A 279,468-nucleotide genomic window follows, 5' to 3' on the forward strand; every position below is an offset into this window, starting at 1 on the left:
CAGTTATGCCTTTTGCCCTCCAGGGGTCACTGTGGCTGTGCCACTCTCCAGCAGGAGCAGCCCTACCTGCCGCTAAGGAAGAGGCTGCATTCCTCACAGTACCTTGCCCGTGGGGCCAGGTCAAGAGGCACAGTGTATGGGGGGACTGGGAGGCACAGAGGCAGCAGGGAGGTCCACAGACTGGGATCAGGACTTGTGGGGGGACATGCTGGAGCAGAGGCGGAATGGGGATGAAGGGCAAGGAGATGGGAAGGAGGGTGGAGGGACACATGGGGGGAGGAAAGGTGGCTGAGTGGGAGTGCAGGGATGTGAGGACACATGCCCGAGAGGTACTAGGGTGTTCAGCCAGGGTCTGCATGAGGGAGGCTCCCTAACAATTCTCTCATACACACCAGGCAAAACCAAACCAAAATCTGTTCCATACTTTGCCCACCACACTCCAATCCATACCCAAACTCCTTCCAAGCAATTACTTCTCTCTCCCTCAGCTCCTGTTATCCCCGAACTTCCCTCCGCCCTGCACCAAAAGCTATTGCACAGCTTCTGAGGGATGTGGAAAGTACGTTTCTGTTTTGTAGTTTAACTGAATTCTTACTCAAAGTTCTGTATTGATATGCCCAGTAAGGAATCTATTGATCAAAAAACATTTCCTGAATCTTTTTGTGGTCTGTACTGTTACAGACATGCTTGCTGACAGGTACTTTGAATCAAATTATCAAAATAATTTAAATTGACATGGTGATAGTGTGATTTTGACAAATAAAACATGCAGAACTTTAAAATATCGTGAGCAGAATTTTTAGTTCTTTGGTGCAGAATTCCCTCGGGAGTACCATGTGCATCACAAAACCAAACACGTGCTGTTTGCCTGTGGGGCTGCTGCCTCCGCTGTACTGAAAAGCCACATTCCCCAGAACACAGAAAAGTCTTGGCCGTTCATAAAGCACAGGTGGCATAAAAGGGATGTGAAAAACTAAGCATGTCAGGTATAGGCAGAATGTTACTGCTCAGGGAGGGACAGCCAGCTAATACCTGTCGGTAAGGAGCAACCAATCAGATGCTTTGCAACCAGGCATGTGGAGACCATCAGCTCTGACATACACCTCTTTCCCTTAGAGTGAGCCAGCTACTCAACTTTCTTCACAGTAGGCATCTCCAGGGCCTTTCAGGGCAAATCCCAAAGGAAAACCATCAGCACTTATGTCGGATCCGCAGATACGAACAGGGATTTTCTCGCCCCGGACGATGGGAGCGGCGGACGCCCGGTCCCACTGCCCCCGTCCTCCGGGGCGAGAAAAGCTGCTCTGCCTCTCCCTGGTCTGCTGGGGGGGGGGGGGACGCAGCTAGTGCGCCCCCCCCCCAGCAGACTAGGGAGACATGGAGCAAAGCCTCGGGCCTGTGGTAGAGCAGGTGGGGCGCTGCCGGCTGGTCCCGCAGCCCCGGTCCTTGGCGCTACTGGACCAACCCAGCAGCACCCCAGCTGCTCTGCCCCAGGCGTCCCCAAGTCAGCCGCTGCTGAAACTGACCAGAGGCTGACTACAGAAAGCCCCTGCACCGGGCTTCCTGGAATCAGTCGCTGATCAGTTTCAGCAGCATCTGACTTGGGGATGCCTGGGGTTCTTAAGTTGAATCTGTATGTAAGTTGGAACTGGCGTCCAGATTCAGCCGCTGTTGAAACTGATCAGTTTCAGCAGTGGCTGAATCTGGACGCCAGTTCCGACTTACATACAGATTCAACTTAAGAACAAACCTACAGTCCCTATCTTGTACGTAACCCGGGGACTGCCTGTATGCTATTTCCATCCTACGGGCAAAGGCAGGCTCCCCCTGCTGCACCTAGAACCTTAGCTTAGATCGGTATAATTAATGTTGTGCCCTTCCTACAAGCCTTCCTCCCAAAAAAAACCATGCCTTGCTGCTCCAGTCTGCAATACACATGAATTGAGGACAAGTTCTCAAGGCCACAGATGGGTGACTGGGGAGAACCAACTTCTGCACAGGAGAGGAATCCAGTAGGGGAGTTCCTGAGACTGACTGCTTTAGTTCTCAGGCAGAAGCACAGGACCCCATTCCAACACCACCACAGGAACCGGTCTGCGCTGCGGGGGAAGAGTGCAAGGAATGAGATTCTGAGTGTGAACAGAGGGGTCCCGTACTCCTCAGATAGGAGGGCTCCGGGCTAAGCAGGCTTTGCAAAGAGGTACCAAAGAGCTGTCTAGAGAGAAGTTTAGCATCAGACCTATAGAAAGGCACAGAACAAACCTTTTTTACATAGAGAAAAAAGACCCCAACACCCTATAGCATCCAAAGGAAGAACACACACAAAAAAGACTTTTTGCAGACTCAGTCTGCAGAGAAGCCAGAAGTCCAACAGAGCAGACAGGTCCTTACTTTATGGTGACAGGTTTGAAGGGAACCAACCTAGAGTTTCAACTCATCTCCACTCAAAATGTTAGCATCACACATGCACAGACTAAGAGTTTCCTGGGTGGGGGGTGTTCTAAAAATCATCCAATATTTACATAAAAGCTTTTGTTTTAAAGCATGAGAATATAAAACTCGGAGGAATGCTACAAGTAGTACTTTCAAGCATGTTATTCTCACAGGTAGAACTTTAAATGCAGTTTTGTCAGTATATAAATAATCCAGCTTATTTATAGGAGGGATTCAATTCACTGAGAGCTGGTTTTGCGTGCCAAAGGGTGTAGTGGGGGAGCAGGACGTGCTTTGAGGTTATTTTTGTTTTTATTTTTTTTAAACTGCCTAAATATAGGGATTCAAACATCCTGGAAAGATAAAAAATAGTGATAAACCCCAGATCCCATATTAAAGTGCGAGGAGCCACAGGGGGGTCTTTGTAGGGATTTCTCCCTTTGGTACCATAGAAACTCGTTAAAAACTGCCCTATGTTACTGAGGGTAGGGGAGGCCACACACCGAGAGGAGATGCGGAGACAACAGAGGTTTCAGAGGTGATTCATGTGCACAGCAGCTTGTGTGTGAGGAGGAAGAAGGAAGGTGACATGCGCGCACACAGCCTGGAAGGGTCAAGGATGGGACCTGATGTGTGCACAGCACATGCAAATGGAGGCAAGGGAGGATGGCAGGTACTGCAGTTCAGGTGCTGAATTAGCACTTAGCATGTGATGTAGCACTAGTTAAACAGGTGCACACTTCTCTGGGGAGGCCCCAAATCCACGTAGGGATCCTGGAGGACAGTCCAAGATGGAGCCTTGAGAACGTACTATCTTTCTGCTAATGCGCCGCGTTCCTCGTGCTCCCCTTCATTGTTCACTTAGCCCCTTTCCTGCTTATTTGGTGGATTTAAGCAGCAGGTGTTGGTAATTCAGGTAACATCCACCACCCTCCATGAGAAAGCCAAAGTGTCACCTAGCTGCTACCAGCTGGAGATACAAGGAGGGCCTGGAAGGTGACATCTCTCCCATCATACCAGCTACAGTGTTTTCAAGGAAACAAAATCAGAACCTTGAGGAAACACATCAGGAATGTGCTGTGCCCATCCTGTTTAGCAGGGATACTTGCACCGAGCCTTACCCACAAAGCCGGAATGTCCTCAACATTTACAGCGGCTTCAGTAGCCGCCCAATTAAGGGTTGCTACAACGGTCTGTACTGCAGTCCCTGCCATGGACAAGCATGTTGAGTACTGCCTGTGCCTTCAGAGCCCCGTGACACACTGCAGACATGCGCTTCCCTCGCAATCTCACTGCACAACATGTGCTGGACTGAAAAACCTTTCCACCGACAAAGGGAAAAAAATGTTCTAGCCCCCCCCACCTGCCGCCCACACAGAGTTTAACAAAAAAGTGTTTCAGTAACAATTGTGTTTCAAAGGAATCAAAATCCCGCTTAGCTCTGACAGTAAACATCTACCATGTTTCCAAACCTCTCTTCCTGTAAGTGCTAATGCCAAATTCTACGGGGTGAGAGATATGTAGTGATTTGTCAAGGAAAAGGCCAGGCGGTGCCAAATCAACAGCAGCCCGGACCTGAACTCTCCTAAAGAACCTGCTGCACAGTAGTTCTGCTTTCAAGGAAAAGGGGCCATTGTTCTGTGCCACGTGTATCATCTCGACGGAAACCAGTGGATGGTCGGAACATGTCAGTTTTCCAGTGGTTCCTTTGTTCGGAAGGGAGAGTCCGTTCACTTCCCACCCTGGTCATCAGAGAAAGTTACATTCTAGCTTTGTCCAGACACAAAGCTGTACTTGTTTTAGAGATACTGGATCCAGACCTGTGGCGATGCATCTTTCAACATAGCTACACTGATCTGCTAGCAGGGAGATTGCTCTGAGTTATGGTCCCCGTGAACAGTAAATTATTATTATTATTTTTTTTTTAGTGTTGAATGAGCCTCAACTACATCCTGCGGCCTCTGCCGGGGTTTTCTGCAGCTCTGTGCTCTGGCAGGCTCTCTCCCTGGTACAAGCTGAGGGTGTTCCGAAGAGTCAAAGGGCATTTTCTGTAGAAGCAGCCAAGTGGACAGAAGCAACAGATCTCAGAGCCCCAGACTGAACTTGGCAGTGTCGTCATAAATGTAGGCTAGCTTGGACCAGGACCAATTAACATGAACAAGATTCAGTTCTCAGACGTGCCCCCCCCCCCCCAGCCCCTACAAAAGAACGGTCCAGTATCCTCTTCCACCCAGCCCCAGGCACCTGTCTGGAACACTCAGTTTGCACCTGGTGCCCCAACGTGTTCCTGCATTCTCAGACCGCAACACAGTTGACGCTTGCACCAGGGTGGCAGAGAGAGGGGGACAGCAGAACGCTGGTTTCCTTTCCAATCTCTATGCCGTGTGAGAGAAGACTAGACCTCCTTCCTCCCACCACACCAGTTCACAGTGTGTGCTGCTCCGCTTGAAGCTGGGGTGGGAGAAGAGGCTGGAGGGGAGACTGCGGGGACGGAGGAGGAGTCTGTGGCGGGGACGGCTGAGTCATCGCAGGTGTGCTGGATAAGAAAGGTGTGTTGGCAGGAACGGCTGACGGAGAACTGGGTGTAGCGCTGAGGGGTTCGCTAATTGGCCGATTGTAGAAAAAGAAGAAGCACTGCTGAATGAAGAGTTCAATGATTGTCTGATAGGTGCGAGTTGCAGTCAGAGCGTCCATAGTGCTGAAGTCAGGTCTCATCAAGGTGGGCCAAAAGCAGATAGAGAGGTTCTCACTCGTCATTAGATTCACTCTGTTGTTGTGACTGACTCTGCAACAGAGAACAGAAAGAGGCCATGAGCACAGTCTGTTCACAAAACTGCTCACTTATTTACAACATGAAAGGATCAGGGAATAATCAGTTGGCAACCAACCCATCCCCTTTACAGCACTGTCTAAATTCTGGTGGATTAGGAAACCATTCTCAATTCCCTCCTCCCCTCCCCCCCGCACCCCTTAGCTATGGTCATGTGCCTTCTTGGAGAGCCCATCCCCTCTCCGCCCATGGGGAGTGCAGAATGGATGAAAGCAGACTCCCTGCTGACTTCTAAATGCTGTAGCACCGACGTGACTGTGCACATCCACAAGCAAATGACATCCTGGGCAGAAACTGATGGGGAGTTGAAGAAATGTGGGTCTAATGCAGGTTTTCCCCACAGAGTTCTGCTAGTTCTCATGTAGCAACATTTATGGAACTTAATTAGCCCCCTGATAAATGACATGCCTGCTTAATTGGGAAAACTGCCAGGGAACAAATTTACTCCAGGCTGCTTCCCTACTTTATTACAGCTGCTAAATAAGTCAACATTAGCTTAATATTATTTCAGTGCTTTGTACACAGCTTATGTTAAGAAGCTGCTCATGGGATAAAGGTGACCATCTATGTATCCAACTGCCGTCCGCAGTCATAAAAAAGGTATAGATCTAGTACACACTTGTTCAAATGAGAGATGACATATTTGAAGACCTCATAGTTCTCCTTGGGAAATTTCTTCAGCACCTCTTTGAGCGCATGTAGCTTCTGCTCTCTGTCATTAATTTCTGTCAAAAGAAAAAAAAGCGATGAGAACCAGGAATTTCTGAGGAAGTAAAATGCTCATGAGCCTTTGACGAGCTGATTAAACACTACTCACAGGCCTCCAGCAGCAAAGAGAACCTGCTCAAGCATATGGATGTGAATCCCACTGGGTCTTCTCTAAAGAGAAGCCAAGCATCTCAGAGAATCTGCTCAGACAAGTGTCATCCAAAAATTTACCATCAGCAACTAACCCTACAGCCACACGCATTTAACTGTTGTGCCACACACGGGGTAGGACAGATTCACCCTTTAAATGCAAATATCACTGCACACGGAGAAGTATCCTACTTGGTTGCGATGACCTCCAGGGAGCAGATTCATAGCTCAATTAATAAGACTTCCCTACTTGATATACTGCCGTATTGCCGCTGGGGAATACAGTTACCTCGTCTGTACCTTACCTTTCTGTCCAGTGCATGGCCTAGAAAAGCAGTCAAACAGAGCTGTGTATATACCTTCAGGTAATCTGAGAGTTTGTCTGTCTGTCGAAGAACTCCTCCTAAACGGTGAGAGCTAGGACCACCAAATTAGGCATACAGCTTCCTCTTATCATCACTTAAAGTGACATGAGGGTTTGATTCTGCTGGGAAACTGGGACTGCTTCTCGTCAAACCACACAGAAAAGAGACAATCGCCAGGCAGGTGAACGGGGCTCTTTCCCCCGCACTGTTCCAGTCCCAACCCTCGCCACATTCACAGGGGGACGTTGCTAGCAGTTCCCCTTTGTCAGGGGCCACACTGACTAAAGCCCTTTTTGTTAAAACATAGCCAATGATGAGAGTTTACAGAGGTGGAAAAAACCCCACTTGATGGAATTCCCATTTAAAAATATTTAAATACATTTTCTTAAAAGGAAAACGTACATGCTGTAACTGAGTTAAGGAGCCAAGCAGCTCCAGGTAAGCGTGCTAGGACACTATAAGAGACAAGCGCTGGTCATACCCAGCATCCCAACACTGGCCAAACAGGGATGAAAGCGTGAGATCAGGCTGGCCTTTCTGGAATCCTTGTTACAAACATGCACATCTTCTCCTGCACAGCAGGCCACAGTGATAGGGACAGCAAGAACAGTTCCCGAGTGGCTAATTTAGACATGGCAGGGAGGCTGAAAGCCGGAATGAGCTGGGACCAAATGGGCAGCCAAGAATAGTGAGTGGGCTGCGTGAATGGTCCTCCTTCACCTTAGTGGGCAGCAGCAGCCCACAGGGGTTCCACCTGAGACCCCACCACCCCCTCCCCATTTACCCCCCAGTTCTCTACGCACCAGAGCCCCGCACTTACTTGCACCTCTCCCTCCATCCAGCACTTTCGGAGCACATGAATCACGATTTTTGCACTCTATCCCTGCTTCTCCCACTGCCTTCCAGAGCTGGAAGGCCACAAATAAAGTGATGTGTGCTTCAAAAGTGCTGGGAGGCATGAGGGAGACATAGGAAGCGCAGGGCTTCGGTGCCCCAGTGCGCGAGAGATGGGGGGACAGACAGGAGGTCTGCAGATGGCGCGTCAGTGGGCTGCAGGTTGCCCCCATTGACCTGGACACTGACAATACAGGCAATGACCACCATCTTTTGAAGGTATCAATATGGCTTTATAAACTACTTCAGTTGGGTAAAATTATAAAGCAGCACCGGGTCTACATTCTTCTCTACCCTGCTCCTGAGCATCATGACTCCAGCACCTTCGCTGTCCAGCCAGGACAGGGTGGAAATGAGCACCTCCCCCATATTCTACCAGCCATAATGCACATCAAGCTCTCCAGAATAAGGGAATGGCTCGAACCTCCCTCCCCTGATACACCCCTTGCTGTGATGTAACACCATCAAGAGGAAGAGAGGATTTGCACGAAGATGATCCAACTTTATCCCACTCCAGGTACAACCTCCTCCTCTACAATCAACCTGAGGTTTCTGATACAAGCAGTCACCCATTGCTGCTCCAAATCATCGGTCTATTCCACCTGTCTCAGAAGACGCTGCTCTGGTGCGGAAGGGCAGAGGCACCTATCAAGTAGTCAGATGATGTGATCCAACTCTTCGGAAGCTGGTTAGTTCCCTGGTGGATAGCTTACCTGGGAACTGGCTGGCTTTAAGGGAGAGCTAGGGGCACCAGTATATGTAGCATGCCCTGTGGCAAGGAGACATGCAGGACTCTAGACATGAGCAAGTCATGCTCCTCATTGCCAGTAACCGTCCCTGATCTCTAGCATGAAATTCCAACCCAGCTAACCTTTGTGGGACTGAGAGCCACTGCTGAGAAGACAGGCTGATTGAAAACCATAGCTGGCAAATGGAAAGAACTGGTCCTTCAGAGGGCTTAGAAAATTGAAGCAAAGGTTTGCAAACTGAAAGAAGAACGTCTACACCGTTTGCATCAATTAAACTAAATTAAACTAAATTGCTTTAGAATCACATCTGTAACGCTACTCTGCATATGCACAAGCTCTTGGTGATTGGAGGATTCTCTCCAAACCAATTGGCCTTCACTAAAAGACCCAGAAAGAATTAAATGGAACGAAAATACAAACTTACTATTCTGGATTGTCAGCTGACAATGGTTTTCCCCGGGCTCCCTCATCAAGCCAGCCTAGTACCTAAACGTTTATCATATTTCACACAGACAAGTGTTTAATAGTTTTCCTCAAAAGCAGACAACAGTCTGCTTTTAAATATCCAAGAAAAGTAACTTTTGGATGTACCTGGCACCTTCCTTGAAGCCAATGAGGCAAGTCAAACACTGTTCTGGTTACATAATTACCATTCCAACCACGGCTGGCTGTGTACTGAGATTCTGGGACAAAAGAATCCTACTGCTTTTAAAAATTATTCCACAGCACGAGATAACAAAAGTTCCCTTTTCCTAACAAAGACAGACAAACCCTTAATAATAGCAGGTGCTTGGATATGGATATATTAATTCAAATAGAGAAATAGGAACAAGAGAACTGAGTTAATGTCACTGAGAATCTGTGCTATTCATTTAAATTCTCAACCTTAATATTTTACTTGTGTTTTTCCCTCAACTGAATTGTACAGAAAAAATGCTGCTTGCAATTTTGTCTTGGGTAAGTGTGCAAGTTAAAATTCACAGGGCCATGTCTCTACCACACTTAAGCAATAAGGAGGACACTTAAGGGAAACAAAATCCCCCCCCCCCCCCCCCCGATGCTCTTGCTATTATATGCTGCCTTCACAGCAGTATCAGCTGGGATGATGTGCATGTTTTAGCAAGGGTGCTGCACTAGAATTACTTGACTTTTCTTGCCAAGATTTCTCAAGTCAGAAAAAAGGAAACAAAAGATGCTGTGTCAGCAATCCCCTGCCCCTCCATGGAATTTTCAGCATGCCTTCATCTTCTCCACCTCTAGATGGTGCCAAACCTAACAAATGGTCTGGTAGCACTTTCTAGACTAACAAAACATGTAGATGGTATCATGAGCTTTCGTTCTAAAGATAAGTGCAAGGAGAGATCCATTGTCCAGCGGACTCTATGGCTTTCCTAGCTTAACTAATACGCATTATTCCAAAGGCCTCTCTAAAGCCACTGGTCATGTTAAAAGCCTCTCTCAACTTTATCTAACATATGCGGGAGAGGGAGAGGGGAAGTGTACTGAAGGAGATTACTCCTGGGGGGAGGGGAGGGGAGAGAGATGATGTCCATTTAATCCTTTCCTCAGGACGATGTTCACTGCTAACAATAGATGCCTTCAAACCACTGGAGATGGAGTTCTCTTTCATGACATTAACCCCGTCACGGAAACTTTCATAGAATCCAAGGGCTGGAAGAGACCTCAGGAGTCACTGAGAACAGCCCTTTGCCCAAAGCAGGACCAATCCCAACTAAACCATTTCAGCCAGGGCTTTGTCAAGCCAGGGCTTAAAAACTTCTAGGGATGGAGATTCCACCCCCTGCCTAGAGAACCCATCCCAGTGCTTCCCCACCTTCCTAGGGAAATCGTTTTTCCAACCTAGACCTCCCCCCCTCACTGTAACTTGAGACCACTGCTCCTTGTTCTGTCACTACTGAGAACCGCCTCTTCTCCATCCTACTCCAGCACTCTCATCATTTCTATTGCCCTCCGCTGGACCCTCTCCAATGCATCCACATCCTTTCTGTAGTGGGGGGCCTAGAACTGGACGCAATACTCCTGATGTGGCCTCACCAGTGCCGAATAAAGGGGAATAGTCACTTCACTAGATCTGCTGGCAATGCTCCTCCTAATGCACCTCAATATGACGTTAGCATTCTTGGCTACAAGGCCACACTGTTGACTCATCTCCAGGTTCTCATCCACTGTAATCCCCAGGCCCTTTTCTGCCTAACAGCTGCTTAGCCAGTCAGTCCCCAGCCTGTAGCAGTGCTTGGGACTGTGCACTTGACCTTGTTGAACCTCATTAAATTTCTTTTGGCCCAGTCCTCTACATTTGTTTAGGTCATGCTGGACCGTAACCCTGCCCTCCAACATACTTACCTCTCCCTCTAGCTTACTGCCATCTGCAGATCTGCTGAGGGTGCAATTCATCCTCTCAACCAGGTCATTATTAAAACCCTTAACCGACTCTTGGGGCACCCCACTTGAAACCGACCACCAGCCAGACATCGAGCCGTTGACCTTTCAGCCCACTGGACTGTCCTCTGGTGTCTGGAAACCCAAGTAGTTCAGCATTGAAACATTCACGATGGCTTGCCTGCTATCGTGGAGATCATGTGTTGAACAAGCAGCCAGACAAAGCTTTGCCTGGCCTAAAAGGTAGCAGCTGCCTTTTTGGCAGGCGAAAGCCAATGGGTTAAAGCCGCCACCTCCAAGCAGCTAGGAAAAAGATACAAAACAAGGAAGGAAAAACATGTGCAGGAGCTGAGCTCCATGCAGTTCAGCGAGCCAAGAGAGTAAGGATTCTCTCCATCAAGATCCAGGGAACTGGCTGCAATTTTGGATTTATACCTGCTCAACACTGGCTTCAGGACCCATTACAGGCCACAAAGAAAGTTCCCATATGTGCCCAAGTCCTGCATGTGTGTCTAACAATCTATGTCCGAAAGAACAGGATGTTCTGGGCAGAGGATAGAAGGGTCTGATCAGGAAAGCACCACAACAACTCTTAATTCAGCTCTTGCTCTAAGCTCTACAAGCGGAGACCGTTATTACTGTTGTCATGATGACAACACACAATACGGACTAAGTCAATTAAAGCTAGGAAATTTGCAATTAAAGCTGACACGCTAGCGGCACAACGTGCCCTGCCACAAAGTTGATGTATTTCAGACAGGGGAAAGTCATTTCCTATCATGCCAGATGGACAGAAGAATTTAGATTCTTTATTATACTGTGAAACAATGGTGTCACCCATTGCCTTGTGCATACTCACTGTGGGCCTCCACCAGCTCAATCTGCATATTGTATGGTACCAGGGGATCGGGCAATTCGGAGAAGAAGCTTTTCATGGCACCAGCCACAGTGTTCACTGTGAAGTCCTTCTCTGCCAGATCTAGATTGTGATCTACAATGGAAGCATTTAGCAGTTAAATCTCACCAACACAAGACATGCAGCTGCTGCAGCGAAGCAAATGGTACGCATGAGACCCTGAGAGAGAGAGAGGAGACAGAAATCTCTCTGCAGGATACAAATGAGAGAGAAAGTGCAGAATGTAGAGGGCTGTGTGTCTTGCACAGAACGCAGTGTAATACCCCCTGCTCTTACATCAAACTCTCTCAATCCTGTAAGATTCTGACTAATAGCTAAACAGAAGCTCCAAAGGGGCAATTAATATGGCAGGTCAAGAAAAAGGATAAGGGCATCCTGACTACTTTTCTGCTCATTTATCTACCTTCTTACAGAGCCCTCCCACAAAGCAGCCACTGAAGAAACTCAGATGTGACATCACTGCAGTTCATGTCTGTAAGCACTTTCAAAATGTTACAAATGATGTGAAATTGTAGAATAAGTATTTTGCGTTATCATGTCACCCCACAGCAAACATCACCGTCGAGCTCGTTTGAATGAGGGATGTGAACGGGTGACTGGTTACCTGGTAAGCATCACCCTTGGCAGGCTGGAGTCGGCAGCCTTGTGGGGGGGAGGGTTGCAGAGTGGAAAGAGTAGGAGGAGGGGGCCCCCCTCCACCGCCAAGTCTTCCCTCCCACGAGGCTGCCAACTCAGACGGCAGCCCAGGGCATGGTCTGAAGCAGCCAGGATGGAGCAGCCCCTGCCTGCCGCAGCTGCTCCAGCCCAGTGGGCTGGAACGCCCCCGTTTAATCAATTAACCCGTTAAACTTAACACTTAGGCGGCTAACAAATTAAACAGGATTTTACGCCCCTAGTTTGAATCCCTGACTAGAGCAACGCTGATTCAGTTTTAAGTCACTGTATCACGTTTCAAGTCCCAAACTTGTTTTTAAGACAATGTTCCCAGTCAGGAAATAAATAAGAACCCAATGGCCAACAAGGACTCTGGGGAAACAAAAACATTAGGACTTACAAAAACACTGGAAATTTAAACACTCAGACACAGTAGGAATTAGGGATGGTAGATAGTGTGTGACTGAATAGTTATGTAATTATATCAACTTTTAGCAGTTATATGACTATTCAATTGTCCCTGGAAGTGGGGCCAGAAGCCAGTGCCCTCCTGACCCCACGCCCCAAGGAGCCCCCTGCAACCTCATACTGCTGCCTCTGATACAGAGTGCAGGATGGCAGGTGGGAGGCGGTCCATGAGGGGAGCTGCTGCCCTGCCATTGGCATAGCGAGGGGGATCTGCGGAGAGGACAGTTGTCCCCAGGCACCAAGCTAGAGGGCTGCCAATTAAGTCCCCCTCTGCTCCCTCGGTTCGCCTGCTCCTCCTCCTCCCGCCACTGCTTGCTGGAGCCTCCTCCCTGCCTTTCCACTCCACCCTCCTCTATCTCCGCCAGCGGGTTAGTGCATGTGGGGTCCCAGCCTCAAACTGGAGGAGACGGGAGAAGACGTGGTACAAACTCCCCTCCCCGCTCCTTCCAGGGTTGGGCTCAGCCGTGCGCCAGGTTTGGGGCACAACACCCTCGCTATGCTCCTGTGCCCCGCGCTGCTGCCTGTGATACAGAGGCAGCAGCACAGGGTGACAGCAGCCCATCTATAGGGAGTCTGAGCTCCACATGGACAGGGGCTGCTTTGCGGCAGCCTCCCCTGCCCATCTCCTCCCGCCCCCACTGCCTCTCTAAGAGGCAGCAAAGGGTGGGGCAGGCGGGTCTGCAGAGCCAGCACACACAGACCCTGCTCAAAAGCTGGCACCCCAGGTGTGTCGGCTCCTACCTGCCCCCCCTCTCCCTCCACACTACTGCCTATCATAGGCAGCAGCACGGGGGGAGGGCAGGCGGAGCCAGCTCCTACCTCCCCCCTTGCTGCCTCTGATACAGAGGCAGCAGGGTGGGGGGAATGTGTGTAGTTCACAGGATTAAAGGATAACCCCAGACTTTATTGGTTAATTGTGTAGTCATCTACACATTGACATCCCTAGTAGGAATTAGTCATTTCATTTACCTGCACTTTATTGAAGGAACCTGTCAAACAAGAGTGACAAAACCTCACCTAATTACAATAATTACGGACAACCCATCCACTCACAGAACAGTGTGGAAGGAAAGGAAGAGACTTTAATAAGGGTAAAGGAAAAGTGTCAGACAAGATGGTCTACAGAGGCCAGGAGCTACAACGACGCACTGAAAAACTGCCAAATGTACAAGCTTTTGATCCAAGGGCCAGAAAATCCTATTTTTCAGTATTAGGGCATGGAAACAAGACATATTGTGATGCCAGGCATTTAAAAACTAAAGCAGGAATTGCAAGGTCACAAATATCAGTTCTGCCTACGCTACAAAAATAACTGCAGCTAAATTTGGTTGTCACCCAAACATGTTCTAACACGTTTTTGCCTCACTTGTGTCATCAGAAAAGACTTGCTCTGTTTGAAGGGACATAGCGACCTTAACACTCCTATTACTGTCTGACAACCTTTTCTCTTCAATTGTTTCAAGTAATACCTATGATTACTGTAATTGAAAGAGTAAAGTTATTTCTCAGTCTGTTTTTACTTTGCTCACTTTGTGCATTTGACAGCACATTGCTTCTATTCGGCTTTACTCTTTCCCCTGCAGTTAGTTTTCCAGCTGTTGGGCTTTCCAAATAGTAACAAAGAGAAATTAAAAAAAAAAAAAAGAGCAAGCTTAATTGTAACAGTACAAAAATTGTCCAGCGGTTAAGGGTTCATGAAACTAATTTAATTCACTTTCTAACCTGTCCAGTTCTTAAACTGTATGACTCCTTTAAGAAGCCACGCTTTAGCTAGTAAGTAACAGGTTACTTTACACATTCTGTGCACAATACCATGATTCAGTATGGTTATTTTCAAAGACCAAAAGTCTGTGTGGTACTCTGGCATCCCCATCTACATTTAAAAAGGAAGTTTTGTTAAATATTAACACAAATAACACAGTTTGCTTGTTGCCATGGCATTTGGTTTGATTTTAAATTTATTTTATGTTTCACCAACAGTTTTAAGTTTTGAAGGTGCTGAACATTTGTGCCTTGACAATACAAAACTGGATTAAAATAGGTGTCTGGGACTGGCAATGGGAATTGGATAAACAACAGGTGGGGCTTCTGGCATATGAGAAGACATAGGAGGCAGTTTAGGATTGCGGGCTAAGCACAAGAGCTGGATGTTTCTGTTAAAATACGCGGCCTCAGCAGAAAAATCAGAGTTAAAAATTATTTTGTTTTGTGTTTCAGAATTCTCTCTTAAGATAATGGTGCAGCTCACATCTCTGAAATCTTGTCTAGTTTATAGATTGTTTACACAACCTAGATTCAAGATATCAGTCTATTTTAACTCACACACTCATCTGTTTTGGTGTAAATTTGCATTTGGACACACTTATTTCAGATTCAGAATGTTCTATTTTGATTACTTTTGAGTGTTCAGAGACAGACTCATGTCAAAATAAATGAGGGTGTGAATTAAAACAGACTGGTTATTTCCAGTTTCAGATTGTGCCCTGTAAAAAAGTGTTTTTAAAACTAAATTAATTATCATAGTTAGAAATCACTTACCACACACCCTAAATATAGCTTTAAAACCAAGTTACCTGTTACCTAATTAACTCTAGGGTGTGAGCAGCATTAAAAGTATTTCTGCACTAAGTACAAAATAGTATTTCAAATCATGTTAGCTGGCACGATTTAAAGTACCTTTTGCATGTAGATTAGACAAGGCCAGAGGGCAATTTGCAAGGTCAAAAAATAAAACCTTGCACTGATTTACACTTGTTTCACACTTTCAAAAGTTATTTTCACACCCACAAGATCTAGAAACCTCTTTTAAAAATGAAATATAACATAAGAATGGTCATACTGGATCAGAACAAAAGTCCATCTAGTCCACTGTCCTGTCTTTTGAAAGCGGCCAATGCCAGGTGCCCCAGAGGGAATGAACAGGACAGGGAATCATCAAGTGATCCATCCCGTCGCCCGTTCCCAGCTTCTGGCAAACACAAATCGTCTCTAACCCTTGTAACTCTTGTATCCTGGAATACTACCATCCCTTGTACACTAGAGGTAGCTTGAGCGGTAAATCTACAGCTGTGAAAGTGCAGCACACACAGAGCCCTGATTATTACAAGAGAGCCAACAGCTTAAATATTCTGGGAATATTAGAGAATCAACATAGCACAACTGATACAGCAGTACTCGCTGATAATTTGGTTGATTATCAATCTGACTGCTTGGGTTTTGATAAATAGAACACATTCTCAATCAGTCAATGAACAAATATTAAAGAAAGCTGGGTCCACTTAACTTATCTGAATTAAATTTGTGTTCACACTCAAATCTCTCATCTTTCAGTTCAAATGCCAGTAATAGTTTAAGCCCTTTGCCCAACTAGAGCAATAGGACCAGATATTACCTTGATCAAACTGTCTCTGAAGACTTTCCATCTCAGACTTGTTTCCACTCACACGATAGATGCCTTCAGTACTCAACCCTAGTGAAACAAGGAAACAAAAGTCAGTGCAAGGACTGGACGTAGAAGGGTGCAACTTTGTGGAAGCAGAAACTGGATGGAACAGAATTCTCTAGCTATAAGGAGAAAAAAATGAACCGGTGCAAAGATTCCCATCTTACCAAAACTGGAAAGCGGTGCACATCTTTTATTTTGTAGAACGAGCTGTATCAGTGCTGGGCAACCTGTGGCCCATCCGGGCTCTGTGTGCCCCCCATGAGACATTTTGTTTACCATTACCCCACACAGAGGTGTCCGATTCTGCCGGTTTCTATCCACGTTTTTTTCCCTGCTGGGATTACTAAAGTGACACGCACGTAAAACAAGGTCCTGTGACGTGAGGAGCGTGCCCTCCCTCTATAGCCAAAGTGCTGCTGCGGTTCCCTCAGCAGCCCCCGCAAATTCCAGGCATGCAAGCGCAGTGAGCAAAATGACCCTATCCCAAGAGATGGTTCTGGTTATGACAATCTTGCAATCCACTGAGACGAAGAGGGTCACTCATGCAGCCCACTCACTAGCCTAGTTAACGTGCAGAGTTAACGTGCAGAGTTAACGTGCTTTACAAAAATACCCAGAGGGGAAAAAGATTAGTGCTTCTCCATCACTTTTCCTAGAGGGCCTGAGGGCACTTCATGAGCAATCAGTAGCTAAGCATACGCTGACAGATAAATATAAATTAGGTCTAGTCTACACTTAAAAGTTGGACTGACAGTTACAGAGCTCAGGGATGCAAACAGTTCACACTATGCTGGCCTAAGCCCCAGCGTAGGTGCTGGAGAGGTAATTACAGCGGAAAAAAAAAAATCCTGTCTACAGTACGGTGCTAGCTATGGGGCTGCCATCATGCCTGAGTCACCATTTTATAGGTGGGGAAAGAAACAGGTCCTATCGTAAGCCAGTAGCACAATCAGGTTTAGAATCTGGGGCCTCTGATTTACGCTCCAAGAAGTTTAGTGAAATAGTGTTATTTGTTCAGTATTTTCCTTTAATAGGTTGACTTTCTATAGAAGATATTTTTGTAGTAACCATAATTTTTATTTTAAGTAAGGACCGGTATTGTTTTGTGCTTAGAGCAGAGGGGAAAGCTAGATTTTAAAAGGTGCTTCTCTTTTCCATACATCTGTGCAACGGGAGGAATATATAAGACAAGTGACTCCTGACATCTGTAGGTATTTGGAATCTGGCTAGAGGAAGAAGCTGCCCCCATTGCTCCTTTCCTTGCTACCATCCCGAAGAGAAATGCCTGTACATACAGTCACCCATGGAGCTCTGTCTCAGTAACCTCGGCACATACAGAAGCTATTAAACACAAGAGGGTGAGGGTGATCTCTTGCAGTGTAACTAGAAATAGATGCAGCTCTTGTAGTGACTCTATAAGCAGGGAGAACAAATGTCTCAATTTAGTCATTTTAATTGATGTTTTCTGAGAAGCCCACATTAAGTGAGCTAAAAGCAGAGAACCTACCTTACGATACACAGCAGATGAATGGTATTTGAACCGCAGAGGATTTATTCAATATACAGGCCATCAACAGTACAGTTTAAAAGCTTTTAATTGCTAAAAAAGTGGACTGTTCACAGAAAGCAACCCACCTCATCAGAAACGAAAACTGGGTTAATGGACCAGCCCCGTGGACCACATAACTTCAGGCCTAGGCACAAAAGAACCAGTGCCTGTGCACTTGAAAAGAGAATCAGCAGCAGCTGCTACCATTTGTATCTCTGCAGCCCAGACTCAAAGGCAGCTTGCCATTAGACAACAGAGCGTATGAAGGTAAGAGCTGGTCTAATGTGCACATGCAGTAAAAGAAGACACAGCCCCCTCTCTTTGCCTCTAATCTGAAGCTGTCTCTTTCTGTCTTTGCTCACACTTGTTTCAGTTTGACTTACTGACTGACAGACCCAAACTGTCCAAAGACAATTTAAAATAGACAGTAACTAGGTGTGACAGTAGACTTCATACTCTTTATGGAAATATGCTTAGGAATATGAATACATCTAACTTGAATATGCTTTATGCAAAATATGCAAAGTATTCTGTGGAAAGCTTGCAATCCCCTGAATGCGTGTGTTCTATTTGTATGCATGTACCATTTCTGCATCTGAAATTAAGAATATTGACTTCATGTGTGCATGCTGAGAAAGGCCTATTTCCCGCCCATACAGAACAATGAAGCACCCAGATTTCAGGACACCCCTGGTTTATCATTGAGGATGTCTGCTGCAACCACCTGGAACTAACCATGAACAAGAATCAGGCCCAAGTTGGGAAGCTACCCAGCTTGTGAGAGAAGATAATTGGAACTACTGTCAGGATAAGAAATTGCACATAGCACATTTCTTAGAGCAGTAAGCTTAGCTGGTGTGTTTTATTTTGCTTAGTAATTTAATCTGATCTGTCTACTATGACTTGCAGCCATTTAAATCCTACTTTTTATATTTAATACCACTTTTGTTTATTATTAAGCCCAGTATAAATAATAGTTTCCAGAAGTGTGAGGGTGAGCGGGGACTGGATGGGGGGAGATGACAACGTGCACCTCTCTTTCATTGATAAAGAGGGCAAACGATTTATGAGCTTGTTCTGTAGACAACTTTTATGCAAATACATACAGATTTATGGGGTACTGGTCCCATCGAGGCTTTGCACCTGGATACTGTGTTTAGTCCTTCTCACTGAGCCTTCCCAGAGCTGAGCTGCTTTCGGGTCTCTGCTGCCTTGCTCTGGGTTGCGACCCCAACTCTGTGCCATTGCTATGGGAGGCCATAGGTTCTGGCCTAGCAGGCCAGGGTGCTGGGGCAGAGAGGCGGGATCAGTGATATTTTCAGCACATTAAGTGACCATCTGAAGGGCATCTCTGTGACTGAACCCATCCACAACTAATTCTTAAGATTTGTTTCTAGTCTCGGCCGTGCTATAAAATATGGTTCATATTAAGTGTTCCCCAGGAGCTGTGCTTTCCCTAATGACGATTGTGCTCCCCTTCTCATGCTTTGTTACAACCCCCATGCCACAGCAAACCAGTACTGCTACAGCACAACAGTCCCAAGAAAGAGGCAGTAGTCTTATCAGGGACCCAGTGCTAGTTTCATTTTCACATAAAATGGGAGAGCCGCCGAAAAATCAAAGCAAATATGTGCAAACTGCAAAAAGGAGAGAGAAAATATGAAGAGCCGTTTAAAAGCCTAGTATGGTCATTAAAAGTCTACATGCTCCCGTTAGCAAATTGGGCCTCAATCATTTCTGTAACACCAAACTCACACATAACAAAGCCGGTCTCATTCTTGCCTTAAGTACCACTGGCACTGTGGAACCGTACAGCACCACCGAGCAATGAATGCACAAGACAAAAGCAACATCAGAGTCACAGACATTCTGGCAGTTTCTTTATTATTTTTTTCAAAGCCTGGTTGCTCAGACATGTACATGGAAAGGGAACAGACACTATGGGACTATGAAGACCGCAGATGGCTCCACAATTGTTCCCCAATTAATTTTTTCTGACAGAACACTACCACTCAGCACAAAGTAATGCATGTGATTCCTTCTCTTAATGACCATCCTCCACAGCCGCTAATAAGAGTAAATGACAAATTAATTACCAATAGCTTAAACGAGAGGCATAATGCTGACAACATATATAATGCAAATTCAAACAAACATAACTTGTAAATTCAAACCATTCCCATTTGTAACATATGCAGTGATGTAGCTAGGGTGGTCCCAGGATAATAGAGAGACAAGATGAGTGAGGTAATATCTTTTATTGGACCAGCCAGCGTCTGCAGGTGAAACAAGCTTTCAAGCTTACATGGAGCTTTTTCTTCAGGTCTGGGAAATATATTCAGGAAAGTCTACTTTACATTCCTACTTCAGAATAATTTACATCAGTGAGGGGTATGAATAAATTATACAATGCAAATCACACTGACCTAAGCACCGATATGGACGGCACTATCATGCTGATGTAACTACCGCCTCTCGAGGAGGGGGATTTATTACGCCGATGCAAGAGTTACCTTCCGTTGGCAGACAGCGTTTTCGCCAGATAACCTACAGAGGCACAGCTCCGCCAATGTCATGCTTCTAGTAGAGAGTCATAATTAAATTGTTATTGCTAAATACAAGGAGGATCAAATTGTTTAGCATAGATAGTTAACATAGTTCAAGTCACCATTCAAGGAGAAGTGGCGCGTTAACGTTAACTCCCAGTCACAGGAGGGAAAAAGAGAGCTGTGGGGAGCTCAGTTAAGCGGGTTCTAGATTGCTGTAATAAATCCAGTGTGTCTATTCAGTCCATGACTAGTCACGTTAGGAATTTTAAGCTTACAGGTCCAATTTTTTATGGTATTTCATGAGCTTCCATTGAGGAGGACAGAGAGGCTGGGAGTCTTTGGGTCTTCAAAGCACTCCACCTCCCATGCTCTTCTAACTCATCAGAAGCACACTCCCCACATACTGGGACCCACCAACTGCACTCGGCACTGGAAGCCTGCCAAAACAGCCAAGCAAAACTTGTAGTCAGACTTACTGCTACTACACTTTCGATGTACTCGTACAAAAAAATTAATAGAAGACAAACATTACATCATCTGTGGGCGAAGGCTTTTGACAAAGCGATTACTTCTCAATCCTCACCCTAAATAGCCACCTCCTCAACGCCTCCAAGAGATGAGCTTGGCAGCTTAAATAAAACAGCTCCTCACTTTCTTGTAATTGTTGCTCAGATCCATTTTAGTCAGGCGTGCATGTGCCACATGTACAGTTGTGGGTAAGTTTTTCCCCTACCTGCACCCACTGGGTTGGCGGTGAAGCTCTCTGGAGTGGCACCACCCTAGTGCTCAATATATGATCCTGCAGATGGGGCACCTCCTCAGGTCCTTCTTGCCGGCTCCTCCCTCAGAAGGAAGGTGGGGAGTCTAGAATGGATATGGGCCACACATCTCAAAGATCAATTACGAGATGGTCACTATCTTCTTCAAGTTCTTGTTCGTACCGATTCCAGTTAGGTGACTACCAAACCCTCCCCCAGCGGTGGGGTCGGAGTTACGGAACGACAGCCTGGAGCACTGTTCTGCTGAAGGCTGCTGGGTAATACTGCAATGAGGAGCGAAGATGTACACCAAGAACCACGTCACCAACCTGCAGATTTCTTGAACTAGCACCTGAGCAAGGAAAGCTGTGGCCTTATGGAATGAGTACTAAGTGTCAGGGCTCATGTTGGCCAATTTGTAGCAGGTGCAGGAGGCGATCCACGAGATCTTCAGTGACACAGATTGCTCCATGAGCATGCCTAACCCAACAAATGGCAGGTCCTGCAGTGTATGCTGCACCTTAGGTGGGAACCCCAAGGCCTGCAGCCATGAGCATCGCCTCATGTCAATCCTGGAGGACAAGGTACACAACACCAAGTCTGCAGCATCCAGTGAGGCCTGTAAAGGGGTCCACACCATTGCCTTGCCATCGTCAACAATTGCCCCCAACTCCTCCCTCGACCCTGCAGGCACTAACTCGTTGAACTACAGCATGGTGTTCCAGGAACTGAAGTTGTATCTGCTCAGGATTTCCTGTTGGTTGGCAATTCTGAGTTGAAGCCCTGCTCGAGTAGACCTTACAGCTGAAAAGATCCACCGCTTGAGAGTAGAACCCTGCTGCCCTGTCTCTCGTGCTCCTTTACCATGGCCATCATGAATGAGCAGGGCTGCGCATGGGTGAACAGATATTCATGCCCCTTGGTGGGGACGGAATACTTCCTTTGCGGTTGGAGGAATGGAGGTTGGGGTCTGCAAGAGGCTCATTGTGCTGGCCTGTATAGTTCCAATGAGATGAAGAGCCATCCTTGATGGACCTTCCAGAGCCAGGATGTCCATCATTAGGTCCTTCGGCTTTACTACATCCTCAGCCAGTGGGCGTATGTTGTGCACTACCCTGTGCAGCAGATCCTGGTGGGAGAAGTTATTTATAGGGGGTGGCCCCAAGGCAGTGGTCCCTGGAACCCGCTTCATCTGTGAAGGAGCCCGAAGTAGATACAGAGTCCTTGAGGCCCTTTAGGCCCCTTGGAACATCCTGCACAGCCTCTACTTCCTTGCTAACTGCCTCAGGGTCTATGCTGGTGGTGAGAACAGGCTCTGGGGGTGGCAGAGTGGTCTGCACCGGTGTCATCTTGAACCCCGAGGAGGGGGGCAACTTGTCAATGCTGCGGGCGCATGGGGCTCCAAGAACACCAAGTGGGAGCTTTTGAAAAGGGCGCCTTGGGCCTGGAGGCCACTGCACAGGCATTTGCCACTGTGCTTGCTATGGCCCTGCATCCACACCCAGGTGCCTACAGTCTGATTTGTGTTGTCTATGCCTGGAGTACCAGGATGCCGCCTCCAAGCCTGAAGATGAAGACCTGGAAGGCAAAGTGCTGATGGGAGCTGCACTGGAGAGTGGTGCCGCGACTGGGAATGTCAGAGAGAGATTGAGCAGTGCTGTGACAAGCAGTGCCAGGAGCAGGATTTGTGCCTTGCCGGGGACTGATGCTGCCGAGATGCAGCTGATCACATCAGCATCTTGAGTTTGCCTCGAGATGGTGTCACATGATGCTGTCTGAAGGCTTCTCTGACTGTGGACCATGGTGCAGCCGCAGCTATTAAGTCCCTCATGGCCTCGAAGTTGTCTGGGGCAGATGGCAACTCACTGTCCTCAGCCACCTGGCCCAGAGAGTCCAGAAGCACTGGACTCAGCAGCTCCCCCTCATGGGGAGAAGTTAACTCTGTTGTCACATGGGGCTGATGGCGATAGATGCTCCTACCCAGGATGCAATCCAGTGGTGCTCTCTGAGGTGGCCGTCTTCAGTGCAGGACATCGGTTTCTGCCCAGCTCGCAGTGCTGCTTCTCTGGTGCTAGGAATGGAAGCAGTGCTGTGCCATCGCCGTCAGCTGTGGTGCCGGAGAGATTTGGCGCCAACCGTCTCTATGCTCAGACTCCTTCCTCGACACTAGATCCTGCTGTGCCAAAGCTGACTGGGAATGGAGTGCTGCCTCCATTAGGAACTGCTTTAGGGAAAAAAATCTCACCTTTTTTTGGTCTGTACAGATCTTGCACTGGTTGGTTTGGTGCACTTCCCCCAAATACTTCAGACTAGAGTCAGAGAGGGGTCACTCACTGGTCATGGGCGTATGGCAAGATCTTCCCAGGGTTTTAAACCCTGGGATCTAGGCATGCCCTCAGCCCCAAGAGGAAAAGGAAAGCTGGGGTGGAGAGAACCCTCCAACCTCTGCTAACAACTATTAACACTGCCAGACCACAAACTACAACTGTGCATAGGAGAAATGCGGAGCCCTTGCAATAGCAAGCCACTGCAGTTCCAATGACCATCACTGGCGGCAAGAAGGAACTGGGGAGGAGCTGGGTCAGTAGGGTCCTATATTGAGCAGCATAGAGGCACCACCTCAGAGGACTCCCCAGTTGACCCGAGGGGTGCTGTCAGGGGAAAGCTTTCTGGTAACTGTGCAAATAGTGCACACAAACCTAATGAACAGATATAAGCAAGCACTGGAAGAAGAATCGTAATTTTGCTAGACACTAAAATCATGGACTGAACAGAGGCATTGGGTTTATGGCTTACTATAATAGTGGGTAACCCACTTATCACCCCCTCCCTATTACTGGACGGAGGTCCCTTGGCGTGTTAAATACTTATGCTAAATGACCTGTTCCACTCTATGGCAGGGAGTACATCTCCCAGACCTGAAGAAAAGCTCTGGATAAGCCTCAACATTTATCTCTGTTGCCAAAAGAAGTTGGTCCAATAAAAGATATTACCTCACCTGCCTGGTCTCACCAGTATTTATTAACTGATTTAATATTTCCTGCAATCCACGTCCATGTTTATTTTAGGAATTCCTGTTTTAGGCTAGCCACACAGATATTGCAAAACTATAGCATCAAGCTAGGCTAGACATTGCTTGACCCAAATTTCAACCATTACTTTCATATGAACAGAAACAAAACTTGGGGAGAAGCTGCAAAGAATGACCTAAAACCACAATGTACACCACTACTGACATGAGTCCGGCTCAATCAGCTTTGGCAGTGATAGAGAGCCTTACCCAAGAAGGAGTAGCTGCCAGCAGTGTTTTAAGTTTTATGTTAAGTAACCCTCCCCTCCCCCTCCCCCAGAGCAGGGTTGATCAACTCAGTGCTTAAACGGTGACAATTCTAGCAGCCTGCCTACCGTAGTGTCTTTACTATATATTTTAGAAATATGCACATCTGTCCGTCTGAGTCCGTTTGTTCAAGAGCGCCTCCTAAATGGTAAGAGCTAGGAACACCAAATATGCTATGCAGCTTCATCTTATCCTAACTTAAAGCAAGGTCAGGGTTTGGTTGTACCAGGACAATGAGATGTGTGAGAAATTAATGGAAATGGAGAGGCCTGGCAGGAGGGAGTTATACTGCAGAGTAACCACAGGGAGGCAGCAAGGGGCCAGAGATGGGGACTGGGACAGGTATAATTCCAATGGGCCAGGAGGAGGCAAAGGTGGAGAAAGGGACAGCTACCTACTATATATTTGAGAGAGAGAGAGAGAGAGAGTGTGTGTGCGCGCGCGCGCGCGCACGCACGCACCCCTCCCCCAGATGTACCTGCTAGAGCTGCAACAGCCAGGGACAGGCACTTCTCTTCTGGCCCTACACTGTTGTGGTGAGACGGCTGGGGTTGTTCTCTCACCCCTGGGCACCCCGCCTACTGAACTCCCTGATCCCAAGCCCCACTCCAGAACAATTATTGAAATGAAGAAAAACAAAACGTAGAGTGAAGGACCTGAGCAATGTCAGGTAAAACTTCTAGTTTAAAATACAATTCAAGGACATTTTGAAATGCAAGAAAACTCAAAAACGCAAAGTGGAGGATACAACAAGGCCTCCCAAGTTATACTGAGAAGACTGAGAGGGGACATGATAGCAATTTTCAAGTATCTAAAAGGGTGCCACAAGTAGGAGGGAGAAAAATTGTTCTCCTTGGCCTCTGAGGATAGGACAAGAAGCAATGGGCTTAAATTGCAGCAAGAGAAGCTTACGTTGGACATTAGGAAAAACTTCCTGTCAGGGTGGTTTAACACTGGAATAAATTGCCTACAGAGATTGTGGAATCTCCATCCCTGGAGATATTTAAGGGCAGGTTGAATAGACATCTATCAGGGATGAACTAGATGGTGCTTGGTTCTGCCATGAAGGCACAGGATGGGACTTGACCTCTCAAATTCCCTTCCAGGTCTAGTATTCTATAATTCTATGATATACAGCTATCTGCTAATTTATTTATGAACTTTTCCTTATGGGCAGGACCATCTTTTTTTCTTTTCTCTATAGCACCTACAACAATGGGAGTTTATTGGTGCTACGATACTACTAATAATAATGATGCTCATAATGCTCATCACTGAACTGCCCAAGCAAAATTCACAATTTAGTCTAACAACGCCCCTGTGATATGGAATTATTTTACAGATGAGGAACTAAGGTAAAGAGATTAAATGAACTGCCCAACATCACAGAGAATGTGTTTAGCACAGCAACGAAGAAAACTCAGATTTTTCTTGTGCCCTTCTATAGCAGTAAAACTATAAAGCTATTCCTTTCATTCCTAGTAGGGTTCCCAATACTGTGCACACATGTAGCTAGTGTTGTGTCTTAAATTTAGCTCTAAGGAAATTCAGTTTATTCAACATGGAGAAATAACTACAGAAGTACTGTGTTTGGGGTCATCATCACTGAATTAGTATTTCAATCTTGTGCAGTAAGGGAAAACATGGTCTCCGGCTCCAAAATGTCTCCATGTCATGACTGCAAGACCCTCAGATGTACTGAAGGCACTCTTGAACAGTTGTACTGAGGCTGGACATGTTCATATTTATTGGATAAGACCTGCATTCAACCTACAGAAATTCATGATTTTGGGGAACTACCAACACCCTGAAGGCTTGTCTATGTAAGGAGTGCCCGCTTCAGTGGAGCAACATATCCATGCAAATGCTTCAAGTAGCTGCACTATAACAGTGTAAAACAAAGCTTCTATTTCAGAGAACTAGTGGAACCTAAATGTGCCAAAAAGCAGTAAGATTTATCCTCAGACATATGAACAAGAATTCTGTGAAGAATTAAGATAGTGTCCGCATACAAAGGCAGTAGATTTCCCAAGATATGTATGAAGAGAGGATTGTGCCGTTTATTTTAGAAAGAGACACAGAATCAATGAGTAACTGAACAACAGGGATATAAATCCAGCATGGTGTTTCTATGATAAAAATGTAATGCTTTTTTAAAGGGAGATCAAAAAAAGACAGAACAGTAGCATAATAAACAACATGGTAATTTATGTAAGGGTCATTACAGGGCTCACATTCATCAATAATTTCTTCCTTCTGCTCTTGCCTCCTCAATAATCATACAATTTCTGGTTACTGGAAAGACCCACCTTAATGCTCTTAATGCCCAAGGTATGATCTAGCAACACCAATGGATTACCTCTGGTAATTCATGTAAATGGCAACCCATGACTTTCCCTGGTTAAAATCCAGCCAGGGCAGTGAATGACAAGATTAAAAGATACGAGCTGCAATGTGTTTAACAGCACAATTCATGTATAACCTCAATTAGATGCTTGTTCCCCATCAGTTTTTGTCAATAACTGTAAGAAAGCGCACAGATAATGGAAGTAACGTAAGAATACAAAATGACCAACATCCTGAAAGATATTAAGAAGCAGGAACAGCTGGGTTTCTCACTCTTGCTGTCAGAGTCTCAGCAGTAATATTTGACAAAAGATGTATAATGAGCCCAGTGTAGCTACCCTGGGATGTCTTGTGTGGTTACACCAACCAAAGACTGGCTGCTGACAGTCCAGAAAGCACTTTAACACTGCTTGAGAAGCATTCCCACCAGCAAGAATAAAAACGGAAAGAGAGCAGTTATTTTCAATGTAGTCCTCAATTTGAGGCCCAGCTAATGAATTAGAATCCAAACAGAAAAGCTGGTCAGACATTTCAAAGATTTGTCCATACTTCATTGCAATCTGTTTCAAGAAAGAACGCTGGATAAACAGACTTTGTCTGCCAGCTGACATTTCTACAACCAGAACATTAAGATTCACATACCATAAATCAAATGATTCACTGGGGCTTTCATAAATTTTGTAACATGCATGGCAATAATATTCCATGATAATCCAGGTTTTAAAGCAGGACATTTTAGAAGCCTTTAATAATCCAGATAACTAGAAATAAATCTGGTTTCTCAATCAGAGAAGGCTTCCCAGATGTTGAGGCCTTACTACATATCTGAAATGCTTCCCTGTGACGGAACCTCTCTTTCAAATTATTACTTGGTTTGTAGGAATGGACCCACAGTTATTTACAAAACTGCTGATCTCACAAAAGGCAGTCAAGTTATTCAAACTGACATTGAGGAGTCCATGCAATGTTCATGAGACACGAGATTGCTTGTGGCATTCATGGAAGGGCTGACCACACGGGAACATGGCTTTTGGGCTTGGAAAAGAAGCCTGGGATGATGAGCAGCAACTGCAGAACTTTCAGGTGAGTAAAGCCACTTTATTGGGACTCTGTGCTAAGTTCCCCCTCACCTTGTGGTGCAAGGGTACATGAATGAGAGCTGCCCTGCCAGTGGAAAAGCACACAGTGATTGGGCTGTGGAAGCTAGCTACTTCAGACAGCTTTCGCTGGGTTGCCGATCATTTTCAAGTGGGAAAGGTGAGCTCGTGGTGATGGAAGCATGAAGAGCCAGCAGTGAGGGGTGTGAACAGGTAACCGGTAAGCATCACCAGTTAACTGGTACCGAGGAGCAGCCCCCCACAGGCAGAGGGATGCTCCAGCCCTGCGGGGGGAAGAGACAGGAGCAGAAACCAGCCACCTCACAGGGAGAGGAGGGGCATGGGAGTGAAATCCTGCTTAGCTGGTTAACCAGTTAAACCTAAGGTTTAATCGGTTAACTGATTAACCAGGATTTTACATCCTTAACATCAATCATATTCTGCTCCAAAAGACTGACTCTAGGCAACGTGCATGAAACTGTGGAGGGCTTTGCACAGATGGGCTTCTCAAACGGCGGTGGGATGATAGATAGCGCACAAATTCCAATTCTGGTACCAGATCACCTTGGCTCTGAGTACAGTAACCGCAAGGGGTATTTCTCCATGGTTCTGTAGGCACTTGTGGATCACCATGGGTGTTTCATGGACATTAACGCACGCTAGTCCAGAAAGATGCATGACACGCATCCTTCAAAACACAGTTTGCAGGAAGTTGCAAGAGGGGACTTTCTTCTTGGACCAGAAGATCACCGTAAGGGGAAGTGGGAATGCCCATTGTGAGATCCTGTCCACCCCTTAATGACATGGCTCATGAAACCATACATGGGGAGCCTTGACAGCAGCAAGGAACAGTTGGATAATTGGCTGAGCAGATGCTCATGCACCCCAAGACGGGAATCCACACAGGCCATCACTTGAAAAATATCACACTTCTCATTCTCTTCTGCCAGAAAAGTTGCAATCATTAATAATACAAACTTGTGTCTCAAGGAGCTTCCTTGTTTTTGTGCTTAGACCCAAACCTGTAATGTTATTTTACCACCATATTCTATATTTAGTTTCTTTTCTGAGACTTTGGTTTTATAAAACTGAAACCCCAAGTTTCCTGAATTAAGATCTAGCTATGTGCAGATATCTAGTTCTGTGCATTAGCAATGGGTTGATTTTTTTCATATGCAGTGTTGTTATAGCCATGTCAGCCCCAAGACAGACACACAAGGCAGGTAATATCTTTTATTGGATCAACTTCAGTTACTAAAGAAAATCTTTTGGGCTTACATAGAGCTCTTTAAGCAACAAGCTCCCATTCAAAATCTCCAGCATATAAAGTGTGAAAGTAATATTCCCTTTTAGTTTTAAACATATATGTTTTAAAAATCTGCTTTAAAAATAAGACTTCCATCATTTTAAGCCTACTATTACTACAAATGAACATCATTCATACAAATTTCATACAAGCTTACATTTCATTTCTAAAAACATTTCTCTAGGATTTTAAATACATATTTAATATATTTAATAGCAATTTCAACACTTTCACTGTTTCCTATGTTTGTGCGGGTTAATCACACAACAATGACGGAGCTTTTAAAAATATGACGTTATTACAAAGCCATAAAATAAATTGGCACAGGGTTCAAAACATGGTTGGACCACCTGAAAATCATTCACTGAAGCTGTCTAAGATTGTGTATTGATTAGGTCTCCTGAAGTAACGACCCAAAATACAGTATTCAGAAAGAAAAATAGGTCTCATCCACAAGTCAAAGAGAGCAAGGAATAAACTCAATATGATACAGTACAGATAAAACTCTCTAGCAAAGCAAAAAAAAAAAAAAAAAAAACAATTCTAGAGATTCAGGGCTAAATTCAGCCCTTGGGTAACGTATCATGAAAAACAATAAGAGTTATACCTGGGCTATAATTGGGCACCTAAGAGAAGAACAAAGGGAATACTTTTCCTGTAGGCCCTATTCATACTCTCTCAATTTTAAACTCCAGTATTTTCCATGACAACGAGCGCTTTCTTTGTTAAACTGCTATAACTTTCTGCCCTCATCTATACATTCTATATATAAGCCAAAGAACGCACAAAACAAGAATGCACAGGGTGACACTAACATCACCTAACCCAACTTGACCCTTTAATAACAAAGTGATTTTAAATACAAACGATTAGTAGTTGTCAAGAAAAACATTCTGCTTTGGTATTAAATCATTCTCCAAAGTATCATTCAGACCAGGCCAGATTTATTCTCCTCGCCTCACCTTTTGTCACTTTTATTTACATTAATCAGTGCTTCGTAACTGGCTGCATCAAATAAGTTTGCCAATGTCCTTATTTAAAGGACTGTCACCCCTCATCCTTTACACAGGCAGAAATTCTGCTCACAATCCACATTTCTCCCCTAAAAATTCTGAATGGAGTCAGTGGAAGAGAAAGGTGTCAGCCCAGGAAACTGCAGTCCTGCATTTTTACTAAGTTTTTGTTAGGGCGTATCTAGACTATGCAGAATGGTCGAAAGAGGATATGCAAATTCTGTGGGAATTTGCATATCTTCTTCCGATAGCACTTTCAAGCTTTCAAAAGTGAAAGTAATTAAGACGCGGCTTTTTCGGTGAACTGTCCCCTTCGTCGAAAAGCAGCTCTGCCTCAAAAAAGGAAGTTTACGCAGCTTTTTGACCCGGGGGGGAGGGGGGCGTCGGTGAAAAAGCCACATCTTAAGTACTTTAATTTTAAAACCTCTGCTTTGAAAAGTGCAATCGGAAGATATGCAAATTCCCGCATAATTTGCATATCTTCTTTTGACCGTTCCCTGTAGTCTAGATGAGCCCTTAGGAAGCAAAGATCTCTCTAAAGCATTAAAGTGTGTCTACTTCTGGCGGTACGCTGCCTTCTTTCACTGAAATATGGACTTGTGATATCTACTCAGTCTATTATGACAGTGTTGACAATTGCTGGCCAGGCACCCAGCTGCTGTCACTCTGTAAATTAGAAAAGGCATTGTGTACACAGCCAGCTGCATCATAAACCCCTAGGTTAGGAAGAGGAGAGGTACAAACATCACACCATGTCTGTGGTATCATTTGGATTTAACACCTGATTGGTTCTTCCTGTGCCTCCCATTACAGATAAAACATGCTGCGGGGTTTCTAAACTCATGTTCTGACTCTTGATCCAAACCAGGAATTGTTTCATTGATCTCTGCAGTTAGTATGAAAATGCACATCTTCAAACAGCTTTAAAATACTTATGTTACCAAATCTCTCTCTAGCCATCTATTTCTATAGCACCAAACTCCGGTCATCTGAAGAAGTGGGCTGTGCCACCTAATGCTCATGATACCATCTACATGTTTTGTTAGTCTTTAAAGTGCTGCCAGACTATTTGTTGGTTTTTATGTTTACAAACAGCCCATAAGAATGACCTAAGTCAGTGGTCCCCAACCTTTTGAGGTTGTCGGGCGCCAGGGGGCGTGGCCGTTCGCCCGCCGGGCACCCGGGAGCGGCCCCCCCCATAGCCGCATGCCCAGCGGCGGGCCCCCCCCCATAGCCGCGCGCCCGGGGCCGGCGCTCCCCCCCTTCCAAGCGCCGCACTCCCAGCGCTCCCCCCCCCCCCAAGCGCCGTGCGCCCGGGCCGGCGCTCCCCCCCTTCCAAGCGCCGCGCGCCCGGCGCTCCCCCCCCCCCCAAGCACTGCGCACCCGGGGCCGGCGCTCACCCAAGCACCGCGCGCCCGGGGCCGGCGCTCACCATGTGTCATGTGCCCGGGGCCAGGCCAGCCCCAAGCACCTGGCGGGCGCATTCAAATGCCCCCACGGGTGCCATGGCGCCCGCGGGCACCGTGTTGGGGACCACAGCCCTAAGTAAACCAGACCTACATGCTGATACCCTGAGTGTTTCTCTTCCGCACTTCTTCCTAGTATAGAACATTTTTCTTGAACTATATAGTCTCTACAATGTCCACATCATTTGTTATCAGTCTGTTGATTCAAAAATCAAAGTATTTGAATCAAGAGATACAGATATCAAAGTAATAAAGGAATAGGGCCTAGTCTTCACTTAAAGTTTAGGCTGACCCTTCTACATTGCTTTGGGGAAAAATCCACAGCCCTGAGCAGCATAGTTAAGCCAATATAAAACCCGGTGTAGACTAGTGATGTACAAATTCAGTTAAAAAGGTAACCGTGTAAATCTTAAATAGCCCCTGTTGGCTCTGCTCCCGGGGAGGAGCTCCCCTGTCACAGCCAAGCCACTTCCCCGTGAACGGAGCTGGTAAGAGCTGTCGGCCCTGCTCCTCGGGAGAAACTGCCAGCCCCTCTCCCAGGAAGCCAGCATGTAACCTGTGGCAGGGGGACTGGGCTGGGCCTGCCTTTGACAGGGGTTGCTCCAGCCAGCCAGATGGGCAGGGAGCTGTTCCAGCCCCTACAGTTAACTGGAACCGGTAAGCATTACCCATTAAGGTTGATGCTTACACCAGGTAGCTGGTTAACCTTTCGTATCCCTAGTGGAGACAGCGTAGGTCCACACTTCTGTTGACTAGCTACCGCCAACAGAGGAAGTAGGTTAACAGAAGAACCCCTCCCGTTAGCATGTAGGCCGCATAGGTGGTGGTTATAGACACAGCCAACTGGGGTCTTGCCAGCGCTCTGGGTTTGGGGCCACACCACCTGCACTCCTGGCATGCCAGATCTCTGCAACCCACCCTTCCTCCTGGCACTCCAGGACTGGGGATGCTAGCCTAGGGCAGGGGGTCAGCAGCCATAGTGTGTGAAGTGGGGCAATGGCCTCTGGCAGAAGAGGCAGGTCTGGAGGGCTTCTGGGGGGCCACTCTCACACATCCCATGACAGGTACTGTCTATCCACAATGAAATGCAACCGTGATGCAGCTGCACTGCTGTCCTGTTTCAAGTGAGGACTAGCCCTGAGTGATTATGTGAAAAAGCAGCTGGGAGTAAACAGTCTGCCAAGTATGTGAGACACACTGAATCCTACAGTGTGAACTTGTTAGAATGCCCATAAAGATTTTATTTCCTAATCAGTACTCTTCTCTCTTGCCCTTTATCTACAACAGGGTATATTCACCCTCTGAAAGAGACAGCTGGCTGCCATTCTGTCTCCACAGCAAACCACTAGAGATGTGAGTGTATGCTGCAAGACCCATCCTGCAGAGGAGGTTCACCTCTGCAATGTTCTCATCCAATTAGCAGCACTAATGAAATGAAGTTTAACATACTAACACCACTTCTTTAACAAGAACTTGAGGGGTAGAAGTTAGCAACCAAGTGTTTTTTAGTGCCTGCAGTAGAACTTCAGAGTTATGGGTGCCTCGAGAACGGCGATTTTCTGTAACCCAAATGTTCATATCCTGAACGAAGTGAGGTTCAGGCTCCTGATCTAGCACTTGATTCTCCAGGCCAGGAATCAGCAGCAACTGGGCAATCTAGTTAGACCAGGGGTGGGCAATCATTTTTAAAAGGGGGCCACTTCAGAAATGTATGAAGTGGCCCCAGGCCACCCTGGAAGTGGCGGGGCCAGGGGACTTCTTGTGCTCCTCCCCAACCTTGATTAACCTGGGGTGGAAAAGCTCAAGAAGTCTTTCCCCTCCTTTCCCCGCCCCACCCCCTCCAGAGAAACCCCAGCTGTTTTAAAACAGCTGGCATTCCCTTTAGGCACCTAGCAGGAGGAAAGCTGTGCACTCTAGCGCTATTATCAGAGTAACTTCAGGAGGTGCAATATTCACACAATGAGCAACGTAAATTTTGCCAGCACAGGTGGTAGAGCAGACATAGCCTCAGTGCAAACACGACCTATACCAGGTAGTTCTTCCATCAGCAAAGGTAATCCACCTCCGTAAGGGGGTAACTAAGTCGACAGAAGGATTTGTCAATTGAACTGCCATTGTCTACAGCCGTGGTCACCAAGCCATCAATCACGAGGCATTCCGGGCCCCTATTTCCTCCCACCCCCAAGAAGCCCCACTACCTACCTCCAGCAACAATGGAGGTAGTGGCGGCTTCCTGCTGAGTGGACAGAAGTCCTGAGCTGTGCGTCACTTCCGGGGATTCCGGAAATGCGCTGGCTGCTTCCTTGCCCCAGGTCGGTGGCGTGTCAGGAGCTTACCGGGGGAGTCCCCAGAGGCACATGCTGGGACTTCCCTTCTCTATTTGGCCCGGGAGGGAGCGCGTGCGTAGGCTTCCCTGCTCTGCAGGAGGCTCACGCAACAGGGCTTCCTTCCTCCGCGGGAAGGGGAGGAGAGCGTGAGCAGGCTTCCCTGCTCTGCAGAAGGGGGAGTCAGGCCCGGAGGGGATGCGCGACGGGGGCATTCCTGCTCCGTGGGAGGCGCACGCTGGCCCTGCAGGTGGTGTGCGACAGGGCTTCCCTCCTCTGCGGGGGAGGAGGAGGCAGGTGCAGGGGACTCTGTCCCCACTGGCACCCTGTCCCCTCCCCTCCCCCCCGGCACCCTGTCCCCTTTCCCCCACTGGCACCCTGTCCCCTGCCACAGAACCCTGTCCCTTGCCCCAGCACCCACAAGCACCCTTCCCCAGTACCATGTCCCCTGCTCCCACCAGCACTGTTGGGTCCACATTAGTGAGGCTTGGGGGGTTTTGGAGGAGTTATGTTTTTGTATCTCACTTGTGTGGCCCCAACTGACTTTTCTATGGGTCAGTGACCCCTGACTCAAAACAGGTTCCCTGCCCTTCTCATAAATAAAGACAACGCAGAAACTTTTTGTGTTTGACATAATATTTTATTTAAAAATGAAGCCTGGCCAACAAACCCCAATTGGGGCAAAGCCCCTATCTGGTCACAGCATCATAACACTTCTGCACCTCCCTTTCTCTAAGACCCTAGATCTGAGCCTATCATACACTGGAACCCTTTGCCCTGAGCCACTCACATACCCCAACCCAAATTCCTGCACCCTCACATCCACAAGCCTGGGGCTTGCTTAGTACCCCAACCCTCCATCTGACCCCCAACACTGCCCGGTCTGGAGCCCTGCCCTCCCAGTCAGTGTCCCCTTCTCCACCTCTTCCTGCATCCAGATTTCCTTCCAGAGCTTTCACCTCTCACCCCTTCCCACACCCAACTCCCTCATTCCCACCCCAGAGCCTACACATCCGGTCTCAACCCAGCGAGGGTATAGCTAGACTGCAGGAGTTTTTCAGGATTCCAGAGAGATCCCAGAGAAACTCTTCTGCGTCCAGGGATGCATTTGTTCTTCCGCTTTTTTTAGTGGAAGAGCAAACATGCTCTTTTGGTAACCCCTGTATTCCTCTTTCCACGAGGAATAAGGGGGCTTCCAAAAGAAGGGGTTTTTCTGACATTTGGTCCAGTCTAGACAGGACAAATGTTGGAAAAACCTCTTCCTACAGAACAACTGGGGGGAAAAAGCAGCAGTACAAGGGTTGGAGAGAGCAAGTGATGGAGAGGACGAGAATAGAGAGGGTGGGGCAGGGCTTCAAGGAAGGGGTGGGGTCTTGGGAGAAGGATGGGGCAGTAGATCTTCGCTTGTTCTGTCATTTAAAAAGTGATCTTGGGTGTAAAAAGGCTGGAGACCACTGGTCTACAAGGAGATTTAGGTCATCTCCATTACGGCACCCAAGATTGTGGATTTTTCACACCTTTGAGTTGGGATGTAAAAAATTAACGGGGAAACCTCATCCTTTAGAATTAGTGAGATCCAGATGAGTGTTCTTGTTATCCAAAGGTGAACTGAATACCATAGTTAAAAGAAAAAAAACAACAAATGGTCTGGTAGCACTTTATAGACTAACAAAACATGTAGATGATATCATGAGCTTTCGTGGGCACAGCCCACTTTTTTAGGGCTGTGCCCACAAAAGCTCATGATATCATCAACATGTTTTGTTAGTCTATAAAGTGCTACCAGACCATTTGTTGTTTTTTTCCTATAACAGACTAACTCGGCTACCCCCGATAGTTAAAAGAGTTAATGATAACCAGAAGTACTGGAAGGGATATGAAATTTCATGCTTCAGGGATTAAAGCAACTTGACAATTAGACATTAGGATGGGACCTCAATGAGGTGCAAAGTACCCTGTATATGTTTTCTGTGTGGTTTCCTGCATCATATTCAGAACATATGTTGGTAAGACCCAAGATCCATCGAGCCCAGTCTCATGTCTTCTGACAATGGCCAATGCCAGGTGTCCCAGAGGGAATGAACAGAACAGGGAACCATCAAGTGACCCCTCCCCTGTGGACACTGGACTTGACACTCATTTTCCTAATGAGACATGGATAACAAAGAAAGCCATTTTAATACGGCAATCCTCAAAATTGATTTTTCTCTCAGACAGAATAAATGTTTTGTTGCTTAACAGGATGACTAATTGCTCAGTCCACTTTGCTGGGGTGATATTCCCCTTAAAAGACTGTCAATGACAAGTGTTCACGTGGCAGTTAAAACTCAAATTGCTTGCGGCTTAAGTCTCTGCATGTCTCCTAATGACAATCAGAAAAAGGCCAGAAACGTACTGGGTATGTTCATGGTAATCTGTTTTATGCAATAATAAAATGTATATTAATTGTAATCAGGCTTCAGCCAAATGATGTGAATGGTAAAATTCAGTACTGTACAGATTGACTGTTTACATGGGATGTTTATTTAACAGACATCAGCAGACACAGAGGAGACCCTTAAATAGATTCTCCTGAATTAAAACAAAATGCAGATATAGATGTGCACAATTGCCTTTTCATAAGGGCATTTCCAAGCCACGTTATATGCTCTTTGTATGAGCCAAAGAATGTATGTTTGAAAAATCTTCAACACACACTTACTTATAAAAAGCTACAAAGGAAATATGCATTATTCCAATCCACAATTTAGTTTATAAATTCTTCATGAATGTAGCAAATCTGAAGTTAAGGAACATTTTTAATTAGCTGAACACAGAAAAATGAGGGGAATTTCAGCAAACTTTCTACACATACTTGAAAAAAATATACATGTTAAACGGAGAATTAACATGAGAAATTATCAGTCCAAGGATTCATTAAAAAAAAAACAAAGATGTTCCTGTAAATGAAGGTTTCAAATGCAAGTGCTACCTCAATTCCAATTTGCTGCTGCAACACCATAAACTGCAGAATTCTCTCAAAATGGATTTAACGACTTTTTTCCCATGATGTGTCAGTGACCGGCAAAATGACATCTTTCTCAGCTTTGTGTACAGATCTCCTTAGGATTTACATTGATCTTTCCATGTTTTCATGCATTTGAAAAGGACCATACTGGATAAAGCCTGTCATGTTAAAAAATGTCTGAGAAAGCTAACGGCTTGTTTATTCTTCACTTCCAGCACACAGACAAAAGAATTATACTAGCACTCTCAGAGATTGTCTGTGGAACACTTCACTCCCTCCACATGGAGGCAGAGATTATTTTAATCCATTTGAGAAGACCTGCAATAGGTTTGGGCTACATTAAATAGACTAAAGTTTCATTGCTTGGAATGAAAGCAGAGATTTTAAACTGTACACAAATTCCAATTATACATTAAGATGGAGATGGTTAAAATTTAATTTAAAGCTACAGTAATTATCTTAGAACTAGGGATGTCAACATGTAGATCAGTGGTTCCCAAACACCGATCCATGGACTGGTGCCGGCCTCTACCTATGGGGGCGTGAGACACTCTTGGGAAGAGAGAGGGTGTGAAGAAGGAAGAGGCACGCACACCACCAACAGCTGTACCTTACAGCCACGGTGCCTGCGGGGTAGCCTCCCTCTGCCTACACAGTAGTTACAGCCACGCTCCCTGAGGAGTAGGGGTGGGGTCAAAGGGTGTTAGGCACTGGGGAGCAAGGGGCTGGGTTGGAGCTAGGCGGACAGTTAACATATTATTTGCATCTTCACCATTTGCATAATGAATATGCAAATAAAATGTTGGCAGTTCACCAAAAGTTTGTGAATGGGTTCGCCGGTCCATGGTATAAAATAGGTTGGGAACCAATGGTGTAGATGACTACACGATTAACCAATAAGCCTGTTGACATGCATCTCTACATGATACAGAGGCGGCAAGGAGAGGGGGAGGCTCACTCCCATGCTGCTGCCTCTGATAGACACACAGCAGCATGGAGGGTGAGGAGGGCAGGAGAAAGCCGATATGCATGGGGAGCCGACTCCACGAACCTGCCTGCCCCTCCTTGCAACCCCTGTCCATGGGGGATCTGAGCTCCCGCTTGACACCCCGCATTACTGCCTCTTATACAGAGGCAGCAGAGCGGAGTGGTAGGGGGCTCTCTGGGAGTTGGGCCGGGAGCACACTGACTGCCAGCCCCACTTCCGGAGACTATCAAATAGTTGTATTACCTCTAAAATTAGATGCGGTTACACAACTATTCGATTACATGCTTTCTAACACCCCTACTTAGAACCAGGCTTTATAAACTCAGCAAATTAAAAGTTAAGGTTATACTTAAACGAAGGAGTAAGAAATATGCAGTTAAGACATCCACACAAGCTTCACTCTGTCCTGTAGTAATGTCATGCCATAATGAAGGAGGCATTTTATAGCATCAATGAAACTGATTTTTAAAGACTTTATTTTCATATTTTCCCCTCACCATATCACTGCAAGAAGGAATTAAGGTTGTTTGGATGCACTGTCAAAACTTGTTAATTTTCAAGCAAGAACAAAGTTTTAAAAAAACCACTGCTCACTAGACGATTAAACTGTTTTGCCATCGGTATCAACAGCACTATAATGAATTAAATGTCTTTCAAAATATGCTCTGATACTGAACAACACTGAAGACAAATCTCTATAGCCCTGATGTTATCACAAGACCCCCACTGTGAAAGTATTCACAAACATTTATTGGCTCAAAGCCAGGCCTTGTTTGGTATTTAACTTTATACTTCCTCTACTGCCATTTTCACACTGATCAAGGCAGAGTTGATTTTAAACTTCCTGGATAATGGTGGCACCGCAAACTGAGTAGAAACTCTAATAGGCAGTTACAACAACTATCTGTTACCCACCTGGAAGTACACAGAACTTTCCTCATTTATTCCAGCTCCTTCAAGTCACACTTCAGAGCAGCTGTAAAATCAGTTACTAAAACCTACAAAAGACCCTCTTCATTTATGCAAACCTACATTAAACCCTGTTCATTTATGCAAACTTGTTACTGGTGGTGTCTTTCCTGGAAAGATACAGCTGTTTGTGTATCTACCTCCTTTCTTCTACCTCCTCTTCCCATCTCATGTTTTCCTAGCTTTTTAGGACATCACAAACCTCACACTTGGAAGGAGGCACCAGAATGAATGCGTCAATCTTCACATTTAAGCAAAATCATGTTTCCATCACCTAGCAGGGATGTAAAGTCCTGTTTAGTTAGTTAACCAGTTAAACTTTATGTTTCATCAGTTAACCGATTAACTGATGGCAGGTGGGGGGGACCCACCTATGATGCACCTGTTAAGGGTGAGGCTTAGCAGTTAACCATTCACATTTATATCACTTAGAAATGCAGGAAACATTTTAAATGTAGGGAGAAGGAAGTACACAACTGTCATTCATTTGAAATATTTCATACTGTAGCTATGCAGAGTCAAAAAGCTCTCTGTGTGGGAAAAACAGATAATCCTGCAGTACCCACAATAGGATATTAGTATGGTGATTGTCCCATGGTCATAGAGCCATTCCGATTTAACCCAATTATTTATCAAACAAATGGCACATTATTGAGACCTCAAGTATGAGTTTCATTCACAGAGCTCTCCACAGGCTGAAAAAGATCTGTTTAGCGAAATAAAGAGTGCACAAAGCAAACCAGATATGTAAATTTCTCATCTCTAAAGTGACAGATCTCGGTGTTTAGATCTAAAACAATACAGTTGATTTGGTGGTCTGCTGCCATATCCAGCCCAACACTATCATTAGAGGAGAGGTTTTGTCTTGATTGTCATGAATCATTCATTTGCCATGTATTTCTTATTCACACACAACCACTTTCAAATCATTGTTCAAACTGCTTCACTGACTACCAAGCTCTTCAAATGGCTGCAAGGATTTCAGAGTTAGGAGAGGCTCTGCATTTTGTCAGAAGCAAACAAACATTTCTTGCAGGATACAGGGTTGAGAGAAACAAATATCAGAATAAATTTCCTAAAATTGATGACTGGTTTCCAACCTTTTCCGATACACCACAACCACCTTATCAGAATACTCTGCTATCCTCACCATCTCCCATTTATTATGGGCATTTTCCAATGGTTTAGGCTCCTCGTGATCACGCAATTAGTTTTGAAGCAGTTCAAGCTTTAACCCAGGTTCTGATGCACCCAGTTGATTGCTATATAGCTACTGTGCTACACCAACATGATGTATGGAAGGTGTAGAAAATACAAATGGAATTCTCCAAGCTGAAGAATTTACAGCCTAAGTTAATTAAAAAAGAAAAGAAAAAAAGAGGAGATGACAAGATGCCTAGGAAGGTGCATACATACTTGTCAGAAGTCTGAACTACTAGTTTTGGTTTGTTTGCTGGTGTCTGGAAACCAATTGGCCAAAGCGAACATGTGAAAGGAGCCAAAGTCAAAGCACTGAGATCAATGTTTCAAGAATAAGCTACTGGCTGAGAGCGGCACTTGAAAATTACCACGACAGAGTAGGGGAAAAAAAGCTTAAATTCAGATATCTGATAATAAAATTCCCTTACTTTTAAAAAGATATTACTGTAGAATTTCATAGCACTCTTCTAGAACCTGATTTCTACCAATTGGGATCATCCACAAATTAACCACATGGGCAGCAGAGACAGCTGGCAAATCTGAGTTCAAGACAATGATATTCTGCTGTACCACATGATTTAATCAGTCCGCATCTCATCTGAACATGCTGTGTACATAAAGCTCTTATAATACAGATTCCAAAATGATTTTCTGTTTACAATCAAAACTGGTCTCCACTTAGCCTTTATAGTCTCTAGTATCTCTGCTGTGCTCTATTTTCAGCACAGAGAACACCATTCACTACATCACAGAATACTACGAGATAAAGGACAGCAATGCAAAACAGATTTTATTGAAGGATCAACAAAATGTAAGTAAAAGTTCAAAGGTAACAGATGTAAATGGCAAATATTAAAGTACTAGGAAGCTGAAGTCTTTACAATGTTACATGCAGACTTAGTTAATACAGTTATAAATTCCTTGGGGCAGGGACTAAATCCTTCTCCATTTTGACACTGCCAGGCACAAGCTTGCCATTCAGCAAAAAATAATCCAGTCCCTGATAGCTCTCTACGTTTATTTAATTCCACCTACTAAGATACTACAATAAGGCACCAAAGAGCTATTGAGTCATAAATTTTAGATGAATTTTATCTAACACAACTCTCTGCCCCTTACATTACAAATAAATGTAGGCTGTTGTAGATACTCCTTAACGTGCCAAAACCATAGTACTTTCAACCCAAGAAGGAAGAGTAGTCATAGACAAACAGAAAAGAAGATTTTAGTATGTTTGTAAGAATATCATCCCTTCTTACTACAAAATGCAGCCTCCCAAAAGATTAAAAAGGTAGACAGAGCTGACATTTTGTTATTGGTATAAATGTGCATGGTACCTTTTAAAGCAGGCCTGGGCAAGATCCGGCCCACCAAGACACCAGATCTGGCCTGCAGACTCAGCAAAGAGCCCCAGGCAGGCTCCCCTGCTTGTCCGGCACACCCAACGCTCAGAAAAGCGGATGGGGGCGGTTTCTCTTTAAAAACTGAGAGCCCGGAGGGAAGAAGGAGAAGGATTCAGGCGTAACTCCTGCCCCCAGCACAATCCCATTGGCTGGTCTCTGGACAAAAACTAGCCAATCAATGGGAGCTGCCTGTTTGAATAACAGGCAGAACATGGTGCACCACGCCCGCCCCCCTCCGGCTCAGCTATTCACACGAGCACATGGCTGTGCAGCCTGGGCAGGCAGGCAGGCAGTCAAACTTTAAGCTCTGCAAACACTTAGCTGTGCAGGCAGACAGGTTGGGCTGCTGGCCGGTAAGTCTCCTAGCCAAAGCCTGCCTCTAGAACCCTAGCCCCGCCATTTCCCGACCCTCTGCCCCTCCACTCAACATACCTAAACCCTCTAACCCCATCCTGCACCCATACCCCCTCCCAGATCCAGCACCCCAAACCCCTGCCCCAGATCACAATCCCCTCCTACTCTAGGTCACAGCCCAAACTCCTGCACCACAGTACCCTCCCCTAGGTAAACTCCTGCACCCCAGTCTTCTCCCCTACGTCACAATTTCCTTCTGCCCTAGGTCCTCTGCTCTAGGTCACAACTGCCTTCTTCACCCAAACTTCCTCCCAGATCCCACTCTCCCTTCTGCACCCAATCTCCATCCCACACCTCCTCCATTAGTATCATGGAAGAGTGCAGCCCTCAACCACTTTCCAGAATCTTGGAGTGGCCCCCCCATAAAAAATTATTGCCCACCTTCTTATAAAGGGACAATGCCCCTGAAAAGCTTACAAGTCTAACCTTGGTATAGAAAAAAGCAAAAGTGTCACAGGACACTTGGCTCTGAAGTTATAAAACAGTCTTATTCCCCACAAAGGTATTACAACATATACAGGCAAATGCCAAGACTATAAATTAAATCTACACGTAAGGCAAAGTTGGGGAAGCTTTTTTGGGTCAGGGGGCCATTGACTCACAGAAAAATCAGTTGGGGGGGGGGGCGCACACAAGTGAGAAGCCCCTGACTGAGAAGGAAAAAAGACACTCTTCACATCTCCCTTGCACATCAGAGCCTGGGGGATGCTCCAGCCCTGTGGGTGCGTGGCAGGGGGGCTGGAGTGCTAGTGTGGACTCCCCAATGCAGGGGGATCCCTGAGCTTCAGGGGCCGGATCCAGGCAAGCTGATGGCTGGATCTGGCCTCCGGACCTGAGGTTCCCCACCCTTGACCTAAGGGAAGGAAGAAGTGAACTTCAGAAACTAGAAATACTATACTAATAGATGACACTTCTGTTTGGCTAACTATGATTCCAGTTATCTAATGCTGAAACCTACCTGAACTAGGGATGTCACCAGTTAACCTGTTAACTGGTAAACATCAACCTTACCAGGTGATGCTTACTGGTTAACCAGTGGCCTGGCCAACTGGAGCAGCTTCCCATCCACCCTTGGTGTGGTAGGTCCCCACCTGCGCTGGAGCAGCCCCCATCTGCGATGCAAGTGGGGGGCGGGGAGCGCACTCCATCCCACCCAGTCTTTCCATGCCACAGAGGGCTGCTCCAGCCCGGCCAGGCCCCCTGCTCACTGGATCTCATTTAAACTATTAACCAGTTAAACGTAACTGATTAAACAGAATTTTACATCTCTAACGTGGACATCAAACCATACAGGATGAGATGTGACCAGCTGAATGTAAAAGTGGAGATTACTATTAGGACATCAAAGTTATGGATGCACAGTATCATTCCTATAGCCCCAGTCCTAGAACTGTCTCTTAGAGGAACCCCGAACTCCCCAAGGGACACACTTCCTGCAGAATAGGCCACACCACCTCACTGCACAGGAAAATACATACCCTGGACTTCAGAAAAGCAGACTGACTCCCTCAGAGAACTGATGGGCAGGATCCCCTGGGATGCTAACATGAAGGGAAAGGAGTCCAGGAGAGCTGGAAGTATTTTAAAGAAGCCTTACTGAAGGCACACGAACAAACCACCTTGATACGCAGTAAGAAAAGTAAATATGGTAGGTGACCAGATTGGTTTACCAGGGAAATCCTAGACGAGCTTAAACAAAAAAAGGAAGCTTATAAGAAGTGAAAACTTGGACAGATAAGTAGAAAGAAGTATAAATATATTCCTCGAGAATGCAGGGGAGTAATCAGGAAGGCAAAAGCACAACTGGAATTGCAGCTAGCAAGGGCTGTGAAAGGTAACAAGAAAGGCATGTTAACAATAGTGATCAGAGAGGGTGTGGGGGCCCTTACTTGATGAGGGAGGTAACCTAGTGACAGATGATGTAGGAAAAGCTAAAGTACTCAATGCTTTCTTTGCCTCTGTCTTCACAGACAAGCTCCCAGACGAATGCACTAAGCAATGCAGTATGGCAGCGTTTCCCAAATGGTGTTCCAGGGAAACCCGGGGTTCCGCGAAGTGAAAATAAGGGTTCCACGAGAAAATTCCATTACAACAACATGTTATTATTAAAAAGAATAATAATTAATATTAAGCATTTATGAATTTTATTGAAAACAATTTTCATTTGTGTGAATCTCATGACCTTGTTTAGCATTTGTTTATTATTATCCTTACTTATTTGTGGTCTACTTTTTCAGCTCCATATAGAATACTGTTATTAGGAGTTCCACAAAATTCTTTTGAGTTTAAATGGGTTCCGTGGCCAAATAAAATTGGGAAACACTGCAGTATGGGAAGGAGGTGGGCAGCCCTTGGTGGAGAAAGAACAGATTAAGAACTATTTAGAAAAGCTAGACATACACAAGTCCCTGGGTCCGGATTTAATGCATCCAACAGTACTGAGGGAGTTGGCAAATGTCATTGCAGACCCTTTGGCCATTATCTGTGAAAACCTGTTGAGATTGAGAGAGGTCCCGGATGATTGGAAAAAGGCAAATGTAGTGCCCATCTTTTAAAAAGGGAAGAAGGACAATTCAGGGAACTACAAACCAGTCAACCTTACCTCAGTCCCCAGAAAAATCATGGAGAGGATCCTCAAGGAATCCATTTTGAAGCACTTGGAAGAGGGGAAGTGATCATGAATAGTCAATATGGATTCACCAAGGACAAGTCATGTCTGACCAATCTGATTAGCTTCTATGATGAGGTAACTGGCTCTGTGGACATGGGGAAGTCAGTAGATGTGATATACCTTGACTTTAGCAAAGCTTCTGATATGGTCTCCCTCAATATTCTTACCAGCAAGTTAAGGAAATATAGATAGGATAAATGGACTGTAAGGTGGACAGAAATCTGACTAGATTGTCAGGCCCAACAGGTAGTCATCAACGGCTCAATGTCAGGTTGGCGGTTGGTTTCAAGTGGAGTGCCCCAAGGATTGGTTCTAGGGCCAGTTTTGTTCAACATCTTTATTAATGACCTGGATGCGGATGACACTAGGCTGGGGAAAGAGATAGATACACTGAAGAACAGCGATAGGGTTCAGAGTGACTTAGACAAATTGGAGGATTGGGCCAAACGAAAGCTGATGAGGTTCAACAAGGACGGATGAGTCCCAAGTACTGCTACAGGCTGGGAACCTACGGGCTAGGTAGCCGTTCAGCAGAAAAGGACCTGGGGATTTCAGTGGATGAGAAGTGGAACACGAGTCAACAGTGGGACTTGTAGCCAAGAAGGCTAACAACATAGTAGGGGGAATTAGGAGGAGCGTTTCCAGCAGATCTAGAGAAGTTATTATTCCCCTTTATTTGGCACTGGGGAGGCCACATCTGGAGTATTACGTCCAATTCTGGGCCCTGCACTACAGAAAGGATCAGAGGGGTAGCCGTGTTAGTCTGAATCTGCAAAAGCGACAAGGAGTCCTGTGGCACCTTATAGACTAACTGAAGTGTAGGAGCATAAGCTTTCGTGGGCAAAGACCCACTTCGTCAGATGCATGTAGTCTGACGAAGTGGGTCTTTGCCCACGAAAGCTTATGCTCCTACACTTCAGTTAGTCTACAGAAAGGATGTGGTCCCACTGGAGAGGGTCCAGCAGAGGGCAACCAAAATGATGAGGGGGCTCTAGCACATGACCTATAACAAGGAGAGGCTGAGGGATTTGGGCTTATTTAGTCTGCAGAAGAGAAGAGTGGGGGGGGGGGGGGATTTGATAGCAGCCTTCAACCTGAAGGGAGGTTCCAAAGAGGATGGAGAGAGGCTGTTCTTAGGGGTGGCAGATGACAGAACAAGGAGCAATGGTTTCTAGTTGCAGTGGTGTAGGTCTAGGTTGGTTTGATGAGATAACATGATCTTGGTAACTAATTCACCATTATCAGTGGTAAATAGGCCAATGGAGGGATGATAGGAGTTACTATAGAGAACTCTCTGGGTGTCTGGCTGGGAGTCTTGCCCACATGCTCAGGGTTTAGCTGATCGCCATATTTGGGGTCGGGAAGGAATTTTCCTCCAGGGTAGATTGGCAGAGGCCCTGGAGGTTTTTCGCCTTCCTCTGTAGCATGGGGTACAGATCACAGCTGGAGGATTCTCTGCATCTTGGGGTCTTCAAACTATCTGAAGGCTTCAATATCTGAGATATAGGTGAGAGGATTATTCTAGCAGTGGGTGGGTGAGATTCTGTGGCCTGCGTTGTGCAGGGGGTCAGACTAGATGATCATAATGGTCCTTTCTGACCTTAAAGTCTATGAATCTATGACTATTAGGAAAAATTATTTCCCTAGGAGGGTGGGGAAGCACTGGAATGGGTTACCTAGGGACAGGGGCGGCCCGTGGATGTAGGCAACCTCGTCAGTTGCCTAGGGTGCCGCATTTAACGCAGTGCCCAATGATGACATCACGCCATTGAGGGGTATGGAGGCAGGGGCGCCAACTGCGCATTCCGCTTAAGGTGCCAGTTGCTGGCAGCTCTCCTTGAGCTGCTCCTGCCTAGGGAGAGGGTGGAATCTCCATCCCTAGAGGTTCTAAGTCCCGGCTTGACAAAGCTTTGGCTGGGATGATTTAGTAGGGGTTGGTCCTGCTTTGGGCAAGGAGCTGGACTCGAGCTCTTGAGATCTCTTCCAGTCCCGAGTAGACTACTACCTGATAGGCCTCTTACTACATTTAAAATGCAGAGGAGCTGGGTCATAGGAGCTACCCCAGCTGCGGCTCTGCATTTTAAATGCAGAGCCACAGCAGTCCCAGCTCTGTACCAGCTTGCACCAGTCCAGGACCTACTCCCACTGTGGTTCTGCAGTTTAAATATAGTAGGAGCCAGGCTTCCTGTGCACCCAGCTTTTACTACATTAAAAGTGCAGAGCTGCAGTGGACATAGCTCCAGCTCATGCCTCCCCTTGTTGACTAATTGTGTAGTTGATACAATTTATATTGACTACACAATTAGTCAATTACCCACCTCTTAACATCCCTAGTCAAAACAGTGAAGGGCTTATTATTCAACTAGCATGAAAGGTAAGATATGTTTCCTTATGTTAGCATCAAGAAGTGAAGGTTAAGGCACAGACCAGTCTGGTTAGCTCAGAGCCCCCAGCAAAGTTGTAGTGAAACCCTCATGCTCATCTATGTCTAATCTTCTTGTCAGTTCCCAGATGAGACCCCAGGACTCCCTCTATCAGCCAATTCTTTCCCCCCACCTCACACATTTCCCAGTCCTTTATTCTCAAGCTGGAAGATTTTGCTCTGCTTTTCTGCTCAGAGGGGAGGAAATTGATCTCTCTCTCAGTCCTTGGTTGCTAGGTGGCAATGCCTGGTGGCTGGATTTGCCATCATCTTCTCAAGTTCTTCAGTGATGTGGGGTCTGCCTCAGCCAGCCCTTTTTAAGGACCTATTTGGGCTATCTATGCCTCCCAGAATTTATATCTATGTCTCCCAGAATGCACTGAGAGTAAACAGTCCTCCCTGTCTCCCTCCAGGTAACATGCAAAAGGTATGGGAAACTGAGTCACGTACCAATCAAAATTTTTACAGTAAATTCCCACTGTGTCATACTAAGCAATAAATAATTGTCAGGGCTAGGATAACAGATACAGGTTCCAAAGAGATACAATGTAATACTCACTTTTGAGACACATTTTTCTGCAGTTTTGCTTGTCACAATATACATATCTGTCTCCCAGACTAATTACGCTAAGATGCTTCCTTAAGAATGTTTTCTAAAGGTTTCTATAGCAAACAAGAAGATACTTTTCTTGAAGACACCATCGCAAATTAAAAGGTAACATTTAAATGTGTTCTCCCACAAAGAGCACTCTGCTCATTTATCCAGTCAGCCAAGCAAATAGTATTGGAGGTCACAACCATCCATGCAAAATCAAAAGTGTGTTTTTATTTATAAAGCTTTCAATTGCTCCCACAGAGCTGAGACTGACATGTGAACTTTGAATGATGCACTCAATCTGATCTAATGCAGCCAAGGAATTCAGTGTTGCAGGTCCTAATGCTCTCCCTGAAAGAATATTCCCAGGTAATGGTGATACTCTTCATTTTGCTCTACTCCCAGTTCTATAGCTTGAGGAAGTTTCTCCTTTAGAGATAGGAAATATGGATGGTTCTTTCATCCAGGGAGTTATGTTGAAGAGTCACCCACTCACAATGTTACAAGGAACACCTACTGCTATTCCTCTCTGACAAGGCGTTCTTGTATATAAAAATATCAAAGCTACATAAGCAGCATTGCTGCTATTAAACAGGGAGCTAACCACTGAAGGCTATATGTGAATATCATCTATATCACAAGGTGAAACTCCTGCCAATATCACCCTCATGCAAGAGGTCGGATAGTGAGGGAGTGTCCGGAAGTGATAGCAAACCACTTGGAAGCTTTACACATTTTACTGTAGGTAAGAGAAGTTACTTCACTTAGAAAAATCTGATCTTCCATTTTATATCCAAGACTGATTTTCCTGGGGGGACAAACATACAGGGATTTATTTTAAGGCGTCCCTATCAATCTAGCTAAAATTAAATATTAAAATGATCCACAGATGTTATGCAGTTTCACTCACCGTTGCTATAAGGGATAACAAGGATCTATATTCTCTTTGAACTTCCACAGTTAGTCACATTACTTCAATTATTAATGCTGCAGACAGAACTGATGAGGAGTGAAGTTTGGAGGACCAACACATATTCAGGCCCATGACTGTAACTTGTGAATTAGATTTAGTCTTTTGACTACAAAGAGAGAGACCAATGTAATACAGTTTCATTTGTCAAGAGCAAATGTTAGACTAAAAACAATAGTCTACCTTCCAGGACAGTGGTTCTTCACCTGGGGTGCACACACCCCCTAGGGGTGTGAGATGCCCTTTCTGAGGGTGCGAAACATGCCAGATTTTTATGATATACCTTAGGTTTAAAGAACTGATCTACTTCAATGACTTTTAATACGAGGTGCGAGAACATATTTTGAGAACCAAAGGGGTGCAGGCTGTAGTAAGGTTAAGAACCACTGTTCTAGGATATCAGATCTAACTGCTTTACTTTTGGTTTTCAGTTATGTTCTAGGGTAAGGGTGGGCAATAATTTTTGGTGGGGGGCCACTCCAAGATTTGGTAAGTGGTCAAGGGCCGCACTTTTCTGGGGGGGGGGGGTCTAAGATGAAAGTGGGGTACAGAAGGGGTAAGGAGATGCAGGAGATTGTGTGAGATCTGGGAGGGTGTTTGGGTAAAGGAGGGGGTTGTGACCTGGGGCAGGGGAGTGCAGAGGGCTTGGATGGTGACCTCGGGGTGGAATTGGGCTGTCAGAGGGGCAGGAGTGCCAGAGGCAGGCTCTGGCTGGGAGGTGCTTACCTAAACAATCTCCTGGCCTGCAACACCCAAGGCAAGCTAGGCTCCCTGCCTGCTGCAGCCCCAGATGGCTTGAAAATACAGGCTGTTCCCTCCACATAGCTTCCAGCTCTGGGGGTATGTCTACACTACCCCGCTAGTTCGAACTAGCGGGCTAGTGTATGCATACCGAACTTGCTAATGAAGCCCGGGATTTGAATTTCCCGGGCTTCATTAGCATAAAGCCGGCGCCGCCATTTTTAAAAGCCGGCTAGTGCGAACCCCGTGCCGCGTGTAGCCGCGCGGCACGGGGTTCGCACTAGCCGGCTTTTAAAAATGGCGGCGCCGGCTTTATGCTAATGAAGCCCGGGAAATTCAAATCCCGGGCTTCATTAGCAAGTTCGGTATGCATACATTACCCCGCTAGTTCGAACTAGCGGGGTAGTGTAGACATACCCTGGGTGGGGAAGAGACTTGCCCTATATTCCTGCCCCCCCCCCTTCCCCCGGCCAATCTCTCAGCTCCAATTGGCTGGATGTTTCCTGAGGATCCTGGCAGGATGCTAAATGGGCTGGATCTGGTGGCTTGATGGGCTGGATCCAGCCCCAGAGCCGTATTTTGCCCCGCCCTGTTCTAGGGTTTGGTTTTGTTCTTTGCGGGGTTGTTTTTGTTTTTTGTTAAATAAACATTAAAGCAGACCTAATGGAGGCAAAGAGTAGCCCAGTAAGCTGCCAAACTTTGACAGAATTGAATCCTTGGCCTTTCTACCTCCCTACAAGTTTTTTCCCCCTTTTGGCTAATTTGCTATTTTCCTCATTACAATTATTTTTTCCTCTACTACACAGATTAAGGCTCCTCTAGGAAAAGCCTCTTGTACATGAAGTTTAAGCTAAGAGAAAGAATTGATGAAAAAGTCATGAGCTTTCAAACATCCCTCCCCCCCCAAAACCCGTCAATTACACTGCCGGTAAGAACCAATAAAGCATGGATTCCCCGTTTATGCTATAAAGTTCATCGACACAGAAGTGAATGATCACCAAGAGAATGACTTGAAGACCTGCTGGAAGCATACCTCATAATGTCCAACATAAAATATGTATATGTGTACTCAAATCCTTGCCAAATCAGGGGGAGAGAAACCCTGCAGCAAGCTAATGTTTCACATGGTGTATAGTACTGTACCATGAATAGAGATTTTCATAGTAAAAGAAAAAAACTTGCCAATCTCACTGATTTAAAGCATTAAACACCCCCATTTAGATTTCATTTGGGAGATTATCAATGGCTGATCATTGCCATTCTACTTCCCACACATCAAAATCTTCTTCTATACACCAGCTAGAGATCTATTGTATGTACAGACCTGTTTTGGAGCAGGTTAAACCTGAACTCTCAGCGTATCCATCATAAAGCACGTCAACAATAAGACAAAGAGCACAGCACTACATCAACACATACAACCAAACAACATGGTCTGCCCAAAGGGCCTCTCAGTCACTAAATGATCTACCAAACTTAGAAAGAATTAACAATACTCCGAGAGCTCCATTATTTGAGAGAGAATTCTGGCTGCTAACTGCAGGGTATTATTCATCCCACTGAGACAGAATGAGATACAGATGCACTAACAAAAACCTTGCCCTGATAGCTATTTATACAGTACTGTCTGAATATATTATAGCTAAAGATATAAAGTAGGCGCCTTCATCTGATAGAAGCATCTTTGCATGCAAAGTCATTCTCCCAGCTATTTGTAACAACAGGGGAGGACCCACTGAAGACTAGTTACAGTTCTGATGCATTATGAACTTTGAACAAGATGCTACAAGAAAAACCACATGGCTTAGCACCACACAATCAAGATGATTAGATCATATAATATTACAATTGTTTTAAATAAACATTTTAGACCTGTGTTCAAACCCTGCTAGAGAAATAGCTTAGGGCAACATCACTGGACATTTGAGTTTAAGCTGTGTATAGTTGCAGTGGGAAGAGGGCTTCAGCCCTTGTGGTAGAACTGTATTAGTAATCTAATATCACAGATCTGAATCAGCAAGCAAATACACAATCCTCTAAGTATATGGAAATTCATCAGTCAGGATTTAGGGAGGGGTAAGGGTGAAACCACTGACACAGTGCAATGCAGGTCAGTACAACATAAGGATCATTCCACGTTTCACACAGCACATCTGAATTGATTCCTAGAAAGGTAATGGAGTTACAATAGTTGTGAAAAGTATGTTGCAAGTCCATGCTAGAATGGACATTACAGCTAGTTGTTCTAACATCAATGTTGCAATGTGCAACAGCCCTAATTGAAGCTACTCATCTCTCCTTTCACCAAGGAAGTCAGATGTTTATACAAGGCATGGAACTACCTACTGCTTAGGCAGTGGCCATGACATGTAAATGGTTGTCAGCCAACTTCCTTTGTGAGACAATCTGAGAAGTGGGTGTGTGTGTGTTAACTGGAGGTTAAAGCAACCCTGGCCTGCTGATGCTAAAGCAAGTGGTGCTAATGGGATAGCTCATTTCAGCGATTCCAATGAACCTGCTGTCGGTGAACAATTCGCACTGACAGACTGAAAGCCTATCATCTCATTAGTGCACTAATAAAAAGGAGGTTTCTCTATTGTGTGGGACAGACTATTGTGTTTTTGCAATATTAAAAATATCTACAGACAGAATCCTAGAAGACTGTTTTCTAGACACCAGCCATTTCAGAGTATGAACCAATCTCTCTCAGAATGGCTGCAGACAGATTAATGAAAAGGCTCAAAAGAAAAGAGCAAGTGTAAATAAGAAGCAAAGTACAATGATGGCAGGAGAAAGATATGGCTACCTATTGCTACATTCCAGTGTTCCTGGAAGGACAGATGTTATACTCTATATTTTGAAAAAGGCCTCAGATCTTCCTTCTGACTGAATAGTACAAGCCAAAGTGACACACAAACTGCTCCAAAGAAAAATGGCCGTATAGCATGCAATTCTACCAGAATGCAACAGCCAGAGATTAGAGTTAATCTGAAGGCAGTCCTAAATCCTAGCACAGGATTACCTCTGACAAAACGAAAGCTCGACAGGATTGTATTACAAAGCCGCATGATGTTCTATGTCTCAAAATGCTACTACTTGCAGAATATTACACTTCAGTTACATGTTCAAAAGAAAATTTTTTATTTTGGCAGCAGTCAAAAGATGATGTTTAAAAGGTAAATAGATGAATCAGCATTCAGAACCTCTGGCATGATATTACAAAGTGAAACCCTCACACCACTTTGCATTTTATTCATCGTTAGGCTGCTAACGCAAAGACAGCATTAAGATAAAAACCTGGGACAGAAGTGATAGCCTTAGAATACTTGAGAAACACTATTTCTATTGTAAGCATTAATCTGCTAGCAGAATACAGTACCATGTTCATATATTTTTTAAAATAACACAGTACAATTGTTTAAGCTTCAATGACTGGGTAACCCCTGTATTAATGTTCAGAACTCCTCTGTGATGCCTATTGTAAACACAAACTTCAGTTCTTTAAAAAAAAAATCTGTTTTGAACCCAAAGAACCCAAATAATTTTAGTTAATGGCTTTGTGTCCGTTTCCACTGCAGAACATCAGTCACAAAAGGAGATACTCTTATTTTCTAGGCCCGCCTTTCAGGCAGGCCAATGAATAGCTGTCAGATGCTAGCTTTCAGTCCCTATTGATATTGATTTGATCTGAACTAGTGACCCTGAGAGGGAAAGGCTCTATATCCTATTACCAACCCCCAAGCCATTTAGGCCCCTCTGGCCTTCCTCATGCAGGCTTTGACCGCTACTAGCAACAACCTTTTGGCCTTCACCCTCATTTTGTAGTAAATTCAAGCAGAACAAAGGATCACCTTTCCAAACTCTCACCAAAACACAAAGGATCCTTCCCATCAAGTCTATAAAAGAGAATCTTCTTTGGAACAAATATTTGATGATTAATAAATCAATGACTACTGCATGTTTTTTGTATACAACACAAAGGGAGATGTAAATAAGGGAAAGAATTAGGCTGCCTGGGCTCTTCTGAGTTTGGTGAGCAGTCTTACATAATTTAGAAACTTTGTGTCTGTCCATCCATCTCAGAGTCCATTTGTTCAAGAACTCCTCCTAAAACAGTAAAAGCTAAGGCCACCAAATCTGGTATGCAGCTTCCTCTTATAGTAATTTAAAGCAAGGTCAGAAATAATGGGATGCGTATGGAATGTGATTGTTTTGCACCAAACAGAAAGGGAGGGGCGAGAGAGCAGGGACAGTTACACTTAGGAATGACCATGGGAGTGGGAAAGCATGGGGGTCAGTAATACTCCAGAATGACCACTGGGGGGCAGAGAAGCGCCCCCAGCTCTGGGAAGCAGCTGTTGGCTTACCACAGCCTCCGCCATCCATGACTGCCCCAGGGAACAGCTGCCAGATGCTGTGTGGCCCCTGCCACCCAAGCCACCCCTGGGTCACCGTACTGCACAGCCCCCACCATTCCAGAGAGCAGCCAGTGGGCGGCCTGCCTCCCCTCGCCCTGGACCAGCCCCAGGGAGAAGCCAGCAGGTGGACTGCGCGGCCACGGCCACCCAGCTCCAAGAAACCACTGCCTCTCCTTCCCCTGAGACACCAACACTTCCCAACCTCCTACCCTGGCTCTTGTACTAGGGATGTTAAATATCAGTTAATGAGTAGTCGAGTAACCTCATGAATTCTTATCGGTTAGTCGACTATTCTATAGTCCCCAGGGTGGGGACGGCAGCTAGTGCACTCCAGCTCCACTTCTGGGGAGCCTCCTGCCTCTGCAGAGGCAGCAGTGCAGAGCGCCAGGCGGGATCTGGTCCGTGAGGGGAGCCAGTTTAAAAACCAACTCCCCTCATGGACTGACTACCTGTTGTCCCATGCTCTTGCCTCTGATTGAGAGGCAGCAGTGTGGAGTGGCAGCCGCCCCTGTCCGGGGGAGTCTGAGCTCCTGGATCCGGCATGAGCCAAAACTGAGCCAGGCTGCCTGCCCCCCCCCCCCCCCCCCCCCCGCTAAAAAATTTAGTGGCGGGGTGGAGGAGGAGGGGAAATGTATGTAGTCTGTAGCATTAACCTATAAGCTTCTGCTTATAGGTTACTCAGTTAATTGACTATACTGTTACATCCCTATCCTGTGCCTCCCTCCCCTACACACATTCCCCAGCCTCTTGACCTGAGCCCCTTCTTACCCCCCCCCCCAGCCCTGACTCCTGGATCCCCCACACCTCCAGCCTCCTGTTCTGAAGCCCTCAGAGCCCCAATCCCCTGCCCTGAAGAACCCAAACAACATCAGGTAAGTCTTGTAGTAGTTACATATAGTTAATACAGCTCACTGCCATATTTCTAAGAAACCCAAGAACTTGGGGTTGTCCTCTTAACCCTTACATATTAGAACACATTTATGAGACCCAATACCTAGATAATCATTTAGTGGAGTTCTGATTAACTAGCCACCACCAGCCACATCACCCCCACTCTCCCTCTTACTGTGCAAAGCAACATCCTGTTTAAGTTCATATTTTTAAATGTACAACACTAGATCTCTTACAGCCTCTGCAGCACACTTAAGTTCATGTTAGCCCACGGAGAAAGATCAGGTCACAGACTTTGTATTTTGGTGACTAAAAAATTCTCAAGCTCATCTACAGGAGTCTGTATGTGCTAAGACAACAGGCTGCACCTGCCTGAACTGCCAGTTAAGAGAACAGTATAACCCATTCTCCAGTGTATTAAATGATGAGCAAGCAGGGCAGCTATAACCAGGGCTCGACAAATAATGTATCTATTCACCCAGGGCGAGTAGATTACAACCCGGAAGAGCTGGCGCAGAGTGGCGCATGCACAGAATCGCACGGCTGGTGAGTGGAGCTCGCTGCCGCTTGGCGAGCCCTGGCTATAACTCCTTAAGGAACTTTTTTTTTTTTTTTTTAATAAAGACAAATTCAGGCCACTATTCTGGAATTAAAACTACTTGCTTTTCCAAAAGAAACCTCCATAACAATTAAAATAATCTGCATATTTAAACACACATGAAAATAAGCCATATCTGTCAGTAAATATGACAATGATTATCCCTAAAGCTAATATATAAAAATTAAACCAATTTTTATATGCAGCTATGGACATAAAGATCTAGCCTGACATACTCAAGGAATAAAATACTGTTCTGTCTACACACGCAGGGCTGCCCCAGTTTAAAGGTGTAGTTTTTAACTGATTTAACTTGCTAGTGCAAATTTGTGCATAGACATGCAAGTTTAGAATCACAAATGTAGGTCATCTAATCCAGCCACCTGCATTGAGACAGCACTAGTTTACTTGTACCGCTACTGACAAGTTGCGTGTGTAAACATTCTTAAATTGAAACCAGAATATAAACATACAAGCTTTCATCAACTTAACTAAGCCACTACCCAAAAGTGCAAGAAAAGTAGTAATATTATCTTGACAAATCAATGAGTCAAATATCCTACCCACCAAAAAGAGGCCCTGGATGAGACTGGTAGAGAATGAGTAATCAGAGGGGAAGGTGAGAGGAGCCACATGAGACAGGAGCAAAGAGAACTGAGGTGCCTCTGAGGTAAGGAGAGAAGAGGCAAAACAGAACACATGTTCTGGTGAGAGAAGGTAGAAGGCGGAGGTGATGAACATTAGCTTGAATGTGCTGGCTTAGCTGTGTGATCACAGGTGTATGGCAACTGGAAAGAGATGGAACCTAGGCTTTTCTGCTACTCTTGTATCTCAAGAGCAGTTACCCTTTCCCAGAAAGGTAAGCAACAAGTTTAATTTTCCAGCCAACCTTCACCCACTCTGCAGCAATTTTAAAAATCTGTTACATTAAAGAATTCAGACTGTAAGCTCTTTGGGGCAAGGAACATCTCTGTTGACGTACAGTGTCAATCACTAGGGGCCATGAATTATTGTTTGGCACTCATAGGCACTACTGCAGTACTATAGTAAGAACAACAAAAGAACTCAGTCATTTGTAACTGAAATGGCCGACTATTTGTCAACATTTTTTTCCATTTAATTTCTGCATTTCTCTGTGGTATACACAAACTATCAGAGATGTGATTAGAGATTACATCACTAATATGGAAGTTAATGGCACATGCAATGGATAAAAGGCATGTTTTATGAAGTGTTTCAAGAAGAGAATATCTTTTCACCTCATGAATTTTAAGAGGACAGAGCTGGGCTGCAATAACAAAAGATGCTCCCACACACACACTGATAATCTGCAATCTAGGAAATTCTGAGACTGGAGAATCTCTTCAGGAATGTCCTGTTCTTCAGGGTGTTCAGCAGGACAACAGAGCTACAGGAATTTAGCTTTGACTGGAAAAATAAATTATTGTGTCTCTATCGATGTCTTGGTCACCAGTATTGCAAATGCCTAAGTTATACTATCATAGCAACAAAGATGCTGTCCCCTTTCTTCCCTCATATGAGCCAGACAGAAACAAAGCTGAAATATACCTAGAAACTTGAGACACGAGAAAAAATGGCCACTGAAGGTCATAGCTGTGGGATCAAAGATCTCCAAGAGAAAATGGCAATCCCCTCAAGCTAAATGGATATTTCACTGAGCAAGAGAAAAATCTTCCATTGGTCAAAGCAAGAGCTCCAATAGCTGAATCTTAACAGCAATTTAAATACCACACATGTCTGAGGAGCCATGTTAGCACTCTGAAAAAAATTAAAACAGATAGGGATCAAAATGCAATTGTCTAACAAAAATCTGCTTTTCAGAGAAGGTAGTTTGGTAGTAGGACATCTAAAACTCAATACGGATTAAAGGATATGGTCATAAATCACACCTGCTAGAGAAAGATCAGTGAAAATAAATATCAGGGACTGGACTTTCAATACTGATGCGTCAGTCTTAACTGTCTGGTTCATCAGAGCATTACAAACTCAGTGTCTGAAGAGACTGAAGGAGTATAGATGAATACAGGCAGTCCCCGAGTTACGCGGATCCGACTTATGTCGGATCCGCAGTTACAAACGGGGTTTGCTGCCCATCTCCCTGGTCTGCTGGTCTCCAGCAGACCAGGGAGACGGGAAGCAAAGCCTCTGAGGACGCCGACAGCGGGACAGCCGCGGCGCATCTGGGCTGTCCGCTGCCCGCGTGCTCCGCAGCTTTGCTCCACGTCTCCCCAAACCAGGGAGACGGTGAGCAAAGGCGCGGAGCACGCGGGCAGCAGGACAGCCGCGGCGCGTCTGGCTTTGCTCCAGACGCCTGTGGTACAGCAGCTGGGGCGCTGCCGGTTGGTCCCGTAGTGCCGCTCTGGGCGCTACTGGACCAATCCGGCAGCACCCCAGCTGCTCTGCCCCAGGCGTCCTGATTCAGCCACTGCTGGTCAGTTTCAGCAGCGGCTGAATCAGGACGCCTGGGGCAGAGCAGCTTGGGTGCTGCTGGGTTGGTCCAGTAGCGCCGAGGAGCGGCGCTACTGGACCAACCCAGCAGCACCCAAGCTGCTCTGCCTCAGGCGTCCCCAAGTCAGCCGCTGCTGAAACTGACCAGCGCTGACTACAGGAAGCCCGAGACAGAGTTGCTCTGCCCTGGCTTCCTGGAATCAGCAGCTGATCAGTTTCAGCAGCAGCTGACTTGCGGACGCCTGGGGTTCTTAAGTTGAATCTGTATGTAAGAACTGGCATCCAGATTCAGCCTGTTGAAACTGATCAGGGGCTGATTCCAGGAAGCCCGGGGCAGAGCAACTCTGCCTCCGGCTTCCTGTAGTCAGCCGCTGGTCAGTTTCAGCAGCGGCTGAATCTGGATGCCAGTTCCGACTTACATACAGATTCAACTTAAGAACAAACCTACAGTCCCTATCTCATACGTAACCCGGGGACTGCCTGTATTAAATTACAGCTACACATTGCGTCAAACCCCAAACCCTTTAAAGAAAGGAAAAGCACAATGAAAGGGACCAGTAAAAGCTATCAGGATACAATCTACAATTCTATTCTGGAAGGTTCTGTATATGCAAGTCATGTTAGTTTTAAATGAAGTCTGAACCCTAAGATGCATGTTACCAGCTTTACATCGTCTATGCACATTACTCTATGGCATGACTTCTGAGAAGGCGGAGACAGAATCACTAAGACTTACTTCCATTAGCACCCCAGCTAAACTTTGCTGGCATTTAACTAGATCAAACAGATGAGAGTGCTTATCTTAAAAAGCATTTTCAAATATAGCACACAGACTTACACTGAAGAGTTATTTAATTGGAACTAAGTCTGTATATCACATTTAAAATTGAATTTTTGGACACTCATGTAGACACTTGGACACTTCATTTGTCCCAGACCTTGAATGTTTAAAAACCTGTTTATTTTTCCCCTTGGCATGAAGTTTCAAATAGCGAGTGTGTTAATGTCATCACCCAACTCCAGGTATTGCTATTAGGGTTAATAGCAGACTGAGGCAGTCCATCCACACTTAATATTTAATCATTACTGATTACAATTGGATTAGAGGGAATAAATGCAACTGTAAAGAGACTGTAATCCACAGCCCAACACATTAGTTTAAGCATGTAATCTTGAGCATAGCTATTACTGCAAAAGCATTTGCACTATTAGAGACCAAGAACGCTTCCCGCCTCAAATGCTGTCAAAGCTTTGAAAGCAGGAAGTGAAAACCAGAGGAGGAGAGGTATAAAAAATACGGTCATAGATTCAAATTGTATTTCAAACAGAATGGAGTAAATCATCCAGATAAAGTTTAGGGCATCTAGAGCTCTTTGCTAATTAAGGAATTGTGCTACAGAAGCTATGGCAGAACTGAGTCTGTGGTTACTTTCAGTGCAAGTCTACAGAATCCAAGAATCACCTCTAACCATGAAATAACTTATTCCTCCAAAATTAAATCCTTGCATCACACTTGAGGTGCAGAACAAGCAAATGGGGAAATCTACAAGGTGGCCCAAAATGATGCATGTTTCCATGCAGCACTACTGCAGTGTTGAAAGTTTCAGAAATCATCTCCCCAACAATGGAACTAGAACTAGGTAGGGGAGTCTCTATCCCTAGACAACAGACTGATATCAAGTATCAGAATCAGGAATAATCTCAGGGCCTATTGTATTAACACAGGGAAGAGAAAAGCCACAAAAACAAACTGAATGATGGGAAATGGAGTTATTTTTAAGTCAATTTCAAGTTATGCTTGAACAACAGTTCCTTCCACTACTGCCCCTCTTCTGTTCTGTCTTCTTTATCATGCACATCAATGTTCAGCTGACATGGCAACAGGTTGCTAAATGGCAGCTCATGCCATTCCTTATGCCTATGGTAACTCAGGGTTGTAAATGATGAATGAACGCCTTCTCTGCCTCCCTTCTCACTGATTCCCCACCTACCACACTGAACCGCTTTTCCACGTCTGTCCATCCGGGAGGAGACCCTGCCCCTGCCCAGTGCGGATTCACTGACAAGCAGGGCAGAACACGCCTATCCTGACAGCCGAAGCGGGAGGAGAGGTGCTGGGCGGTGTGCCCCAGCCCCCAGATCTGCCACAGCCCAGCAGCCAACGGTTCAGGCCATGGACCAGCAGTTGGGAGCCACTGTTTTAGATCAGCGGTGGGCAGCCTGAGGCCCATGGACCCCTTGTCTTTCCCCCCTTCCCCATGTGCCTACACTGCAGAGCCAGAGTCTCAAACTTCCTAATCCTTCCTTCCCTCCCAGTACTTTTGGGGCACGTGAATTGCCCCATTAGTGCTCCGTCTCAGCTGCTCATCCTGAACAGCCACAAACAGTTGACCTGCGGCATTCTAGCTGTGGGAGGGAGGGAGAAAAGTGGTGATGGAGCATGAATCAGATGATTTGCACACTCCAAAGTGCAGGGAGGAGCAGGAAGTGCAGGGCTCTGGAGCCTGAGTGCACATGAGATGGAGGGGGAGTGGGGGCAAACAGGGAGGCTACAGGTGGAACCCCAGTGGGCTGTGGGTTGCTGCAGCCCACTGAGATGGAGGGCCACTTATGCAGCCCACTCACTATTTTTGGTTGCCCACCGCTGCTTTAGATCTGCAGTGCACTAGAAATCTTAATACATTTGCCAAACATAATGCAATTACGAGTTTTGTTGTTGTTGACACGAAACAGCTAACAGCACAGAAACATAACATCTGCATGCAATTTCAACATAATACAACACAAACTGGCACCCAAATAAAGTTCAGCTTTATCCCAACAAAGCAAATTACCTCATTTTCTAATCTCATGAGATACAAATGACCTCTCAATGACTTATACAAATTAAGGCAGCTGAAACTGCTAGGAATATGAATTCAAGTTCCCAACCTAAATACTGTATTGTAAAGACAATCATTTTAATTTAATCTACCAGATTGTCTAAACAATGTATATTAAAAATATATAGATGTCAAGCTCCAATTTAACCAAGAGCAGCATATCAAACTCCTGACAATCCTCTAGCCTACTTTTCCCCTCACCCAGTCAATCCCATGATGCACTGTTCAGGACAAGCAAAACAGGATGCAGCTTCTTGCAGGGAGAGTCAGCAGCACCACTCCTTAATCCAACAGCATCTGTGAGTGGCACAAGCTCCTCACAGAATTCTCCCCTGCCATTCTGGACAGTAAGATCCCCACCCCGCATGGTAATATGATCCTGGACTTCCTACTTAACACTCTAGACTTTGGTACCAAGCTCTCAATGGAGAGTTTACTCACTGATGTCTATCCCAAGAAATTCTTACCTGTTGCTTCAATGTACTCAATACATCGCTCGATAAAGATGGGAATAGGCTTTTCTGGAGTCACTACAGTGGACAAAGGCACCCCAAAATAGTTACTTTCCCACGTAGTCTTTGTGATGGATGGCCGGGGCTTTGACTTTGGTTTCTGTAGAAGAGAAAGTCCCTGAGTTAATATAGCACAAAAAAATACTACATCCTACATAAGATTATAAACATAATACTGTTAGAATTAGTGAAGCCAAGGTTTCCACTGGATAGACTGGAAGCCAGGGTTTCCACTGGATAGACCGGAAGACAAATGCTCAGAATTGCCTGTGCATCACTACATTGGTTATTCAAGATGAGATAATATCTGCAGTTTTCAAAACTATTCCACGTTGCGGGTCTGCTTCTCTTTTGCCCTTCATCTTGTATAGTCAAGGCATAGAATGTGCAAATTACTATGCTAAGTGCAGAGCAATGGAGAATACACCTTAAGCTTGCAAAATATTAACATTTTTGGTATTATAACAGGGGCAATAATTTTTTATGGGGGCCACACCAAGATTTTGTTACATGGTCATGGGCCACACTTTTCTATGAAGGGGGTACAGGGCATGGGACAGAGGTTAGGTGCAGATACGGGGCTGAGGTGCAAGGGAGAGTGTGGGGTTTGAGAGGGAGCTTGGGTGAAGGAGGGGGTTGTGACCTGGGGAAGGGGGTATGAGATCAGGAGAGGATTCTGGGGGAAGGGTGTAGGAGGGGGAGCAGAGTCTGGGAGGGAGTTGGGTGCAGGAAGAGGTGGGGTGCCAGAGGCAGGATCTGGTTGAAATTGTGCTGCACTGTTCCCGCCCCCAGCAAAATCTCTCAGCTCCCATTGGCTAGTTTCCATGTGAGCAGCGCTGCTCTGTATCCCAGAGGTGGGTGGATAGAACAGATTAAAAGGCTTGGTGCCTTGCCTGCCCCAGGATTAGAAATACAAGATATACTAATGATCACACTATTTATAAATAAGGCAGCTGGGTTTCAAACACTAGTCAAACCAAATGACATTGTTAATGGCATGCACTGGAGCCAAGATGTAAGGATCACATGCTTAAAGAACAGATATTGGTTAGGTATGTCAATGTGTAGTACATGATTAACCAATAAGTATAATCAGTTAACCTGGTTTACCACACACACTCCTCCCCCCCTTGCTTCCTCTGTACCAGAGGCAGCAAAGGAGGAAGAGCAGGAGCCAGTGCCCATGAGGAGCTGGCTTTAAGCAGGCTCCCTACAAGATCTGTCTACACCCACCTCCACCCTGCTGCCTTTCTATTGGCAGCAGCGCAGAGGATGAGGGGGGTAAGCTAGAGCAAAGACATGCAGGGAGCCAGCTTTCGAGTAGGCTCCTTGAACATGCTGGCTCCACTGACCTGCCTGCCCCCCAGGCTTGCTGCCTCCTACAGAGGCACTGAGGGGAGGGCATTTAGGGGACAGCTTAAAAGCTGGTTTCCCCCCAGCACAAGCTCTGCAGTGCTACTGCCCCCACTCTCCCTGATGTGGCCTCTATAGCGCGGACCCCCGCAGACAGGGGCAGCTGCCACCCTGGGCTGCTGCCTCTGTATTAGAGGCAGCAGCATGGGGCGGCAGATAGACGGTCTGCACAGGGAGCTGGACCAGCTCCCGGCTGCTACACTGCACTGCTGTCCCTGATAGAGAAGCAGCAGCTCAAGGTGGCAGGGGGGCTCCCTGGGAGTGGTGCCGGAGCACACTGGCTGCCAGCCCCACCCCCAGGGACTATCAAATAGTTGCATAACCCCTAAGATTTCATGCGGTCACATGATTATTTAATTACACACTAACATCCCTAATATTGGTTCCTACCTAGGGCACTGTAAGGAAGGCAAAAAGTGTTCTGAGACACACTGGGAAGCATTCTGCAGCTCTTCTCAAGATCTGCACGTTCTAGAACATACTATATTCTTAAATCTAAAGAAAACATCATTCAAATGTATCTAGTACTTCCTTTTTGAAATGGGAAAGGAAGGACAAACAAGGACTCTTCAGTCAAAGCCAATCCTCAGTAACACTGTGATAAGGGGTGTGTACTACACTTACACAACGGTGTAGGACAGGGTCGGCCACCTTTCAGAAGTGATATGCCAAGATTTAACTTATTCACTTCTATTTATGATCTGCATGACACTTATACTTTTGAAGTCAATAACAGTCCTTCTTACATTTTTAGCAGCTTCATTAATCTCTCTCGGTAGCCTCAAGTGTGCACTGCATCCTCCTTCCCCCCCTCCCCCTTGCCCTCCACATCCCTGTGTCCCAAACAAACACAATGACAGGGCAGCAGCACTGAGACTTGCAGCCACCCTTCCCCCTCCCCCGGACAATGCTGGGGCATGGAGATCAGGAGGAAAGGGCCAAGCCTGGCTGCACGCAGCTTCTGGAGCAGGAGGCAGCCACGTGCCACTCAAAATCATCTTGTGGGCCATACGTTGCCGGCCCCTGGTGTAGGACATCTGTTCAGGCATGGTGCTAAAAGTTACGCTCATCCTATTAATCTATCGCGCCATGCTCCACACTGTAATTAAACAGCCTGTTAGCTTGAGCCTTGTGAGTCCTAGTCAGCTGGCATGGATGTCTAATTGAAGCACAGACATATCCTAAAATCACCGGGAAACTTCAACTAGTTCACATTGTGGCGACCTATTTATTTAGTGCTGATCTGTATAGATAGCACTTGACATTTGTGCTCTACAACAGCACAAGCTTCCAACTAGTTTCCAGAAACATTCAAAGTACTAGTTCTCATCTTTATAATTTGGGCTATTATCTATGGGTATGGAAGACAGTGCTGGAAGACAGTTGGGCCGGCGACACCCCCAACCCTGAGCTTCTCTTCCCCCTTCCTAGCTCCCTCCTCCCAGGTTTCCCCCTCCCCTCTCCCACCTTCTTTCCCCAGTCTCACCTCAGTTTTATTCCCCCACCCCACCCCCAGTTTTGTTCAATAAAGAGGCTTTGTTGTAATGAACACACGTGTCTTATTGTACAGCAGGAAAGGGGATTAGGAAGGGGTAAGTGGAAGGACATGAGGGAGGAATGAGGCACAAGCCTCCAGTGGGGCACACCAGGGAGACTGTTACTGCCTGCAAAACGTGTTACCTGGCTCACAGCTACATGTACAAGAGAAGCACCAGAGTGCCCAGGGGCAACTCCGGCTCCATGCTGCAGAGTGCTGTGGTGTCCTGAGTGAGGGCAACCAGAGCACGTAGAGAAAAAAAATACTTTGCTGTCCCTCAGCGAGGTAGGCAAGCAAGCACGGAAACCTTAGAACCAGCTGTCCAGGGGAAGAGAGGGAGGGTCCCTTTAAGCACAGGTCTCAGATAGCCTCAGGCAGCAGCCACACAAGGTAACTCCTGACCTGATGCCCTACCAGAACCGGTTCCGGCTGGCCTTAAATGCGATTCAGCATCCTATCAGTGCAGATGCGCTATTTCAAAAAAGCAAAACGCTATTTCGAAATGCATTTTGTGTCTAGACACATTATTTCGAAATAAGCTATTTTGAAATAACGCTGTAGTACTGACATAGCCTATGAAACTATTTCCACTCTCTGTGATCCTGCAATAGCCGAGATCAACAGGGCTTGTCTTGAGTTTGCTGTCCCGAGATGTATATAGCTGTGAACCACAAGGAGGGTATTCTCAGTGGAGAGCCCTTTATGCATTGTAATTTCTTCCGTCTCTATCAATACTTGCTACTCTCCTTCCCTCCCCAACTGACTACACATTTACTTAGTCTTTTTCTTAAGCAGGTGGATTGAAAGAGGATGGTTTTGGTTTGGTAAAGTAGTGTCCTGCAACTTACTTTGGGCATCCTGTGAATTTTTTTTTTTAATGTTTGTGCACATTTCTACAGAATAGAAACTGGCTAGTCAAACACTTTTCAAAGAGCATCTTTTTGTTTTCATAAAAGTAGTATTAGCATTTTCTCCAGATGAGACAGAGGGCAGGAGATCTAGCAAAAGACACAGATGTTGAAGTATTGGATGATATCAATCAGCAGCGGCTCAATTTCCATACCGTTTCCAGTTTGACAAAAATAAGTTACGAGAGCAGGTGTCCAGATTTATTTTGAACCGGGTTAATTTCTTCTTACACAAGTCCCTGACCTGCAGTGTCAAAAAACTGTAATTCTAGCAGCCTAATAACTGTATACATCTGCATGAACAAACCTCCCTAGTGGGAAGTGCTATATAGATGCTGAGGCCATGTGACTACAAGAAGCTTGCCTGCCCCCATTGTCTATATCCCCACCTAGCTTGAACAGATCATTTCCTGTTTAGTCTGCATTTCTATAAAACTTCCTTCTGCATAGCAGTGGTGACACACAAGGACACATTAGAACAATACTTAGTTTGCAATAAGGAGGGCAAGGTTTATTTTTGCACAACAGGCACAGCAACTTGTTTGTGCCAATACAAGCAAACCCCACAATTGGAAAGGGTATTACATGACAAATGTAGTAGCAAAAAAGAAGTGAAAAAAGGAATGAACACCTTGTCATACCCAAAGCTAAACCCACACATCAAATGTAATGTAACCTACTGCATTACTATGGGTCCTGTGTACAGGAAATGAGGAAGAGGTGAGCAAATGAGGTACAAATTGAGTATAGGAAGACACTTATTTCCACCATTCCAATCTATGTAGTGCACAGTTCTCAAACTGAATTTCAATACCCTGCCACACCGACTATAGTCAGTCGTGTGCATTTCGTCACATGTCCCTTTCTTATGTGCATGCTTGCATTGTGCAATAAATTAACAGGTGAAACTTCTGCAATGCCAACAGTCAGAGACACTGCCACCTCAGATTTGGCCTTAAGAGCTGATGAAAAGCCTCAGTACACCCCTTTTGGGAAGCTGTCTCAAATAATAATGCCATACCCTAGCTCACAGATCTACTGAAATTCAATACTAATTTTGTCACATACAACTGTCAATAAGGCAGAATCCTCATCTGTTCCAAAGAAACCTATGAAGTATGGTACACTCTGCTTGCACAGGGCTAACAGACAAGAGAGACCTCTTCAATGCAGTAAACTTGAAATCAGTGTTTCACAGACAGATCCAACAGGGAGACAACAGGAAGCTGCAACTGGGATGACTCCAATCACAAGAAAGCTTTCACACTGTACATCATTTTAATCATCTGTAGCACAGCAGGATGATGGCAGAATACAAATACTAGAAGCATGAATCTTCCTCTTCCTTCCTCGGAAGTAGTAGCAGGATGAACAATAAAAGGGAAAGGAACAGCTGATAAATATTTACAGGAAGCAAATTCTGATGACCTAACAGATTTCTAAAAAAGTTTGAGACACTCAGTTGAAAGGCAAAAGTTCTACCTCTAGCCTCCTGTGACTAGATGCAATGTTCATCAAAGTCAGGGCATGAAGGAAATTTGAGGCAACAACATATGTAGAAAGCCAGATTAGAATCAGTCTAGAACTTCAGGCAATAAAAGCGTTAATTAAATTTAAGCTGGAAATGTCACCCTTCGGTGCTACCTGCCAGATGTCTAATGGACAGTCTCCTGCTCTTAAGCTAGGCATGTGTCACTCATTAGGGAATCACTAGAAGGATTAAACAGTAGCAGCAAGCACTCAGCAAGGAGAAAGCAATACTATCCTAACATCCATCTTCGTTTACAGCAGCTAATTCTCAGTTAGCAAATCAGACTGAAAGCCTCTACTAAAAAGATAAATCAAGTCTTTAGATGGACAACATCATGTCTGCGCTACCAATTTTTTAATCATCTACTATAATTAAAGATGCCCATTGCCTACAACTGTACTTACAAAAAAGCTTGTCCAGTTCATAAAATAGTACTGCCTGCCCCTCTCACCTCCTACTCAGAGAGAATATAATTGTTTAGTCTTTAAAAGGGCAAGGACTCTTCACAGCACTTCACACATGCTGACAGTTTCCATAAAAACAGCAGGTGTCTTGGCTGGGTCTCAGCATTAAAAACCATGCCAGAAACAAAGGCCTGCATACAAGGATATTTATAATTTATGCCTGCTTGCTATGGAGGAGACTCACTTGGAATCTGCTCCAGGACTTCAACTTCTTGGCTTACAAGTAAAGGGTGGGAGACAAGGAATAAAGTGGAAGCAATGGCAACACCCTTGCTCTCTAAGCTAGTGCTCCAGTACACGGATGCAAAGAGGTAACAAGAAAGGATGGTAAGAGGTGGGTAATTCGCTAAGCGTGGGCTGGTCACAGGCAGAGGCTGCTGCACAGAAGCCTCCCCTACTCCCCCACCCCATGAGGCAGCAGTCCTTGGGGGAGGTCGGACAGGCACAGTGGAGCCGGCTCCCCCACTTAGAATCATAGGGCTGGTCAGGAGGTCATCGAGTCCAGCCTCTACCAAAGCTGGATCAATCCCAACTAAATCAACCCAGACATGGCTTATCAAGCTGAGATTTAAAAACCTCTAGGAATGGAGATTCCACCACCTCCCTAGGTAACCCATTCCAGTGCTTCCCCACCCTCCTAGTGAAACAGGTTTCCTAATATCCAATCTAGACCTCCCCCACTGTAACTACTCAAATTTCCTGCCTCTGCCCCCCCCCCCCCCCCACTAATACAAAGGCACCGGGGACATGGGGGGAGGATGCAAGTAGTTGACTACTCGCTTACATCCCTAGTAACCCTATACTACACAGATTTAATGGGGGAGGGGGGAGAAATGTGTTTCTCAAATCACAGGACTCTGACTCAAAAGGGGGTTGCAGGGGTATCACAGAGATATTTACTGGGGGCAACCCTTACCTGTGCACTGCCTTCAGAGCTGGGTAGCCAGAGAGTGAATGCTGCTGACCAAGGGTCCAGCTCTGAAAGCAGGAGAGCAGAAGTAAGGGTGGCAACACCATCCTATGCTCCCTGCCAGCAGCTGTCTCTCTCTAGCTGCTGAGCTCTAAAGGCAGCATACTTCCAGCAGCAGCATAGAAGCCCTGTTACAATAACCTTGAGATCCTCCAACTCCTTTTTAGGTCAGAACCCCTACAATGACACCACCATGAAATTTCTGATTTAAATAGCTGAAATAATAAAATTTACAATTTTTAGAAACCTATGACAGTGTAACTGACCAAAATAAATCCTGAACTTGGTAGGCCCCAATCATGATCCTGTTGGTAGTTTTCCACAAAGACTTCAAAGCATAGCTGACTTTATTTTAAAAAAATATTTATAATCATGTCTAAAATGGGGATAATATTTATCTCTGAGGAGGGAAGATAGATTAATTAGTGGCTGTGCAGACCACAAAAACTAAGTGCTGAATAAATGCTAATGTATTATGGTTTGGACAACAGCATGGTACACAGCTGACAAAAGAATAGATGAGGCTGTTTGTTTTTATAAAAAAGCCATAGAGTAGAGTGTGGTAGCTCTAACAACAACAACAACAAACAACAACAACAAAATTACCTTGAGAGCCAGAACTATTCAGATCTTTGCATTTTTGAAGTAGCCCCCTGATCTGCTGGACCTGGGCAAAAAACAGTATTTCTGCTCAACTGAGCTGAACTGCAAAGGCAGACCCAGAGCATGCTGAAGAATTTGATCAGATTGCACAGTGATACACTAATATAACAGCATCATTTCGATGGCCAGAATATGGAGAGAATTTTAACAGCTGCCCAAGGAAGGGAAGCCTAATGTTTAAGTGCAAAAGCTGCTGATTCTCCTTGTAACAAAGGAGGAGGATGCTTAAGTGCCAAGAGAAATATGATTTGTCCTTTTCATATGTGTTCATTTTTTTTTAATTGTATCCTTTGGTATATATGGCTGTGACTATTTTCTTCCACTATTTGATCTGAGGAAGTGGGTCTGGCCCACGAAAGCTCATCACCTAATAAACCATCTTGTTAGTCTTTAAAGTGCTACATAATCCTGTATTTTGTAAGTGCCAAGAAGCATCATACAGATTATAGCACTGCTGAATCTAACCTACATCAGGCAAAACTTCAGGCAATTCACTTGGACAAGACTATGTTCCGGGAGGTGTTTTAGCTTCTCAATTATTAGACAAGATTAAAGGTGAGAGAAAACAGGTAAAATGTAAATGAGGACTGATGGGTAGCTTAAAGCAATACACCAAGTATGCTGACAGCTTTTTTCAGCTACACTAGGACCTCACTGGTCTGGCACCCTGGGGAAGGTACAGGTCCTAAGTGAGGGAGTTTGCTGAGCCAAGAGAGGTCAATGCCTGGCCTCTCCTGGCCACTAACGCCTGCTTCCTAGCTCCCTTCCTGGCTGCTGACCCTGCTGCCAACCACAGCTCCGCTCCTGGCCACCAGCCCCTCTGTTAGCTACTGAAGAGCTCTGATCCAGCAACATCAAACCTTGAGAGTCCAGGACCATAGAAGTTCAAGGGTAGTACTCTCAATCTGCTTTTAAAGAGATCACAAACAGAACTTGCTTTCCTACTAGTCAACTGTGAGGAACTGATGCTAGAATCCAGTTACCAATATCATGCACGATAGTGTTCATACGCTTTATCTGACACACCTGGCAATCCTAATCAATCTTATACTGCAGACCCTGCAGTGCAGCCAGGCTCTCAGGAGCACGTGGCCTGCTGGTCCCGCTCCCAGGGACCCAGTTGCGTTACTGGCTTTGCAGTATAAGCTTTATACTGAAGAGTCCACAGCATGTAACCACAGAGATTTTTAACCGTTACACGGTTACCCATCTAGCTGCTTTTCAACATTCCTACCCATAACCTAGGTGGAAGGATAGCTCAGTGGTTTGAGCTTTGGCCAGCTAAACCCAGGGTTGGGAGTACAATTCTTGAGGGGGCCATTTAGGGATCTGGGGCAAATCTGTCAGGGATAGTATTTGGTCCTGCTGTGGGAGGGGAGGGGAGGGGAGGGGAGGGGAGGGGTGGGAGGGGAGGGGGACTGGACTTGATGACCTTTCAAGGTCCCTTCCTGTTCTAGGAGATAGGTATATCTACATAATTAATTAATAAAATTTAGAAAAAAGTGTTAAAATCTACAGAATTTGGTTGCACTGAAGCAAGCTACAACTAAATTATATCATCTCTTTCCAACTGTGATTGGACCAAGTGCTTAATAAGCTATAGAAAGCTTGAAGACTATAGAACATGCTAAGAAAAAAATGTATGGTGAAAAATCAAATCAACTGAAAGGCTAGTAGAAATTCACATTGGACATGTTATTCTAAAAGCTGGCCTCATACAGGTGCAAAGCTGTATACTTTAAGTAATGTACTACTACATGGATTATATTAAGCATACTGTGTCCCAGACTACTGCAAAAACTCAGAAAAAGATAACATTGAAATGGTGCAACCAAGCCCCCCTTTGATGCCTGGAGCTTGGATTTCATTAATTGTTTTCTCCCACATACCTGGAAGGATCTTTGCCTTTTACAGGGCCTAGAAGATAGCACTGAACAGAGAAAACAAGGCTACTAACTAAAAAACTGGCACGACAAAACAGGAAAATGTTGAAACGCAAAACTTGCAGAAGCAATTAAAACGCCAAGTACAATTTGCCTCTTACCAACTTAACAAGTTCTGTATGCTGTTCAACCTTCTCCTTTATCCACCCCATTTTGGATTTATTGCCGGTGCGTATTTTGCTCTATTATTTATCAGTTATCAAGATAACTTTCTGACCAGAGCTCAAATTTTAGATCTGTGGGAGAAAATTCATTTCTAACCCAAAGAAAAGAACATTATCTGCCCTGCAACAAACTCTAGTATCAGACAAGTCACTAAAAAAGATAAGAGGATCCAGTTCCCTCTAATTAACAGTTTTTCTATTTGCCAGATTCAATCTTCAGGGGTAGCTAATGGATTTTGCAAGATCTCTACACAGATCTTTCAGCCAATTAGAAAATGTAGAGTATTAACTTCATTTTACATCTATACAAAGCCATGCATGTGTAAGTGTTACTATGTTGGTTTTAAGATCATGAAAACAAAATGATGGTGACTAGTTATGTAATGCTGGGCAAACCAGAACAACTGCCTAATTTACCCCATCTATAAAAGAGGGAAATACAGTTACTAACTACACAAACAATGGGGCAGAGAACAAGAAAACATGCATTACAATGAGTTTTAATAAGCTATAGTTAGCTTGGGATAGCCAAGAGGCACCTATGTCATGTTCTATAAGCACTTCCACAGTCAGATAACTTAGTTGAAGGCTCTTTAGTCAAGCAGACAAAGGAATAACAAGATCTAATGGCCAAAAGTTGAGGCTAGACAAACCCAAACTAGAGATGTTAGATAGTGTGTAACTGAATTGTTGTATAACCACATCAAATTTTAGCGGTTACACAACTATTCGATATTCCCTGGAGGTGGGGCTAGAATCCAGTGCACTCCCGGTGGAGCCTCCTACCACCCCAAGCTGCTGTGTCTGATATAAACGCAGCAGTGCAGAGGTGGGGCAGAAGGATCTGAGGATACAGAGGCAGCAATGGGTGGGAGGAATGTGTGTAGTCAACAGGATTAACTGATAAGCCCACATGTTGACATCTCTAACCAAAACCTAAAAATAAGACACATGTATTTGAAAAACAAAACAGTACAAAACAATGAAACAGCTTGCCATGAGATGCAGGAAGCATAGGATACAATTCTATGGCATGTATTATGCAAGAGGTCAAATTAGAGAACACAATGCTTCACCTTCTGCCTGTAAAAAAAATCTATGAACGCACCGGCTATATCCACCCAGTATAGCTATCTAATACAAATAAGCTTACCCCAGGGGAGAAAAACCTGCTGGAATACAGCCCTTCTCTGACAAAGAATGAGTTCAACAGACTGATGAGTTGAGATAAGTTTTTATTTTGACTCAAGGATGCAAGTAACTGATTGATGCCAACTCAGGAGCTCCTCAGGGTAACATGCCACTTCATCTTAAAACTTTGTTTAATGGGTAAGTTACTTAACAAAAAAAAAGGAACACCAGAACAAGTATTTTTACTCCATTATTTATTCCCTCTGAGAAGACTGAAAAATTATTTGTCATTATTATAAAAAAATATTAATTTTGCTCTTTTCTATTTGGCAAATATATGAAGTTCACACCATGTTCTTGAAATTAACAAAGCCTTTCAATTTACTTAATTGTTTGTGCATCAAGATCTAGTAATTTTATGTTTTGGCAATTAACATGTGCTCCCTCTACTGACTCTGAAATAGTCAATCACAAAACATTTTTTCATCCAGTTTTTACATTCAGGTCTGCCATAAACAATGTGTTTGGAGGAAATTGCCGATGTGCCACAATCTTTTAGTAAAAAATGTACCTCAAATCTTTTCAAACTGTGACCCATTTTTACAGCACTTGTAGCACAACTCTAAGCACTGAGTTCTGCACCCAGATTACTAAAATGCAGCCCATAAACCAATGCACGGGTTAGCAGGTCTATGAATCGATGTTTTTCCTACAGAAATGAGCTCTCCATATCGGTACTTCTCATGCACCTTAGAGACTGTTTCCACCCAGGTAAGATCTGTCTCACTTGATTGGGTGGCGATGAGGAGTCCTGTGGCACCTTATAGACTAACTGAAGTGTAGGAGCATAAGCTTTCGTGGGCAAAGACCCACTTCGTCAGATGCATGACATGCATCTGACGAAGTGGGTCTTTGCCCACGAAAGTTTATGCTCCTACACTTCAGTTAGTCTATAAGGTGCCACAGGACTCCTCATCGCTTTTGCAGATTCAGACTAACACGGCTACCCCTCTGATACTTGATTGGGTGGGATCCTCCCAAATGCACAGCCATGGAAAGTGTATCATAAGCTGTGAAATCTGGTCTCCCTGTATGCAGCCCAGCACTCATTCCCCTGCCAGGGGGGCAGGGGAAGGCTGAAACTGGAGGCGGGGTGGGGGGGAGAGAAGAGAACAGGTTGTCTGGTCTAGGAAAGTTCGCGCCATTTATTGTGGTGACATCCAGTTAGTTGGGAGAGCTGGCAACGTGGAGCAGAGCAGGATGCTGAGCCCTGGAGGGGAACTGCGGGATGGGGGCTAGGGGTGGCCAAAGCCCATAGGCAGCATGTGATGCATAGGGCAGCGTGAAATTTGGGGCAATTTGGTGCCTATGCAGCTGCATGGTTTACCTATTGATAGGGTCTCTCCAATGAAATCTGGATTTTTACTCTGTACTATCCAGATTTCACGTGGGAGAACAGTGTCCTGACCTAAAAGGGAATTACCGAAGGGTCACAAGCAGTGTTCCCTCTAAGCTGCAAGGCAGCACAGCTTCACAGGTGGTTAATCAGCCCTGCCCAGTCAGCCCAACTCCAGTGCAGGAACTGACTAGGTGGGGCTGATTAATCACCTGTAAAGCTGAGCTGCCACACAGCTTAAGAGAGGGAACACTGGTCACAAGGTCATTGGGGGGAAGGTGGTGTTGCAATATTGCCACCTTACTTCTGCGCTGCCTTCAGAGCTGAGCGGCTGAAAAACTGTGACCGCTGGCGCGACACCCAGCTCTGAAGGCAGCACCACAGAAGTTGGTGGCAATACCATATCGTGCCATCCTTACTTCTACGCTTGTGATGGCTATGGCTCTGCCTTCAGAGCTACGCTAGCCAGCAGTCAACAGCTGCCAATCTCCTGCTACTCAGCTTTGAAGGCAGATCCGCTGCCAGCAGCAGTGCAGAAGTAAGGTAATAAGTAATACTGCAATCCCTTCCCCCTTGCAATAACATTGCAAACCCCACCCCCCAACTCCTTTTTGGGTCAGAACTTCTACAATTAGATAATGAAATTTCAGATTTTTTAAATTCCATGGTAAATTGACCAAAAGGGAGGATGAATTTGGTAGGATCCTACTTGTGGGTAAAGAACTGATGAGGTTAACCTCTTTTTAAATTAAAACTTGGCTTTTCTGTGTTTCCATGCCATTGAGGGTCTTAGAACAGAGAATATAGTTTTCTAAAAATAGGCTCTCTTATTCTAATCTAATTCCCAATCTGTAATTTGACAGATTTTTCAAGAGATACTATTTTTATAACTCAAAACAAGTGCACAATACCAGGAGGTTTAAAAACTGCAAAAAAAAGCTCTGCACTTCATAATTTTTAAGACTGTACAAGACTTCTACTAATTCTGTCCTCCTTTGTTTTTCAGGAACAGCACTCCAATGCCAATGAAAAGAAGTATAACCTACCCAGCTTGCCAAGGGACAGCTGCTGCAAATATGAAATCACCACTCTTTTGCAAAGCAGTAGCAACATTGTTTAAGAAGACAAGAGTTTAAGGATAAAAGAATGAGAATACCCTTCCCTTTAGCAGCTAGTATTATTGTTCATTGTAAGGAACAATCTTCTCTAAAGCTCAAGTTGGCAAAACCTGTGGAAAGCTCAATGCAAAGCAAGGAGCAGCACTGACCTTACATAATCACTGAAGAATAGCCTTCTCAATAAATTCATGTAACAGAAACTAAACTGCAGTCCAGTTGGAGAGAGAGTGTGTTTACCCTGCAAACCACTATAGTGCCTTAGAACAAAAAAACGTTTTCCATGTTGTAAGATTACACAAGGTTCAAATTTCATACCATTCAACTTGTTTGTCAAAATTAGCTATGTTTTGAAAGGTAGGGAGAGCTGTTCACCCGCCACAGTTTATACATAATTCAAAAAAAATCTCCAAATTAAAATATGAAAATTGAAGGGAGGGCGTTCTCTTACTCCAGGACTAGCTCCACATTATCCATCCTTATGGAGTGAGGAACACACCACAGAGACTGTGCTCTCTCACTCAGAGAACAGCACAACTCGTGTGAAAGACAAGGTACTACTGGCAAGACCAGAATAGCAAGGCTAACAATGATATTCGTCTGTTTCTAAAGGAATATTGGGAGGAGTTTGTCTAGCTCACCAGTGTTCGTTGGAATTGAACTGCACAGCTCCTCTGACGAGCTGTCTTTAAAACACTTTGGTATGGGGAGGAAGAGCGATACTTCCAGCAGCACTGTTCTCATAAGCATGGAAGTATGCATCAACTGAAACTGTCATTCTGAAGTGGGTACTAGGGAAGCTAAGACTCATGTAATTTGTTAATCGTGTAGTTGACAAAAATGTTGTCGACTACACTATTAATCGATAAGGGTCAGCACTGCAAGCACTCAGTCCTGGCTTGTGCTGTGTCACAGGAGCTAGTACCCCCACTCCGACTCTGCACTGAAGGTCATTTAGGAGAAAAGCAGGCAGGCAGATCCTCGGACCTGGTGTAAGCTGGAGATGAGCTGGGATGCCTCCCCACCCGGCTCCTAAATGACTTTCAGTGCAGAGATGCAGCGAGAATAGCTCCCCGGACCCAGGACGAGCTGGAACTGAGCCAGGCTGGTCAGCTTGCTCAAGAATTTACTGACAGAAGGGGGAGTGGGGAGACGTGTAGCTGATAGCATTAACAGATAAGCATCCATTTATCAGTTAACTGTTTAATCAACTACACTATTACATCCCCAGTGGATACAGCAGGCAACAAGCTTATTTCGAAATAGCACAGAAGAAATGAAACGAAAGCATGAAAAACACACCCAGATATGACTGCCTTGATAGATGCATCACAAATTAACTTAAGAGATTTCATTTAAGTCTGCAGTGAAACCATTACCTGGTATGTAAATTTCACAGCTTCCTAATAACAAGCTAATCTAGCAAATTAGCTGAGAAGTCAGAGAATGTCCTGTCCTTTCCCCCATTAGCATTCTGCACACAGTACTGCACTGCTAGATCATCTATTCTTACACCAAGCCCTTTGACCTCTTGACTGGGCACTGGGAATACCAACTCTTTGAGACACACAGTGGACTTTCATCACTTATACACTACTCCTTCAAATCAGCATTTTAAATTACATGGTCTCTACTTCCCTATTCTTCCCCTCCTTCCATATACATGCCTCAAAAGATACTCTACAATTTATTTATAGGCATTTCTATACTGTAGTATTCAAGGGCCTACTGATTTATGGTACAATACCAGATCTGGACCTCACTTGTATTTCATTTTCCTCAAAGACATGGAACAGTCAACTGAAGACTGATTAGAGATTTAATCACTGCAATGCTCACTGGCAACACTCCTGGGATGAGGAAGTTTAGTTCTGGGAAACTTTTATTGCCAATTAATTGTCCCTAAGGTATCCCCGTCTCCAAAAAAGTAATCCACTGTTTTTCGCTATGCTTATAAAGTTCTGTTCTTTTTTACACTGACTATATAGGTATTTGTAGCCAGAGTATATAGGTTTAACAGCTTTGCATTAGAGATGCAAAGGTTTAACTGGTTAAATGGTAAGCACTTCCATTCTGAGTTACCCTCATTTACACAAGTACTGTTTCTTGTGTTGTCCACGTATATATACTTGCATGCTTACCAGGGCAACCAGTTAACCGTCACCTGGCCCGGACAGAGCAGCTACAGGCAAGGGTTGCTACAGCCAGGCAGGGCTCACCTTTCTGTGCCAATGGGAGAGGGGGAGGGTTCCAGTCAAGTCAGCAGGAATGTCATGGACCCAACTGAGATGGAGCAGTTCAAGTAGAATTAATTTGCAAATTCAACACTATCAGTTTAGGATTGAATAAGGATCTTATCTGGTTAATGCATAAGAGAATTTCCCCTCTCCTGATATACACATTTCCACATCAACTGCTGTGAATGAGCCACGTCCGTTCTGAGTTACCCTTTTTTTACACAAGTACCCTTTCTTGTCTTGTCTGCATATATATATCCATGCCTCTAAACTCCACTCCAACTCATCTGATGAAGTGGGTTTTACCTATGAAAGCTTATGCCCTAATAAATCTGTCGGTCTTTAAGGTTCCACGGGACTTTCAATTGTTTTTGCAGATGCAGACTAGCATAGCTACTCCTCTGAGACTTTTGTAAGAGAGTAGTGAGCCTTAAATTAATGAGTCATTATATGCAATAAAACTGCTGGATGAAAATCAGCTGAAGGAGAAAGGATGGCAACTGGTTGTGTAATCTAATATCACAATTGTCCCATTTACAGAGTTACGTAAACCGGTCTGAAATCTTCATCATAGCAGATACAATTGTTAATAATTTAATTACAGCATTTATTCAAATATAGCCCCTATGTCCATTATTTTAATTTATTTTAACTACATGGGAAGTTTGAAGTGTGTTATATCACTTAAGAACATTTGACACAAAGGTGATTTAGTTAAGAAATTTACACAAGTTAACTAACCGTAGCTCAAAATTAAACAACAGATTTACTTGTAAATTCTCAGAAAATTCATAGTGTACTCAACGTTAGTGCTGTTAGTTTGGGGAATATCTTGCATTTTAGGCTGTCTACACTTCCAAGTTTTGGTGACGAAAGTGCTGTTTAGAGGCAAAAGTTGCCAAAACTGAAAACTCGCCACGCTGTTTTTTCTGGTACTGCCGTGGACAACTCATGGCCACATCTGCAGCTCCCTCATTGACAAAAAGAGTAAAGTACTGTGGATATGCATCCCAGTGTCTTACATCAGCTTCACTTGCTGTGGAAACACACATTGTAGCAGTAGGCATATTGGAAATGTGAAAACATCCCATAAGCCATCTCTTTTCTTCCAAGACATGCTTCTTGTTTTCTGGCTTATTTTCACACCAATTCAAGTCTCCACGGTAAGAAAACATGGATCCCTTCTGGCCCTTATTGTGAGCAGTGTGCAGAAGACAACACATATTGCAGCATATCTAATGATGGACCTACAAGCAGATGACGAGGACTTGTCAGATTAGTTTTCAGATTCAGAGGAAGATGAACGGATATATCATTGGGCAATAGCAGGCCTGGTATACACAATGAAGATTGTCACTACAGAAGCTACAGAAGCCAGATGTGAGAAGTAGAACTGCAGTGCCATGCAGGTGTGGAATGAAGAGCAGTGGCTACAGAACATTCAGATGAATAAAACAACCTTCCTTGAACTGTGGGCTGGGCTGGCCCCTGACCTGCACTGCACGGACACCCGAATGAGAGATGCTTTCTTGGTAGAGAAGCAAGTAGCCTTTACTTTGCAGAAACTGGCTGCTCCATATTGCTACTGTTCAGCTGTGAATTATTTTGGAGTGAGCAAGTCTACCATCAGGGCAGAACTCCTGCAAGTGGACCTTTTGGAGGCTCATATCCCCAAAGTGTCTCATCCCCGCATGCTGTTGCTTACATAATTTCTGTGAAAGTATTTCCCTGTGGATGGAGCACTGAGGAATGACAAGCTGTCAAAGGAGCACCAATTGGCCATTCATATCAGGGAGGTTTTGAGGAACCACTTTGACAATGAGGGGGCCTGAGATTTCGGTGTGTTGGAGTTTCTTTCCTGCTTCTAAGCAAGGCATTCCCATGGGACAAAAGGGTTAAGGCCAGAGCAATTTTGTGTAGATTAACACAAAATAAAAACTCATGAAAACATGCTTGACATCACTGGCATGCGCACGGGGTGTGCCGGGTGTGTCCAGGCACACCCTAATGATTCAAAGGGGGCGTGAGCGAAGGAGCGGCACTCCAGGGAACGGACGCTGTGCCGGGTTTGCCGCACATGCGCAGCCAAAACCGGCGGGTCTTAGGACCCCACAGAAAGAGGCGGCAGGGACGCAGCAATGTCACCCAGCCGCCCCATCAAGCGAGGTGAGTTTAAACCCTGGGCGGGAAGGCGGGGGTGCCCTGGGCAGGGGATCGGGTACTGCGCGGCTGGCCTCGGAGGGGGGGTCGGGGGCAGCATGACTGGCCTCGGGGAGGGGGAGTCGGGATCAGGGGCAGCGCGACTGGCCTCGGGGAGGGGGAGTCGGGATCAGGGGCAGCGTGACTGGCCTTGGGGAGGGAGGAAGGGGAGCCGGGGTAGGGAGCAGCGCGACCGGCCTCGGGGAGGAGGAGGAGGGGGGGTCAGGGGCAACGCGACTGGCCTCGGGGGAGGAGGTGGGGAGGAGGGGAAGCCGAGGTCAGAATCGGGGGCAGCACGGCTGGCCCCACCAGAGCTGCTTCCCATCCCCTCTTCCCCCCAGCCAGTCCCTGCCCTCCCAGCTAGTCCCTCTTCCTCCCTTCCCAAGATCAAGTGTGTCTGTTTTTTTGGGGGGGAGGGTCTACCTAGCAACCCTATGAGTCGGACCCGGTGCAGGCACCAAGTGATGGGGACTGCCGGAACTTTGGGAACCAGAGACTGTAGGGTGGGGGTTTGTGGCCCAAAAGGAGGCTGAGAAACCTAAGAGACAGATTGGGGGAGCACCAGAAGGGTGAAGCAGTCAGGGCGACCCTACAACTTTGTTACAGACCAGCTGGCAGCTGCTGGAAGAGGAGGGAAAAATAGGGGGTAAGGGTCAGAGAGGAAAGGGCTTGTGCTGAGGGGAAGGGGGCAGGTCAGGAGATGAAAGGGGAAGGCACCAAGGGTCAAGGTGTAGGTCAGAGACAAATGCCATGGGCCCAAGTGGAGACAATGAGGAAAAGGGCAAGAGGGGAGGTGTCAGTGAGAGGGGGACGACAGGATGATGCTAGGAGAGGAGAGGGGAAGGGCTTTGGGGGCTAGAGGGGAGAAGAGGAGGTGCTGGGAAAAGGCTTGAAAGAAGGGGTGGGCATGAGGAAGGCGGGGATGGAGCAAGGCACGTGTGAGGGCACAGGAACATGAGGGGAAGGGGAACGGGAACAGAGGGTGGTGAGGGGGTGGGCATCAGGGAAAAAGAAGGCAAAGGGGGCAGGGGCAGTGAGGGAAGGGGGAGGCACCAAGAAGGTGCAGGGGTAAGGGAAGGTGCAGGGGATTCCGGGGGGTGAAGCAGAAGGGCAGACACCTGCAGGGGAGGGACCAGCACCAGAGGAGAGAGGCAGGGCAGGTGTGTGGAGGGGGGTGTTAGGAGAGGGGATGAGGAGGGGTAGCTCACATGGTCAGAGTGGGGCTACTGGAGGAGTGGGCCCGGGGGGAGAGAAAGGCTGCTGGAGGGGGGCAGGCCTAAGGGCAGTGAGAAGGGCAGGAGTCAGGACAGCAGAGGTGGGTGAGGGATTGGGGGGCAGCAGGCACCAGGGGAGCTGATGGAGCAAGGGGAGGAGACAGGGCAGCAGAGGGGAAAGGTAAGTGGTTCCTAAGATATTTATGAATAACTTGAGTGCCACCATGGCACATCCAAACAAGCCACACTCAGTACTGGTGCACAACACAATTTATTGTGCTCATGGGAGGAAACTCTTAGAGGGAACACTTCCCCCAGTCTCCCCACCCCCCGAGTTAATGTCTCACACATTGGGTTAATGCAATTGCAGGATCGTTGCATGAGGGGGGGTTGGTGAGGGCCAAACTAATCCCTATTGGTAAGACGATGGTGGGAAAAGTCCTTAGGGGGGGTGTGTCACATGACACCTTTTATTTCTAGTCATGTGTCCATATTGCCCTGAAAGTGTTACCTCCAGAGGCGTGGCTAATGGGGGTCAGGGGGTATGGCTAATGGGGGTCAAAGAGTACATTTTAAAAAAATTCTTTGGGTGTACACCCTAATGAAATGTGCTGCACATACCTATGCTTGACATACATCTTTGTCTTTGAAAATCTCACAGACGTGCTAACATCCAGATAGCAACAAGGAGTCCTGTGGCACCTTATAGACTAACAGATGTATTGAAGCATAAGCTTTCATGGGCAAAGACCCACTTTGTCAGATGCATTTCATCTGACGAAGTGGGTCTTTGCACACGAAAGCTTATGCTCCAATACATCTATTAGTCTATAAGGTGCCACACGACTCCTTGTTGCTTTTGCAGATCCAGACTAACGTGGCTACCCCTCTGATACTTAGCATCCAGATGTCACCCGTGCTTTCCCAGGGAGCGGAAGGTAAGGGGAAGAAAACATTATTGGATTGTGACAGAGGAAGGGTTGCTGAATACAGAATTGCACCTTTGTAGTCATAAATCGTCAGAGGGAAGAGAGGCATGATTGAGAGTTCTGAATGGGAGACCTTTGGTTATGGTCTCTATTTACCAGGATTATACTTCTCAGGATGCCATTTTGGTCCTGCATGAACTATAGCAAGTGCTCAGTGATCTCCTGTCTCTGTTGATTGGCCCTAACTTGTCTTGGCTACCTCTCCATAGCTCGTGTCTGCTACCTCCACTCCCTTTCCATAGCTCGTCTCTGCTGTCTTTGTTGCTCTTTTTTCTCTGACTGACTTGAGTGATGCTTCACCAGATTGTCATGCATCTTTGGCTTCTTTTTCCTCAGTTGCCCTACTCCGTCTGCTGGTGGTCATGATGGCTGAGTTCTCAAGGTCTGCTCTGCAAAAGTCATCATTAATAGAATGACTGTACTTTTCACAATGAAGGTTATTACATTTCACTAACAGGCATGTCCCTGAAGAAAATTTCCCACTTTTTTGGATTATCCTGGAGGCAAATGCAGATCTCTGCAGACATTGCACCCTGGTGAGTTTTAAAAGAGGGAGAGGACGGAGAGCTGCTTATGGACTCCACTCTGGTTCCAGCAGCACACACTGAGGACTGGTTTGGGAAAGTGCCATACCAATCGGTAGGACAATGGCAGCCCTGCATGGAATCTCCATGACAAAATGTATAAGTAAATCTAGTGAATCTCTGACATTTCCTAGGAAGATTCTCTTGCTATTGGTGTTGATGCTGTGTTTGGCCATAACAGGGGAGTGCTAGTCAGCTTACAGAAATACAGCTTCTAGTCATCCCGCACTGCAGCCCCTCCTCCCCAGCTGCATAGAGCAACTTACTGTCTCACCGTCACCGCCAACTCAGTCCCCAACCCCAGGTGCCTGGGCAGCAACTTCTCACCGGGGTACCACCCCCGTACCACCCCACATGGCTGCCACCCACTCAGGCTCCAACCCTACCCACCTGCGTCCCTTCCACTGCTTCAACACACGGCCTCTCTTCCATAAGGAGTTGTGGAGCATCCTCACAAACATCGTTTGAGAACAATTCCTCGCTGCCAGGCGCACAGGTTGTCATTGGACTAACCCTCCCCTCCTGGCCCTCTTTGATCTCATCAACTTGTGTCTCTATATCCGGGACAAGTTTTTCTGGCTCTGTTTTCTGAGAACGCTTCACAGCGTCCCAGGGTTTGGTTGTGGGCTCCCCACCCAGGAGTCTGTCCAGTTCTTTATAAAACTGGCATGTTTTGGTTGCAGCACCGGACAGGCTGTTTGCCTCCTTGGTCTTTGGTAGGCCTGCCAAAGTTCCTTGATCTTGGCTCTGCACTGAGGATGTCTCACTCATACCCCCTCTCACACAAGGCTGGCTCAAGAAATGGTCACTTACAGCCACCATCACTGCGTCCTTGAGAGGAAATCATGAGGACCACCATACAATGTGCTATAGACACAGGAAATGGATTTCAATTTCCTGGGGTTTGCAGAGGGAGGGGCATCTCTATCTGTAAATATTGCGTGACTATGGGAGCAGTAGAGTTCAAGGTGATGCCCAGAATGGCTAAACAGGGCATTGTGGGGGACATGCCAGAGTCCAAAAAACCTACCTAGTGCACATTGCATAACTGTCAACAGTGCAGAGACAAAAGTCCCTTGTGGAGCTGGAAGTTTGTGGCCAAAAAAGACCATGTGTCACAATATCTGTCAAGCTGTAATACAGACTAGGGATATTAAAATGAGTTTATTTAGGTCAATAGGATTACATGGCGGGAGGCAGCTCCCCATGCGTACCAACTCCCAACTGTATGAGAGAGGAGAGCAGGGGGCAGTGGAGGACGAGGGAGAGGTCTGCACGTCGCCATGCACATTAACCTATGAGCCCAGGCTCATCGTTTACACAGGTACACGTTCACATCCTTAATGTGGGGACACAGAGGTTTTCATCACCAAAAGGCAGTTTTTGGTGACAAAACATGCCAGTGTAGACAAGACCTTACTAACAAATTAAAGCTGTTGATTCTCTACTTTAAGTCCAAACTGGAACTCAGCCTTAACTGTGGAGTAGGGATGTGAAAGGTTAACCGGTAAGCATCACCTTTAATGGGTGATGCTTGCTGCTGGGAGCTGAAGCAGCTCCCCACCAGGCAGGGGGCTGCTCCAGCTGTGCAGGGGCTGCTCTGGACACCTTTAATGAGGGGGACCACTCCAGCTCAGCGATGAGCTGGGGTTGGAGCGGTCCCCCTATTTGCCTCCCTTAAATCAGTTAAACAATGTTTAACCGTTTACCAATTAAATAGGATTTTACATCCCTACTCTTGAGTAGGGAAATAAAGACCTCAGTAACAAAAAAACATAATTGTGTGTGAAAGACTATACAATTGGTTATAGTGCTATTCACCTCATAGATTCCTGCTTTGCATGGAACACAATGCCTTTCCAAAACACACGGAAAGAGTTTGTGGGTTTCAGCTGAATTCCTAGTAGAAAGAATACCTCGCAGTCAGGCATCTATGTAAACCTCTGTCACAGTGAGATGGTTTCAGACACAACAGGCAAGTGCAGAAGAGACTAAACTCCACCACACCCTCACAGTAACACCCTCCATGTCAGGATTGAAATAAGGTAGATATATAAGGCTTCTATTTTTTTCAATTCTTCCTGTTCTATTGATAAATTATTTCAGATGCCAATACTGAAAAATAAATACCTTACCACAAACAAGCTCTTGTGCTCCTAAGTCATTTGGGTACTTCCAAACACTCCACTTTAAGATCCTTTTGAATAAGGGAATTTTAATGTTTTTAAGCAATATGTTTAACTGGTTAGCCAATAAAATAGAATTTTTCATCCCTAGCTGATAGCTTAAAGAACTCTGAAATATTAGCTTTCCAATCTCTCAACTTCCTGCTAATTTGTCTAAGACATACAGAACAACAAAGTCGACGACATTGTTCGTGGGGCAATGGAAGACTTCACTCACTACTCAGCATTCCAACATCCCCTGCCTATAGAGATAAAAACATGGAGGAGAAATAGTGACTGCCAAAAATATGACAGTTGGTGGAAACGAGATTGATGTTTGCTGCCAAAGCAGTTTGGCAGCAAACATTGTTATTCTTAGGCTCTAAATGAGGAGACACCATGGAAAAGATTAAATCTGATTGCAATGGCTGCTACTAGTGTTCTCAGTATTACTGAGGTTAGTACATAAGAACATAAGAACAGCCGTACTGGGTCAGACCAAAGGTCCATCTAGCCCAGTATCCTGTCTACCAACAGTGGCCAGCACCAGGTGCCCCAGAGGGGGTGGACCGAAGACAATGACCAAGCGATTTGTCTCCTGCCATCCCTCTCCAGCCTCTGACAGACAGAGGCCAAGGACACCTTTTTATCCCCTGGCTAATAGCCTTTTATGGACCTAACCTCCATGAAATTATCTAGCTTCTCTTTAATATCTAGCTTCTCTTTAATTACATAGTAAAGCACCATAGACTATTTTCAGAAAAAGAACACTGAAGAGAAGATGGTTACATACCTTCCGTAACTGGTGTTCTTGAAGATGTGTTGCTCATGTCCATTCCAAGTTAGGTGTGTGTGCGCTGCATGCACAGTCATTGGAAAGCTTTTCCATAGCAAGAATCTGCAGGTTGGCAGCGGAGACCCTAGAGTGGCACTCCTATAAGGCAAAGTCCGCTGCCGACCCGCCCCTCACTCAGTTCCTTCTTGCCGAAAGCTAATCCAACAGCGGGAAGGTGGGAGGGAACGGACTTGAGCAACACATCTCAAAGAACACCAGTTACAGAAGGTACGTAGCCATCTTTTCTTCTTCGACTGATTGCTTCCGTGCATCCCAAGTCAGGTGATTCCCAAGCTGCTTTCCAGCAGAGGAGTTGGAGATCACCGGTCTGCCATTTGTAACACTGCCCTTCCAAATACAACCTCCTCCCTAGCCTGGACAGCCAAGTGGGATGTGAATATGTGAACAGACGACCACATAGCCACTCTACAAATGTCTTGGACAGGGACTTGAGCAAGAAAGGCTGTTTACGAAGCTTGCACCCGGGTTGAATGGGCTGACAACTGAGGGGCTGGGACCTTTGCTAAGTCATAAGCACTTGCAGATACAGGATGTAATCCAGGAGAAAATCCTGTGGGAGGTGACAGAGAGCTCTTTCATCCTAGCCACTGTGGCCAAAAATAACTGATTGGACTTCCTAAATGGTTTAGTGGTGGTCCTGGCAGCTCAACATCCTCCTGACTAGCAACCGGCACTGAGACCAGTACCAAAAGCACATGCCGATGGTCACCTGTACCAGGATGCTGAGCCAAAGGCAGCACTGGGCACAGACACACCTGCTAACCCGGTACCGTGGGCTGCCATTGGGATATGGAACGACAGGTTGCCCAGCCAGGGAGCTCAGTGCCGAACAGGGCTGACCTGGTACCCCTGACAGCCATCTGCAAAGCGGAGCCAGTCTGCTGGGAAGAGGAAGGCTACTGGGCCCCTAAGGCAGGGTCTCTTCCTAGAGATGCCAAAGGGGTGCCCCTACTGACAGATGCCACCGACAGCGGCCTGGAACTACCAGTCTGTGCCTGGTGATATGCCCATGGGATCCAGAAAGGTCACTGTGGAGACAGTTGCCACTGAAGAGGCTAGGACAGTTGCAACAATGTGTCAAGGTACGTCTTCTCCTAGACTTGTGAAATTCTAGCTCCGACTCCGATGTAGAAGTCATATAAGGGGACCATGGAGGCACGGTACTGTGCTGCATCAGCAGCCACTGAGACAGGGTCAAATCACTGATAGGGCTCCTCTTTGGACAGGAGCCATCTCAGGATCAGTGTCGAGGAGAGTGGTCCCATCTAGGTGACCGGTGCCAAGGAGATGGCGACCATCATATCATAGGAGGCTCCCCACATGACCGCATAGTTCCAGGAAGCAGAGATGGAGCCAGTGGTCTTGATGGGGACTCCTTTGGGAAGGCGGGGCAGCCAGACGCTAATTTGATAAGGTCCCAAGCCGCTTCATAAGCCTCAGGGGTGGACAGCATGTCCACATCTCCCATCTGACTCTCTCTGGACGGAAAGTCCACCAGTACCAGACTCGACGGGACCAGCTGTGGTACTGGAGTCGACAGTGCCAGGAGGGCAGGTGGCTCGGCAGTATGCTCCAGTGCCAGATGTGACCTCTTTGACTTGCATGCCTTTAAGTAGGCAACCTGTGCCATTCCCACCTCTGCCACTTCCTCTGCGCCAGAGGACGGGAGCAGTGGCAGGATGCAGCCATCAGTGCCAGTGAGTGCAGGTGCCAAGAGGTCTTCTCGGACTCCTTACGAAAAGTCAAGGACACACTTCTTACGATGGCTGACCAGTTTGGTCTTGCCGCCTGGGGCGCTGAATGAGGGTGCAGGGAAACCTCCATTAGAAAGTTTCTGAGGCAAAACTCCCTATCGCTACATGTAATTGACAAACACCTTGCAGATCTTGTACTTGTCTGCTAGGTGAGCCACTTCCAAACACTTAAGGCAGGAGTCATGTAGATCACCCGTAGGCATAAACTTGTTGCACTCCTTGAACGGTTTGAAGCCATAGAGATGAGGCATGTCCCGGCCTGGAGATGGGTAGGGAAATGACTCCCTGCTAACAGCTAAGTAAAATAAAACACTTAGCTATCTACTGAAACAAAGCTAGGAACTATCACTTGCTGGAGGGAAGAGAAAAGATAGCTCCAATCACCATTACTGGCTGTAAGAAGGAACTGAGGGAGGGACGGGTCGGCAGCGGACTATATACCTTGCCATACTGGTGCCATTCCAAAGGTCTCCACTGCCGACCTACGGAATCCTGTTTCAGAAAAAGCTTTCTGACAACTATGCACACTCACCTAACTTGGAATGCAAATGAGCAATCACTCAAATAAGAACCATTGCTACAACATTTACTTGTATAAACTAGATACTCTCAGCTCCAGAGCCTCTCTAGCTAGGTTCAAGACTAGCTTCCTCTGCATTTGTTTACTCTCCTGTTTCAGGTTCTGAGCCATACAGGGGTTCATTTCTTCTTGATTTTAGCTTACAGTGAACTCTGTGACACATTCAGAGCTGCTCTGTAATAATTTATAACTAAATTTACAGGTGACTAAGTTGTTTCTGATTTAGTGCAAAAGGAGACAAAAAAAAACCAAGCAGGATGAGAAAGAATGGCTCAAGATCCGCCACCTCTTCACAGCCCCTTGAAAGTGGTAACGCAGCCATGGCCAACCCAAGGCTCATGAACCACATGCGGCTCTCTCCCCCCCCCATGCGGCTCGCTAAGCCCCACCCCCCCAAAATGGCCCTCTCCTCTCAGCTCCCTGTGCTGACCTGGGCAGGTGAGCTGTTCAGCGCAACCAGGAAAGATGCAGAATTAAAGATGGTGGCAGGAGCCGCCTGAGGCCAAAAAGCCTCAAAACAAATTTAAAAGCATTTTCTTAAAGGGGCAGAGCTCCCCCCGATCAAACACGACCAGGGCTCCTTTTAAAGGGGCAAAAGGGGCTGTCTTTTTTTCTTTTTTTTTTGCTCAACAACTTTGCCCCGGCTCTTTGTGCTGGGTCCACTGCTATCTTGGCTCTTTGCCCAGAATGGGTTGGCCACTCCTGCGGTAAAGGAATAATGCCAGGACTATTGTCTTTGAAGATTTTGCCTCTTCTCCAGCTAACCTACAAAACTGGTATGAATCAGGACAGGAAGAGGCCTGAGAACACAGGAGATCAAAGGAATTCATGCAGGTTTATAAAGGAATTCTCCCTCGGGAGGCAAGTAGTTGTCAGGGGATCCAAACTGAGGATGTCTGATGAAGGGTGTTTCATGCATTAGGAGACCTAAATTATTGTCAGGGAACTGTATGCATTTAGGTACACTAAAGATGCATGCAGACTATTTTAAAATCCTTTTTGTCTAAATACTCTAATATTAAAATAAACAATACTTTGATTCTATGAAGACTGCCTGATTATATACTCCCAGACTCCCAAAGCAAAGAACCACAGGTTACCCGAATTCTGTCAGACCTTGAGTAAGAATGCAGGATAAACAGGATACTGTAGCCAAGGGTCCAGTGTAACGGTAGAAGCACTCGCGGGCTGGCGGAGGGGAGGGAGAAGGGACCTGGGCTGGTGTGGCAGTCAGGGAGGGAGAGGGGCTGGCACAGCCATAGCCCAACCTCCGTCAGTGACCAAGAGAGCTGGGCTGCCTCCCCCAACCCCACGAGAGGAAGGGTAGCAAGCAGGGGGCACAGCTCCTTTGTTCTCTATATAAAGATGTATCCAAGCCAGAGATTATACCTTCCATCATTACTGATTCTGTACACTTTGGCATTTCCCCAGGGTGAGTTCAAGGAGAAGGACCACTATGCAACATAGCATATAACAAGGTGTTCACCCCCTCTCTTTATAGAGGTGCCAGCAAGAATCCCCACACTTTTGGGAAAAGTGGAGCTCTGGTACCCAAGCTTACATCTTCAGATGAGCCAATCATATACCCAAAATATCCCAAAGCCATACACAGGGTGAGGGAAGCAGCAAGGAAACAGTATGCTCTGAGCTTGCTTCATTTTCAGTAAGCAAATGTAATTACTGGGCAGCTGGGACCACTAACCCTTCTACACCCTCAGAAAAACGACATGGGAACAAACTATATGGAGTGAGGATTGAAAAACGATTCCAAGTAACACTGCTCTCAAAGATTCTGGGGGGGGGGGGGGGGCACCTAACCCAAGAACTTTACAGAATATGAATGGGCAATATTAGACAACCACTTCTATTACAATAAAACACTTAAAGTTTTCTTTGGCACAGCATCCACCTTATGTTAAACAATGTCTTCCTTCAATCACATCAGATAATAATATAATTGAATTTAAGGCAAGTACCCAAAGAATAGTCTAAAAGAAACTTTAAGACTGAAGAAAACAACACTTATCAGGAACAATATTTTTTTACTTAGGTGCAATACAAGGATCTCGCTCTACAGAAGAGATGTTCCTTGGTGGTGAGCTATTTACTATCATCTTCCTTCCTTGCCCACCCTCTGCTTCTCACTCTGCCCTGAACCAACCCTCATTCAGTGGGCAGAAAACTAATCACAAGTTAAAAATTAAGTAAATGTGAAGGGGCAATTGAAAAACATTCAAAGTATACAAATGACCATTAAGCAGTCATTCTAAGCCCAATTTTTAATGCGCATATTCATTGGGTTGCCCAACCTATGAGGTTTATGCCACTAAATCAATTGTTCCCCAGCAACTCTGTTCTTACAAGCATGTTTTTTCCACAAGGAGAAAGACTTCTACAAAGATATTTTGACCACAATAATCGTGGATTTGCAGATCACTATCCATAAACTTTATAGCCAAAAATTAGCATCATACCTTTGTCGTCCTTCTCAAGCTTCGTAAAATGTTCCTTCTCCTTGGATCTTCTCCATCTGCACTTTCATACGGAATAACAGCATTATCTCCTTTATATCCTTGGGTTGTCTGATCTTCCTCTTTCTTTCTAATGGGCCCCAACTCATCATCACTTCCTACACTGAAACTGGTTCTGTAACTGGCAAATCTGTCAAGTCTTGCGCATCTTGTCCGATACAATACAGGTTTACTAACAATAGATATCTTTCGCACACGTTCCAGAGAGCTCGTGTCCATTTCACTGTCGGAACCATTACCACTGCCATTAGACTGAGTTTTGTTAATATTACGAATGGTGATGATTTTGCCTTGGGTGCTGTCATGAGGCACAGAATATATATTTTCCTCCTCATTCCTCGGTTTGACCACAGCATCTATAGGTTCTGCATAATCAGAAGGGTCAAAACCATCTGGAGGCAGCCAATTACTAGACGACACAGACTTCCTCTGTCCATCTCTATGTCTTTGCTCCAAATAAGACAGATCCCCCTTTGTAATATCAAAGTGTACAGGGGGCTTTGGTTTCACTGGAGGAGGTACTTTGTTGTTCAGCTTGTTTTCATTAGGTTTCATAACAGAAAAGACAGACATACCATCATTCTCCTCCAGTTCCATTGAAAGTTTAGAAATATCTTTGGGCAAAGTGGAAATGGATGTGTCCTCTCTAAATGGGCTGTAGGATGGCGGCTCAGGGTCTTCTTCTGAATCCTGAAGGTTTGAATTACAAAGAGGTGAGCCAGCCCGAGGTGAATTGAACACTTCTTCTGTCGTGCTGCATGCTTCAGCAGCATTATCATACATATGAGTGGCTTCAATTATATTTTTCTTCTCCACCACATCTTTAAAAAATGAGTGAAAGATCTCAAGTTTGTGTTGAGGCTGGCTACAGGGTATCGTTGTAAACTTTCCATCAATTTCTTGGGCAATCTCCTGTCCCTCCGTCAGCTGTTCTCGACTTAAGTCATTGTCCAGAATGTCTATTGAGCCATCTGTGAGTGCCACAATCTGAATAGGGATAATATCCTGCACTTCACAAAGAAAGGCACGTAACATAGCCAAGGACGCCTTGCGTCTCGCTGAAAAAAACACAATGTACCCATGGACTAATCGGCTTTTCCTAATGCTGAATGAGGAATGGTATGAAAGAATAGACAGTTCTATCCGTCTTTTGTGTGGTCCTATTGGTAGTTCAAGTAGAACTGAGTTACTACTGCCACACTGGGAAGGTCTGCAGGTTTGGGACTGAAGGATAGGTAAAAGAATGTCATCTGCATTAAAAGGATCTCCACACAACAAACACATAACAATTCGAAGGTCAACATCTGCTAAATCTTTAATGCTAGATGTAGAACTTACAAGATTTAAGTTACGCTTTGAGTCCAGTAATCCTTTCAAAACTTGACTAATTTGCTTTTCATTAATGTTCCGTCCATATCCAATGCCAGCAGATGCGGGGTCAAGAAAGACACACTGTAGTTTACTGGCAATCTGTTGACCTTGTTGTATTAAGCTATGTAGTGTTTCTCCACTGGTGTCCCCTCTCTTGTTAACCAATATTAGTGTCAGAGGAAGATGAACCAAGTGATTTTCCCTTCTGCCAATGGTTGACTCTCTACTCTTTTCAATACTTTCCACTACATAAGATAAAGATTCCTTTGAATTGTAAAGGCAGAGACAGCCATGTGGCTGAAATGTTGGTGTCTGAAAAGAATTAACAGGAAGTCGGACATTACCCTCAATTGGTCTCAAGGAAAGTTCATACATTTTACCATCTATCACATATTTATCATCATTTGTACACAGAGCTCGAATCTCATTTGCTAGTTCACGTGCTAGACCATCTTTGCCAAGAATAACTAGATTGATCCTATCTATATTGGAATCGGAAAGCAAGTTTTTCTGATTGCGCTCGGGTGGTCTTATGAACTTGGAACTTATCAAGTGCTCAATTTTAGAGTCTATACAAACTGGGCAGCTAGGACAAGTTTCCTTAGTTGGGTGATACACAAAATGAATGTGCTTCAAAATAAGGGCATCTCGCTCAGCTTGCAGCTTTTGTAAAGCTTTAAATCTTTGCTCTTCAATTAAAACCTCTTGAATGACACCCATTTTCTCTTTGCTAGGTTTAGCATCAAGCTCCAGCTCATAAAACAATTCTGAATACTCCAGAAGCAGTTCCTGAAACTCCTCCTTTGCTTTTTCTATAATTTGTTTTTGGTGTTTGCTGTAGATATCCATATAGACTGATTCCTCTAGCCACATGTAAAATTCCTCATTCATAATAAAACTACGAGCTTCCTCCCATGGTTTTCCAGGTGTTATGAAAGGGGAAGTCTCCAGATTTTCTTTAAAAGCCCTTCTCATTTCTGCTCTTTTCCTTTCATTCCTCAACTTTTCTAAATGAGCTTCATAAAGTTGTTCTGCAGGCAGAGTCTCCATCAGGTCAAAAGGAATGCATTCATTTTCCATGTTATCTATGTGGCTAGTAGTATCCCAAGGAGTCTCTTCAAGAACAACAAACCATTTTAAGAAATCTGGCTTAGACTCCAATAACGTCTCTACTTTAATGCAGCTCAGGTGATCTATTTCATCCAAATTAGGAATAAGAGCATCAAATGCTAGAGGAAGAGCAGCAAGATACATCTTTCTTCTACGTTCTATATGCTCCTGCTTGAGACGATGGACATGTTGTAGGAACAGCTTCTTGGCTTTCTGTGTTCCTTCCAGATACACATAGTCCTGATATTCTGGAGAGGACTGCATCTTTCGGCTGACATTCAACCATGTTTCATTGTGATTTTTGACAATGCGGCTAACCAGCCATTCATACTTATCTTTTGAAGCAGCTATCTGTTGGCTCTGCTGTTTCAAAGCTTCAAAGTAGGGGATAATTTTAGTCTTCCCCCTACTTTTATCAACCAGCTGCACTAAAGTGCTGAAAGCCAGGTCAACGTTCACATTGGATCTAGCAGATGTCTCCACAACCTGGAGGTTCTTTTTGCTTAAGGCAAAAGTATGTGCATCTCTAATGTACCGCTCCACTCCTTCATCACACTTTGTCAGGACCACCACAATGGGCTTTTTTGTTTTTGCTAGTTGATTGTAAAGATTTGAAATAAACTTAAGTTGATCATCAAAGTTTCTGTTCATACCTCTACTAACATCGATGCACAGAAGAAACCCATCAATCAGCAGTTTTCCATCTGGCATTTGTTTTTGTTCGAAGTCCTGCTCCAGCCCAAGCTGATCAGTGCAAAAGTACATGAGCTTTTCAGCTGATGCAAGTTTGGTTGCAGCAGCTCTTTTGATATAGGGCTGCAGGGCCGTGCTACGGTGTGGCTGAAAAGTCTGGTCATCAATAAATTCAGTCTGTTCCACAATATGCATTTTACATTCCACACAATCCTCCAGGGAACGCACAACCTCCCCCCAGTAAAGAAAGTGATCATTATTGACAACCCTGCCTCCAAAGTCACTGGTGCTGAGAACTGAAGTATGGTCCAAATGAAAGTCATCTGCACTAGGCCGCACAAAACGATTGCAGAGGCAGGACTTCCCAATGCCACACTGCCCCTTCTCCTTCTCTGTTCCAGACAATCCCACCACACTAATGTTGTAGGTGGGAATGCGAACATCTTGCTTTCTTGCCATCATCATCATCCACACATCCTGCCACAGTCAATTACTTCCGAGAGGATTAGTGTTTCCAGTACCCCATGGAATTTCAAAGCCCGATGGAGATGGGGTGACAGTTATCAGTCCAGGCAGACTGCCAGGGCAAAGAAGTTTGCTGTTCCCATACTGTATGCACCAGCAGCAGCTCAGTTGTCACTGATTTTCATAATTGGATGGCCTGCATATCCCCCTAGGAAAAAGAAAAAAAAAATCAGTATTACAGCTCTGGAATTACAGTACAAATAGATTCTTGCTTGAGTTCTGTTCTATCGGTATAGTTTAACACATGGCACTTAATCACAAACACAAATGACAACTAACTGGAAACTGCTCCTTAAAATATTTTACCACTGCAGTGTTTCAATCTTAGGATTCTCATTTGCCATCTCCGGGAAGTCCCACTACTTAGGTAATCTGCCCATGCTATAATTACAACCATGCTTTGGTAATCAGTTAGAAGCAGGTCACCTCAGACAGTTATAAGTTTGTATCCAGGCAGCAGTTTTCTGTCATCACAATTATGTTTGTCTATCTGAACCTACCATGTACCTAATCAAATTTATAACAGTGCACTAGACAATTTTCCTTCTTGGCAGTGATTTGAGAACCAGGAGAACATGCCTGGAGACAAGCATAAGAGGCAATCCTACCAGCTGAAAGGAGGAAGACCACCCAGATCAGTTACACAGACACAGGTGAGGATTCTGTTCCCACTTCAAAAAGCTGTGACAGACTGATTACAGGATGACATGCTAGCCTAGACCTTTGGCAAGGGCAAAACACTTCACTTCTGTGGTTACTAAGCACACGCTAGCTATGAAGGACATAACTAGCCCAACCACTGTTACAACAGCTACATCTTGTGTGTGGGCACAAACCACAGATCCACCATGTCTCACACTCAACTGAGTATGCAGAAATTATATTCCTTTTTGTGAGGTTTACTTAAGTCTTTTTAGTCTCTGAACTACCATGCTCCTATTAGATTGAGTCTGTTCCCTCACAAACACAAACTGGTCCTAATGGTTGTCTTCCTTTCAGCTGGTATGGCTGCCTCTTATGATTTTTTTTGTGCATGTACTCCAGGCACTTAAATCACTGATGAGGCAAGAAGGAAAACTGTCTACTATATTGTTACAAACTCAGTTAAGTGTTGCAGTCTGCACAGGACCTTAGGATGAGGGACCTAGGAAGCCTGGGAGCAAGTACTCTGCAAGAAAAACAAGTCATCCTGATTTTAAGCTGAAAAATAAGAGTCAGTTCTGAAGACAGGAGAAAGCCCATTCACACACCCACCCCTCAAGTGAAGGGGAGGGAAGGAGATGAAAGATTACATGTGTACATCTGTTAACATTGAAAATAATTCTTAGAGCAGCAGATAGTAAAGTCTTCTGTTTTCCTTCAAGCTAAGATCAAGTATGGTACTATTTTATATGTCCTCTACTAGGAGGGTTATCTCCTGCACTTGCAAAGGAACAGACAATCTAATAGGATCATTGTAGTTTAGAGATTGAAAAGATCTAAGTAAACCTTATAAAAAGGAATATAATTTCTGTGCACTCAACCAAGATTTATAATTTAAAATAAGGAAGTCCTCTCAAATAAATGCCTAAGGAAGGAATAGTCCCAATTACACCATTGTTCAATATGGCAATACAGGCAGTCCCCAGGTTACGTACAAGATAGGGACTGTAGGTTTGTTCTTAAGTTGAATCTATATGTAAGTCGGAACTGGCGTCCAGATTCAGCCACTGCTGAAACTGACTGCCAGTTCTGACTTACATACAGAATCAACTTAAGAACCCCAGGCGTCCCCAAGTCAGCTGCTGCTGAAACTGATCAGCAGCTGATTCCAGGAAGCCCGGGGCAGAGCAACTCTGCCTCGGGCTTCCTGTAGTCAGCGCTGGTCAGTTTCAGCAGAAGCTGACTTGGGGACGCCTGGGGCAGAGCAGCTGGGGTGCTGCTGGGTTGCTCCAGTAGCACCGCTCCTCGGCGCTACTGGACCAACCCAGCAGCACCCCAGCTGCTCTGCCCCAGGCGTCCTGATTCAGCCGCTGCTGAAACTGACCAGCAGCGGCTGAATCAGGACGCCTGGGGCAGAGCAGCTGGGGTGCTGCCGGGTTGGTCCAGTAGCGCCCAGAGTGGCGCTGCGGGACCAACCGGCAGCGCCCCAGCTGCTCTGCCACAGGCGTCTGGAGAAAAACTTAGTCTGCTGGCGGGGGGGGGGGCGTACTAGCTGCCCGAGCCCCCCCGCGGCTTTGCTCCGCGTCTTCCTGGTCTGCAGACCAGGGAGACGCGGAAAAAGCCCCGGAGTACACGGGCGGCAGGACCGCGAGGTCCCGCAGTCCGTGTCCTCCGGGGGAGCCCCATTCGTAACTGCGGATCCGACATAAGTCGGATCCGCGTAAGTCGGGGACTGCCTGTATGTTTAAATAGCAGGAGTGGGAGAGGCAGGTGGTTTTCTTTTTTAAAAATCTTAGAATGATGTTGATGTGGTAGGTAAGCTTTTTTAAAATGAGAGGACAGAAATTTAAGTGATATACAGGTAACATTGTTGGTCTTCACAGTATCCCTGTGTCTGTTGCCATGCAGCATGGACTTTGAATATGCAGCCAGTATAAAATATTTTCTTTGCTTTGATGTCTGGATAATGCAGTTTTACAAGTTCTTCAGTTGGACTGAATTGCACAATAGACAAAGGTTGCTGTAGATCTGAAAATGGTATTGTACATTTGAGTTTAAGAAGGAAAGCTTAACATTTGATCCTAAGCACATTCACTTTTTGAAAACATGGTTAAAGTTAGCTGAGGACCAGAGTAAACGATCTAAAAGCCACAACAACAATGAATGTACTGGTAATCAGGTACCAGGAGTGACGGCAGAATCCTTGGGGTTCAAATCTGGAGATTTTCTCCTTAATATCTTTAGCTCCTCAAAGACCAGACATGGTTGAACCTCAATCCATGTAGGTACCACACTTCACTCTTGAAGAGGAGATTCCACAAGTGAAAAGGCACAATAATAACACTATGTGATGTAAGCTATCCTGCTGAGCTGCTGTTCTATTTTTTTTTATTGTTTTAAACAGCTATTCTTAATGTTAAATTTAAAAACTGCTTATACTTTCTGGAAAACTTAGCACATTACTGCATCAGAAAATTTTTACTTGAATGTTACTTTGTTAGGAAAGGGATTTTCCTCTAATCTATTTGAGAATATTTGTATGTGAAAGAGGCTCTCTTGGAGCTTAGCTCCTATTTCTGCTTATTTCCCAAACCTTGCCAATCTTCCTTCTGATATTTCCACCAATTAATGTGTCTGAAAATGTCAATTTCAGGTAGGGAACAAGTCTGGCTCAGTTAGTTGCCTAACAAAGATTCCAAGTCCTGTATATACACAAATTATGCCAGTTTACTTAAATGTGTGTTTTTAACCCACGTGAACATTCTGTTTAAAACTGATTTGGCTTACACCTGTGAATTCAACAATACAAGGAAAATCAATACAAAAGAGCATTTACACAGGGATACTAAATCAGTCTAAAATACTAATTTAGATCAACTTCATGTTTAGCACAGGCCCCAGGTTCATGAAAAGAAGAGAAATGTAGAAATACAGAACAAGCACATTTGTCTCTGAACAGTATGCTTCCATTAAGTTTGTCTCTATATGGGTATCAAGTGGTTTCCCTCAAAAACTCAAAGCCACAAGTCACTTTTGAAAAACCTTCATCCAAAACTACATATTAATAAAAAGCACAGGAACAGAAACATATTAACATATGTGATTCAGCCAAGTCGAAGTAACGGGAGAGTCAGATGAATTACCTGAAACTAAATTTAGCTTTATTTTAAATGGATCAGAATTACTTGAGGAATGTTAACTTCTGAATTGCCTGACCTTTAAAAATGACAGGCTTAGTATTATATTAATGAATTCGTATATAATTCTACTAAAATGCTATAATTTGACCAGTACTTATAAATTTCAAAATATCAAAGAATCTAGGGAAGAGAGGGACAGCTCAAGTGATCATCCAAATTCGTATTTTTATATAATGCATATATTTGATAGCCAAATAAGGTAACTTTTTAAAAATTGTTTCATCATACGTCCCCCTCTCCTGGGATCTCATGATCTGATCTTTAAAATCTTGAGTACACTGATTGGAGAATGTGTCTCACCCGTGAGTCCTACTCTTCAGAAAGGCAGCATTTAGCCAATTTTGTGCATGCACATCTCAAAGTGTAGTTTGGTACTAAGCCAGAGGAAGAATTTAGCCAAGAGGCAAGTCAGACAGGCAAGCCAAATTATACTGAACTATAAAATTTACAAGGACAACTGGTTTGGGGGTCCTTTGTTCTCAATAATAGTCCCAACTCAGATGTGTCAGTCAGTAAACATACACAGCATTGTAAGTGCATGTAAGCAACAAATAACTGTATTTCATATGCCAAGAATGGCATATCTGTCCAGAGTGCTGGAAAATTAAGATTTTATTAGTCTGTACCTAGAACTTTCCTACTTTTTTTTTTAATGTTATGAGACCCTCAGTAAAAGGCATTCCACTAGTTTCTTGCACCCAACTTCTGATACAGGTCCCCTCTTTCCCTGCTATTTATTTTCCAACCTGGACTCAACTCCATTCATCTGAGCCTTTTAATTTTTCTGAATTTTTTCCTCTTAGTTCAGTTCAGTGAACTTTTATTTGGGTTCTTTCTCCTGTTGAGCATCTTGTGGCCTAAATGCTACCCATCCCTTGCTTTCTATAAATCAAAACATTACAGGGAGTAATGATGAGCTTTCAACTTAATTTTTATGGTGGAAAATGAAAATTGTCCTCTGTCATGGAGCACCCCTGGAGCAAGTGGCTGTTTGGGGTCTGCGCTCCCCATGCAAATGGCTGCTTGCTCCCGCCCGGCTGAGCGGCACAGAAGTCAGCCGAGTGCCATGGCAGAAGGCAACAGCGCCGCCCATAGGGAACAGCCGGGGGCGGGGCCTGGACAAGCGTGCGTCTGATGTCAGGAAAGGGCGCCGGATTCAAAAGGAGGAAAACGGAGCAGACACAGAGGACGCAGAGGAGACAGAGAGGAGAACGGAGGCAGTGGAGGACAGCGAGAGAGAGAGAGAGAGAGAGAGAGAGAGAGAGAGAGAGAGAGAGAGAGAGATGCAGCAGGAGGAGGAGAAAAGAAACACAGAGTGAGAGGCGGGAGGAGGAGAAGAGAAATAAAGAGAGAAGGAGAGAGAGGCAGGAGGTGGATGAGAGCTGAGAAAGAGAGAGGGCGAGGCAGGAGGAGGAGGGAGGAGAGAGAGAGAGGCCGTTTGCACTGTTTGCTCTCGCACAGCAGCCCGGCTGAGCAGCGCAGAAGTCAGCCGAACGCCACGGCGGGAGGCGAAGAGGGGTGGGGTGGTGACATACACACCCAGGGGGTGGGGCCTGGATGAGTGTGCATCCCAGATGGAGACAGAGGAGAGCAGAGAGAGAGAGAGAGGCAGGAGGGGGAGAAGAGAAAAAGAGAGATGGAGAAAGAGACAGAAGGCGGAGGAGAGCTGGGGGGGGAGGCAGGAGGAGGAGGAGAAGAGAGAGACAGAGCGAGGGACCGGAGGCTCAGGAGAGAAGACCGACTTGGAGGAGAGACCTGAAAATCCTGTCTTATGACGGGCTAATTGGCTAGCATTGATATAGCAGCCACAGAATTAACAATATGATCAATTAAACAGTTTCACAAAGATATGAAAACCATACAAACCTTACACACCTGATATTGCACATATAGGTCACTAAGAAACAGCAATAACTGCCCTTCCCATCAGCCAGGTTCTATTCACAGCAGACAAGAGTACCTAACAACCTGCTCATTGACTAACTTCACTAATAATATACTGCATTGAAAAGAACCTCAAGATTGGGATTCAAACTTACAAAAGCCAGGAAATTCAAAGACAACACTAATACCACTGGCTTTTGTCTATTTGTTTCACAGTTTTCTGATCTCTGAACTTCCTCAAAGTATTTTAACCCCTTATGTAGTTATAAAGCATTCACCTTCTCACAAAACTCGTAAGAGTTGTAGTTAACACAGAATAAATTTCATTTAAGCATATACTAGGGGGACATGGCCCCTGCTCGCACACTCACCAACCCCCCTCTCTATGGCCAGACTTGGTCACCCCAGTCACGCCGGTCTGCACGCAGTACTCCTCAGCCAGCAAGCCACACGTGTTGGTGGCCACCACAGTCACGTTGAAGGCAGCATTCACGAACTTGGGCATGCAGCGAAAGGGGGTGGGCGCTGGGTGCGCGGTGCACGATAGGAGGCGGCCAGGGCAGGGAGATTAGCTCTCAGGAGCGCGTGGGTGTTTGAGCTGACACCCTCCCTCCTCCCCAAGAGCGCTTGGGATTTCAGAAGCTGTGCTGAGGTGGGAGCAGTGCAGAGTTGCAGCCTGTGGAACTTGCACGACAGCCCAGGCTGGGGCTGCACTCTCCACTGGGGACACAGCAGCAGGTGCCTCCCCCCAACCTGTGGCAAGGCCACCCCAGCAGCGTTACCACCCAGGCTCTGGCACCACTGTTGAGCTTCCCTCCAAGACGTGTTGAGCATGATTGTTATTCGCTGGCTGGGGGCTGCCTGGGCAGGATGCTGCTGGGTGCAGAGTAGCTGTGCAAAGCCTCCCCCGCCACCGCAGCCAGAGAGGGGCAAAGTGGAGGCCACTGCAGAGGCAGCGTTAGAGGGGCGGGGCCGGGGCTAGGGCCAGGCAAGGGGAAGGGGTTGGCATGGCACATGGGACGGGGAGTGTAGGAGGGACAGGGCATAGGCACAGGATGGGGCTGGAAGGTTCAGTAAGCGAGGGGGAACAGCAGAACCCAGGCACGGGGAGGGGCAGAGAACAAAGCAGCTGGAGGGCACTGCGGGGGCCGGATATGGGGCCAGGCTAGTGAGGGGCAGAGGACCCTCCCCATGCCTGACCCCTGCAGCACTCCCCCTGCCCACTGTGCCCCAACAACCTCTCCTCGTGCCCGGACGCTGCAGCGCCACCCCACCAGTTCTTCTCCATGCCCCCTGACTGCTCTGTCCCCCACCCTTACTCAGCAGCTTGGCTGCACAGGAAGACCAAGACTGCAGCACAGCAGTCCTGGCTCTCCCCCTGGCTGCTGAGGAGAGGAGGGGAAGGCCGAGGCAGTGTGCCTTCCCCAGTTGCCCTTTCACCCACCCATGCCTACCCTTACAAACCTGTGGACGTTGATAACGTGATGACATCATTCCATCATCCCACAGGAAAAAATGTTATATAGACGGAGAGATACTATGTCCAACAAAAAAAGTTTCACTATTGTCTTTATTAATGGCAGGTTGTGGGGAACCTTTTTTGGGTCAGGGGCCACTGACCCACAGAAAAAAAAGCAATCAGGGATCACACAAGTAGGGTGGGGAAAAAAGCTCCTCCAAAAAACCCCAACCCTCACTGATGTGCCCCCAACTGAAACCCCTCACTCCTCTGGTGCTCCAGCATGGTAGGGGGAAGGGCAGGGAGGACTAAGGTTCAAGGCCTCAGGCCAGATTAACTCTTCTGGAGTTTCAGGGACAGTTACAGGGACACCTCTAGGCTCTGGGGTGGGGCCAAAAATGAGGGGCTCAATATGTGGGACAGGTCTGCCAGTGTGTGCAATAGGGATGGGGGTGGGATGCAGGAGCAGGCTGGGGGTAGAGTGTCTGGACAGTGAAAGGGGGCAGGAGCAAGTGAGGGTGCAGAGTCTGTCCAGGAGGAAGGGTGCAGGAACACACTGGGGGTAGGGTGTGTGCCCAGGAGAGAGGGTGTAGAAGCAAAGGAGGGTGCATGAACAGGTTGGGGGTGGGTAGGGTCTCTGGCCAGAAAGGAGGTACAGGAGCAAGGAAGGCACAGGAGCAGGGTAGGTTTAAGTGTCTGGCCAGGGGGGAGGTGCAAGAGCAAGAGAGGGTGCAGGAGCTCACCAACTCCATCTCTTTGGCCACTACCTCTGCGGCCCCAAAACACCAGAGATGGAGGTGGGACATGTATCATGGGGGGCGGGGGGGGGACTTCCTGGAGCTAAACACGGGCAAGGGAAAGGGTAATGGTATGACACCACTCTGTCCTCACGCAGGAAAAAAAAATTGAGAGAGATATTACAATAGTCACTGTATTTATAAAAAGATTACCTAACTTGCACTGCAAAAATTTTAGAGCCAAATTCCCAACTGATATAAATCTGTGAACTTCACTCAAGTGAAGATTGCACGGATTTACACTAGAGCTCTAACCCTTAATTTTGAACAGGTTTGTACCTAACAGATTCTGTGCATATAGCAAAAAAGTGTGTCCAGTTTTTAGACAGAAATGCACTCAACCTCCATCACTATGTCAGATTGCAAAGTTAATATTCTTTGTATTACAGTAGCTCAGAGAAGATCAAGTTCATAGTGTGCTAAGTGTTGCAGAAACACGTATACAGTCTTCAAAAACAAGCAGTCCTGTGACATCTTAGAGCAGAGGTCCCCGACGCAGTGCCCGCAGGCGCCATGGCGCCCACCAGGCCATTTATTTGCGCCCGCGGAACAATCTGGGCTGCCCCCGCCCCTGGGCACCTGGCACATGGGCAGCCCTTGCTTGGGGTCGCGGCACGTGCCGGTTGTGGCACGTGCCGGTGCAAGTCCCGGGCGCATGGGTGGCCCCTGCCTGGGGTCACAGCACTTGCTGATGCCCGTCCTGGGCGCGTGGCGTATGCGTGGCTCTGCTCCCGGGCACGGGTCCCTGCTCCCGGATGCACAGCACATGAGTGGCCCTGCCCCTGGGCGCCCGGCAGCCCCAAAAGGTTGGGGACCACTGTCTTAGAGACTAAGATGTATTATGGCATAAGCCTTTATGGGTAAAACATACAGGCTACGTCTATACTGCCCCCTCTTGAGCAAAAAAATATGCGAATGAGGCGAAACATGGAATATCACCGTGCCTCATTTGCATAATCAATGAGGCTCTGTTTTTGCGCAAGAGGCTTCTGCGCAAAAAAGGAGCCGTCTATACAGCTCCTTTTTGCGCAAAAACCCACCTCTTGTGCAAGAGCCGTTCTTCCTGAGGAAGCCTCGTTAATTATGCAGATGAGGCACAGCGATATTCCATGCTTCATTTCATTTGCATATTTTTACGCACAAGGGGGGGGAAGAGTAGATGTAGCCACACAGTAAGGTACTTTTCTAAAACGTGTTTGTGATGCAACAGAATCATGCATTCCTAGATCTTGTCCACACCAAACTACACCTCCACCTCAAGTTTTCTCACCATGAATACCACAAATGGTAGCAAGAGTGGGAAAACTTGTGTAGACAAGGCACTGGAGATTTCTGGCATTTTTGCTATCTTGTTGTCTCGATCTTCTGTGAGCAGTATTAGAGGGTACATTACAAGGATAGCAGATTGTCTGTGTTAGCACTAATATCCCTAAACTGCCCCAGTGGGAAATATAAAGGAAATAAGGTCTAATGTAGATACCGTTTAAAGAACTGCTGCTCTCACATCTACTAGGTACATCTTGTATGCCGATTAGCAACCCAGCGGAATGTAACAGCTCATTACAGCACTTGCAGTTTATGGAAAAAATCTGTCCGTCATGCATACATTCCTCCATGAAAGATTCTTAAGAAGTTTTCATTTTACAAAGAGATGCCCATTTAGACATAGTACCTTTAGTTAAAAGAAGAGTGAAGGCTCTCATCCAAACACCAGACTAAATATGGGATAAGTGAAAAATATCACTGAACTAGTTGGAGGAACATCTAAAACACCTCAATAGCAAGCCTTCTGTCCAACTAAAGTCTACCAACTTCCCCCACATAGTACAGTAAACTTCCGATAATCCGGCACCTTTAGGATCCAGGGGGTGCCGGATTATCAGATATGCTGGACTATCAGAAGGGGGGGCTATGAGGATGCACACCCCAGTTGGGAGGGGATGCCACCCCAGACCCCTCATAGCCCCCCCTTACGATAGTCCGGCTCTGCCCCAGGCGTCCCTGATTCAGCCACTGCTGGTCAGTTTCAGCAGCAGCTGAATCGGGGATGCCTGCAATAGAGCAGCTGGGGTGCTGCCGGGTTGGTCCCCGCAGCGCCAAGGAGCGGAAAAGCCTGGTCTGCTGGGGGGGGGGTGCACTAGCTGCGCTGCCCCCCCTCCCCCTCAGCAGACCAGGGAGATGCAGACCAAAGCCGCGGAGGACGCGGGCGGCAGGGCCGCAGTGTGTCTCAGCAGTCCCACCGCCCGCGTCCTCCGCAGCTTTGCTCCGTGTCTCCCTGGTCTGCTGGGGGACCCCCCCAGCAGACCAGGGAGACACGGAGCAGCTTTTCTCGCCGCGGAAGATGCAGGCGGCGGGACCGCGGCGCGTCTGGGCGGTCCCGCCGCCCGCGTCCTCTGCGGCGAGAAAAGCCCCGTTCGTATGTAGGGATCCGACATAAGTCGGAACCACGTAACTCGGGGACTGCCTGTATTACGGTCTAATGTTAACTGTTGGATGGTGGTGGTCTGTGATATACCATAGGTCAAGATGATCTGGTGGTCTTTTCTGGCCTTAACTTCAGACTGTCCCCAGCACTCCCAAATAATTCAGTCTGTATTCCCTGCTAGATTCTTGAAGGAGGAAGAGGGGGAAATTCTTCTTGCCTGCTGCAAAGTCTTGGAGTAGTAGCTGGGACACAGCCCAGCTGCTCCGTTCCTCCTAATCAATAAAGTTCCCTCTTCCACCAGCAGCCGAGTAATAACAGAGGAGAGTGCATCTGCTAAAACGAACTGTGCAGCTGGGTGTTACCAGCATATAGTGCATTAGAGCCCATGACATCAACCACATCTCCCAAAGGCCCAAGTGAATATGAGTGGGGGGGGAGGGAGGGCGGCAATGTCCCAAGATCAGTCCTGTGGGACTCCACACATAATGGACCTTCAAAACAAGAAACAGCTGCCCACCACCATTTTTTGGTATCAGTCTGAAGAAAATGACTGACCCCAGTTCACTACTGCTCCATCCAGCCCAGCAGGGTCACGCAGAAAGCAGGTGTTCCTTCTGATACACAGCAGCCAGAACATAGTAAGAACACTGAAGTTTATCCACAGTGGTTGTACACCACCACCATCCAAAGCTGTATCACACCCTTGCCTGAAGCTTGTTAGTGAAAATCCTTGTAGGTCAGCAGGTTAGGAGCTGGAGTGTACCCACCACTTTTCAATGATTTTAGCTAAAAGTTGGAGGTCAGCCTGCACCTTACAATCTACAGGAGCTGAATTTACACAATATCTCCTCCCCAAAAACTGCATTAGGCTCTACTTGACTCCCACAGTGTCCAACGCAGGCACTGCCTGCACACTATAGACTGAAAGGAGGCACTTCCTTCTCCCAAAAACATAGCCATGCTTCCTCCACAGCATTCCCAGCCTCCACTGGACCCAAAACTGGAACTCTGACCATGTGACTAGGTCCAATTTTATTACAAGATTGCAGGAAAAATTGATAAGTGAATTAATAGTCAACTGGTTTAATGTAAAAGCAAACAATCATTGGCAAAGCTGCACAAAAGGCACAATATTCCTTAAGGAACAAATTAGCAGTCTAAAAATGATTGCATTGATAACAATTTCTCTTTCAACATGCACACATAGAGACAATAATAGGCCATTTCCTATACAGGCAGTCCCCGAGTTACGCGGATCCGACTTATGTCGGATCCGCAGTTACGAACGGGGATTTCTCGCCCCAGAGGACTGGAGCGGCGGGACACCTGGTCCCGCCGCCCGCCTCCTCCGGGGCGAGAAAAGCTGCTCCCTATCTCCCTGGTCTGCTGGGGGAGCCAGCAGACCAGGGAGACGGGGAGCAAAGCGGCGGAGGACCCGGGGCCGGATCCACGGACGCTTCCAGATCAGCTGATCTGGAAGCACCCGCGGGTCCGGCCCCGGGTCCTCCACCGCTTTGCTCAGCGTCTCCCTGGTCTGCAGACCAGGGAGACGCTGAGCAAAGCCGCTGAGGACCCGGCCGGACCCGCGGCGCTTCCAGCTGATCTGGAAGCGGCCGCGTGTCCGGCCCCGAGTCCTCCGCCGCTTTGCTCAGCGTCTCCCTGGTCTGCAGACCAGGGAGACGCTGAGCAAAGCCGCTGAGGACCCGGCCGGACCCGCGGCCGCTTCCAGCTGATCTGGAAGCGGCCGCGGGTCCGGCCCCGGGTCCTCCGCCGCTTTGCTCCGCGTCTCCCTGGTCTGCTGGGGGGGGGGGGGACACAGCTAGTGCCCCCCCCCCAGCAGACCAGGGAGACGTGGAGCAAAGCCGGGGGCCTGTGGTAGAGCAGGTGGGGCGCTGCCGGTTAGTCCCGCAGCACCGCTCCTTGGCGCTACTGGACCAACCCGGCAGCACCCCAGCTGCTCTGCCCAAGGCGTCCTGATTCAGCCGCTGCTGAAACTGACCAGCGGCTGACTACAGGAAGCCCGAGGCAGAGTTGCTCTGCCCTGGGCTTCCTGGAATCAGCTGCTGATCAGTTTCAGCAGCAGCTGACTTGGGGACGCCTGGGGTTCTTAAGTTGAATCTGTATGTAAGTGGAACTGGTGTCCAGATTCAGCCGCTGTTGAAACTGATCAGTTTCAGCAGCGGCTGAATCTGGATGCCAGTTCCGACTTACATACAGATTCAACTTAAGAACAAACCTACAGTCCCTATCTTGTACGTTACCCGAGGACTGCCTGTACAGCAAAAATTCCTTCACAGCGGGTTTGGCTGGCCATAGTACTTTTACAGAGCACAGGAGACTACTCTACAGGGGCCTCAACTCCAGAAGACAAAGATGTTCCACTCCAGTCCAAGAACTACTCTTCCAACCTCACAATACCATCACTTTATCTTTGTATATGTGGGTACAACTATGACCAAGCTTTCAACCTTTGTGTCCATCTAAATCACATGAAACAGTGATGCAAAACCCAGAACTTTAAACATACTAGTTTAGTTTTGAACTTTCACTTTCAAACATAAGCTTTTAAGGGGCCATATATAACAAATTTAAGAAGAGTCCAATTCCTAGTACCTACTGATGGATTTCATTATCAGATATGAACAAACCATTACATTTTTGGCAGGTATGAAGATTAGAAATAAAAATAAGACCTAGTAAGTCATCTAGGTTGACTTTTGTCTATCCAACACACTCTGGCCCATATAAGACTATTACCAAGAATACTTTGTGCAGTATAATTTTTGATGACCAAAGCTATGGAGCTTTCACCAATGTCAGCTAGAACTTCACCCAACACCAACTCAGTTAATAATTTTTAAATTCATATAAAAAGATAAAAATCTAACTATAAACCTAGCTTCCTTTGAACAAAGCTATTGTTTTAAATGAAAAGAACCCTAAAATTAACACAGCATTAAGGAATAATTGTGGAATAATTCACCTTGGTTCTGCTTTTGAACCAGTTAAGTCACGTTGTTTAAGTGCTTTGAAAACTGTGAAACTTCACATCTTATTTTCCATTCTTGTATATTGAGGTTTTTTTTAAGCCCTGTTAAAGTCAAGTTAGCTGAACCATTATAAATTATTACCTGAACTTCAAAAGTCATCTGTCCACATTCCAGAGCTGTGAAACCGAGCGGAGAAGGGGGAGGGAGATAAAAAATTCTACCCATCAAGTGGACTAAACACATTTAGCTCTCAAGCCTTCTCTCTAAAACTTCAAAAAAGACTTTCCAATAAGAAGCACCAAAAAAAAATACAAATGGCTAGAGCTTTTCTGTTTTTCAGTCTTTAGTACTGTAATCTATCCTGAGTTAGACTTTTGTTTTCAATTACAAATCAACAATTATATTTTAAACTAGGGATGTCGACTACATGTTTAACTGATAACCCCGAGTTTATCCGTTAATCCTATTGACTACACATATCCCCCACCCCGTTGCAGCAGAGGGAGAGGAGGGCACGCAGGAGCCAGAGCTAGTGCTTGAGGGGAGCCAGCTTAAAAGCTGACTTGACTGCTCACAAGCACTGCCTTCACCGAGCCGCCCACCTCTATCAAAGGTACCAGTGCAGAAGGTGGGAGGGCAGAAGATGCTGCTGCGGAGCGCACTCTGTCTGTGGCGGGCCTGGGCTCACTGCAGAGAGTGACTACTCCATGAGATGCTGGCACAGCCTCTGTCCGCAGGGAGCTCAGACACCCCTGCGGACAGAAGATGCTGCCATTTTGCACTGCTGCCTCTATGCCACCTGCCACCCTGTGCAGATACAGAGGCAGCACCACGGGGTAGTAGGAGGCTCCCCAGGAGAAGGCTGGGAGTGCACTGGCTGCTGCCCCCCCAACCGGGGACTATCAAATAATCACGTAACCACTAACTTTTGATGTGGCTACATGATTATTCAATTACTTGGTATCTAACATCTCTATTTTAAACTAAAGTGCTCAAAATGACATGCATTACCAAACAAGAATGTTCCAAATTTTCAGTCATTTCAATAACAAGATCACTTCTAAAGAACATGAAGGGTCTGCATCTACCTGTCTGCCAATTAAAATGTCAACCTGTTATTTACAACTGATAACAGAAGCCCTGATTTCTAATTCAAAACAGACTAGCAAGCAGACTGAATACTTAAAAATGAAGGGACCATTCTGCCAATTTACTCATTTTAAGTAATATTTAACTGCCTGGACTAACTGCATGGTTAGGTACAGTAAGAGAGGCAGAATCAAGTCCTGAACATTTAGAAGTCACAGCACCAGCAAATTATTTGAGGTATTCTGCTACTAGCTAGCTATGTTAGGCATTTCTAAAGACGCTATCTCTGTAGTATGGTGCCATGTAATATTTCACAGCTCAGATGGTGGAATTCTTGGACAACAGCCAACGGGCTGGGACTCCTCTCCCAGCTGGGTCATTAAATCTCTCTAAATGAGAGATAACAGGCTCTCATGAAGCAGTATCTTTCCATCTGCAATCTCCACCTTTACCAGTGTGTTCACTGGAAAAAGATGTTCCTCAAGGAAACAGGTAAGTCTACTGATCCTAGTCATTACTGAAGACCCCAGCAATTATAATCATATAATGACCAGGTTTTAGCCACTCAAGAGATAGCCATAAATGTAATAGCTGAGGTACAGAAAAGATCTACTACCAGCTCTGCTAGCAGGAACAGGAATTGAACAACTGGAGAATCTTCAGAAGCTTTCATCAGAGCAAGCAAAAAAAATATCTAGACTGTAAGAAAACAATCAACTATCTGCAATATATTTTAGGTAGAAACAACTAAATCAAACAAGACTTCATTTCAACAGTATCTTAGGTCACCAGTAGAGCATGATTTGCATTAATGCAAAAAACAAATGTCAGTGCTAGTTGGGGATGTAAAGTCCCAGTTAACTGGTTAAACATTAGGTTAACCTAACGTTTAACTGGTTAACCAACTAAGCCAGATCTGAGGTGGGGGACCAGTTACATCCTTACCCACTGTTCCTTCCATTTTTTTTTTTGTTTTTTGGTCCATGGGTGGAATAAATTTTGTATGTGCACTGAGGCATGTGTGGATGACCACCAGTAGAAATATGTGTTGCCGGCTGCTGTCACTCTGGGCTCTCTGTTAATCAGCTGGACAGCACCTAAATCTCTCTTGGGTGGCTGCTCAAGCACTCAGTTTACAGGGAGAACTGACTCAGTGCTGCTCCCAGTGGTCAATCCCCAATGGGTGATCAGATATCCCAATTTTATAGGTACAGTCCCAGTGTTTGAGGCTGTGTCTTATGCAGGCTCCTATTTCCCTCCCCAAATCTCCTAGTCATCCTAAACCCCAACATGTAATGATCACTTATGTTTCACCTTAAGAACTACACAACATAAAAGACCACTGCACACATTACATTTACTCCAACCTAGCTATTTCTCACATACCACCACAGTAACACCCAAGTACTGGAGTTTTGTATTCAGCATTCAGGCTTACATCTCATCTCAGAGTATCAGGGTTTCCTTAAGGCTACAGGATGGAGAAGGCAATAGGACACAATTTAGTCTCCATGGTTAAAAACCAAGCAAAACATTTAGTTGTCAAATGCAGACTATTTAAGATATAACTGCATAATATAAATTAATGTCTCGACTTGACTATTGTGTTTGGTTACGGTCACCTGTTCCAAAAAGAATTCAGCAGAAACTAAACAGGTCCAGAGAATGACCAAAAAAAGTGATTAGTGGAAGAGAAAAACTTATGTAAGGCAAAAAGTAAAAAGATTTAGGAGTAACTTTCTAAAGTGCCTTTGCCCCATGTTCAAAAGTGATTTATACACTGAGAAGCTTAAATTATGTTGAAAGTCAATGGGGCTTAGCTCTCATAGAACTTTGCTACTTTTAAAATTATCTTAGTACTTCTTTAAAAATAACAAATGATTAACAATGATTAAAAAGCCTATCACATGATGCATTTACCCTCCTAAAACAAGAACAAGGGGAAACGGAACAGAGTTATAGTGAAAAAATTGAAACTGATTAAGGGGTTTTTAAAAGCCACTCAGTAATCCCAGGCCACACATGGGCCAAGAGTGTATCAGGATTCACAAAAGCTTAGACATTTACACTGTCTGAACAACCAGTAAAACGGTCAACTGCAAGAGCTCCATAGCAGGGATACAGCCCCTGTGAAAATTGTCGCCCCATATCCTAAAACCTCTCCCTATTGGCTGAAGGTTTCAGCAGCAGTATGTCATTCTTGTGGAGAGAGAAGAGATGTCACAAGTAATTTGGGCCATGGAGGACTTGAATATCAGGAGAAAGACTTCACAATATACAATCCCAGGATAATGTGTTTACCGAAACTTGTAAACACATCACAGCAGGAAGTCAGTGTGTCTTGTACTAATTTTTAAAATGCTCTAAGAGTACAAGACTTCATTTCTAGATACGAGTTGTCAACCTGGAGATTATACAAATGCACGAATCACCGTCCATCAGCTTCTGGTGTGGTATGACTATCTGAGTGTTCAGGAACAGAAGCGCGAATTTTTTGCTTCTATGAATATTGGGTCATTGAGTTACATCCAGGAATCCCAAATGATCCCATGGCTGTGAAGTGATTTAGGGTACATCTACATTGAAACCCCTCTCCTGCAGTAGGAAGTATCAGTCCCCAAATCAGCTGACTCGGAGTCTCACTACAGGGCCAGATATTATAGCTCCAGCTGGAACCCAGACTCTGACATCTGTTGGAGGGGAAGGGTCTCAAACCCCTGGCTCCTGCTTTAGCAGGAACGTCTACACTTGAGATTTTTAACCCCACTGTGCAAGCTCAAGTCTGCTGAGAGCACAAATTCACAGTCACTGGGCTTTTTTCTGCAGTGTACATGTAACCCTCAGAGGGCATCTGTGATGCATTAACAGGTGTGTTGTGATCAAGACACAAGAAGTCATTCTTCCGCTCTACTCTGCACTGATTATGCCTCAATTGGAGTACTGTGTCCAGTTCTGGGCACCACATTTCAAGAAAGATGTGGAGAAATTGGAGAAGGTCCAGAGAAGAGCAACGAGAATGATTAAAAGTCTACAGCAGTGTTTCCCAAGTGGTGCTACGTGGAACCCTGGGGTTCCAGTTACAGACTAACTCGGCTACTCCTCTGAAGTGCAACAGTAGTAAGAGTTCTGCTGATTTGCTTAGATTTCACCCCTTAGACACATGGCTAGATGTTTTTGGTCAGAAAATTTTTGAAATTGGAGAAACCAAAAGTTTTCAGGCAAAGACAGTGGTGGTAATTTTCTCTTTCATTGCAGTAGTAAAAGTTTATTTCCACATGGACTAGAAAGTGGTCTGACCAGCACCACAAAATTATTATTTCATTCTTTACATCCACATGCAACCTGAGAATGCCATCCAGAACACGGGAAACTACCTTGGAAACATCAGGGCTGCAGTGCTCAGACTGGAGATTTAGCACTTATCATATCAGAGGCAATGCCCACACTGATGCGGAAGTCTCTCAAGACAAAATCTCATGACTCCGATCGCCTACCCACTCCTCTTGCAAGTCACTAGGATCTGGAGGTTTACAGACCAGCAGAATGCTCAGATTAGTTATGCTTCGGGGACCCACAGAATAAGTCAATGTACTGCAAGGATTCTGATTAAGTTACACAGGTTGAACCTCTGAAATCAGGGACTCTGGTCTGGCAACATCCATGGTCTAGTAGGACCACAGATGTTGCCAGACCAGAAAGCCCTGGCACCTGGGAACATAAACCTCTCCCAAGGGGTCTCAGCCCGGTGGGGCAACAGCGGGACAGGCGAGTCCCATCCCTGGGGACCCCTGGCAAAGCGGGGCTGCATCAGGGCAGCCAGTGGTAAAAGTGGGGCAGCCAGCAAGCCCCGTCCCCAGGGATTAGCCAGCAGAGCGCAGCAGAAGTGGGGCACAGGAATTACCAATTGGCAGTGGAGAAGCAGGTCCGTGGCAGCTGGGCAGCTTGTCCCTGGGGAGTCCCAGAACCCCAGAGGACCGGAGGACAAGCCCAAGCTCTGCAGGCTGGAGCCCAGTGGCACTGGGCCGGAGCGAAGCCAGCCGCAGGGAGGGGAAGCATCCTATGAGGCCAGTGGCAGGGACCTCCCCAGATCCAGCAAGTTCCCTCATTCAGGATGGGTCAACCTGCTCATTCAGGATGGGTCAAGTCCCAAAAGTACCGGATAAGAGGGGCCCAACCTGTACCTGCATTTGAATGCAGAAGAGAATAAAATGGATATTCCACCTCCAGATTTGTTTACTCTGGGTTTGGGCTGACTAGAGTTTCCTAGAGACATGAGGTGGCATAAAAATGCATAAGGTATTTCAAAGCTAATGATTCAGAACACAAATCGAGTATGGATGTTAAAATGTGTGTATTTATGTAAACATGTAACCACTGAAAAATTCAGAAGTTACTCATTTACACATAGTGCAGCTACCACAGAGCTGTCTCCTCATGCTGCTGTGTCTGAGTCATCTCCCCGCAAGCACAGCTCCCACCACCCCACCCTGCACTGCTGCCTCTGATACAGAGGCAGCAGCACAGGATGGGGGCCTGCATGTAACTGTGAAGGTTAACCAATGAGCCCAGGATCATTTGGTTAACTGTGTACACCATAACATCCCTAAAATCAACCTGTAGCTTCTCAGGCTAAGCATACATTTCTACATTAGGAGTGTGTTTAAAATTCTAATATTAGAGACTTTTCCACCATCCATATTACACTTCAACAGATTTAAGATTCCTCTCTAGTACCCAAGTTTAAAGCAAAATTCAACAAACTATTTCCTAACTTGCTTTTGAGAATCAGCAAGGATACTAATGCAAGTTAGCCTCATCACATTTTTAATAGAAGAAAACAAATTGTCATACTAATAATTTAGCCTAATCCATGCAAGCCAACCATACTATGTTAAATACCAATTTAGTTGGACCTGAGTTAAAAATATTTAACTAAGTTTCAATCCTCAGTGAGATTCCACTTATGTTAAAGGTAGATGGAGGCTTCAAGGGAAGGGAACATGCAGCAGTAGAAAGTTAAATCTTAATGAAAATACCACGTTTCTCATCCCTCTATATGCCCATTTAGCTCAACTTTAATCACAGTATCTATTAAATGAGTGGTTTTATGAAAATTGGCTTCCCAAAACCAAAAGTGAAACGTGTCAGATTGAAATTAATTTCTCTGCTAATGTTACTATGCTTCAGCATTAAAGATCCAGACGCAGATGATGTAGAAATTCCCATCATACCAGTTGACAGTCTGACTATATCTGGGTTGGGACTTCCAGACTGGTTGAAAGAGGGGACAGGAGGGAACTTCATTAGGACTCTATGATTTGTGAACAAACAACTTCTAATCCTCATAGAATCATAGAACACTAGAACTGGAAGGGACCTTGAGAGGTCATCGAGTCCAGTCCCCTGCTCTCACAGCAGGACCCAGTACCGTCTAAACCATCCCTGATGGATGTCTATTTAACCTGCTCTTAAATATCGCCAGTGATGGAGATTCCACAACCTCCCTTTCCTGACTCTCTCTCTATCATCACATTATTAACTATCCACAAAACTTGATAGGTTTATGGTAACTGCTTTAGCTACTTTCCAAGTGTCGGTAACCATTAATTTTCTTCTATCTTCTACCTGAATTAGGTATATTCAATTTTGTTTTAGAGGAGAAAATAAAATTCCCACACTGAGAAGATAAAATTCTGTCCAACGTAAATCCAGAATAACACAAAAGTTATGAGTAACTTCACATCTGTACCAGTCAAAGAGCAGAATTTGACATTCTAAAGTGCACGTGGCCAAGAAAGGTGTCTTGTCTGAGGCGAGCAATGAAGCCCTGGATGGTAAGCAGATGGAATTCCCACCAGATTCTCAATAGGACATGGCGCACACATACACGGCCAAAATCAGAGTAATCACCCTAAGCATGGGTGGTCACAGGTTTTCATGGAGGACCTCTACGGTCCCAGCCCCCAGTTGGGAGCTGAATAAGTACAAGAAACTCAATACTAGAGGGGAGAGAGAATCCCCTTTCTCCTGAATAGCCTACTGATATTGCACATTCCGTATTTTCAAGCAAGAAGTATGACGTCTCCGAAACTGCACCTGCCACTTTCAATATCTAACCACTACTTGCTACACACCTAGAATAGTGTTTAAGACACTGAAATTCTCACAGATTAAACAAGAATGTTTTTTCTAAGGGGGCCATTAACCCACAGGAAAAAAACCACACAGGCCACACAACCCCACGAGGAGGGGGTGTAGAGGCTCAGGGCTTCCCCCACCACAGCAGAGCAAGCCGGTGCTCATGGCTCCTGCCCTGAAGAGGGGCACAGAGGCTTGTGTTTGGGCGAGAAATCAGTGGTTCAGGTTGCAGGAAGGGGCTGTGGGCTGGAGCAGGGGATTGGAGAGAAGGATCCAGGTAGGGACATGAGCTCTCGGATAGGGATGAGGTGTGTTTGAGTGCAGAAGTGGACTTAAGGATGGGACAGGAGTTGGGATGGGGATGTGGAGTTTGGGAGGGGGTTAGTGTGCATGACGGTGTTCCAACCTGGGACAGAGGGTTTGGGGTGAGGTCTGGGAGAGTTGAGGTGCAAGAAGGGAGGGCTTGCGTGGAAAGGTGGTGTCAGAGGGAGTTAGGGTGCAAGAGGGGATTCCTACCTGAGACAAAGGATTTGGAGTGGAGCATGGGAGACAATTGGGATGCAAGAGAGTGCTCCAAGTTGAGACAGAAGGCTGGGGAATCTTGGAGGGATCTGGGGTGACAGACATTTCCAATCTGGGACACAGGGTTTGAGGTGGGGGGGTGGAATCTGGGAGTTGGGGTGTGAGAGGAGGTTCCAACGTGGAGCAGGGGCACGGTGCAGGTTTTGGCTGGGTGGCACTTACCGGAAGCAGTTCCCAGTAAGTGATGAAGCGGGACTAAAGCACACTCTCTGCATGCTGTGCCTGGCCCGGCCCAATGCCACTCCTGAAGGCAGCTGCCATGTTTGGTCAGTAGGCAGAGGGACCAGGCAACTCTGCATGGTGTGCGCCGCCCATGCCCACAGGCTCTGCCCCCCTCACTTCCCACTGGCCATGGTTCCTGGCCAATGGAAGCTGCGTACCTGGCACTGGAGGCAGGGGCAGCATATGAAGCTTACCTCACCACTCCTGCACCTAGGAGCTACAGGGACATACCAGGCCTTCTAGCCCATGATGTGGAGAAAGGATAAATTAAGCAGCAGCAGGCTGGATGCGGCCTGTGGACTGGAGATTCCCTATCCCCGCTTTAGAGGACAGGCAAACCTCCTTTCTACTAATTAAATTCTGTATCTCACGACTAGGTGTCCACAAGTCCCAAGAGCAGCTTTATTAGGTCAGGTGTACTTTTCCTAGCAAACCACTGAGCTGCTTATTCTGCTCCAACCACGGCCTGTTGGAACACTAACCCTAACATATCAATTCCATGTGAAGGTCAAAAAAACAAAATTCATCCTGCCAAGCCACACTAGAGAAGATGAAAAGTCTCAGAGGGGTAGCCATGTTAGTCTGTAGCTGAAAAAAAAACAAAAACACATAATTCTGCAGCATCTTAGAGACTAACAAAAAAATGTAGATGGTATCATGAGCTTTCGTGGGCAGAACCCACTTATTCAGATGAATGGAGCCAGGGGTCCAGGATACAAATAAAAAATAGAAAAAGAGAGGGGATGTGGGTGAGAAAGAGAAGGGAAAAAATATTGTCAATTAGAGTGTCCCTGCTAAATGAGGTTAATAGAGTGGGCTATAAGCATCTGGTGCTTATCTTTTTGTGTCATCAGGATGTGGAATGTAATGGCCCCTCCAGGTCAGGTTTTTGTTCAGACCTTGTAAATGAAACCAAGTTCTACAGCATCTCTCTCCATCTGGTTTTTGAAATTGCTTTGTAATATAGTCACTTTTAGATCCATTAGCGAGTGCCCGGGTACGTTAAAATGTTCCCTAACAGGTTTCTGTGTGTTACCATTTTGAATATTTGATTAATCCTTTGTCATAAAGACTGTCCAGTATGGCCAATATCCATGGCAGAGGGGCACTGCCGGCACTTAATGGCACAGATCACATGGGTGGATGTGCAGTTATGAGTCTCTGATGTGATGGTTTATGTGGTTAGGTCCTGTGATTATGTCACTCGTACAGATGTGTGGACAGAGTTGGCACCGGGACTGATTGCAGGGGTGGGTTTCTGGATGAGTATGATGGAGGTGTGCTGCATGGTTGTTGGAAAGAATTTGTTTGAGGTTAGGGGGTTGCCTGTAGGCAAGGACTGGCCTGTGTCCCAAAGGCCTGTGAGAGCGAGTGATCATTTTCAAGGACAGGCTGTAGATGGTTGATAATGCATTGGAGGAGTTTAAGTTGGGGGCTATAGATGACAAGTGTTCTGCCGTCTTCTTTGTTGGGCCTATCTTGAAGAAGCTGATGTCTGGGTACTCATGTGGCTCGGTCAGTCCGTTTTTTCACTTCTCTGGTCAGGTATTTAAGTTTTAAGAATGCCCGATAGAGATCCTGTAGGTGTTTGTCTGCAGGATTAGAACAAATCCTGTTGGCATGTAGGTAAATGTAACAGTCAGTAGGTTTCTGGTATAAGGTGGTGGAAATGTAGCGGTAGTTTAATTATACTGTAGTGTCAAGGAGCGGATCTCTTGTGTGGACTGGCCCAGGCTAAGTTTGATGGTGGGATGAAAGTTGTTGAAATCTCTGTGGAATTCTTCAAGGGTGTCGTTCCCTGGGGTCCAGATGATGAAGTTGTCGTCAATGTATCGTAAGAAGAGTAGGGATGTTAAAACTGAATAGTCGAGTAACCTCATGAATTCTTATTAGTTACTTGACTATTCTATAGTCCCCGGAGATGGGGACAGCAGCCAGTGCAACTAGCCCCACTCCTAAGGAGCCTCCTGCCACTCCACACTGCTGCCTCTATATCAGAAGCAGCAGCGTGGGGTGCCAGGCAGGAGCTGGTCCACGAGGGGAGACAGTTTAAAAACCAGCTGCCTGTCACACTGCACTGCTGCCTCTGACACTGACGTGCCAGCAGTCCATGGACCCAGCATGAGCCAAAACCGAGCCAGGCTGCTTGCACACCTATCTCCTAATACACTTAAAATGCAGAGCTGCAGTGGGAATTGGTCCCAGACCCCTTACAAGCCACGACTGAGACGGGCTGCTGGCTAGTCTGCTAAAAAATTTACTGGGAGGGGGAATGCATGTAGTCGAACATTAACCTATAAAGCTTTTGCTTATTGGTTAATCAGTTAATTGATACACTATTACATCCCTAAAGTAGAAGAAGTGTGCTAGGGGGCAAGAGCTGAGGAAATGTAGTTTGAGGTCAGACATGAAGACTTTGGCATAGTGTGGGGCTAAGCAGGTGCCCATGGCTGTACTGCTGACTTGAAGATATAAATTGTCCCCAAATCAGAAATAGTTATGGGTGAGGACAAAGTCACAGAGCTCAGTAACCAGGCATGCAGCAGCGCCATCGGTGATAGTGTTCCTGAGAGCTAGTAATCCATCATCGTGTGGCATGTTGGTTTAAAGAGCTTTTACATTCATGATGGATAGGATGGTGTTTTCAGGAAGATTACGGATGTTCTGTAGTTTCCTCGGGAAGTTGGTGGTGTCTCAAATATAGCTCGGAGTGCTGGTAGCACAGGGTCTGAGGAGAGAGTCAATGTAACCAAATAATCCTGCCGTGTGCCAATGTCAGATGATGGGACGGGCAGGGATTTCCAGATTTGTGTATCTCGGGTAGCAGATAGAAAACCACTGGTCAGGGATTTGGGGGGGGGGGAGGGGAGAATAGGGGGAGGAGGGTTCTGTAGATTTGGTCCTGGTCTGTAGCTGGGAGTTTCATGAACAGGTGGTTTAGGGTTTTTTGGGGATATTCTTTAGTGGGACCAGCGTATAGAAGCCTGTAGAATCTGGTGTTGGGGAATTGTCTGGCAGCCTCCTGTTCATAATCTGTTCTGTTCATGACTACAGTGCGCCATGTGTCAGTTTTTTCAGAGAAGATTAGATTGCGTCCAAAATAGAGGGATTTCAATAACTCCATGCATCTGTCCACCACTGACTTTTTCCCCCCGCTGCTCACAAGAGATACCAGCTTCTGAACTGCAAATCACATGCTCATTTTAGGCATGTGTGAGGTTTAGGAATATTAGAAAGTAACTTAAAGTTCAGTAGACCCTGCAAAGAGACTCTGGAAACCTATTGTATAGAGGCCTTTAAAACACGCATCTATAGCCATGCTATGTTATTCCACAGCGTATAGATTTCGGAAGTATGGTACGCAAACTACTGGCACCTCTCGAAGAGCTGACTGTCAGCTGGTGCTGCCCTCCCCCCCCATTTCCATTTCTCATAAAAACTAAAAATACATTTTAATGTAAACAACTGATGAATTTCTCACAGAAATAAATTGTAAGGGAAGTGGTCCGCTTGTAATTAAGAAAAACATGCTATTAAAGTGTATGCCACTCCATAAACGGCTGAGAAACCCCTCCATAGCACTTTTCAACCTGACAGATCCCAAACTGCTTTAAAAATATATAAACGGCACTGAAACAGTCACCCTGTCTGTGGTGTAAAGCAACCAATAGGTGCACAAAAAACAAAACACTTGGAAGTATAGGGAGAAAAGATAGGGTTGCCCTAAGAAAGCTGTTCTGCAAAATCAGTGTGATGTCACAAGTTAATGTGGTCAGCATGGCAAAGCAAGTCTTACAATAAGCTATTTTAGTTCAAATATACATCCTCACCTACCTGGAACAGAACTATACCATTTCAAATTTTAGACCATTTACAGCTTCACACGAGATGAAGAAGCCTGATAATAATGAAAGATACACCAATGCACGTATCTGGGTTACAGCTTCAATGGAGGAAATACATTCTAACTCTGTTTCCAAGACAAACGTATACCCAGATACAAAGTGGAACAGGATTTACTGAAAAAAAGAATCTTGTAAGACACCAACACAAAATGTTACTATCTACAAGTCAATAAGAAGAGGTATTTCCGGAACTAATGTCAAGGAGAGACCCTAAAAAAGCATGACTACCACATTAGAAATGCCCAACTTTCACATTTCTATGCAAGTCTGACAACAGGAAAATAGTTATGGCATTATTAGAATGAAAATTTAGACCTAAATGCACAGCAACATCTAAACAGAAATATAGGCCAGGGTTACAAAGAAATAAAGCAAAAGAGAATGCAGAAGTCCACACCAGTTACCGTATTTTCCGGCGTATAGGGCGACTGGGCGTATAAGACGACCCCCTATCTTTTTAATTAAAAGATAGGGTTTCATCTTATACCCCAGCGCCCCTCCGCCTCCTTTGCTCCCGGTGTCCCTGGTCTGCTGGAGATGGTCCCCAGCAGACCAGAGGCACCGGGAGCAAAGCCGCCAGGAGCGCCTGGGCTCCCCCCCCCCCCCACCTCCCCGCCGGAGCCCCTCCGCGGCTTTGAAAGCCTCGGGGGAAGCCGGCGGCGGGGCATCCCAGGCGCGCATGGGCTGCCCCCCCTCCGGAGCCCCTCCGCGCCGCGCGGAGGGGCTCCGGAGGGGGGGCAGCCCATGCGCGCCTGGGATGCCCCGCCGTCGGCTTCCCCCGAGGCTTTCAAAGCCGCGGAGGGGCTCCGGCGGGCGGGCAGCCCATGCGCGCCTGGGATGCCCCGCCGCCGGCTTCCCCCGAGGCTTTCAAAGCCGCGGAGGGGCTCCGGCGGGCGGGCAGCCCATGCGCGCCTGGGATGCCCCGCCGCCGGCTTCCCCCGAGGCTTTCAAAGCCGCGGAGGGGCTCCGGCGGGCGGGCAGCCCATGCGCGCCTGGGGTGCCCCGCCGCCGGCTTCCCCCGAGGCTTTCAAAGCCGCGGAGGGGCTCCGGCGGGCGGGCAGCCCATGCGCGCCTGGGATGCCCCGCCGCCGGCTTCCCCCGAGGCTTTCAAAGCCGCGGAGGGGCTCCGGCGGGCGGGCAGCCCATGCGCGCCTGGGATGCCCCGCCGCCGGCTTCCCCCGAGGCTTTCAAAGCCGCGGAGGGGCTCCGGCAGCGGGGCATCCGGCGTACAAGACGACCCCCGATTTTTGGGGGATGTTTTTTAACTTCAGAGGTCGTCTTGTACGCCGGAATATACGGTATCTGTAAGATGACAATTAAAGCCTGAATATATTGAAAATAGTTACAAATAAAACTACAAAAGTAAACCAATTCCAGGCTTACAGCTCAAAAGTCTAGTATATACAACCAAGCAGCAACTTTTGGTAGTCAACTTATTTCTTTTCCTGACACTAGGATAGAAGAAAAACATAACATAAGAACGACCATACAGGGTCAGACCAAAGGTCCACCTAGCCCAGTATCCTATTTGCCAAAAGTGGCCAATACCAGATGCCCCAGAGGGAGGGATAACAACAGGTAATCACGTGATTCTCCCCCATCACCCACAGAGAAACAGAGGCTAGGGACACCATTCCTACCCTTCCTGGCTAATAGCCATTGATGAATCTATCAACCTCCATGAATCTATCTAGCTCTTTTTTGAACCCTGTTGAAGTCCTGGTCTTCATAACATCCTCTGGCAAGGAGTTCCACAGGCTGACTGTGTGCTGAGTGAAGAAAAACTTCCTTTTGTTTGTTTTAAACCTGCTCCCTAGTAATTTCATTTGGTGACCCCCTAGTTCTTTTATTGTAGGAATAAGTAAATAACTTTTCCTTATTCACTTTTTCTATACCAGTCATGATTTTACAGACCTCTATCTAAGTCCAAGTCTTTTTAATCTCTCTTCATATGGGACCCATTCCAAACCCCTTATAGTTTTATAAGTTTTCCCTGTACCCTAATATACTTTTTAATTCAAACAGTCTATTTTTAACAAAATATGAAGCTGCAGCTCCTATCATTGTAGCCAGACAGGAACCTTTTCTCGGAAGCATACACACACACACTGCCCTGACCGTCGGCTGACAATCATCTAACTGCCACCAGACTACCTATCTGTTAACCCTTATATATTTGAACCACAGTAATGCATCCCCAGTAACTAGCTCACAGGATTCAAGGCAAACTGAAACAGAGTCACTGTCAAAGCTGCATATCAAAGACTTCTGAAATATCTAAAAGAAATGACAGATACAGCCCCATTACTGGTGCATGTAAGAGAATTAGCAGAGGAGGAGGAATACAGCTTCATTATTACAACCTACCCTGAAACCCCAGCCATGTAAGAGCATAAGCTCTATGGACCAATGCAGCCTCACTTTAGGCCATCTCTAAAAATCACACTGGATATCAAAGGAATTGAGATAAATGGACCAGTGACTGATTAGCTAAGAAAAGCTTGGGTGAGACTGTCCTAAAATTAGAAATCCCAGACAGCAAGGAAAATTTCTTTAAAAGTATAACCATCTTTTTAAAGGCAAGATAAAAGAAGAATAGGAGTACTGGGTACCAATTAAATTTGAAAATCTTTAACGAGTTTAAGGGAGCAGGGATCCAAGAGACAAGTTACTGAATGCATGGTGCCCATTAGTTCGAAAGAGAAAAATTCTCTAATAATCGAGAATAGAATTTCAGACTGCTGACAGATACAGCTATTGTAGAGGATTGTGGCAGGGCTTCTGTTTCCAAATAGAAATGTAAAACTACTTCCTCCCACACACCCCAAAAAAGCAGTAAAATGAAAATAAAAACTTGATTTGGCAGCATCAAGAGCAATATTCCAGGGTGTTCAATCTTCCCTGAACAGTTCTGTTATAGCCTTACTGCTTCTAATCGCCTGTCTCCTCACTTCCCCACATCCTTTAACAAATAACTAAAATTAGGGCACTTTACAACTACAAGTGCCAATGCACTCAATTTTTTATAGACAAAATTGGTATTCAGTTTTCATCCTAATCAGATGAGAAGTCAAAAGAATATTTTAAAACTATGTAAAAAAACACTTGGAAAATCTGCCATCAAGTATAGGAGAGTAGCAGCAAAAAAGTGACAAGTAATGGTCAGAAGAAGTATGGCTGGCTTAAAAATCTAATAAAGAAAAAGCTTTCTTCCACTGCAATGTGAGAGACAAACACTGGAAGCACTTCAGAGGCAGCAGACTGCCCCTGGGAGTGGAGAAAAAAGAATATGGAAAGCATTACTAAACTGTGTGACCCCCTCCAGCCAATTGAGCAGCACTGATGGATTCTCCAGGGCAGGGGGAGGGGGGGAAGGAGGGAAGGGTGTCCTGCCCAGACATCTCCAGAAAGATGGAAGTTGAAATGCAGGGCCAGGAAAACAGCAGCAATAAAAGAAAGGGAAATTAAGAGTTGTCATGGTTTCATCAAGAATGTAGATGATCCCGATGGTTAAAAAAGTACTTCACCAAAATATCAGAGAGTAAGGCTATTTGATAGGATTATGGCCTTAATCTTACTCGCAAATCCATCAGCACATTTTGCCACGCATTGCACCTCAGGGAATAAAAAAGCAGCTGTGATAGCACAAGCAAGAGCAATAGACGTGCACCATATTTGACAACAAGCACTCAGAATATCAGCAGGCAAAAACAAAATCAGATTTTAGTTTATTTTCAACAGCTTCCAATGGGCTCAAGAAAACTGGGGCGGGGGGGTCAAAAAAACTGGATAACCCCTATCAGAAAAAATATTAAAAATCAGGACAGAAAAATTGAGGCACAAGAATCAATGCATAAATTATAATGTATATTATTCAGCTAGCATATTTATTACAAGCCTTTCCTCATTCCAATATCAAATGTCACTAAAAGTGAGACCTTGAACTAGAACCTAGATGACTATTGTACAAAACTCCCAACTATTACATACAACAAAGGTAAACATCACCATGTCACATTGCAAACTGAGCTGATCTGGGCATAAACAATACATTAACTTCAGACATGAAGCCCTCAAATTCACTGGCCATTGGAGCTAATCTCACCATCTTCCAGCATTTGTATTCAGTGGCTGTTTACTGGGCAAATGCCAATTTCACAGGCCCAGAGCTAGTCCTCACCATTTTTTTTACATTTATCAAATGGGTTCATTTGCATTCTTTTACTGACTAATCAGTGCTTGAATCTTATAGCAGTCAGCAGGCTAAAGAAATAAATCAATGAATCCAGGCCATTAAAAATTACATCACAATAGCGGCATCAGCCAGCAGTCTACCTACCATCTAAGCAAGCATTCATTCCAAGCTCTATCTTGCCAGATTAAAATGCCAATTATGACAAGTCCATTTAGGTATCCTATCTCCTATAAAATCACTATCTAGATATAAAAGCCCTATGTCTAAAAGTCCAGATTTAAGAATCAGAATTCTAATGATTTCATATGTAACATATTACCCATTTTCAAAGTGTTTCATTTGTAAACAATTTATTACCAGAAAAAGTCTTTGTAATTACTAATGGTCATGATTTCTCTCATTTTATTCCTGTGAAGTGTGATCACCCACACAGCTGCCATGTGTCAACACATGCAGAGGTTCCAATGGATTATGAGATTGTACATCATTAATCCTCCTATGGAGAAGGAAAAACTGGAATTTTAAAGGTTTTCATTAGAGGTTCATTGCAACTATATTTAAAAATCAATATAATTCCAACATGCTGCTTTACTATGCAGAAACATATTGCTTTTTACCATGATCAATTTATATATCACTTAGACTAATTTTCAAAGTACATAACGGAATATGGTGTACATAGTGGACTGTACAGTATATTTCTGTAAATTTAATGCTGTGAGATGACTGCAGTTTTCCCAAAGGGAGAAGTAGTCCTTCATATTTAAAGGAACACTGTCAAGTGATTATAAATATTTAGTGCTTATCTAAAGAAAAAGATTTTGGAAGCTCTTAAAAATTGTACTACTACAGTCTGTTCAGAAAATGTATAATATGTAAACAAGCCACCAATTGTAACAGGAACACTTTTAGACCTTTTAGAAGAAAGGGTATGAATACCACAGGACAGTCATTCTCTTCTTTATTGCACAAAGACTTGAAGTTTGCTGAAAAAACTAAATTCACTTTGCAGAAGAATCCAAATAGAGATTGCATCAATATGTCAGCTTGTGTTTTGAGACAGTGGCCATGTATTCAAAATCATGTTCAACTTAGTAATAAGACAACCAGAAGTTCAACATGTTGTGTTCTAGGTGACAAAAACGATCTCCCCTGCTACTCAGCTCCCTACACCTTCCACATTGGATAGACATTGTTTTTTCACTGAGAAAAAAACTAATACTATGAATTCCTACAGAGGGCATCCAACACTACAAATGCAGTCTCCAAGGCCATGTATAAATGAGGAAAAAGCTGTTTTCAAAATGGAACAGATAACACATTTTAACATCCTAGGGAAAAGGGGGCAATTGTAGTTTTAACATTTTTTGATAAATTAGAGAAAAATCAATCAAATTTAACAAAAGGTAACGTGGAAAAAACAGAATGGGAAGAGCACAATATCATTCAAAAGCAGGGCTGTGCACTTTCAGGAATTTTGATACAAAAACAAATTGCAGTAACTCAAATCTTTCATTCACACCTTTGCTATTGGAGCACTGGGTCAACAATGACTCAGCATGAAAAGTTGAGTCTTCTTAAAAATGTGTAGTCTTACTTACAAAGGTATAACATTGTTTGGATTCCCCCCCAAAATATGATTTAATTTCCAGTTGAATGACTGAAGAAAAGAAATAAAGCATGTGTGTGCTGAATTTCATCTATACAGTGAAAACAAGAACTGTATGTACAACTAAAACACAGATTAAAAACAAGAACTTTACATTCAGTATTGTTCATTAACTGACACCCTCTTCATCTGAAGAAGTGGGATATGCTCACAATACCATCTACATGTTTTGTTAGTCTTTAAAAACTAGATGATTCTTTTTTTTTTTTAAGTTTTTCTAGTTACAGACTAACTCGGCTACCCCTCTGAACCTTCTTCATTATCCAACACCTCTTTTGGAAGTTGAGCACTTTAGGTGTTCCAAAGTGAGGCTCAAAAAATGACTGGAAAAAAATAAAAGAAACTTTATGTCAGAAGTGATAGTGAACAGCTTTACAAGTTGGGAAAACCAGAAATTATCAACATGGCTATTGCTGCCTTTCAAAGAGATAATACCCAGCTCCTTTCACAGAAATAATGACTAGGAGGAACACACCTTCATCACCTGCTCCTTGGATAAGAATGTCCGAACCAACTCAGCTTTGCCTTTAGCAAAGGGATTCTAGTGATGAGAAATGCAGAATCTATGCAGAACACACACCCGGGAAAATAAAGAGCCTCACCAATGGGCACACTTAACTATTACAGTTAATGTTACCACCACAGATTCCTGAAGCCATTGATACATGAATAAAAGCAGATATAAATATATCATTTGCTTTGAATTTCTTCCTTTAATGTCAGCTCACAGCATGGAAATCTGCTCATCCCACAATCTTTACAAAATCTTATCAGCCCAAGAACCTGGGGGGAAAAAATCAGCTACTAGTAAATCTGCCTGCTCATTCTATTATGTAAACCAAACAAGAACATACACAAATATTTCTTTTTTTCCAGTAGCAATGTAAATAATGGTTAAAAAAATGGATCCAAACCTTCACTTCACCATGCTAAGAAAATATTTACTGCCACACTCTAGAAAGCTACACTGGCAATATTTTCACACCTCACAGAGTCACACAGAGAATAAACCTGAATTCCTGGGACAAAAGTGCTGCATAATTCTGCCCCACAGAGCAAATGAAACAAAAGGACCTTTTAGAAACTGCAGATCAAATTAACTTTCTGATTATAATTCACTGGTTACAAGAATTCAACTAAACTGTGTTTTCTGTCTAACATGCTTAAACACTCAACATCATTTACTATGAAAAACACACGACTGACCTACTGATCATTGAAGTTATTTTGATTTAAATCACATAGCAATGTTTTTGTTTGGTGACTTGTATATAAAACAATAAAGTTAATCAGTGTAATCTTCCTATCCCTTCACACAACTGCCACAACAGAAGGCAGTAACAAGTTTCCAGCTGACTTCACTATGAGCAAAACTGGACCTTCATAACTGATTATGGGAAGCATCATTACAAAGATGTGCAGCTTGACGCCCCCCAAGGGATGTACTAAATTGGAGATGTCTGTCTGTACTGAACAGACAGGTAAAGAGAGATGACTCTCCAAAAACAGCCAATTTGTTCTCCTATTTTAAGGCAGAGAATCATTTAAAGCTGCAGTTTCTAATCCCTTTGGGACAACTGCCCCACTTTAACCAGCCACTGCGCCTGCTGCTTCCTGATTACCTGTGCATGCTACAAGCTCACAGAGACAACCAGAACCCCTTGACCCTCAAATTTTGCAGGAGGACTGGATCGACCCTTGTTCTATGGTAGATGGTGGGTACTGGCTAGTAAAGCAGAAGATGATAAACTGGTGCCCATCACTTATCATTCAAATGTGTATGCTAATCCACCCCAGGAAGAGGGAGTTGCAACAGAACCAATCAAAAAACCCACTAATACCAGCTGCTGGGAAATCAGAGTTCTCTATCTGCATGGGGATGCTAGGAGTCAAGGAAAATCAGCACTCTTTTTGTGGGGACAAGGGATCTCCCAGGGAGCACAAAGCCAAGTGGACAGAGAGGGCGAGGCCTAAAATCTGCATCTCTGTGCAGGAGGGATTAAGGAGGGGGACGTACCTTGAAACCTCCTGGCACTGAGAGTGGAGCCGTGGCCACCCTAGGTTGAGGGAGGAGAGAGGCAAGGGGTGATCGCAGACACAGACACTTCCTCATCCTCGCTCGGGCACAAGCCCGGGGGCTGTCCCTGGACACAGAAGGATACGGGCTGGAGCAGACCCCTGGCAGCAGGGTGGGGACTGACGCAACAGCCACCGAGGAGGAAGCGAGGGGCCCGTGTCCTGGCGCTGGCTGGCTCCACTGCACCTGGGGAGGCGCCCCACGGGCCCCCCCACCCCCATGCGCCCGGACACAGCAAGGGGGAGGGAGCCCGCAAGTCACCTGCCTGCCCCCCTGACCAGGGGGGGGACCCCCCACTGCAGGGCATGACAGATGGGAACAGTCCTGCCCCCCCTCGGGAGGAGAAGGGGGAGGGGTGACTCCCCCCCCACCAGGGCAGGGACAAGGGGTCACCCCCCCCCGCACTGGAGGGGCGGCCCCTCCCCCTGCTCCAGCCCCTCCCCCCCACAGGCTGGGGCGCGGGCGGGCTGGGGGGTCGCTCCCCCCTCCGGCCCGGCAGGGGGTGGGGCCGGCCCCATTGTTCCCGGCGGCGCAGGGGGAGGGGCCCGGCGGGGGCGATACCTACCGTGGCGGCGGCGGGCCCGGCCCGGGGCGGGGCGGGGCTGGGGGGGCGGCGGCGCCATGTTCGCCCCCCGGGCGGCGGGGCTGGCGGGAGGGGGGGGGGGCGACTCCCTCGCGGGGCGGGCTCGGCCTGTAATGGCGGCGGCTGCCGCGGCTCCTTCCTCCTCCCCTCAGACTCCGCCGCTCAGGGCCGCGGGAGCGCGCGTGCGCGCGCGCGGGCAGGGGCGGCGGGGGCGGGGCCGTGGGCTCCGGCTGCGCGGGGCGGGCGGCCAGGGGCGTGCGCGCGACGCGAGGGGGCGCGCGGGGGAGGGGCCGGGGGGCGGGGCCGGCAGGCGCTGGCCCGGCGGGAGCGGCCTCGCGCGCGCCCCACCCACCCCTGCACGCCCTCGTGCAAGCGTCTGCGGGCGCCCCCAGGCGTGGCCCTCGTGCACGCCCTTGTGCAGTCCCAATCTACACACCCCCCTCCGGCCTCTGCAGGCTCCCTTGTATGGCCCTCGTGCACGCCCTCGTGCAAGCCTCTAGACACACCCCTCCGGCCCCTGCACGCCCTTGTGCAATCCCAATCTACACACCCCCCTCCGGCCTCTGCAGCCTCCCTTGTATGGCCCTTGTGCACGCCTCGTGCAAGCCTCTAGACACACCCCTCCGGCCCCTGCACGCCCTTGTGCAAGCCTCTAGACACACCCCTCCAGTCCCTGCACGCCCTCGTGCAAGCCTCTATGCATGCCACTTCGCCTCCAGCACACTCCCACTTGTGTCCCTCGTGCACACCTTCGTGCAAGCTCCTACACACACCCCTCTGGCCCCTACACGCTGTTATGTGTGTCCCTCGTGCAAGCCTCTACGCACACCCCTCTGGCCCTTGCACACTCCCACATGTGCCTCGTCCATCCTCGTGCAAGCCTCTATGCACACCTCATGCATGTCCACGTGTCCTACCCACCCTCATGTAAGCCCCTAAGCACACCCCGCTACCTCCATGCATGCCCCCCAGGCCTGCCCCACCAACCCTCATGCAAATCTCTGTGCACCACTCTGGCTCCCTGCACACTCCCATGAGTGTCCCTTATGCACTCCCCGCACTTGCCCCTCCCACCCTCATGCATGCCCCATCCATATCCCTCCAGCCCCATTCATGCCCCCTTGTACACATCCCCTCATATACCTTGCCAACCCCATGCACCCCACACCCTCGTGAAAGCCCCCGTGCATGCCTGCCACCTCTCCTGCTTACCCCCATGTACAGCCCGCCACCCTTACACATGCACTGATGCATGACCCCCTTCCCCATGCTTGGCCCCTGCATGCACCCCACCTATTCTCCACTTTCCCTGATTCCCACACATTCCCCCACCTCCATGCATACACTTGTCCTTACATCCAACCCCATCCTTGTGTATAGCTCCTAGCCCCCGTGCACCCCACATGCCTGCCCTCCACACCCCATTGCATACACCCCCATGGAAAACCTCATTCCAACTATACCTGTTACCACTCAAGAGAGAGATCTTGGCGTCATCGTGGATCATGCTCTGAAAACATCTGCTCAATGTGCTGCAGCCGTCACAAAAGCTAACAGAATGTTAGAAACCATCAGGAATGCGATAGATTATAAAACAGAAAATACCATGCTGCCACTATATAAAGCCAGGATACGCCCACACCTTGAATACTATGTGCAGTTCTTATTGCCCCATCTCAAAAGCGATAAATTTGAATGTGAAAAGATGCAGAGGAGAACATAAATTATTAGGGGGTATGGAACAGCTTCCGTATGAGAAGAGACTGAAAAGCCTGGGGCTGTACAGCTTAGAAAAGAGATGATTAAGGGGGGATGTGATTGATGTCTATAATATCATGAATGGTGTGGAGAAAAAGCAAAGGAAGGGCTATTTACCCCTTCCTTTGACACACGAAACCAAGCGGGGATCCCATGAAATTAAGAGACTGCAAGTTTAACATACTGGGTCAAACCAAAGGTCCTTCTAGCCCAGTGTCCTGTCTTCCAACAGTGGCCAATGCCAGACGCCCCAGAGAGAATAGGTAACCCATTCCCTGTTACCCATTCCCAGCTTCTAACAAACGGAGGCTAGGAAGACCATTTCTACCCATCCTGGTTAATAGCCATTAATGGATCAAGCCTCCATGAATTTATCTAGCTCTTTTTTGAATCCCGTTAAAGACCTGGCCTTTACAACGTCCTCTAGCAAGGAGTTCCACAGGTTGACTGTGTGTTGTGTAAAAAAAATACTTTCTTTTCTTTGTCTTAAACCTGCTATTGATTTCATTTGGTGACCCCAAGTTCTTGTGTTATGGGAGCATGTAAATAACTTTTCCTTATTTACGTAGGGTATGTATACACTAGCCCCCAGTTCGATCTAGGGAGGCTAATGAGGGCGACCAAAATTGCAAACATTAGCATGTTCCCGGCTGGTCACCATTTTTAGAAATTGACTAGCCTGAAGTAACTGCCTGCGTCTACACGCGGCAGTGAAATGGGATTCCGAATTAAAGCCCTAAATCGAATTATCTGGTATTCCTCCTGCAATCAGGAGTAACTGTAGTTCGAATTAGGAGTTTAATTCGAACTACCTAGTCTGTGCCACGTGTAGCCGCGGGCAGGTAGTTCGAACTACGGGGCATTTAAAAATGGCAGCACTTCATTTGCAACTTCGAATGCCTACATTAGCCACCCTAGTTTGAACTAAGGTGGCAGTGTAGACATACTCCAGGAGTGGCTGCATAGTCACCCACTTCTCAGCACAGAGTGGGGACTACCAAGTATTGTAAAAGTGGTTTGGGGTACATAGGACTTGGATTAACTTTAGAGGACACTTCGTAGTAGATCCAGTAGAAAAGCACATGGAACCAATATTACTCTCACAACTTTGGTGTTAGGTGATGAGCAATTGGCCTACACGCTGCATCCTGAAACACTAGAAAAGACGGTGCTAACTCAAGAAGCAATCACTACTGTGCAAGGGCCAACGTTTAATGGCCAACCCAATATCCTCCAACGCTACAAAGGGTCAAGCTGCACTGCAATGAGTGTCAGCAAACTACACAGAGTTTGACAGATGACAGAACGAGGAGCAATGGTCTCAAGTTGCAGTGGGGGGGTCCAGGTTGGAGATTAGGAAAAACTATTCCCCTAGTAGGGTGGGGAAGCACTGGGATGGGTTCCCTAGGGAGAGGATGGAATCTCCATCCCTAGAGGTTTTTAAGTCCTGGCTTGACCAAACCCTGGCTGCAATGATTTAGGTGGGGTTGTTCCTGCTTTGGGCAGGGCTTTGGACTAGATCAGTGTTTCTCAACCAGCGGTACTAGTACCCTTAGGGGTACTTGAGAGAAGTCTGGGGGGTATGTCAACACAACTGAGATTTGGAGAAGTTTTGTTGTAAGTTTTACAGCATTTTATTATTTTTGTACTTTTTACACCCAAAAATGTCATCGCCTACCTGACTACAATTAAGTTGTTTAATCAAATGTGTTGCAATAGTAGAAAAAATATTTGTGTGTCTGAAAACTGTAGGTACTGGGGGTACTTATAATTTTTTAAAAGGGTCCTTTATAAAAAAAAAGGTTGAGAAATATTGGACTAGATGACCAGCTGAGGTCTCTTCCCACCCTAGGATTCAATGAGTCTAGTTTGAGGAGCTAACATCATCCACACAAGAAAGCATGAAATCTGGAAAGGCAGCAACAACAGCAGCAGAGAACGGAAACTGCAGAGCTCCAAGGAACTGTGACAGAACAACTTTTTATATCACATGAATTTTATTTCCTTAGGTCTCTTCTCTATGGCTGATACTGAATGTTTGTACATTTAAAACAAACATAAGGAATAGTGATAGAGATGTAGCCGTGTTAGTCTGGGGTAGCTGAAGCAAAATGCAGGACAATGTAGCACTTTAAAGACTAACAAGATGGTTTATTAGATGATGAGCTTTCGTGGGCCAGACCTACTTCCTCAGATCAAAAAAAAAAAAAAAAAAAAAAAAGGATCTGAGGAAGTGGGTCTGGCCCACGAAAGCTCATCATCTAATAAACCATCTTGTTAGTCTTTAAACATAAGGAAGTACTTCAACCAATGCCCAGTCAACCTGCGGAACTCACTGCCAGGGGATGTTGTGAAGGCCAGATGCTCAGGGATGCAAGCACATGCTCAAGGTGTCTCTAAACCAATTACTGTTCCATACACTCCCCTGATAGTCTAGCATGGGCCACTGTCAGAGACAAGAAATTAGGCAAGATGGATTTTGATCTGACTCAATATGGTAGCTCTTCTCTTCTAAGGTATTTAGTCAGCTAACTCAGTGGTTCCCAATCTTTTTGAGCATGCAGACCCCTTTTCAATATATTAAAATTTTACAGATCCCCAAATAATATAGCTGTTTTCAAACAATGTAGCATCCCTGTAAAAAGCATTTTCGGAAAAGCACGTCTAGATTGGCAGGATGCTTTTCCGCAAAAGCACTTTTTGCGGAAAAGCGTCCATGGCCAATCTAGACGCGGTTTTCCGCAAAAAAGCCCCGATCACCATTTTCGTGATCGGGGCTTTTTTGCGGAAAACACTACTGTGCTGTCTACACTGGCCCTTTTGCGCAAAAGTCTTTCGGAAAAAGACTTTTGCCCGAACAGGAGCAGCATAGTATTTCCGCAAGAACACTGACGATCTTACATGAGATCGTCAGTGTTCTTGCGGAAATTCAAGCAGCCAGTGTAGACAGCTGGCAAGTTTTTCCGCAAAATCATATGATTTTGCGGAAAAACTTGTCAGTCTAGACACAGCCTCACTGTTCAAAATGTCTGGCAGCTCCCTCTAGGCACCATGCGCCCTTGGCTGGGGGAGGGAGCCACCAGCCGCTTTGAACAGCAAGTGACTTCGCATGCTCCCCCGCCCCTAGGTCCCAATTGGCCTGAAGGAGGGGGAGCGACAGGGCAGGCGCAGACTGGATCAAACAGCGTGGCAGGCCGGATCTAGCCTGCAGGCCATATCTCACCCTTCCCATCTATCAGCTCTGCACCATCACCCAGGAAAGATTCAAATGCCACCCAGCTGATGAACAGAGCACGCGGCGCTGCCCAGAGCTGACAGCATGTGGTTCAACTGGTGGAGCACATAACAAAATTTATTCCACACATGGCTAGGAAATATTACAGCAGTGTTTCTTAAACTGTGTTCCGCGACACACTGGTGTGCAGTGAGGCAGTCGGAGGTGTGCCGTGGAGAACAACAGAGTTCAAAATGGCTGTCCTTAAAGGAGCGGGCGACCTTTTTTTTTTTCTTTTGCAAAAGCTTTCCCCCAACCCTTTTTTTTCCTCAATAACTTTCCCCCCAACCCTTTTTCCTCCCGACCTTTTTTTTTTTTTCCTCAACACAACATCCTTGATGTTCGTCACTAAAAAAAAATTGTTTGGTGTTCCTCAGCCTTAAAAAATTTAAGAAACACTGTATTTCAGGTAAGAGAGCCGCTAGACCTCAGGTGTGGTGGAGTCGGCTGGGCTGCAGGGAGCAAAGTGAAAGGAAAAGTCTATCTTGCGCTACTTAAAGAAAAATAAATGTGATACTGGCCTCAGTGGTAATGGCGCTACTAGCTGCCGGCCCAGGTCCCGATGAGCCATGTTCACGGACGTTTATCCTGCAACGCAACATTGCCTCTTGTCCAGCAGATCTCTTATCGGGGATGCAGCTCGGATGGGGAAGCAGCCGCTGCTGGGAGAAAAGGGCCAAGGGGCTATTCAAAGCTTCCTCCTCTAGTTCAGGGGTCATGCAGCATCTTCGCAATCCAGCGCAGAAGGCTGGGGGGGGAGGTGTCCGAACCTGTACCCTCAAATCCTGCCCCATCCCACCACCACCCCGCCCGCTCCCTCTCATGGCCCTCCGTTGCAGAAGGGACCTGGGGATTACCGGGGGAGGGGGGGGGGATGCGGTTGGGCACTCCCCGTGGAGAAACAGAGTGAGCAGGCGGGGAGAAGGTGGTGGGGCGGAGCAGGCTGCTGCCACCGTGGTGAGTGCGGGGGGCGGGGGACAACCCCTGGCTCCAGGTTTCAAGGGGCGGAGCAAGAGCAGGACTTGGGGAAAGGGTGGAGCGGAGGGGGGAAGTGGGGGGGAAGAACAAAGGAAGGGCAGGGCCTGAGGTGGGGGGAGGAGGGTTGCCCCAGTCCCTGTTCTCCCCCACCCAGGGACAGCCCTGCCTGCACCCCTCCCTCCCTCCCTCAAACTCCCTCTCAGACTTAGGCAGGTGGGGGGAGAAAGCGTTTGAGTGGGGGTGGGGTGCCGGGTCTGGGCATTCTGGGCACCCCCAAAACTTGCACAAATCTGGCACCCCGGGGCGGAGGATACTCCAGCGGAGGAGGAAAAGCCACTGCGAGAGCTAGTCTCTTTAAATGGCTGGTCCTGGGGAAAACGGCAGCATCCTAAGGGTTGTTTGTGTATCTTAGGAGCAATAATTATTTAAGCCATAAACAAAAGGCTTCCGGAGAGAAAGCCGAAGGGGGGAGCCCTGGAAGGAAGACAGCTCCGCAGCTGCCTGGAAGGTGTTATTTTTATAGCTCTTTTGAGCCGGGACAGGAGTTGAGTGGGCCCGAGGCCCTCAGGTGCCAGAAACATGCCAGGCTCCGGGGCTGGGTACCACCAATGTTCGAGGCTGGGTCTCTGCCCCAGCCCTGGCTGCCGCCTCCGTGTGCCTCCACCCCGCCAGCCCCCTGCAGCCCCACGCTGGGCTTCCTGCCTTGCTGACGTGCCTGTGGAGGGAGGAGGCACTTGGCAGCCCCCTCCCCACCTCCGGCAGGCGACTTCAAGGTGGGAGTCTTACCCTGGCTGGACCTCTTGAGCCAGGTGGGGGCTGGGTCAGTGTTGTGCAGGGAGAAAGGGGGCAGGGGAGAGGGGCCCCTTGTCCCAGAACTTGCTGCTGCTAGTTGGAAAAGGGCTGTGGAGGGTCCCTAGCCTGCCTGCTGCCCCCCAAACTCCTCATCCCCAGCCCAGCTCCACACCCTGCACCCCTTCTTGCCCCCCATTTCTGCTCCAGCCCAGACACCGCCCCTTTCACCCCATCCAAACTCCCTCTCAGAGTCGGCACCCAAACCCCCTTCTGCACCAAACCTTCCTTAGTCAGCACCCCAAGTCTCCTCCCACACCCAAACTCCCTCCCAGTCTGCACCCCAAGTCCCCTTCTGCACCCAAACTCCCTCCCAGTCTGCACCCAAACCCCCTTCTGCACCAAACCTTCCTTAGTCAGCACCCCAAGTCTCCTCCCGCACCCAAACTCCCTCCCAGTCTGCACCCCAAGTCCCCTTCTGCACCCAAACTCCCTCCCAGAAACTTAGGCACCATTCTGGGCACCACCAAAAATGATACAGCCCTTCCACCCCTTCTTTTGAGGGGTCTCCCCCTTTCTTCCAGAGCAGTGGAAGTCTGTGTCTGTCTGTGGGAAATGACCTTTGTTCTTTTACACCGTGTCTACGTTGGAGGAATTTTAGAAAGAATTCCCACCAGCACTCCCGCTCGGTGCGTGCACAGGCACCAATTCTCTTCCTCTGGGTAGATGCTTCACCCCATTACTCTGCCCCGAGGCCCAACGCCTTCCCTGAGGCCCACCCTCACTCCACCTCTTCCCCTTGCCTATGGCCCTGCCCCATCTTGTCCCTACCCAGCTTCCCCTCCCCCCCCGCACACCCTGCCTCTGCCCCACCTCCCAGCATCTACCACCCACCGCCCATCAGCTGGGCCCACTGAGCAGCCAATGGGTGGGTGGCTGGCAGATGCTAAGCACCCGTTCTTCCTTTTCCGTGGGTGCTGCAGCCCCGGCGCACCCACGGAGTTGGCACCTCTGCTCTGGTGCTGTGTGTATATTTCCTACCCTATTGGTTAAACCTGCCACGGGGGGGGGGGGGTAGGGATGGAGGGCAGAACAGAGACCAGGGCCTGGGAAGTCTGGGGTGGAGGAGGATGGAGAAAGGAAGAGCATGGAGCTTTCCCACACAGGTGGGCACAGAAAGAAAAGAACGTCCCGCTGCTGGTGTTCAGTGTGGATCGACAGGTAGTTCAGGGACAACGGTGCACCCAGGACTTACACTTCTGCCTTGGTTGAAAACTGGGGGAGGGGGGAAGCTATGGTTCCAGCCCCAAATCTTCCAGCTACCGGCCACACAGCGGGGTCTGCAAACCTTCCGGCTGGGCATGCCCCCGGCAAGTGTATCGTGACTATTCATGGAGATCCTTAATATAGATAACAGGCTTCCTAATTACATAACATGCGAGGCCAGCACGGTTTCATTTTGCCCGGCAGGGAACATGCTTCTGAAAAACACCCGCATAATTACATAATTACCCTGGAGACCGGGGAGATGGCTCCGGACTCATTCCAGAGCAGGCGGGGCGGAGGGAAGAGGCCGGGGGGGGAGGGGTCTGAAAACCTTCAGGGAAACTCGGGAGGCGTGGGAGAGGGAAGTTCTAGAAACACACAGAGCTGCGCGGCACTTCCCTGGGGCAGGGCCCGACTGTGGATTTTTGCAAAGGAAACGAGCCGGCAATGTCTAATCAGAAGGGGAATGGGCTCAGCAGAGAGCCAGGACAATCATTAAAGCAGGGGGAAACCAACGGGACAGGGTGCCACTACACTGAGCCGAGAGGCAAAACTCCTCGCTCAGGTGCACATACACGCACTAGCCCTGCTCAAGTCAGCACCTAAAAACAGCTGGGTGGCCCAGGCAACACGTCGGCCGCTCAGGTTCACACCTGTGTCCCTTCTAGTTTGTCTCACCCATGTGCAGAATGAATTTTGTTAGGTGCACCCACACCACCCCATATCGCTGCATATAAGGGGGTGAGGCATGTGCACAGAATGAAATGGGGGGAGTCAGGGCTGGGGAAGGGGGTGAGGGCTCCGGCTCTGAGGAGGGGCTTGGAGTGCAGGGTGCCCTAGGGCTGGGAGGGGGAAAGAGGCTTCTCCCATGGACCTAGCAGCTCCGGGCTGGTTTGGGACCAGGATAATTTTCTCCCCCGCCCCCCCCCCCCATCACAGCAGGTCCATGGCTGGATTGGGTCCAGGGCTGGGGGAAAAGGAATTCCTCCCCACCCCAGCCTTGAGCATCTTGCGTGGTGCTTAATGGGCTGCTGGGCAACTGTGTGGCCCTGCGGCTTACAGGGAGCTTCAGTTAGCACCTGCAGCAAGTTTGCAGAGGACACTACACGGGGGGAGAGGTAGATAGGCTGGAGGGTAGGGAGAGTAGGGACCCTGACAAACAGGAGGGTTGGGCCAAAAGAAATCTGATGAGATTCCACAAGGACAAGTGTAGAGTCCTGCCCTTGGGACGGAAGAATCCCCGGCACAGATACAGCTGGGGACCGACTGGCTAAGCAGCCGTTCAGCAGAAAAGGACCTGGGGGTTACAGTGGATGAAAAGCTGGAGATGAGTCACCCAGGTGCCCTTGTAGCCAAGAAGGCTAACGGCATAGGGTGCATTAGGAGGAGCAGTGCCAGCAGATCTAGAGAAGTCTCGGCTTGACAAAGCCCTGGCCGGGTTGATTTAGTTGGAATTGGTCCTGCCTAGAGCAGGGGGCTGGACTTGATGACCTTCTGAGGCCTCTTCCAGTTCTATGATTCTATGATTCTAAGTGATTATTCCCTTTTATTCGGCTCTGGTGAGGCCACATCTGGAGTATTGTGTCCAGTTCTGGCCCCCCCATTACAGAAAGGATGTGGATGCATTGGAGAGGGTCCAGCGGAGGGAAACCAAAATGATTCGGGGGCTGCAGCACATGGCCTACGAGGAGAGGCTGAGGGATTTGGGGTTGTTCAGTCTGCAGAAGCTAAGACCGAGGGGGGATTTGAGAGCAGCCTTCAACTTCCTGCAAGGGGGGTTCCGAAAAGGACAGAGAGAGGCTGTTCTCAGTGGGGGCAGTGGCAGAACAAAGAGCAATGGGCTCAAGTTGCAGTGGGGGAGGTCTAGGTTGGATATTAGGAAAAACTATTTTCGGAGGAGAGTGGGGAACCACTGGGCTGGGTTCCCTAGGGAGGGGGTGGAATCTCCATCCCTAAAGGTTATAAAGTCCCGGCTTGACAAAGCCCTGGCTGGGATGGTTTAGTTGGGGCTGGTCCTGCTTTGAGCAGGGGGCTGGTGCTGGCTATTCATGGATTTATCTTCCCAGCATGCCTGGAGGCAGAGAACAGTCCTTATTCCCATTTTACAGAGGGGGAATTTAAGCCCAGAGAAGAGCTGCCCAAGTTGCTAATACCCTTCTAGCGGAGAAGTAGCGTATACGGGCAATCGAGTGCCTTTGCCAGTACAGTGTATAGCGGTGCAACCAATGAAGTAAGATGCACCGGCAAAAGTGCTCGTGTGGCGGTACAAGCTGCGTCTCTGTGAGCAGATCCCATGCTCGTGTGTAACCCCCTTTTTCCACCCTGGGTTACTTGGGAGCAGGTCACGCTCACAGGTGTGCCTGGGCGCCTGACGGTTTTAACATACAAGGAGATCCTGAGTACCCCAGCGGTGCTGTGGTTTAGTTGGGGATTCCCTATGCACCCCCTTGCTGCAGTCCCTAGCTCATAAAGAATATGCAATGGCGGTTCCTCCACCTGGCAGGCCCTGTACGCACTTAGGCTACATCTATACTACGAGTTTTCTCGGCCAAAAATATGCTAATGAGGGACTCATTTGCATGAGTCATGATCTCATTTGCATGTTTTCTGCCGATCCATTTTTGTGCAAAAACCAAGCAGTGTGGATGTTTTCGTTTTGTGCAAAAACCCCTTTTCCCGCAAGATCCGTATGCCTCAAATCTTGCTGGGAACGGGGTTTTTGCGCAAAAATAAAACATCCACACTGCTTGTTTTTGTGCAAAAACCCCAGTGCAAAAACGGATCGGCAGAAAATATGCGAATGAGATCGTGACATGCAAATGAGTCCCTCATTAGCATATTTTTGGCCGAGAAAACTCGGAGTGTAGACGTAGCCTTAATGGTGTGCTTTGGGAATCTCCAGGAATGAAATTATTCCAGTAATAATCTGGATCTACTGTGCTGTCTACACTGGTCCTTTTCCAGAACCGTTTTTCCGGAAAAGGACTTTTGCCCGAACGGGAGCAGCATAGTTTTTCCGGAAAAACACTGACAATTTTACAGTAGATCGTCATTGCTTTTCCGGAAAAGCAAGCGGCCAGTGTAGACAGCTGGCAAGTTATTCCGGAAAAGCGGCTGCTTTTCCGGAATAAGTGGCCCAGTGTAGATACAGCCTAGTAGTTTAGCCTCTGCTAGAACACCCCTCTGTTTGCAAGTGTGGACATAACCATGAGTCATTCACAGCTAATCCCGAGAGCTAATAAGGACCCTTCAGTCTTTTCATTGTCTGAATTCCTCTGCATATGAACAATATAAGCGTGTACAGGAAACGGCTCTCAGCCAGCCCTAGGAAACAGACTTTTCTCCTAGACACCTCCGTGCTGACTCCCAGACCTATGCAGGGACACTGTAAACAAACAGGCGTTATTGACTGTACTAAGTGCCAGAAGCAAGACAGCCTGTGAAGCGGAGAATGATGCTTTGCAGGAACGGGAGGATGGAGGAACTATGAGCGGGATATTTGCCGAGTCCGTCCCAACAGAAGTCCCACCACTGAGCGTGGCCACGCTGCAAACCAAGGGCGTTACTTCTGGCAAGGTAAACCAGAGCCACGCGGCTTTTGATTCAGGTTAGCCGCTCCAGCTCCACGCTAGCACCACCGCAGATAGCCGGCGTTTGTCTTTGGAAGCGGCTTCCTGAAATATTGTCTTTCCGGAGGCTGAGGAGCCCAGAGCAGCCCTCTACGAATTCCACACACACTGGGGGCTACATGCGCAGGGAGATTTAAGTGCCTCTGTCCAACGTTTAAGCGCTCCAGGCGTTCACAAAATCAGCTGCTGCCTAACGCTGGGGGTAAAATCCCACCCATTAAAGTTCCCAATTTCAGCTACTCAGTGCGCCCACGGCGATAGGCACTGAGCCACGTAAGGGCACAACCACCTACATCCCTGCAGTGCCAGCAAGGCAGCACCAAACTCACCTCTCAGCCTGTGCTGGATTCACAAACCAGGCATTCCCCCCTGAACAGCATCACCCAAGTAGCTGTGCCCTAAGAGGAAAACACAGTCTTTATCTCAGTGGGCAGAGCACTCACTGGGGCTGTGGGAAATCCAGGTTCAAATCCCTCCCCCTTCCCAGAAGTTGTCCCACTTTGTATAAATACTTAACTAAGGGCCGGAGAGAGGCTGCCTCTAACCCAGTGCCCGAGGCTGCCTGTGGGGGATGGGAGACCCACATCCCAGTCCCTGTGCTCAGATGGGAGTTATAGGAGCTGGCATTGGAGGGCAGGATGTGCTCTGATCACATGACTGTGGGCTCTGTCGGGCATTCTCACGGGACATGCCTCAAAGAGAGGGGCAAGCGGAACGTAGTGCAGTCCACGTGACTACGGAAGCACTGAATCCATTAGCCCAGGCTCTGCTGAAGCAGGCAGCCTGCAAAGAGGAGGCATTGCTTCTCCTGGCAGCAGTGAGGTAAACTGAGGCTGTGCATGGAGAAGAAGACGCTGCCTGTGCGTGACGGAGCACACTGCTCAATCTAGCCAGGCAAAGTGCTCAGTCTTTGTGACAGCTGGTGTGTTGAGCTAGAGCAGCCGCATTGGCCACCTTTTGGCAGGTACAGACACCTGGGGGCATCAGCCCGACCCAGAAGGGGTTTCCGTGTAAAGGGAACCAAGCGCGACAGGGACAACGAGCAATCAAGATTTGTCGTTCTTACTGTAGGAGAAGATGCCAAGGAAGAGGCAATCCAGGATTTCCAGGGCAAGCTGTGTAAGCCCCCAAATGGGTGCCCGGAGCAGGGTACTACTCTGAACCCACGTTCCCTCTAATTTTTTCCATCCATAAATTTTGTTATGGGCACTGAGACATGTGCGGATGTGCACCACCAGTAGAAACACATGCTGCCAGCTATGGGTGCTCTGCTAATCAGCGGGGCAGCGTCTAAATCTCTCCTGAGTGCTCAGCTTAGTGGGAACGCTGGTGTGAAGCCGAAGCGAACGCAGTGCTCTCTCTCCATCGGCCGTCGGTTGATCTCTGAAGGATGCTGGCCAGATGCTGAGACACTGAGGGGGCATTAAGGGCATGACCAGAACGCAGAATAAGAAAGCAGGCCAGCGAGTTGCAAGGACGGGTTTTTCTGTGGCGCCTGTCAGAAGTTCGGGAGCCCAGGGGACAGTTAACACACAACGCTGAAGTGCGGGGATGATCCCAGACCCAAGAGCAGGTGTTTGAAAGAGTAAAAACAACCCTAAGCAAGGCCCCAGCCCTAACGTGCGATGGGGGGTACAGTAGCCGTGGAAGCTCCCTAAAAGCATGGGGGGCACTGGCCCTGTCCCCGCACTCCCTTTTCCCCAGAGGTCCCACCCCTGAGCTGCCTCTTCCCCCCCCCAAGACCTCCCTCCTGTGTTGCCTCTTTCCTCCGAGCCCCCATGCCACTCATGACCCAAGTCCTTGCCCTTGCATTGTCTCTTCCCCTGTGGCTCCACCCTTGCCCCCCAAAACCCTGCCTCTCACTAGCTCTTCTGGGCCCCGTCGATCACCCTTAGGGCTGGTTAAAAGTGAGAGGGAGATGGAGCTGTGGCCCCTGACTGTTCTGGCATCTCTGCAGGATGGCTCGGGGAAGACCTCACTGCTCACTGATGCAAAGCCGGTCTCCTGTACGGGCTGAGTTCTCACGGACACTGAACAGGGGCATGCTCCGCTAGAAAAGGAGCCGCTGGCTGTGCCCCAGGGTGGCGGGTAACGCAGGCTAGGAAGGCATGGCCTTCCCCAAACTGCCTAGGCTCCAGCCAGCATGGCTGCCTCGCCTGCCGGGAAGGCCAGAGCTGTGCCTTCTGGGCTGTAGTCGGTGCCAAAGGAGAAGCTGAGCACATGGCAGCCCTCAGGCCTCTCAAAGAAACGGGGAGGAAGGGAAGAGCCAGCAATCAAGGCAGCCAAGAGGCTGATGGCAAAGGCAAAGCAGAGGATGGGATCTCTACCAGGCTATGTTGGGGTACTGGAATAGACTCTCCCAGGGACCAGACAGCCACCCACCCAGGGACTGATGGGCCAGAGACCTGAGGCTCTACTTTCTAACAGGAGAGAAAGAGGCACATAAATACAAAAAGGGCGTGTTTAACTCTTTTGTTAAGGGAATACCCAAATACTGTACTAAGAGCATAAATAATATAGACTATTACCAAGTGCTTACTACTTACAATAATAAACTATAGATACCAATACATGAACTTTTGCAAGTTTGTACATGCAACTTTCCCTTACTTCTTGCCGCCAATATCAAATGCATTGCTATTAACAAGAACAAGAGGAATTACGTAACAATATACTGCGTCATTTCAGAAAAAAAATCTATTTTTCCTGTCTGGGCTGTAAGTCCAGCTCCACTCTTGCTGTCCTGCTGTTGGCTATTTTTGGCCTGAAGTACCCTTTTCAGTCAATATTCTTGTGGCTGTACCTTTTTACTGAGTTTATCCACAAACAGGTTTTCTTCACTTAGTGGGCCCTCACTGTGAACACTATTCCTTCAATAGTTGCCCACTAGTCATTCTCTCTGTTCATCCTTTGTAAGGAGGCGTCTCGTTTACTGTTTTCAGGATCTGTTTTCATCTAACACAGCTCTTTGATCAAGTCCCTTTTTCACCAATTATATTTCATTTTCTGCCCTCCCCCCATACTCTTTCTCTAGTACAACTATAGATTTTATTTCCCTCTACTTACCTTCTCTAGCAGAGTCTGCTCATATACCCAGGTTTGGGGGAGGGAGGGGCGATTTCTGCTTCTCTTGACCTGAATCCTTTCCTAGTTTCCTGCTTTCCTCCTTTTCATTTCCCAGTCTTCTACTTTCATGTTCCTGTTCTTTTATCACCTCGCCTCCTACCCAGACTCCAGTTCATCTAGTAACTCAGCATCTAGGTTCTTATAGAATCGTAGGAGTGGAAGGGACCTCCAGAGGTCTTCTAGTCCAGTTTCCCTCCACCTCTAGCAGCTTTTTTTTTCCAATTGGCCCCTTTGGGTGGCTTTCAAAGTCACTCCCCAGCTCCAGCTGCCCTCATTGGCTGTTCTTTCTCCCCAGGCCAGCACTCCCTGCTGCTGCATTACAAGCTAGTCCCAGGGGCAGGGTAACAACACTGCCATCCACTGGGTGCAATGGGGAATGCTCAACTGTGTGCCACAAGGCCCTTATACTACTGATCGCTCATGAAGAGTCTCCTTTTGCTCAGATGGCATAGGCCTGGGATTTTGGAGCAGGAAGTCCAGAGTTCGATCCTCAGTGTGATTACACTATAAAACAGTAGCACTAACGGATACTCCACAAGCCTCCAAAAGACGAAGTCCTTGCTCGAAGGAGCTTGCGTGTCACTTTAATCTGCCCAGGGTCCAGTCCCTGTGAGCCGAAACCACACGTTTAATCTCAGCTCTTTACCGGGTCCCTCCTCCCGTCTCTGCGAGCCTGCCCGTGAATTTATCCCCATTGTACAGGCGACAAATGGAGGCCAGGAGAGACGAGGCGACTTGCCGGGGGCCATGCAGGGAGCCGGGGCAGGGCCTTGATAGCTCACTGGAGCGGACGCTCCCGGTTTGGGGGTGGCCGCAGCCCAGAGCCGGCTGTTGGGGGGGGCTCGCCCCCTTCCCTCCCCCCAGGTTCAGGGTGCGGAAGGAGCAGGCCCGGGGCTGCCAGGGAGGGGGCCAGGCTCAGCCCCCCCCAGCCCGCAGTGGGGGCGAATCGGGCTATTAGCTGCCCCCCCCCCACTGCTGCGGGGGGGGGGGAGGACCAGGTGTGGGGGGGGGGCAGGGCCAACATCCCATCCAGGGGTGCCCCTCCCCCCAGGTTCAGGGACTCAGACCCACATGGGGGCCTGCTGTGGGGGGCGGGGCTGTGGGGCAGGCTCGGGCCTACTAGGCCTCGCCCAGCCGCGGGCTCGGGTCGGCCGCTCTGCCGGCCCCGCGCGCAGGCTGCCCGCTGGCCACGCCAGGCGAGGGCCCGGCTCCAGCCCGCCCCCCGCCCGAGGCACCGCGGAGCCCGGGCGCCCCCTGGCGGGGACGGCGAGCAACGACCCCGCCCCGCCCTGGGCGGGAGACACTACAACGCCCAGCGTGCACCGCTGCGGCCGCGCGGCCTGCCGGGAAGGGCCGCTCCGCCTAGGCAGCCCGGAACTACAGCTCCCAGGAGGCCAGGCGACGGATATCCGGTGGGAGGGGGCAAGGGGGAAGAAGCGGAGGGGGAAGAAGACGGCCTGGGGGGGTCTGGCAGGGACGGAACTATCATGGTAAGGGGGGGGGGAGGGATGTGGGTCTGAGTCCCTGGCCCTGGGGGGAGGGGTGCCACTGGGAGACCCTGGGGGGGAGGGGATGTGGGTCTGTGTCCCTGGCCCTAGGGGGAGGGGTGCCACTGGGAGACCCTGGGGGGGAGGGGATGTGGGTCTGTGTCCCTGGCCCTGGGGGGAGGGGCGCCACTGGGAGACCCTGGGGGGGAGGGGATGTGGGTCTGAGTCCCTGGCCCTGGGGGGAGGGGCGCCACTGGGAGACCCTGGGGGGGAGGGGATGTGGGTCTGAGTCCCTGGCCCTGGGGGGAGGGGTGCCACTGGGAGACCCTGGGGGGGAGGGGATGTGGGTCTGAGTCCCTGGCCCTGGGGGGAGGGCCGCCACTGGGAGACCCTGGGGGGGAGGGGATGTGGGTCTGAGTCCCTGGCCCCAGGGGGAGGGGAACCCCTGGATGGGATGTGGACCATCATCCCTGGGGAAAGGGGAGTGTTGGTGCCCTCCAGGGGATGATTTGGGTCAGGCTCCCCAGTTCTGAGGTCTAAATAAGACTTTGTCCCTGCCAGGCGTGTGGGGCGCTGGGCTGGATGGTTCTATCCCTGAGGGTGGAGAAAGGCTCCTGTAGGGGAGGAATGGGAGTGAGTCTCCCTATCCTGGGAGGGGGCACGCTGTTGGGGTATATCCTCCCCCACTCCCGGGGAAGTAGGGAGCAGCTCCGGTGCCTGAGGAGGGAGACCCTTTGGGGGTATGATATTTGGCAGGCGAAGGGACTGGAGGTAGGCAAAAGAAGAAGGCTGGTACTGGGCCTGTTTTTGCAGAGCTGTAATTCTGACCAAGCTCTTATAACTGTGAGGGCTGTGCACAGGTGTTGTTCAGGCTCTGCGGCTTGTTAGTCTTTAAAGTGCTACATAGTCCTGTATTTTGTTGCGGCTATCTCTGGTGAGGGATGCAGTAGCTGTTTATTCATGTATCCCTCACCTATGACCAGCTGATCACAGAAATTTTCCTCCTCTTTAAGGAGCAAGATTAGGAGGCTCGGAGTCCTAGTCCCAGTCGTCTTTATGAATTCCGGGGGGCCATGCGGTGTAGCTTTGTGGCAAATGGGGACATCTTAGATGCTCTCAGATTTGGGCTGATATTACCATCGAACTAAGACAAACTCCCCTTGAGTGGCCCTGTCTGACCTAGTCTGATGGAACAGGGGATCCATAATAACATGCAGTCACTTCTGTGCCTAGCCGAGTGGTTCCAATTTATTATGGGCTGAGTGAGCCAAAGCTGTTGCCATCATGATCGGATGGTCACAAAAAACCCGCCAGCCTGTATAGGCTCCGCACTGGAGACTGAGAACTGAACTTTGTATGTGTATAATTGAACTGCAAAAGTTAGAGATGGAAAAACACTATTTAATTCAATAAAGACAAATGCAATATACTCCACTTAAGGAACAATCAGTTGCACACATACAAAATGGGAAGTGACTGCCTAGGGAGGAGTATTGCAGAAAGGGATCTAGGGTTCATAGTGTACCACAAGCTAAATATGAGTCAACAATGTGACACTTGCAAAAAAAAAAAAAAAATTCTAGGATGTATTAACAGGAGTGTTGGAAGCAAGATATGAGAAGTAATTCCTCTCTACTCTGTGCTGATTAGGTCTCAGCTGGAGTATTGTGTCCAGTTCAGGAAAGATGTGGCCAAATTGGAGAAGGCCCTGAGAAGATCAATAAAAATGATGAAAGGTTTAGAAAACATGACCTATGAGGGAAGACTGAAAGAATATGTTTAGTTTGGAAAAGAGAAGACTGAGAGGGGATCGCAGTTTTCAAGTACTTAAAAGGTTGTTACAAAGAGAAGGGAGAAACATTATTCTCTTCAACCTCTGATGATAGGACAAGAAGCAATGGGCTTAAATTGCTGGAGGAGAGGTTTATGCTGGACGTTAGGAAAAACTCTCTTAACTGTCACTGGAATAAATTGCCTAGAGAGGTTGTGGAATCTCCATCTTTGTAGATTTTTAAGAGCAGGTTGGACAGGCACTTGTCAGGGATGATCTAAATCCTTCTGCGAGTGCACCTGATTACCTCTTAAGGTTCCTTCCAGTTCTAGTAGTCTATGAGTCTCCACTCCATTTCTCTGCAAATTCAGTTCATCTCCTGACGCCTGGACTGGTTGAAACATCCTAAGCCAGAGATACTTAATAGGCCGCATGCAGATCAAATGTGGCCCATCAGCTCATCTTAAAAACATATTTATAATTAAATTTGAGAACAGCGTTATGCTGCCTATCATTTGCCTGTCATTTCCTTAGTAAGTAACATACTGAATCTGAAATTCTTGTGAGAACATTGACCCTGCCTATTTTTTTCATTACTGATGGAAATGGAGCAAAAAATGATTGCAAATGGGAGCAACCATCATGAAGTCAACAGTGAAAACTGAGCTTTTAACACTAACAGCGGATTTTCTTTTTATTACGCCATCTCGTTGAAATGCAAAGTTTTTGGTTTTAGTATGCCAAGCCAGTACCGCAGTCTAAGGTCATCACTGTGAGGTACCATTTTAAATCCAAGCACAGTAATTTCAACTGAAGTCTTTGCGTCACTCTTCAGATGTCGTTCTCATAACATCAGTGACTGGACAGAAGAAAACAAGAACTGCTTTACTTCAGATAATGATGGTACTAACTAAAAAGAAAAGTGTTTTCCAGGATGCTGAGCTTGTGAAGGAGTCAGTGTTCCCTAAATCTTTTCCATCCACGTGTGAGTTTTTTCCATCCATGTGTGGAATAAATTGTGTGATGTGCACTGGGGCATGTGAAAATGTGCATCACCGATATAAACACAAAACCGAGCTGTGGGCACTCTGCTAATCAGGTGGACAGCACCTGACTTTCTTCTGTGCGGCCGCACAAACACAGTTTTCAGGAGTGCATGCGGGAGGAGCTTTTTGCTGGAGATAAAAACAAAGATGACGTTGCGAACACCACGTGAAGCAAGTTTCCAATCTGATTCCATGATGATATGAAGATTGGAGGTAATTTACAAGCATTGTTTATCAGCATTGCTTTCAGACTGAAAACCATCAGAAACATCTCTCTTGCAGTAGAGAACTCAAGCTTAGTTCAGTTGATGCTGCCCCGCTATCTCTCTGTGTTATAGTTTTATGACGGTGACATTTTCAAGAAGAGTTTTTGTGCTTAATACCATGGGAACCTATGCAGGAGAGAGCGTTTCTGAAAAAGTAACAGGCTTTGTTGAAAAAGTCTGCGGAAAGTTAATGTGCCTGTAACAGATGGAGGTTCCTCCATGAGAGAGAAAGGAAAGGGCTTTGCTTCATGTTTGCCTTCGTTAAATACACTTCATTGCATCATTCTCCAGACCGTCCTTTGCGTTGAGCTGTCTGGAAACTTGGGAGAAAAATGAATATTGTGACAAGATTAGTAAACTGCCTGTGCTCAACGTCTAGCTTGCAACGTCCGTCTTTTGACAGCTGAAGTTTTGTTTGTTTGGGGTGGGGGGTTGTCAGCCTTCTGCGCAACTAGCCGCCTCATCATAACATTCTCCAACCGACCTGCATGTGGATTTCATTGAGCACCACCATGTGGCTTCCCTTTGCCTTCCTTAGGCTGTGAAATCACCTCCCCAGCAGATCTGATGATTGGGAAATGAATCCTGGTTAGCACCGGCCAATGCTTGTGAGTTGTTGAAAGGCGGGTGTGTCGCTCTGCAGCCCGGCACTCAGGGCCCTGGTGTGTAATGCGGGTTTCTCTTGCTCCACTTGCTTCAGACTAGCGGTTTTCGTCACAGGTTGCTCCAAATCAGACCTGGTAAGGCGCTGAAGCCACGTCCCCAGGCAGGACCTGAACTGCCCAGCTATGGCCAATCTTTCTGGCCCCAAAACCTTCCCAACCGAAGCTTAATGGGAGCTGCTGGGTCTCCGTGAAACATTTTGCCTTTGATGAGCTCTTGTTTTGGTGAACTTGTTCCTGCAGAGTCTGCGTGTTCCCTCCCCGCTAACCTCCTGGCTAACGCGCCAGAGAATCCTCCCCTCAGCTGCCGCTCCGCCGGTGCGTCTTCCTGGGGGTCAAAAAAGTGAATCAGATGCCAGGGCCACCCGCCTGGCACCTCTCCCCAGCCGGAACCTCTTAGGACTGGAAACCATCGGCCTCCCAGCGGCACTGCCATCTGAGAACAGGGCAGGAAGGTCTCCCCATTCGGATCCGTTCTCTCGGCTGCCTGGCCCTTTGCTCCAGCCCAGGCAGACCCTAGCACGCTCTGTCCAAGCTCAACACCAAATCTCTTCACCACCGAACGAGCCCGCTCCGATGGTTGTTGGAGGAAGCAGGTGGGAGTCTCGTTGACTTGTCACTGCCTGATGTCACCTACGGACTCCTCCCTCTGGGCATAGTCAAGGCTGTTCTGAGCCAAGTATGTGAATGTGGAGAACTGGCGGATGAGATGTGGGGGCTGGTTCCAGTCCCTTCAGCGTGGTGGGAGCGGCAGGAAGTAATGGTCACACTAAAGAGATGGTTTTCTCCCTTGTTGCCTCCTTGCAAAAGGTGCCTGATGCAGGTAGGGGCTGCAGTCCCTGCGGAATAGCTGTTCTCTTTTCTCCGTGCACAGTCAACCTGTGGAACTCCTTGCCAGAGGATGCGGTGAAGGCTAGAACTTTTAACTGGGTTCAAAAAAGAGCTAGATAGATTCATGGAGGTGAGGTCCATCAATGGCTATTAGCCAGGATAGGTAAGAATGGTGTCCCTGGCCTCTGTTTCTCTGGAAGTGGGTGATGTAGTTTGCCTGAGTAACTACAGGCGACTGGGGAGGGATCGTGTGAGGTTTACCGGTTGTGATCCCTCCCTCTGAGGCATCTGGTATAGGCCCCTGTTTGCAGAGAGGACGCTGGACTAGATGGACCTTGGGTCAGAGCCGGTCTGACCATTCTTATGCGCCTGCCCTTGATGTTGCTAGCAATTGTTTCAGCCTGGCCCCTGGTGCTCAGAAATCTCCGGGATACAGAGGTTGGCTCGGTGTGGCCACTGCTGGGTCTAGCTGGTCTGTCTGAGGCCATCGGTTGTCTGAGTGAGTTGCGATGCCTCCCGGGGCGGGGGGGGCACTGGGCAGTGATGGGGTTTGCCTGGTGTGGGATCTGAACCCAGAGCTGGTGCCGTTTGCTGGGGGCCCGTGTGTTGGTGCAGAGCCGAGCAGCAAGAGGCCGTGGGCGACAGCAGGGTTCCTCGGGCAGAGTCGTCCACATGTCTGTGAGTGGTCTGGCTGGGGGGGGTGGTGTCGTTGGACCAGCTGGGAGGGGAGATCGAGTGTGGAAAAGTGGTCGCCTCTTCACGAGCTCTTCTTCCCTTCCTTCGCTCGGGTGAGTGGGGTGCTGCTGGGACACAGGTCAAAACAGTGTTCCCGGGCGTCCGTTCTCTCCGCCACTGATTGACTGTGGTTCCTTGGTCATGTCCTTGCCCCTCCCCATTCTACCTGCCAAATGGGGCAATGGCTGTTTCCAGCTGGTGGCGTGAGGGTTGGCGACAACGCATGAAGGAGTCTGAGGTCTCCGAGTGCTGGATCCCAGCAAAGTTTAAGGGAAAATGAGCTGAAAATGTGGGAGAGTCCCTAGCTCGGTCTGGCTGCTGGCAAGAGACTTGGCAATGAGCCAGATGCCCCAGTGGGTCCCTGCGGCTGGCTGGCTCTGGGCTGGAGCTGTACCAGCTGCTCGGCCGGATTTCCTCTGAGCAAGCCCTTTCCCCTGGCTCAGCAGAACACTGGACCCTGTGGGCAGCGTGCCTGGCTCACGCCCTTCCTGGCAGTGTGCTGCGGCCGCGCCCGGGGAAGAGCGATCTTCCATGACCTCTCCCGCTCTGCGGCTTGTTCCTAGATTCCCAGGCCTGCCAGGACAGTTGTGATCCCAGGCCGTTCCCAGCGCGGATCTTTCAGAGAGGCACCCAGACACGGTGGGAGCTGGAGAATCCACCCCAGCCCTCGGTGGGTTGCTCCCTGGCGAGTTCCTTTCCCTCTTTAAAACAGACACATTCGGACTGGAACTCAGGTGTGGCTGTTCGGCGTCCAGCCGCGGGGTTGTGTTTGCCCTGTCCGTGCTCGGCTGAATTCCCCGTGTCGGTGCCAAGACACTGACCAAGTCCCCCCGTCGCCTTGTTTTCTGTTCCGTACGTGGAGCTCCTGGAGACTGTCCTGACAAGGCAGGCTTTCTAACCCTTTGAGCGTTCCTGTGGCTCTTCTCTGGCTCTTCAGTTTCTCAACCTCCTCCTCGAATTGTGGGCGCCGAAACTGGAGACAGGGTCCCGGCAGCGCTCGCACCAGGGCCAAACGCAGATGTAAAACCTCCTCTCTGCGCCTACGTGCCGCCCCCCTTGCTGCATCCCAGCAGCTCTTGGCCACAGCGTCTTTTGGGGCTTGTGTTCACTGATTCTCCTCCCTCCCCCGAGTCTTTCCGAGTCACAGGGTCGAGGGCCGTGAGACCCCAGAGCTGCTCTGTAAGCCGTGATCTCTCTGGCTTGGGTGTCACGGTGCGGAAGGGGGGGGTCCTGGTGATGGGAGGCAGCCCTCAGGAACGGAAGGGGCGGGGGGGACCCACACGTGCCTGGCTTATGTGGGGGAAGGAGGCTAAGCCCAGCAGGGGAATAGACAAACTGTGCTGGGGCTTCTCCCACGCTGGGCACCCCTGCACCAGCGCCTCTGTTATCTGCCCCACGCACAGCCTGGCAGAAAGGGCGGGGTGGGAGGGGGCGCGTCCGGGACGTGTTGTCTCTGGGCACAGGCGTGGGAGCTCGGTGGCTGGTTGGGGGCGGCGCCCGCTGCAGATGCCGTGTTCTGAGGCTGTTCTGCCCCTCTCCTCCAGGAGATGCCCTGGGAGCAGGAGATCTGCCCTGTGCTCTCCCCTACCGCCTGGTCTCATTCTGGCTGTCCCTAGAAAGGGCCAGGCAATGCGACCCAAGCTCTAGGGATCTTAGACCCCGGCTGGGGCAGTCTGCCAGGGGGAAAACGCCATGAAGCGGGGGCGGGGGGGCTGCTGGGACGTAGAGCAGCGCCCATGTCACTGGTGGAGAATAGCGTCCCGGGGGAGCTTGGCTCCCGCCCCGTACGCTGCGACTGCTGGCGAAGACACACCTGGGGCTCTCGGAGGCCCCCTCCGACGCACCCCTCTAAGCTACGCGGCATCCGGAGTCTCCGCAGCTCCATCTCCCTAAAGCAGCAGCCCCCAGACTGTGCCCGGCCAAGGCAGCACTGGCAGCTGCTGCTGCTCAGCCGTCGTGTTTATGACGTGCCGGAGATGGGGCCCCGTGGTGCAAGGTGCTGTACAAATGGTGGTGGGCAGCCCCTGCCCCAAAGAGCCTGCCGTTGAAATAGACCAGACCGAGCCGGGGGGTAGAGCAGGAATAGGGGGATGGCAGCAAAGGGCCACGTCCGAGCTGTGATTTTGGGTGGGTGGGATCAGTCGGGAGGGGATCAGCGAAATGGAAGGAGGAGGGGAATTGATGAATCAATTCACTGGGTCCCCTAACGTTTAACCGGTTAACTGACTAACCGAGATCCCGGGCACGGGACCGCTTGAGCACCACTGGAGCAGTTCCCCGCTGGCTCCCGGCCCCAGTCCTGGGACTGCAAGTGGCAGCAGGGTGTGGGCCGGGGGCTGCTCCTGGGCACTAGTTAACCATTCCCTGGTTAGCATCGCCCGGTCGGAGTGATGTTTGCTGGATAACTGGTTACCTGTTCACATCCCTAGGGTGAATGGGGCCGAGGGGGAGAGGGCGTTCAGCCAGTCATCCCAGGGCAGAGAAGTCTGCACCAAACAGCAGAGAATTCCGGGACTAGCTAAAGGTCCCTGCATTGGCGGCTCGCTCCCAGGCGTCCGTGGCGCACCCCTGCGGCTGGGCGGAGGTCTCCGGCAGGGCCCGCGGTGGGGAGGGCTTGGCGGGCTGTCCGTAATGCCCTCCCTGCTGCTCTCTGTGCAGATTCGCTTCATCCTCATCCAGAACCGGGCCGGCAAGACGCGCCTGGCCAAGTGGTACATGCAGTTTGACGACGACGAGAAGCAGAAGCTCATCGAGGAGGTGCATGCCGTGGTGACAGTGCGCGACGCGAAGCACACCAACTTCGTGGAGGTAAGGCGTCCCGGCGTGCCCAACCCCCGGGGCCCGGGCAGGGCCTCTGAGGCTGCTGCAGGAGTAATCCCGCCCCGTCTGGCCTACTCCTTCAGTTTATACCAACCTTGGCCTTGGAGAGCTCGCTGCTGGGGCTGCTCCCAGTGCTGCATGCTCCTAGCCGGTCTAGGGGGAGTGTATCTCAGCTGCCGAGAACCAGCCGTCAGCTGCTCAGCCTGCGGTCCCCTTGAGCGAGGAGCCAGCTCAGCCGTTTGCAACACGCCCAGCCAGACTCGCGATCCTCTGGGTGTCTCTTCTGCCACAAGCCGCTGACGCCTCATCTCCTAGGAGTCACTCCGCTCAGCCTGATGGGCAGAGGGGCCGCTCCGAGGCTCTACCCATTAGGCCACACTGTCTCCGTGTCCGTCCTGTTGAGAGCCGATGAGATGGACACAGACAGTGTGGTCTAATGGGTGGAGTCCTGGAGCGGGACTCAAGGGAACTTGGAGTCTGTTCCTGGCTGTGTCCTGGCCTGCTGGGTGCAGTTCAGCCATTCACTGCCTCAGTTTCCCCATGTGTACAATGGAAATCCGACGGCCCTTCCTTCCTAGAGCACTCAGAGGTCTGTGGGGGGAAGCGCTAGGCTAGAGTGAGGGATGATTCTGTACAGTTGGGTGTCGCCATCAAGACGGTGGACCCCTTGGACTCCATGACGGGTAGCTCTGTGGAGGAAGCCAGCAGAAGTTGGCGGTGTGTGTGGGGGGGGGTGTCGATCCGGGGCACCTCAGTGGGCCGCCCGGACGCCAGCTGCGGCTCTTCTCTCTTCTAGTTCCGAAACTTTAAGATCATCTACCGGCGCTACGCGGGACTGTACTTCTGCATCTGCGTGGACGTGAACGACAACAACCTGGCCTACCTGGAGGCCATCCATAACTTTGTGGAGGTGAGCGCTGCCCGCCCCTTCGTGCTGTGTCGTGGGCTGGTCCTTCCTGCTGGCTCCTCCGGGCATCTGCTTTTAACAGCCCCTCTCTGTGCTGGCCGGATGTAAAGATGGTGCCTTGTCCTCCAGGTGGAATGGGGTTCTGTGTGTTAAAGGGGCAGGGGGAAGCACTTGCGCGTTATAGCAGATCCCTCTGGCTGTAAGGCATCCCCTTTTAGGGACCCTTTCCTGAGCAGAGGCAGGGTCCCGCCCAGGAAGCGGAAACAAGCGATAAGGTTGGAACAGCTGACCCAGGGACAAGACTGGCTCGTCCCACATCCGGGCTGGCTGTGGCTGGGTCCCGGATGTGGTTCCGGGGGCGGAGCTCTGCAGGCGATCCGGCCGGATTCGCTCAGTGATCCCTCGCGGCTCTGACCGGGAGGTGGCCCGATCTCTGAAACCCACCTCTCCTTTCTCCCGGCCCAGGTTTTGAACGAGTATTTCCACAACGTCTGCGAACTCGACCTGGTCTTCAACTTCTACAAGGTGAGCTCAGCCTGGAGCAGCACCTGGGGCCAGCCGCTCCGCCGTGCGCTGTGCCGGCTGGACCGGGGGGCCCTTTCGCGGCACGCAGGGACTCTGACAAAGATAGCGGGGTGGGTAATGGATTGAACGTGAGCTCCCGGTGTGTCCCTGGCCTGGTCAGCAGGGGGCTCTCGCAGGGGACGGGGGAGGATCCATAGAAGCAGGGTGCTGTTAGAGGTTCTTTTCCCTCTGTATTTGGTCCTGGGGTGATCACTGCTGAAATCCTGGGTCTGTTGCCCACAATTCAAGGAGGATGTTGATAAATTGCAGAGGGATCCGAGAATGATGCAGGGGTTAGAGAATACGCCTCGTCGTGCCAGTGCTCCCTGAATCTCGCTTACCAAAGAGATGGTTAGGCAATGACATGGTTCCCTCTGTCAGTACCTGCACCGGGAACGAATATTGAATAACGAACAGGCTTCTCAGCTTGACAGGGAGGGGTCTGTCACAGTTCAGTGGACAGGAGCTGAAGCTAGACATCTTCAACCTGGAAATACAGTGTCAGTTTTTAGCAGGTAGAGGAATTCACATCAGAGCCACTGACCAAGGGGCTGTGGTGGATTCTCTATCGCTGGCCATTTTAAAATCAAGATGGGACTTTTTTAAAGAGATCTGCCCAGGGAATTATTCTGGGGCTGTTCTCTGACCTGCATCATGCTGGGGGATCAGACGAGATGATCGGCCTTGAAATCTATGAATCCTTGGGGCGGAGGGAGGTTTAAACGCGTTAGGAACAGCCCTTGTGGCGGATGATTCTTGCAGCTTTGTGGGGCAGCTTCCACGCAGCCCTGTGGCCTCCCGTGTAACCATCCGATGCTGCAGGGAGATACCATCGAGCAGGGCTGTTGCTCTCAGCAGCTTTCTCCAGAGCTTGGAGGGTAGACCAGTTTCCCCCTGTGGATTACGGGACTTTCGAGGGCTGGAGTGTGGCAGGGAAGAGGTGAAGCATGCTGTGCTGGTCCCTATTTGACGGCTAAGGACCATTTGTCAGGCCTCCGTGTCAGGGATGTAAAAAGGTGACCATGTAACCACTCACATCCTAGCGTTTACACACGCCGCGGGCTCTGCAGGATACAGATTGGCAGCCCTAGCGTGTGAGCTGCGGCAGGGGGGCAGGGCTGGGCCCTCCATGGGCAGGTGCTGTTCCAGCCGGCCAGAGCAGCCCTTGCCTGCGGTGGCTCTGCAGGAAACAGGAACCGGTAAACATTCCCCACTATACCTGAGGCTTACCAGCTCACCTTTTCCATCCCTACTCAGTACCGCGAGGGCCCCCGGAGTAGCGCAGAGCTCCTGGGGGAAGGTGCACGTCCCAGTCTTTCTCCCCTCCCGGGCCTGGTCACAGCATTTTCCTTGGAAAGGCTTTTCGGTGCCACTTGATGGAAGCACCAAGGGGCTCCGTGCTGGGCTGCCCGTACGCCGGAGAGCTCCGAGAGGGAGGGGCTGTGCTCCGTGACCTGCCCGAAGCGGCCCTTTGTGCGTCTGGCTCACAGGCGGTCCGTTCTCGTGGCAGGTTTACACCGTGGTGGACGAGATGTTTCTGGCCGGTGAGATCCGCGAGACGAGCCAAACGAAAGTCCTGAAGCAGCTGCTGATGCTGCAGTCCTTGGAATGAGAGAACTGGATCAGATCAGCCCCATTCTGCCTTGAATCAGTGACTGTCTCAGCAAATTTAGCCACTCCCCAGCGGGGGCAGGGACACCCTCGCAAATGGATCAGAACCACAAGGTGAAAATTTCAGTCCCACCTCCCCACGCTCGAATGCGGCAGCTGAGATCCTGTGGTGGGTGGGTCAGTCTAACGCCAGAGCGCGACTGTATATACCCCCTTCCCCCAACACAACCGTCCCTGCGCCTGTATTTTGTCCCTCTGTTTAACCAGCGCACTATGCCCCTGCTCCCTTCGTGTCAGTGTGTTGTGCCGAGTCTGCGGTAGAACCGGGACCAGAAATCCGTGTTGCCCATTGGTGAGTGGCAGCCGCGCTGTATGGCCAGTGCCATGTTGAAATAAACCGTCTGTGAAACACGCCTTCCTGCCTGGCGGTGTCTGAAGGGCCTGGCGGAAGCCGGAGGGAGGGAGCGAAGGCGGGTTCCTGCAGGTACATAAGGCTCTGGGGTGCATGTTGGGTGTTGCTGTCCGGCATTGACAGCAGCTCACGTTCTCTGTGACCTCAGTCTCCCATGGCCCCTGACGGTTCAACAGCACAGACTGTCACCCGAGCTGGTGTGGAAGGATGTACGTGGGGTCGGGGGTAGGTTCCCCCCCATGGAAAAATGATTTTGACTAAATTATGGAAAATCTTGGCAGTCTGCCCCCTGAATTTTTCTCCCCCCCCCCCCCCCCCCCAAACTATTTCAATTCTGAAATGCTGCTGTGGTGCTTCATGGGAGTTGTAGTTCAGGCACCTTAAGCTTCCATTCTCCCCAGAGGCTAAGCTCCCTGCTTGGACTACCACTCCCATGATGCAGCAGAGTCTTCTCTTGAAGGGAGGCCGTGCATCATGGGAGTTGTAGTTCAGGCACCTTAAGCTTCCATTCTCCCCAGAGGCTAAGCTCCCTGCTTGGACTACCACTCCCATGATGCACCAGAGTCTTCTCTTGAAGGGAGGCCATGCATCATGGGAGAGAGTTTTTTGAGCTAAGAATTACAGCCAGGAGAGTTCAGCCCTGAAATGGCAACTGTTCCTTTCCCCGCTGGGCTCCCCAGCCAGACTCAGTGGCTCCATGTCGTGTTGGGAGCTCTCGTGTAACCAGCAGATGCTGCAGGGAGATACCGTAGACCAGAGCTGTTGCTCTCGGCAGCTTTCTCCAGAGCGTGGAGGAATTTCCCCGGGCTCTCGGGAGAGGCTGCTGGAGCCGTTCTCAGTCGGGAGCGGTTGTGTCCCCTTGGCCTGATTCGTTTTCGGAAGGTCCGTTCTCTCACCACGCGTGACACTTGCAGTGATCCGCTGCTCCGTCTCCACTGGACCCACGCTGGGCTAACAGCTCACCGGTGCCTTGAGCCCAGCACCCTGTATGAGACACGCAGCAGCCTGGAGCCTTGGTCATGGTCATGGCTGAGTCATGGCTCCGGCGCCCCTGGTGTGTGGAGCTGTGCGAGCACCCTACCAGAGGGGCGGTGCCCGCTGCTTCTGACGTGCGAGTTGCTACTCTCAGTCCAAAAAAACCCTTCCAAACCAACCTGCAGTGTGAAACTGCTGAGCTGGGATTCACGTGCAAATCGGACACACTCCAAAGGTTTAAATAAAAACATGGAAGGGCTCTCACGTTACAATGGGAAGTTTCCATGTCCGGTACCCTCCTTCCCCTTACTGCTGGAGAAGCACCACGCCCACTCTGATTTAATTAGCGCTGATGTCACACTCCCATCTCTGTATCCCTCCCTTTTTTCTTCAAGCATCCGAGGAAGTGAGCTGTATCTCCCAAAAGCTTATGCCCGAGTACATCTGTGGGTCTTGAAAGTGACCTGGGATTCCTTGTTACTGCTAGCAATGGAACCCATCTCTCGTGTGTCCCAGTCTGGTGCTGTATTCATTAGGCATCACTGCCTCTCCCTCATTGCTGCCGCAGTACTCTGCCTCCAGCAACAGCTGGTGGGTATGTTTCTAGTGGGTCTCAGGGAGGCTGGTTCTTGGCCCTCTGCTATTTAACATTTGTATTAACGAGCTGGAAGAAAACATAAGATCAACGCTGATAAAGTTGGGAAATGACACACGAATTGGGGGAGCCAATGAGGAGGTCAGGTCGCTGATAGAGGGCAGCCTGCCTCACTTGGTAAACTGAGGGCAAGCAGCCTGCGTGTGCTTAATATGTCAGGAGAAACACATGCAGAAGCGAGATTCTACCCCAGGGAGGCAGTGACTCTGGAAAAGGGAATTAGCCAAACCTGAGCCCCCAACGTGATGCTGCAGCCAAAAAGGCAGATGCGAGTTTTGAGTAGGAGCGGAGAAGTGATTTTCCCCTCTGGATCTGGCCCTGGAGTAGCTGCTGCTGGAGTCCAGGGGGTGGGTGGATGATTTAAGAATGTAAATAAATTGGAGAGGGCTCAGGGAAGAGCCCCAGGAATGATCAAAGGCTTAGGAAAGCTGCCCTCCCGTGATAGCCTCAGGGAGCTCGGCATGTTTAGCATCACAGAGAGGAAGGGGTGACCTGCTTGGGGTCTCTGTGCCAATGCGGGGGGGGGGGGGGGACACAAATGTACAGTGATAGGCTCTTGGGTCCAGCCAAGACCAGTCTAACATGCTCTGATGGTTGAAAGTGGAAGGCAGACCTGCAGTTCTCAGACTCTAGAAAGTGGGTTGTGAGCAGTGTTCCCTGTAAGCTGAGCACTTGGACAGCCACACAGGAGAGATTTAAGTGCCACCTGCCCAGCTGATTAGCAGAGTGCCCACAGCCACCGACAGCTGGCAGCATGTTTCTACTGGTGGTGCACACCTGGACATCCCTCGGTGCATGTAACAAAATTTATTCTGCACACACGAAACAAATTAGAACACTAGTTGCTCCCCTGTTTTAGTCGGGTTGCCAGGGCTGGCGTTGGCCCTCAGCTAGTGTAGGGCCCAAACCCCCCCAGCCTCACCATGTCGGGCCCCACCACTAGGGGCTCAGGCTTTAGTTTCAGCCCTGAGCAGTGGGGCTCAGGTTACAAGCCCCCGGCCCAGGGATGAGACCTTTGGGCTTTGCCCCCATCCCATCCATGGTGGCAGGGCTTGGCCAGGCTTCGGCTTCGATCCCCCCTCCTGGGGGAGGTGGCGTGATTTTAGTTCTGGGGGGGGAGGTTGCAGCACGATGAAGTTTGAGGGCCCCCCCTGAGCTAGACAGATTCATGTGGAAAACGAGGCCCACGCTTGTAACGGGCAAGATTCACCAAGGCTCTGGAGTCTCCAGCACAGGCCGTTTTAAAGCCACGACTGGATGTTTTCTCTGAAAGGTCAGCTGGAGCCCCGGGGTGTCCAACGCGCCGGCCACTAGCCCCAGGTGGCGCTTTGGCTGGTTGAGTGGGGCTAGTTTGCTTCAACACTGGGTGGACCCCACGGCTTGGGACCAGTCAAGGGCGTCCTGGGCTCCCCGGGGGGCAGACCAGAGGGTCACAACGGGCACTTGGAAGCCGTGACGTCACCTGGGACGCTTCACAGGAGCGGGGAGACCGGGAGAGTTGAGGCCGCACCTGCGGGACGAGCGGAGACGTGAACCCCCCACGCCCGTGCCGAGGGTTTTAGTCACACCCCTCGTCTTCGCCCGCAGCACACCTCTGCGGAATGCCTAGACGCGGCTGGGGAGGGGCCGGCTGCACTTTGCAAGGGGGGGGAAGAGGGGTGCGGACCCTGCTGCTGGTGCCGGCCCCTCAGGGGTCTGTGCCTCCCCCCCACTTACCGGCAGCAGCGGGGAAAGCGCAGCAAGGCGGCCCCAGCTCACGCTGCTCTCTGGCCGCGCTGCTTTGGGGGGGAAGGGCAGGACCACCCCAGCAGTCGCTGGATGCAGCCTGGGCAGAGAGCAGCGCAGGCTGGGGCCACCTTACTGCACTTCCCCCCTCCCCTCTGCCTGTGAGTGGGGGGGGGCAGAGTCCTTCCACCAGTCCCCCCCACAGACTGCGGGCCGGCCCCTGTTGCCTTGGGGGGTGCTTGCGACCCCTCGTGCACCCCCACACGTCACCCCTGCCAGATGCCAAGGCAGCGAATTCCACAAGCTGATTGCTTCTCGCACAGGCGAGCGGCCCCTGCCGTAACCGGGCACCGCCGGGTCCTGCCTTTGTGTGTGCGCTGGGATGCAGCCCCAGGCCGCCCGGCACAGAGCGGCTCTGGAGAGACCCTGGCCGGGTGTGTGAGCCGAGTGCCTGGTGCTGTCGCTGAGGCTGGATCTTCAGCCAGCAGGGGGAGCCCTGCCTGCCGAGACACCCGGCGTGCACGGGTTCAGGTCCGGCCCTGGGACCGATGTGTGGACAACGCCGCCACGCGCAGGCCTGTGTATTCGAACCCTGGACAGGAGTGGTGCTCGTGGCGCTGCTCTGTCCTCCGCCTGCCTTGGCGTCACTTGGAGCACGGCCGCTCTCCAGGGGTGCTGGGATGCAGCAAACAGGAAAGCACAGGATGGTCGTCAAGCAAGGGGCTATTTCTTTCATTGTTAGTCACATTGAAAATTGAGTGACCGAAATCAGGGCCCATCGGGCCGGGCGCCGCCCAGACACACAGTGACCGAGATCAGGGCCCGTCGGGCCGGGCGCCGCCCAGACACACAGTGACCGAGATCAGGGCCCGTCGGGCCGGGCGCCGCCCAGACACACAGTGACCGAGATCAGGGCCCGTCGGGCCGGGCGCCGCCCAGACACACAGTGACCGAGATCAGGGCCCCGTCGGGCCGGGCGCCGCCCAGACACACAGTGACCGAGATCAGGGCCCGTCGGGCCGGGCGCCCAGACACACAGTGACCGAGATCAGGGCCCGTCGGGCCGGGCGCCGCCCAGACACACAGTGACCGAGATCAGGGCCCGTCGGGCCGGGCGCCGCCCAGACACACAGTGACCGAGATCAGGGCCCTGCCGGGCCAGGCGCTGCCCAGACACACAGTGACCGAGATCAGGGCCCGTCGGGCCGGGCGCCGCCCAGACACACAGTGACCGAGATCAGGGCCCGTCGGGCCGGGCGCCGCCCAGACACACAGTGCCCGAGATCAGGGCCCCGTCGGGCCGGGCGCCGCCCAGACACACAGTGACCGAGATCGGGCCCCGTCGGGCCGGGCGCCCAGACACACAGTGACCGAGATCAGGGCCCGTCGGGCCGGGCGCCCAGACACACAGTGACCGAGATCAGGGCCCGTCGGGCCGGGCGCCGCCCAGACACACAGTGACCGAGATCAGGGCCCCGTCGGGCCGGGCGCCGCCCAGACACACAGTGACTGAGATCAGGGCCACGTCGGGCCGGGCGCCGCCCAGACACACAGTGACCGAGATCGGGGCCCGTCGGGCCGGGCGCCGCCCAGACACACAGTGACCGAGATCAGGGCCCCGTTGGGCCAAGCGCCGCCCAGACACACAGTGACCGAGATCAGGGCCCCGTTGGGCCAAGCGCCGCCCAGACACACAGTGACCGAGATCAGGGCCCGTCGGGCCGGGCGCCGCCCAGACACACAGTGACCGAGATCAGGGCCCCGTCGGGCCGGGCGCCGCCCAGACACACAGTGACCGAGATCAGGGCCCGTCGGGCCGGGCGCCCAGACACACAGTGACCGAGATCAGGGCCCCGTCGGGCCGGGTGCCGCCCAGACACACAGTGACCGAGATCGGGGCCCGTCGGGCCGGGCGCCGCCCAGACACACAGTGACCGAGATCAGGGCCCTGCCGGGCCGGGCGCTGCCCAGACACACAGTGACCGAGATCAGGGCCCCGTTGGGCCAAGCGCCGCCCAGACACACAGTGACCGAGATCAGGGCCCGTCGGGCTGGGCGCCGCCCAGACACACAGTGACCGAGATCAGGGCCCGTCGGGCCGGGCGCTGCCCAGACACACAGTGACCGAGATCAGGGCCCCGTTGGGCCAAGCGCCGCCCAGACACACAGTGACCGAGATCAGGGCCCCGTCGGGCCGGGCGCCGCCCAGACACACAGTGACCGAGATCAGGGCCCGTCGGGCCGGGCGCCGCCCAGACACACAGTGACCGAGATCAGGGCCCTGCCGGGCCAGGCGCTGCCCAGACACACAGTGACCGAGATCAGGGCCCCGTCGGGCCGGGCGCCGCCCAGACACACAGTGACCGAGATCAGGGCCCGTCGGGCCGGGCGCCGCCCAGACACACAGTGACCGAGATCAGGGCCCGTCGGGCCGGGCGCCCAGACACACAGTGACCGAGATCAGGGCCCGTCGGGCCGGGCGCCGCCCAGACACACAGTGACCGAGATCAGGGCCCGTCGGGCCGGGCGCCCAGACACACAGTGACCGAGATCAGGGCCCGTCGGGCCGGGCGCCCAGACACACAGTGACCGAGATCAGGGCCCGTCGGGCCGGGCGCCGCCCAGACACACAGTGACCGAGATCAGGCCCCGTCGGGCCGGGCGCCCAGACACACAGTGACCGAGATCGGGGCCCCGTCGGGCCGGGCGCCCAGACACACAGTGACCGAGATCAGGGCCCGTCGGGCCGGGCGCCCAGACACACAGTGACCGAGATCGGGGCCTGTCGGGCCGGGCGCCGCCCAGACACACAGTGACCGAGATCAGGGCCCTGCCGGGCCGGGCGCTGCCCAGACACACAGTGACCGAGATCAGGGCCCCATCGGGCCAGGTGCCGCCCAGACACACAGTGACCGAGATCAGGGCCCGTCGGGCCGGGCGCCGCCCAGACACACAGTGACCGAGATCAGGGCCCGTCGGGCCGGGCGCCGCCCAGACACACAGTGACCGAGATCAGGGCCCTGCCGGGCCGGGCGCCGCCCAGACACACAGTGACCGAGATCAGGGCCCCATCGGGCCAGGTGCCGCCCAGACACACAGTGACCGAGATCAGGGCCCCATCGGGCCAGGTGCCGCCCAGACACACAGTGACCGAGATCAGGGCCCGTCGGGCCGGGCGCTGCCCAGACACACAGTGACCGAGATCAGGGCCCGTCGGGCCGGGCGCTGCCCAGACACACAGTGACCGAGATCGGGGCCCCGTCGGGCCGGGCGCCCAGACACACAGTGACCGAGATCGGGGCCCCGTCGGCCCAGACACACAGTGACCGAGATCAGGGCCCTGCCGGGCTGGGCGCTGCCCAGACACTCAGTAAGACACAGTCCCTATCCCAAAGATCTCTCTGTCTAAACAGACAAAGGGCAGGAGGAGGCAGGATCTGCCCACGGTCATTGTCAGAGCTGGAGTCCAGTGTCCCAGCAATTGCCTCTTCAGCAGGAGATCTGGGAGCCCCTTTGCTCAGTCCCTTTAAGAGTAGCGAAGGCAGTGCCCTGGGGAGCAGCCATGCGCTAGCCTCCCGCAAGAACGACCTGGCATGTGATCCGTGTGCTCATGTGCAACCCCCTTCCCAGCTCCCTCCCTCTGGCTCTCACCGAGCCAGCCCTGCCGTTCCCCACGCACACACAGCCTGCCCCCCTCCCCAGCTGCATTCCTTCCCACGCCGAGTGCCTGCGGGCAAGGACCTGCGTGATCCCACGTTCTGGTGATTCCCTGGCTGCTTTGCCCACCAGACCCTTCCCGCCGGAGACTCCCCAAGCACCACGGGATCTCGGGGGGTCACAGAACCGGAAGCAGATATTGCATCTGTTCACCTGTTAGTTCCAAGCTGGCCAGAGACTCCCCCAGCCCAAGCGTGTCCGGAAGAGCAGCAGGCCTGGGATGAGGTCAGCCCTGACTAGGGGCATGTCTGCGTTGCAAACTCAAGTCCCCATCCAGTCGTGGGGGTAATTACGGCCGTGGTTCACGTCCGCACCACCCTCCTTCCGTCGGTGGTGCGCGTCCTCTCCAGCATCGCTTGCACTGCCTTGAGAGGGCCAGTGTGAGGGGGGGGGGGATTGCTATCTGGGCTTTCAGCTCCCCACTCGGATCCTACTGCCACCTGGGTTCTCAGTTCTGCACCCACCACAGAGCTAACCGGGCAGCTGCCATAGGGAACAGGCTGCTGCGAGACTGGGCAGTAACTGGACTCCCAGCGGGGCCAGGGAGCCTGCCAGCCTTTTGCGTCAATTCCATGGCTCCAGCTGGGAGCTCAGCTGTGAAACTGACCAGGACAGCCATAGGCAGCGTCTGCACAGACCAGGCAAATTCCAGTGCAAAACCAGGCCCAGGTTTTTACGGTGCGGACGACTGAGCCCCGGAACAAGCTGCCTTGGGAAATGGGGGGTTCCCCATGGACTGCTGTCTCCACACCCCGGCTAGCGGCCCTCCTGCTGAGGCTTCTGTCCAGCACCGGGTTTGTGACTCAATGCCGGGATAAGGGGGAATTCTCTGAGCTGTGATCTCCGCTAGGTCCGGCTAGATGAGCTAATGGTGCCTGCTGGCGTTAAACCAGGGGTCTCAGATTCAGTTTACCTTGGGGCCAGTGCCAAACCTTCCTGGTGGGCAGGGCTCTGGGGGGGGGGGTGTCTCAGTGCATTTTCCACCCCCGCATCCCTGGCCCCACCTGCTGTCCCAGGGGTTTTAAACCCTCCCCCCCAGAACTTAGCCACCACCACCAGTAGCGCAGCGGGGCTGGTGGGGCTTCCAGCGGCTAGCTCCACCCCACTGCCAGCACGCCCCTGTGGCCTGGGGGAGGAGTGTGCAGAGCAGTTTGGGACATCTGCCCCAGGCCCTGCACTTTGGGGACCTGCAGCGGCCACCCCAAGCGTCCGATAGATGGGACAGTCTCTCCGGCTCGGGACTTCTCAGGAGAGGGGGCTTGCCGGAAGAGGAGCAATGGGGGGGCGAGGGCTGGAAGAGGTGGGTTGGAGCAGGTGTAGGGGAAGGGCACAGACACAAACACACCCCCGGGGCCAGATTGTGGCTCTGCCCAGCTGGGCCGGGAGTTTGAGACCCCCACTTCCGGCTCTGAAAACCTGCCGTGTTCTGGATCTCTGCTGCCAATGCTGCCTCCAACCCAGGGCCTGGCACTTCCCCTGGAGAGGTCCCCGCTGCTGATGCAACCCAGCTGGCTGTTACACACTCAGTCTGTGGCCACCTGCATAGCTTGCAGTTCCAGGCAGCGGATTCCCACTTCCTCCGTATCTGACGCAATGGGCGACTGAAATAACAGCCCGGAGCTCTGCTGCTGCCAAAGGAGGAACCAGCGGTGCAGGTGTGTGGGAGGAGCTGGGGGCGGGGCGCTGGGCGCCCCGGCTTCTCTGCCTGGCAGTGAGGCAGCAGCCAGCGCAATGCTGCAATCAGAGGATGCTGTTGCAGCTTGAGTTTGCTTGACTCTAGGGCACTGGCACGGGGAAGCCATGGCCGGCGGCCTGGGGCACTGGGCGAGCTCATTCAGCACGTCCCTGCTCTGGTGCCAGAGCCAGCTGGCACTAAGCGAGCCGGGGGCAGGCAACAGAGCGGCAGCCACACCCCGGGCTTGCAGCAGAGACGCGCCCCACACGCTGTAAGCAGACGGATTCCGGCTCTGGGCTGGAGCGTCGCCGACGGGGCGTTGCGAACAGACACACAGAGCGTCTCGGCCCCGGGCGCTCTGCTATTGCTTCGCTGCATCCTCGCCCAAGGCTGGTCCGTGCTAGAAAATTGGGCGGGTTTCACTGCAGGCCGGCCCACAACATTTGGGCACCTGAGGTGGGGGGCTCAAATGACACCCCTTTGCCTGGGCCAAAACTTTGAAAGGTCTTAATTCTGCCCCCTTCCTGTTCTCCTCTCACGGGACTGCTCTGCTACCTACCCCAATAAAGGAGAGCTAACAGCCGCAGACACAATTTCCTCCACTCTGGCTGTGTCTACATTGGCGCCATCTTGTGCAGAAGTGGCTGCTTTTGCGCCAAAATTTGCTGCCTGTCTACACCGGCCACGAGTTCTTGTGCAAAAACACTGACGTTCTACTGTATGAAATCAGTGCTTCTTACGCAAAAACTGGGATGCTCCCGCTCAGGAATAAGCCCTTTTGCGCAACTGTTCTTGTGCAAGAGGCCAGTGTAGACAGGCAACATGAATTTCTTGTGCAAGAAAGCCCGATGGTTAAAATGGCCACCAGAGCTTTCTTGCACAAGAGAGCATCTACACTGGCACGGATGCTCTTGTGCAAAAGTACATCTCTTGTGCAAAGGCACATGCCAGTGTAGACGCTCTCTTCTGGAAGCGTTTTTGCAGAGGAATTCTTCCGCAAAAGAGTTCTTGGCAAAACCATGCCAGTGTAGACATAGCCTCTGGGTCTTAGTATAAATTGCCGAGGGAGGTGGTGGAATCTCCCTCTCTGGAGATATTTAAGAACAGGTTAGACAGACATCTGTCAGGGATGGTGTAGACGGAGCTTGGTCCTGCCTTGAGGGCGGGGGGGCTGGACTCGATGACCTCTTGAGGTCCCTTCCAGTCCTATTATTCTATGATTCTATGATTAGTGGCGCCCCCCCCCACACTCTGGCACCTGAGGCGGCTGCCTCAGTTTGCCTCATGGTAAGGCCGGCCCTGGTTTCACTACATTGATTGAGGTGTGGGGGGAAAAAACTACGCACCCTGGAGTAGTTAAAGGCATCCAAGTCCCCTGATAGAGCTTGGTTGGCCAACCTAGCCACTGCCTCTTGGAGAGGGGGGTACCCCGTTCGTTGGTGTAGGCCAGCAAAGGGCAACCGAGGCTAGCGGGGGCCCCCCCGAGAAGCCTCCTTCATCTCAGGGGCTCGCAAGACTGTTGTTATCCACCTGGTCTCCCGGGACAGGGTGTGTTGCTAACTGTGCTGGCGTACGTGGAACGTGGGGGGGGGGAGCTGACTGAACCGTAGCCCAGCTGGGATTGGATACTGGGGGAGCGCCTGGCTCCCACCGCCAGGAAGTGGGTTTTGCCCGGTCGAAGCTCGAGATACTATGCACGGTGACGGAGCTCGAGCTGCGCCCCCGCTTCCTGGCGGGTTTTCTGCAGGCCTCAGAGGCTCACCGTGACCCTGCCGCTGCCTCTCGCAGAAGGGAGAGGACTGCGCTTCATGAGCCATTTTCATCCGAAGCCAGGCACGGGTTGGAGGGAAAACGCCTCCCACAGGCCAAAGGTCCTTTTCACTGTTGGTGGCCCACCGGCTGGGGGTGGACTGCGGGAACCCGTTCCCCCCCCCCCCCACTTGCTCCGGGTTCCGGCCCTCTGTGGCAGCCACGAAATCTTGCCCTAATCCCCACTGAATAGTGGCCCTTCCCGGGCCTCGTCCCCAACGGCTCCCTCGGCATCTCCTCCCTGGCCTCTCGGGTCGTGTCGGCTCGCCCGGAAACTGACCGTCTGTACTGGGCGTGGCCTGTTCAGTGGCTTCCTCGCACTCGAACGGCTCTGTCCCTGGATCAGTGTCTGCTACTAGCTTGGACAGCCTGGGTCACTTGTCAGTTAACTAGATCCTCTGCGCAGGAAGCAGAAGCCACAGAGCAGGGATAGGGAGAGGCGGGCGGGTGGGTGGACACGAAGACCCAGCGGTGCCCCAAAGTTTTGGGTGCTCTGTGCAGCTGCGTGTTCTGTGTCTGGGCAGGGACGGCCCAGCGCATTGTGTGGGGGCTTGGTCTGTTGTACTTAAAAGAAGGACTGGGGATCTTTTTCAGGGGGATAAGGCAACACGCCACATTTATTGATCACACATAGAATAATCCATACTTATCATATGCATATGACACATCACACTCATGCACTCACACACACACACAAGCAAACTCCGTCTTGTTACCAAAAGTTGCTCCCCCTAACTGCACTGGCCAGGTGAGTTAGATGGGGGAGGGGGTGGAGCCGGGCTTCTGCCGATCTGGATCGATGCTCCCATGTTGACAAGACGAAAACCCGGGGTCCCTCTGCAAGATGCCTCCTATTTATCCCTCTCATGCAGCCAATTAGTCATCACCTGGCCTTTCTTAACGCTGCTTCAAAGAGAGTTCTTCCAAGGGCAGGCACTTGCTGCTTGACTCCCAAGGGGTCTGTATGTCCAGTCTTCTTAATGAGCTCACTTTGCAGGTATTATCTTGGGTCTGGCTCCCAGACCTTCTCCACCCTTGCAACAGCTGCTGGAGGTGCTCCCCTTTCATTCTCCATTCACACCTCATTCATTTCATTTCAACAGGGCAACTTTCCTGCTGGGCAGCCTGTAGCTTTTGCCTCCACGCCCTGTGTCTCTTCTCCACCCTGTCCCTCTTCCCCATCCCCGGCCTTGCCTGAGGGGAAGCTTCTTATCCTGGGTCCACAGGCCTTAACCGGTGGCAGGTATTCCACGAGGCTGCCCTCCGAATGAGTTTCAGACGCCCACCTGGCCTGGTGGCTGAGCAGCAGCCAATTCAGGGAATATAAAGCCACACTCCCACCTCCCCCATGTCCAGGCTCTCCCCCAAACTCCTGCAGCCCGCTGCTTTCACTCTGCCACATACATATACTCTGGTTAGCCTCTCAGGTGCAAGTAGGGTTGCCAGAGGGTTGAACCAAAAATACTGAAACCACCCCCCTCTCTTTCCCCCGCCAAAAAAACACACCAGAGGAAAAATTTGGTTGAGGAAAAAAAAGAGGGGGAAGGGGAGCACCAAAGTTGTTGAGCAAAAAAATAAATAAAACAGCATTCAAGCAGCATGGCCCCTTTCAGAGTGAGTGCAGAGTTAGAATAGAGATAGGAACAGGGGAGAGGTTGAGCACTAAGACCCAGGGAAGACATTGCTTTCCCCTTGGTCTTTAGGCTTTTTGTGGGCAGCCATTTTTGTTCTTGTTCAAGCCAGAACTTAGCTTCCCTGTGGAACCAGGTAAGAATGGGGTCTGGGGGTGGGAGGCTGGGAGTGTCGGGGGCTGGGGGGGGGAGGCTGGGGGCTGGGCCCGGGCCTGGGTGCTAGGATTGCCAGGTGTCCAGTATTTTCACTTCCTGGCCAGGAAAAAAATCAGAAAATACCGGACATTTTAGGTGTTTGATATTTTCTGAATTTTTTTACCGGATAGGGGGCAAAAATACCGGACTGTCTGGGTCAATACCGGACACCTGGCAACCCTAGGTGCCACAGGACCACTCGTCGCTGGCCAGTTGTGTGCGATCCGCCCGTATCTCTCGGCACGGGCCCTTGCTTGGTGTGTGTGTCCCTTGGTTAATATTGGTTGGGGAAAATCTTACGTTGACAGAAACCGGCAGAATCTGGCCACCCTCGTGGGACGTGCCTAGAACCCCAGGTTGCCTACCGGCGGCGTATGTATACGCTACACCACTCACTCTTCTCTTCTGCAGACTTTGGGCAGTGGCTTCTATTGTTTCTCACCCTAACCATGTAAAAGGGGCTTAATTGCTTCTCCTATTTAGCTTAAATGAAGGGTGCTTAGCACACGAGGCCTCTTATGTCTAATGATAAAAGACCCACTTGGAGGCTGTCAAGAGCAACTTCCAGCGGAACAATAACTCCCAGAAGGAAAAGGGGTTAGTATCACAGTGTTAAATGGATTCTCAGGACTGGAGACACCAGCCTGGCCTCGAGCAGTGGTCAGTATGTCTCTCCTTCCATCTTCTCTTCTGTCAGTCTGTGCCATTTTCCCCGTGGATGTTACAAGCCGCACAATCCATGCAAATCAAACTGGGTATTGGCAAGACTACAGCGGGTCATACTGAAAGGTGAACTGTCAGATTGGAGGGAAGTTACTAGCAGAGTTCCTCAGGGATCAGTTTTGGGACCAATCTTATTTAATCTTTTTATTACTGACCTCGGCACCAAAAGTGGGAGTGTGCTAATAAAGTTTGCGGATGACACAAAGTTGGGAGCTATTGCCAATTCAGTAAAGGATCGGGATATCATACAGGAAGATCTGGATGATCTCGTAAATTGGAGTGATAGCAATAGGATGAAATTTAATAGTGAGAAGGGTAAGGTTATGCATTTAGGGATTAATAACAGGAATTTTAGTTATAAGCTGGGGACACATCATCTGGAAGTGACAGAGGAGGAGAAGGGCCTCGGAGTCCTGGCTGATCACAGGATGACGATGAGCCGCCATTGTGACATGGTGTGAAAAAGGCTAATACGGTTTTGGGATGTATTAGGCGAGGGATTTCCAGTAGGGATAAGGAGGTGTTAGTGCCGTTATACAAGGCCTTGGTGAGACCCCATTTGGAATACTGTGGGCAGGTCTGGTCTCCCGTGTTTAAGAAGGATGAATTCAAACTGGAACAGGTACAAAGATGGGCCACTAGGATGATCCGAGGAATGGAAAACTCCACTGGACCCTGTCCAATGCGTCCATGGACACCTCCCCAACCCATGTACCAGCCTTACGCTGCCCTGTGGCCATCACCTGATTTTCCCTGTCCCCTCAGAACACTCATCACCACCGCTCAGGCACGCCAATGCTACCCTCCGGCATGGGACCACCAGCATCCCAGCTAGCCCAAGGAGGGCACTGCACGGGTTCTCCCCCTCCCGTCCTGGGGAGCAGCAAAGGGCACCCCCAGCCTCCTCCCCAACCCAGGTTCCAGCTGAGTGCCCTCATCTGCTTCGCTTGAACAACTCTGCAAAAGCCAAACCCCAGCCAGAGCTCGGCCCGGGCTTCGAAAGGCAAAGCGGGGGCTGACTTGGTTCCCCGCCAGGGACCCAAGCGCCTAATGGCGCCGGAGCCTGGCAGGGGCGGGTGCCAAGGGGCGCATGCTGCCGGCAGGAAGGGCGTGCTGCTGTTTGCGTGCCACAAGCCTGCAGAATAATTAAGCGGCTTATTTCTTGCTGCATCTTGTGCAGAAAATTCCCCTGCCGCCGGCGAGGGGCCCGAGCCAGGCCCTGCTGGGTAATTAGCGTGAGAAGGGGGCAGTTAGCACAGAAGGGCTGTGGCGCTCTTCCAAGAGCTCCGTGTTCCCGTCTCTGCCAGCCCGGGCGAGCTGGAGCCAGGGACAGGGCCCCCAGGAGATCCATGGATGCCCCCCTGCGGGCTAAACCCCCTGGTAAATCTCATGGCAGAGACAACGGCTGGGCAGCCAGACCGGGAGCGCTGTTGGAGGTCGGGCCCATTTATGCCCAGGGCATGAGTTTAGGACTCCTCTCCCTTCTGCTCTGAGCGCCCCCCACCCCCGGCTTTGCAGAATCACGAGGCCAGGCCCCACTCCTGGCCAGCCCTGGAGTGGGTGCCGGGACGGTCTCTAATTGTCAGGACAAAGATGCTCCCAAGCGGAGCCCTGCTAACGAGGACGCCGATTGCTGAGTCAGACATCCGACTTCTCATTAAGGGCTCCTCCGACGGGATCCCATGGGGGGGACTGAAAGCCAGGCCAGGGCTGCTGCCCTGGTTGGCCGGGCCTGGAGTTCCCAGGGCGAGGGGAGCAGAAAGCGTCCGCCTGGTGGGCTCTGTGATTTTTTTAATGAACAAATCGTGGACAAAGTCCAGCTCTTCTTGCCGTCGCAGAACATGGCTACGTGCGGGAGGAGCTGGCATTGCACCGCACCGCTGGGGTCCTGGTTTGAGCCCCATACATGGGGGTCTCTGCTGCTATCCCCTTGCCTGGGGTTCTGGCCGGGGCCACATTGTGACTTTCGTGGGCCCTAGGCACTTTTGTCTTCATGGGCCCCTCCCACCATAATAATATCAATATTAAAAATGATTTTTGATAGAACTTTAAATACGTCAACATTTTTTGTTCTGTTTTAGGCAAAATGGAATCGATTTTCGTGGGCCCTAAACGTTTCCTTTTTTTCTGATGTGAGAAACAAATGAAAACATTTTCTTCGACCCTAAACGTTCATTTTTTTCCTTCTGATTTGAAAAGAAATTCAAACATTTGCGTGGGCCCCTAAAAGTATCGTGGGCCCTAGGCACCGTGCCTCATGGATAAGTTGGCCCTGGTTCTGGCTGCTGGCCCTGTAGACCAGGCTGTCTAAGTCCCTGAGTCTGTCTTACATCACCATGCTCCCTGTGCTTCATTTGGGAATGTTCACGCTCATGCTTCAGGGCTCACACTGGTCTCAAGGGATCAGGAGGGAAACTCATGTGGGGGACAGATGGTTCCCTCATGGTCAATGCAGGGCACCCCTTCTGATGCTGTTGGCACTGGTCTCTGTCTGAGCTGGGGTCAGGCTAACCCGGTGTCCCTGAAGTTTGCTAGGGAGACCAGGAATCCAGATGACACACGGAAATTTTCAAAAGGCTTAGAACAAGCCTGTGTCGCTTGGCCAGGCTCCCACGAGGAGGGGAGATGAGGCCAGTGGAGAAATATTTGAAATGAGAAATATTCAGAGCAAACCACTTCGCTACCCCTAAGCTAGCAGGTCGGTTTTTGACTGGGATTCTCGAAAGCAGTGTTTCCTGAGCACTTGGGCAGCCACCCAGGAGAGATTCAAATGTGGCCCCCGCTGATTAGCAGAGCACCCACAGCCGGCAGCGTGTGGTTCCCCTGGTGGTGCGCGTGCCTTGGCGTATGTAACAAAATTTATTCCGTGCTTGGATGGAAAAATATGGAGGGAACATTGCTGGGAAGGAATGGCCTGGATAGGAGGGCTGGACCCCAGCCAGGACCCTGGGCACTAGGCAGGGAGCCGGGGGGTACGGCAGCACCCCTCAAACCCCTAATTCTCATGCAGCGCCCCTCGAACCTCTAATTCCATGTCTGCTCCCGGGCTCCCTCCTGCAGCAGTTGTGATATCCAGCCCTTTTCCCAGCCAGCGTCAGGACTGAGGGACTGCAGCTGGACAGGGACCTGCTGGCTAACGCATCAGCCAGGCCACGCCCTGCCCGGCAGCAGGAGCACTTGGTGAGTGGCTACTCTGCGCTGAGCCCGGCAGCCCCCCTAGCCTGGTTTCTACCCTTCCTCCAGCCCCGTTCTCGCTTTGCTCATGCCCTGCTCGCTTTCGGACTCCTGGTTCCTGAGCCCCGCTTGCCCCACGCTCCTGGAGCTTGACTCCGGCTTTGACCACTAGGCCAGACTGTCCCCCAGCCGCGCCACACCAAATTGTTCAGGGTGGTAGCTGGGGTTATAACGTGGCCAACTGGGAGGGGCAACAGGATGAACCAGGGCCAGCCAGTCCTGTTCGTGTCTCAGAGGTGGGGAGGGGGACAGGTGTCCCCTCTAAAAACCAGGCTGTCCTGAAAGAGAGGCAATAGGAGGATCTCTGGGACTGGCTGCCAGAGTCCTGTGGGGAGCTGATGGGGAAAACAGGCCTCCAAGGGGTTACGGGGGGACTGGCCATACAACAGTTCCTGTAAGAAAGTGTGGGGTAGAGTGTGGGGGGCTCAGGGCAGAGGGGTCGGGTGTGGGAGTCAGGGCTGGGGATGGGGTGCAGCAGTCAAGGGTGGGGTGCATGAGGAGAGGCTCAGGGCAGGGGGCCGGGTGTGGGAGTCAGGGCTGGGATCGGGGTGCAGCAGTCAAGGGTGGGGTGCATGAGGAGGGGCTCAGGGCAGGGGGCCGGGTGTGGGAGTCAGGACTGGGGATGGGGTGCAGCAGTCAAGGGTGGGGTGCATGAGGAGGGGCTCAGGGCAGGGGCCGGGTGTGGGAGTCAGGGCTGGGGCCGGGGTGCAGCAGTCAAGGGTGGGGTGCATGAGGAGAGGCTCAGGGCAGGGGGCCGGGTGTGGGAGTCAGGACTGGGGCCGGGGTGCAGCAGTCAAGGGTGGGGTGCATGAGGAGAGGCTCAGGGCAGGGGGCCGGGTGTGGGAGTCAGGACTGGGGCCGGGGTGCAGCAGTCAAGGGTGGGGTGCATGAGGAGGGGCTCAGGGCAGGGGCCGGGTGTGGGAGTCAGGACTGGGGCCGGGGTGCAGCAGTCAAGGGTGGGGTGCATGAGGAGGGGCTCAGGGCAGGGGCCGGGTGTGGGAGTCAGGGCTGGGGACGGGGTGCAGCAGTCAAGGGTGGGGTGCATGAGGAGGGCTCAGGGAGGGGCCGGGTGTGGGAGTCAGGGCTGGGATCGGGGTGCAGCAGTCAAGGGTGGGGTGCATGAGGAGGGCTCAGGGAGGGGCCGGGTGTGGGAGTCAGGGCTGGGGCCGGGGTGCAGCAGTCAAGGGTGGGGTGCATGAGGAGGGGCTCAGGGCAGGGGGCCGGGTGTGGGAGTCAGGACTGGGGATGGGGTGCAGCAGTCAAGGGTGGGGTGCATGAGGAGGGGCTCAGGGCAGGGGCCGGGTGTGGGAGTCAGGGCTGGGGGCGGGGTGCAGCAGTCAAGGGTGGGGTGCATGAGGAGAGGCTCAGGGCAGGGGGCCGGGTGTGGGAGTCAGGGCTGGGGCCGGGGTGCAGCAGTCAAGGGTGGGGTGCATGAGGAGGGGCTCAGGGCAGGGGGTCGGGTGTGGGAGTCAGGACTGGGGCCGGGGTGCAGCAGTCAAGGGTGGGGTGCATGAGGAGGGGCTCAGGGCAGGGGCCGGGTGTGGGAGTCAGGGCTGGGGACGGGGTGCAGCAGTCAAGGGTGGGGTGCATGAGGAGGGCTCAGGGAGGGGCCGGGTGTGGGAGTCAGGGCTGGGGGCGGGGTGCAGCAGTCAAGGGTGGGGTGCATGAGGAGGGGGCTCAGGGCAGGGGGCCGGGTGTGGGAGTCAGGGCTGGGATCGGGGTGCAGCAGTCAAGGGTGGGGTGCATGAGGAGGGGCTCAGGGCAGGGGCCGGGTGTGGGAGTCAGGGCTGGGATCGGGGTGCAGCAGTCAAGGGTGGGGTGCATGAGGAGGGGGCTCAGGGCAGGGGGCCGGGTGTGGGAGTCAGGGCTGGGATCGGGGTGCAGCAGTCAAGGGTGGGGTGCATGAGGAGGGGCTCAGGGAGGGGCCGGGTATGGGAGTCAGGGCTGGGATCGGGGTGCAGCAGTCAAGGGTGGGGTGCATGAAGAGGGGCTCAGGGAGGGGCCGGGTATGGGAGTCAGGGCTGGGATCGGGGTGCAGCAGTCAAGGGTGGGGTGCATGAGGAGGGGCTCAGGGAGGGGCCGGGTGTGGGAGTCAGGGCTGGGATCGGGGTGCAGCAGTCAAGGGCGGGGTGCATGAGGAGGGGGCTCAGGGCAGGGGCCGGGTGAGTGCAGGGGAGCAAGGGGGATATTTCAATGGGGGGGGGCTGCAGCCACATTGCCCCCGGTTGCTGAGTGTTTTTTTCTGTTTGCTGACCGGGGAGCCAGGGGAAGTTCCCACCCTGGGTTCTTCCTCCTCTGCCTTCCCCTGGCAGCCGGCAGCAGAGCAGACGGGGAATCGTAGAATCCCGGGGCTGGAAGAGACTTCAGGAGGCATCAAGTCCAGCCCCCGGCCCAAGGCCTCGCTCCCTAGTCAGCAAAAAGAAAAAAATTCCTGCTCAGCAACGTGGTAAGTGCAGCTACAGCCCCCTCCCAACCCCGAAATGGCGGCGGGGGCCCCAGGCTGGGGCAATCCCAGATGTCCCCCCTACAGCCAGCCCCTCTGACCTACCAGGCTGCCAGCTCCCAGGGCCGCAGGAAGCCCAGGGAGCCGGGCTGGGAGTCGTCCCCCCCCCACAGCTCAGAGCCCAGCCAGCCAGTTTCTTGCCGGAGCAACCCACCGGGGCACCTCAGCTTCCTTCCACCTCTGCTCCAGGGAGAAAGCCCTAGGAATGGTGCAGGGAAAGATGAACTGTAGCCCAGAAGGGTCTGAGATCAGAGCCCAGATCGAAGAGAATCCTAGAATCCCGGGGCTAAAACAGACCTCAGGAATCATCAAGTCCAGCCCCCTGCCCAATGCAGGACCAACCCAACTCAATCAACCTAGCCAGGGCTTTGTCAAGCCGAGACTTAAACACCTCTAGGGATGGAGATTCCACCCCCTCCCTAGGGAACCCAGCCCAGCGCTTCCCCACCCGCCTAGGGAAATCGTTTTTCCTAATATCCAACCTAGACCTCCCCCACCAAGAGAGATGAAGGAATTGTTTGGAATGTGATTCCCCTCATCACCAGCCCCAACTTGGGTGGTGCAGGCTGAAGGAACTCCCCCAGTGGAGGGAAACTGAGGCAAGCCACTGAGGCAAGCCAATAGCAGATGGGGCAGCCTGGGCGGTGAGTCTTGTAGCAGGATGCAAGGAATCACTGGAGAGTTTAAAGGGGTGGCTTCTGGCCAGCAGGACGGGCTAAGCCAATGAGATGTCTAAGAGGCTGGGGGAGCCCCATCTCCTGGGACATCTGAAAACCAGACTGGACCAAGCCCCAGAGAATCCACAGTAGCATTTTGGGCCGACTGACATGGGGGGAGGGAGTGAGGAGATGGCACTAATTAAAAGGGCTTCTCCTGATTGAAGTCTCTCCTCCAGGACAGACCTGGTCCCAACTCTCTCGAAAGCACTGTGCTGATAGGCCCCTCTGAGATGCGGGAGTTCTGTGGGCCCAGCTGGTCCAAGCTACAGGTCCTGCTCCCTTGATGCACTGATGGGATGAGACCTTTCTCCTAGACAGCCATCAGGTCAGGTCTGTCCACCAAGAGTCCATCCTTGAAGGCCAAGACTTGAACAGGATTCATATAAGAGCTAGTTCAGTGTTTTTTAAACTTTTTAAGAGATATGATAGAGGTCTATACAATCATGAGTGGTGTGGAGAGGGCCGATAAAGAAAAGTTATTTATTAGTTCCCATAATAGAAGAACTAGAGGACACCAAATGAAATTAATGGGGAGCAGGTTTAAAACTAATAAAAGAAAGTTCTTCACACAGCGTGTAGTCAACCTGTGGAACTCCTTGCCAGAGGAGGCTGTGAAGGCTAGGACTATAATAGAGTTTAAAGAGAAGCTAGATAATTTCACGGAGGTTAGGTCCATAAAAGGCTATTAGCCAGGGGATAAAATGGTGTCCTTGGCCTCTGTTTGTCAGAGGCTGGAGAGGGATGGCAGGAGACAAATCGCTTGATCGTTGTCTTCATTCCACCCTCTCTGGGGCACCTGGTGCTGGCCACTGTCGGCAGACAGGATACTGGGCTAGATGGACCTTTGGTCTGACCCAGTACGGCCGTTCTTATGTTCTTATTGGCACGGATGCTTTTCCGCAAAAGCACTTTTTGTGGAAAAGCGTCTGTGCCAATCTAGACGCGCTTTTACGCAAAAAAGCCCCGATCGCCATTTTCGCCATCGGGGCTTTTTTGCGCAAAACAAATCTGCGCTGTCTACCCTGGCCCTTTTGCGCAAAATGGATTTTTGCCCGAACGGGAGCAGCATCGTATTTCCGCAAGAAGCACTGATTTTGTACATTACAAAGTCAGTGCTCTTGCGGAAATTCAAGCGGCCAGTGTAGACAGCTGGCAAGTTTTCCCGCAAAAGCGGCGGCTTTTGTGGAAAAACTTGCCAGTCTAGACACAGCTGCTGTGAAACGGTCACTAAACGCTTCTCCCCCTCCCCCTTTCTCCTCCCCCTGGCTCCTGTGACCCCTTTTCCATGGGCTCCCCTCTGTACAGAGGAAGAAGGGTGTGTGTGGGGGGGAGAGACACAAACGTGGGAAGAGCTACAAAGCCAGAGGATCCAGCGAGAGAGGCAGCATGAGCTATAAATACAGACGGCCGGGAAAGGGCAGCACAAGAGCGGTGGAACAGGTGGTGGGAGACAAAAGCGGCCGAGAAAAGAGATGGGCGGAAGGCTTTGATGTGTCCCTGGGGGTCACAAATGTATTGCAGCTGTTTGGCGCTGCACCCTCACTTCTCAGCCAGCCCATTCAGGATTCTTTGGTCTTAGCACCAAATGTGCTAAGAGGTACCAAATGTGCCCGGAGGTATTTCCACTGCCCTGTGCCAGCACAGTCCTCTCCTGAGCTGCGGGAACATGGGCGAGCGCCGCACCTCCCGCTCGGGATCCCCCGGGGTTCCCTCCGCTGCTGCTCTTTCAGCTCCCCCCCCGCCCCGCGCCTGTTCCGCCCTGCCCAGGTAGCTCTCTCCTCCACTCTGCAGACGCCTCGGCCCCGCAGAAGGGCCCTTCCCTCTGCCTTTCCAATGCTCCCCGGGTGACTCTCCGGTGCCTGTGCTCCCCTGTGTGTAACCCCCGCTGGTCCTCTTCCAACACCCCATTGCGTTGCTGTGCAACGTCCCGTCACCTTCTACAGCAGCGGTCACCAACCAGTCGATCGGGATCCACCGGGAGGTCTTGGAGCCTCTGACGGGGATCCTGACTGGTTTGGCCAGGAGGCTACCAAGTGCCGGCATTTCAGCTGCCCCCCCTCCCCGCTGCTGGTCCTCTCCTGCCCTTTGCTTTAGAGCTGCCCCTCCCCTGGGGAGCCTCCTGCTTTCTGCGCAGGGCAGGGGAGAGAGAGGAGGGGCGCTGATGTCAGGGGGCCCCCTCCCACGGTATCCTATCTCCACAGAGCAGGGCGGGGAGCACACAGGGCTTGGCATCTCCTCCCCCCTCCTTCCTGTTTCCTGCGCTTCCAGATTCCCAACAGCCAGTGCTCCCAGTTCTAATCATTACAAGCAGCATCTAAAACACCACAGGGTGGAGGGTGTTTGCTGGCTCCTGTTGGGAGGGGTGCAGGGCCAGGGCAGGGGTGAGCCTGCCTTAGCCCCACGGCATCACCACTTAGGCGCCACCTGAGATAAGCAGTGTCCAGCTGGAGCCAGCTCTGAACCTCTGCCCCAGCACACGGAAAAGAGTGGGGTTTTTCGAAAGAAGAGGCCTCCAGGAAAAAGCACAGGCGCCCTGGTGCCGGCTCCGTCCACAGTAATCCCAACTGGCATGCGAGATAGCACCCAAGCGGTGTGGACGCTACCGTTCGAAAAAGCAGATCGCTGTTGGTTGTACTTTTGTTGTGGGGACACTCTCTTTCCAAGGGGGCTTTTCCGGACGATCTCTTCCAGAAAAGCTTCTTCCAAAAGAAACCTGCGGTCTAGATGTAGCCCCAAAATCGCTCCGCAGCTCCCTGCCTGAGTTGCCTGCAGTTTAAGAGCAGATTCAGCCGCGGACGCACCAGTGCCAAGTAGGTGGTTTGTGTGCCCGAAGCGCTGCGGTTCTGCCCATCCAAATATCACCCAAAGGGTTTTGTGATGAGGCATTCATCCCGCATGAGCCTCAGAGGCATTAATATAAGCAAGAGAGGCCAATTAGGCACACGTTGCATCTGGAGAAGAGCTAGGGCCAATGTTCCTTCTAATTTTTCCATCCATGTGCGGAATAACTTTTATGCGCACAGAGGCATGTGCAAGATGTGCACCACCAAGAGAAACACACACTGCCGGCTGTGGGTGCTCTGCCCTGTGGGATTGGCACACTAGAGGCAGCCTCTTTGGGGCCCACCAGGGACTGTCTGGAGGGAGACTGACCATAACTCAGCCAGAGGTGGAATGTCAGCGTGGCTTGCCATGAGCATGACAGAGGCTATGGCGGGAGCAGGCAGCGGACCATGCAGTGCGCTGCTCTCCAGAGTGGAGGGTGGCCGTACGTTCGGTTTGCAACTGGAGCGCCTGGTCAAAAAGGGACCCTGGCACAGAGGGGCCAACCCCCTCGAGCACCGATCGAAAAAAATGGTGGGTGTTGATTGCTGAGCACCGATGGGCAGCCCTCCTCCCAAAAACTTCCTCTCCCGCCAGCGCCCCCTGCAAGCCGGTGGGCACTAGCAATCAGCACCTACCACCAGGGCTGGCCCCAACATTTTGGCACCAGAGGTGGGGAGCTCAAATGACGCCCCCTTGCCCCCTCGCTTGGGCCGGAACTTTGCAAGGTCTCAACTCTGCCTCCTTCCTGTTCTACTCCTCTCGTGGCGCTGCACCGTCGCTGTGCATCTAGAGCAGAGAGAATCCATCTGCACCAGCAGCAGACACAATTTTCTATGCTCTGGGTCCTAGTGGACCTCCCCCCACAGGCTGGCACCTGAGGCGGCTGCCTCAGTTTGCCTCATGGTAAGGCCGGCCCTGCCTCTACCCGACCCGGACCAGATGTGTCACAGCATCCGGAGGCGCTGGGGGGCAGGAGGAGGAGCGAGCGTGGAGGAGGGGGTGGAACTGGGTGGGGTGGGAAGAAGCAAGACGGGGTGGGGCCCCCAGCAGATTAGAGACGTGGTGCCAATGCCCTGGCAGCTCCGGTCGGCATTGCTAACTGGGCCGTTAAAAGTCCAGTCGGTGGCACAACGGGACCCGGGGGCTGCTGGCTCCGTGCAACCCCCTGCAAGTCCCAGGTGCAGGGGCGGCCAAGGAAGCTCCACATGGTGCCCTCTCCATGAGTGTCACCTTTCAGCTCCCATTGGCCAGGAACCGTGACCAATAGGAGCTGTGGGGACGGTGCCTGTGGACAGGAGGACCACGTGCAGAGCCCATGTGTGACCTCTTGGCTGCTTCCGGAGAGCTGTGGTAAGCCCCAGGCTGGAGTCCCCTCCCACAACCAAAATCCCTCTCAGAGCCCCCCCACACACACATGCCCCAAACCCCTGCTCCATCCTGCACCCCAGAGCCCTCATCCCCAACTCCGCCCCAGAGACTGCAACCCCAAATCAGAGCGCTAACCCCCGCCCACACCCAACACCCCCAGCCCGGGAGAGCGAGTGAGGGTAGGGGAGAGGGAGTGACAGAGGGAGGGGCATGGAATGAGCCGGAGGCGGGGCCTCAGAGAATTGGCAGGGCCATGGGGCAATGGTGATTAGAGTTGGCCACCCTACCGGATAGATGAGTAGGAGGTGGGACGAGAGCAGGTTCTGGTTCAACTCTATTCTTCTGGAGCGACCACGTGGCAGGAGAGGAGAGGAACAGCCCAAGCTCTGGAGTCCCAGTCTTTTCACCATGTGGTCTAGTTTCCTTATGTGTTCGTCTCCCCCCCTTCCCCCTGCCCCCCATGCATTTCCTTCAGCAGACACAGGGGAGGGAGGGGTTTGAAACAGGGCACTTGGGAGGAAGTGAGCCAAGAGGCCAAAATGGAAACAGCCAGGCTGCCCAGGCAGGCTGGGGAGAAGAAATTCCTGCCCTGGGGGCATCTCTCACCATCTGTTGCTGGGCCAATGGGCACTGGGGAAGGAGAGGCTAAAATTACCCTCCTAGGAAAGGAGGAGGTGGCGTAAAGAAGAGGAATGTCAGGTCTATTTCAGGGTCTGGTTTTCGGGATCTGGGAGAAGCAAAAGCAGGGGGGAAGGAAGTGTCATTTCAGTAAGGGCCGGGGTGGAGCAAGTGGCCAGCCAGGGGAGCGCTGTCTGGCTGTTTCACCCGCATGGAGAATCCCCCTGGTGCCTCGTGCTCAGGCCCGTGCCCGGGAAACCCCTAAGGGAGCCTGCTCTCGGGGCTCAGCGCCGCGGACAAGCCTCAGTTTGTTGGTCACTCAACTGTTGGGCCCCAAATCGGCTCCTGGCGACCGCCACACACTCCACTTGGGGTCAGTCGTCTTCACACGGACGTGTGGTGGGACCGATATCGGCCCAGAACCGAACCTTCCTTTTAACCAAAATTAAGCACTTTAAGGAAATTCAAGTGACTCCTTCCCTACGCAGATTCCACGTAGCGGCTTCCTACAGAAGGGATCGTGCTGGTGCTTAGGCAGGTGTGTTGCCTCCGACAGGCATGCCAGTATCCAGGGACTTATCAGGCTGTTTCCATTAGGATGTGAAATCAGCGAGCAGAGTCAGGGATAGTAGTGGCTGCCATTTCATGGACAGCCCACACGCTTGGTTCCCTGAATGCAGTGGAAACAAACAGCGGCAGGCAGTTTCCTTGTCCGAAATCCCCGCACCGGCCTCTCCTGCCCAAGTATGCTTCCTCTGGAGGTCACGCTTACAGCCCCTTCCCCAGGCTGTCACCATCCCACAGCCTAAAGCCAATCCCCTCGCCACTGTGGTTTGCAGCCAGCCAAATCCCACAGGCCACAGTAATTATGACACGTCCTTGGGCGGTCAGTCCCATTCTCTGAAGCTCTTTTTGCTACATAAAGAAGCTTGATTGCTCCGTCGGTGGAGCCTGAAGTAGGGTGTGTGGCACAGCCACTGGCTTCACTGACGGCTGGGGCCTGTGCTAGCCTACAGCAGTGGTGGGCCACTGGAGTTCTGTGTGCGGCCCACGAGACACTTTGTTCACTGTTGCCCACGCGCAGGGTTGCCGGATTCCGCTGTTTCTGTCCACGTAGCTTTTGCCTACCAGTGTTACTAAAGTGACACCCATGTGACGTGAGGAAATGCACACAGAGGAAATGGAAATGCAAATATCTCCCACTCTCATTTGCATATCTTCTTCCCATCCTTTTCGCGGAAGACGTTTTTGCGATTAAAACGCGCTGTGTAAACGGGGCCATTTGTCCGAAAAAAAACCTTTTGCACACGCGCCTGGGAACCTCATTTTTGGAGGAATAAGGGATCTTGCGCAAAAGGGTTATTTTTCCAATAAATGAACCTACGTGCACAGGGCTTTTGATTGCAAAAACCTCTTCTGCAAAAAGGATCAGAAGGAGACAGGCAAAAACCCTGCAGTGCAGACGTAGCCTCTTGCACACAGCCCGGACAGTGACAGCCGTGCACTCCCTCTGAAGCTAATCAAAATGTTACGGTTCCATTGGCACTACCTCCTCCCCGCTTATTCTAGGTCCCCAAGCGCAGTGAGCAGCTACCCTGTCCCGGGAGGCTGTCTTGGTTCTGACAATCTTGCGGCCCTCATTAACGTTGGTTGCCCTCACTGGTCTACTGGTCTCAGGTCCATCTGGTGGCAGCCAGCAATCCCTTTCAGCAGAATAGGTGCTTTCACCATGGTTTCATCCTTGAAACCAAAGACTCCATTACCTCGGAGAGATGCACATGGACTAAGCCAGGTTCCTGAGACCCACAGTCAGCAGGAAATGGTCATTTATGGCTCCCGGAGTTCTCCCCTCAGCGTTCCAGGCAGAGCAGAGCTAAGAACTCAGCTACTTGGGCCGACTGGTGTTGTAATCTACCCACCCCAACTGCCTTTTCTTTTACCAAAATTAAGCACTTGAAGGAAACCCGAGGCGGTGTCGAGACTACATGGCTCCATCAACGGAGCCATGTAGATGAGGGTTGTAGGCAAAGGGAAATGAAGCGGTGATTTAAATAATCACCGCTTTATTTAAATTTAAATGGCTGCCGCGCTGAGTCGACAAACAGCTGATCAGCTGTTTGTCGGCTCAGCGCGCTAGTCTGGACACTCTGCTGTCGACATCAAAGCACTTTGTTGACCGGCCTGTTATTCCTCAGGGGATGAGGTTTCCTGGGGCGGTCAACAAAGTGCTGTGATGTTGACCGTGGAGCGTCCAGACTAGCACGCTGAGCTGACAAACAGCTGATCAGCTGTTTGTCAGCTCAGCGCGGCAGCCATTTAAATGTAAATGAAGCGGCGATTATTTAAATCACCGCTTCATTTCCCTTTGCCCAATAAACAAATCTACACGGCTCCGTCGACAGAGCAATGGAGTGTAGACATACCCCAAGTGACTCCAGATCCCAATTTGATAGGGTGCTTCCTACAAAGCGCTCGGGGTAGCCACTTCCAGTGCTCCTGCTGCACGCTGAAAAACACCGCGGTGTCAGAGGGCAGATAGCCGGGATGGGGCGAGATCTGGCTCCGTAGCCCAGGGGAGATACAGCTCCACAGCGTGGGCTCTCTAATGCCACGCACGGCAGACCTTCCGAAAGGAGGTGACATTCACCGGAGGAAGGTGCAACCTGAAGCTAGGATATTTATATTCAGGGCTGAACTTTACCCCAGTGTGAATGCGAAGTAAGAGGAGCCTTGTCGGTACGGTGCTGAGTCAACAAATGACAAGTTCAAGTCCTGGCTGCGCAAGATGAACTGATTCAGTGCCTCTTCCAGGTGCTCAAGAGACAAGCAGCCACTGCCCAGAGGTCAGTGGGTCTGATCTGGACTTTGTCCAGTGGGACTGGATTGCCTTGGAAGGGGGGACTATGTAGTGATCCAACTGGAGCTCTGGGTCATGAAGAGAGAGCCCCCGAGAGAGAGAGGCCACCATGTGAACAACTGATGGAAAGGGGTGCCAGGTGGGATGAGAGCTAATTCCCAGACCCAGCTACAAGGCAGTATCCCTGCTAACCAGATGCATTGCCTGTCCGGCCCTTGACACAAGCATATGCGTAGTCTGGGGACAGCCCCATAAGTGTTTTGCCTCCATCTGCTTCCTGAGTCAAAGAGAAGCACAGGGAGAGTCAGACTCGTCCACTCCAGGAGCTGTACCAGTAGAGCTCTCCAGGTAGGATGGTATTGCGAGGGCTGTGCCGGTGTAACCCTCCTGGCGGACACGCGCTCTCAGACCCGCTTGAGACATGCCTGTGCTAGCTCGCAGTGAACGAGCGTGCTAAAACCAGAGTGCAGCTGGGACAGTGCAAGGGTTGGCTCCAGGCCTGGCATCACGGATGGGTCCGCAGTCAGGCGATGAACACCTCCAGCTGCTTGCGCAGCCACATTACGCTCTGCTTGTAGCATGTCAGCGAGGGTATGGCTCTTTGAGCTGCCAATTACAACTCGTATTGGGGATTTAGGATTTCCACAAAATGCGGGGGGTGGACGAGGGAGGAATTAATACTGGCAGAGCTTTAGGGATGCAATCACATCTGTCTAGCTCTCCATGATGTAGACAAGTCCCGCAAGGGATTCAGTGTTTATTTGCAGCCAGAATCCAAGGGACAGAAAAAAACATATAAACAGGAATAGCAGTATCTCTGCTCTTGACTCATGTTTACTTTTTACAGATCATCTTGCCCTGTCTCCACCCAGTGCTTTCTATTTCTGTCTGTCTGTCTCTCTGAATGCTGCTTACCAGGGGAGGTGGTCCAGCAGACAGCACAATCCAACCATGCTGGGGAAGGCCCTGGAGAAACAGACGAAAGAAAGTCATATGGGGTAGGTCAGAGTCCTGTGGATAAGCTGGTGATAATGAGGCTGGATACAAAAGAGGGATAAACTGTTTGAGCTGAAGACCAAACGTCACTGGTTACTGATGGCCCGAAAGGGAAGTGCTGAGAATCGCTTTTTATACAGTGGGCCCTATTGAGGGAGGCTGGCTGGCCTAATGGCTAGTGCACAGGTGTGCGACTCCAGAGACCTGACTTCTATTCCCAGTTCTGCCATTGGCCTACAGTGTGTCAATGGGCAAGCCACTTTGCCATACTGTGGCTTTGTTTCCCCACCTCTAAAATGGAGATAATGAGACTGACCATCCTATCATGCCACCCTCCTCCTGTGCTTTATGAATATGCATAATGCTAAGACGCTTCAGGCAAAATGCATCCTGTAACATGCCAGTTTTAAAGTTACAGTCAGCTGAATGTGTCTATTTCTGCTCATGTATCATTCTGGTCTGTGAAGTTAGAAATACGAAGCATGGATCTGGTTTTAATGCTAAATGTGCTAAGGAGGGCCACTGAGGATACTTTAGGAACTTAATTGCTCAGCGATCAAGCCAACGGCCTGTGAACGGTTCTATCTTTCCTGAAAGCCCAAACTGTGGTTGGCCAGAGAAAGTCATGTGGCCAGGCCACCTGATGCTGAAACCTATTTTGGATCTTGTACTTTTCCACTCAAAGGTGAGTGTTTTTTGTTTATTGTAATTTAGTAACTTACTTTGAGCTGACTTTTTTTTTTACTTGCAACCACTTGACTTAAATCTTCCTTTTCATACTTAAAACAATTTTTGTTTATTATCAAGCCCAGCGTAAATAATTGTTCCCCTGGAGCGGGGGAAAGGAGCAACCACTGTGCATATCTCCCTTTCATTGATAAAGGGGGCGGATCTCTGTGTAAAATTTGTACATGGGGTAAGACAGATATATTTGGGGATTTGGGCCTTTTACGGGTTGGTTTCCCAGGTTCTGAGCCCTAATAGCTGAGCCCTCTCACAGGTGAACGGTTCAGTATCTGTGTTGCTCTGCAAGGGGATGGTAACCCTAAGTCTGTGTCTTGGCTAGGGAAGACCAGAGTTTCTAGCCTAGTAGGACAGGAGGACCCCCAGAGGGCAGGCAGGCTGGCATTGGTGGTATGGTCAGTGCACCAGTGGACAACTCCAAGGGGACTTCTGAGATCTAGCCTGTCACAACTCCTTCATAATGTACTTTGAGATCCATGAATTAATAAGAGTGAGGGATTGTTATGATGGATGAATGAGATGTTTGCCTCTGTATTTTATGGCCCCTATTAGCATTAGACTGGACTGCATCAGATAGAAACTGAGAAACATCCATAGAAACACAAAACTGGAAGGAACCTTCTGGGCTACCCTGTCATTCAGACAGCCCTGTAAAAATTAGTCTCACTATTAGCTAATGATAACAAGATGTCATGAAAGAGTCAAGACATGCTAGATTAAGACTGTGCAAAATGTTTGCAATAACCCTTGTAACCTTCAAGACTTGAAGCTTTTTGCAATTACCGTATTTTCCGGCGTATAGGGTGACTGGGCGTATAAGACGACCCCCTAATTTTTTAATTAAAAGATAGGGTTTCATCTTATACCCCAGTGCCCCTCCGCCTCCTTTGCTCCCGGTGTCCCTGGTCTGCTGGAGACGGTCCCCAGCAGACCAGAGGCACCGGGAGCAAAGCCGCAGCAGCTTTGCAAAGCCTCGGGGGAAGCCGGCAGCGGGGCATCCCAGGCGCGCCTGGGATGTATACCCGGCGTACAAGACGACCCCCGATTTTTGGGGGATGTTTTTTAACATAAAAAGTCATCTTGTACGCCGGAATATACGGTAATTGTGAATTCTTCAAAACAGGCCAATTTTTATTTTTAAAGACCTTGTGAAATGTCTCAGCTTTTCTGACTCACCAACAGGACTAATTTCAAAAGCAAACAAATCTCATTATGGAGCAAAAAGTAAAAAAACCAACAACCTCGTAGTGTTCCAAATTTAGTTTGGCCAAAGATCAGTTTTTATACTGAAATGTTTGGGATTTCAGTGTCAAATCAGCCATTGAGCAAATATTTGTGAAATTTCTGGCCCTGGAACAAGATTGGGAAAAAAAATTGGGGAACCATTGCTCAAAACTGTTGTTATTTTTGTACGATTTTGGTAAGAAGACATTAGCAGAGAATAGCTGTTGTGAAAAACACTGATAGGCTATCTAAAAGATAAGCTCTTATCAGTATTCTCTGGAACAGGCTTTCCCCGAAGAGGAATACATTATGAGAGCTGGGTGCCTACAGACTTTCTCTACAATCCTGTTCACCAGATAAGTCATCAAGTAAGACGGGATGGTGGGTGGAACTGAAGTTAATTGGGTAAAAAGCCTCACGCAAGAGGATGTGTTTCTTGTAGCTGACACAGTACATACTACTGTTAATAATTAATTAATCAATCACGAGGAAATGAATGAGATATTTTTAGAAAAAATAACAGATCTAAACCATGGGACCTGATAGTAACAGGGGACTTTAACTATCAATATCTCTGCTGGAAAAGCTATACAGCAGTACACAAGCTGTGTTGGGGACAACTTTTTGTTTCAGAAGAGGGAGGAGGTGTCTATTTTAGATTTGATTTTGACTACTAGGAAGGAATTGATTGAGACTCCAATGATGGAAAACAAGAAGTACATCTACACTGCTTCACTATTTTGAAATAACTAGCGCTAATCTGAAATAACTTAGTCCGCCTCTACACAGCAGGCAGTTATTTTGAAATCGTGTCAAAATACTGTCCAGCTGGAGGACTTCTTACTCCGACTCCTGTACCCCTCATTGTACGGGGGATAAGGGAAGTCGGAGGAAGAGTGCGCTGTTTTGAAGTAAGTGCTGTGTAGACGCTCCCTATTTTGAAATAAGATATGCAATTGGTGTAGCTCAATTTGCATAGCATATTTCGCATTAAGCCCTGCGGTGTAGATGCGAGGAGTCCTGTATGTCATCAGACGAGTTGGGTTTTACCCACGAATGTTCATGACCTCATACATTTGTTAGTCTCTAATGTGCCACTGGACTGCTCTGCTAATTCTTTTAAAATTGCAGACGAACACAGCTATTCCTCTGATGGTGGAAAGTCACTTGGGTGAAAGAGACCATAAAATTGTGGACCTATGGGAAAGGAAGAAGTGAGAGCAGAAGATTCCAGATTCTCAACAAAGCAGATTTTAATAAATTCTGAGCATTGCTAGGTACGGTCCAATGGGAAGGGTATCTAAGAGATAAAGGAGTTCAAAAAGACACAAATATGAACAGTGCAACAGCAAAGCACCCCAATGCAGAGGAAAAGATGGGAAGCATAGCAAGAGACAAATATGGCAGCTCTTTAATGACCTGAAAATCAAAAGGAATTGTCGAAAAATGGAAACAGACAAATTGTTAAGGATGAGCACCTTGTGCTTGCAGTGTAGACGCACTCTTAGTACTACTGAGAATCAGGCTTTCCATTTTCCAGGGAAGTTCTCATCAGAAGTTTTGAAGGGAGGCACTTGGGCCCTGCTGTGATGAAGTGAGGAGTGTATTCACTTTATGTTACATGTGATTTCTACTGTCCTGTAGTAATCCCATGTGCGTGACTCAGTTTCCCTGGGCACTGCACCAATATCTAGAGCATGGGTTCCCAAACTGGGGGTGTATGTAAAGAAATTCCAGGGGGGCATGAGGCAACCCAGCACTCCCCCCCCCCATCAAGTTTTGCTACCCCGGTCAGTTCCTTTTTTTTTTTGCTCAAGTTTTGCTGTTGCAGGGGGGGGGGCGTGAGGGTTTTTCAAAAATCAGAAAGGGGGCGTGATGCCGAAAAGTTTGGGAACCATTGACCTAGAGGATGAAGGGAATTTCGGTGTGACAGCCTCCCCCACATATGCCCTTTGTAATCTGAGTTTGGGAGGAGGGTGACAAAGAGACACCTTTTGTCCTGGAAACAGGATAAAAGGTGGGAGAAGGGGCCTGGCTGCATGGCTGTTGAGTGTGGGTTAGTCTCACTGTCTTGGGGTACAGGGTGGGGGGTCAGGGTCCTTGGCTTAGAGCCTTCCTCTCCCCAAGATGGATTTTACTGACTGCTTCCAGTTTCTGTGCTGACAAGTCTGTTCCACCTTGTGTCCCTGTCAACTAATAAACCTCCTGCTCTACCTGTTGGCTGAGAGTCAGGTCTGACTGTGAAGGGCGGCGCAGGGTCCGGGGACCGCCCACACCGCAGTGACACTGCCCACAGTCTGCCTGCATCCTAGTTGAGAAATGTCTCCATGGTTTTATGGCTTATTGTTCTCTCTTGGGGGTTATTTGGCTTGGCTCTGGTGCACAGCAAACTGTTTATCTAAGAGCGTTTTTATTCTCCCTGCAGGAGCAGCTGGTTAATATGTTTGCTTTCCTTCTAGGTAGCCCAGCTAATTTATTCTTTTCTCCAACTTCCTTTTTAATGGGATCTACTGAAAACCAGACAGAATTTGGGCAAGAAAGAAATTGGTCAATCCAGGTTCTTCAGCACTTACTCCCCAATGGGCGTTTGCTGTCGTAGAGTCACTGGAAGTCCTGAAATCAGGATTTCCACCTGAAAGTACAACATGCCACCTGCCCTCTCAAACAGGGGACTCTCTAGAATCCATGGCCAGGTACCTCCTGAGAAACTGCTCATAACGTTGATGGCTCCAGCTTCCAACTTTCTTTGGGGCTGTGTCTACGCTACACAGAAAAGTCGGGAAAAGATACGCAATTTGCGAACTGCAATTTGCGTATTTTTTTCCAGTTGTTTTCCGGAACAGACTTTTCCGAAATTCGGTGCATCTACACGGCGCCACCTTTCGGAAAAACCTTCTCTTTCGGCACATCCCTTCTTCCTCACGCAACAAGGTTTACAGGGATGGCGAAAGAATGCGTCCACTTTTCCGTTCCATGGACACGGCATAGCTTTTCCTGAATACCTCCGGTATCCTGGAAGAGAACTGATGTCTAGACATAGCCAGGTTCTGTCTGCTTTTCCCGGGAGAATCAAGAGTCCATCACGTGGTCTGACCCACAAGCTCTTAACCTTCCCTTTGGATGGGAAGGAATAGGAGTAGAGGTTTCTCCCTGGGTCTTCCATAAAATAACCTCTCTTGTCTCCTTATGTTTCCCCAGGCCTGGTTCACAGACTCAGAGATTTTAAGGCCAGAAGTGCTCATCTGGTCTGACTTCCTGCACATCGCAGGCCACAGAATCTCACCCGCCCACTCCAATGCTAGACACCCAACCTCTGGCTGAGTTACTGAAATCCTTGGATCTGGATACAAAGAATGCTTCATTTTCTCTAGTTCAATCCAGGAAATGACCTATGTCTCATCTCGCAGAGGAAGGACACACACACACACACACACACACACAAAATCCCCCTGGATCTGTGACAGTCTGACATGGTGGAAAATTCCTTCTTGACTCGTAATATCAGTTAGATCTTGAGCATGGGGGTGAGACCCACCAGCCAGACATCTGGGAAAGAATTCTCTGTACTAATGCGGAGACCTCCAGATCTGTTGTTCCATCTCTGACCATTGGAGATATTTGCTCATAGCAGTCGGGGATGGGCCGCATGCCATTGTAAGCCATCTCATCATATCACCCCCTCCATAAACCCTGAAGTTAACAGACCAGGTTTTCACCTCCCAGCAGAATAGTACTGAAGCTGTGAACACCCTACTCAGGACTTATGGGAGCTCATGTACTCACCATGTGGTCTCATGACAACACACTGTAATATTGTAGAAATAGGAAGCCATAGTGATTCGAAGGACTCAAAGACATGTTCTGATTGGTATTTTATTCCCTGCAAAAAATATCGTGGGAACCCCCCCCTTTTGAAAATCCCGTGTTGGGGAAATGCTGAATTTTCCTGCAAGAGATTTAAAATATGGGGAATATAATATGGACAGGACTGGGGGATAGTGCAATAGAGAAACCTGAGAAACCTGAGCACCGGAAAGTAAGTTGCACCTACTTCCCTAAGGGTGCATCTACACTGCAGTGTAACCTGAAATAAGAAACGCAATTTGAGCTACACAAATTGTGCATCTTATTTCAATGCTATTCTGAAATAGCTTATTTCATTATTTGGCACTGTCTACACTCCTCGTAGAATGAGGTTTGCAGGGACGTTGGAATAGCGGGTCCGAAATAACGGGCTTGCTGTTATGACACAGCTATTTTGGATACTGTGATAGTCCGTAATAGCGCTGCAGTGTCGACGTGCCCTAAGAGCCCAGGGGAAGGTTTAGGGGCAACAAAGGGACAAACCAACACAATTTTCTCTCTCCTTTTGCAGGTGCCTGCCTGCAGTGTGTGGTCTGCACTGCTCTAGGCAGTGACTGCATGGGCCGCATGGAGATTTCTGTGGCATCGGTGTGCTTGACATTGTGATGGGTAGATGAGTCAGATCCCACACCAAAGCTGTGGTCCAGCGACCAGAGCACACTGGGTTCTATTCCCAGCTCTGGGTGAGGTGTGGGGCCAGTGGGTTGGAGCCGGGCCTGCGTTAGCAGTGGGCTACCTGTGCAACCATCAAGGGTGCCATGGTTAGGGGGACGCTGTGCACTGCTGTGCTGAATGCCACAAACTCACAGAGGCAACACACACAGATGGGGTGCCCGGATTTCTTCCAGCAGAGGAATGCGGGGCAGATACAGTGACACCCAGACACTGCTCACCCCCACGGAGGCCTGCCGACGGGGAGGGGGACATAGGGAGCAACTATTCCAGGGCCTGGTGTTTCTAAATGGCTCCTGGCTGCTACTACCGCTAATGCAGCAGCAATAGTGCCAGGAGCCCGGGGTCCTTTAAATCACTGTTGGAGCACAATGTGGCACACCCCAGGCCTCTCGGAACCCAGGAGTGGGCACTGCCAGAGGGCAGTACATGGCGGAAGGGGTGCCATGGTCTGAGAGGAGCCTCTCTTGCAGTTGGTCCAACTCCAGGACTATCTGGGCTTTTCTTCCTCACGGGGCTATTCCTGGTGCAGTTCCTTCTTCGACTCCCACACTGTGCACACTGAACAACAACAGCTCAGCTGGCATTTTCCTTATCAGTTGCTGCTTTCCCATTCTAGGGACTCTCGCTTACTGGACAGCTTCACTTCTCCTTTATTTTGCTGCACTGAATAAGACCAACTGGAGATAAAAGTAAAATCTGGAAGAGGCTGAATTATTTGAACAGGCAAAATGTGTCGAAATGGCTGATCAGATTTAGGGAGACCCCTAGTGATGAAATTAGACAGCAGTGGCAGTGTGTTCCACAGGCTGACCCCGACGGAGCTGTGATTCCGTGACCAGGACCCGGGACTCCAGGGATGTCATGAATTATTTAATAAAACAAAGCACTTCCCCTTTCTCTGGCGTTTCCCATTTGAGGATTCCTGAGAGCTTTGCAGACATGAACGAGTCGAGCCTCGCAGCCTCGCCAATCTGATAGTATTCCTGTTTTGCTATGGAGACGTGGAGGAACTGAGTTGCCCAAATCACACAGTGAATCCGTGACTAAGCCACAAATGGATTCTTGACTTTACACTAAGGCCCTTTTACCCTGTTCTAGACTGAACAGGGCAGAACAGTCCCACTGGCTGGTATAAACTGGCAAAAGGGATCTGTCTTGACCTACTCCCAACCCCAGCTATAGATGGCATGGAGTGTGGGGCCACAGCACAGTGTACTATGGCTATTCTCTGCTGCCCATACATTATGGCTGTGTCTACACTGGGCCACTTATTCCGGAAAAGCAGCCGCTTTTCCGGAATAACTTGCCAGCTGTCTACACTGGCCGCTTGCTTTTCCGGAAAAGCAATGACGATCTACTGTAAAATTGTCAGTGTTTTTCCAGAAAAACTATGCTGCTCCCGTTCGGGCAAAAGTCCTTTTCTGGAAAAACTGTTCCGGAAAAGGGCCAATGTAGACAGCACAGTAGTCTTTTCCGCAAAAAAGCCCCGATCGCGAAAATGACGATCGGGGCTTTTTTCTGGAAAAGCGCGTCTTTCCGGAAAAGCATCCTGCCAATGTAGACGCACTTTTTCCGAAAATGCTTATAATGGAAAAGTTTTCCATTTTAAGCATTTCCGGAAAAGGGTGCCAGTGTAGACGAAGCCTATAGGCCTGGGTGGAGTGTTGCCATTCTCTGCTCCCCAAGACCTCCATGAGACCACACTGAGAGGGCTATTCTCTACTCTCAGGGCCCAGAGGGGTGGAACAGGGGCTTGGGTGGAGCACTGTGTGTTGCGGCTATCCTCTGATGACCACAGGAGGTCCAGTGTAAGTCTGAGCAGCTCTGAGGCTGGCCAGGGCGCTCCGTTGCCCAGATCATGAGGAGCATAAAAGCACCTTTTCCCCCACTTCTAAATGCAGGGATGAGATAACTAAGAATTAGTCCACAGAGTCCTGACTCCAACTTAAAGCCAGAAAAAATTCCTTATTGGTTGCTTTTCATTGGGGCTAATAACCCACCTGCTTTTCTCCTCTATGTCACAACACGGAAAGGTTTGTTTTTAAAAACGGGTTGTGTCTCTCGCCTCTGTTTGCCAGAAGCTGGAAGTGGGCAACAGGGGACAGACCACTTGATGATTCTCTATTCTGTTTGCTCCATCTGGGGCACCTGGCCGCTGGAAGGTAGAATGCTGGGCTACATGGCCTGACCCAGTGTGGCTGTTCTTCCATTGATGGATGGAGGCTTTAGATTAGGGGGATGCCGTCAAAAGACATTAAAATCCATGATATAAGCTTTGTTTTTTTTTTTTTTTTTTTCCAAATTATCTATTTCAAAAGGGGCTGGTTTTGAACTGGGCTACAGCTGAAAGCAGTCATGGGTCCGGATTTAATGCATCCGAGGGTACTGAGGGAGTTGGCAAATGTCATAGTTGGGATTGTTCCTGCCTTGGACAGGAGGCTGGATTTGAAGACCCCCTGAGGTCTCTTCCAGCTCTAGGGTTCTATGAAAGCTTTACAGATTGCTAGTCAGCCCCCAAACCAATGTAAGGCCTTTGTAGCTCCTCACAGCTTGCATTGCCATTCCTGATGGAAACTGGGTTCAATTGTCTGGTGCCTAAAATGGAAAAATAATTTCATATCATAGGCAAATATTGCGTGGGGTGTTTTCTCCTCTCATTCCCCAGAGAACCCTTTTACTATAAAAAAGGGTAAAAACCGCAATGTGTACTAATACGGTAGGGAGAGGAAAGGGGTTCCCTTGCATTGGTTTGAGGAGGGCTGCTTCAGCCTGTAGGCAGAAGGGAAAACCGTCTGAGTGAGCGTGTGAAGCACTGAGTCCACCTCTCACGCACACCTCCATGTTTTGGTCTTTTTACACATTGGCAACAATTACATAACACGTCATGTCACTGGTATTTGTATGTCCTGAAGCCTTAAAGAGCAGGCTGCAGTCAGGTACAGTGACATCTGGGAACCTGGGGAAAGCTAATGAGAGGCTGCAATTGCCTCCTGGTGGTAAAGACTTAGCCAAGACTCTCAGACATAGCTGAGTTTTCTTTAAAGAGCTAAATTGAGAGAGTTTTGAGGCAACAGGCAATGCCAAGCAGAGATGGCTTTGAGGTGAGGGGTGGGGCAGAATGGAAAAGACTTGGAGAGTGCAGCAGGCCTCTCTCCTCAGCAATTAGGGTTGCCAGATGGTTTAACCAAAAATACCGAACACTCCCCTCTCCCCTCCCCCAAAAAAAAACACGGAAAAAAATTCTGTTCAGAAAAATAAAGGGGAGACCAAAGTTGTCGAGGAAAAAAAAAAGGACTCTGAGAGTTATTAAGCAAAAAAAATTAAAACATAAAAAAACCAGCATGGCCCCTTTAAGAAGTGCCTTTGAGGCTTCTTTCCAGTGGCCATCTTGTTTTCCTGTTCTGAGCCAGAAGACAGCTCCCCTGTGGAACCAGGTAAGCAGGGCGGGGGAGGGGAGAGGTACTGGGGGAAGGAGGTGGGCCCGGGAACTGGGCCTGGGCACTGTGTGTGTGTAGTGTTGCCAGGTGTCCGGTATTTTCGCCTTCTGGCAGGGAAAATAATCAGAAAATACTGGACGTTTTAGGAGTCTTCTGAACTTTCTAGTACTGATGGTCAATATAACGGGCATAAGCATGGGTTCCACAGTCTATAAAATGGTGGGTGGGGTAGTAGCTCTGAATTTCCAGTTTGAACTTGGAAAGAAGGCAGCAAGACCGTCCATTCATGCATTTCCAGGTGTGTGTGGGAAGGATAGGGAATTTGTGCATGAAGGGAAAGGGACTGTGTGTGAAAAATATACCACTCTACCCCAGATCAATCACACCATTCCGGGTCACTTAGGCTATGTCTACACTTGCGGCTTCTTGCGCAAGACTCTGCAGAGTGTCCACACTGCCCGCCCGCTCTTGCGCAAGGAAATTTACAATACGGTGTGGTACGAGAGGGCTTCTTGTGCAAGAGCTATGCTCTTTTTTAACAGGCGTAAGCCCTCTTGCGCAGGAGCTCTTGAGCAAGAGGGCAGTGTGGATGCGTGGCAGGGATTTCTTGTGCAAGAAAGCCCTTTGGCTAAAATGGCCATTAGAGCTTTCTTGCGCAAGAGAGCGTCCACACGGCCATGGATGCTCCTGCGCAAAAGCACAGCGTGCACATGTCAGGGTGGACGTTTTCTTGCACAAGACTTCTTGCACAAGAACCCTTGCACAAGATGTTCTTGCGCAAGAAGCCGCCAGTGTAGACATAGCCTTAGTAAGGGAATTTTGTAAGCATAGAAGCTTTAATCACACTCGTTGAAACAACATTAATAAAACCATGCATGAGTGAGCAGAGATTGAAGCTGCTTGTGCCCTAATGAGGACAACAGCAAAGCTGTAATAAGAAGCAACAGAGAAGCATTTACCTTGTTGAGTTCATTCAGCTGAAATGGGGGAAAGGGATGGAAAGAGTATGGCAAACATAGAACTAACAACAGAAAACACAGTCTGTGCAGTCAAATGCCAGGTTTGTCACTCAGTCTGTGTCATCAAGCCTAAAGTGTCTGCTGAGTTGGTGAAGTGATGGAAACAGCTACAAGCATGAGTGCGAGCTTTTTTTGTTGAGACTATCACAAGGTTCGATTGTCCCTGGCATAGGCGGCCTGGTGCCATTCTCAGCCATTCTCATTTTGTGAATTACACTCGGGCAACAGCAAAGCATATGCCATGCCAACTCCTATCTAGATCATCATCATAGCAGCGGTAACTCAACCAATCACCACCCTTCTTCTACAGCTAATTTGCATGCAACAATTTCATTGGCTGTATAAGGGAGACCAGACAGTTGAAGGATTAGTTGGTCCAACGGACACCTTTCTTCTGAGCCACACACGGAACAACTCAATCAGCTGTTCAGAGCTATCCCTAGGGGGACATGAGGTCTGGGGTAACCCCACCTCCATGCCCCCAGGGGCGGGGCCCAGGGCAAACCCTAGCCCCCAGCCTACCTCTGCTCTACTCCTCTCCATCCCCGCTCCACCCTTTCCCCCAAGGCTGCCCCCTCCCAGCCCGCTGAATCCGGCTTCTCCACGATGGCAGGAAGCAGAGTGCCCTGGATTGGGGGTTCTGTTTCCTGCCACCGCAGGGAAGCCGAGGTCAGTGGGCAGGGAGGGCGGTGGGGCATAGCAGAGAGAGCAGACTGCCTGGTTACTCTGATCCCCACTGCCACCGTGAGTGCAGGAGCCCAACCCTTGCTGCTGCTGAGCCAGGCCCCTGCCCCCAAGTCTCTCCCAGGCTGCCCTGGTCCCCGTGGATAGGACAGTTGAAGCAGCCGCCATGGAGCCCTCCAAAGTATGGGACCTGGGGTGGCTGCCCCAAAGCGCCCTATGGGTCTGACTGTGTGACAAGCCGAGCATTTAGCTACGAGTAATTGGATTTATGCTGCATGTGACCTAATCATTGAGAAAGCATGTATAATTATAGCCAACTACTGGGATACTTTCAATTTTTAGTTTGTTAAAAGTTTCCTTGGAATTTATCATTATTTATTCAAAAAAGGATGAAAATCAATTAAAAAAAAAAGCAAAGAGCCTGGGGAGAAGGAGGGGTGCCTGATACCGATGATATAGCAAATAAAGCAGGTAGGCTCAGGAAGGGGAAGCAGACAGGGCCTAGCGGAAGGACCCACTTACGAGAACTAGTACTCATGAGGTGCAGCCTTCTGCTCCCTGTGGGCCAACCATTGCAACAGGCCGGTGGTCTTGGCTGCCAAGACCTTGTCTCTTGCCTGTCTCACTGCCCCACCGTGCAGGGGACGTGGACAATGTCATGCTGAAGGGCTGGGAGCAGTTAACTTCCTCTGTGCAAGTATGGGACTGTGGCTACGTCTAGCCTGCAAGCCGCTTTCGAAAAAGAGCGTCTAGACTGCAACCAGCACTTTTGAAAAAGCAAACTGCTTTTTCAAAAGAGAGCACCCAGGCAGTCTGGATGCTCTCTTTCGAAAAAGCACAGTTTGCATTAGCTAGCGCCTTTTTTCGAAAGCGCACTTTCGAAAAAAGGCGTTCTTCCTCGTAAAACAAGGTCGAAAAAACTGCCACGTTCTTTCGATTTACTTTCGAAAGAACGCAGCAACAGTCTAGATGCAGGGGAAGTTTTTTAAAAAAAAGGCCACTTTTTTCGAAAAAACCAGGTAGTCTAGACACACCGTCTGTGAGAAGGGGAGTTGGATCTGAGGAGTTCCAGAAGTAGCAAAAATCAATTTAGAATCAGTAAAATCCAAACTCTGGACTTTCCTGACTCCAGGAATTTTTTTGAGAAATATGGTAAAAACTGAAATTGAAGGTTCCTAGATATTTATTATGCCTGTATTCCGTTGCCATGAAGACAATGGCTCCTATATAAGAGCATCTATATAAGAGCATCCTCGCACACATTAGAAAGACAATGAGGAAAGCTATTGGTTTTGAGGCTCCAACATCCTGCTTCCAATGAAGTTAGATGAATTTTGTAGCTAGTGCCATGAGCTAGGAGATCAAAGTGCTATGAACAGTTACAGAGTGACTTTGACACAGCAAAATGGGGCTGATCAAACAACTGACCAAGATTTAAAGACACTATCCCTAAAGCAGACAGAGTGAACTGGTTTAGTGAGTGTCACTCAGTTCCCAGAGATCTTGAGATGTCCTAAACAGCTTTAAACTTATCAGGATATTCTGGGGGACAGTGGATTGACATTAGGCAAGCTAGACATGCATAGCGTGTGTGTTCACAATTTTAAGCTCTTTTCATCTGAATTGCATTTAGTCTAAATAAACAATACTTTGTTTTTAAAAGGCTGTTTGTAGCTTTTGGCTATCATTGCTCCGGAAAGTGCTAAGCAGAAATTGAGTTTGAGATAATTAAGTTGAATACCAGTGGATGGCAGTTCAAGGCCCAGTGTGAGAGTGGGAGAACTGCGTGATTCCACTCTGAGGCTGTCTACATTGGCGCGATCTTGCGCCAGAAGTATGCAAATGACGCGAAGCATTGAATTTCGCCGAGCCTCATTTACATATCTAATGAGCCGCCATTTTGCGGAAGAGGCTCTTGCTACAGAAGGAGCTGTCTACACTGCCCCTTTTGCGCAAGAAAAACCCTCTTGCACAACGCCGTTATTCCTGAAAATAATCAGCGTAGCGGCATTGCGCAAGAGGGTTTTTCTTGCGCAAGAAGGGGCAGTGTAGACAGCTCTTTCTGGCGCAAGAGCCTCTTCTGCAAAATGGCGGCTCATTAGATATGCAAATGAGGCTCGGTGATATTCCACGCTTAGCCTCATTTGCATACTTCTGGCGCAAGATCGCACCAGTGTAGACATAGCCTGAAAGAGGTGATGGCTCTAGCCATGAGACCTGGAGACAGTGCATCTAAAAAGACTAGGAAGGCGGCAGGGAGGCAGGTAGCCCAGGAACTGTGACAGAAGGGAGGATGCAGAATGTGCTGAGGTTGTGAATCCTCAGGAGGTCTGGATCCTCAGCAGCTGTATATTGGTGTTGCTCCGGTGACTTCAGTGGAAGTCTGCCAGTTGACGGTCTGGTCCTACAGGTCTAGTCGATGCACGTAATAGGGAGAAAAGTAATGAGTGTCTTCTGGAATGTCTAGAAATATTGCCCATACTTCACGTCTGCCTTTTCTGTCAATTCTGAGGCTGAGTGGCAGGTCTGGTTAGGTCTCTCAAGGGCCTCACTGTTCATCTCTCATCTTTGTTTCCATTCCTTCTCCTCATCTCTGTGCTTACAGCCGTTCCTTCTCTTCCGGCCAGCTGTTTGCCCTCTTCCTGTCCCTTCCTCATTTTCACTGAGGAACCAAGGTGTTAGGTTTGGAGCCTAGGGTTGCCACTGGCCAGGTTTTCCTAGGATTGCCCCTTTGTTGTGGTAGCTATCCTCAGGAATCTGTGATGCCGCACAATGCACACTACCAGCTGTCCAGTTTTCATAGCTCAGAATCATCCCAGATGTCCTGGGGGTTTTTTTGTATCTGAGGTGGGAAATGTAATGGAGCGATATGTCCTTCTCACAGGCACTGCTCCTTGTGCACCAGGGCAGGGGCTTGGAGTGATGCTCTGGAGCAGCAAGAGATACGGAGCGTTAACATGAGAAGCTCCCTACCCCAGGGCTGGCTGGTGGGAAGCTGGTACGGGAGCTGGAAAGTGGCATTTGGGGGTAGTGGGAGCAGGAGGCTGACAGATTGCAACGGTGAGGAACTGTTTGGTGGCTAGGAGAGGGCAGTGGATGGGAGAGGGAAGATGGCAGTTGGGAGTAACTGTTGGGTGGTGGCAGGTGAGTGGCTGGCAGTTGGGAGGCTGGGAAACAGGCTAGCAGGTGTCCAGCAGTTGGCTAACAGGCCGAGTAGTAGATTCATTTGGGGGCAGCGCCCTGTGGCGTTTCTGAGGGGACAGGAGCAGGAGGGGTCTGGGCAGTGGGGTGAGGTGATGGGATTTGGTGTCACAGGGGCTAAGCGCCTTAAGGGGAGGGGCCCTGCCTCTAGCAACGTGTCCCCCACACAAAGGGGGGTTAAATGTGAGGAAGGGGGCGTGATGGTTCAGATGTGGGCAGAACCTGCACAGGGAGTAGGGTTGCCAGGTGTCCGGTACTGACCCGGACAGTCCGGTATTTTCGCCTCCTGGCAGGGGGGAAATATTCTGAAAATACCGGACACCTAAAATGTCGGGTATTTTCTGGAGTTTTTCCCATGCCAGGAGGCGAAAATACAGGACACCCGGCAACCCGACACACATTCAGCAACCGGGCCCAGCCCCCGGCCCCCTGTCGGATCCCCCCCAGGACGCCCCCTCCCGCCATATCTGGCTCCCCAGGGGCTTGTCTTGTGGCTGGAATAAAAAAACAAACTGGCGGCGCAAAAAAAGCCTCTTCTTAAGGGGCCATGCTGATTTTTTTTATGCTTAATAACTGCTCCCCCCCCCTTTCCCCCTCCCTCAATAACTTTAGTCTCCCTCTTTTTTTTTCTCAACAGAATTCCCCCCCCCCCTGTTTTTTTTGGGGGGGGGGGTGTTTTTGGTTAAACCACGGGGCAGCCTTAGCAGTCCTGGTGCTGGGGGTGGGCGCAACATTCCCAGTGACGTCATATGGAATCCCCCCACCGCAACACGCTGCCTCCCACTCCCCCCCCGAGCCCAGAGGTGGGCGGAGCCATCGGGGCGGAGAACACTCCGTGCCCCCGCGCCCTTTTCCAACCAATCAGCGGCGCCCGGTGCGCACAAAAGCGGCGGGCGGGCGCGCGCGGCGGCAGTCAGCTGGCGCGCCGCGTTCCAGGAGGCCGCCTGGCCGGGCCATGGCCACGTGTCGGGACCGAGTCCGGCCGCCCGCCGGCGGGGAGAAGGGCGCCTCCAACGGGGAGCTGGGCCCGCCGGCCGCCCGCCACGGGGCCCTGCTCCCGCCGCCCGGGCCCGGCTCCCGGGGCGCCCGCGTGCGCGGCTGCCTGCGCGCCAACCTGCTGGTGCTGCTGACCGTGGCGGGGGTGCTGGCCGGCGTGGCCGCGGGGCTGGGCGTGCGGCAGGTGCCGGGCGGGCTGAGCCGGGCCGGGGTGCTGGCCTTCGCCTTCCCCGGCGAGCTGCTGCTGCGCCTGCTGAAGATGATCATCCTGCCGCTGGTGGTCTGCAGCCTGGTGGCCGGCGCCGCCAGCCTGGACCCCGCCGCGCTGGGCCGCCTGGGCGGCTGGGCCCTGCTCTTCTTCCTGCTCACCACGCTGCTCTCCTCGGCCCTGGGCGTCAGCCTGGCCTTCATCATCCGGCCCGGCGACGGGGCCGCGCCGCCCAGCCTGGCCGACGGCGACGGGGAAGTGCTGGAGCCCAAGGAGGTGGCGGACTCCTTCCTGGATCTCATCCGGTGAGACGGCGGCGGGGGAAGCCACGTGTCCTCTGGGGCCGGTGCATGGGGGGGGGGGGGGAGAGGTCTACTTCCCCCCCACCCTCTGGGGCACGTGCATGGGGGGGGAGAAGTCTACTTCCCCCCCACCCTCTGGGGCACGTGTATGGGGGGGGAGAAGTCTACTTCCCCCCCACCCTCTGGGGCACGTGCATGGGGGGGGAGAAGTCTACTTCCCCCCCCCCACCGTCTGGGGCACGTGCATGGGGGGGTGAAGTCTACTTCCCTCCCACCCTCTGGGGCACGTGCATGGGGGGGGGAAGAAGTCTACTTCCCCCCCACACCCTCTGGGGCAGGTGCATGGGGGGGTGCCTGTTACAGGAGGATACTTCCCCCCGGGACAGGTACATGGGGGGGGGGAGAAGGCTACTTCCCCCCACCCTTTGGGGCAGGTGCATTGTGGGGGGTGCCTGTTGCAGGGGGCTACTTCCTTCCCACTCTCTGGGGCAAGTTGATAAGGGTGTTGGCGGGAAAGGCTGCATTTCCTCCACCCTCTGGGGCGGGTGCGTGGGGGTGGTTGGCGGGAAAGGCTGCTTCCCCCCACCCACTGGGGAAGGTGCGTGGGGGGTTGCCTGTGGGTGGTTGCTGGGAAAGGTTGCTCCCCCCACCCACTGGGGAAGGTTCGTAGGGGGTTGCCTGTGGGTGGTTGCTGGGAAAGGTTGCTCCCCCCATCGTCTGGGCAGAGGTATGGGGGTGCCTGTTGAGGGGGAGGGAAGGGTGCTTTCCCTCGTGCTCTGGGGCAGGTGCAAGGGGGTTTGGGAGGAGGCTGCTTTTCCCCATCCTCTGGGGTGGCTGGGGGGAAGGATCTAGGCAGCTTGGAGGCCGGTGTCTAGATCAGGCAAGTCTAGATCTGGTAGTGGAGAGAAAACCGACACGTGTCTTTTCCTCCCTCCTGACCCCCACCCCGGATCTAGGAGGGACACAAGTTCCTGCCTGGCCTTGCTCATTCCATCCTGGTTCTGACTCTGTACCTAGCAGGTTTTAATAACCCTAAGCAGCCTTAGGTTGCCTTTCATGTGAACACGGTTTCCAGCCCTCCTGGCACCTTCATGGTGGCTGCTCTTGAGCAGGCTGGGACAGCTGGGGGCTTTGACTACAGCTGGTCCCCCTCTAAGGGGGGAAGAGGAAACCTGCTGGTCCCCTCTACCTCATTCAGGTTAATGGCTGGTTTGGGGAGATGATAAATGATTCCTTAGCGATGCCTGTTCTGGCTGCATTGTGTCTGTTGGGGCTCCCTGGCATCACAGCTGGATGCATCCATCCATTTAGCTTCCTACTCTTTGGGGCACGTACACTGAGCTATACCCACTTCACTCCAGCCAGCACTGAAGTCCTACGTGGCGCATTGCCCTACATGTACAGGGTAAAATATGCTCACAGGCAATTACCTTAAACTGCCACTCAGAAGTAATCGTGAAGGCTTTGTATTAACCATGCTGTACCTTCAGATTCCCATCCACTGGTACTTAAAACTGCGGGTCCCCAAGTCACCTTCTCCGCCAACATTTCTTGATTAGCTTTCCATCCCATGTTACAAACTGAATCCTCTGGGTTGAGAGGATTCAGTTTGTAACATGGGATGGAAAGCTAATCAAGAAATGTTGGCGGAGAAGGTGACTTGTACTTGGGATCCCACCAGTGCTCTTCCAGAAAATGACTTCAGTCTCCCAGACTTTTTTACCAGTATAGTTGGGGTATCTGGGAGACGGCGCCTGTATCTTGGGCAAGCCAAGTGAATTTATGGCAAAGCTGGGGATAGATATTGGCTCTCGGTCTTCTAGTCCTGTGCTCTGCTCCTAACTCCATCATTTCCTCTTGCTGAAAGCATGTTCAAATGTCTGCTGTGAAGACTCTTTTGCTACTTAATCCTGTTTGCTGGGCTTTGTGGGAAGCTTCCAAATGCCTCGGTGGTCCTTCGAGCCATGTAGCTAGTGCCAGAAATGGTGCGGGGTCCAGCAGGCGACCAGAGGAATGCGCTAATTCCCTAAGGCTTCTGACTCAGAGCCCTACGTATTGCGTAAACTGTCTGATGTAAATTCTCATGTCTGTTACTGTCATGGCGTGTGCCTTTATGCCTAGGCAGCCTGGCCTGTAGGTTATTAATTCATTAATACTTAATTGGCATGTCAAGGTGTACACGTGTTCCCCAGTATAAAAAAGGGAGCTCACAGTGGGTTGTCTTCATGAAGACTCCACTCTGTTCAGGGGTCTCAATTGCAATAAAAAAACGAGTAATCCTGTTTGTTAGTGGAGACTAACAAATCTATATAGTATCATGAGCAGAACCCAGTTCATCAGATAAGTGGGCTTTGCTCACAGTCATGATACTGTATATATGTCTTTGTTCGTCTCTAAGATGCTACAGGGCTTCTAACACAGCTGCTCCTCTGAGACATTTGCAATAAATATTCCTGAGTTGGTTGCAACTGCTACAGAACAGCCTGCCACAGTGAGAAGGGGAAGGAGACGGCATGATGTGATGGAAACTGATGGCATGTCTGTGCCTTCCTCCAGAAGGGAGGGTCTGTTTGTGATGGCAGTTGCTTTGAACTGGGCAGAGCCTTCCTTTAAATCTGATTCACAGTGAGTTGCGGTTGAAGTCAGGTCTCTGGTAGATCGGGATGGGAAGTGGCAGACAGACTATAAGGAAGAGAATTATCACCTAGCCTGTACCTTGTGGCTGAGTGAGGATCTCCTTAGTCTGTCCCAAGGCCTGGGACAGCACAAGCAAAGCTGATTCAGGCCCTGAACAGATAAACCTTTAGTTTCTGAATTACACCAACAAGTAGATCCCTCTGAGTGGAGCAGGGATGTGGGGTAGGCATCATCCCTGTATTGCAACTTGCCCACGATCGTGCAGGCTTGGCGGAAGGGATTAGAATCCAAGTCTCTAGACTCAGTCTTGTGCCTTAATCACAAAGGTGTATATAGCATCTTTCATACTAATGTCAGGCGCAAGGGAGCTGACTTGTGAGATGACAACCCTAGATTACAGCTGATGAACACACAGGCTCTTTGTGAATGGATTGGTTAGAAATCTGGGGTGACATCCTGATTCCGTCAGGTGGTAATTGGGATTGGCTGAGCTGCCTGTCTGAACAGGGTGAAGGAGTTGGTTTTGTTGCTGGTGGGAAGAGCCTATCTGGCAGCAGGCTGCTCCTTGTCCCTGCTTGCATTGGTCAGCAAGGTATTTTTGATCTCTTGCATGTTAAGTGCAGGCTGCAGAGTCCTAACATGACACCCATAGTTTGCAATAGCAGCAAGCTCCTATGCTTAATTTGTGTGTTTGCAACCTTAAATCGGGTCCAGCATTTGTGTCCCTTTGTGTTGGCTGAACAGAGTTTTCTTGTTGCAGGAGTTCTCCAACTAAAGCCAAAACCCCCTGCATTGGGGATCTGTCGTAGGCATTGCCCCACACTTTCTCCGCGTTCTGTCGACAGAACGCGGCAGGTTTGTCAATGGCGGTAAGCCTCATTCTACGAGGAATAACGATTTTTATCGACAGCTCTGTCGACAAAAGGCACTATTGCATCCATGCTGCTTTTTCAAAACAGCGCCTACACTGTCGAAAAAGCAGCTTGCTTTTTCGACAGAACTGGTTGTAATCTAGATGCTCTCTTTCGACAGAGGCTTTGTCGACAGTATCTGTCGACAAAACCTCTGGCAAAAGCCTGTAGTCTAGATGTACCCTGAGAGGGTAATTGGTCAGGGGACTGGCTAGCTAGATTTTTGGATACCTGCATTGTCCTGACCTGTCCTTGTTGACTTCAGCCTGGCATGGATCACTTCTGATCATAGCTGCGATGCTGCGTCCGTAGCAGCCTGAAAGGCTGCTCCAGTGAATGCAGTCAAATCAGAATTTCCCCCCTTTGGGAGAAGCTTAACATCCTGTGCATGAATCATAGGAATGAGTCACAACTGACGACATTTTGGACAAGTGTGTAGGCAATAAATTCCAGTTGCTTTTGCTGTATGTGGCTTAGGGCTGGCAAGTTACTCAACAGCCCTCTTGCCCTAGGAATCCCAATGTAGTGCTTCGCAAGTGGCTAGCTTTCATCTCTCTGCTGAAACATCTTCCCCTCAAGGACACAGAAATCTAGCTTGTTAGATGCCTTCCGTTTCTGTGAGCCACTGCTGGTCCTTTCTTGGGGGTGGAGTCAAATCTGTCTGATGCAATGTTGACTGTGTGTTGAGGCTACTGTCAGGCAAACCAGGTGCTGCGTGAGGTGGGGCTGAGATGAGTGCTGCTTTCTGGGTAGGCATTCCAGCACTGGCCATGTGGAGGCTGGGTGGGGGCATGGCAAAGCGCAGCTTTGAACAGTTGAGCAAGGGTTAACCTCTAAACAAAACTGTCTGCCTCAAATCTAGGGGCAGAAAAAAGGCTAAAAATAGCTCTTGTGTTTCCAATTGCTGTTTTAAAGCTACATATGAGGTAAAAATCTGTAAGCCCTGGGCAGCGCAAGGAGCTGGTGGTCTTTAGGGAGCACAGCTTGTCGTGTGAGGGGACGTTAACCCCTCCAAAAGAATGTTGTTGCTCAGATTGTGAAGTCAGAAACGGCAGCTGGTGTTCTCTTCCTGGTTGGGTGGTTGCATGTGTTTTTGCACAGGTTTGTTCCTTGCCTCTTGCAAGGGGGACTCAAGGGAGCCTGTACTTGGTTGCTTTCCTTAGTCTGGGTTAGGAATGTAAATGTTCCTTACAGGAGGAGAAATCTGCATAGCTCCCCATGGCTAATTATTATTGCCTCAGTTCAAACAGGCAAAATTATAGCCTCTTGCTTGCTGTTATGCTGAAAGGTGTTCATGGGTGCCAGTGGGTGTGGCTGGGATCCAAAGACAATTGCATATCTTGTTTAAGCCGGTGGGTTTGTCAAATACTCCTAAAACATGCCTGCATTTGAAAACTGATTCAGGTTCAAAATATGTTGTGATTGAAAGCTCAATAGCTGTCCTTCAATTACTCCCTGTATAGACAAGTCCTTACCCCTTCATGGGTGTAAGGGGAGCCTAGTAATAAGTGGACGGGTTTTGTTGCACAGACCTCGCCCTGCTACCTCATGAAACAATCCCCTCCCTTAGCCCAAGGTTGTCCTCTGTTTACCTTGCGGTAAAACTGGGCCTTGTCCCTAAGTGGTGATTTAGTTGAAGCACATGGTAGAGAAGTATTAGAGGGGTAGCCGTGTTAGTCTGAATCTGCAAAAGCGGCAAGAAGTCCTGTGAAAGAAACCAACAAAATACCACTGGCCATCACCTACAGTCCTCAGCTAAAACCTCTCCAGTGCATCGTTAGTGATCTACAACCCATCCTGGACAATGATCCCTCACTTGCACAGTCCTCGCCCGCAGCCAACCCGCCAACCTGAAGCATATTCTCACCAGCAACTACACACGGCACCATAATAACTCTAACTCAGGAACCAATCCATGCAACAAACCTCGGTGCCAACTCTGCCCCCATATATACACCAGCAACACTATCACAGGACCTAACCAGATCAGCCATACCGTCACTGGTTCATTCTCCTGCACATCTACCAATGTAATATACGCCATCATGTGCCAACAGTGCCCCACTGCTATATACATCGGCCAAACTGGACAGTCCCTACTTAAAAGAACAAATGGACACAAATCAGGTATTAGGAATAGCAACATACACAAACCTGTAGGGGAACACTCCAATCTCCCTGGACACACAATTGCAGATCTAAAGGTAGCCATCCTGCAGCCAAAAAACTTCAGGACCAGACTTCAAAGAGAAACTGCTGAGCTACATACAGTTCATCTTCAAGTCTGACAGTCAACTCAGGATTAAACACAGATTGTGAATGGCTAGCTAACTACAAAAAAGCAGCTTCTCCTCTCTTGGAATTCACACCTTCTGATCAGCTACTAGAAGTGGGCCTCATCCTCCCTGATTGGATCCATCTTGTCATCTCTAGCCTGATTCTGGCCTGCATATTTATACCTGCCTCTGGAAATTTCCACTACATGCATCTGACGAAGTGGGTCTTTGCCCACGAAAGCTTATGCTCCAACACTTTGGTTAGTCTATATGGTAGAGACACTTTTTTTGACCATGAAGACCACCAGACTCACAGAAGAAACAATTCAGTAAAACAGCTGCAGACAATCGGGAGGGGTACAACTGCCGAAGGTGGCATGGCAGGTCTGAGCCAAGCTGAGTGGACTGAAAAGTCTGTGTTGGGCAGTAGAGCCAGGCCAAGGAATTGTGAACAGGACCCTCAGAGCGTGAGCATAGAGCGTGCTGGAGTAGCAGGCCTTGGGAATTTGAGCAAATTTGTGGTGTTGAGGGAAACAGGACTCTGTGTGTGCTTCAAATAGACAAGGTACGCCAAAAACACTGACTCATCTTTTTCTCCTGCTAGAAGTGACCTTGCTGGGCACTAGATATTGGTCAGCTGCTCAGGCCGGAGGGACAACAATGATCATTAACTCTAACTATCCAGTCTCATCCATTTCATGCTTTCCAGTGGTGTGGTCAGCAGAAAAATGACTGATTAGTGGTGCGCTCTGACTTAAACCGGCTGACGCTGGCTCAAACAGCACTGGGTCTAAAAACCAAAGAAGAATTTAAAGAAACCACCTAGGCTTTTTCTGCCTCGGGCCTCCTCTTCTAGTAGTCAGAGGCAAACCAGGGGCTGGTCTTCTACCATGGGATATTGATCTAAGTTGCACAACTTCAGCGATGACAAATGTAGCTAAAGTTGATCTGCTTAGGACCGTATCTTCATTGTGATGTGGCAGCGATCTGCAGGTGATTTATCATCTCTGTACTTCCCTAGAAACTCTTCGGGAATAGAGTGCCCAGAGGGAAGTATTTAGAATCACTTGTTCTGCAATAGCTAGGTTGTGTTGACGCACCCAATGGAGGCAGCCTAATTTTAAATGCTCTTTCTGCTTTATGCAATGTGTAAGGGATGCTTACTTCCTTACCCAAGATAAGCCAGTTTGGCCCATGTGAAGCAGGTGCTATCTTTGAACCAACACCTGTGAGCAAAACACATGCTGAGCTAAATCACACTGCAGAGAGAGAGAGATTAAGATGTGCTATTTAATGGAGTCTGTATGCTTTCTCACAAATTCTGACAGTGTAGATGTTGGACTCCGGGAATTGTATTTCCAGTTCTGCTGCTGTCTTGCTTTGACTCCGGTCAGGCCTGCCTTCGCCTTTTGTTAAAGGCTCCCCAAGCATGAAGGCTAAAGAACTGTGTAAGTGAATACTGCTGCTGGCTGTTGTGGGGACTGGCAGGTTAAACTAATATAAACTTCTGAAACCATCTCAACTCTTCACACCAAGCTTTAAATGGGTTTGGAGTGGCTCTAACTTAGGGATGTAAAATAACTGCTGAAAAGCCTAGCAGTTAGCAGCGCTGCGGGCTCACTAACATAGTGCTTATTTATAAGTTTTATCCTGCAGCGCCCGCAGCGAAGCAGGCTGAGAGCAGGCTGCTGGCTCCACTCCCAGGGATCCAGCATGCAACCATAATGGAAATAGATAAGCTTAGGCTTGTCAGTTAACCGTTGAACGGTTACACTTTTACATCCCTATTGTGATTCCAGCTGCTGCACATGCATGTTTAATCTGTCGCTCTTGTAAAATAGACTTGTCCTTTAAAAAAAGCCACAATTGAAAGTGCTCCCAAAACAAATACAGGCCTACGTGGCAGAACCAACAGTCCCATTCACCCCCCCATGCTCGTTGGCACTCAATGGCCCTGTACATTCTGCATGGACTAGGGATGTTGCATTTTGATTAACTAATCAAATAGTGGGATTTTCGTCAACTATTCGATTAGTTAAGCGCATCTGTGTTCCACCTTTGAAATGCACAAGAGCCCTGCGGGGGGGGGGGGGCGGCGGCTCGCCGCTGGCTCTGGTCTCCACCCCAGTGGTGACTCTCATACCTTAGAGTTGGTCGCTGCTGTGACCTTGCCCCCTCCCACAGAGCTGGAGAGAACCGGCTTTTAAGCCAGCTCTCTCCAGGATACCTTCCTCTCCCTGCTCCCTTGCTGCCTCTTTGTGATAGAGGCAGCAAGGGGGGGATGCAACTAGTCGACTAGTATGTTGACTATCTGATAAGCTTTTGCTTTATCAGATAGTTGATTACTTGCTTACATCCCTAGCATGGACTGATAATTCCTTATGGAGCAGTGGCCATCCCCTCGCCAAGGGCTTCAGTCTAACGTATCTATCCCCAGACTCTCCTGTGGGACTGTTACACTCCCCCTCGTATAGCAGAGGCAACAAGGCAGAAAGACTTAAGTGATGGAGCTTAAGTTGCGCTGTCTCTGGCTTTCCACATCCCAGTCTATTGTCCTAATCAATGGGCCACTTCTCCTGAAGCGGCTGGCTCCCGTGCCTAGTTGTCCACAGGATCCAGGTCAAAAAGATGGTTTATATTGATTAGACCAAGTTAAAAACCTTTGGGAAGGTTATTTTGGTTGCGCACCTGCAGGGAATCACTGCTCTTCCCCCCCCCTTGCCGTTTTTGAACATTACTATCCCAGTCAAATCCTCAAAGACTTCCCTCCTCTCTGACACTCAGGTAAACTGGGAAGAGCTCACAGGTGCAGCAGTGAAACCCCGAGCAACGAGAGGTGCAAGTTCTAGTCCTTTTCTATGCCAGCAATAACCGGCTTGGGCGTCTGTAGCGCCCAAGGTGGAGGGGTAGGATTTGGACCCATGTGATTGGTAGAGGGACAGGGTCCCTCTGGACATGGAGGTCTCCGCTGCCACACAGCTGATGTTTAGACAGTTGACAAAGGTTCTGCTCATTCCTAACTGCTGCCCACTCGAGACCCCAGAGGGGAGTGGGAGAAACATTGAAGATGAGGCTGCGTTTTAAACTGCCGTGCTAGAACTTACGGCATGAATAGGCTCAGCTCCTTTCCTTTGACGCAAAGGGGAATTGAGAACAGGCACTGGCTTCATCTTGGAATTTCCTGGCACTACACTAATCTTAATGATTTTGCTTTTTAACCAGGACTTTGCTCCATATGTCTTGGCAGAGGGTTTAGCATGCTCTAGTGGAGTCACAAACATGTTTATCTGCTGGGGCAGAACATCGACAGCAGGGATTTGGAGCCTTTGCTTTGAATCTCATGGGCTTGAACATCTTTGCCCTTTTATGGCTGCTCAGGGACCTTTGTGAAATAAGCCTGTGGGGTCTTAGCTCAGTCTGGTAGGCTGGTATCTAGAGCAAATGCCAAGAGTAGTTATTAGACCTGTTCTCACCCTAATCCGTGCTTTCCCTCTCCTAAAGCACAGTGCGAGGAACTGTACGCAGTCGGAACTGAACAGATCAAAATGCCCGTTCACGGGCATCTGGGCATATCTGAATAAGGTGCTTCCTCTTCCGCTTGCTCCCAGGGAAACTGACAATCCTTATAGTGTCTCTGGATTCCCCTTGCATCTATGCTCTATCCTGGTGTGATGGCGCGTTGGGGTTCCCCCGCCTCCTGCACCCCTGAAATGGCACGAACAGACTCCCCCAGCCAGTAGAATAGAGGGAGTTTATTGCTTCTCCAGGATACAGCAGAGCATCTGTCATCTGGTTACAGGAACTGCAGCTAAGAGGCCTCAGTGCCCCCCTTTGAGATGGGGGGTGGCTGGGCCCTACAATCCCAGCCCCCTCCCCAGCTCCTTCCCTAGGCTGTCTCTTCCATGCTCCCAGACAGAAACTAACTCCCTCTCCTCCAGCCCTGCCCTCCAGCCCTGCCCCCCAGCCAGGGCAGCATCCACCTTCCTTTGTTCCTCTCCATGGGGGTTAGCTGGTCGGACTGGTTGAGATCCCTTTGCATAATGACCCATTCCTGTCCTTCTGGGCTGTGGTACCGGCGGCAGCCAGTGGGGTTACCACAGACCCATAGAAACCAGCAAGTTTCCCCCCCACTACGTCACACCTGGTCGGATGAGGTGGCATGAGAGGGAACAACTGCCAGAGCAGAGGAGCCTTCTGGATGATGTGGTCTAGTGTAGTGGTCCCCAGTGTGGTGCCCACGGGCGCCATGGCGCCTGCCGCGGCATTTATGTGCACCCACGGAATTATCTGGGCTGACCCCCAGCGTGCGATGCCAGCCCCAGGCACTCAGCACATGTGCAGTGCTGACCCTGGACATGCGGCGCATGGGCGGCCCCAGCCCCGCCCCCGAACATGTGGCACGTGAGCGGCCCCCGAGAGGTTGGGGACCACTGGACTAGTGGGTGGAGCACCGTACTGTGGCTCTGTCCATTGTTTCTCTCCAGATCTTGTCATTGACTTTCCCATGCCAGTGCCTCCATTTCCCTGTGTGGGGAGGGATAGCTCAGTGGTTTGAGCATTGGCCTGCTAAACCTGGGGTTGAGAGTTCAATCCTTGAGGGGGCCATTTAAGGATCTGGGGCAAATCTGTCTGGGATGGTACTTGGTCCTGCTGTGAGGGCAGGGGACTAGACTGGATGACCGCTCAAGGTCCCTTCCAGCTCTGAGAGGTATATTAAAATAGGGTCAGTGTACAGACTGCCTCTGGCAAGCATTTGAGATCTACAGAAGTAAAGCACCACTGTAACTAGATATTGCAACACAATTCCTGCTGCTGGCTGAGGCACGCCGGGGTATGTGGCCATCCCTGCTGTTGCCCATGCTATACCTGCCCTGGGGATACAAGCGGTGCTCTCGTCTCTGGGGCTGGCAAGAAAGCACCTGATTTGAGATTAAATCAGAACCCCGAGGAAGTTAAATTCTGTCCCTACTTGCCAGACTTCCCGGCACTGATGTGCCAAGTAGCCAAGCATCCCTGTGTGCGTATGAAAGATCAAAGATTTATCCCTGCCTTGGGAAGCTGACAAACATCTGAGAGCAAGAGAAATGTTCTCTACTGAACTGGAGCAAGGTGATTGCCCTGGTAGCTTGCCAAGGGACTAGAGGTTTCAGTTGTGTGTAGGCTCTATCTTAACAATCAGGTACACTTTTTACACTTTTTGCCATCCCAAACAGCTGTCCTCTCTAACCACACTTGTCTGAATCAGCTGCACAGGCCGGCTTGTGCTTAGCTGCCCTCCTAGGAGTTTGGATGGAAACAGACAAACCTTTTATTGGTCTTCGTGCTACGATAGCTCACCTGCCCCGATACAGCCATAGGGTGTCTGACGCAGAGGCAGTAGTTCAGGGTGGGCTACGGGTGCAGGGTGGCTGGGGTGCTCCCGGGGAGTGGCTCCAGGAGGGCACTGGCTGCCTGCTCGCCCTGCCCTCGGGACTACGGAATAGTCACGTAACTGCTAAAATTCGACGCAGTCACACAACTATTCAATTACATGCTGCCTCTGACATCCCTAGTGCATGTGCTTTTGTGCATGTAAATTATTTGGCACATGGATTGGAAAAAAATCCACCCCGGATGGAAAACATTAGAGGGAATATGGCTCTGGACTAGTGGGAGTCACAAGGGCAACAGAACGGGGCCTCCAAGTGTTCCCCTCTAGTCCTTTCCAGCCAGCATACACCAGCCCTGTTTTGTAGTGGCTGGGACCAGTTCGGGCTGCTCAAACTCCAGTTCGACTGGTGTGCCTGCCCCGAGCAGTCTGGCTCCTTGCTGATGGACAGGACGGCCGTGAATCCGAGGCGTGAGTCGGTGGATCGGAAGAACAGAGCTCTGGAACATATGCCCCCCTTCTGCCTGGGGGGTTGACGGGCTGCGCTGGAAGCTGCCGGGGGAGAGTATGATGGTGGGGCTAAGGGCGCTGTATGTGCCGAACGCCCCACAGCCCTGCTGATCGCCATGTGAGGGGCTGGCTGGGAAGCCCTATGGAAGAGGGTGGCTGGGAACCGAACCCTAAAGCCGTCCGTGGCAGCGCTCTGGGTGTGGGGCGGGAAGAGTAACACTAGCCCCATTGTGCAGGATTAGCAGGCACATGATGGCTAAGTCTGCAGACCTTGGTTGCTTTTGATACTTAGTGGCTGCCCTGAGGCAAACTGGCTTCTCTCCCTGGGTAGCTTGGACAGGGTGTCGTGTCCCTAAATCTGAGCACGGCAGCCCTCGGCTTCCCCTGCTGCAGCCTGCCTGACTACGCCCTTCACCTCTGCAGGGTGGGTAACTCTTTCAGTAGGGGGAGGGATATACTGTCCTCCCCTCCCCCCACACACCCTGATTTCCACAGGGGCCCAGCCCCACAGAGTTCTGGGCCTCAGTTCCTTCCCCCCATGCTAGGCTGGGATGTCTCTGAGGTTTATTTATATGGCTGGATGGTTTATTTCTTACCAGTAGGTTTGAGCGGTGCTTTTAGCTGCCGCTGCCAGGAAACTTCCCGGACAGAACCCAAGTGCGCCCACCCACGGCTTGCATTTATTTCCAAGCAGCAAAAGTTCCTCAGAAGAAAGGAGGGACTGGATTTGAACCAGCCAACGTGGGGCCAGAGGCTGGGATAGCAGACCACAGAAGACCCAGCCATGGGGCCCTGATTCTCTGCTCTTCTTCTAGCTAGGGCTGAGCTAGACTCGTGCCATGCTTTGGGTCGGGATAGTCTTCTGGGCAGTCCTGGAGCTCTTGGCCCGGCGGCACCGATCATTCAGGTCTGCCCTCCGCCGTGGGCCTACTTAGAGCCTGCTGGCCCTTGCGTGGGAGATCTCTGGGAATAGTTGAACTGCAGAGCTTGATTTACGAGTCTGAGTCCATGTGTTCCAGGCGACCTCCTAAACTTGCTATGCAGCTTCCTCTTAGTCAAAGCAAGGTCAGGGTTTGGGCGTGCCCAGCAAACAGGAAGTGCTGGGAATGGGACTCTTTTCCGTGAGATGGGAAGGGAGCAGCACGGATTGGGACATGCTACTGAGTGGCCGCCGGGGGCAGTGAGCCTGCCTGGGAGACCTGTCCTGCGGAGACCTCGTGAGCCGGCTGCACTGCCAGTAGGACTTGACTAGTAACACCCAACCCTTGTGCTTGCATCCTCCTACCCTGACGGCTGCACCCCCCCCCCCACGCTGCCAGCCCCCACCCTGAAGCATGCCCCCCATCTGCTCTGCACGGCTGAGGTACAGCTCTGGGGGTCAGGACTTCTGGGTTCAATTCTCATCTCTGCCACTTGCTTGCTGTGACCTTGCATGAGCCACCGTCCCTTGTCTGGGCCTGGGTTTCCCTACCTCTGAAATCCAGATGGCATCAGGCCAGGGGCCCGTCTAACCCAGCTCTCCCACATAACCCTGCGCCGGCTGCTTCAAAGGCAGGTGCAAGAAACCCAGCAATGTTGAGCGAGCCTGTCCCCAGAGAAACTATTGCCTGGCCCCAGAAAGCAGAAGCTGACTTCCCTGGAGCAAGGAAGGGTGTTATCCCTTCCGGCTTCCAATACTGACTCGCTCGGGTTATCCCTATGAGCATCTAATCCTCTTAGGCCTTCTGCCAAGCTCTTGGCCTGCATTTTGCAGTTACATGGATTAATGCAAAGAGCTTTGAGATCCTTGCGGGGGTGGGAGGGCAGAGGAAGGGGGTGCCCCTGATAGGGAAGCTATAAACTGGAGTAAGCTCCTAAATGGAGTCCTGCTAAATGATTGCGGGGGAAGCAGCCAGGCAGCAGCTTGTCGGAGGGTGTCATGTTGGCTCTCGTCTTGTTCAAGCGATGCTACTCAGCTCCCGATGATTAACCCAGCAAGCTGGTCAGCGTGTTGGAGGATGGTAATGGGACTCAAAGGATACAGACAGAGATCGCCCTAGAGCCCCAAGCATTCAGCCCGACTGACGCTACTGGGCAGGGGAGCGCTCCAGTGCTGGGGGTGGGAGGAATACCAGTGCTACGTTACCGTGCCGGTGCCTAGGGTGTCTAAACAGTATCTTCTGGGTACTAGCTGCCCTTCGCTCTTCTGAGCAGAGCTAGAAGCCTCTCACCCCTGTCCTCTCCCATCCTCAAAAAGGCACCTTGTGCCAGAGACTTAAAGCCCATTGCTCTGGGCGGGGGGTTACTCTGTACACAGTTTGTGCTTGTTGTAGCAGCAGATCCAGTAGCACACGTCCTCTGGGTCACAGGTTGCCTCAATGCACTTCAATTGAAGGGACAATTAAATTGTAAGAGGTAAAAAAACAGCCAAAATCTGCTCCCGAGAAGCATTGTCAGTGGCTGCCGAAGGGTTGTTAACCTTTGTGTTGAGTCGCTGTAAAGGGTTTATTTTAGTGGGACACATGGTGCTGATTGACCAGTGTTTATAAAAGATCACGTAAGGTAAAGGGAGCTCGGTTTTAGCATGCACAGTTGGAACCAATGGAACTTTTCCTGGGACATTGTTCCTACCTGGGATCTCGCAGCCCTGTAGCCGCTGGGGCAGCCACCATCCTCAGGAACAGCAGTGCTGCGTAGCTCCAGGTTTGCCCACTGCCGCCTAGAACAAGCCTGCCTGCAGATGAGAATGGGAGAAGTGCTACTGTGAGCCTGCGCCTTACTGGGATTAAGTTGGCTCTACCCGATGGGTTAGCTCGTGGGGTTTCCTGTATGAAAGTAATGGGTTGTGTTACTTGTTACATCAGTAAATCTTTTTTGCCTGGAACATTCTGTTACATCACTTGCATAACATCCCTTCCCGCTCGGAGTTCCTAATAAAATCCATGCACAAACACATGAGTCACCGTCTTAGTTGCAGTACGCTCGTTACCCCCAGGAGGAGCCTGGTTGTATTCCTGATCCTGTTTCCCTGGCTGCTTTGGCCATCTTTTCTCGGAGGCTGTCTGCTGTTCAGAAAAACCTGCAGCCACTGCTGAGCGTCCCAGCTCTGTGGCTTGCCCTGTCCTACCCCATCAGCGCTAGTTACCGGCGCCCACAACCAGGGCTCTCCACCCCCCGGTCCAGGTTTTTCCCTGGCTGTCAAATGCTTGAGGGGTGCACAAGGTGTAAAATGATCTGTGGGCAGCCGGGCTGCTGCATTTCCTTTACTCTTCCAAAGTAGGGATGTAAATGTGGCTAATCGAATAGCTGATGCAATTTGCATCGACTATTGGATTAGTCAATAAAGGCGCTTCCAGGGTTCCCCACGGCGTTTCCAAGCGGCAGCACTGCATGGAGCCCGGGGTCATCGCGGGAGTCCCCAGCTGACCCCAGGCTCCATGTGGCGCTGCTGCTTTGAAGAACCCCTTTCTCTTTCCCTCCCGTTGCCCCTTGCTGCCTCTTGATAGAGGCAATGGGGGGAGAAGGGAAGGGGGAAATAAGTGACTAGTTGACTAGCCCGTCGACTATCCGATAAGTAGCCTCTGCCCTGTGTGGGCCCCTCATCCGTGCAGAGACACTGCCGGACTTTGACTTGGGGTGGTAGCAGCCTTGGCGCCTCTCCACAAGTCCTTGTCAAGCTGGTGATTTCTCCCCCATCCCTGCCCCAAAGCAAAACTCCAGATCACTCAGACGTGGCCAATAGCAACTGGGAGTTGGGGAGGGGGGAGTGAGGTTCCCAATGGGCCACATGCTTCTCTGTGTGGACGGGAACTGGTACTCTGGGGTTCTGCTGCTGCAGTTCCAGGGGGAGTTGTAGGAACGTAGCCTGCTACAGCCACGGCTGGGCATCCCAGCTCTGCGGCCGGGTCCTCTCCTACCCCTCGGCGCCCACAAACCGCGCTCCGCTCCATAAGGCTGCTCTGGCTAAATCCCGAAGTTGCTTTCCACTTCTTCCCCTCAGTGGCTGTATCGCTGCATCAGCCAGACCCAGACCTGTCGGCCGAGCGCCTGCCAGTGCATGTGCCGTGTTCGAGTCGCACTAACAGCTGTCACGGGCACAGTGTGCTCTCTCCTTCCCCCTGCCCTTGGGCAGCCTGATTGGTAGTTGGGAAATGGCGCTGGCAAAATACAGCTGAATTATGGAAGGCAGGGAGAGGAATCATGGGAGTTTGCGAGACCAAGTCCCAGAATTTCTCTAGGTTCTGGGAGAGTTTCCCAATCCCCAGTGGGAGAGATCCTAGCCTAGAGCATAGCTGGGCAGCAGAACTGAGCATTCTGGGCAGGTAGCACGCTGCACGATGGAGTCTATGAACAATCGCTGTGGCCGTGGGAATTAACAAGGGTTGCACTGGAAGGCGACATAACGGCTGCATGCTGCTTACTTCAGTTCAGTCCCATTGACCGCAGATACTTGGGTGAACAAGCTAGTGTCATTTTCTGGTATAGACACGCGCTTGCTCTGAGATCGCTAATGGGAAGGGGGAGATTTTAGTGACTCTGTTTCTCTGCGGCTTTGCTCTCTAATGCTTCCCTTTCTCCACAGGAACATCTTCCCTTCCAACCTGGTGTCTGCGACATTCCGCTCAGTAAGTGACTCTCTGCATCCTCTCTCAGGGCTCCCTTAACTGTTCAAGAAGCTGCCAGGGGGCTGTTTGTGCAAATGTAGGACACCGTCCTAGTACTGCCCGCACTGCAGATACCCTCCATGTTGGGGGCAGAACAGCCCCGTCCCAGTTCAGCAGCGTAGGTGGAACCTAATGTGTTCCATGAGCTGTACTACAGATGGTTCCCGGTTGTGCGTGTTGGTGACAGCCAGGGCCCCAGTATGGGAACTCAGGGTCTATGGCGGGACTATCCGCTTAGCAGTGCCCTCTGTATGTTCTCTCAGCATCTAGCGCAGCGGGGGCTTCTGGGAAAAGAATAAACAGTGAGCCTGACGCAGGTGCTTAAGGCCTGCTCTGCAGGTGGATTTGCTGAGTCACTGAGTCAGGATCAGGTAGCTCCAAGCGGCACGACCGCAGGCTGGCAGTCTCTCCTGGCTATTGTGCTGGTTCTGCTGTTGTATCTGGCAGCTCCCTGAGATTTAAAGGACGATCGACACATGCCCCTTAGAATCAGAGCGCTTTAAAGGAGACCTCAGCTCAGGCAGGGGGGACCTCAAACTGAGAATTGTATTAGCCACCAAGGCAAATCTTTGGTGGGGGTGTAAATTCACCCCTTCTCCATTGTGTGGGACTGCTGTCTGCTCACACTGCAGTGCATTTAATGCACCTGAAGGCTGAAAATACACCTGGGGCCTGGCAAGCGGTATGACTAAACACCTGATAGGATTCGGGTAGCAGGTGAAGGCCTGGGTGTAAGCACTGGTAATTGCAGGGTTTAAATACCACCTGGTTTGGCAGGTGCAAGTATTGCTGATGGAACAAGGGGATCATAAGCCAACCTGTCACCACGCTAACCTTTGTGTTAATTGGTTTGTGGCAGCAGTGCTGCAGTTACACATTAGCTACACCGCAATTACAATTGTAACTGGTCACTAGGCTGTACGGTGTGACCCGTCACTTCCCACCAAGCACCCACAGACCCTGTTGGCTATTAAATTACATTGGGTGGGTTTTTCCATCTGAGCCCCGATTGTAGCCCACATGGAAGCTGTTTCTCTCCTCTTGTCTCCCCAGTACGCCACGCGCTACAGGGAGCTGAAGAGGAAGAACATCACCAATGAGTCAGGAGTCATCAATGAAACCCTCACAGAGAAGGTAAGAACCTCATCGTGGGCAGGGGGCTGCTGGAAGCTGCTCTGGATGGACCCCTGCTGAGGTGGCTTCATGGACTCTTCAGCTTGGCCTCTGCTGCTAAGAATTCTGGGAGCCGGTGAAACTTCTGTTCTTGTATTTGACAAGCACAGGCCTCTGCATGCAGCTTCACCGCAGAGCCGGAGTAGAGTGTCTCACCATAACATGAGTGGGTCTCCTTTGATCATACGGGATCAGTTGTGAGGCTCAGTTTGGGGGTGGGGGGAGACAGTCTAAAGAGAGCTGCTTTGTGGCCTGGACGTTTGCCTCCCAGACCCAGGGGCTTTGCATCCGTCCATGTTCCCTTTGCAGCCGTGCCCAAGGAAACCCTGGGAGAGCCAGACTGGCCACCTTTGTACGTACAGGGTGCAGTCTTCCCAAGTACTGCCCTGTACGTCTTAAAACTGGTTGGTGACTGAGGCATGTTCTAAGAACATGAAGCTGAGAACAGGCCATTACCACTGCTTGTCCTTGGTCAAGTGGTCATAGAAGGACTCTTTCTTTATGATGCCAACCTTCACAAATTCTATCCAGACCATCTTCCCGATTCCTAGATGCGTCACCCAGCGTGGCTTGCCGCGGAGGCTCCAGGCATCTGTTGGGTAGTGAGTGACGGGAAGAAGATTGCCAAGGCAAGACCCAGGCAGTGTCTGTCTAGGAAATGCAGGGAGGACACCTCTCCAGGTTCTCCAGCATTTCTGGGACCTGACAATATTGCTGGCTACAGTTCTACAAAGCCCTCCTTTCGTGCCAAACTCATGCCTGTCAAGCCTACGCAAATAGCTAGAGTCTCTGTCCCCTGGTCTGTTGTCTTCACTGTGCTACCTTGCTGCTCTGACAGATGTTGACCTCTTCTTGCTGATCAGGTTCCCTGGGGAGATGAGGTGGAAGGGATGAACATCCTGGGGTTGGTGGTTTTTGCCATCGTCTTTGGTATCGCTCTGCGGAAACTCGGGCCCGAGGGGGAGAACCTGATAAAGTTCTTCAACTCCTTCAACGAAGCCACCATGGTGCTGGTCTCCTGGATCATGTGGTAAGAAAGGGTAGCTGGCTGCCATTGGCAGAGAAGGGGGGGTGATGTGGTGAAGGGTGGGCAGTGACTGGTACCTTGGCGATGAGGCTCTCCTGTAGTGCACCACCCTGGGCAAATAGCCGGAGCTACAAGGGTGGGATGCAAAGGCCTGGCGGGTAATTATGGGCTAGACCGGCTGGCGATGGGAATGTACCAAGTCACTCAGACGTGGGTGGAGATTCTGCGCTGTAATGGAGACCATTCCACTTGGCTGAGTGCTAATTCGCTAACATCCTCATGCTGGACGAGCCGGGCTTGCTGTCTAGTACGCACTGTTACTGCCTCTCCCTCAGGCCCGGAACAGACCTGCATGGGAGCCTGGCTCCGGACAGGGAGATGTCAAGTGTCTGCAACCTTGGCAGAGATACTTGACATCTGCCGAGCCACAAATAGCCCCTGGCCCTATTCTAGTTGCTGGGCTCTGGTGACCTCAGGTCAGACACATGGCTCAGGGGTAATATTAGACAGCACTGGCTCTTGGACATGGTTGTCCGTGCGTTCTTTCCCTGTGTGCCAGTGTGCGCAGGGTAGCGACGGCTGTGCGTGGGTGCTTACCCCCAGCTCTGCCTCCCCTGAGTACCTGGATGTTCCTGGTCTTCCTCCATTGTTGGGAGATGGGTAAAAGACTTGCTCTGGCTCAGTGTAAGATGGGAGTAGAAAGATCACAGAACAGGCAGTAATTAGAGTCCTCGATCGGTCCTGCCGTGTGGACCAGAAGGATCAGCAAAAGTCTTCTTGGCCCCTCTGGTTTGCGCTGGCTGGACTCCTTATCCACTTCTCATGGGATCCTGTCCCCACTGAGGTCTCTTGTTGGACTGGGACTTTCAGAAAGCCTGTGACAGGGCCCTCACCAAAGGCTCTGAAGCTGCCCTGGGAGCTGCTTTGTGATCATAACTGGTTAAAAGACAGGAAGCAAAGGATAGGAATACATGGCCAGTTTTCACAATGGGGAGAGGTAAATACCAGTCCGCCAGGGATCTGCACTGGAGCCAGTGCTGTTCTGTGCGCTCAAATGATCTGAAAAAGGGCTAAACTGAAGTGGTAACGTTTGAGTAATTTTGCCACCTCCTGCAAGACAGTTAAGTCCAAAGCAGCCTGCAAAGGTACCAAAGGATCTCTCAAAACTGGGTGACAGTTGAAGGCCAATGAAATTCGGTATTGATAAATGCACAGTAAAGCACCTTGGGAAACAATCCAGCTATACAGACAGCGACGGGCTCTAAACTAGCTGTAATCATTCAAGTATGATTTAGTGTCATTGTGGTTAGTTCTCGGAAAATAGCCACTCAATGTGCAGCATCAGTCAAAAGCCCACAGAATATTGGGAACCATTAGGCTAGAAAAGATATTAAATATCATCATGCCTCTGTGTAAATGTACACCCACCCCTTGTCTGCCACATGCCGTTTTTATTGCTCAATCTCAAAGATCTATTGGAAGAGGCAGAGAAGGGTAACACAACTGAGGAACAGCTTCCACACAAGGAGAGTTTAAAAAGCCTGTTCAGCTGGGAGGAAATGGCAGATGTCTGTCAGCCTTTCTGCCTACCAGGCATGACCTGTGTCTACACTGGCGTGCTCTTGCGCCAGAGCTATGCAAATGAGGCTAAGCGTGGAATATTGCCGAGCCTCATTTGCATATCTGATGAGCTGCCATTTTTGCAGAAGAGGCTCTTGCGCGAGGAGGTGTCTACACTGCCCCTTGCGCAAGACAAACCCTCTGATTATTTTCAGGAATAACGGCATTGCGCAAGAGGGTTTTTCTTGCGCAAGGGGCAGTGTAGACAGCTCCTGGCGCAACAGCCTCTTCTGCAAAAATGGTGGCTCATTAGCTATGCAAATGAGGATCGGCAATATTCCACGCTTAGCTTCATTTGCATAGCTCTGGTGCAAGATCGCACCAGTGCAGACCTAGCCAAAGGGGTAAGGAACTATTTGCTACCTCTTCACATGACAGAACCAGGGAGCCACCCAATGAAACGAACAGGCAGCGGGTTAAAACCAACGGGTGCTACTTTGCATCACGCAGAGTCGACCTGTGGAGCTAGTTGCCAGGGGAGGCGAAAAGTATAATTGGGCTCAATGAGGCAGTCCCTGGAGGCTAGGTCCGTCAGTGGCTACTAGCCAGGCAGTCGGGGCACAGCCCCATGCTCTGGGTGTCTGGAGCTGGGGACTGGACAATGCGGGTGGATCACTGGATCTGTTCTGTTCAGCCCTGCTGGGGCTTTGTCGGAAGAGCAGATACTGGGCTCTGTGGGCCCTTGATCTCACCTGGTCTGGCTGCTCTTCGTGTGCTGAGCAGACTTGCTTCCGGAGACGCGGGTGTCTCCGGATCGGAGAAGTAGCCTGGACTGGAAAAGGGCCCGTGTCAGTGACAGTCAGGAGCCTGAATACCTTTAAGGATCTGGAGCGGGGAGACAGGACTCCTGGCTTCTCCTCCTGGCTTGGCTGGTGCAGGCAGATCTAGGACAAGGCGCTTATTCTCATTTTGTAGAGGGCAGAAGCCAGGTTAATTGCCACCTCTGGGAGGTGTTAATGGGCTGTTCCACAACAGTGTATGCTGGGTGGCAGCATTGCCTGTCCGTGACTGTGGGTCTGATCTCTCCTCCCCGTAGGTACGCTCCCCTTGGTATCATGTTCCTGGTGGCTGGCAAGATCGTGGAGATGGAGGATGTGGTGGTTCTCTTCACCAGCCTGGGCAAGTACATCTGTTGCTGTATCTTGGGGCATTTCATCCACGGATTCATCTTCCTCCCGGCTATCTACTTCGTCTTCACCCGCAGGAACCCCTACAGGTTCCTCTGGGGCATCTTCACAGCGCTGGCCACTGCCTTCGGCACCTCTTCCAGGTATGTCAGTACCAGCTGTGGGCACCAGCGCTACGGGCCTTGTGTAAACCTCATAGGAAGGCTTCCATGAGATCAGGGAGCCCAGGCTGCGTGGCCTAGAAAGGAGAGAGGGTGATAGAACACAAGGGGCATTAAAAGGTCCCTTCACTGAGTTCCAGGCCAGAAGGGCCCACTAGCTAATCTAGTTGGACCTTGCCACCACCCAGCTCCTCACATGCTAAACCAAGCAATCCATTTACCCCGTGATTTGAGAACTAGGGTGCTTGGTGATGTTAGAAGTTGGAGGAAATCCCACCCCATCCTCAGAGGTCCTGGGTTGTTGTTACTCTCATTGGTGCCTCTTTTGGGTTTGTAGTTCCTCAGCATCTCCAAATTGCAATCACAGTATCACATTAACCTGTGGAACTCACTGCTGCATGACCCTAGTGGAGCTAGTAGCCCTGAGTCAAAAGTTCTCACATTTTTCTGGGCAATAGTGTTGTAGGGAGGATGCAGTAAGTAGGGCTCTCCATCCTAGCACCTCACTGGGGTCAGGAAGAAACTAGCCTCTGTTAAACAAGGCGCATTCACTCTCCTGGGAAGCCCTGGCCTTGTAGCCCAGGGAGGTAAGAGACTTGGTGAGGGCAGCTGCCCATTTCTAGTGCAGCCTGTGGTGCCCTTCTCCCCCAGGGAAGGGCGCCTGTGGGTCTGTTGAGGAGTTCTGCACTGGCCCTCTGCCCTTGGCACACACCCATCTCGAAGCCTGGCTGGGTTGGTGTCTGTGCTCAGCCTACGCGCTCCGATCTCTCCCCAGCTCCGCCACGTTGCCTCTGATGATGAAATGCGTCGAGGAGAACAACGGCGTCTCCAAGCACATCAGCCGCTTCATCCTACCCATCGGGGCCACGGTCAACATGGACGGGGCCGCCCTCTTCCAGTGCGTGGCGGCTGTCTTCATCGCCCAGCTGAACAACATCCCGCTCAACTTCATCCAGGTCATCACCATCCTGTGAGTGCGGGAGCCTGGCGCGAGATGCTGAGCCACAGGGTCTGCCCTGCCCACCTCGGGGGGGCAGGCTGGTTGCTAGCCCTGACTTAGAGGGGCGAGGGGGGTCCTGAGGCATGGGGAGGTGACGGGACTTGCCTGGCACGACAGGGCTTGCTACAGAACCCGGGAGTGCGTCTCCACCTCGAATCACAAGACCCCGCTTTTGCCCGGAGGCAAGAGTCCTAGAATCCCAGGCTTGTGATCTAACTCCTAGGCCCCACTGTCTGGCCCCATCTGGCTGTTGCTCTTCCTCCTGCGGTTTCCTGCAGGAAGAGGCAATCGCCTCATGTAGGGAAAATGTGATCGGGAGCTTGCTGCCAAGCCGGGGGAGATTCATGTGACCCTTGCTCACGGCAGGATCACGCCTGCTGTTGTGTAACTGGGCGCAGTGAATGCGGAGGGAGCTCTGGCACTGACCAGTGTGCGCTACAAGGATTGAAGGCTGGATTCCTTCCCCCCAGAGCTCCCAATCCAGGAGCTGGGCGGGGGGTGGGGGGAGTGCTCCTCTCCACCCCCCAGCTGTGCTGTGCTCCCTCACACGTGGGTTGTCGGCATTTCCCCAGCACGAGGTTTGGGATGCGCTGGCCTTTCACAGCACCCAGCTGCTCTGCCTCGTTCCCGCACCCCCTGCAGGTGTGGACGCTGTCGGCTGGCAGAGCCGTTCCTCTGAGTGCAGGGCACCTGGCTGTGCCCCTCCATCCAGGGCAGGGCACACAAGGTGACCTGTGATTGCGTGGTAGCTCGTTAGAGCTGGAGGCTTTCTCCTTTGCCAGTTGTGGGTGGAAGGCGAAGGGCTCGCTCTGCTCTTGGCTCAGACAGGTTAATTGGAACCTTTTAGAGCCAGACGGGAACGGGCCGGAGGGGGCGGCCTTGCCCTGGCTTCCCCAGGTCCGCTTCATCTGGGACTCCGGAAACCTCTGGGCAGGGCCATGCGCCCCAGTACCTCTCCCGTGGGAAAGGGAAATGCCTGCCCTCTTACAGATGGGGCCCTGGGGAAGTGACTTGAGTTGGTGGCAGGAGTAGGATGAATGCCCAGCTGCTGTAGGGTGCTGATGTGTCCGCTCGCCACATGCTCCTTAACTCTCGGACAATGTAGTTAGGGCACTATCCAAAGACCTGGGTTCAAGTCCCAGCTCTGCCACTGACTGCCTTTGTGATCTTGGGCAAGTCACTTGACCTCTGTGGGCCTCAATTTCCCCATCTGCCCAATGGGGATAACGGCCCTGGCCTGCCTCCCTGGGGGGTGGCAGGATAAAAGAACTAGACTGAAGTGCTTTGAGATGGACGGATGGAAAATGCAATGTAAGAGCACCCCTCTGGCTCTGGAGACAGGTCTGATCTCCCCCCTCTGCCCTGCAGTGTCACCGCGACCGCCTCCAGCGTGGGAGCTGCGGGGATCCCGGCCGGCGGCGTCCTCACTCTCGCCATCATCCTGGAAGCTGTTGGGCTGCCGACCAATGACATCTCCCTCATCCTGGCTGTGGATTGGCTTGTGTAAGAGCAGGGCGGGGGGCAAAGGCTGGAGGGGTGGGACAGAGGGATCCCTCAGACAGGCTGTGTGGGTGCAGCTGGCAGGGTCCGTGGGAATCTGTTTCCTGGGGCGCCATGTTCCGGCAGCCTCCGCAGAACAAGTTAAGCGAGATGGGAGCTACCGCCCAGGCGGAAAGCCCTGGGCACGGTGACATGGGGCTGGTCCTTTGACCGTGCTGTTCAGGCTGTCCTGTGGGTCTGTTTGCCTACTGTGCAGGTAGGGAGGGTGCCAGGCAGACAAGACCCTGTGGCACCTTGCCAGGGCACTCCGGGGAGCTGCTGTGCTCGAGGGCATGCGTGGGTTAGTCGTCCAGGAGAGCAGGCATGGGGGTGGATGACTAAGGTTGCTCTTGCGTGCAACCAGATGTGGGAGGGGAGTGGGGAGGTTGGGATGGGGCGGGGATGTCGATCATGGCAACAAACAGCATGAGGTGGCTGGTGGCTGCTGGCCAGGTTCGGCTAGGGGCCTAGCTGCTCTGCGTGGTGGACAGGGTGCTGCTTCCCTGTGTTCGTACGCTCCAGGCCTGGTGACTAAAATGCCTGATTGAGGGGCCCAGCCTGGAGCAAATGCCAGGCTGTGAATGGGACGTGCCCTGAGGCCCGGGATGTATCCTGCAGGGTGCAGTGCTCCTCCTGCTTCAGATATACGCTGGCTGCATCTGCCGCACTCCTGCCGAGTCCGTACCCAGATATAGACTGTGCCCAGGGTGCTGGGGCTGGGCGGGGGCTTGAGGCAGCTCTGTGCTGCCATCTCCAGGTGGCACCTGCCCCTGGTGAGTGATGGTTGACTCCTCCTGGCGTCTGTCTGCTCACCCACTGTCCTGGCTTGTTCAGAGACCGCACCTGCACCGTCCTCAACGTGGAAGGAGACGCCTTCGGAGCCGGCCTCCTGCAGGTGTACACGGAGAAGACGATGGGGAAGGCTGATGGTGAGGAGCTGATGGAGATCAAGACAGACGCCCCGGGCCCTGGCAAGGCCGTGGGCGAGGAGGAGGGGTCCCCACTGATCAAGAGAGACAGCCCCCTGCCAGCTGTTGGCTCCTTCGAGAAGGAGTCTGTGATGTGATCGGAGCCTGAGTTATTCTGGTCGGAGACTTTCGGGTTTTTAGGATTCTTTTTTAAAGACTTGACCTTCGGGACACAGTGCATCTTCTGCTGTTTTTAAGCCTTGAACGTCTTGGGCAGAGGAGTGCGGGGGGTAGGGGGGGCTGATTGGCTCCAGACCCCCTCTAGTGTGATCCCCGCATCTGACTCCTGTTCCAGGGCAAGGGTCAGGCTGTGCTCTCAGCCCCACCTTACTCCTTTTACACATGGATCCTATTCTCTGACTTAGGGGCTAATTCAGTCGCTCGCTGCCTCCGAGCCTCCCTTGTCTGCCCTCCCTTCCCCCCACCCCTTCCCGTAAAACTTTCTGGACCAAACAAGCACCAGCATTGACTTCTCTGCCTTACATGTGCCAAAGCAACTGGTGTTTCCTGAACCACCGGTAACTCTACTTTGCTTGTGCGTGCGGAGGCCGGCTGGCTCCTGGGTCCTTCTGCCCTCTCCTTGCTTGAAACACTTGCTGCTCTAGCCCAGCAGATGAGATTGTCCCTCCCGCCCCACAGTTCCACGTGGCTGACTCAGCGGTGGCCTGCTGGGCAGTAGTTGCAGGATGGTGATGGAGCATCTTGTACCTTTGTCTGTGTGGTCCAGTCCTGTCACCCCAGGCCCGGAGGAGCCAGTGGTGTCGGTGTGGAGTCGTGTCTGTCCCGTGCTCTTTTGGTGTCCCGAGTGCCAGCGACTCCGGCCGGGCTGATGTAATTTATTTTGCTATTTAAATGATGCGCGTGAGTTGAGGCTGGATGCTCCCACCCAGGGTTACAGCTCCATGCGGACGTGTCAGCCCTCTGGGTTTCTGGCTGTGCTTCCTCTGGCACGTCTCCCTCCTTCGCTGTTCCCCTGCCAGCTGGGGCCTGCTGCTCTTGCCCGGGCCGTGACCAGCTCTCTGGGGGCAACAGCCTGACTGGGGCCTGTCGGGCCTGGCCATGGCTAAGCTGCTACCTCTGTCCAGCAGGCTGGCTTGCGTGGATCTCTGCTGTATCCACGATGGGGGCAGGCAGGGACGTTAGCAGGCCCTGCTGAGGGTGTTTGCTGCACTGGCCAGCTCGGGCAGGACACATCCTAGGTACGAGCCCCTGCCCTACTGAGCTAGTGTCCCTGGCTGCTTCCCCCTCGGCAGGGGGTGAGTGTCTGTTACTCAAGTTCTTGTAATGTTGGTTTTACTTGAGCTGCTGGAGGACCTTGGTCTGCGCCCAAGGGTCCCTCCGCTGGGGCTGCGGGAGCCTCTGTAGCTGGGAGAGGAGATGCTAGAGCTGCCTGTTGTCTTGTCGCCGCTCCCACCAGGCTGCAGTTCTCTGCTAACCCTAGGCTGGGGCTGAGCCCATCTCTGCTTCTGGCCTGGCCTGGAGCTGCTGCCTCCTTTCTCTCAAGAAATCTGAGCTACCTGGAGAGGGGAGGTGTCATGCTCTCCTCCCCCACCCTCGCCGTCCTGCCACCAGGCCACCTGCTGAGGCTTAGCTCCTCTCCTTAAGTCATCCCCTCTAGTCCCGTCTAAGTGAGAACAGCCTCCAGTCGCTCCCGGCTGGGGGGCTCCTTTAAGGCTGCTGGAGACACTGGCACCAAGTTGGCGCTTTAGGGCGCTAAGTGGCCTTGCGCTGGGTTTTCCTCTGGTTGCGGCCTCCATAGCAACCTGCTGCTACCGGGCAGGCTCGTCACTACACCTGAGGGAAGAAACTGGAGCCGTGGGCAACATGCCACAACTGCAAAGAACCAGAGCTGCTGAGACAATAAAACCAGACTGAACGTGGGTGTGTCTGTGCGTGTCTAAGTGAGCAGGGGACTCGACTCGACTCAACTCAGCTGGGCTGGGGCCTTTTGCTGTTGGAAGTGGGGGGCCTAGCAAGCTGCCCCCCAATCATGGACTGTAGGAGGGAGGGTCAAAGAGCAGAATCCCCTGGCTATTGGTCCTGCTCCCACTTGCTGCATCCTCTGGGCTACTTTGCTTATCTGAGGTGAACCTGAGGCAAAAGTAGAGTTCTGGGGAGGTACCAGCAGGAAGGGGTGGCTGGCATAGCAGCACTTAACCCTCATTCAGTGGCTGGCTGCACAAGGGACAAAGGGGTAGGGACACCGCCCTGAGGCCTTCTGCTCAGGCTTGAATAAAGGTTTCTTTTGCCTCCTTGCCACGCCAGCCGTTTCTATCCAACCTGTTGTTCTTTAAATACCCACCTGCTCCCTCCAGAACAAGACTGGGGCCAGAGCTCTTCTGCTCACTGGGCCCATACCCTTTCCTTTCAAAAACAGTTTACCTGCCATGTGTGTCTTACAGCTGGTTCTCCAGTGGGCCCTCAGGTAGCCACGACAGGACCTAACTGGCCACTGCTACATGCTGATGCTTGCCCTTTATTCTCAATAACCATGTTTGTTACTGGGCTGTGCTCAGCCCCAGGCATGGGGTAGCAGCGTGTCTTCTACTGTGGGCAATTGGGAAGACCAGCCAGCGCCAGAGTGGGACAAGTGATATGGCAAGAACAGTGGTGAGGGATCAAAGGGCAGGGTTAGTGGACCCCTCCCCTCACTAAACTCCCTTCTCTCCTCTTTTCTCTTGCCCCCATCCCTCCAGGATTTTGGATTTAGGAAGGGTGAGACTCCATTGACTGGGAAGAGGGTTGGCAAAAGCCAGGGGAGCAAAAGTCCAGTTTAAGCCTGTTGTGCCTGCTGCGGTCCCCAGCTTGTTCCTTTCTGCAGTTTTCCCCTTGTGGCAGGGGGTCTGGGAAGCACCAATTCCCCCAGCAGGGGCGTTAGCCTTTTCATTACAGCTCTGGATCTATGAGCAGCGCCTCTTCTCAACCCTCCCATCCTGTTGGCTCTGTCTGCGTCACAGGGAAACTGAGGCAGAGTGCCAGCAGAACTGGCCTAGGCCAGCTGGGGGTGCTCTGGGCCACTTGCAAGGGGAGGTCCCAGACCTGCAGAACATCATAAAGTTGCATGGCTGCTACCCTTCCCCTCCATTGCCTTCCCCCCTGCTGCCTCCTGATTGCGGGGCTTTAGGGTGTTATAGAGCTGGGCTTGGCTGTAAGTCTGTCCCAGCTAGCTTGGGCCAGGAGTGAAGCCCCTATTGTGCAGCCTGGATCTGGACTCCTATCTGCATCCAGCAGTGGCAGGGGTCGATGATGGAGGGTCAGTGCCCTCTACGTGCAGGGACTGGGCTACACAGTGGGGGTGAGAGGCTGTGGGGTAAACAAGCCAGGCCCCCTCTGCAGAGCAAGCGGTCACTGCAGCTGGATTCTCTTTTCCCCCCCCTCCCTCTCTCCAGCATCACCCTGGTGGCTGGCTGAGTTCTTTCCACTGTCGGGGAGGGGGGGGAGCCAATATCCCTTCTCAGAGGCACAGCGGTACCTTTTCCCAGAGTCCTATGTCAGTGTAGCTAAGCCATTGCCTTACCGGCCTGTCTGCTCTAAGCATTACTGCCTTACATGGCAACCACCAGCAAGCTGCGGAAGAAAGAGGTTACGGGTGACTTGATCCCCCGACTCAGTACTAACGTGGGAAATAAATAGCTAATGATGGGCCCTTCAATCTAGCACAGAATGGCCTAATGTGACTCCTGGGCCGGAAGCTGAAGTGAGACAGTCAGACTGGAAATAAAGTGGAACTTTTTAACCGTGATTAACCACTGGACCAGCTTAACATGATCTGGAGTGGGTTCTCCAGCACTGACAGGTTTTAAAGCCAGACTGGGTTTCTTCTAGAAAGCCTCTGCACTTTTGAGGCTCTGGGCCCCAATGGGAACTGGTTTCATCTGCTGTGATCAGCTATCGCTTTGCAGCTCCATGGTAACCCCGAGGCTCAGCAATGTGGGGTAAAACTCTGCACCAATTGACAGCTGCCCCGGGGCTGTGTCAGAAAAACCCTTGACACACACTAGGGATAGTTCTGTTTCTCTCTGTTCCTTGCTGTAAAAAAATCCACGGTGTAACAATGGAGCCCCAGTTAGAAATCCAGATCTTGAATGAGAATAAATTGATAAATGGAGGCCCAGGTGTGCAAGTGTCCATGGCAGTGTGGACTCTCTCTTGCACAAGAAAGCTCTGATGGCCATTTTAACCATGGGGCTTTCTTGTGCAAGAAATTCATGTTGCCTGCCTACACTGCCTTCTTGTGAAAGAGCTCTTGCACTTATTCTGCGTGGGGAGAGGAATAACTCTTCCGGAAGAAGCCCTGTTTTCTGATGCTGTACTGTAAATGTACTTGTGCAAAAAGCCTGCAGGTATTCAGGTTGCAGGAAATCAAATGGGGATGAGATGCCTAAAAGTGCCCAATTCTGCACAGATCTGCATTTTAGCATGTTTTCTTCACCCTCTCATCAGCTCTTGTCCATGAGCCCTTTGCTGTACTGTGCTCATCGGTGCAACTTTATCACTGATGTCCCTGATGCACTTTAAGCAATAAAAAATGGCACAACGGCTGTTCAGCTCTTTACACTCCTCTTCCCATCCTGTCCAGTGTGGACAAGCAAGCAGAGATTTTCCTCCACTGTGAATAGATCAGTGAGAAATCAAGATACGTGGCCCCAAATGCTGCAGTATGAGTGGCTAATAGACTATCTGTTGTTTTCCAGTTACATACCTACTCAGCTTTCTCTTTGATACTTACCTACCCTCTGCCTCTTTCTGTCCTTCCTCCCCTTTTCCTTATTTATTTTGGTTCTGGACATCCAACACTCCAGTCAGTCATCTGAAGAAGTGGGCTGTGCCCACGAAAGCTCATGATACCATCTGCATGTTTTGTTAGTCTTTAAAGTGCTACCAGACCATTTGTTTTTTAAGTTTAACCTTTAGGAGTCACCCTAGCTCTCACAAGAGAGCGCTGTCATGGCTCAGGTAGTCACAAGATGCTAGCGTCCATCAGCTTGAGATATTTTGGGTTAGGAACATCAGCAGCTGTCTGACCACAGGGGTGCCATGGTAACTGACATGCTAATAAACGTGAGGTAAATGGGCTAGTAGCCTATGGGAGACGAGTCTCCAGGAGCAGGAGGGTGAGGAAATACAAACAAGGAAAAGGGGAGACGTTCCTGCGAAGGAACGCGTCATGCACAGTGCCATCAGCATGGCCCCTTATCAAAGTCGTATCCGGGCCTGCGTGCTGAGGGACGTGGGACACCTAGTGGCACTGACAACCGCTGGAGAGGGTGACTTCGGGCTGTTCTGCAAGGGGTGCTGTGAGCACATGGGTGCTCAGACACGCATTCAGTTATCCTCTTGAGCCACCTTGCTGGCTTGCCCTTTCACTAATCGTATTCAGACGACTGATGCTGGTTCAGCAGGTTTTCCCTAAGCGTGCGTGTCCCGACTGACGACATCTGGGTTCCCAACAAAACTGCCATTTGAGTAACACTGGGCTTAATCTTGAGAGATCTGCCAATCCAGAGTGCTCCTGAGGAATTCTTAAGTGATCAGTGCAATGAATACACAGCCGATGGGCCAGGCAGGTTGGGCTTGTTTGAGCACCTGGAGTCTGCATTCTCATGGCTCTCCTCTGAGCCCTCTCAGGCCTATCAGCACCCTTCCTGAACTGTGGACCCCAGCACTGGACTCAGATTTTGAGCAGTGCCAAATACAGAGGGGAAAATAACCTCTCTGCGCCTACTCAAGATTCTGCTGATGCTGCAGTTTGCATTAGCCTTTTTGGCCACAGCATTGTTCTGGGGGTGCTTGGTTCAGCTGATTATTTGCCCCCTGTCCAAAAATTTTTTCAGAGTCACTCCTCCCAGGCTAGAGCCCCTCATCCTGAAAGCACCCCCTCCCTCTTCTTCCCAGAGGGGCATGTTTACATTAAGCCATATTACAATTAGGGACGTGACTACTCAGCTACTTGCTTTCCTCTCCCCCCAACCTCTGTACCAAGGGAGGAGGGAGCAGGAGCCGGTTCCCCCCAATACCATCTCCCCAATGCTGGGGGAGGGGGCGGCAGAGCTGTAGTGTCCCCCCGGCCCTGAGCTAACTTGTTCTCTTCATTGTTTACTACTCCAATTTTTGTGTCATCTGCAAACTTTATCAGCAACGATTTTACGTTTTCTTCCCGGTCACTAATATAAATGTTAAATAGTGTACGGCCAAGAACCAATCCCTGTGGAAATCCCTACAAATTCATCTCTGCAACGCTGATTCCCAGTTACCAATTACATTTTGAGATCTATCAGTTAGCCAGCTTCTAAGCCACTGAAAATGTGCCACATTCATTTTACATCTTTGTAGCTTTTTAATCAAAATGTCATGAGGTACAAATGTCGCTCAAGAAGGTCATGACATCAACCCCGCCACCTTTCTCAACCCAACGTGTGAGCTCGTTAAAAGAGGATCAAACTAGGTTAATAGGATTTATCCTCCATCAATCCATGTTGATTGGCATTAATCATATCCCACGTCAGCCTGGGACTATCACATCACACTGACAGGCCTATAGTTACCTGGGTCATCCCATTTACCGTTGTTGGTACAATATTAGCTTTCTTCCAGCCTTCAAGAACTTCCCCAGTGCTCCAAGACGTAGTGAAAGCTATGACCATCGAAAGGAAGTCAGGCTCCTAACTTCCACTGAAATTAATGAATCAGTACTTTGAGGATCTGGATTTAAGGCCAAGATATGGTGGCTTAAACTCTGGCATTGTTCACAGCCCCTTATGCGATCAAAACAAGTCTCTGTTCCAAAGGCTGAACCAGAAGGCGGGAGATGCCAAGAAACTCAGATGGGGAAATTGCTTTGCGTTTTAATGATTAGTTAAAATAACCCATTTGGTGGACTATGCTCTGAACTCCACAGATTTAGGGACTAGGTCTACAGTCCTTCCTGAGGCCAAACTTCAAGGCCGTCTGTGTACGAAGAACAGAGCCAGTCAAAGTAATCTGTTCCCCCTCATTCACTTCTATGATCCTGTCCCTTTCCAGGAGCAGAAGGTATTGTTATAGGTAGAGGAGCTAGGTGTTTAGGCTGCATTCCTACTGTACTGCCTGCCTTTCAATGTTGCCAGCTCTAGTGCCCTGTAGTAGTTAGAGACTGATGCCCAGAGCCCTGCGTGGATACAAAATTTGTATCTGCAAAAACGAGCTGCAAATTGCCACAGCCACGGAGGCAGATACCTGTGGATTTGCAGGGCTCTGCTCTTGCCCCACTCCAGGGACTGTGATTGGATGAGAATCTCGGGTTTCTCTGAAAATAAAGACGGTTCTAACTCTCAAGGCTGCACAGAAAAACTAGAAAACTGGTCTCAGGGCTCCCCTCACGGCTTGCCCAGAATGCAACATTTACTATTCTTTAAAACCTCGTGAGTTTTATGCCAGTCTCACGTCCTTTAAGCACATGGGGCCGGTGATGCTGGCGGCAGGACCAGATTTTTGGTAAGCGTGAAGAACTTTGCCTTTCAGCTGGACACAGACACGTGAAGCAAGCCTCACACTCCCCCACGGGACAGGCAGGGAAGAACCGTTAGCTCCATTCCCCAGGTGAGAGAAAGTCAGCTGTCCTAGGCACTACATAGGGAATTGGAGACAACAGCTCAGGTCCCTGGCTCACAGTCGGGCATTTCCCCCAAGCCAACGGCATATGCCTGGGATTTTCTTGTTATTAACGTCTCACAATGCTGCTACTCCTGAGGCCATCCATGAGGCAAACAAAGAGTTAATACACTCACTTTCCTTCACACTGCAGAGGCAGTTTAGTTAAGTTTCTACACTTTGTCCAGCGTGGGACAGTGAAATGTGGCAACGACGGTTCCTTGTCCTGCCGCACTAACCCCGCGCTGAACGGTTTGGGTTCCCAGAGCTACAAAGGGAAGGCTTAAACTAAAGCAAAACAGCCCAGTCAATCTTTAAATGAGAACATTCCCACTCCGGGCTGTAAAGAGCATCACTTCAAACCTTTCCTTTTTTCTTATGAAACCCAGCCATGGCTCAGCCAGGGTGTCGGGAGCTAGGCCTAGAGGGTGGCGCCAGAATTAGATGCCAGCAACCAGAGCTGAGTGTCAGAGAGCTGGAATAAAATGCCAGCATAGGAACTGGGCTACAACAGGGCTTGGGCAAGGCTAGGAACCAAGTAGGAGCAAGATCTGTTGTAGCAAGGGGAAGGGAGTTTGCCTACTGTCGCAGACAACTTCCTGGAGTTTCCTCCAGGCCAATGTACCAGGCCTGGACCAATCAGGACTCTGGCAGCCAGACTCTGGAGAACGCACATCCTCCGGTGCTCGTGCCCACGGCTCTGCCAGAGCAGTTGCAGGGCTGCGGGGATGTGCAGCAGTTGCTCAGAGACCAGGGCAGACACACATTCTAGAGCCGCAGATCCTCCCACAGCGGACTGTACCATTTTGAATGGGGAAGTAAAAGGTCTTGTAAACACATGAAACAGAACCAGCCGTGGTTATAACTATGTCTGCAATGTCCCATGCTGGGCTCCTGACTCTCTGGACTCATGTCCAGCCAGTCACCATGATAAGAGACACTTTGCTTTCCACCTGCAAACCGAGGCGGGGGCTCTAGTCTGAGCCGTCAATGGCTGAACTACTCCCATGGCCTTCAGTGGGAGCAGGACGGGCCTCAAAGTGCATCATCAATACTACACAATTGCCCCTCCCCGCCAGGTCTTGCTCTCAGGCCGGGTGAGAAATCCACACACGCTGCTGCATAGCCTGGTGGTTCAAGTTCACAATGATGGATAAGAGGGCTGGACACAACCTATACGATCACTTAGTCCCCTCCGCCCGCTCTGAGATCCCAGCACCTGCCTGTGTGTCTCTGGTTGTCAGCTCTCTAGTGCCAGCAGCTTCGGAGCCTCCCAACGCAGGAAGAGCCTCACAAACGAATTCCTCTCCCTGTTCAAATGCTGTCTTCTGGTTAGCCTGAAGCTGTCTGAGCCCACAGCTCTTCAGAGGAGTCACACCCTTCCAGCCCCTATCTGGGAGGGGGGGGGTGGACAGGATTAAAATGTGTATTCTCCCCACTGACGGGAAACTGCCGCGGCTTCCTGGTCTCCTCTCAGAGAGCCGCCTGCAGACCGTTTCCGAGACGCAGAGCTCTGCAAGGAAGCAGGGAGCCCTGCAAGTTCTGCAGGTGTGCTGAGGGCGGCCCCTCCATGAGGTCTCCCCTGGGTTGCTTTATTAATCGCCCACACGATTAACTGCCCTCCCTCTGTGCTCAACGTATCTCACCTCCAAAGCAGTCACAAGCCCTTCGGACAACCCCCCCAGCACCAGAGGAGTGTAGACTCGCCCAGCGTGGGTGGTCAGTACCAGTAGCAGGGGGCAGAGACCTCCCGCCAGCAGCAGCGTGGTTCAAACCAGAACAACTCCCTTCTGGTGGGGCTCAGAGCTGGATGCTCTCTTGGGCCCCAATGCAGAGGCAGAAATCAGAGTGCTTGTTTATTTCCCCTTATTCAGTTTCTTCAGCCCTGGGTTTGGATACTCTGGATTCTCGATCACACCCTCGCCGAATTTCAGCTCCAAAAAACTCCGGTAGTTATTGGGTGCCAGAGCCGTGAAGCCAGCAAATGGCAGGGGCAGCAGGGGCTTGAGGAAGTGTTCAGGGAACTCCACGTCCTGCCGATGGTCCATCCACGTGTCCTTGGTCATCAGCCCGTTCTTAGGGTAGAAGGGCCAGAGGTCAACGTGCAAGTGGTTGTGCTCACTGTACTGCACACGGTAGAAGTCGCCCTCGATGGCCTTCTCCCAGACAAAGCCCTTCTCATCCACGATGGAGCCAGACTCAACGTTCCTGAGGAGGTCGCAGTTGGGAATGTCCTCCAGGTATATCCCTAGATCCACGTCATAATCCCATGGGATGATGTCCTGATGTCGGGCAGCTCCTAGGAGCGTCCCTCCCTCCAGCCAGTACCGCACCCCGGATGTCTCTAAGACGCTGATGACGTATTTTGCCGTCTCCCTCAGGGCCTGTAGACAGCAAGGAGGGGTCCATCGGTTCTGGTAGAGATATTCCGGCGTGTCCTCATGGATGGTGCCGAAGCACCGTGGCGTCTCCTTGCTGCACCCAAACCACTGCTGCTTCCCATCCTCCAGGAGAACCCGCTTGATGCCGAAATCTCGGAAGAGCTGCAGCCGGCTGGCTTTGGCGCGGTTCTCTGCCTTCCACTGGTTGTGCGAGGAGGTGAGCAGCGGCTGGTGGGCTGAGGAGAAGGAGACGTCGAGGAGCTGGACCGCCCAGCCCCGCAGCGACGTCTGCATGAAGAGGGAGGTCAGCAGGGGCTTGGCCAAGGGGGCGGAGAGGTTGAAGAGGTCCTTCGTATGCAGCAGAATCACAGCGTCCCCCTTCAGAGCGGTGCAGAGCTTGGGGGAAGGCGCGACACTGTATTCGGCTGTCCACTCTCTCAGGCTGACCTTTAGGTTCAAGCACTGGAGGGGGGTGAGGGACTGGACGGGCGCGGCCACCATCTGAACTCTGCCCTGGATGGCTTTGAACTCTTCGAGCATACGATCAAGCTGCCTGGTGGAATCAGCCTTGACCCCGTCAGGCACCAGGGCCACATATTCCGTCTTCACGTATGTCTCAGGCCTGGACGCATGGGCAGGCTGGTCTGGGGCTGGCTTGAGGATCACGAGCTGGACATTGGGAGCATCTGGTAATACAAGCGGAGGGTACGGCAAGGTATCCGCTGCCACCAGGACTGGCTGCTCTGGCTTCTGCCTCAGGAAGGAGTACACCACGTCAGGGACGTAGTTCTCAAAGTCCTCGAACTCCCTGATAAGGACGGTCACCCCAGACCTCTGGGGGGCCGGCAGCAGGCGGGAGCTGGGCTGGATGTGGTCTCTGTGCCTGTGCAGCATCCGCTGCTGCAACCTCGAGACATAGTAGAGGATCAGCAGATTAATGACGATGGCGAGTGCTAGGACCCCCTGACAGAACGTCACGCGCATCTTGCGAGGCAGCCGGGTCTGACCACCGGGGGAACCTTACGTGGCCGTGGTCTCTGCCAGGGGCAGCCAGGGGCATTTGCTTCCCCAGGAGGCGCTGGGCTCATCCATCCCAATTCAGCTCGCCTTGTCGCCCTGGAAAGAACGGTGTGGAGAGTGAGTGCCTGGGGAAAGCCTGTATCCGCAGCGTGGGGCTGTCTCCCCAGTCCTGCCGTTGAAGTGGGGGCAGCTAGACAAACTGGATGGAATGAAGGGTTTGAAAAACAAAGGTCAGATTAAGGACAGATGCCTCCCTCCGGCTGACTGCTGCAAGAAATACAGTCCCCTGATCCTTCAGGGCCACTCAAGAGCCACCTTCACATTAAATCTCTTTACTAACCCTCATGGAGAGCAGTGTGGCCTAGTGGGTAGAGAAGGGGCGAGGGATTCAGGATTCCTGTATTCTGTTCCCAGCTCAGCCACTGAACCACTGTGCATCCTTAGACAAGTCACTGCCGCTCTGCGCCTCAGTTTCCCCAGTCCATAGCAGAGACAGGAATAGGCCGCAGGAGCCCTGTTTCCCTGTCTCTCTCTCAAAGGGGTGTTCAGATTCCAGCCTCAGCCAGCGTGAGGGAAGTCCGTGTTCAATGGCTGGTTATCTGCACAGCTCTGCTGCCCAGCAAAGCCGGCCAGTCAGCGCAGGCTGGAACTGGCTGATAGAACGCGGCTCCCAGAGGAGCTGCGGCCAGCTAGAAGGTCAGACCTCAGCACTGTAGGCGTGTCTGAACTCAGGGTTGCTCCTTAGGCAGCTAGGGTTTCCATCTTGCTGGGGAAAAAAGGAGCAAGGAGACCATCCGAAAGTCTGAGTTAGCGGGCACAGCGTCTCAACTTGCATTCACTGATTCCAGAATGACAAGGGGCTGCCTGAGTTAATCTTGTTTGGATCAAGCTTGCTCATTTCCCCAAGACCTCTGTTTTAAGCACTATCCTCTCTGTAAATCGTGGGGGGGGGGGGGGGGGGGGGGGCTGGGGAACATGCTGCATAACCAGAGCCTGGTTATCTAGGGAAAGAAAACCCGATTGTCTCCTACAGTAACTCAGGTGGCACTGATATTGGCAGAAATTTGGGGCCTCGGCACATCATGTTCACTGGGCCCCTACTGCCTCCCATTTTAGTTTATTTGCATAGCTATTTGAGGCCCAGCTACAACTGGCCCCCTTTCCCTCCCTTTCTTTCAGCCCCGGGAACACCACTGTGCACTGTACGGAGCCAGTCTGACTGTAACACATCCCGTGTGCCAGGAGAACGCTGTTAATGCAACTACAGCTCCATGCCCTGGACCTTTGTCACCAGGATCTTAGTCCCAAATCGTACGAGATGATCCCAAGCCAAGACTCAGATCTGAACTTTCCCAGAGTTTGGAGGTATCTGCTTCGGTGATTCTGGTCTGAGCTCAACTCTAATTTAACAGGAGGCAAACTGCTCGCGGCAGCTGCTCTTCTCCGATCCCTTTGTACAAAATACAGTGTCAAGCAGTTAAATCTCTCAATGTAACCCAATGCGACAGGTAGAACCGAGGGTGGAAACAGCCTCCAGGTTCTACTTTGTAAAACACGATTTTTGTGGAACTTGCAGTGTGCTGCTCCCTCTGCTGGCTGAGGTGCAGCCTCTCTAATCAACGCTGCTCCCCAGAGGGGCATGATGCTCCTCGTGAAAACCACACTCCAACACGAGTCCACCAGAGAAACTCCAAGGTAGCCAAGCAAATCTAAGAGCCCACAATACACTCACTTTCCTTTAGCTACGTTCCTCCCAATAAGTCAATGAGCCGCAGGGTTGAAAGTGGAACAAGCCCTCTGGCACCTCACTGCGCGGCCCCAATGCTGCTCCCATCGGGAACTTAGGATTCGATCAGGGGAGTTGAAAGTCAGTCCTGGACTGGGTGTGAGGCTTAGTGGTTAGAGCATCCTATTTCCACATCTGACACTGATTCTCTGCATGGCCTGGGCTGTCTGCACCTCTCTGCCTAGCTCTAAAAATGTAGATCTCAGTCTCTCCCTGCTTCTTTGGGGAGATTCAACTAGGAGAGGTCTACACCAGTATTCCCTGTAAGCTGAGCACTTGGGCGGTCACCCAGGAGAAATTCAGATGCCATGCAGCTGATTAGCAGGGCGCCCCCAGCACTCCCAGCTGGCAGCAGGCATTTCTACTCATGCCTTGGTGCACATCATAAAATGTTTTCTGCACATGGATGGACAAAATTAGATGGCACATTGGTCTACATCAGTGGTGCTCAACCTTTTTTCATTCACGACCCCTGGAGCTGGGAAGATTTTTGTTGAGGGAGGGGAAAAAAAAAAAGCCAGGAACATTTTGTTACAGCCCCTTTAATTTAACACGCCGGTCTGCTCCCCTGCCGCTCCCCTCACCTCTGCTGCGTGTATGTGGTGCCAAGCCAGGAAAACAAAATGCCAGCTGGCCTGGGTCAAAGCACTGCGACCTCCCCCCAGGAAGACCCTCTTGGGGGTCGCAATCCATGGGTCGCACACCGCTGGTCTACATGAGCAACATTTGCCAGTGTAGTAATGTGGGTTGGGAATGTGCGTGATATTTTTGATGAAACGTCTATACTGGCTAAAGCCCTAGGATAGATGTGGTTTTGCTGGTATCACTTATTGCATCTGGGAAACTGACATAATCATGCAGTAAAAACACTTTTTTGTCAGCACAGGAGGCATCTGCACTAGGTCCATGGATTACAAGACCATAAAGGACCACTGTGATCATCGGCTGACCTCTAGCTATGCTGGCAAACCTTGCCCAGAGCAGATCTGGCCTTAGTTCAAGTGTGAAGCACTCAGAGTTCTTTAAAGAATCATTAATTAGTACTAAACCAGACTCCTTTGTGCATGGAACTGCAGTGACCTAGTCACAGTGACCAGCCCAGTTCTAAGATGTTAAAACTGTAACTTGCAGACTAGAATTAAAAGCGGAGGCGGCCATGTCACTTGGAAGATGAACTCCCTCAGAATTAAAAACCTCTCTAAGATTCCCCAAGGAGGCAGAAGCTGAGTTCTCAGCATCCAAAGGAAGTCTGGCCTCAGGGAAGCTTTTCAACTAGCTGGCTCGTTGTATTGTTAAGCTGCAGCACTGCAGCTTAATTTTGTCGCTTGCAAGCTTGTCAGCATGGGTTTAGGGTTTTTAAATCACTTGTTTATAAGTACCACCGTTCTTAGTCTCTTCCCCCGCTGCTTTGCGGGACTGAAAGGGACCCTATGTTAAGCGGCATTTAAAAAGATGAGTTTAGATAAGCCTGAGGTTGTTAAATAGCTACTGTATTAATATGTGTGTGTGTGTGTGTGTGTGTGTGTGTGTGTGTGTATGCGGGGGGGGGAGGATCTGTGTAAAATTCAAATGGACAAACAATAGAGAAAGTATTTCATATGACAATCCCATGTTCTGAACCTTTCATGCATGGGATTTTTAACACTTTCATGAACTAAGCTTTGCAATCTGCTTGAGAGAAGGGCACTGTTTATCCCCAGTGAAACTGCAGCACATGGGTGGGAACCGATTTGCCTAGTGAGTCAGTAGCAGAGCTGGGAATGTTGGAACCCAGAAGTCCTGACCCGGAGGCCTGGTATTTAGCTCCTATTCCCCCAAGCTTCTAAGAAGATGACCTCCTGAGGTCTCTTCTAACCCTCTGATTCTATGTTGCCTATGCTGGAATTTCCATCCCTAGAGGTTTTTAAGTCTCTGCTTGACAAAGCCCTGGCTGGGATGATTGCGTTGGGGTTGGTCCTGCTTTGGGCAGGGGACTGGACTTGATGACTCCTGAGGTCTCTTCCAACCCTGGGGCTACGTCTACACTGGCCCCTTCTTCGGAAGAGGCATGCTAATTTCGAACTTTGGAATAGGGAAATCCGCGGGGGATTTAAATATTCCCAGTGGGATTTAAATAAACACGGCCGCTGCTTTTTTTCTGGCTTGGAAAAGCCGGAAAAGAACGTTCAGACTGGTGCGATCCTTCGGAATAAAGCCCTTTTCCGGAGGATCTCTTATTCCTACTTGAAAGTAGGGATAAGAGATCCTCTGGAATAGGGCTTTATTCCGGAGGATCGCGCCAGTCTGGACGCTCTTTTCCGGCTTTTCCCCCAAGACGGAAAAAAAGCGGCGGCCATGTTTATTTAAATCCCGCGGGGGATATTTAAATCCCCCGCGGATTTCCCTATTCCAAAGTTCGAAATTAGCATGCCTCTTCCGAAGAAGGGGCCAGTGTAGACGTAGCCTAGGAGTCTAAGATTTTTCAAAGCAGTGCACTCAAGCTGACACTGTCCCCTCCTATAAACTCCAGAACACCACTGGCACACCTACAAACATCCTACTCATGAACGGGCAGGGTAAAAGTGAGAGGCTAGATAGAGTCCAGATGAAACATTGTTTGCGAGAGGCATATTTACCTGTCTTCTCTTCCAGAAATATCTGAGAGAGGGGACCTAAAAGGAGAAATCAAACAGGTCTGATGAATTAAGACCTAGAATGCCCTGATTTTTTTAAAAAAATGCTGTTTCCTTTCAGACAGCGAAATAAGGAAGTGGAATAGGAACAGAAAGTTGGGCTAGAACAGCCTCAGAGCCAGCCCTCCCTACCTTCTGGAGATAGACAGATCTGAAGCCAAACTTGATACGGATAATAAGAATGTTCATAGTTTATGTTAGATAGCCTAACAAGGGAGATATGATATGATATGATTATGATAAACACTGCTTCTGAGCAGACATGGACCTCTCACTGATGGAGGGTGAGGAAGAAATTTCTCCTCTATGGTTAGGCTATGCCTGAGCTGTCTACTAAAGGGTTTGTTTTACTCTTTTATCTACAGCAGCTGATACTGCTCATGCTTAGAAACAAGGTACTGGACAAGAGAGATCCAGTCATGAGAGTTTCCAGAAGAAATCATGTGTGATTTTATTAATAGATAGCATTAAACACTGGTCAGTGTGAAATGAGTTTGGCGCTCAGTACAATTCCTAATGGACTTGTGTCCACATGAATAAAAAAAAAAAAAATCAACCACCCTCCCTCCCGATGGGCACTTGGCTGCAAGGTGGGAAGCCGCAGGCGAGACCATGGACTGTGTGAGCCCCTCTCTTACCTTTATATTGGGTCCATCGAAGGACGGGAGAAGGCACACAGGGGAGTGTGTTTGACGAAGTTGGTTCACTAATTGTCTGTGCTGCACTTGTGGGGATAGATATCTCTGGGGCTGTCAATCAGGCCTCTTTCACCAGCACTAGAAGTAAAAAGGAAGCATAAAATAATTGTCAGGAAAATAATCTTCATTGTAGCAAAGTGTATTGCTAAATGTGAGCAATCCAGCATGTGTGTTTCTGGGTCCAGTTTCCTTCCCCAGTTCTTTATCAACTTATTTCTGCTGTCCCCTGCTCAGTCATACAAGTGGAGTCAAGCAAAATCATGAGACTCTGACTATGCGTTCAAACAGCTCCACGATGGTTATGACCACAGCCTCTCTGCCTGACTAGGTTCTACTATGAGACAAAAGCTCCAAGCAGGAATTCAACACATATCATAATGCACAATGCCATAAAGCATGTGCAATTCAATCAACAACCACTGACTGTAGCCTTAGTTTCTGAGCAGGTGCTCCTGAGGCCTTGGATTTCAATGGCCTTGAAAGGTATGTCTCTATTTACCCATAAATGCCCATCTTTCTGTACTGTAAACAAGATATGGGAGGTATTCAACTCAGCTACATTTTCAGTTTTTCAAAGGGACATTATTAAGGGTGCAAGAACATACTACAGTAGACTTCTGATAATCCGGCACCTTTGGGACCCAGAGGGTGCCGGATTATCGGATATGCCAGAGTATCAGGAGGTACTTTGGCGGGGGGCTGTGACAGGTCTGCCAGGACCCACGCTGTAATGGCAGAGGGGAGGGGGTCGGCGGGGAATGGCGCTGCAAGGGGCGAACCCTCCGCTGTTTTGCAGGGAGGCAGGGGAAGCCCCGCACAGCCGCTGGTGACAGGCCAGCTGGGGCTGCAAGCAGCAGTGGCGGACTTAGGGAAGTGGCTGAGCAGAGCAGCTGGGATGCTGCCAGGTTGGTCCCGCAGCGCCGCCCCTCACCTGAGTGGCGTTGCCGGACCAATCCAACAGCATCCCAGGTGATCTGCTCAGACGCTTCCCCAAGTCCGCCGCTGCTGAAACTAACGAGCGGAGGACTTGGAGAAGCGGCTGAGTAGAGCAGCTGGGGTGCTGCCGGCTTGGTCCTGCAATGCCGCTCAGGTGAGGGGCAGCGCTGCGGGACCAACCCAGCAGCACCCCAGCTGCTCTGTTCCGCCACTTCCCAAGTCCGCCACTGCCGCTTGCAGCCCCAGCTGGCCAGTAGCCAGGGGCTGCATGGGGCTTCCCGCACCTCCCTGCAAAATGGTGGGGAGTTTGCCCCTTGCTGCACTGTTCCCTGCCGCCCCCGCCCCCCAGCCCTTCTCCTCTCTTCCCCCTCCCTTTCCCTGCCCATGAGCATGCGTGGGGCTCACAGGAGCTCCAATTGTCCGGCTGGCTGGAGCACTTCCGGGTTCCAGACTATCAGGAATGCCAGACCACTGGATGCTGGACAGTTGGAGTTTTACTGTATTTCAGTGTTCAGAAAAGATAGGAAGTATGGCAAGAGACCACCCTGGCTTAACCTGGGGATCCTAAAGGATCTGAAAAATAAAAATAATTAAAGAAAACTTAAAAAACAACGAACAGTCCTGCAGCACCTTAGAGACTAACAAAAATATAGATGGCATCAAAAATAAAAAATAAACGTAAATAGGAGCCCCATAAAACAGTGGAAACTTGGTCAAAGTACAAAGGATGAATATAAACAAATTATACAAGTATATAGGGACAAAATTAGAAAGGCAAAGGCACAAATTAGCTCGAGACATAAAGGCTGTCTACACTCGCGACTAATAGGCAAATGAGGCCAAGCGTGGAATATCGCCGAGCCTCATTTGCATACCTAATGATCCACCATTTTTTTCAGAAGAGGCTCTTGCGCAGGAAGAACGGCATTGCGCAAGAGGGTTTTTCTTGCGTAAGAAGGGGCAGTGTAGACACTCCTTCTTGCGCAAGAGCCTCTTCTGAAAAAAATGGTGGCTCATTAGGTATGCAACTGATGCTCGACGATATTCCACGCTTAGCCTCATTTGCATATTACTCGCGCAAGAAGCCGCGAGTGCAGACATAGCTATAGGGTAACAAGAAAACACTCCACAAATATATTACAAACAAGAGGAAGACCAAGGATAAGGGTAGACCCATTGCTCAATGAAGAGGGTAAAACAATAACGGAGAATGTGGAAATGGCAGAGGTGCTTAATGACTGCTTTGTGTCGGTTTTCACAAAGAAGTTCGGTGGTGATTGGACAACTAACATAGTGAATACCAGTAAAAATTGCATAGGTTCAGAAGTTAAAACAGGAAAAGAACAAGTTAAAAATTTAGAAAAGTTAGATGTCTGCAAGTCACCAGGGTCTGATGAAATGCCTCCTAGACAACTCAAGGAGCTGACTGAGGAGGTATCTAAGCTATTAGCTATCATCTTTGAAAAGTCATGGAAGATAGGAGAAATTCCAGAAGACTGGAAAAGGGCAAATATAATGCCCATCTATAAGATGGGAAATAGGGACAACCCAGGAAATGATAGACTAGTCAGCTTAACTTCTGTGCCAAGAAAGATAATGGATCAAATAATTAATGAGTCCATCTGCAAACATCTGGAAGATAATAAGGTGATAAGTAACAGCCAGCATAGATTTGTAAAGAACAAATCATGTCAAACCAATATGACAGCTTTCTTTGATAGGATAACAAACCTTGTGGATAAGGGGGAAGTGGCAGACATGATATAACTAGTCTTTAATAAAGCATTTGATACAGTCTTGCATGACCTTCTTATCAATAAACTAGTGAAATACAATGCTACTATAAGGCGGGTGCATAACAGGGAGCAGGTACCAATGGTTCATGGTCATGCTGGAAGGGCATAAAGAGTGGGATTCTGCAGAGCTCTGATTTGGGGCCAGTTCTGTTCAATATCTTCATCAACGATTTAGATGATGACATAGAGAGTATGCTTATAAAGTCTGTGGTTGCTGGGAGGGGTTGCAAGTGCTTTGGAGGACAGGATCACAATTCAAAATAATCTGGACAAACTGGAGAAATGGTCTGAGGTAACTAGGATGAAGTTAAACAAGGACAAATGCAAAGTACACCACTTAGGAATGAACAATTGTTTCACGTATGCAGAATGGGAAGTAACTGTCTAGGAAGAAGCACTGCAGAAAGGGATTTAGGGGCCTTAGTGGATAACAAGCTAAATATGAGTATGCAGTGTAACACTGTTGCAAAAAAAGCAAACATGATTCTGGGCTGCATTAACAGGGATGTTGTGAGCAAGACATGAGAAGTCATTCTTCCACTCTACTCTGAGCTGATTAGACCTCAATTGGAGTATTGTGTCCAGTTCTGGGCACCACATTTCAGGGAAGATCTGGAGAAGGTCCAGAGAAGAGCAACAAAAATTATTAAAGATCTAGAAAACATGAGTGATGAGGGAAGACTGAAAGAATGAGGCTTGTTTAGTTTGGAAAAGAGAAGACCAAGAAGGGACATGATAGCAGTATTCAAGTACCTAAAAGGGGGACACAAGGAGGAGGGTGAAAAAATATCCTCCTTAACCTCTGAGGATAGGACAAAATGGGCTTAAACTGCAGCAAGGGAAGTTTTGGTTGGATATTAGGAAAAACTTCCTAAGTGTCAGGGTAGTAAAACACTGTAATAAATTGCCGAGGGGGGTTGAGGAATCTCCATCTCTGGAGATATTTAAGAGCAGGTTGGACAGACACCTGTCAGGGATGATTTAGCTGGTGCTTGGTCCTGCTGTGAGGGCAGGGGACGAGAACTGATGACCTCTCAAGGTCCCTTCCAGTTCTAGTATTCCATGATTCCTCCTCCTAGTTTCCGGCTTTTGAAAAGAAGAAAAAAGTTGACATCACAGTGTGTGTGTGTGTGTGTGTGTATATGTAAATCAGGGAAACAACTGATCCCTGAATGTAAGTGAATTTGTGCAAGAGTGTGGCTCCAGGATACCTGGAAAAAGTCTCATCTCTCTACTTCCTCTAAGTCTGTTCCACCCAATTTCACAACAGCTTATGAACATGAGTCCTTACACACTGCCAAAAATCCTAAGACTTTTGGAGGCAGTCCTGTGAGTCCTCATAAGAACATAAGAACGGCCGTACTGGGTCAGACCAAAGGTCCATCTAGCCCAGTATCCTGTCTGCCGACAGTGGCCAGCACCAGGTGCCCCAGAGAGGGTGGACCGAAGACAATGATCAAGCGATTTGTCTCCTGCCATCCCTCTCCAGCCTCTGACAAACAGAGGCCAAGGACACTATTTTATCCCCTGGCTAATAGCTTTTTATGGACCTAACCTCCATGAATTTATCCAGCTTCTCTTTAAACTCTATTATAGTCCTAGCCTTCACAGCCTCCTCTGGCAAGGAGTTCCACAGGTTGACAACACGCTGTGTGAAGAAGAACTTCCTTTTATTAATTTTAAACCTGCTACCCATTAATTTCATTTGGTGTCCTCTAGTTCTTCTATTATGGGAACTAATAAATAACTTTTCTTTATCAGCCCTCTCCACACCACTCATGATTTTATAGACCTCTATCATATCCCCCCTCAGTCTCCTCTTTTCTAAACTGAAAAGTCCAGTCTCTTTAGCCTCTCCTCATATGGGACCCGTTCCAAACCCCTAATCATTTTAGTTGCCCTTTTCTGAACCCTTTCCAAGGCCAAAATATCTTTTTTGAGGTGAGGAGACCACATCTGTACACAGTATTCAAGATGTGGGCATACCATAGTTTTATACAGGGGCAGTAAGATGTTCTGGGTCTTATTTTCTAACCCTTTCCTAATAATTCCTAGCATCCTATTTGCCTTTTTGACCGCCACTGCACTCTGTGTGGAAGTTTTCAGAGAACTGTCCACGATAACTCCAAGATCTCTTTCCTGATTTGTTGTAGCCAAATTAGCCCCCATCATACTGTACGTATAGTTGGGGTTATTTTTCCTGATGTGCATTACTTTACACTTATCCACATTAAATTTCATTTGCCATTTTATTGCCCAATCACTCAGTTTGGTGAGATCTTCTTGGAGTCCCTCACAGTCTGCTTCTGTCTTGACTATCCTAAACAGTTTGGTATCATCTGCAAACTTTACTACCTCACTACTTACCCCTTTCTCCAGATCATTTATGAATAAATTGAAAAGGATTGGTCCCAGCACTGACCCTTGGGGGACACCACTAGTTACCCCTCTCCAATCTGAAAATTTACCATTTATTCCTGTCTTTTAGCCAGTTCTCAATCCAAGAAAGGACCTTCCCTCTTATCCCATGGCCATGTAATTTACACAAGAGCCTTTGGTGAGGACCTTGTCAAAGGCTTTCTGAAAATCCAAGTATACTATATCTACTGGATCCCCCTTGTCCGCATGTTTGTTAACCCCTTCAAAGAACTCTAATAGATTAGTAAGACAGGATTTCCCCTTACAGAAACCATGTTGACTTTTGTCCAACAAATTATGTTCTTCTACATGCTTCACAATTTTATTCTTTACTATTGTTTCGACTAAATTTGCCCGGTACTGAAGTTAGACTTACCGGTCTGTAATTGCCAGGATCGCCTCTAGAGCCCTTTTTAAATATTGGTGTCACGTTGGCTACCTTCCAGTCATTAGGTACGGAAACCGATTTAAAGGATAGGTTACAAACCACAGATAATAGCTCAGCAATTTCCCATTTAAGTTCTTTTAGAACCCTTGGATGAATGCCATCCGGTCCCGGAGATTTGTTAACATTAAGTTTTTCTATTTGTTCCAAAACCTCCTCTAATGACACTTCAATCCGGGACAGTTCCTCAGATTCATCACCCACAAAGGACGGTGCAGATTCAGGAATCTCCCCAACGTCCTCAGCCGTGAAGACTGAAGCAAAGAAATCATTTAGTTTCTCCGCAATGGCTTTTTCGTCCTTGATTGCTCCTTTTATAGCTCGATCATCTAGGGGACCCACAGGCTTTTTAGCAGGCTTCCTGCTTCTAATGTACTTAAAAAACATTTTGTTATTACTTTTTGAGTTTTTGGCTAGCTGTTCCTCAAAATCTTTTTTTGCTTTTCTTATTACATGTTTACACTTGATTTGACAGTGTTTATGTTCCTTTCTATTTATCTCACTAGGATTGGACTTCCACTTCTTAAAAGATACCTTTTTGTCCCTCACTGCTTCTTTTACATGGTGGTTAAGCCACGGTGACTCTTTTTTAGGTCTCTTGCTATGTTTTTTAATTTGGGGTATACATTTAAGTTGGGCCTCTATTATGGTGTCTTTAAAAAGTTTCCATGCAGCTTTCAGGGATTTGGCTCTAGTCACTGTGCCTTTTAATTTCTGTTTAACAAACCTCCTCATTTTTGTGTAATTCCCCTTTTTGAAATTAAATGCCAGGGTGCTGGACTGCTGAGGTGTTCTTCCCACCACAGGAATGTTGAATGTTGTTATATTATGGTCACTATTCCCAAGCGGTCCTGTAACGGTTATATCCTGGACCTGATCCTGCACTCCACTCAGGACTAAATCGAGAATTGCCTCTCCCCTTGTGGGTTCCTGCACTAGCTGCTCCAAGAAGCAGTCATTTAAGCCATTGAGAAATTATTTTCATCTCTGCTTCTCTTCCTGGGGTGACATGTATCCAGTCAATATGGGGGTAATTAAAATCCCCCATTATTATAGAGTTCTCTATTTTGGTAGCCTCTCTAATCTCCCTCAGCATTTCTATGTCAGTATCGCTGTCCTGGTCAGGTGGCCGGTAATATATCCCTACTGCTAATTTCTTATTATTGGAGCATGGAATTTCTATCCATAGCGATTCTATGGAACATGTTGATTCATTTAATATTTTTATTTCATTTGATTCTACATTATCTTTCACATATAGTGCCACTCCGCCACCCACCCGGCCTGCTCTATCCTTTCTATATATTTTATATCCCGGTATGATTGTGTCCCACAGATTTTCCTCATTCCACCAGGTTTCAGTGATGCCTATTATGTCTATCTCCTCCTTTAATACGTGGTACTCTAGTTCACTCAGCTTATTAGTCTGACTCCTAGCATTTGTGTACAAGCACTTTAAAAATTTGCCACTGGTTATTTGTCTGCCCTTCCCTGATGCATTGGATTCCTTTTATGCGGTTGTTTGTCAGCTCTGGCCCATGGTTTGCCCTCTCCCCTCCTCTCTTTCCGACTACAGCTTAGAGAATCTCTATCAACGGATTCTCCTCTAAGAGAAGTCTCTCTCCGATTTACATGCATCTCCGCACCAATCGGCTTTCCCCCATCTCTTAGTTTAAAAACTGCTCTACGGCCTTATTAATGTTTAGTGCCAGCAGTCTGGTTCCACCCTTGTTTAGGTGGAGCCCATCCTTCCTGTATAGGCTCCCCCTCTCCCAAAAGTGTCCCCAGTTCCTAATAAATCCAAACCCCTCTTCCCTACACCATCGTCTCATCCACGCATTGAGACTCTGAAGCTCTGCCTGCCTACCTGGCCCTGCGCGTGGGACCGGAAGCATTTCCGAGAACGCCACCATAGAGGTCCTGGATTTCAGTCTCTTTCCTAGCAGCCTAAATTTGGCCTCCATGACATCTCTCCTACCCTTCCCTACGTCATTGGTACCTATATGTACCACGACCACAGGCTCCTCCCCAGCACTACACATAAGTCTATCTAGATGCCTCGAGAGATCCGCAACCTTCGCACCAGGCAGGCAAGTGACCATATGGTTCTCCCGGTCATCACAAACCCAACTATCTATGTTTCTAACGATCGAATCACCCACTACTAACACCTGCCTCTTCCTAACTGGCATTCCCTCCCCCTCAGAGGCATCCTCAGTGCGAGAGGATACCGCAACATCCTCTGGGAGGAGGGTCCCAACTATGGGATGGTTTCCCTCTGCTCCCATTAAATGCTCTGTTCCCTTGAGACTTTCATCCTCCTTAAGAACACTGGGGCTCTCAGACTGGAGGTGGGACAGTACTACAGTGTCCCAGAAAGTCTCATTAACAAAGCTCTCTACCTCCCTTAGCTCCTCCAGTTCAGCCACCCTGTCCTCCAAAGCCCGAACTCGGTCTGAGGGTCAGGAGCTCCTTGCAACGGGTGCACACATACGCCACCCGCCCACAGGGCAGGTAATCATACATATTACACTCGATGCAATAAACAGGATAGCCCCCACTCTGCTGCTGGGCTTCTGTCTCCATGTTTGTAATGAATAAGTTTAAGTACAAACTGGGATTCTTTTAAAACTTCTGGAGTATAGATTATTCTAAGAGTTAGGTTTTAAAGAAGGACACAAGTCACTAGTTCCCTCTAAGTTCCCTCTCCAAACTCTCCTGTTACCTGTTCCTGGTCGCACTCTCCGTGCTCTCCCAGGTCGCTGAGTCACAGGCTTATATAGCTCTGGTAGCCCCTCCCCCTGACTGAGGCTCAGCCAATTAACAGAGGCTTCTAGATTTCAAACCTTTTAGAAGCTCCTTCAAACAAACAAAGCAAACAAACCAGACAAACACAAGCTCAGCACACTGCAAATAACTCCCCCCCACACAACACACACTCCAGACAGCCACTTACCACAAGGGTCCCATTTTTACTCCTCTTTTCCCTGGAGAACTCCCTCTCCAAACTCTCCTGTTACCTGTTCCTGGTCGCGCTCTGACCAGGTATGACAACTCTGTGACAATCAACAAGGATCCTGAAGTGACTGGGATAGAAGTGAGGGGGGAAGGAAGGAGAGAAGCACACTGATAAAGCTGACTACCAAGCAATGGAGGATTTGGGGTAAGGCTAGCAGTTGCTCCAGATAAAGATGTAGATGGGGAAAGAAAATGGTGACCACTGAATAGTTGAAAGGACAGTAACTGCTCTGAATAGGGGCCAGTATGGAGCTACGGCAATGGATGAAATACTCCAGCATTATGGCTAGGGAGAGGAGGCAGATTTTATTTGCCTTCCTCCAAACCAGACTGAAGTCTCAACTCTGTGCTGAGAAGGGATCTACCCTGGGGGGCAGAGAGAACAGTATTTTGGGAAGGAGCATGATCTGGGAAGGAGGCGGCCTGTCATTGGGGTGGCCTATGCAGTCCTGGGTGGAGGTGACTGTACTTGCAGTGGTGAGGAGCCTTGTGCTATGGGAACCTCTACTTGTTTGCTGTGGGTGGGTAGGAGAAGCCTCCCTGGAGTGGGCCCTGATCAAGACCCCCTGCTGAAATGGGAACTGCTCACTGTCTGCTTTTGGGATAGGGCAGAGAAGAGACCCTATTCTAGAGGGAACTTGACTGGGGTACCCACTTTAATTTGAGTGGGGTGTGAGGCATGGGAGGTGTTACCATGGGAACCCGTCCCTGGCTGTTGGGGGGGGGGGCATTTGAACCAGGCTATGAGGGGGAACTGTCATGGGAGCTGCCCTCTCCCTGCTCCGGGTGGGATGAACCCAGCCTGCAAGGTGGGAGGTTGGAGGGGGGCGCTGTTACCATAGGAACCCCTCTCCTTGCAGGCCTATTCTGGGGGGCCCCTGGAACCCTTCTCCTTGCTCTGGCTGTGGGGCAGGTGAAGGGACCTGTTGCCATGGAAACCACCCCCCACTTCCGGGGGGGGGGGGGGGACAAGCAGACCTACCTGGAGGATGTGGTTGCCAAGGGGGAAGCAAGCCTGCTCTGGGGGAGGTGCTGTCATGGGAACCTCCTGCTGGGGGGGTGGATATTCCTGGGGGGGGGGAATGGGAGGGGACGTTGCCATGGGAACTCCCTGCTGTGGGGGTGGGTCGCAGGCCTACCGGAGCAGGACCGTTGCCATGGGAACCCCACACTCGGAGGGGGGTAGCAGCCTACCTGGAAGGGGCGTTGCCATGGGAACCCCACACTCAGAGGGGGGGAAGCAGCCTACCTGGAAGGGGTGTTGCCATGGGAACCCCACACTCAGAGGGGGGAAGCAGCCTACCTGGAAGGGGTGTTGCCATGGGAACCCCACACAGAGGGGGGAAGCAGCCTACCTGGAAGGGGCGTTGCCATGGGAACCCCACACTCAGAGGGGGGAAGCAGCCTACCTGGAAGGGGCGTTGCCATGGGAACCCCACACTCAGAGGGGGGTAGCAGCCTACCTGGAAGGGGCGTTGCCATGGGAACCCCCTGCTGGGGGAAGCAGCCTACCTGGAGAGGCCCGTTGCCAGGGGAAACCCTCCGCTCGGAGGGGGGAGCGAGCCTGCCGCGGAGAGGAGGGGGGGCGCGTTGCCATGGGAACCCCTCCCTGCCCCCGTCCCGCGGCGCGGGCCCCATTTCCTGGCGGATCACTATCTGGCAGGAAGTGCCCCCCCGCGCGGCTCCCTATGTGGCAGCCGCCGGGATCCATGATGGAGGCTGAGCGGGTGCTGGTGCGGGCCCAGCAGGCCCCGGGCCCGGCGGGGGCCGAGCCGCCGCCCCCCCCGCCGCAGGCCCCGGGCCGGCCGGCCGCGGGCTCCGGGCCCGGCGAGCTGAGCCTGCCCGGCATCCTGCACTACATCCAGCACGAGTGGGCCCGCTTCGAGGCCGAGAAGAGCCGCTGGGAGGCCGAGCGGGCCGAGCTGCAGGTGCCGGGGCCGGGCCGGGCGCGGGGAGCCGCGGGGGGTTACCGGGGCCGCCGCTGCCTCCGCCGCTGCCGCCATCTTGGAGGGAAATGGCCGACGGGACCCCGCGGGGGGGGAGAACCCCCCCCAGGATTGGGGGAGCCCCGTGGGGGGGAGGGGGAGTGTCAGGGCCCCCCCCAGGACTGGGGAGCCCCGTGGGGGGAGGGGGAGTGTCAGGGCCCCCCAGGATTGGGGGAGCCCCGTGGGGGGGAAGGGGGAGTGTCAGGCCCCCCCAGGATTGGGGGAGCCCCGTGGGGGGGAGGGGGAGTGTCAGGCCCCCCCAGGATTGGGGGAGCCCCGTGGGGGGGAGGGGGAGTGTCAGGCCCCCCCAGGATTGGGGGAGCCCCGTGGGGGAGAGGGGGAGTGTCAGGCCCCCCCCAGGATTGGGGGAGCCCCGTGGGGGGGAGGGGGAGTGTCAGGCCCCCCCCAGGATTGGGGGAGCCCCGTGGGGGGGAAGAGGAGTGTCAGGCCCCCCCCAGGATTGGGGGAGCCCCGTGGGGGGGGAAGAGGAGTGTCAGGGCCCCCCCAGGATTGGGGGAGCCCCGTGGGGGGGGGAAGAGGAGTGTCAGGGCCCCCCCAGCATTGGGGGAGCCCCGTGGGGGGGGAAGAGGAGTGTCAGGGCCCCCCCAGCATTAGGGGAGCCCCATGGGGGGGAGTGTCAGGCCCCCCCCAGGCCTGGGGCAGCCCCATGGGGGGAAAGGGGGAGTGTCAGGGCCCCCCAGGACTGGGGGAGCCCCATGGGGGGAAAGGGGGAGTGTCAGGGGACCCCCCCAGGACTGGGGGACTCCCTGGGGGCATAGGAGGAGTGTCAAGGCATTCCAGGTCTGGGGGACTCCCGGTGGAGGCCGAAATTGGAGTGATAGGGCCCCCAGGACTGGGGAAGCCCTATGGGGGGAGGGTCACCTCCCCCCCAGGAACATGGGTGGGAACCTCCATGGAGAGGGAGTATCAGGATCCCCAGGACTGATGGACTTCCCATAAGAGGAAAAAGGGAGTGTCAGAGGCTCACCCAGTACTGGGATCCCCCCCCTGGGGGGATTGGGAAATTTCAGGACCCCGTCACAGAATTGGGCTGACCCCCTGACAGGGAGAGGGGGCGTAGACCTGGGTAGAGACTGGGAGCTGAAGGGACAAGTTGGAGGTGAGTGATTAGAGGGGGATACGGAATGGGGGAGGTATTGGGATCCTTCCCCCCCCAAAGTTGGCACCCCTCAGTTGTAATTAGGGTGTTGAGCATTCCTGTCCAAGAAGGAATGAAGCGGACTGGGGGGAGGAGAGGGGTATGTGACAGTTGCCTCCCCATAACACTGAGGGAAGGAATTAATGTGTTGGGCTTTTGTATCTGTTACCCTTTAATAGGAATTGGGGTGAACTGGGGGAGAAACACGACTGTCATTCTCTCCTTAGTGACCAGTGAAGGAATTGGGGTGATGGTAAGAAATACAGTTTTCAACCCCATAGCAACTAGCAGTGGAGTTGGGGTGATTATTGGGGCCAGGCCAGGAAATAATTGATGCTTCCCAAGAGGGATTGAAGAGGGAATGGAGGTGACAAGGGGAGAAATGTAGTCATTGCCTCCCAGTACGGACAGGGGAAGAACTGGGGTAAGGATATGCATCTGTCAACCCCATGGCAACTAAGGAAGAAGGGAGAGCGGACAGCAAATACTCAGACCGGTAATAGCTGGTGGTGGGGATATGGGGTTGAGGTGGGACACTGCCATCATATCCTAGTAGAGAGCTGCAGGGAGGTCGCTTCCCTGGGTAGCCTCACTGGGTCTGGTCAAGAGGAGCAGCTTCCCAGTTATTGGTGTTTGGTGCCAAGGGAATATCACTCTCCCAGCTGCATATGTTTTAAGGAGCAGGGGATGGTGATCTCCCTGCTAGGGTATGAAGACTAGCAGGGCTGTTCTTCCCCAGTAGCTCTGGAGATGGCATTTGGATGTGAGGAACCAGAAATCTCCCCAAACAACCATGCTAGGATTGCCCAGGGATTAGGGCTGTGAAGCATTTTATTAACTTCCGTGAGCAGCCACAGCCAATGGATCTGAGGTTAGTAATATGGGTGAATTCAGCTCCACAGGGATGGAAGGATGAATTGGTTGGGATGGAAGTAGGTGCTGAAGATGTCAAGGGAATGCCCTGTCCCAAATGGCACTTTCTCAAGCCCCCCTCGAGAGGGGCAGTGAGCCAGGGACCTTTGAATGGTGCAACCCATCAGCACCTGGGTGAGAGAGTTACTATCTTCTTAAACACTGATGGGTTTGCAGGGCACAGGAGAGAGGTGAATAAAATTGACCCGATCTTGCCAACTTCACTTTGATGCCCTGTTTTCACATGGCGAACGGGTGGAAGAGGTGAAGAGTAGTAGTTTATCATCTGCCAGGCTGGAAGCATGTTGCAGGCTGTAAAACATCTCCAGAAGGTCTCAGATTTCAGGATCCAAATGGCTGCTATGGATGTAAGGCATAAACTTCTGCTTTTTAGGGTACCTGCTTGTATATGGGCTGGTTTATAATAGCTGGTCTATGTAGCAAGGGGAATTGAACCAGACCACACAGCAGGGTTTGATGCAAGCAGTGGCCTGAAAGGCAATGGATGGGACTGAGTTCTAGGTACCAGGCGAGGGATTGTAAAACCGAAGAGGGCTGGGGAGTTAAATGAGATTAAGCTACTAGAAGAGCAGCACTGTGACTTGAGTCTGGAGGGCGAGGCTGAGGAGAGCTGTGTAGGAGGGATTATGAGTGGAACAGGAAAGGGAATTGCTGATAAAAGCAAGGTGTGTCTGGGGTGCGGGTGGAAGGGTAGCAGATTGGATGAGGCCTTGGTGGGTGGGAAGAGAGTCGTGACTCAACAGCAGAGCAACTGAGCAAGAAAAGGAAGCTGGAAGTGGCATGGGGGAGAGAATTTGGATGCAGTGTTGACTGTGACAGATGCCAGCTCCATAACCCAAGCAGTGAGAATCTCAAGGAGGAGGTGCTTGAGTACTTGGGGGGGAGGGGTGTATACTGCCTCACATACTTCTATAGTGCTCTTCCTCCTTGAAGCCCTGTATAAACATTAACTCGTTAAGCCTTGTAACTTCCCCATGAGACTGTATCAGTAGCCTCAGATTGAGAAACTGAGGCACTGAGAGTCAGGTCACTTCCCATCCTCTCTACTTCTGTGTGCTGAGAACAGGCCAGGGGAGCATTGCTTGGTCTCAGAAACTCCAGGGATATCTGGGAAAGCATCAGGGATGAGGAGGGATTTGCTATTGAGGGAGCTGATGTTGACTTTACCCACGAGAGTGGTTAATGAAGAATGATGGAAAGGAGATTGGGAGGCTTTTAACAAGGGCATGTGTTGGGGCGAATGGTTTGAGATCATCTTTTGGGAGATGATACTAGCTGGCTGTGCTCACATTCTAACTTCCCTGCAGCTGCTTAGCTTTCGGATTCATCCAGCCAGCTCTGACCTCAGCCTTTCCTGTTTGGAAAAGAGACAGTTACCGTGTGGGCTAGGAAGCAAGCAATGCATTGCGTTCTGAAGCCAGCCAGTGATACTGTTGCTAACCAACAGCAACACATGGGCATGGCTCTTCAAGGGAGTTGGGCTTGCTCTCCAGCCGCATCCCACCACAAATCCTCTTGCCCACCCACATTTCATAATGGTGGGTAGGGAATGCTTAAAAGCACAATCGCAGCTCTGCCTCTGTGTCTGTAAGCACCACGGGAGCATCCTGGGAAACTGAGACTGTAAGGGACAAGGAGAGAGCATGGAAGAGGGAATGTGACATCAGCTGCAAGGGTGCAATAGCCAGGGCTGTTGGAGACCTTGCTTCAAGTCCTGCTCCACTCCAAACCTCTTGTGTGAACCTGGGCACGTTACTTAGCTTCTTTGGGTTTCGGTCCCACATCCGTAAAAGGGGCCTAATAGCGCCGCCCTACCTCACAGGTAAAGACTGTGTGGTTCTCAGATAGTCGGGATCCTGATACTATTACCCAAGGCAAACAGTGCGGCATTTCACATCAAGAGTTCCTCAGACCATCTTAACTGCTTCGCTTACCCATCCTTAAGTCGATGGATTTAGCAGTGGACATTTATTGCTAGGTGAGTTTCACCTGCGTTCTCATGCACCAGTGCAGCGGTGCATGAATTGGCTGCTCAACAATGGTACAGTGTAAATGGCCTACGTGGCCACGTGAGCAAAGAAACCTTTGCATAATAGGGTTTCTGGATTGTTGCCCAAGGAAGGTTGCAACTTCTGGCTTTCCGGCAGACCTCATTTGCTAACTTAGCACAGGCCTATCATAGCTTTCTATTGCCTCCCTAAAGACACCCTTTAGTGCTTTACATTTATATTGGTCCTGCTGTTCATAAGAAAGGATATTACAGCGCGTGCAGTCCATGGCTTTGGCAGTATAAGAGGTGGGCATGGCTTACGCTAATCTGATTCAAAGGCAGTGTACTAAAAGTCCTTCCATAAAGTTCCCTTGCTTTAGGCCTGTCTCATGTCCCACATTCCTGGTGGAAATCCTGGTGTGTGTATTGTCAGAGCAGCTCGCTTGTGATACGCTTGTACTCTTATCTCCACTCAAACCTTTCATAGCCGGGGCATGCAATGGGTGAACAGCTTTCAGGCTGTTTGAGATCTTGCTGAATTTCCATAGAGCCCTTTCAGTTATGGGTTGGTCTGAGACTTGAGTTTCTACAGAATTGATGAAACTGTAATGTTCTTCCCTTTTCCCCCTCTTCAAATACTGTATCAGTCTTAACTTTTTTTTAGCCTGTTTTTAAGATGGAGTTATCTGACAAGTAAAGTACTGACTACCTGCCTCTGGTGAACTATTTATTCTGCTCCTGGCACTCAAAGTACGCTGTAGCCTTGGTTACCTGTATGATATTTTGCATACCTTGATGTCATCTTCATAAGAACTGCATAGCTGTTTCTTCAGAGCTTCAGCCTTTTAAAAAACTATTTAAGTGGACGGTTTGACTGGACTCTAAGGAGTCTTTCAAGGAATCTTTCAATTTCATATGATCTGTGAAGTATTTTAAGCAGTCTCTGTGAGTCACAGCCTCCTTGGAAGGGAGTACATTAACTTGTGGGATTGAGTGTGGTGGGCCCAGAATCTGTGTGTCGACCCAGCAAACTCTGTGATGCGATTGCTTCCCCCAGAGCTCACCCTAGACTTAAGCAAGCCTAGACATTTTTGTGTCTGCTAGGTTCCTGAGGCATTGTGGGAAGTGGAAGCTCCTTAGGAAGTATTAACATAGGTTTCTGAGTGTGTGCGCGCAAACCAAATCTCTGAGTGGTGGTTAGCACAGACTTTTTCTAGCTTCAGAGGGTTTTATCAGTGCTAGTGAGTCAAGCCTTCTCCCTTTTCCAACTCACCTCTACTGAAGTTGGTCAGGATCCTTATCTGCGCTGTACAGAGCGGGAAACTGAGGCACTGCCTGAAGAAGGGCCTTGCAGAAGTCACTGCAACTCAGTGGCAGACCCAGGACAAGGACTCCAGATTCCTTGGCTCCTAGTTCTGCGTTTGTTCCACTTGACCAGAATTTATCCACCTTTGCCATTTGGGGGTCCGGTTTTAGCAGTCAGAAATGTTTGCAACCCCTTTGCCCTTACTAGAAATGTAAGCGCAAACAAATGCTTTGGTAGTAAATAGGGATGTGAAAGGTTAACCAGTAATCAGTTAACTGGTGGGGTCTGGAGCAACTCGCAGCCTACCACAGACAGGAGAGCTGCTTCAGCCCCTTAGGAAGCCCACCATGGAGAAGGGCTGCTGTGGGGAGGTCCGCTCCAGCCCAGCCATGCCCCCTTTCTCAGTAAAATGTTTAAACATCACGTTTAACCAGTTAACCAATTAAACGAGATTTTACATCCCTAGCTAAGTAATTGATTTCTCTATGTGTGTGTGTGTTGAGAACTCAACAGAGAATACATGACCTTGAAGGGTCAGAGGATGTGGGAAGTGGAGTGGTGAGAGATTCTTTGCTTTAGATTGTAATAAAATGTTCGGCGCCTTATGATTCTTCCTCCCAGCATCCCCCACCTGGGGGTTGTGACCCACGGGTTAAGAAACTCTGAGGAGGCTGTGGTAAGTGCTCTAGGGTAGGTTATGTTTGCAAAGGGAATTCTAGTCTTGCTCCTTGCAAGGTGATCTGGCTGGCAAAGAAGGCTGAGTTGGTGCTAGGTCAGCGGTGGGCGGCCTGTGACCGAGGGCTGCCTGCAGCCCATCTGGGTTCTGTGTGTGGCCTGTGAGATGTTTGGTTCACTGTTGCCCATGCGCAGGGTTGCCAGATTCCTCTGGTTTTCATCCGTGTTGGTTTTCCCTCACCGGTATTACTAACCTGCCCCTCACGTAAAGCCAGGGCCCGTGAAGTGAAGTGCGGGCTGATCGCACACAACACTGACTCTGAGCTGGGCGCCCCCTCAAATTCTAGGTGCACTAGCGCAGTGAGCAAAACGACCCAGTGCTGGGAGACCAGCTTGGTGACGACAGCCTGGCGGCCCACTGAGATGAAGGAGGCCGCTCACAGGGCCCAGTCATTAGCCTACGTTGCAAGATCCATTGTTGCTAGGTGGAGAGCTTGCCAGGTTCATTGGAGCAGGTGTGTGGCCGGCAGGGGAGGGGCGTTGTGGGCATGACCCCTGCGTAGATAACAGTAGTGGTCCTTTGGGGTTCAACTCTGCCCCCTGGAGCGCTGGACACCCGTAGCTGAAGCTGGACTTGTGCTGCGAGCTGACTGACTGGAGACGAATCTGTAACAGGAGCTTTACATCACTGTTTGCTGGGGCAGGGCTTAACGGAGGGGAGTGTGTCAGAACGGAAATTGGGCTAATCAGCAGAAAATCTGTGTTAACAGGCTGCTGGTTTTGCGCGAGATGGGGTTAGGGAGGTGTCATCTGGCGGACGGTGGAGCCAGCTGCGAATCTCGCCTTAGGATCTGGCAGGCAGTTTGGCATATGGCGCAGATTCCTGTGGCCTGAGCCAACAGATGGTCATTAAGTGAGAGAAGCGTTCTGTGATTGGGTTAAATTGCCTGTGGAAGGGTGAGAAAATACACACTCGGCCCAGAACGAGCAGCGGAGCATGAGGAGTGGAGCGAGATGTCCCGCGGTGGGCAGGTCTGCTGTGCAGAAGAAGGTGGAAGGAGGCCCTTGGTGTTGATGCCTGGCAGTGCCCTGGATCCACAATGCCACTGAACTCAGTGATGTGCCTGCAGGAAAATGGGCTCATTGGACATGGCTGAGGTTTTAGCCGTGAGGGGGGAGGAGAGGAATGGGTTTGTGGGAAAGGAGCTGGAAGTCAGGACTCTGAAAGGGGAGTGGGGTGGAGTGGCAGGAGGGGGCTGAGTCAGGCTGTCTGAGTTCTACTCTCCCCTCTGGGTGGGGAGTAGGGTCTGGTGGGATAGAGCAAGGGGGGGCGGGCTGGGAGTCAGGGCTCCTGGATTATACTCTCCCCGGAGCATTTAGGAAACTGACTCGTACAGAAATGCCCTGGCTTGTCTGCTCAACAACAGGCCGCTGGAGCACATCTTCTGCTCTCCGTGCTGGCTTCCCGTAGAATATCCAGTCCAGTGCAAGGTCTTCAAAACACTGCCAGGCCCAGGCCATGTGGCTCTATAACATCGAAAGCTCCGGGAGGAAGCCTCTGGTGGACAGCTCTGCTTCTCTGGTCTGAAGGACTCTCGATGATAAGAGCAAAGCTGGTCCGGGTGTGGGGGGAGTCGTCTCTGGGAGTGGTCTGAGACTGCAGACTGAACTCCCCCAGAAACTATGGACTGTCACAAAGCTCCCCGCCAGCCATTTCAAATGCAAGGCACATTTCCTTGACCTGCCTTCGGTACACACACCAACGAATACCTGTGTATTAAAAGAAAAAAGACCCCCCCCCCTATCAAAACCAGATAGTCTCCTGCACGGCACTTCTCCGTCTGCGGAGAGGAGGAGAGAACAGCACACGATGGATGTGGAGTCATGGTGCACTGCTGGAAGGCACACTGATACTATGGTGATAAGCACTGTCAAACCCTTGTATAGAACAGACCCGAGTGGGGGCTAGTGGTTAGAGCAGCCCGGGGGGAGTGAGAATGCAAACTCAGTTTTCAATCTGAGACTCTGCTCCTGCTTTTCTATGTGGGATTCTGGGCAGGTCACTGCACCGCCTGAGATATCTGTACAATGGAGAATAACCGCTCTGCCTTTTCCCAGATCCCTGTGTTATGGGGGCGATTTGCTGTCAGATCCTTGGATGAAAGTGGCCGGATAAGTTAGCGCCTTTGCCCTGGGCTGAAGGGAACGTTAGTGGCGTATGTAGGCAGCGGGGTTGGTATAACTGGCACTGCTTTGGGGTGCTGCTGGAATAAGTAAAAAATAACCATCCTTTACTAATTTCTAGCCTTTCCCATATGGAGATCTCCAAGCACATTAAGACAGACGGGGGGTGAGGACAGCATGGATTTGAGCCACAACCTGTGCTCCAAACCCTTATGGGACCAGGGTGACCTTGGGTTTGGTTCTTTTCCTACAGGCACAAGTGGCATTTCTGCAGGGAGAGAGGAAGGGTCAGGAGAACCTCAAGACAGACCTTGTGCGCAGGATAAAGATGTTGGAGTATGCCTTGAAGCAAGAGAGGTAAGGTAGGAATGCCCTGGAGGGCTGTGGCTTTGGGGCATGGGCTGGTCACTCCCCACGTTTTTGGGGGTCCTTGGAAACACCCCCAGCTGGGCAGACTCCAGCTTCATTTTCTGCAGCATCAGAACAGGTGCAGGGAGGCCTTGGCTTTCAGAGAGGATCTTGTAGCCTGTGAGGCCCTCAGAGTTAGGGTGTGAAAGGCTCAACCGTTGGGTATGTTGCCTCGAAACCTACTGCTACTGCTGTTTCATGAGCCCACCTGCAAGAGTTTCCAAATGGTGATGGGTCCAAGTTCACCCCTCACCCTCCTGCCAAAGGGGGTCACTGGCTCCTAGGGAATCACAAAGAGGCCAAACTGTGGTAAGGATCTGATTCTGGCCCTGGTCCAGATGGGAAAGCTGGACCAGTGTTTAGATGAGAAGCACATTGACTCCTGAGTTCAAGTCCAAGATCTGAGGGGAAGTGTTGCCCGGTGGTTAGAGAAGTAGTGCACAAGGGGTCAGGGCCAGTGTTCCCTGTAAGCTGAGCGCTTGGGTGGCCACTCAGGAAAGGTTCAGGTGCTGTCCAGCTGATTAGCAGAGCACCCACAGCCGGCAGCATGTGATTCTACTGGTGGTGCCCATTCGCACATGCTTTGGTGCACATAACATTTATTCTGCACACGGATGGAAAAAAATAGAGGGAACATTGGTCAGGACTCTTGGGTACTGGTCTGCACTCTGAGGAGTGGTTAGATCACACTCCCTGTATGACCCCCTGTATTGCTTCACTTCTTTGCGCCTCGGTTTCCCCCCTATAATATGGGAATCATACATTGCTTCAGTTGCTTTAGCTTCATGTCAAACTTAAATTTTCCACATTCACTCAAGGTCAAAATACCACAAGCTGAAGTTTGGAACAGAGCCGAACCAAGGGGAGAAGAGAGCGGATCCGTCAGAGCCAGGTATTGTACCATGCGAGTCCTCTCCTGCCCTCAGGCCCTATGGGTTCTGCCCAGTCCCCTGCTAACGGACACAGACATGCTGTCTGTGGCTATGTATAGCGAGGGTGTGGGATGCCAGGGGCTCTTGCCCTCAGGGATAGATTATTTCCATGGTGTTAATCTAGCACCGACAGGCAAGGCCTTGGGTTTGAGGCTGGTCCAAAGCTGTAGGTGGTTTACTGAAAAGCTGGTGCCGAAGCCTGAATGGGGTCTCCATGGTGTGTTTGCAACATCCTTTCTTTGCCTTCCTCTCAGTTTCCAATGGCCCAGCGGAAACGTCTTCACTGGAAAGCAACCCACTGGTGTGGAAAGAAGGGCGCCAGCTGCTCCGGCAGTGAGTATGACAGACCTCTGCAGAGGAGGGGGGGGTATCCCGGAGAGGGGTCCAGTATGTATGCAGGGGCCCGGGGGCAGGGCTGGCCCGTGCAGTTGCCTGTTCTACTGCAGCTACGCTGCTATGGTTTCTTGAGCTAGCATTGATCTAGCTAACATGCAGCAGCTTTGTGGAATAAAGCGTGGTGCTCCGGGGAAGGCTTAGGGCGCTAGGGAGGCGTTGCATCTCCTTTTCCACCCCCTTTTGTACAGATGTCTTTAAATTTGGGAAGGAGAGTATTGAACACCCTCATACTTCTCCCCAGTAGTTAGCTACCATTGGACCTATCCAGCTCCAGTGGAGGTACAGAACATTCTGAGCAAAGAAACAATTGACGTTAGCATTTTCTGCGTCGTCACTAGGTTCCTGAGTTAACACATGCGCTGAGATGAAAGGGACAGTTTGCAAGCCTCTGAGCTATTACTTCTAGCTACTGATAATTCCTCTTTGGTGCCACTCAGCTTACAGTTTTGTGGTTTTAGATCTCTGAAATACACAAGGATGCAAAAATGCCCTGCCCGGACTCTGGGCTCCCTGGTGTTTCTGCCCAAAGACCTTGACACTAACTCTATCAGCTCTAAAGGCTTTTGGATGCTGCCTCTGCAGCTTCCAGGGCATGGGGCACAGTTCTGCAGCAAGCTGAAAACAATGCCTGAGGGGAGGACCCCTCTTGGTTTGATCTCACCTGGTCTAAACCATAATTCTAGCCCTAGCCCCCTGAGAGTCAAAGTTTCCCAGTTTGCGGGGTTGGTGCAGGCGCATCTCAGGAGTGTGGCTGTGTCCTGGCAGAGCAGCAAACACTCCCTTTGCAGGTGAGGAATTGCTGCGCACGTAGCTTGGGCGGTAAGTTCGGGCTTCATCTGGACCCCCCCCCAGAAGCAAGATCCCCGTATGGCCAGGATTGAACTGAGATACGGAGCACAAGCGATGTGCCTGAGGTGACCCAACAAGCCTGTGGCCGAGCTGAGGGGGTAGATCCCAATTCTCCCGACTCCCAGCCCTGTGCCTTACCCGCAGGCCCGCTCTTCTTCTCTGCTGCTACGTTCCTTCAATGGGGCATCTGTCCGGTGGCTGGGAGAGCCACCGCTGGGTGAGGGGAAAACTCCGTTGGCAGGGGGAGAGTTGTCTCAGGCTGCACCCTCTTCCAGAGAGACTCCGTGGGGATCTGCCTGGGTCTCCCCCATGTCTCCCTAAGTCTGTGCAGCCTTCTTGGCAAAGAGGGAGAACAAAGGGCCACGAGGGGCAAGTTCATGGGTCTGTTGTGCTGACTCGGAGGAGTCCCTTTTCCCTGCTGTGTCCGGCTCCGGAGCGACCGCTGACTTGCCGTGTCTCTGCAGTGCACGGAGAGCCACAGACGGAGTGTTCTCATTCTTGGCCCTAGCGCTCAGCTCGCCTTTCCCGCCCGCAGGTACCTGGAAGAAGTGGGCTACACAGACACCATCCTGGACATGCGCTCCAAGCGAGTGCGCTCCCTGCTGGGCCGTTGCTCCGTGGAGCTGAACGGCGCCGTGGAGCCTAGCGCCGTGGGGCCGAGCCCTGCCCCGGGGCCCGCTGGGCTGAGTGGGGGAGAGTCCTTACTTGTCAGACAGATCGAGGAACAGATTAAAAGGTGAGCAGGCAGCCCGCAGTCCTGTCCAAACATCTTGGTGTTCTGCACAGGGCACCGTGCTTCCATACCTACTCCTGAGCCGTATCGGCAGCTGTGCCCCTCTGCGCTCGGCTTGTCCCATAGGGCAGCTGCATGGCGGGGGAGCTGGCTGGTGGCAGGGGTATCTCACCTGGGGCCGGTCTGTTAGATGAGGGGTGGTTCTGGTTGGTGGGGGAGCAGCGTTTCTGCTGGACGCGTTCAACCCACAGCCTGGCAGGTCGGGGGGGGAGTGATGCTCCAAGTGGAGGGAATATCCCTGCTGCAGAGAGGGGTCTTGGCTCTAATGCTGCTCAGTAGGAGGGGTGCTGCCTGGAGGGTCCTTTGCTTGGTGTCGGCCTGCTGTGGGGGAGCTGCCCCCCTGGGGGGTTTTGCTGCGTGTTGTGTCCCATCCCCAGTGGGATGTGCAGCTGTTCACTGCTGAATGCGGCATGTCCAGCCGCAGGGCTCCATGGAAGGGACCTCTGGGCATGGAAATCTTCTAGCACAGGAGCAGAGCAGGGTCCTCGGAGGCTGGTCCCAGCTGCTTGAGGACGGTGCGACAGGAGACAATGTGGCGATACCCACCCATGGGGGACGTTTCTTCCCAGCCCCAATCAGTTAGGACTCAGCTCGTGCCTTGAAACGGAGGTCTGTAGCCCTTCTCCCCAGCTCCTGCCAGGCAGCTGCTCTTCTTTCCCTCTGCCCAGTGGGCCATGCTGGGTCAAAGGGCTGCTCCCTAGTGCTGGCCTGGTATCATGAGAACATAAGAACGGCCAGAGCAAATGTCCATCTAGCCCAGTGTCCTGTCTTCCCACAGCGGCCAATGCCAGATGCCCCCAGAGGGAATGAACAGAACAGGGAATCAAGTGATTCATCCCATCGCTCATTCCCAGCTTCTGACAAATAGCGGCTAGGAATCCCATTCCTACCCATCCTGGCTGATAGCCATTGATGGACCTCACCTCCATGAATCTATCTAGCTCTCCTTTGAACCCTATTAAAGTCCTGGCCTTCACCACATCCCCTGGCAAGGAGTTCCACAGGTTGCCGTGTGTTGCACAAAGTCGTACTTCCTTTTGTTTGTTTCAAACCTGCTACCTATTCTCCCTCTGGCAGGAACGCTGGGAAGGAGACGAAGGACCGGATGAGCAGCTCGGTGATCGACAAAATCCCCTTCCTCCAGAACTGCGAGGATGAGGACAGTGATGAAGAGGAGGATCAGGAGGGCCTTCCTCTTGAGACCCAGCGGCAGCACAAGAAACAGCGAGTAAAGGCAGGTCTCACGAGGCTGGAAAAACATCACGTTTTAGGCATTAAGGAGTCCTAGGCCACTCTAAGAACCATTCCCAATAGGTTTCTGAAAGCTGGAGCCAGACATCAGGACTCCTGGATTCTATCTCCTCTCTGGAAGGAGAGTGTTGTGGATTGGTTAGAACAACGGGTCCGGACTCCTGGGTTCTGTTTCCTGCTTTACTACTTCCTGCTTTGCTGCAGGCCAGGCCAGTCCCATGCCTCAGTTTCCCCTCTTGACTAACGAGATTAATATGCTCCCCTCTTTGGAAAGTGCTTGGTAAGAAACCTGTTGTTCCTGGGTTTGCTTTGGCAGCCGGGTGGGAAGGTCCCCCCTGCGCTCAAGGCGAAAGCGCTAGCAAGGATGATTGCTGGCCTTCCTCTAGCATTTTCCTTGGAGGTTCTCAAAGTGCTTTCATTAACCCTCACACTCCGGGGTGCCCCAGCATTACAGATGGGGCACGTGAGGCCCAGAGCAGGGAAGTAGCGTCCCCACTCAGAACCCAGGAGTCCGGATTCCCAGCAGCACCCTTTGCTCTAACCACTACGCACGCTGCAATCCCAGAGGTCGAGATAGCCAGGAATCAGGACTCCAGGTCGCAGTCTCCGTGTTCTCCCCACAGACCCACTGGGGAAATGGTGGGTTTTTTTGCAGGGTTCTTTGGTCCTCTTCTATCCATCAAGTATCTCTGGCTTCCAATGAGACCCTGGCTGCCGTAACACTGGGAGACCTGAAATGATTTCATGCTCCCAACTCCAGCCTGTCCCACGGCGAGAGGGGCCTGCTGCTACATCTGGGGGCGGGGTAATGGGGTGTGCCTACCACATATGCACAAAATCCTGTGCCGCGTTCATGCGTGTGAGCAGCTGTGGTCCTAGGCTGCCTTGTGTAGAACAGTGCCCCCTTTTAGTGACTGCGGCCGTACTTGCACGCACCACGATGGCTTTCCCTGGCCACGTGAATGCTGCATGCAGATGCGATCGGCCCATCTCTAAAATAGATATAGGAATTGGAAAAGGCTCAGAAAGGAGCAACAAAAATGAGCGAATGGAACGGCTGCCATATGAGGAGAGAGAAATAAGACTGGGACTTTTCAGCTTGGGAAAGATACGACTCAGATTGAGGTCTATAAAATCATGACTGATGCAGAGAAAGGATAAGGAAATGCTGTTTACTCCTCTTTTTTTTTTTTAACACAAGAACTAGGGTCACCAAATGAAATTAATAGGCAGCAGGTTTAAAACAGACAAGAGGAAGTATTTCTTCACCCAATGCACAGTCAACCTGTGGAACTCCTTGCCAGAGGATATTGTGAAGGCCAAGACTATAACAGGGTTCAAAGAAGAACTCAATACATTTACGGAGGATGGGTCCAGGGATGGTATCCCTAGCTTCTGTTTGCCACAAGCTGGAAGTGAATGATGGGGGACGGATCACTTGATGATTCCCTGTTCTGTTCACTCCCTCTGGGGCATCTGATATTGGCCACTGTCTGCAGTCTGGACACTGAACTAGATGGACCTTTGGTCTGGCCCAGTAGGGCCGTTCTCGTGTATTGTATCTTCATCCCATAGCCCGCCCGGATTGAACAGTCTCCCTGGACCCCCACCCCAGGTCTGAGTTGGTCAGTCCTGTGGGCTGGTGTCTTTGCCTTGTCTCGCTGGGCTGCGGGAGCAGGCTAAGCTTGGTGCCCCCGCCCTAAGCTAACTCCCTCCTGTCTGTGTTGCCAGCTTGCCACGAAGCCCCTGATGCCGGAGGTGGAAGACGAGGACGACGACGAAGACTCAGAGGACGCCTTGAATGAATTTGACTTCCTGGGCTCTGGGGAGAACGGCGAGGGCTCGGGGGACGCCCGGCGCTCTGGAGATGGCACTGAGCTCGGTACTGGCAGTGTGTCTTGGGTCCTAGGGCTTCTAGCGCCCACCCGCCCTGGAACCGGCACACCCTAGGTCTGCGCCTTCCTGCAACGGGGCTTCCCTGCTTCTTGCGCCCCCTACTCTGCATGCAGGGCTGCCGGGGCAGGGTAGGAGGAAAGGGGCTGGTGCCCTAGGGCCCAGAGCTCTGGGCCGCAGCTGCTACTACTGCGGCAGCAGCAGTGGCCAAAGCCCTGGGCCCTTTTAAGTCACCTAGTCCCCAGACCTGCCTCTTCTGCCTTTGCCCCCCCCTTGCCCAGGGCCCCACAAAAACATACCCCAGCCTCTAGTGGCCCCCATTAACCATCCATTGACTCCCTTCCATTGCAGCTTACATCCATGTGTCCTCCAAACTAAGTGCCGGCCCCTTTGCAGTGATATCCTTCCTGTATGTGCAGCCAGCTCCCCGGTCCCCTGTGCACCTTCCCCACAGCTGAGCCAAGCTCTGCAGAGAGCACAGGGGCTGTTGGGAGCCCGCATGCCTGGGTTCTGTTCCCAGCTATAGGGAAGGACTGGAGTAGTATGGCTGGCATAGGGGGCTGAGGGTCAGGAGGCCTGGGTTCTGCCCCACCTCTAGGAAGGGAGTGGGGTCTAGAGGTTAGAGCAGGAAGGCTGGGAGTCAGGCAGGGTCCCTTTACTCTCAGCCCCCTCCTGGATCATTTCTGTTCGTCAAACTCCCTCCGGCTCATTAATATCCCCATGGTGCCTAGAACAGCGTGTAGATCCCAGAGTCCCATCCAGCCATGCTGCCCTGGGATCCTTGCACACACTCCCACTCGGCAGGGTCCGTTGTGCGACCCAGCAGCAAAGCACACTGCAAACTGGGAAGGTTCCTGGCCAGGTGGGAGAGCCACCCCCATCTCTGCTGCGGGATCTGGAGTTCCCTGTCCCTCCCCTCCCCTCCCACCTGTCAGAGGGGAAAGACAGACTTCCTGAGGAGTTACCAGCAGCCACAGCTGTTCCTGTGTCCGGTCTGGTCCGGACCATCCTGTTTTCCCCTCGGGCTGCCCTCAGCAGGAAAGCACTGAGCAGCTGTGCTTCCTCTTGCAGGCTTGGATGGCATGAAACATTCCCCTTCCCCCACTCCCGCATCCATCCATAGGCGGTTTCCCCTCCCCCATTCCAACCAGCCTGGCTTCCAGCAGCTCCCAAACAGGTCCTGAGCCTTGGGCCTGAGTGTCTTCCGACGCGAGCGGCTCTGCTTCCCTGTACCACCTCGTGTTCTCGGGGAGCTGAGCGCTCTCCGTTTCCTCGGGCTGCAACGAGCCAGGCAGCCGCCCAGCCCGCACCGGAAGCAGGCGCGTCGTCCGTTTCAAGGCATGAGCTGAAGGCAGTTCTGGGCCAGTGCCGCTGGCTGCTGGGAGCAGGTCACGCCTGTCCTCTATGCTGGCAGCCCACAGAAAGTGACTCCAGTTCAGGGCCCAGCCAATGGGAAAGAGCGAACGCTCCAGGATGCGGAGCATGGCTGCTGCTGCTGCTCCTCCAGCACAATAGAACTTTGTTACCATCTGGGTAACGCCTGTCGGTGCAGGGGACAGAGCATCCTCCCGGGCCGGTCCCCGACTGTGGAACAATCCCCCCTCTCCTCAGGAGTTAAGGCCCCTCCCAAATCTGCTGCCGTTTGCTCCTGGTGCGGAGCAGAGCTCTGACCCGGCTCCTGTAACAAACACAGAGCCGTGTGGATACCAAAGCAGTTCCCTCCCCTCCCTGCCCCTGGCGGGGTAGAATGAGCCCCAGGGGAAAGATGGTCGTTGTCAGTTACTGCATGACTGAAAGACGCCCTGGTGTAGTCATGCAAGCGAGATAAGAGCTCCCATAGACAGAACAGGTCCCAGACCGGTCCCTTGGGGACTTTTCCTCTTTGCAGGTTCCAAAGCCAGAAGGGACCCTTGTGACCTGACCCCCACGTAGCATAGGCCACGGGGCTTTGCTGAATTCATTCCCCTTTTTGCATGTTTCTCTCTCCCCCTGTCTGGTGAAAGAATCCCAAGAGCAGGGGGAGCGTGAAACTGACCCGTGCTATCAACTGTAGAAAGGCACTGGAACAAACAGGGAGAAATTCCTTCTCTCTGCTATCACGACCCCAGATGTTCACAGTGCCTCCGGCAGGCAAACCAGGTGGTGGTTTTTGCTTTGAACGGGCAGCGTTCCTTTCACGTGGCCGGGGAGCGCACACCAGTGCTATTCCAGAAGTCTGGTCCTGATCCCAAAGAAACGACTTGTTTGACCAGGCTGCCACTGCCTGGATTTTAACTTTCCTCCCTGCTCTTTCCTACCCCTGCAGAGAGCCAGAGAGTTAAGCTTCAAGGCATACTTGCTGACCTCCGGGACGTCGATGGGCTCCCTCCTAAACCATCCATTCCATCTGCCATCTCCAGTCACCTCAGGTCTCACGAAGGTAACACCTCGCCTCTTTGTCTGCCTGGGCTGGGGAGCTACTAACCCTGTTCCTGGCTGCAGGGAGGGAGAAGCTGGAGGGTCCATCACACTGAGGCAGTCTTGTTTCTCTGGTCTTTGGACCTCTTCAGCCACTCCCCAGCTGTAGAGGTGCTACCGGCGGCCTCTTACTCGGGGTGCCCTGGGGTGCTTGTCAGGGTGCACACCTGGAATACCACCGTCTTTCCTACAGTTGGAAACCCGCTCCCCCCCGGTACCCCTCCGGTTAGCTCTTCCCCTTCTCTCCTTGCAGCAGGGTCTCTTGGCTTCTCCTCGGACGTGTTTATCATGGACACCATTGGCGGAGGGGAAGTGAGTCTGGGGGACCTGGCGGACCTGACCGTCGCCAACGACAACGAGCTCAGTTGTGACGTGAGTAGCCGGTGTCACTCCCTCGCCCCTGCATGAGCATTAATTAGTGTGGCTTGTGGTGCCCTGAAACGCTGTGGGCTGCTGTTGACATCAGCCAAAATGGGTAACTTGAGCTGAAGAGAAGCCCTGGCTCAGCAGTTATGACTCTTGCCTGGGACATGGGAGACCCAGTTTCAGGTCTCTACTTTGCCACCCAGTGTGACCTTGGGTGAGTCACTTAGTCGCCCTGTGCCTCAGTTTCCCCATCCATGAAGCAATTTATAAGGTGTATTACGGTAACGCCTAGAAGCCTTAGGTATGGCCCAGCGTACTAAGTGCTGTGTGAACAGACAGTAATGATAATACCCCTGCCCTGCCTCACAAGGGTGTTGAGAGGATAAATATTGCCTGGAGCTGCTATATCACAGTGATAGTGACCATATAAGGACCTGGTGTAGTTAGACAGCATACAAATGCTTGGGATAATCAACAGAGCTTCAGGGGCAGTCTGCTGCTGGTCCCTGCCGGGGGCTCTTACTGGAAATGGAAGGAGGTGGCTTGGCCCCATTCCGAGGCGAAAGGGAGCATAATGCAGCCTTGTTTTGTGTTCCCAGCTGTCGGACGGCAAGGACGCCTTTAAGAAGACCTGGAATCCCAAGTTCACCCTCCGGAGTCACTACGACGGGATCCGGGCCCTGGTTTTCCATCACACCGAGTCCGCGCTGGTCACCGCCTCGGAAGACGGCACGCTGAAGCTGTGGAACCTCCAGAAGACCGTCGCTGCCAAAAAGTGAGCCTTGTCTGGAGCTTGGGGGCATGCCAGGGCCAGCGGGAAGAGCGGTGGGGGGCGGAGGGATTGCCAGGCAGACGGGGTGGCTTCCACCACACCCTTTAAAAGCCAGCTCTGGAGAGGGGAAAACATAAACACGCCCACTTGTCTGCCAGCTAGGCACCCACCCCACTGGCACCCACCCCATGCTGGGTACAGGGCTGGCTAATGGGGAAGGGGGGCTGTTGGCTTGATCTGTTCACAACAAAAGTCCCTGCTGCTGAGGGAAGGTCACACGTTGCACCCTGAGCCTTTCCCTGGGGGCCCTGAGCCTGTTCTGCTGGATGGTGGAGTATAAAGCTCCCAGCCTTGCCAGCAGTGAGTGACCCCCCCCCCCCCAAAGGAACCTGGGCATCCTCCTAATCTCTGCCCTTTCCTCCTGCCCCAGGAACGCCGCGTTGGATGTTGAGCCGGTCTACGCCTTCCGGGCACACAGGTGCGTCACCGGGTGTGAGGCTGATGCCTGGAACCGCTGCCCAGGGGGATCTCTCCTCGCCCAGGGGCCTGAATCCATGACGCTCCCCCCAACGAACTCTGCAAGCCCAGAGCGCCACGCCCATGCCCCCGCATCCCTGTGCAGCCTTGGGATCAGAGCTTGGAACCCTGCTCTTGGCCATCTGTGATTCAGTGAAGGGCTGAGGCTTAAACCTGCTAGAGGTCGGGGGGAGAAGGTCAGGGCCTATCCTGGCCCCCCGGCCTGCCCACAAGAGCAGCTGCTCTGTTGGGCAAGACTGGAGCATTAAATTTCTGGAGTGCCAGCAGAGGAGCATGGCCACTAGAGGGCGCTCTGATTCCGCCTCCTGCCCAGCGCTCAGCTGGGAGCTCCTTCCCCCTGTGGCCGGCTCAGCCCGTGTGGCCTGCACCCACGCCCCATCCTACAGCTTTGCAAGTCCCCTTCCCCCCCACTTCCCCCTTCTTTCTTTGCCCCATTTCCTTCTCCTCATTTCTGGGGCTGTCTCGTGTCTGCAGGGGCCCGGTGCTCTCCGTCGCCATGGGCTGTAACAGCGAGTACTGCTACAGTGGAGGGACGGACACCAGGATCCGCTTCTGGAAGGTCCCGGATTTGGGCATGGATCCTTACGACAGTTATGGTGGGTTCAGGCAGCTTCTGTCCCTCCTCTCCCCGGCAGACCCCCAGGCCCGGTCTGTCTGCTGCCAGCGGGGAGGAGAGGCTTGGGGGTGGCTTTGTCTCCCCGGGAATGCTGGGAGTTCTGCAGAGCTGGGAGGGCAGAGTGGCAGTGCTGAGGAGTGGGCCAGCCAACGCCCAATAGACGACTGTGCTCAGGTCTGCTGAGACGTGGGGACGAAGGAGACCGCTGCCCCAGAACCCGGGACTCCTGATTGCTGACACCGCTACCAGGGGTGGCTGGGGGAGACTAGGCCCCCCCCCCCCCCCCCCCCCCCGCCCGAGGCCCTGCCACTTCCAGGGGCCTGAAGCTGCTCACGCCCCCCATTGTCAGGAACTGATGACTGCACCTGATGTGTAGAAATCTCAGCCTTTTGTAAGACCTGGGGAGACTACAGCTCCCAGCATGCACTGTGGCCTGGCTGCTGCACTGGAGGTGGAGCACTGTATTCTGGGAATTGTAGTTTAAAGTGAGGACGTGGCTGCACTGAGCCCCTCAGTGTGTGGGCCACATGAGGTCTCTGGAGCAAACTAGCATGAGGCTCCCCAGCTGGGAGCCAGGATGCCGTGTGACTCCTCCTTGCCCCCGGCTTTGTTTCCGGCTCAGATCCAGGAGTCCTCAGCAACGTGCTGGAAGGCCACACCGATGCGATCTGGGGCCTGGCGTTCAACGCTTCAAAGAATCGCCTGGCGTCGTGTTCAGCAGACGGCACGGTCAGGATATGGGACCCTAGCGGGAACCCGCCCTGCCTCAGCACCTACAACACAGAGCGTGGTGAGCAAAGCCCCCCGGGACACCGGAGCGTGGCTGGGAAGGGGGGGGGTGTTCCTGACCAGATTAAGGAACAGGAGGGGGAGCTCTTTCGTCTTGGGTCAGGCTTGACTTCAGAGCTCCAGCACAGTCCTTAGGGACAGAGACAGGCAAGATCTGGCCTGTGGGCTGGATTCAGCCCACCAAGCCTTTGGATCTGGCCCACGGGTCATCAGGACCCTCAGGCAGGCTCCCTGCCTGCTGCTGGGGTCATGCGCCCCTCTGCGCTGGTGGGGGGAGGAGGAGCGGATGGACTTTGTCCCCTTACCCAGCACAATCATTACAGCTCCCATTGGCCTTTCCTGCACCCGAACCTTGCACCCCAAACACCTGCCCCAGGTCGCACTCCCCTCCTGCACCCAAACTCCCTCTCAGACCCCTCCTCCTCCTGCACCCCAGAGCTCCTTTCTGACCCCAGCCTCGGTCCCAGACTCTGCCCCCCGCCCCCCATAGAAAAGTGCGGCCTTTGACCTCTTACCATGTGGCCTGCAGAAAAGGACCTGGGGGTTACAGTGGATGAGAAGCTGGAGATGAGTCAACAGGGATCTTGTAGCCAGGAAGGCTAACGGCATATTAGGGGGCATTAGGAGGAGCATTGCCAGCAGATCTAGAGAAGTGATTATTCCCCTTTATTCAGCTCTGGTGAGGCCACATCTGTGTCCAGTTCTGGGGCCCCCACTATAGAAAAGATGTGGACACATTGGAGAGGGTCCAGCGGAGGGCGACAAAAATGATTAGGGGGCTGGAGCACATGACCTCTGAGGAGAGACTGAGGGATCTGGGTTTGTTTAGTCTGCAGAAGAGAAGAGTGAGGGGGGATTTGAGAGCAGCCTTCAACTTCCTGAAGGGAGGTTCCAAAGAGGATGGAGAGAGGCTGTTCACCATAGTGAGGGATGGCAGAACAAGGAGCAACGGTCTCAAGTTACAGTGGGGGAGGTCTAGGTTAGAAAAACTATTTCCCTAGAATGGTGGTGAAGCACTGGGCTGGGTTCCCTAGGGAGGTGGTGGAATCTGCATCCCTAGAGGTTTTTAAGTCTCGGCTGGACAAAGCCCTGGCTGGGTTGATTTAGTTGGGATTGGTCCTGCCTTGAGCAGGGGGCTGGACTTGATGGCTCCTGAGGTCTCTTCCACCTCTTTGATTCTATGATTCTAAATCTTGGCATGCCCCCCCCCATCAAAAGTTATTGCCCACTCCGCCTAGGGAGCGTGTGCAACAGGTAGTGGAAGAATGGCCCATTGGTTAGGGCACTTGCCTAGGACTTGGATGACTCTGTTGCATCCTAGTCTGCGTTGGTCACTTTGTCTCTCTGTGCCTTGGGTTCCCCATCTGTGTAATGGGGATAATAGGCCCGCCCTGCCTCGCTGACATTGTGAGGATCTAAAGAATGGACAGTGCTGATACTACCGAGGCTGGGAGCCACACACGTACCTTAGCTAGGTGCCTTCGCTCTTGTGGGCATTGAAGATCCCTCGGTAACTTCCCGAAGATTCATGATGCTGCCCTGTAACTCTGGTCAGATTCAGCTTGAGGAATGCCAACCCTCCTCTGTAACAGACCTCGGTCGTTCTTTGCTTCCTACTGTAAAATACATGCCGTTGCTGTGTGCACGGGACATGCTCCGCCCCTGAGATGGCTGCATTTTGGGGGTGGAGAAGCTGAGACCAGTGTGTCCGTGGGGTTGGAATGCTTTGCTCTGTCAGGCGCTGCAGCAGGGGTCTTGGTGGGAGCGCATGACAGTGGACCCCGTAAGGCATCCTTCATTGTTCTGCTGTGTCCTCACCCCTCCTGCAGAGTACGGGATCCCAACCTCTGTTGTGTTCGCCAGCACGGACCCCTCCCATGTTGTGGCCGCCTTCCGAACGGGGAATACGGTGCTGTATGACCTGGAGACCGCCCGGCCCATCCTGACGCTGGAATCCAGAGCTGCCACTGGTGAGCCCGGGGGACTCCTGGGTTCCACTCCCTGCTGTGTGAGGGGAGGGGAAGCTAGTGTGTGCTTTGAGATCCAGCAGCTCAGTGTGTGCTTTGAGATCCCTCGCTGGTAGGTGCTTCTCCAGCTGGGGGCTGCGAAGAGGGAGAGGCGCGGTTGGTCCTAGGCAGGGAGCTGCTCTCGTGTGGCCGGCGATGGCGCACGGATGGTTCCGTGGTAACCTGCCCCCTCTCCCGTGTTCTGAACTAGGCGTCTGTCAGATCAATCACGTCGTGAGCCACCCGAAGCAGCCCGTCACCATCACGGCCCACGACGACCGAGGGATCCGCTTCTTGGACAACCGGACAGGTAGGGCAGCTGTCGGCCAGCGCGGGCCGGGTTGGACCTGACTCCTGCAGCCCGCTGCCTCCTCTCCACCCACCCCGGCTGTGCTGATCCTGAGCTCCCACGGACCGAGGAGGGCCTTTCTGCCCGTCCCATGGGACCGTCTCTTCCACAGGCCTGAGAGTCTGGCATGACTGGCCTCCAATGTGCTTTGGGTCCTGCCCTGGGCAGCTGGCGGGTATGGGGGCAGGGTTCCCATGAAGCCAGGTGTGTAGGGCCCAGTCCCCTTGTGCTGCCTGCCATCTACCCAGGGCACATGGGTGAGCTTCCCGCAAGCCTATTGCAGGGAGACTCACTCATGGTGCGACGGGATTGGCTCTCGCGAGGCCCATGGCCCTAGCCCTAGGCTCCCCTTGCCTACCTTGAGCAGACACCGTCTGCAGATCCAGTGGCTCCCAGCCCTTTCCTGCTCATCCACTGCGGGTGTCACTGTCTCCCCCTTCCCCAGGAGACGCCCGTCCCCTCTGGCCAGCCAGGGGCCTCTCTATGCCCTCCCCTTCGAGTGCCAGGCCCTTGGGGAATCCAGCGCTGTGGGGAGAACACCCTAGTGGCTGGAGCAGAACCACAAGGAGGTGGGGGGAGCAGGCCGAGTAACCCTCTCTGCTCGCCTTGCCCAGGGAAAGCCGTCCACTCCATGGTCGCTCACTTGGACGCTGTCACCTGCCTGGCCGTGGACCCCAACGGGGTCTTCCTCATGTCGGGAAGTAAGTGTGTGTCCCCCTCCTCCTGCTGCATGCGTCTGGCCCGCTTTCGGCCGCGAGGGGGATGGGCAACGAGCCATGGTTTCAAATCCAGCAGTGGCTCCCGCTGGGGGAGAAGAGCGGGGGGACTGGAGTGCAACGAGTTTGCTGGGTCTTGGGCACGGGGCCTCCCCCATGGTCTGTGGCAAGAATAGACCTGCCCTCTTGGCTGCACCGGAGGGGTTGAGGGCCGAGCAGGCATGGAGGCGGGGCTCTTCTCGCACCCCCCTTCTCCGCCCCCCCAGTACAGGGAGTAGGGCGGGGCACGTGGCCTGCCACTGCCCCCGCTCTGCGTGCTGAGTGGTAAGTGGATCCCCAGCCAGCTGACTGACCAGAGTGTGGGGTGGGGGCGGGGGAGGTCTGGGCTTTGCAAGCTGCCAGTTGGGCTGTGAGGGAAGAGCTGGGAAACGGGAGGCAGGGCTCGTTAGTGCTAGCCCCAGCTCTGGAGGGGAGTGGGGTCTAGTGGTTAGAGAGGGGGGGAGCAGAGAGCCGGGACCGCTGGGTTCTGGTCCCAGCCCTGTGGGCGAGTGTCTCCCCACCTCTGGGTGACGGCCGCCGGCTCTTCCAGGCCACGACTGCTCGCTGCGCCTCTGGAACCTGGACAACAAGACGTGCGTGCAGGAGATCACGGCCCACCGCAAGAAGCACGAGGAGGCCATCCACGCCGTGGCCTTCCACCCCAGCAAGCCCCTGATCGCCAGTGCCGGGGCCGACGCCCTGGCCAAGGTCTTTGTGTGAGCGCCGGAGGATCCCACAGGTGAGCGCGGGCTGCAGGACAGTGCGAGGCCAGAGGCCAACCTGTCCTGCCCCCTCACCTGCCACGGGCCTGCTCCTCTTGTGTCTCCCACCAGGTGGGTCCCCAGGACTCTCCAGAGGTGCTAACCCTGTCTGGCGAGGCGCAATCCCCCCCCACCTCCCCACAGCTCAGGACCTGCTGCCAAGGGGCGGCTCTTCGCATCCAGTGGAGTGGCGAGGACACGCGTGGCTGGGGAGGGCAGGAGGGCAGCCCCGTGTGCGCCCCTCCTTGTGCCCGCAGGGCCCAGCAGCCAGACTGAAATATTCTCCGCTGGTTTCAAGGTCGCTCGTTTTATTTCCCAGCCAACGAGCGGAAAGTGTTTAGGGCCAGGCACAGCTAACGGCGGGGAGGGACAGGCCCCACTGTTCCATGACGTTGGGCACCTCTCCCTGGCCAAGCACCAGGGCCGTCCTTGCTGCCCCTAACTCACCTAGGCCGGGCTCTGCCAGGCCACAAAGTAACCCCCCAGACCGCATGGTTCCCAGGCCCTCCAGAGCTGTCTCCTGCCTCCCGGAGCTGTGCTCTGCCGGCCCCCAGCCCAGCTGCTGCACTAGCTCTCGTCCCTCGTGTGCGGGGCTGGGGGCAGCTTAGCGAGCACGGGAGAGCCGGGGGGGCACTGAGTGGAAGAGGGGGCCAGCTGGGCGGTTGCCCAGAGGGACCGGGGGTAAGAGGCCCTGTTGGGTTGCGTGGGCCAGGCCTGGAGCAAGGCAGTTCCCAGGGAGGAGGGTTACAGCGGAGGGGCGTCTGATCTGGAGCATTAGTCTCTAGGGCTGCTGCTGCCCTCAGCCCAGCTGTGCAGGCCTGCTGGCCTCCCATGGCTGAGCTCCTCCTGGCCCTGGCCTACTTGGCGCTGCCCTGGATCTCCGCTCCAGCGGGTCCTGGGAGGCAGCCCTCGGCCTCCTCCGTTCTCGTAGCAATAATCCCTTCCCGGCTGGGGCGGGGGTCTGCGTGTGACACTACTGCTCCCTTGGCACAGGGGTGCGCGTGCCTGCCCTGTGCCGGCGGGGCCTGCTCATCCATGCACGGTTCTCCAGCCCTCCTACTGCAGCCTTGTGCTCAGCCGGGCTCCTGGAGGGCTCCCCCCAGAACACTACACCCCCATGCTGGTTCCTTGTCAGCACTGGACACGAGCAGGCTGGGGTGGTACCCGGGGGCTGCTCCGGTCTCACACACGCCCTCAGTAAGCCAGCGCCAGCCGGCTGCACGTTCCTCTGGGCAAGGGGGGGGACAGCCCTGCATGGAGCCCCCAGTGCTCAGCTGGTTTGGGGTGGAATCCCCCTCGCCCGCAATAAAACCCACGTTGCTGGGGCTGAAACAGCTTCCCTCCCGCCCTCAGCCAGCGACCTACGCTCTGCCTCTAGGCTCTGCCACGGGCCACCCCCAGCTGCATCTACCCAGGGTGCGTGTGTGTGTGTGGGGGGGGGGATGTGAGGTAGCAGTCCCCCCCCCCATCACTAATCCACCACTCCCACTGAGGGGGCGGTTTAGCCTGCGGGGCAGTGGGGCCTAATGGTTAGGGTCTGCTGGGAGTCAGGACTCCTGGATTCTGTTCTCAGCTCTGGGAGGGGAATGGGATCTAACGGGGCAGGGCTCTCCTGCGTTCTGCTCCCACTCCAGCATTTCCCTTTCACTGTCCTGGGGGGCTGCAACTCTTGCTCTCCGGCCCCTGTGTGCAAAGTGCATGGTGCTGCTGCGTGTTCCCCTCACCGCCTCAGGAACCACCTCCCACGTCTCAGCAAGGGCAGCTTCCACACGTGGGCCGGGCCGCCCTGTCCACCCCCCTGAGGTGGAGCAGGAGGGCCCCAGAGCCTGTGCCATGCAGAATCCCATGACAACACAGAGAAGGGGGGAACTAAAGCTCACTTGGGTGGCAGGGCTTTTCCAAACCTTTCCACGGCGGCGCGGGTGGGGGCTGATTCCACCATGGCCGCAGGGGTGCAGGTCCCTGCGTCCTGTCGGTATCCGGTGCCCTCTCTTCTTCCTTTCATCTTATCACCTGTAACAAAGAAAATCTCCTTGTATATTCTGTACAAACGAAATCCGATGGAAACCGAACCCAGAGACACCTCAAGGGCTGACGCTAACGTGACCACAAACCATGTTATCACTGTGTGATAGTCTACTGCTGGCATTTTCAATCCGGCTAGCGCGGGCCGGCTGCCAGCTCTGGAGACTAGCCGCCCTCTGGCAGTCCGGCCGTGTCAAGGCGGGGGAGCGCCCCATGAAATCGAGTCGCTAGCCGCTCTTGAAAACCTCGGCCTACGCCCCCAATATACTGTATGTATCTGTGTGCTGTATTTATCCAAACTGAGAGCACTCGCCTTTTTAATGCCGTTGAACTTTTTATTGTATATTTATTTGACCTCTTTGGGTTTTTTTTGTCCTGTTTTAATCACAAGACTGAATCGTATGTGAAAAATCTGCCTCAATAAACCCCCCTTTGGAATAAGAAGCAAGTTCTTTCCCCTCCGGGTGCCTGTATTGAGCCAGATCTTCACAGTTCTCTTTGCAACGCAGCTTTGTATAGAGGGGGCCACACTCCCCAGCTGAAATGCAGCCATCTCTGCAGTGCAGCATGTAGGGAGGGGGCAAAACGCACAGCCAAACCTCTAGGAAGCTTGTAGCACTGATTTCCACAGGGGCCCAGCCCCACAGAGCTCTGGGCCTCAGTTCCCTTCCCCCCACGCTGGGCTGGCATGTCTGTGAGGTTTATTTATATGGCTGGATGGTTTATTTCTTACCAGTAGGTTTGAGCGGTGCTTTTAGCTGCCGCTGCCAGGAAACTTCCCGGACAGAACCCAAGTGCACCCACCCACGGCTTGCATTTATTTCCAAGCAGCAAAAGTTCCTCGGAAGAAAGGAGGAACTGGATTTGAACCAGCCAACGTGGGGCCAGAGGCTGGCACTAGCAGACCACAGAAGGCCCAGCCATGGGGCCCTGATTCCCTGCTCCTCTTCCTGCGGTTTGTTTAGGGGGCGGTGCTCCTTTTTTCCACTGTCTATTGAGCACGTATGTCTGTCTGTTCAAGAACTCCTCCTAACCCGTGAGCCCTCAGAGCAGCGGATTTGGTAGGAAGCATCCTCTTCTCGGAACTCAACGCAAGGTCCGGGTTGGATTGTTCCAGGGCAATGGGATGTGTCTGGAACGGGATTGCTTCTCCTAAAACCCTGCAGAGAAGAGAGACTCAGGCAGGTGAAAGGGGCTGACTGGAGATGTGACCCCTCCCCCCATCTAGGACTGCCCCAGCCTCCCACCCTCCATGTGCCCTTTAGAGAGGGGGCAGGGCTGAAGGTCCCCAGTTTGTATGGGGCTGTTCCCCTTTGGCAGGGAGCGAGGGGAAAGTGCAGTTTGCTGCATTCCTCACTCTGGCTGGGAGCAGCCCGTGAACCTGTCCTGGTCCTGCCCCAGGCGGGGGACATGCCCCCCCTGCCCTGGCTGTGCCCATGGGAGCTGCGGCTGCCACGGAGAGGCGCTTGTCACCTGGCCCCAAGCTGCTACGGTGAGAGGGGGCGGGAGCAGTCCTCTCCCCAGGGCAGCCGGCACCCTGAACCCCTCCCAGGCCTACCCCTGGCCAGCGATTCACACAAGGACCCAAGCGATGGGGATCCCATTTGGGAAGCAGGGCGCCACCTGCTGGCAAACGCTTGCAGCATGTCCACTGTGCAGGGGAGACAAAAACTGAGTGAACGCCTGAGCAAGGGCAGGGAACTCGAGTTGGGAATCTGGCAGCGCTCTGGGGAGGGCAGGGCTGCTGTGGGCAGGACTGGGGAGGCATCAGCCGAGTTCCTGAGGTGGGGGAGGAAGAGACCTGGCCTGCAGGTCAGGCTGGAGGGGCAGCGCAGCGCTTGGCTGGTAACCCTGGGGCATGGGGGGGGGGGGATCCTCATTGCCTCCCAAGCAGCTCACCTGGCCCTGCTCATACTCTGCCCTAGTCCCCCAGCCCCCGTCCCTCAGCCTGCTGTGGTGGTGCCAGAGGCTGGAGCAGGCAAGCTGGGCACCTGGCTGTACCCCCATCTTGCTGGAGCTGGTGGCTCGGTTGCAGGGGCTGGCTGGTTGGGGGTGCGGGAGGCACGACCCCAGCCTCCTTCAGAGCTCTGGGGCCAGGCCAGGGGTACTACTCCGGGGAAGGAGGCACGAGCCAGGGGCCACAATTCTGGGGGGAGGGCTGGGCTTGCCTGTGGGTTGGGATGGAGGGGCAGTGACAGCTGGG

The 279,468-nt window shown here is 50.5% G+C and overlaps 5 protein-coding genes and 1 long non-coding RNA gene across 24 annotated transcripts; 4 read left to right on the forward strand and 2 right to left on the reverse strand.

Moving 5' to 3' along the window:
• Window positions 1-2,848: 2,848 nt before the first annotated feature.
• ARHGAP35 (Rho GTPase activating protein 35) lies at window positions 2,849-126,992 on the reverse strand. 2 transcript variants are annotated; one of them, XM_075915359.1, is made up of 8 exons: window positions 126,790-126,992; window positions 126,165-126,291; window positions 89,195-93,098; window positions 60,863-61,007; window positions 15,959-16,036; window positions 11,389-11,520; window positions 5,883-5,988; window positions 2,849-5,218 (listed from the first exon to the last, which is right to left on the reverse strand). In XM_075915359.1, the coding sequence occupies exons 3-8, from the start codon at window positions 92,891-92,893 to the stop codon at window positions 4,858-4,860; spliced, it is 4,521 nt and encodes a 1,506-aa protein (XP_075771474.1). In that variant the 5' UTR covers window positions 92,894-93,098; window positions 126,165-126,291; window positions 126,790-126,992; the 3' UTR covers window positions 2,849-4,857. The 2 variants fall into 2 exon arrangements, with proteins under 2 accessions (XP_075771474.1, XP_075771473.1); XM_075915358.1 differs by lacking the exon at window positions 126,165-126,291.
• Window positions 126,993-143,000: 16,008 nt separating this feature from the next.
• AP2S1 (adaptor related protein complex 2 subunit sigma 1) lies at window positions 143,001-154,741 on the forward strand. Its single transcript, XM_075915114.1, has 5 exons — window positions 143,001-143,117; window positions 151,084-151,233; window positions 152,042-152,155; window positions 152,618-152,677; window positions 154,227-154,741. The coding sequence occupies exons 1-5, from the start codon at window positions 143,115-143,117 to the stop codon at window positions 154,326-154,328; spliced, it is 429 nt and encodes a 142-aa protein (XP_075771229.1). The 5' UTR covers window positions 143,001-143,114; the 3' UTR covers window positions 154,329-154,741.
• Window positions 154,742-182,180: 27,439 nt separating this feature from the next.
• LOC142823735 (uncharacterized) lies at window positions 182,181-196,411 on the forward strand. 3 transcript variants are annotated; one of them, XR_012898885.1, is made up of 5 exons: window positions 182,181-182,317; window positions 182,817-183,650; window positions 185,219-185,301; window positions 186,065-186,210; window positions 188,132-196,411. It is a non-coding gene; the product is annotated as an uncharacterized LOC142823735 (long non-coding RNA). The 3 variants fall into 3 exon arrangements; XR_012898884.1 differs by lacking the exon at window positions 188,132-196,411 and having other exon boundaries at window positions 186,065-188,125; XR_012898886.1 differs by lacking the exon at window positions 188,132-196,411 and having other exon boundaries at window positions 182,817-182,967; window positions 186,065-188,125.
• Window positions 182,803-251,099, reverse strand: FKRP (fukutin related protein). Of its 14 annotated transcripts, none has more exons than XR_012898883.1 (6): window positions 250,591-250,779; window positions 249,017-249,146; window positions 240,406-240,543; window positions 239,711-239,746; window positions 213,632-213,734; window positions 182,803-182,935 (listed from the first exon to the last, which is right to left on the reverse strand). XR_012898883.1 is itself a non-coding variant. In XM_075915014.1 (6 exons), exon 6 carries the CDS (start codon window positions 235,271-235,273, stop codon window positions 233,765-233,767), a length of 1,509 nt encoding a protein of 502 aa, XP_075771129.1. In that variant the 5' UTR covers window positions 235,274-235,508; window positions 239,711-239,746; window positions 240,406-240,543; window positions 241,807-241,974; window positions 249,017-249,146; window positions 250,591-250,748; the 3' UTR covers window positions 225,656-233,764. The 14 variants fall into 14 exon arrangements, 12 of the variants coding, with proteins under 12 accessions (XP_075771129.1, XP_075771128.1, XP_075771130.1 ...); XM_075915014.1 differs by lacking the exons at window positions 182,803-182,935; window positions 213,632-213,734 and adding exons at window positions 225,656-235,508; window positions 241,807-241,974 and having other exon boundaries at window positions 250,591-250,748; XR_012898882.1 differs by lacking the exon at window positions 182,803-182,935 and having other exon boundaries at window positions 213,168-213,734.
• On the forward strand, window positions 198,722-226,159 carry SLC1A5 (solute carrier family 1 member 5). The gene is made up of 8 exons (XM_075915010.1): window positions 198,722-199,322; window positions 215,583-215,625; window positions 216,718-216,798; window positions 217,701-217,867; window positions 220,521-220,754; window positions 221,548-221,742; window positions 223,141-223,275; window positions 224,146-226,159. Exons 1-8 carry the CDS (start codon window positions 198,769-198,771, stop codon window positions 224,375-224,377), a joined length of 1,641 nt encoding a protein of 546 aa, XP_075771125.1. The 5' UTR covers window positions 198,722-198,768; the 3' UTR covers window positions 224,378-226,159.
• STRN4 (striatin 4) lies at window positions 250,756-277,713 on the forward strand. 3 transcript variants are annotated; one of them, XM_075915008.1, is made up of 18 exons: window positions 250,767-251,006; window positions 259,564-259,667; window positions 260,537-260,610; window positions 260,905-260,983; window positions 262,431-262,631; window positions 263,766-263,922; window positions 265,671-265,821; window positions 268,138-268,251; window positions 268,543-268,661; window positions 269,255-269,430; window positions 269,858-269,905; window positions 270,439-270,560; window positions 271,203-271,370; window positions 273,199-273,339; window positions 273,587-273,685; window positions 274,339-274,425; window positions 275,030-275,218; window positions 275,313-277,713. In XM_075915008.1, the coding sequence occupies exons 1-17, from the start codon at window positions 250,767-250,769 to the stop codon at window positions 275,197-275,199; spliced, it is 2,250 nt and encodes a 749-aa protein (XP_075771123.1). In that variant the 3' UTR covers window positions 275,200-275,218; window positions 275,313-277,713. The 3 variants fall into 3 exon arrangements, with proteins under 3 accessions (XP_075771124.1, XP_075771123.1, XP_075771122.1); XM_075915009.1 differs by having other exon boundaries at window positions 250,756-251,006; window positions 268,546-268,661; window positions 275,030-277,713; XM_075915007.1 differs by having other exon boundaries at window positions 275,030-277,713.
• The last annotated feature ends 1,755 nt before the right edge of the window (window positions 277,714-279,468 follow it).

The sequence above is a fragment of the Pelodiscus sinensis genome, unplaced genomic scaffold (genome assembly GCF_049634645.1).
Source record: "Pelodiscus sinensis isolate JC-2024 unplaced genomic scaffold, ASM4963464v1 ctg34, whole genome shotgun sequence".
NCBI classification, from domain to species: domain Eukaryota; kingdom Metazoa; phylum Chordata; order Testudines; family Trionychidae; genus Pelodiscus; species Pelodiscus sinensis.

Coding starts and splice junctions, on each gene's coding strand:
- ARHGAP35 (XM_075915358.1), bottom strand. CDS start 92,893: ATGATGATGATGGCAAGAAAGCAAGATGTTCGCATTCCCACCTACAAC. Junction 61,008..89,194: donor GCTTGAGAAGGACGACAAAG/GTATGATGCTAA, acceptor TCTCTTCTACAG/AAACCAAAGTCAAAGCCCCG. Junction 5,989..11,388: donor TGAGCTGGTGGAGGCCCACA/GTGAGTATGCAC, acceptor TTCTTTTGACAG/AAATTAATGACAGAGAGCAG.
- AP2S1 (XM_075915114.1), top strand. Junction 151,234..152,041: donor AGCACACCAACTTCGTGGAG/GTAAGGCGTCCC, acceptor TCTCTCTTCTAG/TTCCGAAACTTTAAGATCAT. Junction 152,678..154,226: donor TGGTCTTCAACTTCTACAAG/GTGAGCTCAGCC, acceptor TTCTCGTGGCAG/GTTTACACCGTGGTGGACGA.
- SLC1A5 (XM_075915010.1), top strand. CDS start 198,769: ATGGCCACGTGTCGGGACCGAGTCCGGCCGCCCGCCGGCGGGGAGAAG. Junction 199,323..215,582: donor TCCTTCCTGGATCTCATCCG/GTGAGACGGCGG, acceptor CTTTCTCCACAG/GAACATCTTCCCTTCCAACC. Junction 223,276..224,145: donor CTGGCTGTGGATTGGCTTGT/GTAAGAGCAGGG, acceptor TGGCTTGTTCAG/AGACCGCACCTGCACCGTCC.
- FKRP (XM_075915013.1), bottom strand. CDS start 235,273: ATGCGCGTGACGTTCTGTCAGGGGGTCCTAGCACTCGCCATCGTCATT.
- STRN4 (XM_075915007.1), top strand. CDS start 250,767: ATGTGGCAGCCGCCGGGATCCATGATGGAGGCTGAGCGGGTGCTGGTG. Junction 260,611..260,904: donor AGCGGATCCGTCAGAGCCAG/GTATTGTACCAT, acceptor CCTTCCTCTCAG/TTTCCAATGGCCCAGCGGAA. Junction 260,984..262,430: donor GGGCGCCAGCTGCTCCGGCA/GTGAGTATGACA, acceptor TCCCGCCCGCAG/GTACCTGGAAGAAGTGGGCT.